Here is a 288,358-nt window from a genome sequence, read left to right on the forward strand (position 1 = left end):
AGCATTAGGAGTACCCAGTCTCTGACTCAGGCAACTAAATATAGTGTCACTTCGGTAACTAAGGGGACATCAAGGAGCAAGGTTGAGGACAAAGTATTAAGGTTTTGTTTTGTTTGGGGTGTGTGTGTGTGTGTGTGTGTGTGTGTTATGTGTGTGTATATGTCTCTGTGTGTGTGTGTATGCCTGTGTGTGTATGTCTCTGTGTGTATATGTATATATCTGTATGTGTATGTCTCTGTGTGTGTATGTATATCTGTATGTGTATGTGTGTCTGTGTATGTGTGTGTATGTCTGTGTGTATCCGTGTGTATGTTGTATGTGTGTGCATGCCTGTGTGTGTCTCTGTGTGTATGTGTATGTGTGTAGATGTCTGTGTGTATCTGTGTGTATGTGTGTGTATGCCTGTGTGTGTCTCTGTGTGTATCTGTGTGTATGCCTGTGTGTGTATGCCTGTGTGTGTCTGTGTGTATATGTCTGTGTCTCTGTGTGTCTGTGTGTATATGTCTGTGTCTGTGTATGTCTGTGTGTGTATGTCTATGTGTGTATATCTGTGTGTATGTTGTGTGTGTATGTATGTGTGTATGTCTGTATATGTGTGTATTTGTCTGAGTGTGTTTGTATATGTGTATATATGTCTGAGTGTGTCTGTGTATGTGTGTGTGTGTCTCTGTGTGTGTATCTGTGTGTATGTGTGTGTATCTGTGCATTTGTCTGAGTGTGTTTGTGTATGTGTGTGTATGTGTGTGTATGTCTGAGTGTCTGTATGTGTGTGTATGTCTCTGTGTGTGTCTCTGTATGTATGTGCATGTATGTATGTCTGTGTATGTCTGTGTGTGTCTGTGTATGTGTATATATGTCTGAGTGTGTCTGTGTCTATGTATGTCTGTGTATGTCTGTGTGTGGGTATATCTGTGTGTATGCTGTGTGTGTATGTGTGTATGTATGTGTGTATGCCTGGATATGTATGTGTGTATATGTCTGTGTATGTGTGTATGCCTGTATATGTATGTATTTGTCAGAGTGTGTCTGTGTATGTGTGTATATGACTGAGTATGTCTGTGTATGTGTGCGTATGTCTCTGTGTATGTATCTGTGTGTATGTGTATGCATATGTGTGTGTGTATGTGCTGTTTTGTGTACATCAGAGGATGTTCAGTTCTTTCTCTGTCATTCCCCACCTGATTTTTTTGAGGCAGGGTCTTTTTCTGAACCTGCAGCTCACTGTTTTGGATAGGTTGATTGGCCAGTGAGGCCTGGTGTTCTGCCTATCTTTGGCTCCCAACAATGTGGTCATAGGCATGTACCACTATGCCCAGCTTTCAAGTGGGTGCTGGGAATTAAGAACTCAGGTCCTTGTGTTTGCATGGCTAACACTTTACTCGCAGAAACACCACCACCCCATCCCCCGCTCCCAACCCCAATCATAATATCAGGTTTGGGTATATCAGAGGTGAGGGGCCTGTGGAATTGCCAAGCGAGCTCAAGAGGGACTAAAGTTTAGGAACTATTTTTAACTATCGAAAGAGGTTAGAAGGATCACATGGGAGCTGGGGAAAGGCAAGTTAGCGACCAAGAATGGATTGCTTCAGGTTTTTATCAGACTCCTTTTTATCCCCCCCTAAAGCAAATCGTTGCCACACTCATACCTACTTCAATCAAAATTTATTTACATTTTGTATTTTTTGTAGGGATCATACTCAGGGCCTCAATACTCTACCACCCACCCCCCAGCAGTCAACAATAATTTAAACAAGATATTTGTCCTTACACAGTCTATCTAAAGCATTCGGCATCACGCTATGACATTGCATTAGGCTATGCAGTGTCGAACTAAATTACATAGCTACCGCAGCACTCACAACTCCCATAAACCTGTCGGGGCACATAGCAGAGACTCAATAAATATGTAATGGGACCGATGGGAGCAAAGGTTCAAGAGCTTTCTGTAAATAGCTCACAGAGTCTGGGGAGCAGTGAGCACCAGGGTGTGATCTGCAGCCAATCTGAGAGACCCTGTGGTCCTGCATGGGTGGAGCGTGTGCCCGGCTGTTCTCGGACACTGGGTTCTGCCGACTGAGTCTCAGGCTTTTATCTGTATGTGTTTTACACACGTGTGGGTGCGTCAGAGTCACAGTGCACATGTGGACTCAGAGATCAACTTGTCAGTTCTCTCCTCCCTCCACTGGGTCCCAGTGATGGAGCACAGGGTACAGACTTGACAACAGACTCAGCCTGCTGAGCTACCTTCCTGACCCAGGTCTCTTAATTTTTAAAATTATGTAAAGTATCAAAGCATAGAAAGTGATATTAGGCTTGAAAATCTTTTGAGTAATGCTACCAGTTCATTTATTTATCTATTTATTTACTCTATTTTTTTTTTGAAACAGGGTCTCACATACCCCAAGCTAGCCTCAAACTGCTGATTTTCCTGCCCTGCCTACCAAATACTGACACCACAGGCATGTGCCCCCCTCCCCACTCACCCCCCATCCACACCATAGATTTTTAAAACAAAAGCATCCCATCTGGGCTTTACAATTTATTTCCCTGATTTCTTGGATCATTACTTTAGAAATATCCTAATGGCTCATTATATTACTATAAATCATAGTAAGACTTGCTTGCTTAGGTGCACCGGTAGGTCCATTGTATAGTAAATTAACTTCTGGGGGTGGTGGTGGTGGGGAGCTGGAGAGATGGCTCAGCGGTTAAGAGCACTGACTGTTCTTCCAGAGGTCCTGAGTTCAATTCCCAGCAACCACATGGTGGCTCACAACCTTCTGTAATGGGATCTGACGCCCTCTGACGCCCTCTTCTGGTGTGTCTGAAGACAGCTACAGTGTACTTACATATAATAATAAATAAATCTTTAAAAAAAATTAACTTCTGGGCATCTATGATATATAATGGATATATAATCCCGGCTCACTTTGAATAACTGCTGTGTCTGAAGTTTCTTCAGGGTTTCTCTGTATAGCCCTTACTGTCCTGGAACTCACTTTGTAGACCAGCCTGGCCTGGAACTCAGAAATCTGCCTGCCTCTGCCTCCTGAGTGCTGGGAGTAAAGGCGTGTGCCACCACTGCTCGGCTGTGTTTGAAGTTTCTAATCAGGGTAATTGATGAGGAGGTTGCTTAGCAATGGGTAGATTCCACCGTGTCAAAATCATTCATTCCCAGACTTCCCTTCTCCCAGGAACCTAGTCCTAGAGGCTGGATTACAGCTAGGCAGTGGTGGGCACTTGCTTAGCCTGGCTAATGCCCTAGAATCAGTCGCTAGCACCAGGAAAAGATGATGATGTCCCTTTGTTCTTACAAAGGCTTCTGGGTTGTTTTGTTTGTTTGTGTGTGTGTTTTTTTTAAATATTTAGATGATGCAGATATCCCCATAGCACTGATAACAATGGCGTCGGTGAATGCTTATTTCCATATCACTGTTTTGGTAGATTTTTTATTACATTTACTTGTGTATTTAATTGGACACACAACTCCATAAGACAACATAAGGGATTTGGGTCCTTCCATGGGGGTAGCAGGAATCAAACTCAGGCCCTCAGACTGGGGTGCAGGTACCTACTGAGCCCCTCCCCCCTCAAGAAAGCTATCTTTGTGTAGCCCTGGCTGTCCTGGAACTCTCTCTGTAGACCAGGCTGGCTTCCAACTCAGGGCTCTGCCTGCCTCTGCCTCCCAAGTACTGGGATTAAAGGTGGGCATGCCCTTGACCTGGCCACTTTATAAACCATTTTATAGTCCCTATTTTGGTTGCTTTAAAGGGCAGTGGCTGCGGCTGGGGGGCAGTGAATCATCTGCCACGTTGACTTTCTCTGAATAAGGTTAACTATCCCATGTTCCAAAGGAGAAATGCCAACCCCATAGAGAAGAGTATCTTCTTAATATCTATGTCAGGATGCTAGGGACAGCCTGCGATTCTGACTGGAGATCCCTCGATGCATTACACACCGAGGTGCAAGGCGGTTCGTCACTGTCAATCAATTGCCGTTCATTACATGCTTTTAAAACAGTTGACATTCAGGAGAATTACATAAACTTCACTAGTGAATAATCGGGGTGAAATTGTTGGAATCGAGCTGAGTTTCTCCTCTGTGACCGCCACCTCTCTCTTCATCTCCTTGGTACCCTGAACACAGCGATTTCGCTTTAACACTCTATAGTTATGTTCCATAAAGTCGAGGTAAGGACGGCCTCCTACTCTCGGGGGAAGTGCAGATTTAGGTACCTACAAATCTCTCAGACCATTTTCGCCAACTGGCAAGTCATATTTAGGTCCCTTGATACAAAAGTTTCTGGTTCTATTTTTGTTGTTGTTGTTGCTGTTTTTGTTTGTTTGTTTGTTTGGTTTGGTTTGGTTGGGGGGGGCATGGCCAAAATATAATCTTTTTCTTTGATTTCTATAGTTTTAAAGATTTATTTGTATTGTTATCAGTTATGTATATGTGAGTGTGCACATGTGAATGAAAGTACTCAGAGTTATTATGAAGAATAAAAATTTTTACTGAACTCTTCTTCACCCCAAAACTCCTCACCCTAAAGTTCGAACCCTCCCAACTAAAAACTGTTCCAAGAACATTTTTGAGATAAAGGCCTCCTGGACGTAGATTCCTTTGGCAGAACTCCCTAGTGATGTAAACTTGTACTTTCCCTGCCCAGTTCTCCCCCCTTTTGAGTTTTACTATATAAGCCTGTGAAAAATTTTGGCTGACCGTCGAGACTCCTCTACCCTGTGCAAAGGTGTATGAGTTTCGACCCCAGAGCTCTGTGTGCTTTCATGTTGCTGCTTTATTTCGACCCCAGAGCTCTGGTCTGTGTGCTTTCATGTTGCTACTTTATTAAATCTTGCCTTCTACATTTTATGTATGGTCTCAGTGTCTTCTTGGGTACGCGGCTGTCCCGGGACTTAAGTGTCTGAGAGAGGGTCTCCCTTCGGGGGTCTTTCATTTGGTGCGTTGGCCGGGAATTCGAGAATCTTTCATTTGGTGCGTTGGCCGGGAAACAGCGCGACCACCCAGAGGTCCTAGACCCACTTAGAGGTAAGATTCTTTGTTCTGTTTTGGTCTGATGTCTGTGTTCTGATGTCTGTGTTCTGTTTCTAAGTTTGGTGCGATCGCAGTTTCAGTTTTGCGGACGCTCAGTGAGACCGCGCTCCGAGAGGGAGTGCAGGGTGGATAAGGATAGACGTGTCCAGGTGTCCACCATCCGTTCACCCTGGGAGACGTCCCAGGAGGAACAGGGGAGGATCAGGGACGCCTGGTGGACCCCTTTGAAGGCCAAGAGACCATTTGGTGTTGCGAGATCGTGGGTTCGAGTCCCACCTCGTGCCCAGTTGCGAGATCGTGGGTTCGAGTCCCACCTCGTGTTTTGTTGCGAGATCGTGGGTTCGAGTCCCACCTCGCGTTTGTTGCGAGACCGTGGGTTCGAGTCCCACCTCGTGCAGAGGGTCTCAATCGGCCGGCCTTAGAGAGGCCATCTGATTCTTCTGGTTTCTTTTTTGTCTTAGTCTCGTGTCCGCTCTTGTTGTGACTACTGTTTTTCTAGAAATGGGACAATCTGTGTCCACTCCCCTTTCTCTGACTCTGGAGCATTGGAAGGAGGTGCGGGTCAGAGCCCACAACCAGTCGGTGGAGGTCAGAAAGGGTCCGTGGCAGACCTTTTGCGCCTCCGAGTGGCCAACGTTTAGAGTGGGCTGGCCACCTGAGGGTGCTTTTGACTTGTCACTAATCGCCGCCTTCAGGCGAATTGTTTTTCAGGAGGAAGGGAGTCGATGTGAAATCCGACCCTGTCAGGCTTCTTTTTCTCTGTTGCTATCTTGTTTTTGTTTGTGGTTTATGTCATGAGACACAGACACTGTACGTCGGAGATAAAGTGGGATCCCTCCCTGTCTGTATGTCTATGTGTCTGTGTGTCTTGTTCACTTGTGTGTCCTCCATTGGACCACCTTCTGATTCTGTTTTGTTTTTGGTTTGTCTGGTTTCAGGTCTGGTCTTGGTCCCAAGGAGTTGACTGATTATCTTGGTTTGGTTTTAGGCCGGTCTCAGGTTCTGGGGCCTTCCCATGGAGACAGGTCCATTTGGGTTGGTCATAGTGACAGTAAGCTTCTCTGGAAATCGCATGTAAGATGCCCTGTATTGGTCTTGCTTGTGTTTGTCATTTCTGTGGTACTGTGATTCTATAGTGGTTGCCTGAAAAACGGTTTCTGTGTGTGTCTTTTGTGTCTCTTTGTGTTCGGACTTGGACTGATGACTGACGACTGTTTTTAAGTTATGCCTTCTGAAATAAGCCTAAAAATCCTGTCAGATCCCTATGCTGACCACTTCCTTTCAGATCCTCAGCTGCCCTGCCTCCCACTCCAACTCCAGAGAGCAGCCAGCGGGTCACAGTGGTCCCGCCCATGGACCTGGAGCCTAGGGAAAAATGAGCTCGGAAATCCGGAGCAAATGAGGAGTGGTCCCTGAGAAGTCAGTGGCCTGGATGCTGTGGCTGCTGAAGAAAAAAAGAAGAGGAGGCTGTTCGAGTAGCCGTCCAAGAGCGCTGCAGGTTCCCAGGCAGCTTCTCATTCCCCTGTCCCTCCCATCCCGTCTCTTGTTAACAGAAAAACTGCTTTCACTTTAAGATAAGTGCCGGTTGCAGCCAGCTGTGAGAGCTACACTCCTGTCTCTGCTCTAAAGTTCCCTCTTCTCAGAAGGTGGCACCACCCTGAGTTGCTGGCAGTGAGTCTGTTCCAAGTTCCAGTGAGGGAGGCATCCGCCCACTTGGGGCTTCTGTCCAAGGTAAGGAGCACCTGTGAGTCTAACTGCCAGGCTCTGATGGGGGTCTCGTCTCTGTGGGACTAGAAAGTCCCAACAATCTGACCAAGGTAACAGAAAGTTACAAAAGTTAAGAGTTAAAGAAACATGAGGCTGACAAAGACAGAAACCAGAGTCAGAATCAGAGCTGTGCTGTGAGACGAAGAGATAAGAAAAATAAAATGCTGGTCACAAAAGTCAGGAAAATTAGAAAACTTAGATAGTACCTGGCAACAAAAGAAAGCTTTTGGCTGAAGATCAATGTGTTTAAGAAATAACAAAAGGGGTGCTAACACAGAAGCTGAGTCCTTAAAAGAGTCCGGTGGCCTACCTGTTGAAGCAGCTAAAAAAAGAGACTGTGTTTCATACTCCTCCACTGACCAGTGCAAAACAAGCTAAAAAGTTCCTGGGCACTGCGGGCTTTTGCAGATTGTGGATTCCAGGTTTTGCTGAGTTAAAGAGATAAACAGCCCTTCGTATATAAAAAAGAGAACAATCTTGGATGGCCTTGGATGCTATTGAGACTGCCCTAATGTTGTCCCCAGCTATGGGACTCCTAGATGTGACTGAGAACAAAGGTATTGCCAAAGAAGTTCTTACTCAGAGATTGGGACCCTGGAAAAGACCTGTGGCATACTTATAAAAAATTAGACCTGGTGGCTGTAGGATGGCCTGCTTGTCTGCACATAGTGGCTTCTGGTCAAGGACGCAGATAAATTGACTCTGAGACAAAACTTGGCACATGTCCTAGAAAGTGTGGTTCAGCCCCCATGACCGATGGCTGACTAACGCTCTTGAAAACATTATCCAACCGTCCCCCTGACCGATGGACACATTATCAGAGCTTTTTGTTGACTGAACGAGTGACCTTCGCTCCCCCTGCTATCCTCAATCTCACTACTGCCTGAGACTTCACCTACTCATCATTGTGCTGACATTCTAGCAGAAGAAACTCATATTCAAAATGATCTGAAGGATCAGATCAGCCTTGGCCTGAGAGTTTGAGCTGGTACACGGATGGCAGTAGCCTGGAGGTTAAAGGTAAGCGGAAGGCGGGGACAGCAGTGCAGTGATGGACAGAAAGCAAGTGATCTAGGCCAGCAGCCTCCCTAAAGGAACTTCAGCCCAGAAAGCTAAACTTGTGGCTTTAATACAAGCTCTATATATACAGACAAAGAGAGCTGTTGACATCTGCAGAGAAAGACCTAAGATGCTGTGGCTAAAAAAAAAATCAGATGGCAAATCTAACCGCCCAGGCATCCTAAAGAGCAATGATCCTGACAGTCTGAAGACTATCAAGTTATAGACAAATTAAGACTGGTAAAAAAAAAACCCTGTATAAAATAGTAGAAACTGAAGAAAAAAAAAACTAGTCCTCTCATGAGAAGACAGACCTGACATCTACTGAAAAATAGACTTCACTGAAAAAAATATGTGTATGAATACCTTCTGGTTTTTGTGAACGTTCTCAAGATGGATAAAAGCTTTTCCTTATAAAACTGAGACTACTCAGATAGTCATCAAGAAGATTATTAAAAATTTTCCAAGGTTCGGAGTGCCAAAAGCAATAGTGTCAGATAATGGTCCTGCCTTTGTTGCCCAGGTAAGTCAGGGTGTGGCCAAGTATTTAGAGGTCAAATAAAAATTGTACAGACCTCAGAACTCAGGACAGATAGAAATAATAAATAAAACTCTAAACAGACTTTGAAAAAATTAATCCTAGAGACTGGCACAGACTTACTTGGTACTCCTTCCCCTTGCCCTATTTAGAACTGAGAATACTCCCTCTTGATTCGGTTTTACTCTTTTTAAGATCCTTTATGGGGCTCCTATGCCCATCACTGTCTTAAATAATGTGTTTAAACCTATGTTGTTATAATAATGATCTGTATACTAAGTTATAAGGCTTACAGGTGGTGCAGAAAGAAGTCTGGTCACAACTGGCTACAGTGAACAAGCTGGGTACCCCAAGGACATCTTACCAGTTCCAGCCAGAGATCTGATCTGCGTACACCTGCGTCATGCTGAGACCCTCAAGCCTCACTAGAAGGGTCCCTGCCTAGTTCTGTTTACTAATCTGCCTTATTCTGTTTTTGTTCCCATGTTAAAGATAGAGTAAATGCAGTATTCTCCACATAGAGATATAGACTTCTGAAATTCTAAGATTAGAATTACTTACAAGAAGAAGTGGGGAATGAAGAATAAAAATTTTTACTGAACTCTTCTTCACCCCAAAACTCCTCACCCTAAAGTTCGAACCCTCCCAACTAAAAACTGTTCCAAGAACATTTTTGAGATAAAGGCCTCCTGGACGTAGATTCCTTTGGCAGAACTCCCTAGTGATGTAAACTTGTACTTTCCCTGCCCAGTTCTCCCCCCTTTTGAGTTTTACTATATAAGCCTGTGAAAAATTTTGGCTGACCGTCGAGACTCCTCTACCCTGTGCAAAGGTGTATGAGTTTCGACCCCAGAGCTCTGTGTGCTTTCATGTTGCTGCTTTATTTCGACCCCAGAGCTCTGGTCTGTGTGCTTTCATGTTGCTACTTTATTAAATCTTGCCTTCTACATTTTATGTATGGTCTCAGTGTCTTCTTGGGTACGCGGCTGTCCCGGGACTTAAGTGTCTGAGAGAGGGTCTCCCTTCGGGGGTCTTTCATTTGGTGCGTTGGCCGGGAATTCAAGAATCTTTCAATTAGACACCCCTGGAGCTGGAATTACAGCAGTTGTAAGCTCACCTGACTCCTTATTTATTTATTCATTCATTCATTCATTTTTTTTTTTTTTTGGAGACAGGGTTTCTCTGTGTAGTCCTGGCTATTCTGGAACTCACTCTGTAGACCAGGCTGGCCTTGAACTCAGAAATCCACCTGCCTCTGCCTCCCAAGTTAAAGGGATTAAAGGCGTGAGCCACCACCGCCCGGCTATTTTTATTAATAGTGGTAGAGTACTGCTCAGTTTGTTTGTAACTTCCTGTGTAAAGAGTACCTGGTTAGAGAAATCACCTTCCCATTAAGACCCTGATTGGCCACAATGTCCAGGAAGAAGCTGGACAAGAATATGTGGGTGCGCTTTACGTGCCAGGAAGTGGAAGACATGTCATTTGTGTGTTCTAGATGTGTGTTCTTCACGGAGGTCTCAGAACTGTCCCAGTTAGGCTTCTCTGGTGGCAAGTCACAGATGCTGAGAGAACTGAGTGAGCCAGAGCCAGGCTGACTCCATGACAGGCTGCAAACTGGCAGTTTGGGAGACTAGGCCTGAGTTTCCCAGAAATGAGAACCTGGGTCCAGTAACCTATGATTAGCCAACCACAGCCAAGGGCAGCCAATCCGAGGACACCTTGTCATCTGGCCTGATGTAAGAGTAGGTAGTTTAAATGAGTAAGAGACCATACTGGCAAGTCTCCAGAGCCTAACCAATTATAGCATCAGGCAGACCTCTAGAGATACAGCTAGCCAATCAAGGTAAAAGGACACACATCTCTCCCTGAAATCCCCTTAACTGTCAATAAAAGCTGGGCCTTCCAGTTCACTTGGTGTCTCCATTCCAAAATGGTGAGACCCCTGCATGAAGGAAATTCTGCTGAATAAATGCTCTTTGCTTTTGCATACTATTTGAGTCTGGGGTATCATTCTCTCTCTGGGTAAGCCCGGTCATCCAGGGACTTACCAGAGGGATGCTATTAGAAGCAGCTCTCAGAGAAGAGGATGAGATCAATTTAGGGAAGGATGGGAACTGAGGATAGATAGTATATGAAGTTTTTGCTAGGGAACTCAGAGATTGGCTTTCCAAGATACTCAGTCTTGGGATTCAATGGCTGCCTAATGTCACTGAGTGTGACATTCACAGTTATGGGAAGGAAGTGTCTGATTTTTCTGGGATTGGTTTGTACTTATGAAATGGCATGCTATACAGGGCAACTTCTCTAATAGACTGGGAACAGCATGGAGGGTAGGCAGCTGCCCCGCTCTTGTGCTGCTTAAGGCTTATTGTAAATATAAATACATGCCTAGAGGACTCATATCATCCTATGCAGGAGTGGGGACCGTGAGGAAGCACTGGGGTCAGCCAGCAGGGAAATGAAAGACAAGTGTGGCCAAGTGGTTTGGTCGTGGTTTCTGTGGGTATAAACAGGCAAGGATGGGTAGGTAGGCTCAGGATTGCCTTATCGGGATACTTTGCATGCTCTGGGGCACAAGGGATGTTCCTCTTTGGTACCTGGCTCATCTTGGAACCCTTAGAACCTGTGCATAGGATGAGAACTCAGTAGAGATGGTGGCTGAGGATACATCCTGGACTGGTTGGTTTGTATCTGAAAAGCATCCTCACCTAGATTTTTTTTTTCTCACCTACCATTTACTACATCTGGAAGTTGACCAGTTGTGGGAGGAGCCAAACCACACCTGGTGTGAGGTCAGCCACACCTGGTCTGAGGTCTTTCTCAGTTGGCAAAGCATCAGAATATGGAAACTAACCATGGGTGTGGCTCAGTGGTATAGCATTTGCCTACCATGGCTGGGGCCCTGGGTCCAACCCCAGTTCCATCAAAGAAAGAAAGAAAGAAAGAAAGAAAGAAAGAAAGAAAGAAAGAAAGAAAGAAAGAAAGAAAGAAAGAAAGAAAGAAAGAAAGGAAGGAAGGAAGGAAGGAAGGAAGGAAGGAAGGAAGGAAGGAAGAAAGAAAGAAAGAAAGAAAGAAAGAAAGAAAGAAAGAAAGAAAGAAGAAGAAAGAAAGAAAGAAAGCAAGCTAGAAAGGAAGGAAGGAAGGAAGAAAGAAAAAAAGAAAGGAAGAAAGCTAGAAAGCTGGTTATACCTGGAATTTCTCATCTGGGAACTAGAAGCAGAATGATCCCAAGACCTGCATAGCATGACTCTGTGTCAGAAAACAAGCCAGAATATGGAAAAATCAAAGCCATGGTTATATATAGCATGGTGGGTCCCATTCTCTAGAGCAGTAATGTGAAATCATGACCACAATTAAAAGTATGGTTATATCCCCCCAAAAAATTCAACATCAATTCTGAGACATCTTTTGAGAACAAGATGTAAGACTCCTTTGAGTGTACATCTTGAAATAAGACCAATTGGCCTCACACTTTTTGGTGATCTTTCTGCCTCCTGTGAACTGGAATTACTAGAATGAGGCACCATGCTCAATTCACAGAGACTGATACTTTTATGTGTCAAATTGCTTTAAGAGATATGTCAGACCTTAAACTATATTAATCAAAATATTATTTGTCCATCAAGTTATTCTTTTTTATTTCCTTATTGGTGTTTTTTGGTTTGTTTTTTTGTTTTGTTTTGGTTTGTTTGTTTGTTTGCTTGTTTGTTTTTGAGACAGGGTTTCTCTGTATAGCCCTGGCTATCCTGGAACTCACTTTGTAGATCTCAGAGGTTCACCTGCCTCTGCCTCCCTAGAGCCAGGGATTAAAGGCGTGCACCACCCTGCCCGGCTAAGCTATTTATTCTTTTTGTTTACTTGTTTTAGACAGGGTTTCTCTGTTTAGCCTTAGCTTTCCTGGAACTTGCTCTGTAGACCAGACTGGCCTGGAACTCACAGAGATCCCCCTGCCTCTGCCAATGAAAGGTCTAGAAATCTAGCGAATAAAAAAATTCAGTTCCCCGGGAAGCGGACTGGGCACCTCAAAAGGAGCCACCGACAATGAGCCTTTTAGTCAGTGACGGCGCTGACTTAGGAAGATGAGGCTGGAGCTGAGTCAGCTATTGGACACCTGGCTGGAGGAGATAACAAGGCCAGAACAGAGCTGCTTTCTGAAATTCTTCAAGGACTCAGCAATTACAACGAAACTAACATAGCTGCCAATCAAAACTGTACTAATGTCCTTGCTTTGCTCCTACCAATCATATTAGAGATTACCTAAGCCTTCTGGGAAATTCCCTTCGCCCTGCATAAAAGAGGACTCTGAGCTTGTCTGGTCATCACCATTTTGATGAATGATTGGCCCCTGAATGCTGGTAATTTCTACAGAATAAGCAGTCTTTGCCTTCGCATACTATTTGAATCTGGAGTCTTCCTTCAGCGATTCTTGGATCCTAACACTGAGATTAAAGGCATGCGCTACCACTTCCTTGCTAAATTCTTCTTTCTTACATCAAGTGGCAATCGCTTGACATTATGCTTAATTTAGATCGTTAACATTTGATAAGCCTATTCTTTTAGTGAGCTAGCGCCATCTAGTGGGGGAACCGCTGAAAGCTCTGCATTCTATTTCTGAAGTCATATCTCAAGAATGCAGTTTAGCCTGCCTATATGACTAAGGCAGCGTGTTAGCCTGGATTCTCGAGAGTAACAGAACCAAGAGAACGAGTCTATATTCTTTTTTTATATTTTTCAAAAGATTTATTTATTTTTATATGTATGGTGTCTTACCTGCACGTATATCTATGTACCACATGCCTGGCCCACAGATGCCAGAAGATGGTGTCAAATCCCCTGAGACTGGAGTTCTAGATGGTTGTAAACTGCCACGTGGGTGCTCATGGTCTAACCTGTGTCCTCTGGAAGACCAACCAGTTCTATTAGCCACTGAGCTATCTCTCTATCACCTGAATGAGTATTTATTCTAAAAGGAGATTTATTAAACAGCTTCTGTAACAAGCAGATCTAGTAGACTGTGAGATGCTAGGCCATTAGGACGTCCACACAAGATCTGCCTTTCAAATACGCTCAACTACTCACTCAAACATTCTTCTTATTACTTATCTATCTATCTATTTATTTATTTTTATTAAGGCATTTTTATTAGATATTTTCTTCATTTACATTTCAAATGCTATCCCCAAAGCCCCTGTACTGGCTAGTTTTGTGTCAAGTTGACACAGGCTGGAGTTATCACAGAGAAAGGAGCTTCAGTTGGGGAAATGCCTCCACGAGATCCAGCTGTAAGGCATTTTCTCAATTAGTGATCAAGGGGGGGGGTCCCCTTGTGGGGGGGCCATCCCTGGGCTGGTAGTCTTGGTTCTATAAGAGAGCAGGCTGAGCAAGCCAGGGGAAGCAAGCCAGTAAGTAACATCCCTCCATGGCCTCTGCATCAGCTCCTGCTTCCTGACCTGCATGAGTTCCAGTCCTGACATCCTTTGGTGATTAACAGCAATGTGGAAAGTGTAAGCTGAATAAACCCTTTCCTCTTCAACTGCTTCTTCGTCATGATGTTTTGTCCAGGAATAGAAACCCTGACTAAGACAGCCCCCATACCCTCCCCCCTCCAGCCCTGCTCCCCAACCCACCCACTCCTGCTTCCTGGTCCTGGCATTCCCCTGTACTGGGGCATATGATCTTCACAATACCAAGGGCCTCTCCTCCCATTGAGGCTGACTAGGCCATCCTCTGTTACATATGCAACTAGAGACACAGTTCTGGGGGGTACTGGTTAGTTAATATTGTTGACCTTCCTATAGGGTTGCAGACCCCTTTAGCTCCTTGGGTACTTTCTCTAGCTCCTTTAGGGGCCCTGTGTTCCATCCAATAGATGACTGTGAGCATCCACTTCTGTATTTGCCAGGCACTGGCATAGCATCACAAGAGACAGCTATATCAGGGTCCTGTCAGCAAAATCGTTCTGGCGTATGCAATAGTGTCTGGGTTTGGTGGTTGTATATGGGATGGATCCCCAGGTAGAGCAGTCTCTGGATGGTCTTTCCTTCTGTCTCAGCTCCGAACTTTGTCTCTGTAACTCCTTCCATGGGTATTTTGTTCCCCATTTTAAGAAGGAGCAAAGTAGCCACACTTTGGTCTTCCTTCTTCTTGAGTTTCATGTTTTTTGCAAATTGTATCTTGGATATTTTACGTTTCTGGGCTAATATCCATTTATCAGTGAGTGCATATCATGTGAGTTCTTTTGTGATTGGGTTACCTCACTCAGGATGATGCCCTCCAGGTCCATCCATTTGGCTAGGAATTTCATAAATTCATTCTTTTTAATAGCTGAGTAGTACTCCATTGTGTAGATGTACCACATTTTCTGTATCCATTCCTCTGTTGAGGGGCATCTGGGTTCTTTCCAGCTTCTGGCTATTATAAATAAGGCTGCTATGAACATAGTGGAGCATGTGTCCTTCTTACCCTTGGAACATCTTCTGGATATATGCCCAGGAGAGGTATTGCGGGATCCTCCGGTAGTACTATGTCCAATTTTCTGAGGAACCGCCAGACTGATTTCCAGAGTGGTTGTACCAGCTTGCAATCCCACCAACAATGGAGGAGTGTCCCTCTTTCTCCACACCCTCACCAGCATCTGCTGTCACCTGAATTTTTTATCTTAGCCATTCTGATTGGTGTAAGGTGGAATCTCAGGGTTGTTTTGATTTGCATTTCCCTGATGATTAAGGATGTTGAACATTTTTTCAGGTGCTTCTCAGCCATTTGATATTCCTCAGTTGAGAATTCTTTGTTTAGCTCTGTACCCCATTTTTAATGGGGTTATTTGATTTTCTGAAGCCCATCTTCTTGAGTTCTTTACATATATTGGATATTAGTCCCCTATCTGATTTAGGATTGGTAAAGATCCTTTCCTAATCTGTTGGTGGCCTTTTTGTCTTATTGACAGTGTCTTTTGCCTTACAGAAGCTTTGCAATTTTATGAGGTCCCGTTTGTCAATTCTCAATCTTATAGAACAAGCCATTGCTGTTCTGTTCAGGAATTTTTCCCCTGTGCCCATATCTTTGAGGCTTTTCCCCACTTTCTCCTTTATAAGTTTCAGTGTCTCTGGTTTTATGTGGAGTTCCTTGATCCACTTAGGTTTGACCTTAGTACAAGGAAATAGGAATGGGTCAATTCACATTCTTCTACATGATAGCCACCAGTTGTGCCAGCACCATTTGTTGAAAATGCTGTCTTTTTTCCACTGGATGGTTTTAACTCTCTTGTCAAAGATCAAGTGACCATAGGTGTGTGGGTTCATTTCTGGGTCTTCAATTGTATTCCATTGATCTACCTGTCTGTCGCTGTACCAGTACCATGCAGTTTTTTTGTTTTTGTTTTTTTTTAAAGATTTATTTATTTATTATTATATGTAAGTACACTGTAGCTGTCTTCAGACACACCAGAAGAGGGAGTCAGATCTTGTTACAGATGGTTGTGAGCCACCATGTGGTTGCTGGGATTTGAACTCTGGACCTTCGGAAGAGCAGTCGGGTGCTCTTACCCACTGAGCCATCTCACCAGCCCACCATGCAGATTTTATCACAATTACTCTGTAGTACAGCTTTAGGTCAGGCATGGTGATTCCACCAGAGGTTCTTTTATCATTGAGAAGAATTTTTGCTATCCTAGGTTTTTTGTTATTCCAGATGAATTTGCAAATTGCCCTTTCTAACTCAGTGAAGAATTGAGTTGGAATTTTGATGGGGATTGCATTGAATATGTAGATTGCTTTTGGCAAGATAGCCATTTTTACTATATTGATCCTGCCAATCCATGAACATGGGAGATCTTTCCATCTTTTGACATCTTCTTTGATTTCTTTCTTTAGAGACTTGAAGTTCTTATCATACAGATAACTTTGTGGGGAATGTTAAGAGACCACATGAATGAAGAAAAAGGGTTTTGTATTTTTTAAAAAGGATTTATTTATTTATTTTATGTATATGAATGCTCTATCTGCATGTACACTTGCATGCCAGAAGAGAGCATAAGATCTCATTACAGATGGTTGTGAGCCACCATGTTGTAGCTGGGAATTGAACTCATGACCTCTGGAAGAGCAGCCCATGCTCTTAACGGCTGAACCATCTCTTCAGCCCAAAGAAAAAGTTTTACATCAAGCTTAACAAAGTTTTCTTTGGTAAGGTTAAATGTAGTATACAACTGGCTGGACCATGGACCAGAGTTTGATAGAAGAGGAGGGTAACTGAAATTAGCTCTTTGTTACATCAGACTCCTGCATCAGGAACAAGACCTGGAATCTTTGTAAAGAAAGTCGGTTAAATTCTGCATCTAATTTACAATCGAAAGGAGAAATAGAATCCTACTGAGTCATTTTTATAAGATTGCTGAGTAATTTTCCAAGGCTGTGAGTCCGATGACAGAGAATCTGGCAGCCTCTTTATCAGGGAACGGGTGGTTAGGGTATGGATCCTGGGATTTGATTTATAAAAGGAAGGATTGAAAGCCAGGATAAAGGACATTTCCAGTTGAACTAGCAGCAGGTTTCATACCAGTCGGGCTCCTCACATGTCAGTTCAGAAGACACTAAAGGCAGAATAATTACTATTTGCCTCTCTGGCATTTAGATGTTGAGGATGTAGTTGCAGAGTCTAACATCTCCCACTGGAAAAGAGACCATTGCCCCGGTCCTATGAGGCAGAAAGAATAATTCATCTTTCCTGTAGATAAGGAAGAGGGTTTTCCTGGTCTGGCTTACTTAGCATGAGCTGCTCAGGCCTGCAGAGGTGGAGACAGGTGCAGCAAACTTCTTGCAAGTCTTATTTCTCTAAGCATCCTTAACCTGCAATGGGGCTTGCATGTAATTTCCTTTATGGGGTCTATGCACCGTCCCAGGAAGGATACTATTGGAGTCTGAGGATGTCCTGCCATGCAGATGTGTTGTAAATTTAGCACATTTTACACAGACATTCAAGTGTCGATAATCAGGGTTTTAAAAAATATTCCTGGGGTTGGAGAGATGGCTCAGCAGTTAAGAGCATTGATTGCTCTTCCAGAGGTCCTGAGTTCAAAGCCCGGCAACCATATGGTGGCTCACATGGTGCCCTCTTCTGGGGTGTCTGAAGACAGCTACAGTGTACTTACATAATATAAATAAATAAATTTACAAAAAAATTTCCTGATTTGGAATATTCTTTTACATTAAATAAACTTTAACTTTAAACTTGTATTGAGATATTTGTTTTAGTCCATACACAGAAGACTATATAATGGGAGATATAAAAATGGTCTCTCTCTTCAAGCTTGTCTCTGTAAATGAATTTCATTTGTACTTAACATGACTACAAACATAATTCTGAGCTCATTAAAGAATTTGGTCATTTATAAGGTAACTGATCATTAACTTTAATGTCTTAACTACCTTTAATAGTTTACAATAGATTAGTAACTCTCATAAGATTAGGAATATATGCATGTATTTTTTTTCTTTTTTTTAATGACTCTTTTTTAAAAGATTTATTTATTATATGGAAGTACACTGTAGCTGTCTCCAGACACTCCAGAAGAGGGCATCAGATCCCATTACAGATGGTTGTGAGCCACCATGTGGTTGCTGGGATTTGAACTCATGACCTCTGGAAAAGGAGTCAATGCTCTTACCCATCTCTCCAGCCCATGTGTAGGTTTTCTGAGAGAGGAATTCTCTGTGAAGCTCTGGCTGCCCTGGAACTAACTCTGTAGACCAGGCTAGCCTTGAACTCACAGAGATCCACTTGCTTCTGCCTCCTCAAATGCTAGGATTAAAGATGTTCGCTACCACCACCTAGTTTAGATTAGGATTTTATATTCTTATCCCTATTCAGATTTTCAATTACATTCAGTTAAATATTCAATTAAAAATTACGATTTTGAATTGAGCTTTATTTTAGTATCAAATTAAACTTTATAGATACAGTCCATGGAGAAGGTTGCGAACCTTGTTCCCCTAATCCTTTGATGGTGTACTTTACACAATGTCACAGTTTTTTTGTATGGCTCAGTTTTTCCAGTTAGCTAAAGCTCAACAAAGCTAGCAAAGACATAACTGACTAGACATACATCTTTCCATCAGCTACTGTTAGCATGAATAGACCATTATAAACTTGGGACTTTATAAACCTTAATCATAAAACATGTTATTCTCAAGTCCTATTCTCCATATACCTTGTATAACTTACTCAGACCCTCTGTGACTTTGCTCTTTTGTTTGTTTGTTTGTTTGTTTGTTTGTTTGAGACAGGCTTCTCTGTGTAGCCCTAGCAGTCCTGGAGCTCACTCTGTAGACCAAGCTGGCAGGAAAGCTGGAGGCAGGGTACCCAGAAGTAAGCATCCTGTGTCGTGGTTAGGGAAGCATCCAGTTGGTGCAACTCTGAGGGGGCCCAAGAACCTAAGCCTCAAACGGAGCGTTAGCAACTCTCCCGAGGAAGTCCTGACCATTTGAGTAGATTGCTCCACAAGTTGTGGTGCGATTGATATGGCTGAGAGTTTTATCATATGCGGTCTGGCTTTGTTCACCAAATCTCTCATCATCCCTAAAGCAGCATGAAGAATATAACTAATTCCATGAAGATATGACAAAGTTGAGTTTACAGTCTTAAAAGAAAGGAGTGTTAGAATAAAACCTGCTGAATTGGTGCCTGCCACCTGTTTCTCAGGGTGATAAGATTTTAACCTTTGGGATTGTTTTTATTGTATTGTGTGGGTCTCCCTGCTCTTGTGGGTCATCTGCTGATATGGCCCACTAGGGCAGTGGAAGCAGAGATGACCTGGGGGGGGGCGGGTAGTGTTCATGGGTAACCGGAGTTCTGTGAGAATGACCATACTGGGACCAATTATCAGGAGGCAGATCAACTTTATTAGGGTGATTCGAGGTTTATAAAGCTTTGTGGGTCTGCAGGTAGGAACATCCAGGACAGGCAGAGGTCATTGGTTGAGGGCTTAGGGTACTTAAATGCTTCATTAGCAGGGGAAACATTTCAGGAATCTCAGGTGCTAGCTGACAGGTTTTACTAGGAGGATGGAAATTGATCCTATAATCTAATCGAGGGTATGTGACTTTCCTCAGGTAGAGGTGTATGTGTGGGGGTCTTGAATTCCCCAGGCAAGGTCAGAGAAGGGAAGCCCTGCTAATGAAGGGAGTCTCCCACATGGCACCAAACCCAGAGGTCATGGTGGACTTCGGCCTTAATTAACAGTTTCCCCACAGTATTGGACCTTCTTGTGTCCAAAGCAGACACCCCCAAAATGGCAGTGCTGCTGCCAGTGTCATCAATGACAGTCTGAGTTCAGCTCAGACTGAATTCTGACAGGGTAAACAGGAGGATTGATAGTGGATAAACAAAAGCCTAAATTAATATTTCTCAGAAAACTGTGAAGTGGGTCTCTGTTTTTCAGGAAGAGTGTTTCATCGCTTCTGCCTCTATGGCCCATCTCTGGCAATGGAGCATCTCGTTCCCTGTCAAAACATACCTGTGACACTCGTCAGAGTCCCCACACTAGCTCCCAGGCTTTTCTGGACTAGCCCTCTCTCCTCCTGCTAACCTTATTTCCAGGCTGTTCCCACTTCATGCTTCCTCCTGCTGCAACTCGTCCCTTTAAACCTAGCAAGGTTGCCAAGATTGGTGGTGTTGTAACCCCTGGATTACTGATACCAGAGAGACTTCAGTGTTGTACAGTTTGCCTCTGCCTCCCCCTCCCCTAGCATTAGAATGGCACCACCCATAAAACCCCCCCCTTAATGAGGATGTTCTGAGGAGACATCCTCTCCGCCTCTGTGTCTCCAAAAACCAAACACTCCTGCTGATAAGCAGCAACACTCCAGGTGCCTGTCCTTGAGACCTTAGAGAAATAACAAGCTCAAGGGAGACCATGGGAAAAAAGTAAACAGAGGTCAGGTCACAGTTACGAATGGCCATAAAATTAGTCCTTGAACAGACACCCATTAACACCCCCCCAATTCAGTACTATTCTACCCTCTACTCCCCTTTTCCATGAATATTCACACTATTCTAACTATATTGTATATAAATCCAATGTTTTCTGTCTGGACTCAGGGTCGCTTGCCAACATTCACGCAGTGAGTGCTGGGTTGACTATCTGAGTTCAAACTTGAAACAATAAAAGACTCTTTAGTGAGTTGCAGCAGACTTTGACATTCTTGGGCTCATCTGGGTTTCCTGTGGACTCAGAGCACAACAATGGCAAATGCTCTTAATCCCAGCAGAGCGTGGAGGCAGGGGGATCTTTTCCTCCAATCCCATTGCCTCTACATCAGCTTCTGCCTTCAGGTTCCTGCCCTGACTTCCCTCAGTGATGGCGTTAAGGTTTGTATAAGCTTGGCCCAGGGAGTATCATTATTAGAAGGTGTGGCTTGTTGGAGTAGGTATGGCCTTGTTGGAGTAGGTGTGTCACTGTGGTGTGTGGGCTTTAAGTCTCTCATCCTAGCTGCCTGGAAGTGAGTGTTCTGCTAGAAGCCTTCAGATGAAGATGTAGAACTCTTAGCTCCTTCTGTACCATGCCTGTCTGGATGCTGCCATGTTCCTGCTTTGATGATAATGGACTGAACCTCTGAACCTGTAAGCCAGCCCCAATGAAATGCTGTCCTTATAAAAGTTGCCTTGGTCATGGTGTCTGTTCACAGCAGTAAAGCCTTACTAAGACAGATGGACTGTTACCTGGACGTGTAAGCTGAAATAAACCCTTTCCTCTCCAAGGGTTTCATTACGTTGTTTCATCCCGGTAACCCTAAGACTGTATGCATGTTTGGCACTGGATGTATACAAGAGGGGTGTGGTGAAGAAACTGCCAACATGACCACCCCATGTTATGGCTAAGGTTTTTATTGGAGACATGAGAGTGAGAACAGCCACAGGGATCTGGAGAGTCCAGGGCAGAGAGAGAAAGTAGTAGATTGACCATGTGTAGCAGACTGGGCTTTGCCAGGACTGTCTACAAGAAACGGGAAAATGGCCACTGATAGAAAATAGGGGAAGCTTATTGAGAAAAGCAGCAGCAGGAGCGGAGAAGAGTGAACAAGAAGAATGAGTAATCGGTGGGCGGGTGGGAAGGGCCAGGGGACTGGTGAGCAGGCTTTGAAATGTATAAGTGCTTGTAGGGACTGAGGGAGTCTGGAGGCTGCCGGGCTTGCACCTTGTGCTGACATGTTAATTGGAGAGCCATAAGTCACTTTTGCTGGAGGAAAGGGAAATGAGTCATTTTCCTAGACAGAAACTAGAGCTTCACAAGTTCCGGAGGAATGCCGCCGTCTTTTGTCAGTTGTTAGAACTCCTCGTATAGTCCAGATTAAGTTAACTAGTGGATCTTCGGACTGTCATTTGAAGTTTGAAGAATTGGACTCTCCTTTGGACCTGACAAAAATTTAGTTATACAAAGTTAGTTTCTGCATCATCACTAGTATCCTATGTTGGGGGGGGGGCGGGACATACAAAACTAAGACCCAAAGTAATTAGTACTAATAAACTACAGCTATGGGATATTTAAATACTGGATTAGGCTGTACAAACAAGGATAGTTGTAGGGTGCAGGATGGGCCAATTATTATTATTTGTTGTTGTTGCCAAATATCGCACCCACATCTTATATTGTCCCCCAAAAAATCAAAGACAGGTCACAGGTATGAAAAGAGCCGGTGTTCGAAGCGCAGAAGCTGAGCTGTAAGTTTTGAGGTTGAAGTCCAGAAGTTGAATTCTATGTTGAGTTTGCCTTTGCTAGACTGTCCCTCCCACCCCCAAGCCCCCCGCCACTTGTTAAAGGTGGTTCTGGTGAGTGGTATTTGAAATAAAATAAAAAAGCTTGGCATGGAGCAGCACTTGGTAGGCCGAGGCAGAACGATCTCTGCAACTTTAATTCAAGTTCCAGGCCAATCAGGGCAACACAGGAAGACCTTGTCTCAAATAACCAAAACCACCCACCCTCCAAAAAATATGACAGATTTATTGGTAATGTTGCCGGTTGGGTTAGACTCCAGAGCCGGCTGAAGGAGCTGCTCCGACTTTGTGCCAAGAAAAGCGGCTTTCCGTTCTTCCCTAGAGCAGAGCTGGTAGAGTAAACGTGGCTACCGGCAGCCTTTGAGCGCGCTCCGGTCGTCATGGAAACTCGGGGCGGAGCACGCCGTGACGCAGGCGCCTTTTCGGAGCGGCGTCGCGGTGGTTGCTGGGAGCGAGCGTCCTAGCCGCCGCACCAGGAAGTGGAGGGCGGGGCCGGGGCTGTGTCGCCAACGCCACCACCACGGCCGCCTCGGGTTCGACCCCCTTGGCAGGTCCGTGTTGGGCGTGCGCGCCGCGACGGCGGCGGGGGGCGGGAAGCGGGCCCGCGGTGGGCGGGTGTGTGCGTGCGTGAGTGCGTGCGTGCGTGCGGCCGAGGCGGAGGCTGGGAGGCGGCGCGGGCTGCGGGCGCTGAGGTAGGGACTGCGGCGGCGGGCGAAGGGGGACGAGTCCCGCGTGGGACTCGGCTGCCCCGAAGCGGGACGCGTCTTCCGAGGGGACGCGCGCGTGGACGCCACGCCGCCGAGCCGTTCTCCAAAGCCGAGCCCCCGAGAGGAGGGGCTCGCCCCAGCCAGCATTGTCTTTTAGGCCGGACGTCCATACAGCAAACTTTCGGGTTGGAAAGCGGGAAGGATTCCGGGTGGGCGAGCGGATGGTGCCGACCGCTTCTTGGCCACAACCACAGCAGCCGAGCTCATCCCTGTGTGGAGTTGGGGGGACCACCATGGCGTCCCCTCCCGACTGGCTTTTCTAATGCTGCTTTAAACTTTTTGAGGTTGTGAGTTTTCGGAGGAGTCGAGAGGTATTTTCCCGATCGAACTCTGCGCTCCGTTTTCCTGATGTGCTCCGGTACTCGGGGGCGAGCCGTGAAGCGAGAGACAGAGTAGACAGACAGGCTGCTGGAAGATTGCAGATTCTGGGGTAGGAAAGAACTGGACAGTGGAGCCTGAAGATTTGAAATGTTAGTTTTCCGGTAGCTATCCACCGTGAAACGTACCAGCTCTCGGTCGTAACATCCTGTTCGGGGCTTTTGATTGACCAGATTAATGTAAAGTAGACGTGGATATAGTTTCTTTACCACCCAGGTTAGCCCTAAGATGTGCACTGCAGTACAGATGTTGGTTGCAAAAGGAGGAAAAGTTAGTTGGAACTCCGGAGAGTAAACCGCTTGCTCTGGGTGCCTTTGTTGGTATCATCATATAGAGAGGTCTCTCTTATTTCAGAAAGCTTTGCTAGGGTTCCAGGGCTGGGACACATGACTTCTTACTTAGTTGTGCCACTTCTATTCAGGTTTTATGTGTTAAAATTAGCCATAGCACTAATGCTTAGTCTTTCAGACTTGTGGGCATTATGTAGTTAGGTTTTTCTAAGTTGTACAGGTTTGATCTGTCCTAAAGTCTTTATTTGACGTCCAGATTAGTCATCTGACCTTATGAAGTAAAATGTTCCTGTTTTAGGAGTTGCAAACTGCCTGTTTCCTCAGTCTTCTCACGTTGTGAATTTTTTCTTATTTTCATGCTTTCCCTACTCATACCTCTCTCACTTGCATATTAAGTTAATGTTAATTTCTTACCTAATACAACCAAAATAACAATTACTCTTGAAAAAAAATCTTTCATAAATACTTCCTCACTTTTAGAGTTGAGCCAAGTATGTACAACACTGATAGTGCCCCATTCCCCAGACCTAGGAGGAAACTACATTTAGAGCAGTTCTGTAGATTATTTGCTCAAATGTTAGGAATTGAAACTGGGAGGAGCAGATGTTTTACTCTTAGACCAGGGACTCTTCGACTCTTCTTACATAAAGTTCACAGTGAGTTTTCCATATGAGTGCTTTTTTTTTTTTTTAAATCCCTTTGGATCAAGATTGAACCTGTCACACTGCCACTTGCCTCCAGCAAGCTATATCTCCAGTCTCCATCTCCCTGTTATTTAATCAAGGAACTCAGTGTGTGTGGAACCAGTTAGGATGCTCCGGCTTTCCTGAAGATGTACGTGGAAGCAATACTTAGTAAAAACTGAACTTGAGGTTAACGCTGTTTTGCTAGGCTAGTGACTTAGTACTTTAATGATGCTAGGCAGCTGCCGTGAGCTCCCAGTCGATATCACAAAGGCACAGTTGATATGCTGTTGTGTACCAGGTTGCTAGGCATTTATGTTCAGTACAAAAGATGGATTGAATGCATTTTTTTTCAACTTAAAATATTTTCAGTGTATGAAAGGGTTATCATTGGAAGTAGCCTCTGTAGAGTGGTCTTTCCCCCCTGACTGAACACTAGTGTGAAATTCATTCACAGGGGCAAGAGTGAGCTTTTCTGAACCGTGCTGCAGAGTGCTAGGAAGAGAAAAGACTTTTTGTAAGATTCATGGTGATTCAACTGGTGGTTCTTGTGTTCTGGTTGTGTTGAGATTGCTTAAAAATGCTTATAAAACTACAGTTTTATAACTGGGGGTGGGGTGGGGGGGAGGAGCGGGAATGATCATTTAGTTTTACCTCCTAAATCAGGAATTTTCTGTACACTTTTACCCCTCCAGTGTCTTTCTATGTAGTCCTGGCTGTCCTAGAACTCTGTATGTAGACCCTTGCCTTGAACTCACAGAAATCTGCTTGCTTCTGCTCCAGGTTAATTGCTGAGATTAAAGGTGTGCAACCACTATGCCCAGCTTCTATAGATGTTTTTAATACCTTAATCCAGCTTTCTTAATTAATAAGAGGGCACTGGTTTTTAAAACACACCATTTAATTTATAGCAGTTCCACTCCTCCCCTTTCCTTCCCTTTTCTTCCCTTTCCCATCCCCTCCCCCTTCTCCCCCTTCCTTCTTCAATGAGCCTAAATATGCTTTCTAACTTCTAGAGCACTGGTACACAGTATATAATGTGAGCTTCAAGTGTGAGTTATGCTTGTAATTAAAATTTGTGTGTGCTGAGGATTTAACCCAGGGCCCCATGAAACAAGGCAAGTGCTCTATCAGCTGAACTATATCCTCAGCTAGAGCCAGCTGGGGAGGATAATTTCTCTGTCTCTGTGTGCGTATGTATATATAATAACGTATATATGTATGTATACATATATGTATGTATGCATGTGTATTTTATAGAAATACTTAAGTCATTTATTGCCATTAAGTTACAAGTCTGAGTCTATACACTGGAAAACACTGAAACTTTTTACCTCAGGAAATTATTTGTCAGTATTTGGCTAACTGAAGGATATATTGTTGTCATTAAAGAGAAAGTCAAGAATTTTGAATATGAAAGTTCTTACAGTTACAAAATTTTGTTCCCTTTGATTTTTATTACACAAATCCCAATATGTGAACATCACTATATATGCATACTCCATATTACTGGAGATAACCACCATTCAGAATTATTAGTTACATATTTTGGACTGCTCTTGAAGGTAGCTGTTTACAACTGATAAGGCAGCAGACTTGGCTTAGGGTTTCTTGGCTGTTCTATAAAGTTAGCATGGTTATTAGAGATAGCATTCTGTGTTTTCCCCTCAGCGAGACTATTTACAATGACCTGTGGTTTGGCAGAAGTGACTGGGCACTGTCCCTTTTAAGAGCTGGTTCTTGTATTGCTAATTCGTCTCACAGTTGATAAGCTGTGCTCCCTGAAGGAGCTGATCTACTTCATTTGTTACATGATGTGCAGATAGAAGCCAGATTCCAGGTTATACCTTGTAGGCAAATCTCATGAATGTCACAGTGTGGCAACAAAGGATGAAAGCCATCTATCCACTGATGATCTCTGGAGACTTCTAAATGTCATTGATGGCTGCAATGGGGAGACCCTAGTTGGCAGCTGGTTCCCCGAAGTGCTCGCTCATGAGGTAGCCCTGGAAGTCCTTGTGCACACTGCTGCAGCCCTGCTCATGCCACTTAATGTGCAGCTGCTGCACAGAACAGTGACACTCTATGTTGTGGGAACTAACTTGCCAAGGGCTGTAGACATGGCATGTGGGTTTGAGTGATCTGAATATATATTAAAGGTTCGTGTTTGTCTTGTAGCATTATGGATCCAAGCCTATTGAGAGATCGAGAGCTGTTCAAAAAACGAGCTCTTTCCACTCCTGTGGTAGAAAAACGTGCTGTGCCTTCTGAGTCACCCTCCTCCTCCTCATCCAAGAAGAAGAAGGCAAAAGTCGAACATGGAGGATCCTCAGGCTCTAAACAAAATTCAGGTGAGGAGAACTGTTTTGGGACGTCTGTTACTATTTTTCGGGAAGCTAGTAATGGCACGTTCAGTTTCTCTTTTGAGATATGGACTCTATGCAGTTCCTGGCTGGCCTGGAACTTCCTATGTAGACAAGATGGTCCCACAGAGTTGGCTGCCCTGCCTCCTAGAGCTTTAATAGACCTGTGCTGTCACACCAAGCAAGCTTAATATTCTTAATGAGTTTCTTGGTTAAATATAAAAGATGAATTTAAATCCATAGTATGTTTTCAGAACCCATACGACAGCTTGCAACTACCTTTAACTCTGGTCTCCATGGGCACACATGCTGGCAAAACATCCATACAATAAAATTAAAGGGCGAAAAAGTGTATATACCACTCTTACTGGGGGAAAAGTTTTAAAAAACAAAAGCAAAAACCTACACTTTACTGAGGGTTGGGTTCTAGAACACGCTATTTACATTTTAAAATTATAGGGCAAATCTTTTTTAGTAAATATAGTGCAACTAATTACTCCCATTTTAGAACATTTCCATTCTCATTCAGTGGTCTGATGTGCTCGTTTGTGGTGATTTCTGATCCTAGCCCCAGATAACCAACCGTCTACCTTCTGTCTGTACATTTGCCTTCTAGACAATTGCTATACATAGACTTGTATACAGGGAGTGCTTTTATACGTGGCTTCTTTTATTTAGTATGTTTTTCATTTTTATCCATGTTATTGGGTGAGTTAGTATTTTATTGCCAAAGAGTATTCCATTGTATTGATATATCACAGTTTGCTTATTTACTGGTTGATGGAGTTTGAATACATAGAATCTTGCTGTGTAGCTTAGGCTGACTTGGAATTCACTAGGTAGGTCAGTATAGTCTCAAATGCAATAATTCTCTTGCCTAGATTCTTAGAAAATTCTTAGAATTTCTGGATAATGTGAATTTATGTTTAACTTTTAAAGAATCTATCAAAATGACTGTTGTGGTTTGGTCTTTTTGTTGCTGAGCTAAAACACTGACTAGAAATACCATGGGGAGAAAAAGATTTGTTTGGCTTACAGCCCATCATGAGGGAAGCTGAGGCAGAAACTGAAGCAAAGACCACTGGGTATAGTGCTGCCTACTGGGCTGCTTCCCCTTGTCAGACTCCTCCTCTTCCTCCTCCTTCAAGATTCACATATGTGAGTGTTTTGTCTGCATGTATGTCTGTATACCACATGCATGCCTGGTGCCTATGGAGGACAAAATAATTAATTTGATTTCCTGGGACTGGAGTTACGGAGTATTGCAAGCTACCATGTGGTTACTGGGATTGAACTCCGGTTCTTTGGGAGAACAGCCTGTGTTCTTAACTACTGAGCCATCTCTTTAACCTTAGTCATGTACAACTCAGGAGCACTAGCCCAGCCAGGGGTGTCACTGTACACAGTGAGCTAGCCCTCTCACATCAGTTAATCATTCAAGATGGTGCCCCACAGATGTGCTGTGCACAGAGCTAGTCTTGATGGAGGCAGCTCTTTGATTAAGGGTCCCTCTTTCCAGATGTGTCAAGTTGACAATCAAAGTTAGCCATCATAGTAAGTAGATTGTTACTTTTCACCAGAGACGAATGAAGGGCTAGCTATTTCTCATCCTCACGAGTACTTAATTCTTTCTTGTCTTTTTGTTTATAGTAGTTCTTGGTGGATGTGAGTAAATATTATTGTGGGAGTATCATTGTGCATTTTTTTTGTTTTGTTTGTTTGTTTTTTGTTTTTCGAGACAGGGTTTCTCTGTATAGCCCTGGCTGTCCTGGAACTCACTCTGTAGACCAGGCTGGCCTTGAACTCAGAAATCCTCCTGCCTCTGCCTCCCGAGTGCTGGAATTAAAGGTGTGTGCCACCACGCTGGGCATCATTGTGCATTTTTATTTGATTTATTTTTTTGAGACAGTCTCTTATTTTGTATTCCAGGCTGATGTGTAGTTCATTGTATAGTCCAGGTTAACATGGCAATTCTCCTGCCTCATCCTCTGATGCTGGGGTTATAGGCATGAGTTATGAGCTTCATTGTGTTTTATTTTTCTTCTTTATTTTTTAGGTCCTTATTTTTGTGAATATTTACCTGCATATGTGTGAGTGTACTTCATGTGTGCCTGGTGTTTTCAGAGATCAGAAGATGATGTCAAATCCCCTGGAATTGCAGTTAGAGATGACTGTGAACCATTGTGGGTACTGGAACCCAAACTTAGGACTTCTGCAAGAACAGCAAATATTCTTAACTACTGAGCCATCTTTCTAGCCCCAAAATGGGTGTGTGTGTGTGTGAGTGTGTGTGTTTACACTGATCCTACATGCATACCTGGTTTGATCTCTTAGACAAATTTCACTGTTCTTGGGCAAGCTATATCTCAGTTGGTAGAGTGCTTGCCTACGATGTATGATGCTCTGAATTTGATCCCCAGCATTACATAACCTGGGTATGGTGGCACAAATCTGTAATTTCAACAAAGGATCAACAGTTCCGTTATATTCAGCATTTTTAAAAATTATGTTTTCAATGATATATTTGAAATGCATTGGTGTTTTGTGTGCATGTATGAGTGTGTGTCTGTGAGGATGTTGGATCCCCTGGAACTGGAGTTACAGACAGTTCTGAGCTTCCATATGGATTCTGGCAATTGGACCTGGGCTCTCTGGAAGAGCAACCAGTGCTCTTGACAGCCGAGCTATCTCTCTAGCCTTGTTTATTTTATTTAAAAAAAAAAAAAAGGAACATAGCAGCTTCATGCCAGGTATGGTGGCACAGGCCTGTAATCTCAACACTCATGAAGCAGAGGCAGGAAGACTCCACAAGACCAAGGTCAGCCAGACCCTGCCTCAAAAAGAAGGAAAGGAAGGAAGAAGGGAGGAAGGGAGGAGAAGAGAGAAAAAAGGAATAAGGAAGTTCTCTCTCTCTCTCAGTATTTTTCAAGTAAAAGTTTCTCTGTATAGACCTGGCTGTCCTGGAATTTGCTCTGTAGACCAGGCAGGTCTCATACAGTGATCTGCCTGCCTCTGCCTTGTAAGTACTGGGATTAAAGGTGTGCACCACTACCACCCGGCTTTCTTTTATTTATTTATTTTTTTTTATTTTTTTTTATAATATTTATTATAATATTTATTTATTATATGTAAGTACACTGTAGCTGTCTTCAGACACTCCAGAAGAAGGAGACAGATCTTGTTACGGATGGTTGTGAGCCACCATGTGGTTGCTGGGATTTGAACTCCAGACCTTCAGAAGAGCAGTCGGGTGCTCTTACCTGCTGAGCCATCTCACCAGCCCTTTCTTTTATTTTTATGTTATGTGTTTGTACGTTTTACATGTGTTATATGCACTATATGTGTGTGCCTACTTCCTACATAAGCCACAAGAGGGCATCAGATGCCCTAGAACTGGAGTTGGAGACCTAACTTCCATGAGGGTTCAAGGTAGTGAGCCCAGCTCACTTCAAGAACAGCAAGTGCACCTTTAATCCCAGCACTTGGGAGGCAGAGGCAGGCAGATGTCTGAGTTCGAGGCCAGCTTGGTCTACAAAGTGAGTTCCAGGACAGCCAGGGCTACACAGAGAAACCCTGTCTCGAAAAACCAAAAAAACAAAAACAAAAACAAAAACAAAAACAGCAAGTGCACTTGCTCAGCCATCCCTCCATCCCATTTCACTTCTTGTTACCCCAATGGCCACGCAGAGAACAGTTTACATTCTTAATACTGTTTTACTATCACCTAAGAAAACCATTACACTACCTTTGTGAGGAATTAGGCTATGCATAGACAGGCTAGTCTCCAGTCAAGCTGAGGTCTGAACCCCGAAGGGTGATAATTCACCTACATGACACGGCATTCCCTCATGCTCCTGGACTGTGGCTCCTGCCTAAGTTACCACCCCCCACAGCCCCCACAAAAAAAGCATGGCTAGAAGTCACATAGGCAATGGCCCAAGCTTCTGACCTTCAGGCTAAACTCCTCCCCAGTTACCTTAGCAACAGTAAAGACTATTAAAGGGGCTGTTAGGCCCCCACCTCTCTCTCTCACTTCTCACTCTCACCCTCTCCTCTCTTTTTGTCTCCTCTCCTCTCTCCCTCTTACTCTCTCTCTAGCCTTTCTCCTCTCTCTTTTTCTACCTTTTCTCTTTCTCCCTGCCTTTCTACAATAAAGCTCTAAAACCATAGTCTCTGCTCATCAAGGCTGCACTTACTCTCGCCAGTGTTGGGAACCTCTTCCCTCATCCCTCTCTCCCATAACCCTGGTGGCTTTAGGGGTTCCCAGGGCTTTAGCAAAGTAGCTCCGGGGCTCCCAGGTAGGGCTACCCCTTAGCGCACTGAGAGAGAGAGAACTTCCTTATTCCTTTTTTCTCTCTTCTCCTCCCTTCCTCCCTTCTTCCTTTCCTTCTTTTTGAGGCAGGGTCTGGCTGACCTTGGTCTTGTGGAGTCTTCCTGCCTCTGCTTCATGAGTGTTGAGATTACAGGCCTGTGCCACCATACCTGGCATGAAGCTGCTATGTTCCTTTTTTTTTAAAATGTGTGTACACACTTGTAACATGAAGAGTAGAGGCCAGACAACAGCTGTAGATGTCCCCTGTCCTTCCATCTTAAAGGAGTCTCTTCTTGTTGCTGTGTTCCCTAGCTACTTGGCCCATAAATTTGAGGAGGTCATCTTCTGCTATATGAATGCTTATGAATGCTGATTACAGACTCGAGCAATTGCCTTTATGTGGGTTCTGGGGATCTGAATTTACTTCCCCATGGTATGGAAAGTTCTTTACCTACTGAGTTTATCTTCTAACCCCCAGACTGCCACAGTTCTTAAGAGATGCTTAATGTCTTTAATACTCTTATAAGAGACAGGTGTGGTAGTGTAAACCTGTAATCCCAATACTTGGAGAGTGGAGGCCAGCTTTGGCTGTATCTCAAAATAAAACAATCCCAAGTCCCAGGGGACTGGAGAGATGGCTCAGAGGTTTAGAGCTCTAGCTTCTCTTATAGAATTGAAGTCCACGCCCCACAATGGAGGCTCAGTAGCACCTGTAACTGTAGTCCCATAGGATCTGAAGTCTCTTCTGTACATGCAAGAAAACATTCATATACATAAAGACACACACATACACACACACACACACACAAATCAATCTTGCTGAGTATTGGTGGTACACGCCTTTAATCCCAGCACTCAGGAGGCAGAGGAAGGCGGGTTTCAGTGAGTTTGAGGCCAGCCTGGTCTACAGAGTGAGTTCCAGAATAAGCAAGGCTAAACAAAGAGAAACAAATAAATATAAAATAAAATAAATCCCAAACCAAACCCACCCACCCCCCAAAACTCTGTCAACTCTAACAAAAGCTTTTCACCTTTCTTCTTTTCTCTTTTTGGTTATTTCGAGACAGGGTTTCTCTGTATAGCCCTGGCTGTCCTGGAACTCACTCTGTAGACCAGGCTGGCCTCGAACTCAGAAATCCACCTGCCTCTGCCTTCCAAGTGCTGGGATTAAAGGCATGTGCCACCACCACCCAGTGCTTTTCACCTTTCTTAACAGTTTTTGGTGCATTGAATATCTTTAGATCCTGATAGAGTGAATAGGAGAAGTAAAAATAAAAGAATACTTTCAAGAAATGTAATTTATAGCACATAGTAGTGTGTTTTAGTTTGGAAATACCCTAGACTTTTGGACCCAAAGCAAGTCAGTTTGTGGGGATCATATTTGTGACCTTCCTGACCATTGTGAGTACATTCATATTAACACTAATGCTGTCTGAAAGGCACGCCATTAAGAATATATTGTTTTCAGTCAGTTTTACAGTACTGGAGTTTAAATAAATAGGGGCTTTGTGCTGTGGTGCTACATGCCTGTAATCCCATTACTTTGGAGACTGGGGCCTATCGATTGAGGTTGACGTTAGCCTGGGCTATATATCAAGACTGCTTCATCCCCTTCCTTGTGCTATAACAAAGGGCTTCTGTATGGACATGTTTTATTCTGGGTTTAGAGGCAGGCACATTTTAATAGAGGCACAATTTAGGTAGGATTTTGCTACCTAAATACTACTTTTTAATCTGTGTGACCTTGCCTAAGTGACTTATTTTAGCTGTTAGTTGTGCTTCGTTTTTATGGTCTGCCTGGAAGCTGCGGCTCAGTGTTGCCAGTGGTGCATGCTGGGGGTGCTCATCTAGTTTTCGAGTTGTATTAAGTAGACTGGTAAGTTCACATTATGGACTGCATATTTAATGAGGATACATACACAAGAGTGCACATTTCACATGGTTTCTTTTCTACTAGAAATCTTTTAGCCACTCAAGTCAGATCAGTTTTGTAATAAAGTTTGGCCTCAGGAAATTTTCATTTTTCCCAGAAGAGGCAGAGGCTGTTTTTAAAACTTTGTTTATCTTCAGTGGAAGGCTAGACCACCTCACTGTCACGTTTTCTGATGTTGTCCATCATACTTCTGAGAGGATTCGGCTCGCTTTTCAAGTCCTTCACGGTTTTGTTCTTTGCACAGCAGCAGCAGTCAAGTACCTCATAAAGGAAAGCCAGCACAACTAAGGACACCACAGTCATTATGAACAGAAGCAGGATGACAAAGCAGGCAGTGTTCCAGTTGTCATGGAAAGGGTGAATCTGTTGGACTTGAAATCCAAGGTACACAGAGGTGGTGGTTTCGTTCCAGCGGCCAGAAGCCATCCTGGAGACTCCACTTCCTGTACTCCTGCTTGGAATCTGCACCAAGGGAGAAAATGAACATATATATATGCGGTGCTAGTGTTTCCAGTTCCTTCCTGTCTCACTTTTGTTTTTTTGTTTTTTGCTTTTTTTAGTTTTTTGAGACAGGGTTTCTCTGTGTAGCCCTGACTGTTCTGGAACTCACTCTGTAGACCAGGCTGGCCTCGAACTCAGAAATCCACCTGCCTCTGCCTCCCAAGTGCCAAGTCGTTTTTCTAAATTGCAGAGATGTCTTTTATGTGTATGTTTTATGTAAAGAAAATGTCAACATAGTACATAAGAGTATAATACCCTTGGTATCGTGGTACATGCCTGTGGTCCAGGCACCTGGGAGACAGAAGCAGTAAAAACGTGAGTTTGTGGCCAGCCTAGGCTACAGTAGGAGTTCCAGATGGGTCTTAGCTTTATAGTTAGACCTTTGTCTCAAAAAAGCAAAAAAGAGCATGTAATGAGCCTCTGCGTGTTCATATTACATCTTTATCAGTTGATGGACACTCTGTGGTTACCCACTTGCTTCTGTGACATGCGTCATTGGAAAGTAACTCCTAGACATTATTTATGTAGAAATAATTCACTGATCTTTTGTTTGGTTGCTATTTACTTATTTATTTATTAATTAAACAGGGTTTCTTTTGTGTATCTCTGACTGTGTTGGAACTTGCTCTGTAGACCAGGCTGGCCTTGAACTTAAAGAGATCTACCTCCCTCTGCCTCTCTGAGTGCTGGGACTAAAGGTGTGTGCCACCACTGTCTGGCTTTCAGTACTTATTTCTAAAAGATTGAGACTGTTTCTAAATACAAGCATGGTGTGTACACATCCAAACTGTGAGTTCATATTGGCTAAGTTTCTTGGTCGTCTTAGTAAAACAGAATTTAAAATTTTATACTTATGTTATATAAGGTTTTAGTTTCTGTTCTAAATCAAGTTTGTTTTTACAAAATTTCACCTCTCTGACTAGCCTCTTGCTTACTTCCTATATTTTGAAGGCTTAGATTCATTATCTAAATCCAAAAGTAAAGGTTTAAATACCTGTTCTGTTTGTATTTAAGACTTCTGTCTTATGGTGGTGCATGGTTATTCTTCAGTGAGAGACAACAGGTTTAGTGGGTGATAATGTAATTGAATTACTTTTGTTAGTTGAGGAACATATAGAGTTGCTTTGTCAGTAGGTGAGGTATGTCACTTCATGGTACATTTCATTACTCTTCAGTCTATATCTCTACATCCAGGATTTCAAAATTACCTTATCCTTGAACTGTTCCCTTGAGAGTACATTCCTTTTTTTTTTTTTAATTAAAATAGATTTTTTTCCATACAATATTCTGATTATAGTTTCCCAGCCCCGTATGCCTCCCAGTTCTTCTCCAATACCCTACCATCTGGTTCTACTCCTCTGTCTCTACTTAGAAAACAAATAGGCATCTAAAGAGTGATAATAAAAAGAAGATAAAACAAAAACAAGTCAGTAGTACAGAAAAGCCAAACAAGAAGAAGAGCCAAAGAAATAGCACAAGAAACAAATACAGAGACACACCCATCTGCACATACAGGGATCTCATAAAAACATAAAACTAGAAGCCATAATATTTATGCAAAGGACTTGTAAGGTTAAAAAATAAGGCCTTTAAAAAAAAAAAAAAAGCCCTGACCTAACTTTATGAACCAAAGAAACCTCCAAGGATGTCATTTGAGTTTATTTTGTGTTGGCCACCTACTGCTGAGCATGGCTCGTCCTACGTACGAGTGCTCTGTTTCCCCAGTGAGATTCCTCTAGAGAAAATGGGATTGTGGGTCCATTTCTCCTTTTAGTTGTAGGACCTCATCTGATGCAGACCCTGTGGAATGCATTCTTACGGGAAAGGACCAGCAGTTGCCTTGGGCTTTATGGTACCATTGCCTTATAATGCAGTGTTAAGTGATGCCTCTTGTGGGATGTGGATGCCCCTTAGGCTGTTATCCCACGTCTGTGTTGTCAGTGTCTTGGGTCAGAACAGTATGGATGCAAATGTACAAGTACTCAGAAACCTGGTTACATAGAGACAAAATGTAGGGGTGTGTGTGTGTGTGTGTGTGTGTGTGTGTGTGTGTGTGTGTTGGCCTTTTTAGTAAAGGCACATGCTTGTGCAAACTTCCCATGTGACTTTACAATAGTATAATGTGAATATTCTTGCAAGGAGACCACATATTGTCACAGTTGCTTTTATGTTAACATAAATGAGTTTTCAGATTCTTTTTGAAGAACAGAGGTAATAGTGATGGATAGAAAGACTCGGATTTCAGGAAACTATCAAACCCAGGGCTGGGGAGCACTCTGTCACTGTCTTATATACTGACCCTAGACAGTGTACTTTAGTTACATATGAACATTCATATAATGATTTGCCGTGACCATGGAGTAACAGAATGTTTACAAAAGGTATTTATGTGTTTTGCTGAAAGTGTCTAAGCAGTTTAAGGAGGAGTATATATGAGTAAGAATGGTTCCCCATATGCTCATATATTCAATTATTCCAGTCACCAGAGAGTGTCATGATTAGGATTAGGAGGTGTGGCCTTGTTGGAGGAAGTTTGTCACTGGAGGTGGGCTCTGAGGTTTCAATAGCACATTCCGAGGCCCAGCCAGGCTCTTTCCCTGTGGATCAGGATGTACTCTGAGTTATTGCTCCCGTACCTGCCTGTATGCTGCCATGTTCCCCACCATGATGATAATGGACTAACCCTCTGAAGCTGTAATCAAGTCTTCTGTTAAATACTTTCTTATGTAAGAGTTACTGTAGTCATTGTACAACAGTGACTGAGTTTATGTATATGCTATGACACTTTGCCACTGTGGACAGTGTTGAAGCTGATGGGAATTCAAAACAGTGTTGCTTTAGTTCACTTCTGGACACCCGAAACAAGTAAACCTGGATAGCAGGCCTCACTGCCCTTCAGTTAAGTGTGTGCTGCTCCAAAGTATAGAAAAGCTCCAGTAGGCTTTGTGTGTGTTAGTTTTTAGGTAAAGACTACATCTTATGGCAATGGATTTGGTGTACTTAGCACCTGAAAGAAGTATACCATGAGGTTGTCCTATTCTGGACTACATTTTCCAAGTGAAAATTAAATTTGTATAAAGGAAGTGCTGTAAGCATATTATAAAAACTGGGAGAAACTGATTAAAAATACAATCAATAACAGTCTGTACTTTGTGGATCCCCCTTTATAATTTTATTATAGAAATGGGAAGCTTGAAAGAAGATCATATTATTATTATTATTATTATTATTTTTTTTTGTTTTGTTTTTTTGTTTTTTCAAGACAGGGTTTCTCTGTATAGCCGTGGCTGTCCTGGAACTCACTCTGTAGACCAGGCTGGCCTCGAACTCAGAAATCCACCTGCCTCTGCCTCCCAAGTTAAAGGGATTAAAGGCGTGCGCCACCACTGCCCAGCGAAAGTCATATTTTTAGTTAGGTTTTGTTTTATGTTATTTTTGCTATATTCCTTGTACCTATTTTTCTATCATTTTCAAAAGGCCCCAGTGGGATATTTATGGGGATTGGTTTTGTGACCCTGGATCACCAGATTAGAAGTTATGATTTAGCTCTAGTTATGGTGAAAATTGGTAAATTAAATTCTCTGGCACTTTTAAGCACATCACTTTGAAATATGATCAGTTAATTGTACTAGCCTTTAAATTATAGAACCACTAATTGAGTTCAGACTCTGAGACTCTGAGATAAGGTATACTTGAAAGATGATGAACCTCCATGTATGCTAATAATAGATATAGACTATATGAAAATGTAGTCTGTTAATGAGTCTTAAGGCAATTTGAAAATATAAACCATAAATTAACTGTTAATTGTTAGTTATTTTAATATTACTTGGCTCCCATACTGTATGGTAAGCAGAATGGTTTCTAGGTAATTAACCTGCTGTGCCGAACTTGAGAGGTCTAGTATCTTGTTACAGCAACCTTTTGAGTTTTTCAAGAGATAATCTGTCTGTGTAACCTGAATGCTAAGAAACAGAAGGAATAGAAAGAAAAGCAGAAGTTAAAAATAAAAGAACCTAGGAGTAAATATACTTAGCATCCAGGTAAAGGGCAGAGTTGGATGTTTAGATTGTTAAGTACTTGCAGAACTGGCATCTGCTGAGTAGGGCTGACATCTCTAGATACTGTGTGCAGAAATGTGGATGATTATGAGCTGGGGAAGTGATTTTACTAGGGAGAGTCACTGTTGTACCTTAGCCAGCTCTCCTAGGACACACTGGATTTTAAGATGTGCTTTATCAGAAAGACTGAATTTGTGTGGATCAGTACCTGTTTAGAGTAACCTAGTTACTTTACATTTTTGTGTGCCTTGTAATTTAAGGACATTTTAAAAGATTTTTGTTTGATAGCATGGCTTGTATTGTAAGATTTTACTGTGAGGAATTATTTTAACTAAGATGTTAGGAAAATCTGATGATTTATAAATTATCTCTGCTTACAATATAATATGACTCACATAATGATACATGTTAAAAATTTTTATATAAAAATTATAACTGGCATTTTCTTTGCTTTCTCTACATTAGTACTCAAAGTCAAATATAAATAATTTGAATTATCTTCTCCTTTGTTGATATACAAGCTTTCTTGTAACTGCTTTTTACCAGCCAATATAATTTGTACATATAATCAGAAAGCTTTAGCCAAAGGCTTTGCTATTTTAGATTTTTTTCCTTTGAGAAACATCCTTTGTTAAGACAGACCAGACTGCTGAAATAAATTTGCTTTGAGAAAATGAAATTAGCAAAGACTCAGGTTAAACATCAAATGCTTTTGTCCTACTTAAGGTCTGGGTGGAGATCAGATTGGTAGGAAATGTAATGAATTTCCATTAAGGCACAGATGGTAAGGATGCTTATCAAATAGCATGAGGCAGTCGGCATTTTCATGATAAAATCTTACCAAATAATGGGTTAATACATTGTTTTTACGTCTTTAGCAGGCATAGTGCTTTCTGGCTTTCATGGTAAAATATTTTTTTACTGTTTTATAAGGGTATGAGCTACTGAATAAAAAGGATCAAATAAACCTACCTCTTGTCTGGAAAGATGCTGTTGAAGCGATGGTACCGTCTGTTTGTAATGCGGTCTGGTGCACAGCCAAGATGGAGCTGTGCTTCTATTGGTCCGACGCATAATGCAGCTGACAGTTTCCTCTGTGCTCATTTGCATTATTAAGTCCTGCCGTCCTGAGGAGTAGATCATTCATAAACTTGAATAGGGTTGTCTGAGCTGTCACCTGCCACCTCTTTAAATTGTTTGTTTGTTTGTTTTGTCTTTAAGCTAATTTTTCACATAGGAACAGTTGCTGATTTCCTAGATTTTTTTTCCCTCTATAAAATTTAACGTATCTCTGAACAGTGTAGTGCTAAGGCTAGAACATAGTCTCTAGAGGTAGTTACCTAGGAAACAACTGCTCAGGTTAACCATTTTAGTAAAATGTTAGCAGGAAATGGTCATAAAATCTCATAAGTAAGCTTAAAATTAAAACAGTTTTTTTTTTTCAATATGTTCTCAAGTCTTGATTTCTAGAGTTATGAACACTTGTATTTGGGAGAAATTTTGAGAGAAAAGAAGTAGTATTTTAGTTTTTTTAGTTATAGTAGAGTTAATTTAGGTGGGTAATTTTTTTTTCTAAATTTTAAGATATAGACAGCTTTTATGTTTTTAATTGGGTCTAGTCCAACTGGCTTGGCTATTCATTATTTTTAGTTATGGTGAAAAGAGTTTGGCCTAATCATAGCAGAATCAAGATTTACTTTTAATTAAAGGAGTAGTAAGAGCTGTACATGGTGGTGCACACTTGTAATCCGAGCATTGAGAGGCAGAAGCTGGCTCGGTCTGTATAGTGAGTTCCAGATTACATACTGAGACCCTGTCTCAAACAAACAACAAAACCCCACCAAAAATCAATCAATGGAACAAACAAACCAGTGGGAGATTGGGTAAATATATATATATTGGATATATATAATCTATTTATTTATATATTGTTTATATCTATAGATAAATCACTATTTATAACATCTATAAATATATAGATAAATCATAGTAAAGGTAAATAAAAATTTATAGGTAAATCATTATATTAGTTTCTAGAGCTGTAGCTCCTAGCTATAGGAGTTCATAGAAATGCCCTTATTATATTGTAGTAATCCTTCAATAAATATTTGAATGTTGACTTTGATTGATTAGCATTGACTTAGTACTAGGGACATTGTGATAAAACTATATGTGGTTCATAATTGATCATTTGTTTGGAGTTTTTAATATACTGTGAATTTTTTTATTTTTTTATTTTTAGTTTTACCAGTTTTTCTTTTCTTAATACAGTATTGTAAGATAAATTTAATAACACTAATTATAATTAAAATGCTTTTCTCAACGGTACGGGCCTATCATCCGGCTACTCAGGAGTCTGAGGCAGGATCACAAGTTTAAGACCAATCTAAGTAACTTTAAAAATACTTATTATTTTATGTCTATGGATGTTTTGTCTGCATGCATGTCTGTGCACCACATGTGTGCCTGGTGCCCAGAGGCTGGAGGCAGGTGTCAGATCCCCTGGAGCTGGAGTTACAGGTAGTTGTGAACCTCTGTGTGGGTGCTGGGAATGAACCGTAGTCCTCTGCAGAAGCAGCAAGTGTTCTAACCACTGAGCCATCTCCCCGGCACCAGACTAAGTAAGTTAATGAGACTATCTCAAACAAAAATAAAAATGGGGCTGGGGTTAATTTAAGCTCAGTGGTAGAATCCTTGTCTAGGATTCGTGAGGTCCTAGGTTAATGTCTATTTATGGATGTCTTTGTTCTGACAAAGTGGCCTATGTCAGATGGGATAATGATGTGTAAAGATCTTATGTAGGGCAATATTCAGGGTTTACAGCTTGATTTAAATCAATGCCTCATTATAACCCTCACAATGTGTATGTTTGAAAGAGAGCAATTAGAGCTAGGGTGGTGGCTGAGTTGTGAAAGTGCTTATGGTGCAAGCAAAAACATCTAAGTTCAGACTCCAGCATCCATATGAAAGATCCTGGCACCCCAGTACTGAGGAGGTGGATACAGGAAGATTACTGGGGCTTGCCAGCCATTTGGTGAGCTTCAGGTTCCATGAGACACCCTGTTTGGAAAAATGTAGGGGCAGGAGGGCTGGCTTAGTGTTAAGAACACTGGCTGCTCTTCCAGAAGATCTTGGTTTGGTTACACACATGGGTGCTCACAACTGTCTGTAACCCCAGCTCCAGCCATCTGATGCCCTGCTGTGGCCTCAGGGGGCACCAAGGCATTCAAGGGGTAATAGGCAAAACACCCATACACGTAAGACAAAATTAAAAAAAATAAGCTAGAGAAGCAGTTGAGGAAGACCAACCCCCCCCCATACTAAATAAATAAAAGAGGAGGAAAAAAGCTCTTAAATTGATTTTTTCCCCCCATGAGGATTAAATGTGAAAATCATTTAGTGTGATGTTTGACAGATAATAGGGACAATGAGAATTACTATTATTAAGTCTTTCAAACGTCTTGGGGGAAAATAACCATATAGTTAGTATTTCATAACTGAAACAAATATATTATTATTTTTGAGACAGTCTCTTTTGTAGTCCAGGCTAGCCCTGGAGTTGAGATATATATATATTAAACTTTTTGTTTTTGTTTTTTTTTTTCGAGACAGGGTTTTTCTGTATAGCTCTGGCTGTCCTGGAATGCACTTTGTAGACCAGGCTGGCCTCGAACTTAGAAATCCGCCTGCCTCTGCCTCCCAAGTGCTGGGATTAAAGGCGTGTGCCACCACTGCCTGGCTGACCTTAAACATTTTGAAAAATATTTTTTATGTAATTTTTATATGTCTGTATGAGTGTATGCCATGTGTGTGTGAATGTCCTTGGAGTCCAGAAAAGGGCATTAGATTTCCTGGAGCTGCTAGCTAGAGCTACAAGTCATGAGCTGCCAGAAGTGGGCGTTGAGATTGAATTCATGGCCTCTGGAAGAAAAACAATCTTGTTTTGTTTTTATATTTTATTTTATTTTATTTTAAGATTTATTTATTTATAATGTGTAAGTACTCTGTAGCTGTCTTCAGGCACCCCAGAAGAGGGCATCAGATCCCATTACAGATGGTTGTGAGCCACCAAGTGGTTACTGGGAATTGAACTCAGGACCTTTGGAAGAGCAGTTGGTGCTTTTAACCACTGAGCCATCTCGCCAGCCCATTTTTTTTTGAAATAATAGATCATTTTCCTTTTCTTCTTTCCCCTCCGTCCCCTCCTATGTACTTCCTCTTTTGTGATCCTCCTGCCTCAGCCTACCAAGTTCTAAGATTATAATTATGCTACCACCCCTGGATTTTGAAACAGTGTATGTAAAGGCATATCAGCAGATCAGTAAGATCAATAAGGCATTCTTTTCTTTTCTTTCTCTCTCTCTCTCTTTTTTTTTTTTTGTGGGGGGAGGGTGGTGGCTTTGTAGAGCAGGCTGGCCTTCCCAAGTGCTGACAGGAAAGCATTTTTCGTGTTGCTAGTTTGGGAACATGGTATACTTTAATGTGCCAATTGAGTTACTTTTTTCAAAATGATAGGCTATTTCTAAGGGAAAATTTCAAAGGACATTGTATTTTAGTATTAAAGGAAAGGAAACATGCAATAAAGACTTTTCACTAATTTCAAAGGAGTATTATATTACATCTAAAACTTGTTTTGGATCTCTGACAATTGTTGTGTTTGACTGTGCAATCTTTTGCAATCTTTTGTTTAAATGGTTATTATCTAATGCAATCTTTTGTTTAAATGGTTATTACTGAGCGGATGCCAGAAATAGCCTCCCGTCTTTCCTTATTTAACCACTCTCTCTGTGGACCATCCAAGTGGAAGTGTAGATCTGATCTGATAGCTTGCTAATAGAGTGTGTGCTTCTGAAATTCTTTTCTTGAATTTATAATGAAATTTTTAACCCTTCTGGCTGTGACTCAAATGCATTTGTGATACTGTGATGGCATTAGGGTTCTTTCTGTAGGGAGGCAACACAATGGTAGATGTTTTGAAACAACACATAAGGATTTCTGAGAGGAGAGGGGCAAGAAGGGAGGCAGATGAAGAGGAAATTTTAGGGAGATAGATACCAGTCTGACTATTACTCACTTCTTGTGTTTATAATATTCTCTTGTCTAATTATTGGAGGCCTCTAATCAAGTTTAAGGTAGGAGTGGAATGAGATATACGTGCTTAGAATTGTCTTTTGACTTGGGTGTGGTGGCACAGAGCTTTAATTCCAGCTGAGGAGGTTGAGGCAGGTGGATCTTTATGAGCTGGAGGCTACAGTGGTCGAGTAGTGAGACCCTGTCTCCAAACAGACAGCAACAACAGAAGATTAGTATTGGGGCTCGTGCTGCAGCTCAGTGTTAGGGTGCCTAATTCATAACAAGGCCCTGAGTTTGGTTTCCAGCGCTCTCCTTCCCAAGCTATATTTTAGTGCTTTTAAATTACATTTAGCATAGGGGTATGATGTAACCTTATAATCCCAACACTTTTGAACTGAGGTGGAGGATGGTGAGTTTAAGACTAACCTGTATACATAATGAGACCCTCTCTCTAAAAAGGGTAGGTGTGGGGTGGGAATTGATAATTCAATGCACATGCATGAATCTTGTGAATTTTGCCAAAACAAAGCAGGATAGACTTCATTAGATGAAAAAATTCAAAGAAGAATATTTATTTTCACTGCTCAAATCATAAAACATTATATGAAATGTTAAAATAATTCATTTGAACTTCATTTTCAGATCATAACAATGGATCATTTAACTTGAAAGCTCTGTCTGGAAGCTCTGGATATAAGTTCGGTGTTCTTGCTAAGATTGTGAATTATATGAAAGTAAGTACTTACATAACAAATCATTTTTTTTTTGGACTAAAGGGGAATTAGATCTGGGTTTTCAGAAGTTAGATATTTATATAACAAAGCCAGGAGTTATTAAATTATGCATTTTAGTCTGTAGTTTATTTTATGTTGAGTATACTTCAAGAAAGCCCTAAAAGATGTAATACTTACAGCCTTTTGTCCTTTATTAAACTGGCATTCCAGCAATGCACTTAACTAAATCTAGTTGATGTTAGAGTCCAGTATACAACTTAAGCGCACCATCTGCCCGAGCAATAGAATGGAATGCTTTTTCAAGATATTTTCTCTATTCATCTGAGCAAATGAACACATACTTGAAGCAGATGATGGTGACTGGTTTCTGCTTGGAGAAGAAAGTTAGAGAATCAGTCCAGATCTTAGTAAGCATTGATGCAAAAGCGTTAGAAGCTGGGTATCTGGCTGTGTTTGAGTTTTGTAGTTTGTACTTGATCTCTAATAGAAACATTTTAATTTATATTTCTCAGTGTCAGATGATAGTAAATTTTGACTGTTCCTTTCATCTATTGCCCTATGTGTAGAACAATTATTAAAATCTACTACTGATAGTAGGATAACAAGAAGGACTGTCCTCCTGGAGAGCTGTCAATCAGTTGAAAGAAGTTGACAGTGCTTTACAATCTAATTAGCTCTTTAATTTTACTTTCCTTAGTAATATACAAATAAGTTAGCAGATTTATTGTGATGGCAAACCTTCTGATTTGAGCTGCTTTGCAATTATTGATAAAGTTGATTAGGATAGGTTGGTTGTTTGCTTTGTATAGACCAGTCATCCATCCCACAAGGAAATGAATGTTGTTTTATCTTTGTTGCAAGGTCTGGTGTATGGACTTTGTAGGTGACAACTGTGTCATGATGTCAAAAGGTTGAATGTGCCTGAATTTACACAAAAAGCCTTGCAAATTATGAGTGGAAGTAGGCCGTATCCCTTCCCTTCTTCCTTTCTCCCTCCTTCCTCCTAAGGCGTGTTTTGAAAGGACAGATGTGCATATCTAATAGAAGGTAACTTGTAAACTGGCAAGTTTTGTCAGTTGTCCTCTCCCTACCTTTAACTTCAAAAGCAAAATAGGTAACTAGAACATCAAAAAAGCTTGTAATAGACTGCTTTAATTGCTCCCCAAAAACCGTGAAAAGTTCAAGGAGCATTATAGGGGACTGAGATAGATACAGTGATTGTGTAGTTCATGGCTGTGAAGAGACACCATGACTAAGGCAGTTCTTATAAAGGCAAACATTTAATTGGGACTGGCTTACAGTGTCAGAAGCTTAGTTTATTATCAGCATGGTGTGAAGCATGGCGGCGTCCAGGCAGATATTATGCTGGAGGGACTGAGCGTTCTGTATATCCCGTCTTGATCCAGAAGACAGCAGAAGGAGATTGAGTTCCATAGTGGGCAGAACTTGAGCACAGAGGATCGCAATAAGTCCTCCCCCAGTGACATACTTCTCCCAAGGCCACATCTCCTAATACTGCCATTCTCCATGGGCTAACCATTCAAAAACATAGTCTATGGGGGCCTAACTATTCAAATCACCACAGCGATTTTATAGCAAGAAGTGAGAACCTGGGAGAAAGTGCTAGCATGAATGTGCATGTGCACACACACACACACACACACACACACACACACACACACACCCCAGACTAAAAAGCACACAGAAAAGACAGATGTAAGAACTTTGAAATCAAAACCCAAGAGCATTAGGTATGGGGTTAAACTGTTCAGTATATGAGATCCTGAGATGGTTATTATATCGTAATCTGGCAATTTAAAACAGAAACTGAGACAAGGTGGTTAGATTATTATTGGAACTGTTTAGGAAAATAGAGAAACGTGTCCATTTTAGAAGATTTTTTTTCTCCCCAAGACACCGGGTTTCTCTGTGTAGCCCTGGCTGTCCTGGAACTCACTTTGTAGACCAGGCTGGCCTCAAACTCAGAAATCCGCTTGCCTCTGCCTCCCAAGTGCTGGGATTAAAGGCGTGCGCCACCACGCCTGGCAGAAGAATTTTTAAAAGTAGCTAAAAGAGATTTTTTTTATTGTCTAAGTTTTAAAAGTACTTCGAGCTAGGTTGGAGCGATGGCTCAGCGGTTAAGAGCACTGATGGCTCTTCCAGAGGTTCTGAGTTCAATTCCCAGCAACCACATGGTGGCTCACAACCATCTTTTATGAGATCTGATGCCTTCTTCTGGTATGTCTGAAGACAGCTACAGTGTACTCATATACATAAAATAAATAAACAAATCTTTAAAAAAAGGAAAAAGTACCCGGAGCTGCCCTCAAGATTGCCGTGTGAGGAATGCCTTGTGTATGAGATTCTAGGTACAACTGTGAAAACCACTGCTATTCTTTTTTTTTTTTTTAATGATTTATTTATTTTATTTATATGAGTATACTGTCACTGTCTTCAGACACACCAGAAGAGGGCATCAGACCCCATTGCAGATGGTTGTGAGCCACCATGTGGTTGCTGGGAATTGAACTCAGCACCTCTGGAAGAGCAGTCAGTGCTCTTAACCACTGAGCCATCACTCCAGCCCCCACTGCTACTCTTATATTCAGTTCCTTTCCCAAACTAGAGAGCATTGCAAGGACTGTCCAGATCCAGCGTTCTCTTTGATTTCTGACTAAATTCATGATGTGCATGTGTGTGGGGATTGAAGAAGAAAGTACTTCACACACTGGGTTGTGAAGCACTCACTCTTAAGTTTTTTTAAGACAAGGTCTCAATTCAGTTTTCCAGACTGGTCTTGAACTTAATTCTACTGCCTTAGCCTCCCAAATTCCTAGGAGTGTAGGCTTATGCCAGCGGGCCTGGCTTCAATTGGTCTTTTAAAGAAATATTTTTTACCTAAATCTTATAGATACATGTCTGCCTTGGCCCCAGTATTGGGAGTGTTGTTGCTGCTGTCCTTATCCAGATCAACACATCTTCGTCTTGTTATGTAGCCTCTACTAGTTTTGAACTTACTATGTAGATTAGGCTAGACTTGAACTCATCATGTAGCCTAGGCTGGTCTTGAACTTTTGGTTATCCTGCCTGAGCGTCCCTCATGCTGGGGTTACAGGTGTGTACCCTCCATACCCGACTTAGTTATTGATTTTTTTTTCTTCTCAGTTTATCATTTGATTTTTTTTATCAACCTGATTTTGTATGATTTCATGTTCTTGATCCTGGTATTCATACTGTCTCAGATATCACATGTTGTATATTCCTGAAAATATTAGTTTATATATGACTTAGTGAACGCATTTGAAAACTTTGCTACTAGACACGACATCAGCGGGGAGATACACATCCTCTAACGTTGGAAGAGATTCTGGATGAGACACAGCACTTAGACATCGGACTCAAGCAGAAACAGTGGCTGATGACGGAGGTAAGAGCAGTCTTTTTTTTTTTTTTTTTTTTAAGATTTATTTATTCATTATATGTAAGTACACTGTAGCTGTCTTCAGACACTCCAGAAGAGGGCGTCAGATCTCGTTACGGATGGTTGTGTGCCACCATGTGGTTGCTGGGATTTGAACTCCTGACCTTCGGAAGAGCAGTCGGGTGCTCTTACCCACTGAGCCATCTCACCAGCCCGGTAAGAGCAGTCTTAACACTAATGTAAACATTACTTCATTACAGAAAGGTGTGTCTGCTACAGAGTTCTTTTTTTGTGGTGAGTGTGGTGCTGGAGATGGAACCCAGCCCAGCATGTGCTAGAACGGTCCACTGTCAAGTCATCTTCAACTGTAGACGTGTTTTACTATTTTGGGATGGGGTGGGTGTCTGCACATGTGTGTGTGTCAGACGGGGAGAGAGGCGAGGAGAAAGGTGGGTGGGAGGCAAGGTCTCATATTGTCATCCATGTTGACTTCAGGCTCAGTGCACTCTGTGCTTTAGCTTCATGAGTCAATGTGCCTGGCTCAGAGTGGGTTTTTTTTTTAATCCTGTAATTTGTTAATATTTTTTACTTTTTCTTAAGAGACTTGATGTATAGTCTTGGTTGAATTTAAATGTACACATTTTTATAATTTGTTTGGCTGTTGGTTTCCATATAATTTTATTTATGTTTTAAAAGGTCCTCTAAGACTACAGTAGAATTGTGAAGTCTGTGTACCAATTTTTCATTGTCATAAATAGTATTTTGAATTGTCAAACTCATAATCTTATATACTCACAAGTTATATATTGCATATATGCTTTAGAAAATTTAAAGCCTAAGATGGGACAGTAAACCATTTTATTACATTATTAGCATTCTGTGGTTTGATAAATGAGTTATTTTTTCTAGTTACTTAGAGAAATAATATGATTGTTAATGTTTAAATAAATACATACCATTTGAAGAACGCCTAAAACAGTCTCTGACCATGCCAGTTTGCAAGTGAATGAATGACAGCTATTTTAGTATTTGCTTCTTTAAAGTTTATTTTATTTATTTTTTTTAAGGATTTATTTTATTATTATATGTGAGTACATTGTAGCTGTCTTCAGACACACCAGAAGAGGGCGTCAGATCTCATTACATATGGTTGTGAGCCACCATGTGGTTGCTGGGATTTGAACTTAGGACCTTCGGAAGAGCAGTCAGTGCTCTTAACTGCTGAGCCATCTCTCTAGACCTTCTTTAAAGTTTATTGGTGTTAACGAATACTACTTTTCAAGATCAGTGATGTATCTGCGGACCCAATGTGAGCTGGGATGTAGTTGTACATGTCTGTAATCCCAGCACTTGGGATATAAAAGCAGAAGGACCACGGCATCATTAATCATAGTGAGTTCAAAGCCAGTCTGGGCTACAGTAAAGCAAACAACACAAAAGGAATACCCCCTAAACAACCAGATGTAATCATTTATTTATTTATTTATTTGAGGCAGATTTTCTCTCACAAAGATCCTCCTATCTCTGTCTCTCAAATGCAGGGATTAAAGACATGTGCTGGAGTAGAGAGATGACTCAGAGCACTGGCTGCTTTTTCCAGAGGTCCTGAGTTCAATTCCCAGCAACCATATGGTGGTTCACAACCATCTGTAATAGGATCTGATGCCCTCTTCTGGTGAACATGAAGATAGCATACTCATATATATATGAAATATGTATATATATGAACTCATTTACAAAAATACATAAATCCTTAAAAAAAATAGATGTGTGCCACCATGACTGGCCTAATTCAATTAATTTATTTTATCAAGTCAGATGTACTTCTTGATTTTCATACTGTGAAGTGATTTGACTTAGTCCAAGTCACAGAAGGTCATGTCTGCTGTCACTTACTCACCAGTGACTAGAAGCAGAACCTGCCTAAGACTGTTGTTTTTGTTTTATTCTTTTTATGTGGGTGTGATTTTTTTGTTTGTTTGTTTATTGATTGATTGATTGATTGAAACAGGGTCTCACTGTGTAGCTCTGACTGCCCTAGAACTCACTGTGTAGACCAGGCTGGCCTAGAACTCACTGTGTAGACCAGGCTGGCCTCAGACTCACTGAGATCCATTTGCTTCCCAGGTTCTGGGGTCAAAGTTTTATGCCACTACTTCTAGCTGAAATCTTACTCTGTAATATAGGCTGGCTCACACTTGGCAGTAGTCTCCTGCCTCAGCTTCCTAACTGCTGAGATTATAGGATTTGAACTTAGGACCTCTGGAAGAGCAGTCAGTGCTCTTACCTGCTGAGCCGTCTCTCCAGCCTTACTTTGTCTTCTAAAAGAGTAAATGTTCTTCAAAGTAGCTATGATAAAACGAGTTTCTCTCTAAAGAATGTATGCAAATAATGTATGAAATTTTCATTTGCTTTTAAGTAAGAAGCAAACTTTATGCTGACTCACTTGGTCTGGGATCCTAGATATCTGGTGTTTTAGGTCTGCTAGTTTATGTTCATATGATTCTTCAGGATGCCACTGTGTTGGGTGATGCTAGAATTTAAGAACATACACATGGGGTTTGCTTTTTATAAATATATCCAAATTGTGTTATTTTTACAGGCTTTAGTCAACAATCCTAAAATTGAAGTAGTGGATGGGAAATATGCCTTCAAACCTAAGTACAACTTGAAAGATAAGAAGGCCCTGCTTAGGCTTTTAGACAATCATGACCAGCGGGGACTAGGAGGAATTCTCTTAGAAGACATAGAAGAGGGACTGCCTAATTCCCAGAAAGCTGTCAAGGTAATGTTTCTTTTCCTCCTGTATCATAACTATAATTTGAATTAGTAATGTTGTGGTTTTTTATTTTCCTGAGACAGGGTCTTACTATGTATGTAGCCCTGGTTGTCCTGGAACTGAGAGATCTGTGTGCCTTTACCCCTGAAAGTGGGGGTTACCATGAAAGGTGGCTACCATGCCCAGCTTCTTATGCTTTTTTTTTTGGTTTTTTTTGTTTTTCGAGACAGGCTTTCTCTGTGCAGCCCTGGCTGTCCTGGAACTCACTCTGTAGACCAGGCTGTCCTGGAACTCAGAATATCCGCCTGCCTCTGCCTCCCGAGTGCTGAGATTAAAGGCATGTGCCACCATGCCCGGCGCTTCTTATGATTTTAAGATACACTTGTTTTTATGCGTGTATCTTTGGGTAGCTGCCCATGTCAAGGAAAGGAGAGGGTGTTGGATCCCCTGGAGCTAAAGCTCACACTGCCTGCTGGGAACTGAACTTGGGTCCTTTGGAAGAGTAGCAAGGGCTTTTAACTTGAGTCATCTTTCTAGTCTGCTCTTCATGGTTTTAAACTTGAGAGAGAGAGAGAGAGAGAGAGAGAGAGAGAGAGAGAGAGAGAGAGAGAGAAAGAAGAGGAGGGGAGAGGAGGGGAGGGGGAGGGGAGAAGAGAAGAGGAAGGAAAGAAAAAAGGGAGAAAGAAAGGGGAGGGAAGAAAGTGGAGTTATTTTTAAAGTCTTTATTCTGTATACATGGGGCTTTAGTGGTCCAGTTAAAATTTGAATTTTGTGGAGCTGGAAGGATAAATGGCTTAGCAGTTGGGTTTGTTCCCAGCACCCACATGGTGACTCACAGCACTGTCTAACTCCACTTCACAGGGATATGACTCCCTTTTCTGACCTCTGAGTGCACTAGGCCCACACATGGTGCACATACCTGCATTTAGACAAAGCACTTACACACAAACTAAAAAACACTTTGTTCGGTGCCACAGAGCAGGAAAGAAAATAATCACCTTTGTGTAATGTTAACAGGTTTTTCGGGGGGAAGGGGGAGGCATGTGTTTTGTTTTGTTTTTATGTTGCATAATGATTTAGTTCTTCAGATTTCTAGAAAGTTTTTCACAAAGGCATTAGTGTTTCTCTTGTTATTTGAAATAAAAACTCTTCCAACAATAGTATTTGATAATGCTTACCCAAGGAACTAGAGGCATTGAAACATACCAGGGCCATTACTTACTAACAAGTTCTGATGTCCTAAGGGGTTGGCAGTGAAAGTTATGGTCATGAAGAATACATTTTCGGGATTAAATTTGAGGCTCACTTGTAAAAGCTGCTTGTTGCCATTGCATGTTTGGCTAGTGCTGTGTCACTGAGCTGTATCTCCAGCTTGCCTTGCATCTTCCTAATTGATTTATATGTAAGTTGGAAAAGCCCGAAGTTATGAAATTGTCTTTTGGGGAGGCGTGGCAGTGGAAGAGGGAGACTGGGTTTCACTATGTAGTTCTGCCCAGCATGGAACTCTGTAAACCAGGCTGTCCTTAAACTCACAGAAATGTCTGCCTCCTGAATGCTGGGATTAAAGGTGTGTGCTGCTTGTCTTTTGATTTTTGAGACAAGAGTTGACATGATTGGCCTTAAACTCCTGGTCCTCATATTCACATCCCCGGTGCTGAATAACAGATGCACACCAGCAGACTTGCTCCTCACAAAGTCAGTTTGTTGCTCAGCTTTCTGGCACCACAGTGAAATAATTGATATAGTCAGATTTATAAACAACAAGGTTTATTTTAGATTATGACTTTAGAGGTTTCCGTCCATGCTCAGTTTTACGAGACAGCACACTATGGCAGGAACATATAGTAATCCCCAGGAAGGAAGAGAGGAAGGAGGGACCGAGGCCTCACAGTCCCTTTCAGAGTCACTCCCTTGGTGGTCTAAGGGCTTCTTATCTTACCAGGCTTCTACTGTGCCACCCTGGGGGCCTTTTGGGAGATATTCAGGATTTAACGTGTAGATTTATCAAAAGTAGAACTATCCTAAACTTTAACTTTACAGTATCAAATTTTAACCTGTACAGATGTTGCAAATAATGACTTGTGACTTGGGCTGACTGGTTGTGTATGTGAGTCGTGTGCATGCCTTGTGCTGGTGGTGTGCAGAAGAGGTGTTGGATCCCTTGCAGCTGCACTTACAAATGCTCATGAGCCACCAAGTGGGTGCTTGGAACTGAACAAGTGCTCTTACCTGCTGAAGCAAGCACTCTCCAGCCTGACCTTACTCACATTGTAATGCTACAAGATTCCCTGGACCTTTATGTTCTGCATAACTGAAGAGCACCCGGCAACAACTACTCTTTTCACGGTGTTTCTAGTCATTACCAGTGTGTTTGAGTCTGATTTACCAGTGTTTGTTTTTGTAACTAGCTTGTTTTTATATCCTTACAGTTCAAATGTTGCAGCAGTTGGGAGGATTTCCTCCCTTTTGTTTGTTACATGTGGACATTTCATTTTGTTGATCAAGTTATCCACTTTTATTTCTTTTGGTTTTGGTTTTTCTAGACAGGGTTTTTCTGTGTAGCCCTGGCTGTCCTGGAACTTGCTCTGTAGACCAGGCTGATGTCAAACTCACAGGGATCCACCTGCCTCTGCCTCCTGAGTGCTGGGATTAAAGGCGTGTGGTACTACCACCTGGTTTAAATTTTGTTTTAAAAGGTGAGATTTGGGGGACTGAGGAGATTGTGCAGTAGTAAAATGCTTGTTGTACAATCATGAGAACCTGAGTTCAGGTTCCCAGTGCCCACATAACAGTGCGTGCGTGTATCTCCAGCGCCAGGGTGCAGTAAAACAGGAGCCTTAGGGCTCTTCAGCTGGCCAGGCAGCCTGTGTTCAGTGAGAGATGCTGTCACACAAAACAAGGTGGAGATCAGTTGATCAAGAAGACACCCAAAGTTGACATCTGGATTCTGCATTTGTGCAATCACGGTCAAGGACACATAGACACACATACACCTTTTTGTTCTTTGACAGATATCTGACAAGTCTGACAGCATCCTTGAAGATAAAATTACTGAAGAAAGAAATTAAGCTCCAACCTGGGGCATGGAGACCCTAATGATTTACTGTGGGTCGAAAGAAAAGAAGCCTGTTCTCTCTCTCCCCTATATATAGATACAGGGGGGTGTGTGTGTGTGAGAGAGAGAGACAGACAGAGAGACAGAGAGAAAGTATGTGTATTGTGTATAGTATATATTTTTAAATGAGTAATTTGATGTTAAAATTTTTTTATCTTCAAGGCTTTAGGGGACCAGATACTATTTGTAAGTCGTCCTGATAAGAAGAAAATACTATTCTTCAATGATAAAAGCTGTCAGTTTTCTGTGGATGAAGGTGAGCCATTTTGTGCAGATCTTACAGTTGGAAACATATTTCAGTTTTGAGGTGATAAAGCTTGCAGTACTTACAGTTGTAATTTAATATTGTGATGGTGATTTTTAGCATCGCCATCTCTTAGCCTATAGCTAAAAGACACATATCTATTATATCATATCTTAGAATGCATTTGAAATGCTGACTTGAAAGGTTTTAAGTAATTTGTACATGAAATTACAATGTAGCAGTTTGTGCTTTAACTTTTTTTTTTTTTAATGAATGTTTGCTGGCATGTATTTTTTTTTTGCACCACTTGCATGCCTGATGCCCACAGAGGCCAGAAGAGTGTATTAGAGCCTTTGAAACTAGAGTTACAGATCATTGTGACCCACCTGGGTACTTGGAATCAAACCCAGGTCCTCTGGAATAGCAGCCAGTGCTCTTAACCAATGAGCCAACTCTCTAGCCCTAGTTCCTGTTTTCTTATGCTGATATCTCACTTGTACAAAGTAGAATTTAGTTTTAAATCCTGTGGCTGTTTCCTTAGTTTTTATTTTTAAAAAGTTTTACTACTGGCCCTGGGCATGGTGACCCAGCGCTCAGGAGGCAGAGGCTGGTCACTCTCAGTGAATTTAAAGCCAGCCTGGTCTATAAACCTACTCAAAGTCAGGGCTACACAGCAAGACGGTTTCACTGTATGTGGGGCTGTATGGGAAAGCATTTCATAGTGTGTATATTGTGGTAAGTGTATTTCCCTCATGACTTTCTTTATGTTCTCATCTTCCATGGATTTCTTTATTGTCATCATAAGCTGCTAAAGACTTGATGCATGATATGAAAATATAAATATTTGTTGGTGACTGATATTCTCTTAGGAATCTTTCAATTACCAAAGTTTGTAAGAAAGAAATTCATGTTTTTCCTTTGTGGCAATTATATAGTTGTGGGCTATGCTATGGTCTTCAGAATTTGTGAGGGGTGTGTGTGTGTGTGTGTGTGTGTGTGTAGTTGAATCCAATACCTCAGCTTTGCTGGGCAGGCACTCCCACTGAGTTCTGTGTCCAAGCCTCTAGCGTATTCTTCTCATCTCTGTTTCAGCATCTCTTTCTCTTTGTCCAGCATGAGTATGTCTTAGTTCATTCAACCTTTCCTGGGCACCTTTGACGTAGCCACATATTCTCAGTCACAGCTTTTCGTGTGAAGCTTGTTCTGCAGCATGTCTGCTCTGGAAGACGTTTGAGTCGAGGTCAGTTGTTGACAGAAAAGAGGTTGGAATAACCCACCAGCCCACTGAAAACTTCTCAGGAGCAGTTTGTGGAGCCATTTCAGGAATATTATTTGTTTAGCAGTAGTTAGACCATATATTCTTTTTTTCTTTTTTTAGATTTATGTATTATGTATACAACATTCTGCCTGCATATATAGCCACAGGCCAGAAGAGGGCACCAGATCACATTAGAGATGCTTGTCAGCCACCATGTGGTTACTGGGAATTGAACTCAAGACCTTAGAAGAGCAACCAGTGCTCTTAACCTTGAAGCTATCTCTCCAGCCCCTAGCCATGTATTCTTATAATCTTCCCGCTAAGCTATTAATATTTCCTGTCTCTAATGTGATTTTTCTAAGAATATTGCTCCTTAGCTTTCTTAGCCATTTTCTGTTTTGTTTGTCTTTTTCTCGCACTTATTTAATATTGCATCTAGTTTAGTTTGTCATTTTATATATCCTTTGTTGGTCTAAAGTCTTATTGTTTGGCTGACAGAGACAAATGGGAGTCTTTATTCCCTCACCTCCCCAGATTAGATAAGTAATGTATATGATGGTATACATGTGGTAAAGTTTCACATACTAAGGAACAAATTTTGTTAGTAGCTTATTCTTCTAGTTTGATCTCTGCACTACAAGTATTCTCTAATGATGTATAGTCTCTTCACAGCACGTGATAAATAGATGCTACAGTGTTTGCCAGTGCTACAGTAAGTGTCTTGTATGGTGGACAAGGTATATTGGTGAAGATACTGGAGAGGTAGACTGAGAAAAATAGTTTTGCTTCTTTTAAGATCTTTGTTGTTGCTTACTTATTCAATATATTATGAAATGTTTTCCTAGATTTCTTAATACTGAACCATGGTCAACACTCCTGCAGTTAGACTAACCTTTGGTGTCAGATATTTGGTCTCCATCTCTGTCTCATTTGAATTCAACCTGGATCAAGAGCAGTATGCACTCTAAATGATAGAAACATTTCTCCGGACCCATTGCTCAGATTTCTACTTCAGATCTGTCACGTCTAGGTTCTTTCCTGCTCACCTTGCCTTCTGTTGTTTTGTTAGAGTATTAGGTTCCTTGCATACTTGAAAGAGTTCCGTAAGATATACTGGATTGGTTGCCTTCTCGTTGACGGGATTGTTAGTGTCTTCTTTAACTGTATTTATTTTATTTATTTTTCTAATTTTCTGTTTTATGTGTCAGCCACACTAAATGTGCTTTCTTTCAAAATAATTTATTTACAAATTACATCTTTAATTGTCGCATCCACCCAACACCACGTCGACCTTCTTCAAGCAGGTTTATTCAGAACACTTAGCATTGCAATGCAGGAACAACAATCCCCTCTAACAACCCCGGGGCGCGCCTTAAATACCCTACTGACTCCTCCCAGTCACCCCAGTCACGTAACGGCAGTCCATTGGTTCACGCGAGCTGACGAGGCATGGCATCTGCGCTGTGCAGGCGGCTGGGATGTGGCTATGTCTGAGGTAATGAGAAAGTCAGGTGTAGGTCATAAGACCTGGCAGCTGTCGGGGTGCCATCTTGGGGCAGCGGCGGTAGCCGCTACACCCGCTCCTTACATTTAATGGCAACAGATTTGCAGAAGATGGCTTCTAGAACCTTTTTAATTTTCTCTGTTATTCTGCTTCTTAATTGCCAACTTTTTATACTTGGTATGGCTTCCTCAATTCTTTGTCAAACTATTATTTGACTTTTATTGCTTCTTGTTGTTTTACTTTAACAACATATAATCTGTCAGATCACTTGCTACCTGTTAAAAATTTGACTATTTACTCTGAACAATGATTAATCAGACATTGAAGTTTCACACAGTTTTAATAGTTGTTGATTTCCTTCAGTACTTGTGTAATTGATGTGTTATATATTTTCATGCAGTTTTAAACCTGTGCATGTTCTTGAATGATAATAGCTTAAGGATTATGTTCATACTCATACAGTGTTCCTCTCAGTTGCATTGTGTTATTTTACTGCTGTCCAGTTCTTAGATTTTATCTATCTGTAGCTCAGCTCACTTGTCATAACTCTTTCCCCTTTATATGCTGGACACCTTTTTTTGCCTGGCTTTTACTTTCACTTGTATCTTCTTGTTTGAGACATTTCTATTGTGGGTGGCTATGGTTCTCCTTAGCTTTTTTTAAAAAATTAATTTATTTATTATATGTGAGTACACTGTACCTGACTTCAGACACACCAGAAGAGGACGTCAGATCTCATTATGGATGGTTGTGTGCCACCATGTGGTTTCTGGGATTTGAACTCAGGACCTTCGGAAGAGGAGTCAGTGCTCTTACCCACTGAGCCATGTCTCCAGCCCCTATCCTTAACTTTTAAGACAATTTTATGTGTATGGATATTTTGCCTAGATATATATCTGTTCACCAAGTGCCTGCCTGGTGCTGGAGGAGGCCAGAAGAGGGAGTTGGATACCCTGTAAACCACCATGTGGGTGCTGGGAATTGAACCTAAGTCTTCTCAAAGAGCAGCTAGTATTCTCAACCACCTCCTGTCTCTTCAGCCCCTCTTTAAGATTTTTAATCAGTTCTAGTGCCATTTTATATTTGTCTTTTATGGGCATCCTACCCTTCCTTTATTTTGAAAACTGTACAATTTTTTTTCTCTTACTCTCTACCAAACTTTTTTGGTTTTCTCTGTAGCCCTGGCTGTCCTGGGACTCACTTTGTAGACCAGGCTGGCTGGCCTCGAACTCAGAAATCTACCTGCTTCTGCCTCCCAGGTGCTGGGATTAAAGGTGTGCACCACCACGCCTGGCCCAACTTTTTTTTTTGATACAAGCATCTCACAGTGCTATTCTGGTCGTGTAGCCTCACTCTATCCCTGGCTTTGTAGATCAGGCTGGACTTAAAGCTTCCTAAAGTGCTGGGATAAAAGGTATATGCCATCACACCAGGCTTTCTACAAACTTTTCTGTTTTTGACAGGTTCTGGGTTTTTGCTTTAGTCTCTGAATGCTTATTTGTAAACCTACTAAATAATTTGTTCTGTGTGCTGTAGTCATTAATTGAAGGCATTGCACTAAGGGGTTTATTCATTTCTTCTTAACATTTGTTTATCTACTGTGTGGCAACGTGCCCTCCGTGGCACACATGTGGAGGACTGCTTGTAGGGGTCAGTTCTCTGCTTCACACATGTGGGTCCTCACAGCTGAACTCAGGCAATCAGGCTTGGGGTACAGTGTGCCATCTCACCAGCCCTGAAGCTTACATTCTGAAGAAGACGATACACATCTAAAAATTTTACACAGTCCGTACACTAGCAAAGACATAAGTGTTTTGCCATGCTTGTTTAAGGGGGAAGGTGGGTGGAGTTCATAGGTGATCTCTGTGAAAATAGATGAGGTCAGCTGAAACCGGAGCCACATGCAGGCAGCCAGGAGCATGTCCGTGTGTCTGATGGTGCAGAGACACCTGCTGGGTCTCGTCTAATGATGTTTGCTTAATCAGATTTAGTAAATTGTCTTTTTATGACAGCCATTTTGTTACTCTTATTCATCTGAAATTTAAATAAACATATAAGCTTTTTAAAAAATATTTTTAATTTAATTTAATTTTATTTTATTTTATTTTTTTTTTAAAGATTTATTTATTCATTATATGTAAGTACACTGTAGCTGTCCTCAGACACTCCAGAAGAGGGCGTCAGATCCTGTTACGGATGGTTGTGAGCCACCATGTGGTTGCTGGGATTTGAACTCCTGACCTTTGGAAGAGCAGTCGGGTGCTCTTACCCACTGAGCCATCTCACCAGCCCTATTTTTAATTTTATGTGTGTGGGTGTTTTGTCTTTATCACATATCTGCATGTTTCCTGTGGAGACTAGAAGGTGGCTTTGGGTTTCCTCGCACTGGAGTCTCAGCTATGAGCTGCCGTGTGGGTGCTGGGAATCAAACTTTAGTCTTCTGGAAGAGCAGTCACTGCTCCTAACTACTGAGTCATCTCTTGAGCTCCAGTATAAACTTCTAATATATAATTAGTTTAAAAGTCAGTAGAATACCCTAAATGCAATGTAAATGATTATATTTAACTTTTTTCTTTAAATATTAATAAGTAATCAGGCATAGTTAATGCCTGCAACAAAATATAAATGAAATAACTGTCAACTTAAATGTGGAGTCACCATGACTCCACATATATGATACCTGATAGCTATAGGTAACCAGTAGATGTTTGATGCCTGGGCGGCATATGTGCTGTAACTTGTGATTTCCTTCAGCCGTTCACAATTCTTGGTCAAGTTCTAGAAGGTGAAAAGTGTACCTTTTCTGTGATTTACAATAGCAAGCTATTCTATATACAGTATACAACGTAGAAAATGAAGAATTAAAACAACACAAAATAGTTGTGAACAGTATTGTATTATAAACTCCATTTAATATAAACTGATATTTTTCAGTAATTAATACCTTCCAGGAAAGATGATGGGAGCAGAATTTTCAACTTTGGTAGCATTAACATTTGAGGCTAAAATTTTTGTTGTTGTTGTTGTAGAGGGTTGTTCAGTGCAATATAGAACCTTTATCAGCATTTCTGGCTGGTTTAACTGTCAGAGACACAGCTTCCCCATGGTGTGAGGCCATAGCTGCCTCTGTATATTACCAAATGTTCCTTGGGGGACAGACTGTTCTGCGTGAAGAGTGGGTTAAAGATTCAGTTAATATTTATAAAAAAGAAAATGGATTGAGATATGTTCATGGGTTCAATTATTTAGTACACTCAGTGAATATCGTTTTTTTTGACCTTATAGGCAGTGATGTGAGAACCACAGTTTGCTAAGTGTGCTATTCAGTAGCTTAGGTGTATTTTAGTTTGTATGTTCAACTTACCAATGAGTTTATCAGGATGTAACCCATTCATTGTAAGTCAAACATCTGTATGGTGTAACATGTTGCATGATAATTTTATAATCGTAGAATGCTCAAGAGACATTGTAGGGAACAGTCATGGACAAGAGCCCTGAGGATAACATGAGTTTTTAGTAGATATCGGTATAAATCACCGATGTAAAATTAATTTGAAAAAGTTTTTGTTTATGATGTAAATATGTATTTCCATGTAAGGCCAATTGAAAATCTACAGGTTTTGGAGCTGGGGTATTGTAGTAGTGTTTGCCTAGCATATATGAGGCTCTGAGTTCAAGCCCTAGCCCTGTGTCCTTCTACCCTCAGTCATGGCTCATTGTGATGTTTGTCTTTGATATGGTGGCATCAATGGTGATGTTTGTTTTAGCCCACTAGGTGTCAGTCTCCAGTAGAGCAGAAATGCTCTTGAATGGACAAGCAAGTGAAAGATCACCCTTAGTTTTGTCTATAATAAAAGCACGTGTCCTATTGTTTGTTCTGTAGGGATTTTCTTAATTAAGAAGTAAACAGAATATTTAAACTAAAGCATGCATTTAATTTCAAAAGGACATTTATTTCCTTAAACCAGACTCTTACTAATTTAGATATAATATAAATGTTGGTGGTCAAGAGAATGTAAGAGAACAGTCCAAGGAATTAAATCTATAGCTTCGATAAGATCTCCTTTCCCTGGAAACTGGGGATTTTTACCTTGTGAGTTTATGATAATTAAATAGAAAGGAATCTGGTTCCTAATTAGTACATAGAAATTGCTAGCTGCTAGCAGTAGTATTGAAAATATAGTATCTAAGAGGCTTAGTCCACCTATCTGGCCGCTTGTTATCCTAACTCAGGGTTTTGTAGTTTTGGATTTGACTAGCTAAATAGGAAAGAAGTAGATGGATTTTAGAAGTCTGGGCTGTATTTGCAACTCTCTTCTACAGCTACATCGTTTAGTGGCTCTTGGTATTTCTGATGAGAATCCCTGTATGGGACGATCTCCTCATTGCTGGTAGTTGGTTTTAGAAGCTTAAATGTTTTATCTTTATTCCTAGAGTTCTCGGATTCTTCTAGCAGCTATCGTTGTTGAGTCTTTACTTTGCACTCTGTTGCTCTTTTAAGTGATTATCTAGTTTTATTTTTGTGGTGCTGTGGATGGACCTAGGGCCTTTGGCATGCTGGGCACATTTTCTGCCACAACATGACGTCCCCAGAGCATTATATTTTGATGGTTTGGTGACATGCATGTATTTTAGCGCAATTTTTACGCCGATTGACAGTTTTCTTGTGTCTGTCTCTGTCTGTCTGTCTGTCTGTCTGTCTGTCTAGCCATATGCTTTTATGAGTGAAGCTTGGTGTCATGTATACATATGGCCAGTTTGTTTGTTTGTTTGTTTGTTTGTTTGTTTGTTTGAGACAGGATCTGTCTACATAACCCTCTCTGTCCTGGAACTCACAGCCTTGGCTTCCCACTTGGTTGGACTGTAACCTGTAAGCTGAAATAAACGCTTCCTCCTTGAGTTGGATTCAGTCAGTGTTTATCACAGTAACAGCAAAACAGAACACCTTTGTTTCAGAAATGCTTTCACAGGCATAACCAGAGGTGTGTCAGGCCATCAGTGAGGGTTGTGTCTGGGACTGTCTACCTAACCACCAGCTTATCTATCTGAGGTAACAGTTTCACTGTTTCCACTTTGGTCTGTTCCTGAGTTCAGTCTAGTTCCAGGGTTATAGTGTATCCAACCTATTTTTTTTTTTTTTTAAGCAACTTGACAATATTAGAGAAAATAAAGGTTCAGCTGGGTATGGTAGTACACACCTTTGACCCCCCCACTTGAGAGGCAGAGATAGGTGGGATCTCTGAGTTTGAGATTACCCTGATCCACAAAGTCCCAGGACAGCCAGGCTACAGAGAGAGATACTCTGGGAAAAAAACAATGACAAAAACAGCAAAGTAACCAAAATTACCTTGGTTTTTAATTTGTAGTTTATTAGACATGTTTTATAAACTTAAAAAGTTTTTCCCGGGCTGGTGAGATGGCTCAGCGGTTAAGAGCACCGACTGCTCTCCCGAAGGTCCTGAGTTCAAATCCCAGCAACCACATGGTGGCTCACAACCACCTGTAATGAGATCTGATGCCCTCTTCTGGTGTGTCTGAAGACAGCTACAGTGTACTTACAGATAATAAATAAATAAATCTTAAAAAGGAAAAAAAAAGTTTATCCCACTTTGCACCATTATTGAACAGTTTGTATTCTCAAATATGTTAAAAATCAATTAAATTTGGGGTCCTCTCAAATACTACTGAAATTTGTGATCTAATGTTCATCTTAAATATTTGAGTAGCTATAAAATATCTGTATAGTTTCATTGATAACACATCTTGTAACAGCATTAGGCTAAAGAAAGGCAAAACAATAAAAATGTTTTATTTTTTTATAATGCTGAGTGTGGTACATGCCTGTAATTTCAGCACGTGGGAGGTTGAGGCAACAGGCTTGAGAGCCTCAGAGCAGGCCGAGTTATATACCCAGACCTTGGTTTAAAGCACAACATAGTGTAATACAGCTCAATGGTAGAATCCTTGCCTGGTATATGCAAGGCTCTGGGATTGGTCATTAGCACTGCCAAAAGAGAGAAAGGAAGGGAGGGAGGGCGGGAGAAAAAAGTAGGTAAATTCAGGACAGAGAAGTCAGGAAATGTTCTCTGGAAATGATTTATTAGCCATGCTATAGCGGGAGAGTTGAGTTTTGTTTTGGTGCATGAGCAGTATTTATCTGAGGTTGAGTTACTGTTGCTCCACCACCATGACCAGAGCAGGCTGGGAGGAAAGGGTTTCTACTTACATAGAACACATAGAACTGTTCATCATAGAAGGGGATTAGCACAGGGGCTCAAGCATGGAAGGAGTCGCTTGCTTTCTTACCACACCCAGAAAAAATAGCTCAGGGCTAGCACCACAATGGGCTAGGCCTTCCTCCTCCAATCACTAATTAAGATAATGTCCTGCAGATGGATCTTATGAATGCATTTTGTCCCTAGAAATGAGGTTCCCTCGTTTTTAGTTAGTGTCAAGTTGACATAAACTAGCCAGGACAGCATATATTTTGAGGTCCTGTGTTAATGAACAGATTCATTTGTCACACCATGGCTAGTGCTATTCTTGTAGGGAATGCCTCTGTGACTGTGTAATAAGAAATCTTTAGCATTCAAGCTTTTTTTCCCTTTGTTTGTTTGTCTGTCACTTATTCTGTAGGCTTAGCCTGGTCTTGAACTCACAGAGATCCATCAGCCACTGCCTCCCGAGTGCTGGGATTAAAGGCATGTGCCATCACCCCTTGGCAGCATACAAACTTTTGCACATATCAAATAAAAAGGCAGGTCAAGCAGTTTGTTTTCAGAGAATTTAAATTTTACAGTGTCACCAACAGAAGCATAGTAAGAAGTCTCTGGAATGAAATTAGCCAGTGAATAAGTGATATTATGAACACAGCTTCTTTCCCTTTTGTTTACACAGATAACACACACACACACATAAATACACACATACATATATACACAGATGGGTTAATACGCAAAAACACGTTTTTCATATGTTGGTAAACTAGAATAAAGGAAATTTTGGTCTAATGCCAGAACTATTATTTTGTATAGTATACTTTTTTATTTTTCAAGACAGGGTTTCTCTGTATAGTCCTGGCTGTCCTGGAACTCAGAGATCCGCCTGACTCTGCCTCCCGAGTGCTGGGATTAAAGGTGTGCACCATACTTCTTATAACAACTGAAATAATTAAAAACAAAATAACAATAGTAAAATGTAAAAGTTATTTTGTGTGCTTTATTGGAACTAAAAAGATATTGTTTGATCTGTCATTACTTGTAAGTGAATGCTATATATTCATCTCATGTAGGCAGAATCATCACATTGTCTTAAAGTTTGGCTTTTAAGGGCTGGAGAGAGGATTTAGCTGTGAAGAACACCGATTCCTCTTGTAGAGAACCCAAGTTCAGTTCTCAGCAATCCCAGCAGGTACCTCCAAAGTGCTTGTAGCTTCTTCCAGTTTCAGGGGATCAGACATCCACTTCTGGACTCTGCAAGCAAATGCCCGCATGCATGCATGCCTGCCTGCAAACATGTATAAATCTGTATGTGCATGCACACACATAGATACATATACTGATCATTTAAAAAGTGAATCTTAAAAAAACCCTGGCTGTTAGGTAGTTGGGAACTTCTAACTCCCTCTTAGATCCTACCATTATGCCAGTGCCAGGAATCTGAAAATTTAGGACCTTCTTAGTCTATCAGGGAGCTGAGGTTACAGAACAGCTGTCTGCTCTGCAGTCTATGAATAGGTATCCCAAGAAAAGACGAGGTATGGATACTCACTTACCTGAGACAGACAAAATGAGCACTAATCAAAAGAATGTAGTTAAGAATTTGAAAGTATTGCTGAAGACTGCACCGATTAGTATGAAGACATAGGTCTCAAGGCTGGTATGGATTCAGAGGTTCAAATTCCCCACCTCCAAGCCCTTCTCCATAGACTCCACCAGATTCTTTTTTTTTTTTTTTTTTTTTTTTGGTTTTTCGAGACAGGGTTTCTCTGTGTAGCCCTGGCTGTCCTGGAACTCACTCTGTAGACCAGGCTAGCCTCGAACTCAGAAATCCCCCTGCCTCTACCTCCCGAGTGCTGGGATTAAAGGCGTGGGCCACCACGCCCGGCTCCACCAGATTCTTGCAGTGAAGGTTGAGGCTGTTCTTTAGGAGAACCCATGGTTTGATTTGATTCCCAGTACCCATCTACATGGTGGCTCACACCCATCTCTAACTCAGGTTCTAGGGGCTCTGATGCCCTTATGGCCTCCACTGCCTTGGTCACATATGATGCATAACATACATGCAGGCGAAATACCCTTAGCAATGTGAAGTTCCAAAACACTCAGGCAGACTACAGGGGAGCCAGTGTAACAGGGAAACCCAAGCCTGGAGGGCAGCAGCCATGGAAAACACTTAGGACAAACCAGGCCCTGTTCTGAACACAAGGAGTGGCGTAAAGAATTGGAAGCCAGTTTATTATGGTGAACGATAGCAGAAGATGTTGCTGACCAAGTGTACATCCTGATTAGATTGCCTCACTGCAGGCTTGGCAAAGGAAAGGCGTTCCCATTTCCAGGCATACAGACTATTACCTCTGATTTCAGCTGGCCACAGAGGATGTCCTGCTTGGGAAAAAAATGCATAAAAAGAGACAAAGGAAAATATTATACTGTTGAGACCAGGTCAGTAATGAGACCAAATTCTTAAGACACAGATATTTAACTACTAGATAAACTGCTAAACACAGAATTTAAAATAAAGGTTAATGTTGACCTAAGTAGTAGAAAAGGCCAGACCAACTGTATGATGAAGTGGAATATGTCACTAAGAACATCTAATGGAAAGTGTGGTGACAGAGCTGAAGAGCAACTCCAGTAGCCTCTCAGGACACATGACGTAGTAGCCAAGGGGACATTTTTAACGATCTGTAGGACAATATCACATGGTCTTCAATTATCTTCATGGATAATTTGAGTCTGAAGGAGATGGTGGAAGAGAAAGTTGAATATCAGTGGCCAAGAATTTTCTAGAATTAATGACATCAAACCAGGATGGATCTAAGCACGTGAGATAAGTCATGCCTCTCCAAGCCAATGAAAGAGGAAAACATCAGACTTGGTTTATTCAGACTGCTAACTACTGAAGATGAAGACAGTGAAAGAAGAGAAAGAGTCATTACAGAGGAACAGATAATTACAGCAGAGCTCTTAAAAACTCTGTGTGTGTCTTTCTGTCTGTAATCCACATCCAGTTGACTGCTGCACATAGTATGAGATAAAGAGCCTGCCTTTCCTGCTTGTAGATTCAATTATTTTTCTGGCACACTTTGTGTTTTGTGTGTGTGGATGTTTTGCATGCATGTATATCTGTATGCCACCTATGTGCTTCGGACCCGCAGAGGCCAGAAAAGAGCCTAATCCCAAAGCCGGAATTAAGAGATGGCGTGAGTAAGCCACCATGTGGGTGCTGAGGGTGCCAACCAGGGTCCTCTGGAAGAGCAGCTGGTGCTCTTAACTGCTGAGCTATCGCTCTGGCCACACTGACTCCCCAAGACATTATTAAAGAGACTGTTTCATTTTCTGCTTTTACATTATTAAAAATCAATTGAGATATTTACTTTAACTGATATTAAGATAATCCTCTCTGTACTCTATTCTGTTTTGTAGGTTGACACTTCTTTATTTTTATGCTGTTTTGATTACTGTAGCTTTGTAATGTGGTTTGTGGTCATTGTTGTCTCTTGCCTCCAACTCTGCTCCTTTTAGCTTAAGATTGCTGTCTTAGTCTTTTATTAAGAAGTGTCACAGACTGGGTGAATTATAAAGCAAAGAGGTTTATTCAGAGACCTTCTTCCTGGTAGAGTTCTGGGGTGGTGTAGGGTGTCACATGTAGAAGGCGTGGGAACATACCAAACAGTAGCCAGACTGGCTGTATGAACTTTGACTCTTGAAATAATGCATTAGTCGCTTGCATGTATTCACATGCACTTTAGTCACCATTTGTTTGCTTTAGATTGAAAGTTTGGGGAAAAAATTATCTTTTTTATTTTTTTATTTCTTGCATGGGTATTTGGCCTGCATGTGTGTTGGTGCTCTTAACTACTAAGCAGAGCAGTGGAGGCAACACGAGCATGAGAGCCCCTAGACCTAAGTTAGAGATATCTGTGAGCTGCCATGTGGGTGGGTACTGGGAACCAAGTCATGTCTCCTTGAAGAACAGCCACTGAGCCGTCACGTAGCTTGCATGGTAGTGGAGTGGCAAGGAGGGGAGGTGTGTGCTGGTGTAGGGTTGGCAATAGTCAGGCCTGCAACCTCCTCGGCTATGGTGAACAAGAAGCCTAGCGCAGCATTAGGGGCTTTGCCATTCTCAGTCCCCAGAGCACACTGTAAGGCTTTGCTGTCGTCACAGGTGGGCTGTGTGTGGGAAGGGCTTCAAGGCTCTTAGTGAGCCTGCTCAGTACAGCTAGCTGCCTTTAGGAGCAGAATTTAAAGCATAAACGATTATTATTTTATACATGTCTAGTATAAGAATGGGATACGTGGCTAGACACCTACCTTTTTCCTTTGTTCATAATAGGGAGTGTTCTCAACCTACCCTCCTCCTCCTCTCCTTCCTCTTCCTCATTGTTGTTGTTGGAATGGAAGTGTTAACTGCTTCTCTTCCCTTTGAAGGTGGGAGAAGCTTCAGTCACACAGCCTTCTTCTAACTAAATCATAAAAAGCAGAGCACACTGGTGGCCCTGTCACTGCTGCCTTCCAGGTCACACAGCCTCCAGCACTTGACATACTTTTGCCGTTTTCTCTTTCTCTTGTGTCCGTGTCTCTGTTTCACTCTTTCCTTCTTTCTTTGTTGAGACCGTGTCTCACTATGTATCCTCATTGTTTGCCTGGAACTTGCTGTTAGGCAGGGCTGGCCTTGAACTTGTGGAGGTCTGCCTACTTTGCCTCCTGAGTGCCTGCCAGGGTTTAAGGTATTTCTTTGTTTTCTTAGTTAAATCTAAGATGTACTAATTTAGGCCCAGGACAGATACTATTCAAGGTGAATTTTGATCACCAAAAATGCTGTGGTTTATACAAATTTATGGTAAAATAATTACTGTCTTGGTACAGAATTCCAGAAACTGTGGAGGAGTGTCACTGTGGATTCAATGGATGAGGAGAAAATTGAAGAGTATCTGAAGCGACAGGGTATTTCTTCCATGCAGGAATCTGGACCAAAGAAAGTGGTATGTATTCTTTAGAAAAGCAGTTTAGTCGCTTCTTCTGAACGGTTAGCTGCTCCTCATCCTGCTGTCCAAGAGTGAGGGAGGGATTCCCTCTGATGGAGACAGCACAGAAATTCATCGCCTCTCATTTTACTGACTTAATGCCCAGGAGAGTTGTGTTTTGCTTTTGTGCCTGCCTGCTCTTTTCCAATGGAGGTTTATAAAGCCTTGTGGTATCAGAAGGCACAGCTCTAGATGGAGGCTGGGTGTACTGTGAATGGGGTGTTTGAGGTCGGACCTCCAAGCAAGAACCAGGAAAGGCTCAGAACCCTGTGCTTTGAGCTTGTTGAGTAAATCTTAACCTTCTGTCCCCTAGGGTCACTTGTGTTTAACTGTCTTTACCTTGTCCTGCAGGCCTCTATTCAGAGAAGGAAAAAGCCTGCTTCACAGAAAAAGCGACGGTTTAAGACTCACAATGAACACTTGGCTGGAGTGCTGAAGGATTACTCGGACATTACCCCGGGCAAATAGGGAACACTTTTATTCCTAAACACAGTTACAGACACGCAGTCGAGATCTTTCTTGATGCTTGGGATCTCAAGACTGTCTGCCTTCCTGCCTGCTCCTCAGGCCTGAGAGAGGAGCTGCTCAGTTTACAGAACAGGAGCGGGTTACCAGACTCATTCTTTTCATCCAGCAGGCTAGTGGGAAGGAATGGGTGTTCCTGTTTAACTTTCTGGGTTTGTTTGTTTTATTTTATTAGAAAGACACTTATATGACACTCAGGTGTCTGCTATTTATCTTGATTTCTAAATGGTTCTGGATTCCATGTTTTCTCTATTCGTTTAGAAGAAGTTGGAGGATGGTGCTGAATGCAGTTTTGTTTATTCCAAGAAAAAATATTTATAATAAAATCATTTGTAGGAAGATGTTTAAGAAGTTAGGAAATTCAGTTTGTCTCTTACTTCTTGAAAATGGCAGGGAGCAGCTGCAGCCCCTGACTTGTCTGGGGGGATGTTTAGGATATGACAGAGGTTAGAGTCAGTACTGTTGGCGTAAGGATTTCATCTTTGGAACACAGGGTATGCCTCTGGTTAATAAGCTAAGCAATAAAATTACACGAAATATAAATGTTAATGCTTTGTTTTAAAAAGCTAAGCCAGCATTTACTAAGTTGGATTCATGATTTGCTACCACCCTGAACATGGATAGGGAAACTCCTTGCCAACCTGAACATCAGCTTCACCATATCCTGGCTCTCCCCTGAGAGCTGGCGTGGCGGACTCTGGTGAGGGCCCTCTGTCACCTGTTAACAGTCCGTGCAGTTCCAGTCAGAGCCATTACCAAGATGGTGAAGTTGGAGGGTTCCCTCTGATGTGTGCCACGCTCCTGAGGGGAGTCACAAGTCTCGTCTTACATATTAAGTGATGTTGGAATACAGAAACCAGGTTTGGCGTCCTCAGGAAAGGTGGGGCTCTGGGCCTCTGGGGAGTGTTCTGGTACTTCACATCTTCCTCACCTCCAGCTCTAAAATACGGTCTAAGCAGACGTCAGTCTGGGTTCCCGTAGTCAGAAGGTAAGAAATTTACCCCCTTGCCTGGTGTCTGAAGGCTTTTGCTGGTAAGGATTTATAATAGTTATGGCATCAAATTAGCTTTCCCCATAAAGCTAGAACTCACTTATCTCCCAGCAGGTACCTCCATTTGCAACCATGTTCTCCAAGCTAAGTTATGGCCCAGGTCTGAAAGTGCAAGTCTGTCTGTCTTACTGCTTTGTCTGGCTTTATAAGGAGGCAGACTTGAGGCCTGCTCAGATACATGCCTTACCACCAGGTCTGTGTCCCAGTGATTTCTAGCTCAGTCTGTCTCGTCCTTAGGGACTGGCCTGATAATTGATTCTAATTTTTTATCTCCACAGAAATGAAGAAACTAAATCTAGCAAAACAAAGTTTGTTCACTAGTTGGCAAACTTGCAAATTCTCTGATTTGGTTTCACTCACTTGCATTGTCTTGCAAACAGTTCCCTTTGTTATTCTCTCTGCTGAAGTACTAGACTATATCCCTGGGTGGTGTGTAGGGAGTAGGTGGTTGTGTTCAGTGACCATAATAAAAAAGAAAGGATTCTGGCAGCAGCTCTTCTGGGTGACTAAAGACAATTTCAAGTTGAAGTCTTGGTCTCACCTCTGCCAGTTTGTGTCAGATCTGCTGCCATTTAGAAGCAGGTGGGAATGGGCATGGTTGGGAGAGTTAAAAGGCATCTGATCTATAATTCATCACAATCACAAGAGGCTTTTAGGGCTAGCTAAGAGAGATGTAGTGGAACTTAGATAAAGTATAAAAAAAATGACCATTTGGCTGCTGCTGTCACAGCCTGTAAATATGGTCAGATGATGGGTGGACCCAGGGGATGGAGAAACACTCAAGACTAGTTGATGTGAGTGCTGGGGAAAGCCGATGGAGGGACTTTGGTCCCGCTTCTTCTAGGGAGTGTGTGGATGCAGTCCTGGATTCCTCTCCTGAGCCTTTGTTTGCAGTCACTAGAGTGGAAGAAGCTTGCTCTGAAGGTAGGCACTCATGTGGGACAAATACATCTGGATTGTGAATTTCCCAGTCCTTATAATGGCAATCATACCAGGCATAGAAGGTGAAACTCAGTGCCCCTTTTTTTTCTAGTACCGCTTTTTTTTACTTTGGTTCATTTTGGGGAAGTTTGGGGTTTTTCTCAGGTTTCACTGACTGCTGTTTGCTAGCTGAGACTAGTTCTGTGCCTGGGAAGCAGTGACGCCCTCTTGTCTGTCTCACTGTTGTCTGTGCAGCTGCATGTGCTGCACGTGGGACAGGTCGTCGCTTCCCAGACGGGACAGGGTCTGACTTTGCCCCTCTTGTGGTTCTAGAGTAGAAGCACACTTTCCTTCATGAAGGGTTTTCCACTAGAAATAAATAGGAATGGCTAGTCCTTGGCCATAACACCTTAAACATGTCTTGTCTTGGAAGCTGAGTGTGATCTGGCACAGTTAATACATGTATAGGAGGAACACGTGCCTCCTTAGCAGACTGACAGGCCCTCTGGAAGTTGGTTAGCACATTCCTGTGACCTTGTGACATTTCACCTGACCAGGACACTGCATACACGTGGCTCTGGGTAAGTACCTAGGACCTACACAACAGCCAGCTCTAGAAATATCAAAAACTGCTTTATTTTTGCACTTGACTAATACTGTAGGACACTGAACATGTTTGGCAGTCCTTACATTGAAATCCTCTGTTGTAGTTTCAGGAGAAAACTGCTCCTTTGTCCATGTAAATATTTTAATTTGAACATTATCTCAAAGGGCATTTAGGCCTGTTTTTGCTCAAAAGACACCTTGGGTGAAATTTAAGCATTTGACCTAATCATTTCTCACTGGGGATAGGGCTGGGGAAGGCCTGGCTTTGTAGTTCATTTCTGCATCCTATCTCAGCTCCATGAACGCCAGGGTCACAAGAATGTGTTGCTGTACCCAACTTCTAATCTGCATCACATCAGTGAGGCATGCATGTGAGCAGTTGAGACAAAGGCTACACTATTGGGTTATTTAAAGTTCTCTCTTAACAAAACAAAACATGCATTGCCTACATGTATGTCTGTGTGAGGGTGTCAGATCTTGGAGTTACGAATAGTTGTAAGCTGCCATGTGGGTGGTGGGATTTGAACCTGGATCCCCTTAAGCACCAAGCCGACTCTCCAGCCCCTCATTTTGTTTTTTTTTTTCCCAGACAGGGTTTCTCTCTGTAGCCCTGGCTGGTTTGGAACTCCCTCTGTAGACCAAACTGGCCTCAAATTCAGGTCTGCCTGCCTCAGGTGCTGGGGTTGGGTTAAAGGGATGCACCACCACCCAGACTTTACTGGGGCTTCTTCTGGTCAGGTTATGTTAAGAGTTTGTGAGAAGACTTTCCACCGCCCCCAATAAAGGTACAGCAGTAAAGGAGAGCTTGTGGGTATCACTGGGCTACAAAGGAGGACAGTATGAAACCGTTCTTGCAGGATGGCTTTTGAAACCTGGGCAGAGCAAGGCAGTTGATGGAGGGTTAGTATTGGTTCTGGTTGATAATTTGGATACTTCAATCAAAGTGCCAACTGCATATAGTTTGTTTAACACCAGTCATTAAAAGTTTTAAGGGGGGCTGGAGAAATGGCTCAGAGCACCAACTGCTCTTCCAAAGGTCCTGAGTTCAAATCCCAGCAACCACATGGTGGCTCACAACCATCCGTAACAAAATCTGATGCCCTCTTCCGGAGTGTCTGAAGCTACAGTGTACTTACATATAATCTTTTTTAAAAAAAGTTTTAAGCATTTTGAGTATTTCAGAGAATCAGTATTTAGAGATCATGTCACTAGTTAGTGAAATCCTCCCGTCTTCCAAAAATATCGTAAATTGTTTTGTCATTGAGAACATAGCCCTAGTTTAAAAGTTAAAGAAGGAAGAGAGCTAGTTTCACTGAGCAGTTAGCAGCTGTCTTGTCCCAGTGGCCAGGAGAATGGGGCACAGCTGTCTGCATTTCTAGCATGGAGCTTGTCTTGCCTGAGCTCTCAGCAGTCATCGGGCTTCGGTTACTTAGACACAAGAAGTCATGATTTTTGAAATTGAGAATTCAGGGTGCTGGCTGGCTTTCTCACTCTTGGACTCAGGCCTCCTGGGCTTATGAACCCTCACCACCATTGTCTGGTTAGTTCTGAAGGATGTTCATTGTGCCACATAACTAAGTATGCCACATGTTGGAATGGGGCAGTACTAGTTGCAAAGTTGTTCATGAAATGTGGGCAGACATGCAGGCACTGGGTCCGGTTAATCTGAAGTACAGATGTGATTTAACTAGAGGCGTTCTCATTTGGACACGTAAGACTCAATAGTCATGTCAGTTGTGATGCAGTTGTGGGGAGAGTCCATTTGGCTCAGTTACCATTCCTTTTAAGCCTATGTAAAGTGAGACCTTTTGAACCCTTTCCTAATCCCAAGTTAACTGGTTCCCAAAGACCCTGCATTCATTTCTGCTCAATAGTGAGAGCAGCTGTTGGTGCTTGTAGAGAAAGTTAGTGAAGTAGGTGTTAAGTGCTTGGTCAGTGGGTATGTATCTGACTGACCCTCAAGGCCTCTTGTGGAAAATGCATACAGATGTGACATGACAAGTTAAGATTGCTTGAGGTAGTGACCCTCCAGTGATTAGCCTGTGTGTGGTAGTCTCTGGTGTCTTAAGAGTTGGAGCCTCTAGACTAGTTAGGAACAGCTAACTTGAAGACAAAGCCACACAGATCAGTTTGTTCACACAGAACAGTCTTCGTTAATAATTCCAAGAGCTGGAGGGTGTTGGTGAAAGATACACTAGTTGTCTTTGTGAGTGCCAAATGACCAGAAAGCAGTGACTATGTCTTGGTTTTGGTGGCTAGTCTCTGAAAAAAATATCAGAGCCTAAGACTGCAAATTATCAGTGTTTAAGACTGCAAGTCACCAGTGACTACTGAACATTTAAGAGGTGAGCGTCGGGCTGGAGATGGAACTCAGGTACTTGCCTAGCAGACTCCTAAAACCCTGCATGCCAATCCTGGGAATCCTGCACTGGGAGGTGAGGCAAGGAGCACCAAAAGCTCTGGGGATCCATAAGACCTGGGGTGGAGTAAAGGGTAACTGAGAGTATGTAGAATACTATCATCTTGGCTAGATCAGCAGCCACGTTTTTTCTAGATGTGATGTGGGTGGTCTAAGAGGATATTATACCCATGGACCTCAAGTTACTGCTGGGAGTCACTAGATCTAGGTACTGGGAACCTCACTCCAGTCCTCTACTAACTTCTGAGTCATCTGCGTCGTGTGTGCGCCCCCCCCCCCCCCCGCAACAAACAGGGTCTCAGTGTTTGGTTCTGGCTGTCCTGAAACTCACTATGTAGACCAGGCTGGCCTCAGTCTCCTGGGATTTAAGGTGTATGCACCTGTGCTTGGAAGAACCATAACAATTTTGACTTCAAACTGTAAAGGTCCATAATTTGCCAAAGAATGACACCCTGGACTCAAATAGTAAGCAAAGAGTACTTTATTCTGTACAAGTTCAGAATGCTGGGGTGTATGTACCATGTACCAAGGTGGATGTACCCCAGTGAGCTTGCAGGCCTGATTTAAAGTATATTAGGGGAATTCGGGGTGAGTGTGTGTCTGTCGGGGGGTGGGGTGGGAAGGAGGTGACCTCTATCTTAATCTGTTGGCTCTATCGCTAGGGACGTTCCAGAACCATTTCTGAGGTGTCTGGGCTAGAAACTGTTGCTGATCCATTGCCTTTGCCTCAGGCCAGGTGGCAGGGCACTTTCTGACTGGGTGCCTGAGGAGGCCTGGTGCTTTTTTCGGGAACTGACTTGCCTGGTCTCCTGAACTGCCAATCTGAAGCCTGTCATGGAGTCTGCCTGTCTCAAAACTTTGTAGGTTAGGGTGGCTGGTACCTTTTACTGAGGTCCGTGGGTCCCTTGGTGGCAGCTGGGTGTGTCGTAATTACCTTGACTCCCATCACTGGCAGAATCTTTGGAAATCTGTGCATCCTAGGACATGCCTGCTTGATGTAAGTTGTCAGACAAATCATGTAATGGCTGGAATAAACTTTTATTATTTTTTTTAAAAAATGACAATACAAAAGTACCTTTACACAATTTATAAAAGCATAATTGATGATAAAGCAAGTAGGAGTCTCACAGTCAAGTGGCACGGGGGCTGGGGCCATGAGCAGTCCCTGAACACCAGCTTGGATGTCTAAGTTCCCAGTGCTGCCTGCCCCCGTCCTCTAGTTTACAGTGAAAAGGCCCATATTCCAGGCCTTGGTGTTTCTTTTTTTAAACCTTTAAAAACTTGACATTACTTCTCATGAAAAATAATGAAATAACCCTCCCAAACCACTGACAAAAATCATTAAAATATGACCCTTTTCAACACAACACAAGCAGATCAAAAACAAAGATACAAAGATTGTGATTATGTCTAGTAACAGCAGCTGGGAATTCTGAGGTCAACATAATAATACATAGCTCTTTTTTGAGGAGCAGGAGAGGCTGTGCTGTCACAGCCTCTGGAAATGTGTTGCACATAACACAAGACTAACTTTGGGCCTTGAAGTCTTGAAGCAAGGGTATTCATTGCAGAGGGCCACTGTTTCATTCCCTGCCCTGTGCAATGTAGTAGGTAGTCTCAAGATGAGCACGTCCAGAGAACATGATGGGCGGTCTATCTGACATGGCTGCCAGACCAGCTAGCTACTCAGGTAGGCCAATGCTTTGCTGAATCACTTGAGAGAGATGTGATGTCCACTGCAGGCTGAGTGGGCAGGGCCTGCTCCTCTTGAGGCAATGGTTACCTCCAAACTAAGGTCCCTCCCCTTAAATATAAGGTTCCACTGGGGAAATGGAGACAGTTTATGGAAGGTGGGTGATATATATTAGGTTACACACTCTGAGGGTGCTATCATAAATGCTAAGTATAGAATGTCACTATGTCCCTGGGCACAGTTGGTATAGTCTCAGCTGGAGTGGCCATGGGTTTCAGAGACATTACCTAAGTAGTCTTTGCCCAGTGGTGAATATACTACAATGGCAAATGCTCTTGGGGGCACTGATTGTCTTGCAGAGAGATCCCTGGGAGCCAGGATTACAGAGCTAGTACTGCAGAAGCTCATTTCTACACCGCGTTACTAATAACAGGGCCTGACACTGGGCCAGGCAGAGGGAGTCCACACATTTACAACACAATTGTGGAAAATTTTGATGCTAGAGATATGCTTCAAACATGCATCTTATTTCAGAAGAAAAATAAGATAAACACCATTAAAAGCATTCAAAACTCAAGCGAAAAGTCGTGATATAACCTAGTGTAAGAATCCATCTGTCCATTCTTAAAATGTCTTTATAAAAATACTAACGATCTTGGCTTTACTGTTGCTGTCTTTGTTCTATGTCTTCAAACTGTACAGAAATGTCAGACCATGCATTCACAAATAACACATTTCTTAAAATTATACAGTGTAAAAGAGCAAAACACATTTTATTATATATATTTTTTTCTTTGAGGAAAACAGATGTGTGATAGAGGCTGTTGTGAAGTCTTGAAGGGGTCAAAACGGGGCAGGGTGTTTTCAAGCCTGAAACAGAAAGAAAATGTGTTGGGAGAGCATCTTTGAAAATCCCATACAGCACTGTCACTGTGCCCCAATAAGACTGGTAGTCTCAGACTTGTGAGTAGTGGATGAAGACTTCAAGCTGGGTGCAGTCCAGCACTGGAGACCTGAGGCAGGAGGATCAGCTGGAGTTCCATGCCAGCCAGGGCTAGAGAGAGACCCTATCTAAAGGAAAAAAAAGCAAGAGGCCCAGCTAGACAGATGGCTCAGTGGGTAAACATTAGCTGTCAGTGACCTGAGTTCAATCCTGGGGACTCATGTGGTAGAGAACAGATTCCTGCGAGACGTCCTCTCCTTCCCATCTCCACACACTAAAATAAAGACAAAAGTCCCTCCTTTCCCTGAAGTTTTAACAAAGGCTTGTGTATTTTGCTTTGTGGCAGAGCTGAGACTGGTCCTGGATTTTTTTATCTGAGAGGAGCTTGCTCACATTCCTCAGTCCTCCCGCTGAGTACTGCCAGCCTTGGTTCTGGCACCCAAGCTCTGTAGTGCTGCCTGGGATACTCTGTAAGCCCATTTTATTCTGTCATTCATTTTATAATCCCCAACTTCCATTTTACTGACAGGTTAGACGCAACACAGAAGAGATATACATATCTCTGTACAGAGAAATGTTTACGTTGTAACAATAATGCCTACATGCTTTAAGGGCCAAATACAATCACCTGTGGAGTTTGGAAAGACAAAGCAAGTTGTGCACAGCTTTCCAGAGCAGAAACTGACATGCATCAGTGTACTGTGCTATTACTCTATGCTTTTCTGTCTCTCCCAGTTGTTGCAAATATGGAATCTTGGCACATCAACAGCTACTTCCTGTAGAGAACCGTAGGAATGCTTTAGCCTTGTACAGAGTGACCACTTCCTTTTCCCTGTCCTCTGGCAGCAGCATTCTGAGTTGGAAGCATTTATCTAGCAGGGATAAACAACTAAACCTCTTTAGGGAATTCTCTCTGCTTCTTGGCATTCTCCCATTTAGTGCCCTGTGATGCTCAAGTGAGGAGACTCCATCTCTAGATGGGGGGTGCCTTTAATCCATAGGCATGGGCCTGGGATAGTCAGAGTTCCATTTATTATTTTCAAATCTAATAGACATCAAAGAACCACACTCTCCCTGGGAGTGGGACTCGGGCAGAAGGTGGCATCACCTTTATGGTGACAGCAACAGTAGTTCCTTGGTGAGCCTTAGCCTCCTAGTTTGACTTCCTCACATCACTGACCTGCCAAAGGGGCTTCTGCAGAAGCAGTGGTCTCCACACCCCTGCCTTGCTCCCCATAGACAACTGGTCCACACATGCCACAAGTCCTACCTCCTCCTAACCCTGAGCACAATCCATCAAACTGTGCTGCAAGGGTTCCAAGAACAGAACGGATCTGCAATTCTCCTGGCTTAGAGAGCCACCTTAGGAACGCAGCAAGCGAGACAGCAACTGTGACTTAGTGTGATGCTGCTTACAGAGACCCCAAGAAAAAGGACAGGATTGGCAGGAACCTGCTGCTATGGGCTGTGCCTGGTGGAGTGGGGACAACAGTCTACGACAGCCTTTGTGCACTGGGCCTACTTACTGCTCCATAGTCAACTCTCAACATCACTCTATCCCTGCACCAAGGCCTGGGTAGCTCTGTTCCTTACACAGATGCCAACATAGCTCTCACCAACTTCTAACTTTCATTCTAAAGCCATTTTGCCTTAAGTAGCAAAATGAAAATGATTCTTTCAATGGTTTTCCCTATCCTTAGATAGGTTCTCAACATTCCTAATGCTATGAGCCTTTCATGTTATGGTGACCCCTAATCAGAAAATTATTTTGTTACTACTTTGTAACTTTAATTTTGCTACTGTTATAAATCTCAATATAAATATTTGATGTGACCCCGCTAAGAGGGTTGTTGGACTCCCCCAAAGGGGTTGAGGCCTTCAGGTTGAGAACAATGCCTTGGTACATTCAAGACTCTGTCTCAAGCTTTTTTTCTCCTTCCCTTTTCTTACCCTTTACCTCTACCCCAGCATTTATAAACTGTCTTTGAAAACTCAACCTTTTCTAGGTCCCTCAATCCTGAAGGGCTTTTCTCTCAACAATGTTGTAGTCGGCAGAGAGGGCCCTGCACAACCAGCTCAGGGGCAGCCTTCTATAGGAAGCTGATCCCTGTAGGGCAGTAAGCGCTGCACCTCTAACAGGAGCTTTTGAAGTTGGGAAAGGAGAAGTGCAGAAACTATAGTCATCAGCTATCCAGAACCAACCGTGGAGATGTGATTCTCACATGGGAAAAGAATGTAGCCACACTGCCATCTATGTCCCAGACGGAACACAAGGTCAGAACCGAGCTATTTCAGTCCCTGTAAACAAGAGCTTTAGCTAGGAATGGAGTTCAAACCTTGGAATGTGTTAACAAGGACATTTAAACAGAATCCAAAGACATCCGGGAACACAAAGCACCACAGAGAGGGACAGCAGGCTGGGGTGACTAGGGGCAGATTCTTTTCATACAGAGAGCCTTTGGGAAAGGGGGCCCAGAGCAGCGTGTAAATCATCTCTCCAAGCCCAGAGGAAAACGCAGCTGGCAACATGGCTCTGCAAACACCTGACAGACTCCTGCGCTTGAACCAGCTCCTGACGGTTGTCCCAACTTCCGCTTCTACACACACCCTACAATTTAAAAGCAGCAACAATCATGTCAAAGTTGCATGTGTTGGGGGAAGTCCCAGCTGTTCACATGTGAAGCCATTGGAGACTGATAGTTTAAAGCACTGATCCTCAACCTGGGGGTAGGTCAAATGACCCTTTCACAGGGCGTCACCTAAGACCATGGAAAAATAAAGACTTATATAGTTCTTAACAGCAGCAAAATTACAGTTATGACGTAGGAATGAAATTAATTTTGTGGCTGGGGGTCACCACAGCATGAGCAAGTATATTAAAGGTTTGCCATGTTGCCATGTTGGAAGGTTGAGAACCACTGGCTTATAAACTATATAAGCCATTTGACTTCACCTGTTTTTGATGTGTAAGCTCACTAGGGCACTCTGCTGACTGACAGCTGAAGGGTACTTACAGGAGAACAACTGTCTGGGGCTTCTACATGGCTAAGCCACACTCCTGGCCAGGACCAGTTAAGCTTCTCCCCGCAACCCTGCTTTCACCATCTGCATGCGCTCTGCCTAACAGCTTAACTTTAACCTGACATTCAGTTTCGCCAGGTCAGGTAAGAAATATTCCCCCCCACCCCCGCCCTGCTGCCCCGAGTCCAAGTAAACAGGAGACATTTGGCAAATTAGTTTTGATACCTGTCTGCTTAATTTAATCAAGCACACATATTTATGATAAGTGAATATTTGAAACACTTCAGTGTTTGTAGTCTTCGGTAGAAGCCAGTCTCCCTGGCTGTTTACTCATCATTTTATCCCTAAGGGCAAATGGACCACCTTCCCTCCTCAGCTCAGGTGTGCCTCAGTCTGACAAGGATGGCTCACATGAGATCACCTTAGATCGGTGTCACCTTAGATTGGAGACAAGAACAGCCTTTACATTCTTGCCTGTCTGTAACCACAGTACCAGTGCCCCCCACCCCCCTCCCACTGCCATCACCTGGTGAGCATTCCAGGGGCACGTGACCCTCTAGTCCTCAGCCCCTGCCTCCACCTACTACTTTAATATTAGGTCCTTCTGGTATCAGGTATGATGTTCCCACCTACTTCTGACAAATGGGCTGGTGGGCCATGAACAGCTCATATTTTGGATGTGTTACTGCATTTATGTCTAGCACTAAGGAACTCTGGGAGAGCACTTGGCCTAGCGCACAAAGAAAACCCACTGGGGAAAACCCACTGCCATACAAACTGCAAGAGAGGCTATAAGGTGATCTTTAAATTACTCCAGAGAAAGGAAAGCCCTTCAAACCAAACCCACCCACGAAGATGGTACACATTATGGGCACTCCCTCTGAGAGCCATGACGAAAAGAGAGAAGTTACAAGGGCATACAGCTAATGGGCAATCACCAATGTCCTACGTGATGTATGACATGTCAGAAAAATACAATGTTGGAGGTGCGCACTTTCTAAACAAGTGCCAAGTACTCAGCATAAAGTCACTCAAGACCCCCCAGATGTGGTAATGGCCTCCTTGGACAGCTGCCTGATCCTCCACCCTCAGCAGCAATCTCTCAGCCTCCCTTTGACTCTTTTTTTTATAGGCACCTCAGAAGGAATGAAATTCACGTCCTTATTTGGGCTGAGGCATGAAGTGTCCCTGGCGTTCTGCTACCCACAGCCAATTTCTGCAAAGCCACTGAAAGCTGCCATATGAGGTAGCAGCGGGTAGGCTGTCTCTGGTAATGAACATTATATTCATTTAATGCCTTCTGCAGAGGGCCAGGCTGGGTGGGACACACCTGTACACTCGCATTTGGAAGGATGAGGGAGGGAGGGAGGGAGGGAGGGAGGGAGGGAGGGAGGAAGTTCCCAAGTTTCACACTGGCCTGAGGCATATAGTGAGAGTCTGCCTTCCTAACCTACTACAGCCTGAAAGACAGGCCATCAAAGCTTACCAGCCAGAAAAGCACTGCCAGAGAGGAGCCCCTGGAGAATCCCACACTCTCATCCTGATTTCAGAAGACCCTCATAAAAATGTCCTCTGATAGAGAAATGGCTTCGTTCCACTTCATGTAATTGGACAGATAGGAAGGGAACATATATGTTATGTCTCAGACTTCCAACAAACTGCTAATTTCAAACAAAGGCTTGGGAAGTGAAAGCGAGAAAAGCGCTTCATTTTCATATGAAATCCCCATAGGCCATGGTGCTACTGGGGTAACTAATGTGAATGGAGCCAGCCTTAAGAAGGCCACGCATGGCGACGCATTGCCGGGCATGGTGGCATAGAACTTTCCCAGGGCTACAGAGGCTGAGGCAGGACAAGATTAAGGCTAGTCTGAGCTACATAGTTTAAGATACTATTTCAATACAAAAAGCACCCATCAATAAACCCAAGGAACAAAACTACCTATTGCTGGCTGACCTAAGTGGTTGGTGGCTGGGAGTGACTGGAAAGGCCTGCCAGACAACTGGAGAAGGTGGTATGCAGGTGCCATGGGCCTATGCAGAGGCTGTAGTTCCAGGAGATACTGGTGCCCATCCTGCCCACACTGGTTGCCACCTGACTTTGGCACTCACCAGCAAGCTCCAGTTTTGCAGAACAGCTGGATGACAGTCGCCACCAGTGAAGACCGCATTAATACCCACAAGACAGATTGCAGCCGCCATCACACACCCGAGACCTGGGTGGACAGAGAGATCTGTTAACTGCACATGGCAACCTTTTCCATGGGCCTCCTGCTGCCCTGGGTCATGCTGACCAGTCTGCTCTGTTGGGACGAGGAGCTGAGCACAGCTGCCACTGCACAAGGACCTTGCAAGCAGCACAGAATGCTTGCAGACAGGAAAGTGATCTTGGAATAGGAGAAGGCCACTGGGACAGAGAAGTTGCTGAGGTAAGGGCCCTAGCACCAGAACCTGGCTGTCTAGCCTGTGGGGACTCTGCCTCTCAAAGCCTGTCAGCCAAATCATGAGATCTGAAGTCCTGCACAGACTCAAGACAGTCACCAGTTCTGGGGGCTGCCTCTGATCGTAACAGCTTCGGACAGCCCAAGAGCCGTGTCACTAAGGTCTGCTATGAGCAGGAAGCACATCTGACTGTCCTGGGAGGCCCACGGTGCTAAGAGTTGTGAAGCCTGAAGGTATAGAGACCAAGCTGACTCATCTTTAATACACCTGGCAGCGCGGCTGGCCCAGCTGGGTTCTCCAAAATTCCTCACGCGCAAAAAGAAGCCCAGCTCAGTGGGAACGGCCAGCGAAGATCCTACTGGAGTGCTTCTGTTTCCATATACTCGATGACTACTTCTTTCCTAGACTCAGGCGCTTTCTAGCTCGTAGGGCTACCTGTCTGCTGGAGACAGGAGCAATTGCAGCTTATGTGGAATCTGCTCTTTCTAGAATTAGGAATGAGTCTGCAGGGCTTAGAATAAATGGCAAAGATTTCACTACAGAAACATTCGAGGAGCAGGCACGATTCTGGTTTCGTAGTAGACTCTGGGTTATTTCAGGAGAGAAAATATACCTAATCTCTCCCTCACCTTTGCCACACTCCCACAGGAACCAAGGGTGCCCCCCAAAGCCTTGCTGGCAACAGCAGGCCCAGGAAACCTCCTGAGGTTTCCAAACTGCACTGAGTTGTGTGGGTGCCCACTGCTGCTGAAGTCGCACTGGTGGCTGGCTCCCTATTGACTTCCGTATTATGCTAATCAGGAGGACTAACCCTCTTGCGTTCACCAGAACATGGGGCTTGACCAACAAGCTGTGCACACGGGGGCTCACAGGTGGTAGTGGGCAAGAGCCAGCCACACGGACAGTGATGACCAACCACCAGGCAAGCAGCGCCCCTGAATGTGTGCATTTCCCACATCTTGCTGAGCACAGCAACCCTCCAAAATTCAGAAGATGTGCAGGAACCGGAGGGTGGGACAGAGGCTGGCCAGGTATCCTGCTCTCAGTATACAGTCTTCACACACACGGCCATCCTTAGAGATCATGAGCAGGCTACAGCTTTTGTGCACATGGCTATCTGAGCCTGGGTGTAGGGATGAGCCTGGGGGTCATGGCGGGGAGCAGATGTGCTGGGCTTTAGCTTAGCAGGTTTGGGGGATCTGGGAATGGCTGGAAGGTGCATGTAGTATCTGGCAGGGAAGAGGTTTGCAGCCTTGTAACATGCGTGTAACCACAACAGACCTAGGCTCAGAGCAGTAAGAGCGAGACCCCTCTCTTCCTGTTGAGGTGACAGAAGGAGTCCAAAAAGAAGGGCTCTAAAGCCTGTAGTTGCTTCTTCGTAGGCTTCCCTGAGGCCATTGGCCACTGCCCAAGCCTATCTACTTTTGTTTATTTGTTTTTCAAGACAGGGTTTCTCTGTAGATCTCTGGCTGTCCTGGAACTCGCTCTGTAAACCAAGCTGGCCTCAAACTCAGAGATCTGTCTGCCTCTGCCTCCCAAGTGCTGAGATTAAAGGCCATGTACCACCATTGCCTGGCTCCATCTACTTTTATTTAGCCATGGGAGAGGCAAAAGGATTTGAGTCATCATGTTTCTAGTCCAGAGGGATCTGCTGGGAAAGATCTGGCCCTCTAGGTAGACCAGCTTCCTACACGGAGCACTGTAAGCTGTCACACCCCAGCAAGAGACTCCATGTTCCCCACTACACTTGCCCCTATTTGACCTATTATGTTCATTCCCGTTCTGCCTTAGCACACTGCAGTTGTTCAGTGGACGTTTACTGCTATGACATCAGGTGTGATCCCATGAAGTAGAAATGTGAAGGGCAGGTCAGTCATAAGAACTGCTTCTCAGTACACTGCAACATGGAGCTCAGCCCTGGGTGTCTCCTGAAGGAGAGAGTAGAGGAGACTGCTCTGCTACACAGCATAGAGACAAGAACAGACCAGGTTGTTCCTCCCAAACCAGATGTAAGCACAAACTGCTACACATTCCAGCTGTTTTCTCTCCCACTGTTTCCTCTATGTTGGTGAGGCTGTAACAACACGTGCTTACAATTTCTGCGCCATGGTCCTGGTCGAAGGCCAAGCGAATCTCACAAGTTCCTAAGAATATTATCTCATCCCACACCAATTCCCAAGCTCTCAAAGAATTAACTATATTTGGATATCCAACAAGGAAAGCCGTCACTGTTTCTTGTGAAGAATGACAGAAAACGTGTTCGTGCTCTCTTGTTCTTGATGGAGCAGGGAAATTGGTAACTTTCAAAACATTATTATATCTTTCAAACATCATCATAGTTCTCTGTCACATGGCTGGACCATCACCAAAATCCTAGTGATGGGGCGATTCAACATGCAGACAGACTAAACATCACGCAACTACCGACTACATGCCAAGCGAACATAAGCACGTTTGGGCCTCTGGCCGCTCTTCCAAAGTTCCTCCTCACACTACCAGTGAGAGCAAACCCACAGACCCTTCTCTGCAGGCTGAGCCCAGGACACCCCGAGCAGTTGTTCTGTGCATACTGTGTCCACGGCGCTCCCCACGAGAATGGAGGACACAGCAGGTACAGCCCACATTTACACAAAGAGTAAAGAACTAGTTTAGTTTAAATTTCTAGTTTAATCATTTCACGTTAGCACTAAGGAATCAAAAGCAGATAAACTAGAGATCCCACAAGCTGTCAGGCATGCATGGCACACGCCTGTAATTCCAACACTTGAGAGCCAGAGGCAAGAAAATCTCAAGTCTAAGACCAGGCTGCTACATGAGACTTTGTCTCAGAAAGCCAAATACAAACGGAGAGCCTCTACGGCAGCAGGCCATAGGCTGTCCAAGATTAGAAGGTCAGCAGCCAACACTCTTTAACATCAAGAGTGACAGTATGATGTCTGGTACTGCCCACCTGGCCAGCACTGGCCTTTCTGACATGTGCCTTGGTCCATGTCTCTATTAGGTCATCAACACCAGTGTTTCCAACTCTGTGCTAAGTCCCCAAGATTACAGGGCTTGGGTTATTAGCTGACTTGGGAAGGACCTTATCCAAGACTCTGGAAGGAGCTGCAATGATGGCTATACATGCCTAGCTCCACGCAACAGTACTAGGCACTGCTCCACAAGTGCCTTCCAGACTACCCCCACAGGACACATACCCCAAGAGCTCACATGCCAGCCAAGCTCTGGCCTGTGGCCCACGTTCAGCTCAGAAGAGATGACTCATTTTCAATAGATGCCACACTGTTTGGTTTGGATCTCTCTAGGGCTTTTAGACACTGTCTGTTGATGGCACCCTGCTCTGGTAACTACCACCACTGGGCCTCTGGCTGACAGCTACTTTAATGGGTCTGTGAGAAACAACAGTTTGGGAGAGAACATGACCATGCTAGTACAAACTATAGGGTCTTTTAAACTAGAACCCATACATTCTTCCTTTACGCCTATATAAACAGTAAGCAAAATGAAACAAAAAGAGAAGCCCTACCTTAAGCTCTGTGCCACCACCAATGGCCAACTTGTCCACCACCCGGAAGCAGTGTTCCCAGAACACCTACCACAGTGGATAGAAGCCGGGTGGCTCTCTGGCCACACTGAGTACACTACATGTACTCCTGCTGAGTGGCAGCTCCCTGCCACAGGTCAGGAGCATGCTGGCAAACACTGGCCTTCCTCCAAGGTGAGGACTCCGCAAGTGTAGTCAACACTGAGCATTGATGCTGTAAGTTGAGCCATTGCCACCTCGGTCTTCAGGCCAAAGGGGCCTGAGGGAAGTAAGTTGCAGGGCTCTTCTCTCTCCTCAGGAAGGCAAGGCTAGCCCACCTCCACCATTCCTATTTCCTTTCTCCAAGAGTGCTTACAAATATGTAGAGTACCTTAGGGCTTGTTCATAACACATGGGGGCCGCTTAAGGCCCTGTCAAAGACCTACCAAAGGACTGAGACTCTGGCTCTGTGGCAGGAGAAGGGAACAACAGTTATATGTAGCCTACACAGAAGGGCTCTGAGAGCCTGTGACTGTCAGCATCAGCACATGGGCCAGCACCCCTGCCAGGAGAGCATGAGTACCCACCAGGACCCAAGCTTGCCCCCCGCCCCCTTGCCAGCTGCTCCTCTCCCTTCCTGCTTCATAAAGAGCAAGAAGCTGCCCAGGATGGCGACACTTCATTTTAGTCAGAATCCCCATCAAATTACATACAGCCAGAAGTATGGTGCTTCATGCTTAATCAGAAATTCAGTCAAGATGCTCAACTACAGAAGGCAGCTGGGGTTTTGTGGACACTCTGACTTTACAAGAAACAATCCATCTGACTGTTGTCTGAATTGAAGTTAGGCCTAACTTGGCACAAAGATGCCCTTTTAGGACATTGTTTTTACCACACTTAAGGGCAGGCCCCATGACCAGCATTTGGCCAGCATAAAACAAACTCAGTGGTATTTCTGTTGACTTTTCTTGCCTCCTACTGCTTTGTCTGGGCATTTTCATCTTACTAGTCCTTTGCTTGTATATTAACTATAGTTTCTTTTTTTATACAGGATATGTTTTGTGTATGTGTCCATGTTTCTTGTGGGTTTTTTTTTCCTTTTTCTTTTTTTAATTCTAGTTTTTCTGTTTGTTTTCTATTGGGAGGGTGGGGAGGTAGGAGGAGTTGGGGATGGAAACTGTGATCAGAAATATGTTTAGAAAAATTCAAATTCAATAAATGGAAATGGAAAAAAAACATTCTTTTTTAAGTGAGGGCTGGAGAGATGGCTCACTGGGTAAGGACACTTGCTGCTCTTGTATAGGACCAGAGTTTGGTTCCCGGAACCGACATGGTGGCTCACAACACCTACAGCTCTACACTACAGGGATCAACACTCTCTTTTGGGCTTTTACTGACTGCATGTAGTGCATGTGCACTCATGTAGGTAAAACCAAAACGAAACAAGAACATCATACACGTAAGGAACAAACCTAAAAATACTGAAAAGCTACTTTTTTGGGTCTTACAGTCTTAAAGCAGGCCTTGGCGCCAGCGCCTTTGCCTTCGGGTGTGACGTGTCCTGATATAGAGCCAGGACGGGTGATGGGATCGGGATGGGTTTCTGTCAATGCTAAGAGCAGGTGAAGCACAACTGAGTGACTGAATTCCCTGATGCCTGGTCCGTAGACCCCAGCACTGCTGCTGGCCCGTGCTGGGCCTGCTCCTCATGGTCCCACAGCAGGTGGATGCTCAGGAGACATGCCCCAGTTCTTCTCGGATGGAGGAAGCTGCGGATTACAGATATCCGCCAAGAATGGGCTAGGTGCGCTGACCGTCCATGCCCTAGGGTACTTACACAGCCTCAGCAGAACTGCCGGGACTTCCAGCCCTGGGAAGTGGCCTCGGAGGGAGGGATCCAGCGCATCTGAAAAGACAGGAGAGGCCGTGAGGCAGGGGCCCCACCTCATTCTGGGACTTCAGACCCTGTTGCTTCTCCAAGACGGGTCAATTCACACTGGCCAGGGTGGCATTTCCTGCCCAGGGGTAGAAAAGTCCCACAGCAGCATCCTGAATGTCTAACATGCCTTATGAAGACCAGACACATTCACAGGGCAGCCCACTTCAGCCAGTATTAGGGTTCTGTCAACTACCACTTCTTTTTCAAAGCTCCTCTCTATACTTCTTCCCAAGCTGGGAGACTTAGTTAAACAAAATGTAAACAAAGGGAAGGGTACTTCATGACCCGCCTGAATGGAACTGAACCTTCTCTGAGAGCCTGTTCTCTCAGGAAAAGGGTCAGCTTTCTGGCATGCTGTGTTCACCAGGCCCCAAGAGGCACCCGTAGCCTGTGACAGAGCTGGACAAAGGTCAACAGTAGTGTTGCCTCTTCTAACCAACCTAACACAGCCAGACTGAGGGACACTCTTTCCACCCGGAAGGACGCTCTGGGATCTTACACTACACAAAATCTGAACAATAGAAGGGCACATATGTGTCACCCTTACCACCCATCCGCTGACAATGCCAGTTTTGTCTATAACCCGTTGGGCAGAAGGAGGCATGTTTACCCATGTCCCCACCCACCATTCTTTTTTTTTTTTTTTTTTTTTTGAGATAAGGTCTGTCTTCCTTAGCCTAGGCTAGCCTCTAACTCACCATGAATTACTCTTGAACTCCTGTTCCCTGTCTCTGCTTCCAGAGAGCTGGGCTTACCAGGCTAGCTCCTCTCCCATTGTTAAGTAAGAGGGGTGGCCTCCCATGGAGTGCAATGAGCAACACAGAAAAGTGCTTCTGGGGACAAGGAAGACATAAAGGACAGCAAAGAGGGGAGAGACCTCAACAGGAGACAGGTTTACTCAGGCTCCTGAAACATCAAGTTGAAGACGGAGCCACTCTGGCTGTGGTGGAGGGACACCTGGGCCAGAGGCAACTCACAGACAACCCTCTGAAGACTCGTGCACTGTGGGGTTGATGGAAACTGGCCGCTTTCTCTCTTTCACAAGGGTGGGAAACAAGCCGTCCCAGAGTCCAGCTCAGAAGGCAGAACCAGGCTCTGCTAGATCTTGCCGAGCTCTAAAGGCTGAGAAGCCAAGGAATTGGGTCCTAGGGAGAAACTAATTCTTGCCCTGGTCCCCAAGAGCTCCTCGTGTTTTCCTTCTGACTCAAGGACCCCACAATAGCAGCCATGTCCCCTAGCTGCCAGTGCAGAACAGGAGGGGCCAACTGTGGCCCCAAAGAAACCAAACCAACCCCTAAGGATAAGGTGTCAGCTTCTGGTACATCAGCATCTACCTCAGACATCCCTTAGGCCATCTTCTACACTACGCTTCCTCAGGGACTGTGTCAGATGTTATTTCCTCAAATACTGTGAGGGTAAAGCTATATTGCTGGGAGCCATCGGAGCCCCCAAAGATCCTGGAAGCCAGGCAGGCATCTTTCCCACCAGGCAGGACGGGGTAAGAGATCAGAAACATCCTTACAGACAGACTAAACACCCACACTTGAGTGTCTGTAGAGCAAACGGACCCACAGACAGACAGACAGACAGACAGACAGACAGACAAGAGGGGACAATGTGGAAAGACGTGGGTTAGGAAGGCTAGAGACCAGGAGCAGGAAGGTGGAAGACAGAAGCAGCACGTACCTACCCTTGGTCATGGCTGTTCGTCTCAGTCCGTTTGCTCACTAAGCAGAGAGCAGAGCTGGGGCTGCCTTCCTGAGACAGCTGGGAAAGGGCAGCCTCGGGGCCAGAGCCCTCAGGCCAGGGATGCTGGGAACCTAAACCCGAAATGGTCCATGTGCACTGTGTCAGTGTGGAGCAGTGGTGGCAGTTGTGCGGCCTGGGTGTGGGGTGGGGATGTAAGGCCCTGCGGCCAACGTGGCATAGTGTTCACCAAGAGGGTCACAGGGAGGGGCTGGCAGGGAGGACAGTGAGCTGCAGGGTAGATGGCATGGGTTTGGAACTGGTGAAGGTGACTAAGAAAAAGAGGGGTCCTTGCTGTCTGCCACCCTAGCCTCCCAGGCTGCCTCTCACTTCAGTACTCCCCACCACCCTTTGTGAGCGAGTGTGTGCATGCATGTACGCACACGTACGCACACACACACGCACACGCACACGCACACACTCACACACTCAAGCACCCTCAATCATGCAGTCGCTGATGGAGAAAAGATGGACTCCCACATCTGCCGGCCAAGACAGCCTGGCTCTTGCTGAATTTCAGACACGCGAGGCACCCGCCTTCCTGCAGGGGGCAGCGCATGCCAGGCCAAACAGAGCAGCTTCCTGTTCTTGCACCCAGTGAGGGACCGAGTGCGAGGGGCGTAGCCAGGAGTATGGGCAGCTGGCCCAGAAGAACAAGCTGTTTGGTGCTAACCGCAACAGCTTCACCTTTACTGCATTTTGGGCTGTTTGTTCGGCTGTAGCTTTTGGCCCCAGGTCACTCCTGTCCATGTCCTGGAGGCTGCTAGACTCCTCATTATCACTGACTGCAGGGGCCACAGGCTACTCCAGACTTGCTCAAGCTCAGCTCTTCAGAACAGTTAAGTGCACACATTGAAGCCATGGAAGAGCTGGGGTAACCCTGGCGATTTCTGCACTATCAACAGAAACGTGCAGGAAAACACACACACACACACACACACACACACACACACACACACACACACACACACACACACACACTACTCACACACTACTCACACACTACTCACATGCCTATATATAATCCCAGGGCTTTGAGGCCCCCAATGAGAACTTCTAACAAAATATTTAACTAACACAAACCCTGACTTAGTGTGCGCCAGACAGAGACAGTGTCAAGTGTAGCAGACCAAGAAGCCTAGAGGCCTGAAACAGAACAGCACAGTGACTCAGTTCACTGCCTGCAGCCACACTGTACGGACTCACACTCAAACACTTCTCACAGAAAGGCAACTTTGTCAGGCTCCACACTATCCCACGTGGTGACAGACCAGACAGGAAGAGCAGATACCTGGGCCATGAATAATCAGGAGGAGAAAAGAATCACGCTGGAGTCGATAGTGAATACTTGGGAAAGATGCAGAGTTGAACACGACACCTAAGCACCGCACAGAATATATGTTTCTGATGACGAGGCCAAGGACAAAAAGGCCTGACTGTCTCCAGGGTGGAACTCCCACTCAGTGCACCATCCCTGGCACCTCGTGTACACTGAGCAACACAGGGCAGGGCTAACAGTCACTGGCCTTGATGGTCCCCTCTCTAGTGACCAGTACCACTGTCCTCTTTAGATTCCAAGAGTGATGAGGAAGGCAGGGCAGGGCGATCAGTACAGTTAGCTGATACCCTTTGGTGGCTTTTTCCTCTGCTGTCCCTGGGCCATTGGGCTTACCTTGGCCTTTAAGAAATGCAGTCATTCCATGGCTATGGTCCAAGTCATTTCAAACCAAGAGACCCCGTTTATTTGTTCATGGATTTATTTCTATGTGTGTTAGGAAGGAGGACAGCCTGGCCCAGTTGGCTTGCCTAGTGGCAAGCACTTTCACCTGCTGACCCATCTCACTTGCATTTCAAAGTGCCCTCTGGGCTGCTGGCACGCACTAATCCAGATATGAGGTACCCACTCTTGACTTAGATCTTCAAAAGTGTGACTGGAAAAAGACCCGGCTGGAAAGGCTCTCCAACCCAGACAGTTTGAGAGCAACACACCGTGTCCTGGGGTTGACAAACACAAAGCAGTGTGTAACAGGGTTTGCTGTGACATGGAGGGACTTGTTCCACTGATTCCCTGGGCATCCCAAGGTCATCTGACCGCACAATCTTTTGATTCTCTGCCAGCTATACCCATGGAGCTGAGAAAAGCCAGCTTGGGGCCCGGTCAGTGGTGATGAGATTGAATCCAGTGTGGCATCCAATCTTCCTGGTCTAGTGGCCATGGAACAGAGCCCAAAGCAAGCCCACCCCCTGACTGATACCCTGAGCTCCATTCCTGCGATTTGTATGAATTGGTCCAAGGCATCAGTCCATCATCCTATTCATCCCAGCAGCTGGAGAAGGACCAAGTGAGAACTTCTTGGCTATAGGATGATATGTATAATCCTAGCTAAAGCAGGAGGATTGCTGTGAGTCTGAGGCCAGCCTTGAAGCCATGGCAAACACGATCTCAAAATACCAAACAGTCTCAGCTGGAGAAGGCTGCTTCTTCAAGGATGGCTAGCCAGGATGACTGTGTGTCAGTCGCTGGCCTGTGAACCTCACAGTCAAGGTCCTAGAATCATGAGCCCCCTCCTCAAAGACCAATCCCTCTCTCAAGTCTCAGCTCTTCCACCAGGCTGTTCTGAACACAAGTTAGGGTCCTGTGTCCAGGCAGGTGTGTGGAATGTGCTCCAGTGTCTCCCAGTTCGCTGGGACGCCACTCTGGTCGAGAGCACCCAAGCATGTAACACTCTGCGTCAGATTCGGTCCACAGTGGCAGCTTACCATCCGTATTTAATCTTGTCAGCTTGTTAATTTTTAACTATGTTTGCTAGCAAGGGCCATTAGAGGTCCCTGGGCGCTGAGCTTAGTCAAGCGGGCAGAGCTCGTGCACAATGTATGAAGATTAAAGTTGGGGTGCCCCACTTTCCCATCCTGTCACTGGGTCCTGGCCTTCCACCCTGGCATGCACGCTCTGAATAAAACATGATGCCATTTGGAGTCAATTTTCCTTTTGCTCTGTCAAAACTTGTTTTCCTCAAAGAGAAAAGTTCAAGGTCCCCTCTTAGGAAGCTTGGTGTTGGGTAATCACAAAGTTTCCTTGCATCCCTGGCATAGGGAAGCTGAACTAGAACTCACAGTGGAACCCCGAAAGTCACATAGTGGGTACCTGGGAGCCTGAGCCTCAAGAGGCAACTAGAACCTACCATGGACCATCTGGTGCCTCTCTGCCCTCACGGCAAAGCTCGGGGCGATGCGCCCACTCCTTCTGCTCTTTCTGTCACCCCTGGCCCCAACAGGTGCAGCCCAAAGGACCCACTCACCAGGTGCTGCTCCAATGTTCCCGTTCTACACATTCCTCCCATTCACCGTGGTAACTGGGAGCCTCTAGTAACTAGAGGCCCCGCTCTGGCAAAGGCAAGGTGCGGAGAGGCTCTTTAGTGAGTCCCGAATGCCACACACAGTGGTACTCTTCCCCTCAAATTAACGTTACGTGACAGATGTTCGTTCTTCTGCTTATACAGAAAGAAACGCAGGGGCAGGAGGATGGAGGACACGTGCCTACGATACCAGGTTTAACAGTTCGGGTAGCAGCTGTCATTAAAAAAAGAATCCTGTCTACAGATGGGGCTAGCTAAGTGGTTCAGCAAACAGAGAGCTTGGGGGGGAGGGGGGGGGAAGGCCAGAAAACCCAAGTTCAAGCCCTGGAGCTCACAAAGCTGCCCTCTGACCTCTCGGTGTGCAGCACAGTACAGGCGCCCAAACACACAATCACAGACACACAAAAAGTAATAATTAATAAAAAAAATCCCTTTTGTGAGCTTTGGGTGGTGGCCTGCCTGTGACCCCCACATTCAGGAGGCCTCTACAACAACAAAAGGATCATAAATGAGAATGGCCTGGACCACAGAGTGAGACCCTGTCTCCAAAACCAAACAACAAAATTACGGTTGCTTTCCTGTTTGGGAGACTCGTGATCTTGACTAGTGAGTGACCTTCCTACTTTTAGGTCCTGAAGGTTGGGATCACAGGCGACATCCCAGCGCTGTGACAGTGACAAGGTCACAAGGACAGAGAGAGGGCTTCCTTAGCCAGGAGCAGAGTTCCTGGGCTCGGATCACAGCTCTACTCAATCCTTCTAAGGTGGCAGACATGACCTGAGCCAGGAAACAGAAGGAGCGCGTGGAAGGCGGCGCCAGGGCCCACAGGGCCTCCTCTTCTGCAGCTTATGTGACAGAAGGCCACAAAAGGGTCCTGGTTCTGTGTGGAATCAAAAGCACCATGCTGGTCTCTGGGATGTCCTAGTGGCCTGGTGCCTCCTGCCAGGATTGGCTTTCTACAGGTGGGTGTGTGCTGGTGTGGCTGTGGGGGAGGGGAATCGTGTAAGAGGCAGCACACTGCAGGGTGGCGCAGTCACAGGGCAGCAGTGAGACACCTGTCCTCTGATAATGCATTTCTCCCTGATTGTCACTCTTCTGGTTTCTGGCTTTGGTGTCTCAGGTGGCTTTTGTTCTTTTACCAAGCCAGGAGAGCAGGAAGCTTGGGCCGAGTCCCTTTCTATGCAGAAAGTTCAAACATTTCCTTAAAAAAGGCTAAACTTGGGGGTGGGGGGAGAAGAGGGGAAGGGGTGAAATGCTTGTCTAGAACGCTCTATCCCCAGTACTGAAAGCAAATAAATAAACAAATAAATAAATCCAGCCAAAGGAAAGTAAGCAACATAAAAACCCAAACTGCAAGTCACTACAACGCACCAGACATTACTAACGCTTTAAGATTCTTAGCCCCACGTTCCTGAAGCTCTGAGATGTTTAAGGCTGAGGTTGGCCAGGCAGCCCTGGAACCCGCACATGGCCCTGTACTACCACTGCCTAAAGGAGGGCCCGCAGGAAGAAAGGACTGCAACTTGACCAGCTGAGGTGGGTACTGGCCCCTACAACTCCAGCCTCCACAGACGGCCAGGGTTCCCACTCCGGAAAGCCTGTCAGGCATTGAAGACTAGAGAGTCACAGTATGTAGGGGTGCCTTCCACAACCGTGAGCTCACAGACCTGCAGGGTGGGGGGTGCCACTGCTCAGTAAGGCCTAGGCTTCCCTCAGCCCCTTAGGGCAGTCCTGGGGGGACATGAGGAACAGCGAGTGTTCAAGGACAAGCCAGGACTGAGAAAGGGGATCTGTGGTTCATAGCAGTACACACCCCAAATTTCCATGCCCCTCCCTGACTTCTGAGAAAGGATATTACTAAGACATTAAACTCCTTCTAGGGGTCAGAAAGGCCTAGTTGACGGTCCTGACAGGACTGGCCAACAGCACTAAACTTGCTACTACCTGCTCAGCGGAAGATGAGCAATACAGAGTATGAAACCTTGGTCAATGGGGCCCAAACCAGGCACCACAGTTTCCCAGGGTCCCTAAACCCTTGTGCTCTTGAGGAAATACCTTGTGTGCCCAAACCTTAAGTCTATGTTCTCTGTTCTCCACAGGGCAGTAGCGACTAACAGCAAGATGAGAAATAATTAAAACAAACAAAAAAACACTGTAATCCAATTCTTGTTAGTTTTATCGTGGGGCTGGGAAGATGGCTCAGAGTATTGTTTAAGTCTGCCTTGAAAGATGGAGGCAGGGTATTCTCTGGAGCAAGCTAGCTAGAGAGTCCCACCGCGTCAGTGAGCTCTGGGCTTGAGACAGAGCCTGGTCCTCAATGAACTGGGTCTAGACTGCATGACTGCCCTCGCATATATTCACAGCACACACATCAAAATGGAAAGAGAAGACAGTTACACACTACTGGGTAAACAAACACCCAGCTCTGGTGACAAATGGGTACAGACCTGCAAGTAACCCAGACAGCCTCGAAGTCTGTCCGTCTGTCCATCTAAGTTCTTTATTTGTTTGCCTGTGGCAGTTTCCTGTGGACTAGCTCTCAATTTGTTTGGAGTGAAACCTCTAAAAAAAAATTTTCCAGGGGTGCCTCAGGGATGTCTCAAGATGCACACCTGAGAAGTCTGCAATAATTTACAGAGTGTCTGTCCCTTGGGGAGGAGCCCCCTGAAACAGCTGACCTCAGGACCTTCCTCGACCTCGCTTCCCTGACAATCATTCAGGCCCAGCTCTGGGGCTGCTCTAGTGGGGGTGGGGGACAGGGGCTCCACCAATGCTATGAGGTGAGACCAGCAGATTCACAAGGCAGACCGGTGACCGAGGGTCTGTATGTCGTCTTCCCCTTCCGGAAAGTGGAAGATGAAACATGTCTCTGCTGCCCAGTGAGTCACACAGTGTAGTTTGCAAACGTTACACATCCATGGCCTTGAGGCTAGATAATCATTTAAAAATGCTAATGACAGATTTCTGACACTGGCTACAGAGCCACACCATTCTCTGTATAAAATGCTAAGGCAGCACCCGTGCTTTGCTGTCCTGTCTCTTCATCCAACTTGGAGAAGGTGGGAGTTGTGAAAGAATCTTACTAAAGCACAGGCTGGCTAGGCGCTCTGGAGTCTTCTGTCTCTGCCTCCCACGCACAGGGATGACAGGTGTGTGCCACCATTAGATCAGAACCACTGGCATCTGGTGGCACAGAAAGACCTTTAAACCAGAGCGGAGAATGGCTGCTCACGGCTAGAATTGAACCAGAAGTGGATCCAACTCCGTTTTAAGGGCAGGTCCCGTTTCTTGGCTCCTCCCTTCCTTAGGAGCAGAGCAGGAAGGCAAGGAGGATGTGTCCACTAGGGAGATCTGTCAGCCTTGTTCGGATGCGAGCACTTCCGGTGGCGGATGACTTGTTGGCACGAGCATCTTCTAGTGTAAAACTCAGGGTGGCTCCGGAGCTCAAGAAACAGGCAGCAGCGTCGATGAGGCCCGGGCCCTGGGCACAGTCTCCTGGGGCACTCTTTCAGAGTCTGCTCCCATGGGACATACAACTCAGTTGCTATGGGCCTGGTCCTCCCTCACAAACCTCAGCCAGAGATGAAATACCTCGGCTCCAAAATTGTAGCACCGTGAAAACATAAAAAAAAAAACCAAAAACGCTGTAGTCTACTTGAGACCATTTTTTTTTGCTCTGATTAAAATTTTTATTGAAAGCTCTCAAATATTATCAAGAAATAGTTTTTTTTTGCAAAAGGGGGAGGGAGGGGGTTGCTAATAAATTCAACACGGGAGCTCCCTCTGCTGGTCTGCAGTAGGTTGATATGTGACAAACACATTCCCAGAGACAAATCTAATCTGCTGAAGAAGTGGACAAAAGACAGGTGTGTTGGGCTTTGCCTCTGGAGAGAAACACTAGAAGAAAAAAAAAAATCCACGTCTCAAAACAGAGCACAACAATCAAAAAATAAAAAAAATAAAAAATAAAACTAGAAGACTCTCCAAAACATTAAGTTTCCAGAACAAAACACCACTCGGCTAGTAAGGGGCCGCCCACTCTGCTCCCTCCAGTTAGCATCTCGGAAGCCATCTTTGCCTCAGAGTCTCTTCTGACAGATTTCTCATCTACTTAGAGGGGAAAGTTCCAAGGAGTCATTAGAGCGAGGCCTCTCCGAAATTCCAGTAAGAGCAAGTCTCTGGTGAGCCAGCGCCTTGCTGTGTTAGCCAGCAAGGAGAACAGGTGACACTTGCTCGGGTCACCTGTGGAAGCGCTGCGCTTTGGGGACAACCTTCCATCTTCTCAGACCCGTTTCCTCATTGTACAATGGGCTGGGCCTGCTGTCTATAAAGCCTCTACTGGGTCACTCCAAGTCCCAGCCTGGACCAATACATTCGACAAGAATGTTCTCTTAAGTGACTCCAGAGAAGAAGTGGGATTCCAAGACACAGGCCTCTCACCACCGCAGGTCAGAGTTCCACCCAGTCTAGGCTGATGGCTGAGTCAAGAGGATGCCGGGCTGGGTAAGTCTCAAGAGAAGGGGGCCATCTAGGTGATGCGAGCCAGTGAGGCACACGGCCAAGATCCAGCGAATCTTGCACTGTCTCTCCATCCTTTCTCAGTGGCGTAGACTTCCTAACTCTCCCACGAGATCCTTGTTAGAACCTTCACCCTCCATATTCCCCAGTCACTCCTGAGTCCATCTGTTACATCAGGACCAGAGCCAGCGATCCCCGTTCTTTCTGGACACTGCCAGGTCCTGATTCTCCAGGGCAGTGGTGAATGGCCTGGTTGCGGACTACCCAAAGCCACAGATTCTATAGACTATGTGTAACCTTCTATCATTCTATGATGCATGCCTGCCCCTAGTGGCCTCAACTGTTGGTTGCTCCTTTTGAGAGGGGGCACAGCACCCGCACATGAGGTATGGGACACACACAAAAGGGGCTTTTAGTTGCTCTTTGCTGTCAACAAAGATCAAAAATATAAAGGACTAAGTGACAGACAGTCACAATTTAGCCCCCCACTTGCCCGCTATCTGTCGGCTATGACGGCTACTGAATACTGAGGCAGGGATACTGGGCAGAGCACAGAAAAGCAAAAGGCACGTCTGGTCGTTGACTTCAGCTTGTTTCCTGGACCACGGCCACTGCCGGCCACTCCCTGCCACCTTCAGCACGTTTTTCCTCATTCCTCACACTGCTGTGTAGCTTCCCCAGGGAGGATATTTTGGCCTGTGGCACAGGCACTGACTGAGGGCTTCCTGCCTGCCTACAGCTGATAGGCCCCCGGAGAGCAGCTCAGAAGGGCAGCTGCCAATGCAGGCAAGAAACCCACTGCTCTGTCAGATTTAGAGTTAAAGAGCACTCAGCCCTAAGCACTTGGGGCTGCTCACAGGGGTTTCTTACAGGGGCCTTAACCAGGACTGTCCTGTGCAACATGTTTCACCAAGCCCTGGAAACAAATACCAGGCAAAATAAACATAGCCCCACCTGACCGGGCTGATAAGCTAAAAAGATCGACTGTATTTGTCTAGTGTGCATTTGTGTGTAGAAGGCAAGGGACAACCGGAAGTCAGTTCTCTCTTCCATCGTGTGGGTCCTGAGGACTGAACACAGGCTTTGGCAGCAAGCCTGAGGAGCCATCTCGTCAGCCCCATAGCCCCGCAAGTTTTAAAAGGCCAGGCGGAATGGAGGATTAGTGAGAAATACGTACAAGTGTTTTACTTGTTAATGACTGGCATTTTCCATAGGTCAATCAAATGAGGGGTTACTTCCAAGGGTGAAGGTCAGCTCTGATTATTATCCTCATACGAGACAGACCTCAGGGAACCACAGCATCCGGGGGAGAGGAACCTTCCTATGCCTCAGACTGTTCTTAACTAAGCAAGAGAAGCTCGCAGCAGATGGCTACCTTTGCCACACACTGGGCAATGAACAAGCTTTTGTCTTTCCTAGAATATGTTTCAGGCTTCTCCATGGAAGCCTCTCTCTGGTCTCTCAGCTCCCTGGGGACAAGAGCGCAAGCCTTTTAATCCACACACGCCAAGCACACATTAAAACCTGTGTCAAGTGCACGCCTCCCTTCCACACCGGATGCATGGACACACGCACTCACGCACGCCTTATGCCCCTGTGGTGCCCTTTTGCTAGCTGGGAGCCAAGGAGGGAAACCTGCTCGGTCTTTGAGTGTGGCATGAGGGTGAGATCATTAGGGAAGAGAGAGGTGGTCCTTTGGGGGCAGACATCAGGCAGTGGGTGGGGTCATGGCTGTCAGATGGTCCTCGGAGGTCCCGGAAGGGGGTCAGCTGGTCGGAGAGGGAAACCATTCACTTCCTGGAGGTGGATCTGTTAGCTGGGTAGGTGTTAGTCACATGGTGTGCTCTGGGGGACCGGGTCTGAAAGGGCTGGTGGTGGGGTGAGTGGAGAGGTGGCCGATGGGCATAAATTACCTGGGCATGCAGTGAAGCGGGGTAGGTGAAAGCGGCAGGAGGAGGAAGAGCAGGCGCTAACTCCGCTGGGTACAGAGGGTACGGGGCCCAAACTTCAGGGCTACTGGGGTAAAGTGCAGGTACTGTGAGCTCATCTGCAAGAGAAGAATAAGGGAGAGTTAGAGGTTACCACAGGGCTGTGTTCACATCGGAAAACTAACACCCAGCAACCCTTGAGCCCGATCAATGCCAGAGGTCAGAGGTCAAACACCCTCCTCCTCCTCGTCCTCCTCCCCCCCACAATCTGATGCTTTGCTTCCCACAAACTCTAAGCAAAGCACTTTAAGTACAGAGCAAATTTGTTTAGCGTCTGCTGCCTGCCTGGCGAGGTCGGTCGTGGGTCTGGGCTCTGCCCTCGAAGCTGTGTTGTCTCTCCAGCTTTTTAGCTGGGGACCCAAGAACAGTGGGAACTTCCTGCTGAAACAGAGCATGGTCCCCTGAGGAATGGAAGAGAGAGAGAGAGAGACAGACAGACAGACAGACAGACAGACAGACAGACAGACACAGTGTGTGCCTGCAGGAGACATCTCACGAGAACCTTCTGCATGCCTTTCAGGGAACGATGGGTTACCGGCGGGACCCCAACAGGCCAGACCTCCAAGGCCGTGTGTGTGGATATCAGTATTGTTATGGCCAAATAAACCATGATAAGGCACTTTCCATTTTGTCCTCAAAGTACAGGGCCAAATACTGGGACCACAGGACACTTAGAACATTACAAACTAAAATGTCCTGAATGTCCCAATTGAATCTCCCGAAAGATGGAGTAAGGAGGTTTATAAGTGGCTTCTTCTGACTGCCTGGGCTAAAAGTTCCCTGTGTAGCCCAGACTCTATTCAAGCCAACCTGCAGTGGTCCACTGCCCAGCAGCCCACTGCATCCGTGAGCAAGCTGTTAAAAGCAGTAAGCTCTGCACGAGCAGACCCACGACCGCTCGCTGGACCTTGAAGCAGCAGTCTCGGTATTTGCTTTTCTCACCTGTCAACATCTGAAACCACACACACTGAGATGCTTCCCAAGACAGCCGAGGGAGGCAGGAAAGGGTGACTGTAAAAAGCCATTAGTAACTGCCACACTGGACGACCCAGAAATGCAGGGGACGTGTGTGTGACCAGAGGGCAAGGGTTACTTCCCTTCTAGCCATCTCTAAGCAACCAGCCACCCTCCATCCTCCCCCACCTCGGAAATGCTGGCTTTTGTCAGGACCTTTAATACTAGGGAAGGGCACGGAGGATAGCAAATGCTATCTATGCTGGGTGTGCTGTGGGTATAGACCCACGACCAACGGGCCTGCAAGTATGTGTGCACGAGACAGGCACGGGGCGGGGGCAGAATGCTGCAGGGACAGGAGAACTCCTGGGCTGGCAAGGGGGATGGATAACCCTCAGTCAGAGGTAACTCTCTTTCATCTCCAGACACAGCAAGGATCCCAACACTGGCTAACGCACCAGGGCTGGCCAGGGCTGCCTCCTTCCCTCCCTCCCTCTTTGCAGCAAGATCATTAAAACTCTGGTGAACACAGGCTTAGAATCCAGGAGGCAGAGACCAATGCTAATTGCTAGGTGTGAAACTAATTGTAACCACTTAGCAAGGGAAATAATAGCGCCACTAATCACTTTTAAAAATTCACCGGGCTGGAGAGATGGCTCAGCGGTTAAGAGCACTTACTGCTCTTCCAGAGGTCCTGAGTTCAAATCCCAGCAACCACATGGTGGCTCACAACCATCTGTAATGAGATCTGACGCCCTCTTCTGGTGTGTCTGAAGTCAGCTACAGTGTACTCACATATAATAAATGAATAAATCTTTAAAAAAAAATTCACCAAGTCTACCTATGTACTTCAAGGTCCGGGGTGTGTTGGTGCAGCGGAAGGCTCAGGGGATCCCTGAGAGGGTGGAGAGAGGGCTCTGCAGACCCTGACTTTCCTGCCCTGAGGGGACAGCTCCATCAGAGCTGCTCTTGTGGGAACCAGGCGCTGCTGGGACCAAGGCCACGGATTTTCAACAACCAACCAAGCTCAGAAATGGTGAGCTATTATTGTTGTTATCGTTATTTTAGCTACCAGACTATTTTAAGACATTCTGCGTCTTTTATAAAAGTCAAGAGAGTCTCATGCCCTGGTGCACTCCTAGCTAGCTCAAGTTTATTGAGCCTGATGTGACAGCAGGAAACCTTTGAGCTGACTGTCAACCAGCAGACAAGCCAGCAGAGGGGAGCCCTTGACTGCAGCTAGTCTGTGGTCCCCAAATCACACTATTAGTGGGCGGTGACTGACTCCAGGGGCTGGGGGGAGGAGCCACTGCCCAGCCCGATGATGCAGGAAAAAAAACAACCACATCCACCAGCACACTGCTGTTTTCTCAGACCACCCAGGAATATTTTCAACAGCTATTTTGTAAATGTAAGAATTTTAGTAGCTCATAAACACTCTGAAAGAAAAATCCCACCTCATCTCATTTAAGAGTCATTATAAGCCGGGCGTGGTGGCACACACCTTTAATCCCAGCACTCAGGAGGCAGGGGCAGGCGTATTTCTGAGTTCGAGGCCAGCCTGGTCTACAAAGTGAGTTCCAGGACAGCCAGGGCTATACAGAGAAACCCTGCCTAAACCTCTCCACCTTACCCCAAAAAAGAGTGAAAGGGTGAAATTATTTGCTGGTTATTTTCTTGGCGCAACAATAAAGTGGTGAGATGCTGAGCCATAAGATGATCGACATTTCTCCAGAAGGTTAGCTTATCATATACTCACAATACAGAGCGAACTAAATGTGAGGGGCAGGAGGACCATGAGGACATGGTGGCATTAGACTTCGATCTTGACCTGACTGAAGACTAATGGAAGACTTCCAAGCCTTTCTACACATTCATCCTGACATGTGACTTCTATCACATCTATGTGGTATGTCTGGATGCAGCTCAGCAGAATGGGATGCACTTGACATTCATTCCCTAAGGGCAGGTGATGAGCTGGCCAAAGCACCATGTGGTTAGGGTGAGCCTCTGGGCACATCTGAGCATTCCTCTCTCCCTGTTTCCAAGTAGAGATTTTCCATTCCTTGAATGTCCAGAGACTGCTGCTACTTGTATTACAACCTACACCTGGAAGTCCCCACAGGCTCAGAATCCAAAAACATCCCCTTCTAAGTATCTGGCTTTCTGCTTGCTAATATGGTCTTGAGAAAAAGACAGGGTTTCAGAGGCAGACCTGCCCTGGGGACAGCACTTAAATCGAAGAGTGGGCAGAGCCCTGAGTACAGCAACTACACCTGCCCTAACCATCCCTCCTTCTGCCCAAGCTGGCAGGGTTGGGAAGAGAAGGGTAGCCCAAGGGCCAGGGGATGAAACACAGGCCAGAGGCAACCAAGCTCCTCTTGAGTATCCTTTGCAGGCAAACGGGGAGGGGGGCAGGGAGAGCTTTACATCTGGGTTTGGTCCAAACCTACCAAGAGGCTGGGCAAGTTCTTTGCAAGGCATAGCTCACCCTACAGACCCATACCCTTTCTCCTTTTACAACTCTAGATGACTTGTAAAGGGCCGTAAAGATACAAACAAGCCCCAGACCTAAGAACACGTGGTCTAAAAAGCTCCAGTTATGGTCTGAGGAACAAGGACTGCAGACTCCTTCTCTGGAACCTCTCCACAGAAGGAAAGCGCTGATGGAGGTTTATGTGAGAGCCCTGGGGCTCACCTCAAGTGTGGAAACAGGCAGCAGGCAAGCTTGTGGTTCAAGGGGAACCTTTAAGGGAACCAGGGTCAAAGAACTTCCCAGATATTTATTTTGCCTCCTAGAAGGTTCTACCTGGTAAGGCTGCTCAACTGCATGACACACAAAAAACACGCCGGAAGCACCTGCCTGCCTCCCTCCAGACTCTAGAAGGATGCCACTTAGACTGGTGGCCCAGACAGCAGGCACCCTAGACTGTCACCATGGGCCTTGATTCAACCTTACATTGCAGTCTGATTTCAGGCACTCATAGAGCATTAGAGAGCAGGGTCTCTTTGCCACCCCAAAATACATAATCGGGTCTCATGGTACCCCCCCTTCCAAAGTCCCTGTGCAGGCCCCTTCACTCCCAGGATGGTCTAACAATCCCTGGATTTCTTGATTCCCCTGTGGTCTAGGCTCAGACCGCATTCCTACCCAAGCAAATCATAGGGCCTCTCTCGGGATAAGCTCTTACTTATAATGACTCTTAAATGAGATGAGGCGGGATTTCTCTTTCAGAGTGTTTATGGAGCTACTAAAATTCTTACATTTACAAAATAGCTGAAAATATTCCTGGGTGATCTCCAAACAGCCATTAACTCATAGTAACAAAATAAAACAATTTAATGCTGGTAGCAGTAATAACATTAGATAGTTATGGTTGACTGTGTCCATTCTATGTCCTGTGCTATGTAGGTATCATGAGCACCAGGCCCTTGCCATTCTGGGGAAACAGGGAGGCAGAGCAGTGTCTTGTCCAGTCACTTTAGGCATGTGTGGAACTGGAGCAATCAAGATCTGCACACCGCACGCAGACCCCTCGCTGCACTTTCTTGCCCTCACATCTAGGTCGCTGCCCTTCGCTGGCTGTAAAGAGGCTTCTGCTTCACCCTCCTACTTCAGCCTGAGCAGGCACCTGGCTGTCAGCAGGTCACCTCTCCAGGTTTGGCCGAACACAGCAACAGGCCCACAAAGGAAGTTGGCTGAGCATGTGCCCAAGGCTGCCCGGTCTTCAGTCCTCCTGACAGCCACATTCCTGTGTGGGACAGCCAGTGCATCACAGTTTAAAAGAATCTGCTTCCTCTGTGAGAGGTGGCTCATGAAGGAAGAAAACTATCCCTCCAGAGACACCACAATTTTCTATTCTTGTTTATTCCATGGGGAGATTTCTCTTCCTGTTTCACCCTGTGGCCTGCAGATGCAGTGGTGAGAGCTAGCTAGTTCTCTCTGGCCAAGTCCATACCCAGGCCTGCATGGACTGAACTCAGCCCTAAGCTTCTGCTAGCCCAAAAGTCAGCTGCAATCAAGCTGTTGACGACGAGAAGCCATGTTTTCACAAAGCACTAGTTTCGTGTCACGTGAGCACCATGGGGACATCTGCTAGGCTCAGCTTGCCAGAGGTTGTGATCATCTGGGAAGAAGAAACCTCAGATTGGCCTGTGGCAGCGTCTGATGTGGGAAGACATGGTTCACAGTCAGGCCAGCTGTTTAAGAAAGCAGTCCTAGCAAGCCACAAAGAGCAAGCTAGTAAGCAGCACCCCTCTATGGTGTCTGCTTTAGTTCCTGCCTCCTGGTTCCTGCCCAGACCTCTCTTAATCATGGACTGTGATGGGGGTTGGGTAAACCAAGTAAGCAGCCTGCCTGCCCCCCCCCTCTCTCCAGGGTTTTTCTGCATAGCTCTGGCTGTCCTGGAACTCACTCTGTAGACCAGGCTGGCCTTGAACTCAGAAATCCGCCTGCCTCTGCCTCCCAAGTGCTGGGATTAAAGGCGAGTGCCACCACTGCGCGGCCCCAGGCTGCTTTTCTTTGTGGGGTTTTATCACAGCACCAGAAAGCAAACTCTGTCTGCATACATGTACTGTACGAACCCTGACACTGTATCATCTGTTGTTGTGTAAGTAATTCTGAGCAAACAAATAACACGTGAAAAGGTGCCTAGCACACCATGTACAAAAAAATGTAACTACCTTTAGAGACACAACAAAAACCAGTACCTAGCTTATAAATTTATCATAATTAGAATTATGAATTTCTCACCACTAGAAAGTAGGTTCCCAAAGGCTAAGAAAGGAGCAATATTAATCAGCCATTAAGATCCTACTTGAGTAAAAGTAAAAACATTTTAGATAAATAATTGAAAAGTTGTAATGTTTTCCCAGATCCTCAAAGGAATTTCAATCAACGCTGTAATTAGGATCAGCAAGATGGCTTGGTACATCAAAGTGCTTGCTGTGTACATGTGAATCCTTAGAACTCAAGAAAAAGCCAAATCTGACAGCAGGCACCTGGGACCCCAGTGATAATCCCCAGAGACAGGGGAACTGCCCCGGAAGCATGCAGGCCACCTAGCCTGGGACACAGTGAAGCTGTGGGAGAGACTTTGCTTCAACATGGATGGTGGGAACCGGCTACTTTATGGTATCCTGTGAGCTCCATGTGTGTACCCAAACTCACACACTCTATACATTATACATGCTTGTGTACACACACACACACACAGAGTACAGTGAAGACAGGATGGTGGATCACATCTATAATCTCAAGATCTGGTAGAGGCAGAAGACCCTGCCTCAAAAAAAATAACTACAGAACCACCCGCTTGCCCAACGGAACGCATTAGCAATTCTGAGACTGAGCTAACTCTGAGCTCCTAACAATAAGAGTCCTTACCCCACCCTCAGCAGGATATCCGCCTCCTTCCCGCCCTCCTAGATGCAGGGCACAGAGACATACATCTGAGTGCAAACAGAGGCCAAATCAAGAGAATAGCATTTGAAACCAATGTGTCCTCAATATCAAAAGGTCCCAGGCACACATGTGAGAACATGTGCTCCCACCCCTTCCTGCCCCTGTCGCAGAAGACTGGCTTGGGGGATTCGGATCTCCTGGAGTGTCTCAGCTCCACCTCTGCTCTCCAGAGGCCCCTCCCTCTGCCAGCACCGAAAAGGTAAAGGGTTTAAAAGTATTTAAATTATCGTGTAGGTTAAGCAAGGTTACTTTTAGGGATGGAGTCTACTTTAACACAAACTACAGAAAATTATCTTAGAAGCTACAGAACCTTTCTAGTATCAAAACAAGGTTACAGCAACAGAAATGGTCATTGGGGAACATGTTTGGGAAGGCTATGCTGCACGGCTGTTTGTGCAGACAGGGTTTCTCTGTTTAACCGCCCTGGATGTCCGGGAACACAGAGGCTGCCCTAAGTGCTGGAATTAAGGGCATGTGCCACACCATACCTGGCTCAAACGGTATCACCTACTGGTTTTCTGTATGATTTAGCTGTCTGTGCTTAATTAAAAGCCACGAAAATGCTGACGGACTTTAAAGAAAGGCCTTTAAACGGTATGATTAGTGATTGAAATTCTGCTTTAAAATTGTGTTAAGGGAGCTGAGAAATAGGAACACACTTGCTTTAGACACTGCACGCCATCTATCACCTTGTGTCCAACATTCATGCCATCTGGGGAAGCTTTAGTGACTTGTGATTGGAGATGACACAGCTCACCCTGGGGCACAACGGGGGGGGGGGAAGAGGGGTGCTAGACAAACTGTAACCTTTCCTTTACACTACCACTATTCAGGAGACCCCCTTAAGTGTCCTCAGGCATCTCCAACTGGAGAAGAGGAGGGGCCAAATAAAGCCCAAGTCACAGCCAGGAAGATCTAGTCTGACACTCTCCAAGGCCCTGCTCCCTAGAAGATTAATTAGCATATGCAAATGTCCTCCTCAGCCCTACTATAGCTAGAGACCAGCAACCCTGCTATACAAAGGGAGCATTCCCTCTTTTCCTTGTGTTTCCCTTTCCCAATTGGTTTCCACATTAAAGATACAAGGAAATTATGCCATGAGTTTGTGAAGCTGAAACAAAACCAAGCTGTTGCTTCTACAGGGGAGGGTCACCTTTAAGAGTGCTTCATGAAGACCAGAGATAGGGCAATCAGAGAAAGGAAGAAAGAGGGACAGAAGAGAGAGAGAGAGACAGACAGACACACACACTGACTCTGACTCAAAGAGAAACAAATAAACCAACCTTCTTAAAGAAAATGGCTTTTAGGGCTGGAGGGCAGTGGAGGCAGAAGGGGACCGGGACCGTGCAACCACAGAACCTGAGTCTGATTCTCTAGCGATTGGAACTAAGCTCTCTCTAGAACTCTCTAGTTTCTGACCAGGCATTCTAGTCAGACTGGTAAGCTCCAGGCCAGTGAGAGAGAGGCTCCCCTCAAAGGAAGTGGGTGGCATTCCTGAGGATGGGAAACAGGGGCAGCCAGTGTATATGCACACCTTAAAAAGAGATTTGCACCGGGCAGTGGTGGTGCACATCCTTAATCCTAGCACTTGGGAGGCAGGGGCAGGCAGATTTCTGAGTTCGAGGCCAGCCTGGTCTACAGAGTGAGTTCCAGGACAGCCAGAGCTACATAGAGAAACCCTGTCTTGAAAAACCAAAGGTTTGCTTCTAGATCCTGATTCCTATGGGGGCTCATTAGCCAACGAGTGCAAACTTTCTGGGCAGGAGAGATGCCACAACAGTTACAGGCTGACACAGAATAACCATGTGTTTTGGACTTGGACCACCGAGCAAACAAACAAGTATCAGCCTGCAACATCCCGTGTCAAAGTAACAACCAATAAAGCCAACAACCTTCCCCTCTATCAGTTTTGTGGAGGGTTTTGGCTTTGGGAGTTGAACAAGGCAACAAGAACGATCTCTAGGTAAAATTAAAATAAGCGCATAGAACTAAAAATAACATCAATTTGTTCAGATTTTGGCCAACATCTTCAATACGTAATGTGAACCAAACAGCAGATAGAAATGATACTTTTCAGTCCCAACAGCTTGCTGATTCTTACTAAAACTGCCGGTACCCTGGACAGCCTGGCACAGTATTGAGAGCAATGTACTTGGAAAACAAAAGAGACCAGGGCCAAGTAAAGCCAGGGCAGCAGTCTACTAGGGGGACAGGTCACCAGACAGGGAGATAACCCGTGAGAGCAGGCAGGTGAGTAACAGTGCCGAACAGAACCAAAGCAAAGACATGGAAACGGGAGGACTTGTAAGCAGGGTTTGGTGGGAATGAGATGAGAAAAAGGGAGGAAGGCATGAACTAAGAAAACACTGCACACATGAAACTGTTCAGGAATGGGGGCGGGGCAAACGAGGTTACAAAGCACAGAAAACAGAATCCGAGATGCACACATTAGGGGTACACTAGCTGGCACTCGCATGAGAAAGGAGCTAGGGTACAATCTGGAGATGTGATCAAGGTTGGCCCTGCCCTGGGACATCTATTTGTCTTTCAAAGATTTACTTTCATTTTTATTTGTGTGTGTGTGTGCCTGAATCCCTTGAAGCTATATAGTTACAGAGAGTTGTGAGCTGCCTGCTGTAGGTTCCTAGAAGCAAACTTGAGTTCTCTGGAGGATCTGTGAGCATCTGTAAGCATCTCTCCAGCCTCCAAGTTCATTCTCATATAGGAAAACAGATGATGAGGCCCACATCTGGCCACACTCAGGAACTCAGGAAACTTCTCTGGAGCGCAGTTTCTCTTCCTTTCTTTTGTGCCCTGTTTGGCTTGTTTGGCTCCTTTTGCCTCGAGTTGAGTTGTCCTCAATTTCTCTGTGTGTACACCACGATTTACATACAGCTTCACGTTTACAATGCACAGGGCCCTTTAAGAGCAGAAGGCTTCCTTTAAAAGGCTCCATGCCCTCCAGCTGTTCCCAGGGACTCTGACTTGCTCAAAGGCCTGGTTCATTAAACAGCCACTCAAGTGTTTTGGGAGCATCTGACTCCATCTCCTTGAGCATCCATCCAAGGCCCCATGCTACATTCCCAAAGCAGCCTGAGGTATCCATGCACCCTGCCCTGACTGGTCAGGCTTACTTGCATTCCGTTCTACAGAGATTTCACAAGTTTAAGAGCCATAACAGATGCCTGGGTTTCAATAATGAAGACTCCGTCACATGGTCGACCACCAGTGAGATAGACAGTTATGACTTTGCAAATGCTGACCCAAGAAAGCCCCTTCGCACCCTCTCATTCCTGAGGACTGTACTCATTCCTGGGCAGTGAACGACAAGCAGAGTTCACTTACAAAAACAGGGCACCCTAACCTGGCTAAAGGCAACTGAATGTCAAAAGGAAACTGGAGGCTTTAGATAGACCAAGGCTCTGAGCTTGTGTCTCAGGATGACCAATGAGCCGGTGACGAAGTGGGAGCTTCATCTCTAAAGGGGGCTCTGCTCTGTCCAGTTGGTAGGATGGCTGACAGGGCCTTTTCAGGGCAGGTAAAACACACAGGAGCCATGCGGGAGTCTTCTATGGTGGCTTAGCCAGCTCAGTGTAGTGAAGATCTATGCTCCCTTGCCTCGGGCCAGAAGTCATCAAATGAGGAAGTGGAGGGCACGTGGATCTAACTTAGTTGCATGGCTCTTGCCTCCTAAAAGGAGGCCTTGGGCTTGCCAGGAAAAATGAGACATAAATACATTTAATTTAATTAAGGAAGAAAAGGAAAAAGGAAGAAGGAAGAAAAAAGGAGGAAGAAGAGAAGAAGCAAGAAGATAAGAGGAGGGAGGAAGATGCAGTAGCAGAAGCAGCGGTGGTAGCAGCAGCCGCCACCGTCAGCTCAGGGGTCCCTGTCACCTAAGATGCAGGACACTAGTCCAACATACAGAAAGACAGGTGTTTGCGCATTGCTGGGGTTGTACTACACAGTCACATGATCTAGTTTTCATTTGCTGTTCTGTGCACATCCTTCATACTTATAGACACAGTTGTCTTATGTTTAACCATTTAGCACAGCTCTTACATGTCGTTTAATAGTTATACAAGCGGTCCATAGGGGTGAGTTAGGGAGCCTTCGTCTTGTTCTTTGCAACACTCTTTTGCAATGCTTACTTACCCGATTCTAGCTCAGGGTCTGGGCAGACCTTTTCCTGTGCCATAGAGGAGGGAGACAGGAAGGAAGATTTGAGGGTAGCCTCAGATTATACAGATCATCTCAACACACACATGCACAAATGTATGTGTGTGTGTGTGTGTGTGTGTGTGTTTCTCTGAAGAAGCCAGACACAGAAGGTAAACATTACATAATTCTACTTATACCAAGCAGCTTATTGGACCAGTTCACTGTGAGGGAAGGAAGGGGAAGCTAACAGCTAGGATCTGTGGTGAGGGAAAAATGTGAAAACTGAGATAACTGTTGCAAAGCCTTGTGTAAATAATTGATGTTAAAGTGTATGTGTGAGCATACACACATAAAAGGAGGTCAGAGCGTAGCCTTATGAAGTCAGTTCCTGCATCTATGCACGCGCCTGCCTGCCCGGTGAATTATTACATTTAAAATTGAAAGTTTTCTTGTACTTTGCCACTTCTCATCTGCTAAAAGAAGAAAACCCGAGACTGGACCCTTGGTTTGTTCTTGTTTTACGACAGGATTTCACTATGTAGTAGAGGCTGTGAACTCACGCTGTAGCTCAGGCTGGCTCCAAATTCACTGTTTGTTATTCTCTGGCCCTTGCCTTCTTTGCTTGACTTTTATTTCTATCTGTGTGCCTGTGCAGGGGCGTATGCATGTCACGGGTACCACAACACATATGGGGAGGTCAGAGTACAATCTGCAGGTTTTATCTTCCACCATATGGGTCCCGGGGATGGAATTAAGTCGTCAAGCACAGTGCTCACCGTCTCATCTGCTGGGCTAGCTCCTCACTCCCTGCCTTTCCTTTACAATCCAACACTGATTTCTCTCATAATGGAGATATCATAATCCTCGCAGATCCTGCAGCTGCCACCACCTTCTGGGCTGGAGACACTGCTCTTCTTACCTTCGTCCCCTTGCCTAGGTCAGCAGCGTCCTAAACTCACAGGCTTCCCCAAGGCATCATGGGAGCTTAAGGCCACTTTAAGGTTTCCAGGCCTTCAAAGTCACTACAGTTGAAGCCACACCCTGCACCTAGAGTTCCTTTGTTCAGGCAGTGAGCTGTTGCCACCTTCCAGAGAGGCTCTGCCTGCCTTTCCTTAGGAGGTGATCCTCTCTTCCTCTGTAGTAAGCTCACCTACAAACATACCTTGGTACAAGAAAGCACTTTTCTCAACATTCTGCTCTCTTTGGGGGAAAATCGGTCCTCAGAAATCTAGAGTTCTCAAGGAAGCGCCTATGAGCACAAGTTCAGAGCACACAGGTCTTGGTCAAACAGTAACAGAGATGAGGCTACAATTAATTAATAACACGTATTTATTACACACCAACTATGTGTCAGACACTATACAAAGTCTACTCTACTCTTACCACAAAGGGAACCCAGAGGCTAGAATAAAGGATGGAAAAGCAAGGCCTAGAAGGACGTATCATTTGTAATCCATGCACATGAAGGGGAGATGAGGGGTGTGAGTCTGGGATAGCCTGCACTACACAAGACCCTGTTCTATCACCACCACCGCTGCTACAAGGAATAAAATATGACAGACGCAGCAAAAGGAACAGTTCTGTAGCAGCAAGCCCATGTCATGTCGCAGGGCAGTTAACCCACATGTGGAGAGTCCCACAGGGTCTACAGAGGGAGTGGTGGGTAAGGGGACGTCTGAAGGACAAGCCGCTAGTCATAAAGGAACTAGATCATGGCCAGACAGTGATGAGTCTGAGGAAAAGTTCAGAAGCAAGAGAACATGGCAGACTCTCTTTGACCTTTGAATACTCCTGCTAGTCTGGCAGAGAGCGAGCCCCGGTATGAGGCTCACTGGTGGGGCCGATCAGAGTGTACACGCTGTGAAGATACCATTTAGGGGCGACGCTGCTATCTTCAGGGTTTTCAGACTGTGAGGTGGCTCAGCTAATAAGGCAGCTTGATGTCCAAAGATCAACCCCTGGACCCTGCATGGCAGAACAAATTCTCCTCAAGTTGTCTTCTGATCCCCATACTCATGCCATGGCATGCACATATATGTGTATGTACGTATACATGTGCACACACAAATCATGCCTATTATCATGGCCACTATTAATCTAAAACAGAACATTTTAAACAATTCAACACATAGATGTATATGTCTAAGTGGTGAGGAATTCTTTTTACACACCTATAGCTATTCAGAAAAGAGTCCAAGTGAGCTGGGCAGTGGTGGCAGATAGATCTCTTTGAGGCCAGCCTGGTCTACAGAGCAAGTTCAGGACAGCCAAAGCTACAGAGAGAAACCCTGTCTTGATACTAAGTGAATAAATAGGGGCTGGGTGGTTAGGTAGCTGGCCCCACGATGGTGACAGCCTTGAGGGGCAGCTGGCTAGCAGCTATGGCTGATGGCTCTCGCTATCTGGATGGACGCTGACGTCATCCATCATCCATACGCCCAGTAATGCAGAGAACTAAATCAAATGTGTTTGCCAACAGCATTAGCCTACCTCTACCTCTTGTTTCCTTCAAAGACTCATCTCATCTAAAACACTCCTGAGTCACTTCCAGGACTCACAGAAATCCCAGGAAGTGAGGGAGGGCACTTCACATTTCCCAAGTGAGAAGCCTAGTTTGTATCTCTAGGCTATCCTATGGCTCTACCTTACAACTCGTTTGCATCTGCTTGCTGTGTCGGCGGCCCTGAAAGTATCTGACCAGGGGGATGAGAGAAGAGGACGGTGAAGGAGACTCCTCAGCCTCCACAAATTTGCTCTGAGTTCTTCACAGGAGGAGGAAGGACCATTTATTATATGCTTCCCATTCTTTCTTTCCAAACCATCACAGTTTTCTCTTTGAATATCTTTCCTGGCATTTGTTGATATCACTGTCTGGGTTTTAAGCAAGGTCTGTGTATTTTAGTCCTTTAAAAAGTTCCTTTGGACTTAGGCTAGAAGCAGGAGGGGGTTGACGTCTAAACTGAACATCTCACAATGACTGGAGGTTATTTATTCAGTCAGCATTTGCCGAGTCAAGTTACATTGCTATTTTAGGGAAAGAACTTAAGCAAGTTAAGAAACATTCATTGTATAATCAAATAATCCTTTAAATAACATTTAACGACAGTTTATCAAACACATCTATACTAAATTTATCCAGAGGATATAGTCACTGTTCAGTGGAAACAACAACTTACTAGGAAACAAATGGTGCGTGCTCAGGAAAGATGAGGGACCAGGCTTGGAGTGCGTGCCTATGTTCCTGGCACTGTTGTTTTTTATGGATAGACTTGATCACCGTCTTTAAAAGGCACAACAGAAAGTGGACACAGAAAGCAATCTTATTAGCAAAGGTTGAAATTAAGATTCCAGAGCTAGCTGGGCATGGTGGTGCACGTCTTTAATCCCAGCACTCGGGAGGCAGAGGCAGGCAGATTTCTGAGTTCAAGGCCAGCCTGGTCTACAAAGTAACTCACAGGACAGCCAGGGCTATACAGAGAAACCCATGCTTGAGACAGAAGCAAGACTGTACTATACTCTACTGTACTGTCTTCTATGTGATGTGGGGTGGGGGAGGGCTAGGAGCTCCAGTTCATTTTATAAAACAATGGTTTGATACTTAAATGCATGACTGTTGTCTATGTAGAAAAAAAGTATACTGATTGACACACACAATTCTTTAATCTCAAGAAACGTTAAAATAAAGGCCAAGTCCATAACCAAATGCAAGGAGAAATGGGCTGCAGTCCATCTTGACTACCAATCATCATCAGAGCATTGCTGAAAGGATCTCATGAGTACCATGTGCTCACTGATTTATGCTCACTTCACATTAAAAGGCACCCCAGCCCTTGGCACACTGTCCAGACAGGGCGTCAAACTTTTATGTAGCTGAACCTTGTGAAGCGCCTGCCTCTACCTCTCAAGTGCTAATTTTTTTTTTAAAAAAGATTTATTTATTTGTTATATGTAAGTACACTGTAGCTGTCTTCAGACATTCCAGAAGAGGGGGTCAGATCTCCTTACAGATGTTTGTGAGCCACCATGTGGTTGCTGGGATTTGAACTGGGGACCTTTGGAAGAGCAGTCGGGTGCTCTTACCCACTGAGCCATCTCACCAGCCCTCAAGTGTTAATTTTATAGACATGTATATTGGCCTTCAAAACAAGTTAAATTACAACCAACCTCTATAGCCAGTCTTAACTACTTTGTGGGTTCTTTTTTCCCACTGTTTATCCCATCAGTTTCACCCCCATTACTAGATAGAAATGAAGGATACAGGGAGAGAGACCCCTGAATCTAATTTCTTTCCCTTTGTTTCTTCTTTAAGTATGACCAACCCCCCTAAACAACCATCAACCACCTACCCCACCTATGGGGCTCTAGCATTTGAATTATCCTCTGGAAAATTCCCAGCATTCCAGACGCCACACAAATACAGCTGACAAAAGCACGCCTCTGGTAGAGCATGAGGCAAATCACAATCAGCTGCTTCAGAGTCCCATGTCCCACACCCTGGTATTAAAACAAAAGCGTATTCTTAGAACATTTCTGTGTTTTTAAAGAAACCAAAGTTTCTGCTATAAACCCCATCCCCCATTTTTAGAGAAAGGGTCTCACGTACCCCACACTTTCCTCCCACCTCTGAATTCTGGGGTTACAGACCTGCACTATCCCAGCTCACATGAGTGAGCTGCATGCATCCCTGGCCCTAAGGTTTTTGTTTGTTTTTTAAAATTGATCCCTGCAGGTGGTGTTTCATTTCAATTTTACCAGAGGAAACTACTAGAATTGCAGGAGTTTCACCACGCTGTTTATTACTGAGAACACCCGAAAAATGAGAAGAGAAAAAGCAAGCCATATACAACCCACTTGCATTCCCAGGGTTCAGAGGCAGTTCTTAATTTAAATTCTTAATTAAAACACGTCCTTTCTAAAGTTCTTCAAGGGGAAGCTATAGAGGTGTCTTCCTCTGTAGTTACAGGAGTTGCATTAGTCAGGACTACATCAGCGACCCCGGTTCATGGGCACCTGAAACCATCCTTCAGAGCCACATAAACCCTCTCCTTTTTGCGTGATGTGCACACTAAAACTTAACTTCACTGAGGCAATGCTGTGAGTCTTCCTCCATCAAAAAATGTCGCCCTTGCCCTGCCCTCAGACATTAGAAAGAATGGCTATTACACACAAAAGCACCCTGAGAATGTGAGTCCGTGACCCTGAAAGGCAGGGGGAAAAAAAGAAATTCAAGCCAGCCCTGATGGTGTACACCTTTGATCTCAGCACCCGGGAGGCAAAGGAAGGCAGAGGTCTATGCATCTGAGGCCAGACTGGTCTATACAGTGAGTTCCAGGATAGCCAGGGCTAGACAATGAGAACCTGTCTCAAACAGCAAAAGAAAGAAAAAAAATTTAAATGAGTGGAGGAAAAACCCAAAACTCACCATAAAAGCGCAAACACTAATCCAAGTGGGGCAGAGCTGCCTGTAAACCACCAGAATTTTAGGGAAGCCAGACATCTTATGCCCAATGAAGGAATGGGGAAAAGGTCAACGGACAAGGTTTTAAGATGAAGTTGGTGTGGTACAGATCTATAATTCTGGCACTCAAGAAGGAGAGGTAGGAGGCTCAGAGAGAGGCAAGTTCAAGGTCAAACTAGTCTACAAAGGAGTTCCACGCTTATCATGGATGTACACAGACACTGTCTCAAAACAACAGCCAATCAAATTGATAAGGAACATAAGATGAATGATGGATGGACAGCCGGATGGATTCACTGCCTGAATCCACAGTCCCGCCTAGATCCCAACAAGGACTCCTGTTCACAGTTGTCAGGAGAAGTGACCATGTGGACCTAGGATGCATTCTTGTTCAAAAGTCATACCTGAACTCAAACCTAATCTCATTGCCCTTGATTTTAAAGCCAACAGAGGGGCATGGGAACCGAGAAGGACTGTGAAGACGAATAAAACAGACCCCAAAGAAGGACTTTTTTTTTCCTTTTAATCAAGAAGGCTAACATCTTATCTTTAAAAAAATCAATAAGAAAATGAAGGGTGGGAAGAAAGTGCCCTAGACTAAAGCCAGCTAAGAGACATAAGTGGGCGGCACATTGCCCTGACAAGAGTGATACAACCACAGAGAGACCCCCAGAAGGGACTGTCGGTAAATAATGGCCAAAAGTCTATTCTGCAGGAATGGTGCATTTCTGTTATTGGTTACACTGTTCTCTTTACATTTGGTATATGTGAAAACACAAGGGTGTGTGTGTGTGTGTGTGTGTGTGTGTGTGTGTGCCTGTGTGTGTCCCCCAAGCTCCTCAGCAAAAATAAAATACCTACCATGGAGACACTAATGTTTCTGTAGAACAGGAAATAGCTCAGTCAGGAAAGTGCTCGCTTTGAGGCTTCCCGAGTTAAAATGCCAGGTATGGTGGCCTCATGATGAGGGTCCTCACAGGCCCGTTTCCTCTAGCTTAACAGGAAAGCACAACTACTCTCTCCTCGCCCCAAATGTTTGCCAAACTCAAGTGAAAGAATTAGGAGGGGAATTCACTGCTGCTTTCTGTACTGGGCTGTTAATGTTTGATCGGCTTGATCTCCTTGACCTTCAAGGGAATATTTCATTAAAGGACAGAGAGACACTCCTCCACCTCCTGCCACTAATTAAACTACTTTGTAGAAGCGGGCACACATTGCTTCTGTCTTTGTTGTATTACAGCTGAGCCCTGGGAGCCTAAGTTACTGCAGGACACAGAGAGGACCCAAGACTTCAGTGGTAAATGCATCACACCTTTGCACGCCTGTCTCTTGCCTAACAGAGGTGGCCTGCCCATCTGTTTCCGAATGAAGAGCCGTGCTCACAGGGAATTCCAGGATTAGGAATTAGCTACATGTTCATGGGTATGAAATCCACGAGGCTTAAAGCTTGCAATCAAAGCACATGTTAGTGCCGCAGGAGTGGACAACCCCATTCAATCAGCCATCTCTATGTTTATGTGCTGTTCTTCACCTACCAGATTAAAATACTCTCTCCCGGAGAAACACAGTTTTCTGAAAATTTATTGTTAAATTAAAAACAGTTACAACACGATAAGGGAGACACCAAAGAATATGAAAAAAATTACGTTCACGCATTTTAAATATGTTATGGTGCCTTAAAACTGCACATGCTTAAATGTTCATGTCTAAACTTCTTGAGATATTGGCCTTGGTAATAAATGGGAAAGGCAAATAGGCAGGGTCACTACCATGAGGAGTAACTTTAAGAATACACAGGTGGCAATATGCTACACCTGGGCAACGGGTATCCTTGTTCAGTAAGGCACAAGCTTGCAGAGTCCCAGGCCCTTCCCGTGTAAGCTCTAGTGCTGCTACACTCATTGCAGGCCCCAGATCTATCCTGTTACATGCAGATTCCTGAGGTCACTCAACCAGGAACAGATGGTAACATTACAGAAGAAAAGTCTTGTGTAGCTCAGGATGACGGAGCAATTCTAACCCTCCTGCCATTTAGGGGTTGAAGCTAGACATCTCTCTCAGATGGGCTTAGTTAGAACCCTCTGTGTCTCAGGTCATTGCCAAACTTGTCTGGAGGCAGAAGGTCTTAGAAATAGATCTAGGAACAGACCTGTGCAGGGAGAGCAAGCCAACAGCGATGACATTCCGGGCAAACAATCAACAGCTCCAAAGAACATGTATGAGAACGTCCCAGCACTTGGGAGGCAGAGGCAGGCGGATTTCTGAGTTCTAGGCCAGCCTGGTCTACAGAGTGAGCTCCAGGACAGCCAGGGCTACACAGAGAAACCCTGCCTCAAAAAACCAAAAAATAAAACAGAAAAAAGAAAAAGCCATTAGTGAAGTAAATGGAGTGTGGGGTGAGGTGGTGGGAGGTGGGGGTGGGGGTGGGCAGGGCACCCTTCACATTCCAAGACACTAAGAAAAGGCTTTCGATCTGCCTTCTTGCCAATCTCTTTAGTATTTGGCTTACTAGAAGACAATTAGACCCTCACATCTGCTTCTAATTAAACCCATTTCAACACACAGTTTTGGTTCTAGTACATGAGAAAAATATGGCCTTTGGACAAGCTGCAGACAGACGCCCCTTCATGGGTACCCTCGGATATCATAACAAACTGTGACAACGAACAGCTCTTAAAAGTGATGCTCTCTGTCAGTGAATGAAATAATGGTCTGCAATACACATTTTTGAAAACGTTTTCATTGCTTACTTATTTGATATGCACTGGAGGTGTTGCCTGCATGTCTGTCTGTCTGTCTGTCTGTCTGTCTGTCTGTCTGTCTGTGTGAGGGTTTCTGATCCCTGGAGTTACACACAGCTGTGAGTTGTCATGTGGGTGCTGGGAATTGAACCCAGGTCCTCTGGAAGAGGAGTCAGTGCTCTTAACCACTTACTACCCAGATTCCCCTGTTCTTTGCTTCTGTTTATTCCTCGCCCTCTTACCCTCACTCTCCAATCCTGCCATTGTCCTCTCCCCTCCAAGACTCTTTTTGTTTGACATCATGGATACAGTCAAATCCAGATTTCATACACGAGAACATGTTACATGTGTGCCCTCTGGGTGTGAATGGGTGGGTGGGTGCCCATTACCCTCTCTTACCTCTCCCCGCCGCCCCCCTCCCCCAGACTGGACAAGTAGTTGCATCATGGAATCTAAAACATAACAATGAATTTCATGTTCTGTTACATTAGTAACAACTGTTACTTTTAGGATTTTCTTCCACATCCAATTTTGTAATAAATCATGTCATTGGAAAAATACTGGTTGAGTTGTGTGGATCTTCCAAATGTTGACTCATTCCACGGTGCAAAAAAAAAAAAAGAAAAAAAAAAGAAAAAAAATCCATTAATCTCACAGCTATGAGTTGGGAAGCTGTCACTCATGGTAGGAGAAAAGTTTTCTAACTAAATGTTAATTAATTAAAAGCTTCAATGTCTAATTTTTATTTCTAAATGTTTTATCATGAGTTATTTTCCTTGAAATGGCAAGCATATCTCGAATATTTGTGAGAAAAACTGTTTGCCAGATCTTCATGTGAAGAGCCAGTTTATCAGTTTCCATTAAAATAACATTAAAAATGGGAAGCACTCACTGCGACATAAAACTGCAGAAGAACTGGTTTTTATTCATTCTCTCTCTTTGTCCTTCCGTCCGTCCCTCCCTCCCTGTGTACTTGTAAGTAACACCATGAGACGTATGAATGTGTGTACTTGTTTTTACAGCGCTGGAGATCCAACCAAGGGTCTCACTGACTCTGGCCAAGTAACCTGCCCCCGAGTTACTTCATCTGCTAAAAATAATACTTCCTCATTAAGGATATTAGAGAGAAATCTATTTTTTAATAGTGAAGGTGTAAAGAATATAATTTTAACTGGCAAATCTTGTATAGAAGCGCCCTTAGCTGTGTCCACTCCTGTACATGGGAGAGGAGAAACGAATCTCATGAGAAGACTTCGGCTGAGGGCTGCAGTCCATGGAGCTCAGCGAGGGAAGAGAGGGCAGAGGCGAGGAGGAAACACTTTAGACTTCAGAGACCATCTAAGGGTCCGAGGACCTTACTGCCTACTGCTGTACTGTACAAGTTGCAGCTGCTGTTTATTCAAGGACCTCAGGATGGAAGAGCAAGAACAAACAGGAATTTGCAACAGTGGTTAGCAACATAGTAACACCAACAAACAGTGGTTAGCAACATAGTAACACCCACAAACAACTGCAGCGAGCCCCTGAGCCTCCAGACTGGAGCATAGACCTGTCTGTCATCACAATACTTAGAAGACCCAGGCCAGCCTGAGTTACATGAGACCTTGTCACAAGCAAGCCTAATTAAATAAAATGCTACCTGCTCCTTCCGGAACAATCCTGTATGCTTAGGGCTTCTATAAACGCTTTCATCAATAAGCTTAGTAAGAATTACCTGGATTACAAATTCTATGATTTTAAAAAAGATAGGCTAGAGTTATTGAGGTTTTCTTAACGCAGATTTGAAGCATTCGTGTTAGGAGAAAGAGAGGTCTTCAGGGAGAAAGACATACTCCAGGTCCCTGGGTTCTGAGCTTGTTTATAGCAGAGCTGTGTTCTGATGGTGAAACAGATACTAAGCCAGGCCTGATCTCTTGGGAGGAAAGGCAGAGTGATCAGGAATTTGAGGTCAGTTGTGTAACAATTTATCTTCCATTTGGGGGAAAAAAATAATCTGTGTCCATATCTAGATGCAGTATCAACAGTCTGAGCACCTCATAATGTCATTAAATTATTAAAACCATAAACACCAACCACTACAGGTCTTCCTAGGTTTGGCGTCAGGAGGGAAAAGGAGGGAGACAATGTTGGGTGCTAGAGTTACGTCTTGAATGTCCCCCCAGAGGCCATTTCACAGGCTCACTGTACATAGTGGAAACTTCTAGTCTGACCTCATGAGGTCACCGAGAGAGTATGCCCTTTCTTTCTTTGCTTCTTGGTGATAAATGGGTGTTTTGTTTGGCCACATGCTCAGCTATAAAGAGCATGTGCCGAAGGCAATGGGCCCAAACCAATCACAGCTCGAAATCATGAGTCAAGATAAACCTCTCTTCCTTGTAAGTCAAAGTTTCTTAGGTATCATTACAAGACAGGAAGTGAGAAGGGGAGAAGGGCTCAGACAAAGATGGCTCCTCCTTACAACAGTTGGTTCTGGCATCTGTTGGGATGGGCTGGCTGGGCTGGCAATCCTTGCTTTCCAGGACCTTGGTACCTGGTGTCATCTTAAGCATCAATCCTATGACCTCTTGGTCATTTTGGGGGAAGAGGCAAAGGGGTGAGGACCAGTGTCATGTTCCTGTGACTGTCATGAACTCAGCCGGTCCAAGCTGTTTTCAGGAAGGATGGATTCCCCAGGCCTGAGTCCCATGACAGGGCTCTCAAAGAGAAAAGCTGAAAGCTACATCTCTTTACCTCCTGCAGTACTGCCACAGGGGGCCTCTATCCGCCATCTGAGGTTTAGGGGAACGTGGGGTTAAAATAGGGGCTCTTGTGCCCCAGGCTGTCCTGGAACATCTGCACCATTGGCTTCCACATGCACCAAAATGTTTCCTCCCCATTCCCAGCTGCTTCTAACCCCCTATGACATTTCCTCTCAGCCCTCTTTTGTTTGTTTGTTTGTTTGGGGTGGGGTGAGGAACACCTCATACCTTAGCCCAAGCTGGCCCCCAAGTCGTTGGTTTTCCTGTCTTGGCCTCTAGGGGCTGCAGTCGGGAGCTGCCGAGGTTTGCTGCCCAGCTAGTCTAGCCAATCGCTGGGCTACAGGTTCAGTCAGACCCTGCTTTTTAAAACTAAGGTGGCCAGTGACAGAGAAAGAACTTCTGTCCTCTGCATTCACCTGTACAAAAGTGTGTACACACACATACATCACATGCACATACGACAGAGGTTGTCACAGGAAACACTCAGATTTTTCATCACCAGAGGAAAAGTTCATATCAACCCCAAAGCTGCTTCCAGAATCCACGGCTCAGCTCTCAGCCCCCTGCAAACCTGCGAGTCAGTATCTTTTCTTTGCATCCTATCTCCTGCCCACTTGGTCAGGTAGATAGTTCTCCTGCCCTGTTCCTACCTTCCAGGAGGTCATGGCACTGGCACTGCACCCAGCACACTGTCGGGACAAGCATCTGGACAGACGAATGTTTAGAGAGACTGCAATGGCAGTCTGTGTTGCTGCTCAGGGAGACCAGCAGAGTTGTTTCCTGGTCAGTTTGGGTTTCAGACAGGGAGGCTCCCAGCCCCAGCCCCAGCCCCAGCCCCACACTATTATGGACTGCGCTGTCCTAAACTTTCCCGGGATCCCGTGAGCTGGGAGACTCGGACAGGGCTGAGTGAATGGGAAACTCCAGTCGAAGGCCATGGAGGCTGCAAGGGCAGAGGGAAGTTAGGAGAGTAAAGGCTGTTCAATTCCTTGGCCTACTGATGATTCCCAAATACAACTGTGTGCCTAACAATCCAGAGGTAAAGGGTGGCGGGACAGCTTGGTCAGTCGGGAATTCAAGTTTTAGCATCCACACAGAAAGCCAGGCCAGGCACAGGGGATTGTGCCTGTAGTCCAGTGTTGGGGAAGCTGAGTCAGGGGATACGTGACGGTTACTGGCCTAGCCGTTCTGGTTAACAAACTGTAGGTTTCACGGAGAGAAACTATAGGTTTCACACACATACTCAGCCCCAGCTTAGATCCCACAGACTCCTGCACCCCTAGGGTTGAAAGCCCGGGCGGAGGATTGCTACAGAGTCTGTTTATAATCTGCTCAAGATGGAATTGAGGGCCAGGGATGGCGCTCAGTCAGCAGAAGACTCAATGCCCAGAACTACAAAAAACATGGTGGCGGTGAACGGTTATCTCAGCACTTGGGAGGTGGAGGCAGGAAGACCAGGAGTTCAAGGTCATTGCTTCAGGCACATAAAAGAGGTTAAGGCCAACCTGTCTTTAAAGAAAGAAAGGAGGCCTGTGTAATTTGAGCAAACAAAGGCCCTTTTAGGTGTTGGCTGCCTCTGCCTTTAGGAGCACTGCAATGTAAGGCACACTGCAGTCTAGACTGAAAAGCATTTATTCTATTCAATTCCATATGCACGATGACAAGTATGACTATACTGCGTAAATCCTGGCATATGCTGAAGTGCACACAAGACTGTACATCCTGGGGCAGGTCACTAGGAAGCTGGCTCAGCAGTTAAGAGCACTCTCTGGCTTCCAGAACCTGACTGAATTCGTTCTCCAGCTCTCACAAGCTGCTCGAAAGACGCCTGCTCCTCCAAGGGATCTGATACCCTCCCCCTGGCTTCCACTGGCACGTGCACACACGTGTCGGGCGTACACGCACACTTTTACCGGCTTCTTACTGCGCGTAGCTGCTTCTACATCTTGCTGGCAGCAAGCAACTATGAGATTTTAAAGTACAAAAGCAAATCCATGACGTGTTAAAAAAAAGAATTCCAATAGCACCTCTAGCTGCTTAATGGTGAGTGTCCAAAGGCAGACAACTGCAGGAGCAAAGGCACACAACACACATGGTTCTACACACACACACACACACACACACACACACACACACACACACACACACACACAGAGGGCTGCCTACGTGGCCACTTCTTACATACAGCAGTAAGCCTGTGGGTGACTAATCAGAATTGGCATTTTGTATCTGAGAAAGCAAGCCCACAATGAAGTGAGATGATTAGAATGGAGTTATAAGGGATGGGGGTCTTCAGTTCATCACCTGACATGCTAGTCGACATCAACAATCTGTGCAAACAACAATCTATTTGTCTCACGGGCTTTCGGATGGACAACCAAGGCCAAGGCCTGGCAGGCTTGATTCTCCTGGGACCCCTCCTACACACAGAGGGCTGCCATTTCCCATGCACACATAGGGGCTTCTCTCTACATGCCACAGAACTCTCCATCCCTCCCTCCCCCTCCCTTCCTCCCTAAGGATAATGGTCATATCGGATTGGGCTCCCTACCCTTGGGTCTCTTCTGGGTGGTGGAACCACCTGCCTTTAATCCCAACACTTGGGAGGCAGGGGCAAGTGCACCTGAGTTCAAAACCAGTCTAATCTACAGGGCGAGCCTCCGTGTCAGGACAGCCAAGGCTATACAGAGGGACCCTGTCGAAAGAAGGCTGGGGATGTAACTAACTCAAAGGCAGAGAGCACTTGCCTAGCCTGAAAACCTTCGTTCCATTCTTGACATTGTGAAAACAAGCAGGCAGGAAAACTAAAACTGAACACTACCACAAAACATGATACAACAGTGGTTACAAGGAATACTAACTTCAAACGAATGACCTCATTCGTGAAAATACAGTTAATATGGCACATGGCTATAAACAGGACTGAGAGGCAGGCAGGCAAGCAGGAGAATGTCCTCAAGTTCAAAGCTAACTTAACCTTCCCTTGAGTTCCAGGCTACCGAGGGCTACACATGGAGTCCCTGAATGATACGCTGCCCTCATCACCCTCCAAAGTTAGTTAGGAAGGAAGACTTTCCTAAGCCTGCAAGGAAGAACACTTGGCCGTAGCCATACGATGTTGACCCACCAACTAACGGGGGAAGAGCAGCAACCCAAATGCTCTGTAAAAATAAAACTGGATTACATCTGACATTCACCTGCTACACCACAGAATATTTCTGTCTTCCTAATCCTGAAGGGGTGATCTTGTGATACGGCTTTGTTAGCTCTGACTGCAATCATGTGACTAAAAGGAAAGTTAAATGTTTCTGTGAAGGTCACTCAATGTGTCAAGAACAGGCAGAGCCAAGGCTACCTACCTACCATCACCCACATAAGTAAAATCTGGTGCCATGCCAAGTGTGGTCGGTCAGCATACATAGGAGTCAGATGCCATTAGACTAGGCTGCAGCACTTCCTTCATGTCCAACAAGGCCAAGACTCCCTAACAACTGCGATGGCCACCAACTTCTTGGATTAATGGGTCTGGTGGGCAGCAGCCACAGCTAGCTTCATTCTTTCCTAGTACATTACTGATTCCCCGTTTCATTCAACAGGGTATCCATTGAGACCTGAGAGCAACTGCTTGTGGTACAGTTGAGTCAGAGGACACGCTTCCTTTAAAGATGGCGGAGAACTTTCACTGTGAGAACACTGGCAGCCTTCACGTCAGTTCCTCGGAGCCAACAGCAGGAGCCCTCAGAGCTTTGCCAGCCCGAGAATGAACCAGGAGCTCCACCTGACAGGTGGTTAAACAGACCAACTGTGCAACATAACTGGACCCGCTGGGCCACACCCACTTGGCCGTTTAGCCTGGGATAGGATTCTCAGAAAACAGTGATGCTAAATAGGATACAAAAGTCACAGTTCCCAGAGGGACCTCTGGTGGATGGATGATAAGGTCAGCTGAGTCACAGGCTGTTTGTCAAGGCTGTCGTAAAAAGGAGCTATATAAAGGGAAAGCATGCTTACTTTAATTTTCTCAAGAATCACTGTTATCTGGGTTTTCCAAAAAAAAAAAAAAAAAAAAAGAGAGGGAAAAAAAGGCTTTCTGATTGTAGTTGTGGGGACAGGGTTTTGGGGAGGGTACCCCAAAACCCACTATGTAGCTCAAGCTGACCTCAAACCTCTTGCCACCTTCTACCTCATCTCACCACACCCCAGCACCCACCACCCCGTGCTGGGATTACAGGTGTGCACCACCACATCCAGCTTCAAGTTTGTTTTGCCAGGAGCTGCCCAGGAGTTTTCACTGTGCCATGGAGACTATCTGAACACTTCAGAACTCTGTTCTATTGCCATGCAAGGGAAATAAATGAACAGAGAGCTGAGCTCTGCCGACATGCGCTCAAGGGCCTAAGGGTGGCCAGTGTGCCACCCGGATGTAGCTTTGGGAGCAGGCCGTCTCTCTCATCCTTAGATACATTCTGCACAGGTTTGAATTCTATGAAAAGCAGTCAGCATAGATACGAAAAGCTGAAGTTTAATTTGTCACCACGGCGACACTTCCTATTTGAATCAATCACGTTCATGGGATGAGAACCAAGGCAGGCAATTTCTATACACAAAAAACCCCAAAGCATCCGAAAGTATTTTTTGTAAATGTCCTGTCAAGAAAGAAAACTTCCAGACACAAAGAAACATAAGTGTACATATTTCCAGGATTAAGACATCAAAATTCAAACCTCAATCTACTCATCCACGTATTTTAATATAGGTTTGTTTATAAATAAATACGTATATCAGAAAGGACTGGCTGTATCCTCTGTAATGCAACTGCTCTATAAAATGCAGCTGTTTAGATTTCCTTCCTAAATAGGCAAGCTTCTCTAAGAGACAAAAAAGAAAAAAACACACCCCACCACCCCTACCCTTCCCCACGATGACTTTCTTTTCTGGCTTCACAAGGACCTTTGTGTTTGGCAGTGGCAGGGATGAAGCTCTTATCTCCTGTTTCCCTGCCAGCGCCAGCTTTCTTAAGCTGACTGGGGCTCCAGATAATTAGCTCTCGGGAGGATCTGATTGAATTCGACACGCATATGACACGGGGTGAGCGAGGAGGCCACGTGCCTTTTAACTACGCAGAGAAGGGTACGGCCGGGGAGGCCGGCAGAGAGGGTCAGGACTGCGTGCTCTGGAAGAAGACAGGAACCACGAGGCAGAACATTCCGGCTAACTGTGCGTAGCCTGCACGGCTAGGAGTGCCCTGCCACATCCAATCACATACGGCTCCGTAATGAAAGGAAAAACTTAAAGTCTATCTCACGCCTCAGTTCTGCCACTGATAGAGCTGAACAAAGAAAATGAAGTCAGCCCCTCTGAAGTTACTCACTAAAGGCAGAAGTCTTCATCTCCACAGTTAAAGGCATAAGCTCGATCACGTGAGGCAAAAATCTCGCTCAACAATTAGCCAGCGTCCTTAAATAATTCGAAACAGAACACCAGACTTTGCTAAAGCTTCACTGGACCTGGAATGCTGAGCGGACTGCCCGCGTCTACTACAAACCCTCTATGCGGCCACTGCTCCCCTACGGTGCTCAACACAGGTCAGCTTGCTCCCAAACATCAGTTTCTTTTACTTTCAGTATTTCTCCAAAGCCAAGGAACTGGTGTCCTTGGGCAGAGTACGTCAGTGCAGTAACCCAGTTGCTCTTCCCAAGAACGAGGGCAGGGGGGACGACAGTTCCAGGCCACCCTCCCAGGGGCCAACGGCACAGCAAGCCAGCCCAGGAGATGCAAATCTGGAAGGCGTATCTCGGCTCGAGCTGAAGCACTGTTCTACAATGGCCGATCTCCAACAAGAGTGCCCTCAGAATTTAGACAGGAGGAACAGGCCATTTCTTCACCAACATGGAAAACAAGAACCAGCTAGCCTGGCAGCCCACGGTGTCGTCTCGAAAGCACCTCTTAACAGTCCTTTGCTGTGGCTGATTTTCAAAAGGAGGAGTAGATCGACTTACATGGCTCCCTGGCAATGAACTGAGGTACAGTGTTGGGCAGAGGAGTACTGGGGTTTGGAGTCCCTACGAGTTTGTTCTTGGCCATCTTCGTGTTTGCCTTAGCAAACTCTAGTCGTAGCGTTTGCGGGATTTCAGGATCGAAGCGGATGCCCTTTGGAAGAAAAAAAAGAAAGAAAGAACAAAGGGGAAGATGTAAACCAGAATGGTGACAAAGTAAACACATCATAAACTCTGACCTATCAGGGAATGGGGTTGGCAAGGGCTCTCAGCCTCAGCATTTACCCAGAACACACAAAACTCACAGTGCAACATGGCCAGGGAGCCAGGCAGACTTGGCCACTAGGCTCTTCAGTTACGTAGACATGCAAACATCCCCGTTCTTCCTGACCATTCTCCAGTCTGATTTAAAAATCCCAACCAACAAGTTCCTAACACAGCTTAAAAGCATGGACGGGCGGCTGCTACTAAGCATGAAGACTATGACTGTGCCCCAGTGAGTGACACTGGCGAGGGGCAGCACTGGAGAATGACACTGAAATCTGGAGGAGGTTGCACTCTGAATGGACATTAACGGTGAAGTCTTCAGTGCTTTTAGCGTGGTTCCCATAGAGAAAAGGCATTCTGTCTCCAATTCAGCTTTACAAAGGCAGTACAAGGCCACACATGCTGGGAACACATAGCTAGAGCATGTCGAATGTAACCGTTATCATTTGATTCTAGGTACTTCATGAATTTGCTAGACTCAGGAGTGGTGAAATCCCGAAGAAGTCTTTTATGGTTGGCTTTCAAGATACAACAACGGATTCCATAAGCCTGACATGAAATCAAGTTGAGCTGCTCATCCCCATCACTGCAACTGACCTTTAAAAAGCAAGAAAAGCTTTCAGCAAGTATGTTAGCGCACGCCTTCAATACCAGCCAGAAAGGCAGAGGCAGGTGGCTCTGAGTTTGAGGCTGGCCTGGTCTGCAGAGTGAAGTCCAGGAAAGCTAGGGCTACAAGAAAAAACTCCTGCCCCACCAAGAGAAAACAACAAAGACCATGTTTAGGAAAGCGGACTCCAGGCACTCTAAACTACAAGATCTACACATCAAGTGGGCTTCAGGACTCCCTCACTCAAGAACGTCTCCATGACCAAGCAAAACTAGCAATCTAGTGGAAACCGTTCAATGCCAGGAAATCTGAGTACTACCAACAGTGTCAAAAAGACACACCAGATCAGACCCCGCGTCTGTCTCAATCCTAAAATTGGATTATGCTAAGAATACAAACTTTTCATTTCTGTGGCCAAGAGGTCCCCACAACCCTTCCTTAGTTTTCATTTAACTCGAGACTTTCCTGTATGTGCACCACACGATACCCGCCTTTCTTCGTTTAAAGAAAAGTTAGGACTGGTTTTATAGGAAACTAGTAAGACTCTCGTAGCTCTGCAGACCAGTGACTCTGAACTTCACAGGTTCGGCTCCAAAGACACAGGAAGAGCCAGTGACTGACAGTCACCAGAACCCGCATTGGGCAGCTGCGGGCAGACAACAGCCCTGACCCAGAGATAACCTGCAGTAGGAGAACCTAGTCCTGACTTGGTTATTTTCTGAGAAGACAACCATTAAGGCTAGATAACACTAGGAGGGGCAGTGAGCACTGCATCTGTATACATCTAACCAGCAAGGTCAAAAAGAGAAGGACCAGGTTTATGAAATATAAAAAAAAAAAAATCAAACTTGGGGGACGGGGGGCTGGAGAGATGGCTCAGTGGTTAAGAGCACTGACTGCTCTTCCAAAGGTCCTGAGTTCAATTCCCAGCAACCACATGGTGGCTCACAACCATCTGTAATAGGATCTGACGCCCTCTTCTGGTGTCTCTGAAGACAGCTACAGTGTACTCATATAAATAAAATAAATAAATTAATTAAAAAAATAAAAACAAAACAAAACAATAACTCAGGACCCTTAGTTAGTAAACTGTCTGACTGTACTCCCACAACATACATTGGGAGACAAGGCTGTTGCCTGGAGCAGCAATTGCTTCTGGGATCGTACAACTGAGAGCCACTTCCTCCCACCACACCTGTTACCACCAGCTCCCGTCAGGAATCGTAGCTCATGGGAGGAAACAGAGGCCATAGCATTATCATGAGTTCGGGGATCGCATGGGCTACAGAGTGAGACCCTGTGTTGAAGGAAAACAAAACAAAGAACTGTGTTGCCCTTACAATCAACTATTCCCAACTACGGACTACTGCGGTGCCTTTGCTGAGAGGTAACCGTTGTTCCTCCAGAAGACCCTGTGCATTCACACCAGAGCACATCAGACACAGCAGCAGCACGTAATTCACAAAGTTCTTTCCTACACTAACCCCCACCAACCTTCTTTGAAGCATCCTTTAGTCCTGAGCCTGTATCAACCCGAGGAGAGATGACAAGCCTCTAGGCCCTATAGCATTTGTCCTTAGGTCTTGGGGTTGAACGTCTGAATTCCACCCTTTGGCTTTCTTATGGGTTTTCTAGGACCCACCAAGACGGTCAGTGTGCTTGCTTTGTACACAGCCAACCTAAAACTTGCTGGACCGAGCCTCTGTCCTCCCTGCCCCCCCTCCCCATACACTTCTCTTGTTCTAGCTAAAATAACATCAACATCATGTTCCAAATCAAAGTTCCAGCATCTTATTAACAAAAACAAAACAAAACAAGAAAGCTCAGAAGTTAAAATGACCTAATTTGTTTGGCAGCTCATTGGGCGGCCAGAGGCTCAGAATACAAGCCACATTCCGTCAGCATCCTTTGCAGCAATACCATATTTGGTAATCAATATCCTGCTCCACTAAGTTTCTATCCATAGGGATTAGCCAAGACCCAAACATTTTAAATGATACAGGGTGATGAGCTGCGGGAGGAAGAACATGCTGGAAGGGGGGGGGGGGGCACAGATAGGACATGGCATGCGGGGAGGGAACAAAAATCAACTCTGGACCGTCCAGCTAATAATTTATCAAAACTTTATTATAATGTAGCAAAACTCCCTTGAAAACATAAATGGTAGGGCTGGAGAGATGGCTCAGTGGTTAAGATCACTAACTGCTCTTCTGAAGGTCCTGAATTCAACCCCCAGCAACCACATGGTGGCTCACAGGGATCTGATGCCCTCTTCTGGTGTGTCTGGAAAATAGCCACAGTGTGTTCATATAAATAAAATAAATCTCAAATATATACATATATGTCAGCCTATTTACATGGGCCAAAAAGATACTTTCTAATGATCAGTATAAAGTAATAAAAGAAAGAAATTGTTATTTACAAGTCACCCAAACCAACTGCTATGGGGGCAGGTGACAGTCCCCAGCAATCCAGATCTGGCAATGACTTAGAGGCTGAACCCTTACAGGGCAGCCTGTGCAAGATGGCATGCCACTGCGAGCAACAGCGCACCCTTGGGAGTCTGCTGCATATCAGAGAACACAGGGCAGTTTCAGGTCAGGCAAGGGCCTGGGAGAATGAGGGAAGTATAGTGCAAGATCAAAGCCCAAGTTCACCAGGAGCAGAGTCACAAAGTGGTGGTGGGAGTGGCCACGAGCACAGGTGAGCTCAGACAGGGGTGTTCACACAGGAGGGCTCTGCAGTTCCTGTGCGGCTGAGGTCCTCACAAGGCCGAGTGAGGACTTGCTTTGTTTGCAGGGCTGGGGCACTGCAATTTCTGATGCAGTACTTCTGTTCTAGGACTGGAAGTCCTATTTCCCAAGACTGCCGGGTAACGCTGCTGCCACCCGTGCAGTGGTCACGGGATTCATGGCGGTCAGCAGGAAGACAGGAAGAGACTGGAGCAAGAAGAGCTGGTTGGGAAGGTAGCTCAGTGGTCCCTCTCTAGAGTGTGCACGAGCTGCCCTCTGACCTCCACATGTGCACCTTTTGTGGCAAACACTAAATAAATTATCTTTAAAGAGATCACATTAGAACTGGCACGAAGGACTGCTTAGGGGGCTACTGGGCCTGGAGCCGTGTCCCAGTAGAGATTCCAGCACACAACAGTCAGTTGGCGCTTTCCCCTTACTTCTGTGGATAAAGGTGTGAGATCGACAACCTAAGTTCTACCTCAGGAACCCATGTGAAACTGGAAACAAGCTAACCCTGCAAAGTTATTTTCTGACTGCCACATGTGTCATGGCCTGCCCTCCTACCTACCTTCCTATCTATGACTTTAAAATTACTCCAAAATTACTGGCAACTAAGAGAACAGATATGTAGTACACACAAGTTCCTGAAACGCTGGCACATTACCACACATACTTCACCTCACTCCTCCTCTTATGCCGCCATACACAGCCTCTCACCAAGCTTTTTAAAGTAATATATTAGCTTTACTGCATCGTCACTTCCTGAAAAGTGGGTTTTATGATCCAGCATCTAACCCAGGGGCATTCACCTGTCACTTGCTCCATCTCCTTGACATTCTGACAGTCCTGGCCATTTGTTTTGTAAACTCTCTCTCAATTCAACTCTATTGTGTGTGCAGATTCCTGGTTTACACACATCATGGTTTCAGTAGGCACAAGATGTCTTTCTGGTCCCCAAGTTAGTGACAGGAGCTTTGATCAGTTGCCAGACTTCCTCTAAGAGTAAGGTTTCTAATATTTTGCTTTTGGAGTTTGTTTGTTTAAGGACAGTGTCTCACTCTATAACCTAAGCTCAGAGAGATCCTATCCCAGCTTCCAAAGCCGGCATCGAGAGCCACCATGCCTAGCTAGCTCTTAATTCCTAGGTGTTTCCAAAGAGCGACCAGGCTTGAGAAACACTGTGTCTCCCCAAGTCTGCCAACGGCGTAAGGCTCACGCCTGATTCTTACTGGCCAATGAATAGTGGGGTTGATAATTGGATCTGGCCCTTTTTTGTGTCGCCTTTTGTCTCACTATGTACCTTTGGCTGTCTTGGAACTTGCTGTGTAAGCCAGGCTGGCCCCAAATTCACAAAACTTTTTGCTTCTCAGGGCTGGGACTAAAGACACGTGCTACCAAGTGTGGGCCCTTCCCTTTCTGGATGGTAATTTCTTCTTTGCAGGAAAGTCTTTCAGTTCTACCCTTCGGGAATGACAGACAAGTTCAACCTACCCGAACCTAGTCTGCAGGCTTTACCATCCGGGGAGTCAATGTTTGCAAACTGAGAATACCTTTTTTTTTTTTTTTAAATACAGAATATCCAAAAGAACAATGTACCATGTGCTAGTTTTTAATGTCAACTTGATATAACCTAGACTCTTGTATGAAGAGGGACATTGGATTGGGAAATTGCTCGGATAAGACCGACCTAAGGTCTTGTCTGTGAGAGATCATCCTGATCAATGACTGATATATCAGGGCCCACTGTGGAGGGCAACTGGATGTAAGAAAGTTAGCTTAGGAGCAGGGTTCAGTTCCAGCATCTCCACGGCGACTCTAAACTGTTACTCCAATCACGATATCCTCTGCTAGCTTCTGTGAGTACTGTTCGCAGGCACACGAGCGCACACACACACACACAAAAGCAAACAAGACTAACATACATAAATAAATCAACCTGTCCGAGCACTGGAGCACACACCTTTGTTTCAGTGGTAGGGAGGCAGAACCAGGAGAATCTCTGTATTTTAAGTCTAGCCAAGTTTACATATGGAGGCAGATGAACCAGAGCTAGAGTCCCTATCTTTAGACATAAAAAGAAATACATTTAAAATAATAAAGCAAATGAGCGAGAGCTTCCTATCTAGCAAGGCAGTGAGCAGCCGCAGGCAGGGTTCCCAGGTAGTTTCTGAGTTCCTAATGTGAACCCCTTCTGTGATAGCACAAACCCTTCCCTCTCAGAGTTATGTCATGTCTATGTGACTTATCACAGCAAGGAAGGCAAAGAGAGCACAGGCTGATGCACACCCTGTATGCCAGGTCCTGGAAGCCAAGCAAGAGGACCTGTAATCGAGACCAGAGATACCGTTTTAGAAGGCAAACAGGCAGAAATACCTCAGGGAAAACAATCAGAATGCTGCCCTACTAAGTTCCTTTCCTTTCATTATTCCTGAACAATACAGGAAGCCCCAGTTCTCAAGACATCATGATGAAGTCCCATCTCTGACTCTGGGTGAGTGACAAAAGCATACTAGAGTTTTCTTTCCCTCAGGAGTTGATTCAAACGGGCGGCCTGTAAATCACGTGACAGGAAACCACCTGGTGGGAAATTTAGGCACCTGACTGATTATCTTTTTATTGAGGGATGCTGAGTCTGATTATCTGTTTAAGGAGATACATGCCCACACATTCCAGAAGCCCCTCCCCTGGCCGTGGTGGCTCCAAGACTCTCAATGCTAAGCCTCACAGCTTCTCTGAGGTCTCACTTAAAAAATAATTCAATTTTCCCTTTCCAACTTTTGATTTCCTTTGGAAACCAGCCAAAACCCTAAGCAAGTGGCTTAGACACCCTGTGTCCTCTCCTTTTTCTGAGGACCCCTGCCACCTCCACACAGCTGCTGGCAGGCCTTCCCTTTCTTGTGTTCTAGCTCAAAAGGCACAACTTTCTTCTCTCCTTCAACTCCCTGTTCCCGGCAGCTGCCAGGAATTACAGCCTGCTTGCCCTGCTGATTTTCTCTCAAACTCTCGAGTAAAGGGGTCCTCGGGCTTTCATCAAGGTTAAGAACTCGTATTCTCGTAGTAAGCTCTACTGTCCAAGCCCAAATTCTAATGAATTTACTGATAGACAGGGTCTTCTCTACTCCAGACTGGCTCCAACTCTCAGGCCTCTTTGCCTCCCTCCCCAAGTGCCTGCATGGGTCATGGGGCTTCAACCACACCCCAGCCCACCGGTTCTCAAGTGTGTGCTCTGATGAGCAGTCATGTGGAACTGTCTCTGTTGAGAGCAGCACTCCAGCCCCACAAAACTCACTGTCAAAATCCCCCACTCTCTCTCACAGGCTAGTGAGCCACAGGATGGGAGAAGCATGCACAGAAAGCAAAACTTACACTAGAGCTGCCACCTCCCAAGGCTCGGCTTGCTCAGACCCTTCCGGTTGAGAGGCTCAGACTGTCCTTTCTCTACACCTAACTAACACCAAATGGAAAAAAACCCTCTTCCGCTTTAAGGAATGGGGGTTCCAGAAGTAGCCAGGCAAGGTGCTTACGTTGAGGTGGGGGACAAAATAGCTTTCTGCTTAAGCAACCAGGTTTTGCCCAATCCACTCTTACTTTCAAATACAGAGTACCAGAAATTACACGGAGAACCGGAAAACAGGAAAACCCGTTTTCTATTATAGTGGTCAGCTTGGCTCTTCCTTAGCCTCGGACCATGTTCAGGGCTGGAGCCATGGCTCAGCAGTAAAGAGTAACAGAGCTCTTTGTAAGGACCCGAGTTTGATTGTCAGTACCCTCCTCTAGCCTCTTATAGGTACTGCTCTCACATGCACATACCCACAGACAGACGGACAACACGCGCGCGCGCGCGCACACACACACACTTTAAACAATCCTTTGTAAAAAGATCATCTAACTTCATAGCGTATCAACAGACTTCCTAGGATCCCAGAACACAGTAAAGAACCCGACAAGGCCCTCAAGGAAAAGTTAAGCTTGCTACTGAGTCAACGCCCTTTCTATCCTGGTGACAGGGCCGGATCTTCTATTGTTCCTTCTGCTCCGTGACTTAGGGGTAAAATCTCCTATTCTGGAGCTCTGCTACAATCTTTTGGTTTTAGCAAGCAAAGGAGGCTATTCTACAACCTACAGACAGCTTCTCTATGACCCAGTCTCTACCATGAAGCAGCTGGCCCAACGGGCTCATCCCTGCGGCTCTGTCCTATCCCTGCCTACACACAGGTGATGTTCATGAACTCTGTCTCATCTCTCTTTTCCAGAGCTAACACTTCCCTGCAGGAAGGCTTAAGAACTCAAAAGGTGAGACTGCAGGGAGGGGCAGGAAAGTGATTTCCTGCAGGGTTATCAGTAAATACCAAGCACTGAGAACAATGAGTTGAATCAGCACTGTTGGTTACTGTCAGCAGTAGCAACAGAAAACAGTACCCGGGGGAGGAAGTGCTACCCAGCTCTCAGGAGTAAACAGAGTGACCCGGTGGACGATTTCCTAGGTTTTTAGATTCAGGCTCAGTGAGATCACCACTTGGCTGGGCTTGACTAAACAGTGACTAGTCTCCCAGCAACCTGCTTCTCCTATAAGGAACTCACTCCTCTCCCCTACAGTTGACCATATCGGCTGAGAGACTGACCATTAGCCATTCAGAAACACGCTAGACTCAAGTTTTCCGATCACAACAGCGTGTGGGAAAGCCACAGGCAAGAGATCCAGGGATTGGAGGCCATTTAATTATACAATATTATGTTCAAAATATTTCTTTTGGCTAGGTGGGGTGGCATCTGAGAGGCCAGAGGAGTTCAAGTTCAAGGGCAGCCCGGGCTAAGCAATGAAACTTGTCTCAAAACAGATTTCCTGGGCTTCTCTTGTATTTCAAAAATAAATTCAGTACCCATTAGCAACTACTTACTCTCTTTCTCCTTTTTCTCTCCTAATTCATTCCCCAACAAGCACAAATAATAATGCATCCAATCTGAAGGACTATATAGCTCAGTTAAATTTGCAGAAGTAAGATGCAGCAGCATGTAGCCTTTTCTGACAGGACCCTTTAACAAGAATACGGTTTTCTAGGGTTAGTTATGTTGTCCAAGTACACACTAGTATTTCACTGATTTTTTTTCAATTGTTGAATAATCATGTTATTTAACATCTTTCACCAGTTAATGGGCATTAGATTGTTTGTATTTTAGGGGGGGGGGCGTGCCCAGATGTGCACACAACTACATGCCTCTTGGTGCTTGCATGTCAGAGGAAAACCAGTGTGGACCAGTCTTCTCCTACTACCACATGAGTTCTAAGGCTCCAACTGGGGTTGCTAGGCGTGACCACAGGGGCCGTCGCCCACAGAGCTGCTCACAACCCTGTTTCAGCTTCTTTACTGTGTTATGAATGAGGCCACTTCACACCTGGGAACAGGCTTGTGTATGAACACACACTTTTGCCACCCTCGGAGCAGAACTGTAGCATGAGGTAATTGTATGCTAACCTTTCTGAAGAAGAGCTTTTCAGACCACTTCAGTTCCCCCACAAATACCCAAGCCTCCTGATTTCCCCACACCCATGACCAGACACTACCTGCTGCCAATCTTCGTGCTGGCCACCCCTTGGGTATGAAGCGGTACCTCTTATGGCTTTGATTTATACTCCTCGGACTGCTGTATTTCAAAGAGCGTATAGAGAAAGTAGGTCTTCTGTTTTCAAAGGGCACTTTGGTCACAGAGCGAGGCAGTACCCCGGGGACAGGGCTTTCAACAGAAGGAAATTAAGTTGAAAGGCCTTGCTTTTACTTTAGAAATTAAAAGCAAAAGTTTGAAATAAAAGCTGTTTTCAGGGGGGGGGGGGCTCTGAAGGGCGTGCCACTTCCAGCACAACAGGTAAGCACACACGTGAAAGATGCTCCAAGGGCTGGCGGGGGCTGAAAGGTGGAACGGATTTATAGTTTTCTGGAGTGTTATCAGCTTTCACTTCTGCAGGAATCATAAAACAGATTGAAAACAGATTCTGGCCAGGCTTTTACACAAAGCTCTCCCTCGAGGTCTGGGAAAAGAACCTTTTCATTCAGCTGAGCCTCACACACTGAATGATGACGGGGCTAAGACAAACCACTCCAGACCATCGGTTACCTGGATAGGATTCATTCAGAGACAACAGCTGGCAGTTACAGAGAGTGTGACCCATCGCAAACACAAAGAAAAAAGCAAGACTTGACAAATGCAGGAAATGAAAGAGACTTGCAAAAAAAAAAAATCCATACCTGGAAATCTTCCTCGTATCACCATTATTTCTGAAAAGGAATTAGAAAATTTCTACCACTTAACAAACACCATTGTGTCCCAGTGAAATTGCATTAAAAAGCTGGAGGAGGCAGGGCATGGTAGTGCACTCCTTTAATCCTAGCACTCGGGAGGCAGAGGCAGGCAAATTTCTGAGTTCGAGGCCAGCCTGGTCTACACAGTGAGTTCCAGGACAGCCAGGGCTACGCAGAGAAACCCTGTCTCGAAAAAACAAAAAAAAAACCTAACAAAAGCTGGAGGAGGACAGGCGGGGTTCTGTGGTGCTCAGTGGAGGACTGAGGATGCCCAGGATGAGCCGTGTGGTGCTCAGTAGAGGGAGGGTCATCTATAGAAACAGGAAGTTCACACAATTTTATAGACTGCTTGCTTCCCAACCAATTGAGGACAACTGGAGCTGGGAGGTGCTTGTGGGCTGCTGACCACCTACCTGGTGTTAAGTGGGAGAGGTAAGAATGAGTCAGATCCACCCAGAACAGCACACACCTCACTGAGAGAGGCTGGGGTCCGAACAGAGATGGTTAGTGTCCGCCCAGCATGCGCAAGGCCTGGGGTTCAGTTCCCGGCAGGTTAGGGGTGAGAAGTGTGCGCTGTCAGGCTCAGCTCAATCGCGACACTGCCACATGAAGGAAGACCCAGCGGCACGAAGTAACCCCCTCCCGTCCCCAGGTGAATACTTAAGAAGCCACCGTCCTCCAGTGCTCTGTTTCTCCTGACTGGGACAGGCTTCTTGTTTCATAAAGACCACATTGTTCAGATAATAATCACGGCTGTTGTGCGCAGACCTAGGCGCACGTGGGTTCCAGAGAAGAATGAACAATGGGGACCATCCATTGGATGCGGCTGCGCCTCATGCCTTCCCTAAATAAGGACGCTGCTGGCAGAAACCTCAGGGCTGTTAATACCACAGTGAGGGCTGCTGGGCCGGCGCCCATTGAGAAACCATGGCAGACCCTGTCTTCTTCCTTAATCCAACTACCTCCAAGAAGTGCTTGTCCCGGCGCTACCTCTGAATAATCTAAATGTAATGCTTGCTGTCCTCGCTTGAGCTAGACCCACTTGACTGCACTGGTGCCTCTCCGTTAGTAAGATACCGTTACACTTCACTAAGCAGACCCCCCACTTGAAGGGCCGTCTCTGGACACGTGGGCTGTGGGACGATGGGCTCAGCCTCCACAGGGCCATGAATCCAGTCACAAATCCTTGTCAAAGGAAGCATTAGGTTGCTAGATATTATCTATCTGCCTTCATGTTAATCCATAAATGAAAACTGTGGGGGGAGGGGGGAGGGGGGGTTGTTCCTTTAAGAACTGTAAAACTATATTGCTTTGAAGGGACACAAGAGAGCCCAGTCTAGCATCAAATGGCCATCATTTCCAGAATGTGTAATTTTTATCTCCTTCCCCCCCCCCCCACCCCGGCCGCCTTTCTCCCTCCCACCTTTTTGGAAAGGTGTTTGTATCACTTGTAGAAACAAAGCCGATTGCATTGATACTGGGCCCTGATTTTGCCAGCTGGGACTCTTGAGCGGCGATTCAATCCAGTGTGGTGTAGTTTGAGAGAATTCCTTCAGTCCACAGGATTCTACTTCCGTGCAAGGCTGGACTCTGTTCTGCGTCTCGAGCCTGCTGTCTGCTGGTTTACAGTCTGACCTGCTCCTGGGGCCGGGGACTAACCACAGAAACTGGTTCTGATGCAAGACTGAGACAGAAAGCGAGAGGTATCCGGCTTCAGGCAAGCGAACTTGATTTCCACTAGAACAGATTGACTCTGTTAGCCAGGAGCCCCTGCGCATGCAACTGGGCCCGAGGAGAACCTGCTCTGTTTAGGATAACTATAAAGTCCGGACAGAGCCTTTGAAGAAACTATACACTCCATCTTTAACATGTCAACACAGTCGGCGCCAGCCAGAGCTTATTTTCCAAAAGGTTACGAGGGCGTGGGCATTTGAACTTTTTGCCTCTATGGCCTCAAACTCTCCTGAAAAGGATGACTGAAAAACCTGTACGCTGACAATGTCAGGAAGGGGCTGTCTGCAAGCCAAACACAGCCAGCCAGTCACTCATTAAAGCAGAATTTTACAGAGTGACTTTGAAATAGATATTGTATGAAAAGGAACATGGGCCAGAGAGCAGACGGTACTCTTTCCCCTAGGGACCACGACAATACCACTTTCACTCCATGAAGTCTGGAGGTGAATAGGGGCAACTGCCCAAGAAGGGACAGAGGTGTCCTGGGTATTATAACACAGAAATACCAAAGTGGCTGTGGCATCCCCTGAACAGAAACTCATTACTCTCTCTGCCTTCCTCACTGCTGGGACACTGTGCACACTTAAGCATGGCCCCATCCCATGTCCTGAAGGCAGGTTTGTCCCTAATACTTCCACTCAGACAAGAGGGAGTCGAGGTGGAAGCTTCACCAGGGCCAATGGATGCAGCCCAGTTAGTTGGTAGAGTGCTTGCAAAGCAAACAGGACATGCTAAGTTGATCACAATTAGCTGAGTGTGGTGGGCATGATTGTGGTCTTGGCTCCATTCAACCTTACACAGAGAGCTGGCTTAGAGATGTAGCCTCAAAATACAAACTAAATAAAACAGAGTGTGCGCTTGAGTTCAGATCACTACTGCCAGGCACAGGACCCTGGGTTCAAGCCACAGCTGCTGCCGCCACCTCCACCTCTTCCTAACCACCACCACCGCCACCGCCACCGCCACCACCACCACCACCGCCGCCACCGCCACCGCCACCGCCACCGCCACCACCACCACCACCACCACCACCACCACCACCACGACGGAATGATGCAGACCAAATTTGTGAATAGATTCTTTCAGTGATCCACAGCTACTTAATGTTGGCCAGAGTCACTGGACACCAGAGAGACGGAACTCTAAGAATTTTGGTAGTCAACCTCGCTGGGTGTTTTGTTTCTTTTACTGTTTATGAAAATCAGCGAAGTATGTCTGCGTCAATCACATAATTTATTGTACTTAAAAGGCCTATACAGGGCACAGGGAAAATCTGCAAGATTAGAAATTGGGTAAAGAAACATGGGAGTCTGGAGAGAGGGCTTTGTGGGAGAGAACACTTGCTGCTCTTTGGAGGACTTGAGTTTGGTCCTCAGCACTCAAGTCGGGGGCTTACAGCAACCTGCAACGAGGGCACCAGCACACGTGACACAGACAGACAGGTAGACGTGTGTGTGTGTGTGTGTGTGCGTGCGTGACACATGCACACACACATGAATTGTGAAAGGACAAATAATTATTCTTAAAAAATCAGAGCAGAAACAAAGCTCCGTGGTGCAGGGATGGAAATGATCTCTACATTATATGCTCAGATCACTGCCCCAGTTAACCAGTCTGTATTACAGAACCAAGTATGGAGGGTCTGTGTGCAAATTCACCATGCACTACAACTTAAAGACCAGTTGAAAGCCCAATGTAACGACCCAGTAGGTCCAGGTTGCGGCAGCCAGCTTCGAAGGTCTGAGCTCTATGTACGCAAAGAACATGGCAGAAAGTGGACTCCCAAAAGTGATGCTAACCTTCGCATGTGTGTTATCAAAACAAAACGTTAGCAAAACCTAATTTCTTTCCCAAGGCCCCGAATATACAGACAGCTAGCTTAGCTTGCACGAACCAGAAAATCCACGGTCACTCAGGAAGTGCTGAGGTTCAGGACACTAATGTCATATGCAATCTGTCCCCAAATATATAGGTGCTTTACAGACACAATTCCTTTGGCAAAGATAAAAAATGATTAGTGGTACTGAGCTAATGTTTTAAGGATGTTTTATCAGAAAAAAATTAATCTAATTATTGGAAATGAACTGGGGGGGGGGGCCTGGAGAGATGGCTCAGTGGATAAAAGCACTGACTACTTTTCCAGAGGTCCTGAGTTCAAATCTCAGCAACCACACGGTGGCTCACAACCACCTGTAATGGGATCCGATGCACGCTTCTGGTGTGTCTGAAGACAGCTACAGTGTACTCATATTCATAAATGAATAAATAAATCTTAAAAAAAAAAGAAAAAGAAAAAGAGCACTGAGATTTCTGCATGTAATACATATCTTACAAGTGGAACAAAACACTGGCCCCATGGGGAACATGTGAAGGCCCGTCACAAATTTGGAGATATATTTACTAACTTTGTACAGCATAAAAATTCACAATTATAACTGTACCCTGGAGTCTACTGCTTAAAGCATGAAGAACAATGCTTTGTAATGTGGGCAGGCTGACAAATGCAGTTAACACTCAGCTCTTAGCTTAACCTGCGGGCTTGTCAGGTCATCTGAAGACCATTTAGCTTTCTGTGCTTTAAGGATCATCCTGGAAAGTTTCCTTTGAGCTTTTAAAGTGAGTGACTGGTTGAGAAGGGTGTTGGAGGACAGGGGAGAAGAGAAAAACAGCGCCCGCATAAACAAAAGCTACAATTGAGGAAAGACAGTTAGTTGCCTGAAATTTCCAAGGCTTGTTTTTAAAAGGCTTCCATTTTAAGATTGGCCACAGGCCACAGTGACAGTGGGCCCCTCGGGTGGATGTCAAAGCCCTCCTCCTCCTCCTCCGTTCCATTTCTCTGCCGTGAATTCGCCCACTCCTACAGTCTGTGCACTCCAGGATCCCCAACATTAATGAAGAGCAATCAAGTACGGACATACAATTATTCTGAAGCTACACAGTCAGTGGAAAGTTCTCAGAAGGGAAAGGGTGTGCGTGCGTGCATGTGTGTGTGTGTGTGTGTGTGTGTGTGTCTGCAGCCCATTGACTTATCCTCAAAGCCATTTCCTGATGGCAACATTGACTGTATTGTGATGAGAGTCTTAAGAATACAGTAACATTTTAAAACAAAGGGGGTCAGTTTACACCTTACACCTTGCTTTGTTTTCTTTATTAAAGACAGGGTCTCGTACCCAGGTTGGGCATACATGGGTTGAGGAGTAGAGTTCTGGGGTCTGCGCCTGATCTCTGAGCACAGTGGGTGGGCCGAGTCCTCTACCAACTGAGCTGCACCTTCAGTCACTGTAGTTTTCTTTAAAATGCAGGGGATGGAACCCAGAGCCCTGCGGCTCAGGAGGCCAGGATTCTTATTCAGATATATACATCCCGCTTTTAAAACTATTTTTAAACGTTTAACACAAACCGTATAGCTTATGCACTTGTCCCAAATGAGAATTTGGAGTTTAGGCCCAAGTTGGTTGCACAGAACATAAACAGTACAGTCTAAGATTTAGCAGGAGTCTACTGTGAAGCATTTCCTGTTTTGTACAGGAAGCAAAACAATGAGGCAAAGGGCATCAGCCCCTGAGGAGTTTGGATCAAGGCTCTCCCTCACCACAGAAGAGCTGCAAGATCACTTGCCGTGACAGAAGAGAGCTGAGGCGCAGTTACAGTGCATACATATGATAACTACAAGTCAGAAATCTCCCCAGCAGCTGAATAAGGGAAGGTTCTAAACTAGAAACCCTACAGGAGGCAGGCCAGACGGGGGGGGGGGGGGGGGGGGGTTACAGAGGGGAAATGGAGACTGCAATATGACTGTTGGCCTTCCGATAGCTCAGGCCTGGGACTACTAAGGACAACACTGCTCGAAGCTCTCTGCCCCATCTCAAAAAGACCCAAGGAAGGACAATGAATGGAGTAGTGATTAATTATAAGTCAGTGTTCGCAAACATTCTGACCTCAGTGGAACTTGGAATTCCAAAGAAGCTATTTTTAAACCATTCCGCAGGAAAGAAGGCTTTAGGCATAAATACCAGAGCTCTTCGAAGGCCACCATAGCCATCGGTCATCTGGGTTTCCACCATGCTGAATGCAAGGACCTAAAACAGTTACTTCCAGGGGCTGGCGGAGGGCTCAGCAGTGAAGGGTGCAGAGAGCAGTTAAGAGACGATGGCCCTGCCAGACCTCTACATGGGCTACGCATTCATTCGCACACATGTGCATAAAATGAATCTTTAAAATTTTAATTTGATCTGTTCATGCTTCGAGCTATAAATTATCACCTATATATTGTGAGGGAGGGAAAGGGAAAATCAAAGAGTCTGAGGATGTAAATAAAGCTATGTAACCAGAATTAACCAAAGGCCGCCTGAGACAGGTCCACTGGTGGTCACGGAGAAAGCATAACTGGGTCAGAGAGTGTGGGTCAGGGGTACAGGTCAGTCTGTGCTTCCCTCCCAGGAGGCTCCTGGCTTCTGTCTAAAACAATGTCCTGACTTTCCCAACCTCCCATTCAGATTGGGATATGGGGTTTTCTATAGGAGTTTTCTATAGGATATGGAGTACTAACATTTTTATGTACAACGGCATAAACCATTCTAACATAGCCAACGATATATTTTAAATCACCAGGGAGTTGAAGGTACTTGTAACAGGCTGTCAGGGTTTGAATATGCTTGGCTTGGGGAGTGGCACTATTTGGAGGTGTGACTTTGTTGGAATGGTGTGTCACTGTGGGTGTGGGCTTGAAGACCCTCATCCTAGCTGCCTGGAAGTCAGTCTTTCACTAGCAGCCTTCAGATGAGGATGTAGAACTCTCAGCTCCTCCTGCCTAGATGCTGCCATGTTCCTGCCTTGATGATGATGGACTGAACCTCTGAACCCAGAAGCCAGCCTCGATTAAATGTTGTCCTTTATAAGACTAGCCTTGGTCACGGTGTCTGTTCACAGCAGTAAAACCCTAACCTAAGACATAGCCTTTGTGGAGACGATGAAGCAGGCAGACACAGCTGGGTCATGCCTGTGATTTTAACACTCAGGAGGCTGAGGTAGGAAGCCTGAACTACAGACGGTGTCCTGACGACAGAAGGGCATGCTAAGCATAGCACACTTATCATTCTGAGACGTCCACACAGTTGATCCAGGTATCTACGACCTGCTCTATGCCTGGTCTTTTATGTGTAAACTGTGACATTTGTCTCCTAAATGAACACTGAAATCCTAGGGAAGTTATGCTGCAGGACTTTGTGTGGGGTCTGTATATTTTGTTGTAACTTTTCCCAAGGATGTGTTGAAGTAATAATACTTTTAAACTTTGTTCCTTCATTAGAATGAAGTGTCTTTTTCATCTAAACTCATTTTGAAATTTACTCTTGCAAGGTACCTGCATACTCATTTACTTATGATTGATGTCTTATAGGCAGTAAATGAGGGGGAAACATCAGTTCTGAGAAGTTGGGTTTTAAAGTCAGGGTTTCTCTGTGTAGCCCTGGTTGTCCTAGAACTCAATCTGTAGACCAAGCTGGCCTCAAACTCAGAGATCTGTCTCTGCCTCCCAAGCACGGGGATTAAAGGTGTATAGCACCAGCCCCTGGCTTATTTTGAACTTTTAAAACCACCTTAAGAATACGTTGTCATGTAACAACAAGGAAAACATACTTTCAGGGCATTGCCTTCGTTTCTCACAACATTCGTTTACTGGAACTTCATGCTATGTTTTGAGAATTTATGCTAATCTTTTAAGAATAGACTTTGCCCAGATTTTGTTAAGAAATCTAATCATGCTTGTCAAAATATGTAATTATTAGTTATTTTGCACTTTCTCTCATTGTATGGTGTGTGTTTGTGCTTGTGACATGCACGTGTGTGTAGAGAGTTGCACATGCTTGTACATGCATGCAGAGACAAGGAGAGGATAGCATGTGGCCTGCTCCTTAAATCTCCACATTGACTATAAGACGGGGTCTCTCACAGAACCTGGGGCTAGGCTGTTGGCCAGCAAGTCCTAGGGACCCTCCTGTCTCCACCCCTACACACACACACACACACACACACACACACACCTTGTCCTGCGATTACAAGTGTGATTGTGGCCAGCTTTGATGCTGGTTCTGGGATTTAACTGAAGCCCTCACCCTTACAAAACAAGCTCTCCTGCCCAATCTCCACAGACTGTTAGGCTCACCTGTTTAACAGAGCCTGGCAGAGCTGAGGTTAGCCTTTTGCTATGTAGGTAAAGCTGCCCCGGAAACTTGATGCTCCTGCTTCAAATTCAGTTTTAAATCTTATTGTTTCTATGCTTACTCTTACTAAATATTACTTAATATGTTTCCAAATTCTAGAAACGTTTATTCTCCCTTCTCACTTGCATACAAGAAATCTTAGCTGACTTTTTTCTTTTAAAAAAAAAAAGAAGAAACCTTCATGTAGGGACGCCATTCGTGCTTGGCAGCACAGTACTGCTCGGGGTGGGGAGAAAACTGGGTCTGGTATCCAGTACAGAACAGTAAAGCCTGTGGCTCTCATTCAATGGCCCGTAAAGGCATTCAGTAAGGCACAGAGCACGCACAGAGCACGCAACTGTCCAGTGCAGACCTGTGTCAACAGGCTGGGTTGCAATCTCTGAAAAGGTAAAGGAGACGATGATACAGTGACTCCCGATGCCCAGCTGTGTTGCAGGTAAGGTGAATGCAGAGAGTCTAGAACTGCTCCTCAAGACACCCTAGCTCTCTGCCTGTCGTGTTCCACAAATACCTCATTTTTCCGGTGCTTTTTGCTGAAGTACCTGAAGCAGCCTGGAAGAAGGACCATATCAAATGCTGTATCCTTTTATCAATGCAGTTGGAATATATTTAGTAGCAGATCCTCAACCAGGACCACAATGATAATCCAGAGCAGGCACTCGCAGCCACATGATCACTGTTTTGTCTACAGAACCTTGAGGTGCCGCTGTGTAGACACCAGCACTGGGCAGGGTAAGAACTTGTGGGCTCCCCTACCTGCTACCCTCAAGACAGGAGGATCCCATGCAGATTGAAACACTATCTTTAGCTAAACCCCAAGACCATCTTCCTTCCGTGGTCTCCCAAGGAACTGCAGAAAGAAAGGTCCCTCCATCCCTAGCTCTTTTCAACTTAACTTCTGGTTGTGGGCTGGACCTTCCAAGAGGTTTAGTAACCATCCTGAAATGCAGCGTCCTTAGATGTCCAGGCTGAACTGCAGAAATCCTAGGACCCGGCTGTCACGCACTGAGTACTTGTCGCCTGGCGCTTTCAAGTCTTGTTATTTCTAAACCGTACTTGGGTCATGAGTCATTTGAGGTGGCTTGTTTTTTTATGGTAAAGCAGAAGATTGCGATAAAGTGTAGAGATTTTTCTCCTAGTGTGTGCGTGTGTGCGTGTGTGTGTGTGCGTGTGTGTGTGTGCGCGCGCGCGTGTGTGTGTGCGTGTGTGTGTGCGTGCGTGTGTGCGTGCGTGTGTGTGTGTGTGTGTGTGCGTGTGTGCGTGTGCGTGTGTGCGTGTGTGTGTGTGTGCGCGTGTACATGCCTTCCAAAAGTCAACGTGGATGTCAGAGGACAACATTCTGGAATAAGTTCTCTTTGAGTCATTAGGCTTGTGCCTGCTAAGACATCCTTGGCCTTTGGGTAGTTTTTGAAGCCCCAAATAATGCAGAGTGTTGATCAAGAAACAGACCCCACTCACAGCAGCTCAGCTTCCCCAGGCTCTGTCTAAGCACAGGCCTAGTCCCCAGACATGTGACGTCATTGGCTGCTTTAGAACTCTGAGAGGCGAGAGCGAGCCGTTATAAACAGATCTAACTGATAAACAATGGGCCAGGCTCAAGGGCTCATCCTGCAGTCCTGCAGAGCTTCCATTCAAAAGCTCCAGCTGGGTTCTCCTTAGCCAGGGCCCCTTCAACCACCTTGAGCAACAGGCTAAAGAGAAACTAAGGGAGAGAATTTCAAAAATGATAAGAAACATCCTGCCACGGTGCCTAGTGGGGGTAGGAAGGCTGAGATGGGCCATCTGGATGCTTGCATTTCTGAAGAGTTTTGTTTAGTGGAAATAATTGACCCAACTCACAAGCTGTGTAAATATTGAGATCAAAAGTCCTAACTTCCACAGCTGTCAGGAAAGCCTGTGTTACAGGAAACAGACTGACAGTGGAGGCATGACAGAAGCCAAAGGTCTTCTTCATGCATACCTGGGTACCTCAATATCTGATGACATCTTAAGGCTAAGAAGGCATAGGTGATGTTATAAGCATGCAATATTTTCAATCAGCAACTTCCCTTGACACTTCAGAATCAAGTACAACCTTACCTTACAGCTGAGGAACCCAGCACAGGACAAATGAACTTATGTGCGGAAGTTATGTGAAAGGAACGGAAGTTATGTGAAAGGTTGGAATCACTGTGGATAAATATCCTGGAACTCAAGTGTTTGCTTGAGTTTTAGTCAGAATCATGAAGATTTCCTGATGATACCATTTTTGGAGGGGTTGGGTTTTTTTTTCCCCTGGGGGGGGGGGCAGTATATAGCACTATTCAGCGCTTTTAAAATGTGTTTTAGCAGAGTGTGGTGTCTTTAATCCCAGCACTCAGAAAACAGAAGCAAGAATATCTAACTTCAAGGCCAGCCTGGCCCACATAGAGAGCTCCAAGACAGCCAAGGCAGTGTGGAGAACCCTGTCTCAAACAACAGATCGACCACCAAATAATAGGCTAAAATAATTTATCACAAAATTAAAGCTTTTTATAAAAAAATCTTATTATAATGTATAAATCAAATTTCAACAACAAAAATCACAACATAATTACACTGCGTATCCATAGCTCCGTTTTACTCATTCATACAAATCATTCAAGAGTTGGTCTTCCCTTCGGTTACTTACTAAAATATAAAACACGCTGCTCTAGGGTAAATACGGCTCCATCAATCAGACCTGCCACTGTAGGGGTGGTACTAATGCCAGATAAACAGGATCCAAGAACAATTCAAACATGCTAATAATGCAACCCGCCAAACACCAGGGCCGTCTATAGATGGTAAAGGGCACTGGCCACCAAGCCTAATAAGTCCCGGGTCCTAACTGGGGAAGGATAAAACCTGTTACTACAAACTGTCTTCTCATCTCCAAATGAACACCTACACAGTAAAACATTAATCAACGAAGCCTCGTGGTATGTGTAAACCTCAGGGCCTGGGAGAATTTAAAACAACAGTCACAGGCACTGACAGGATACAGAGAAACAGAAAATCTAACACAAGTGCGCAGAGAGGGCCAAGGGCAAAGCCGTGAAACCATCACAGGGGACAGTTTGGCAACAAGCAGCTGGAGCTCTAAAAATTCCACACCAGATGTGTACAAAACAAACAAACAAACAAAAACAGAGAACAGACAAGGGAGACCTGTATGCCCACTAGGCATGACAGTACATGACAGACAGACAGACAGGAAGACAGACGGACACCTACATTGCCAGTGTTTACCACAAAACACTCAAACAAGCTGGGTGGTGGTAGTGCACAGCTTTAGCCCCAGGACTCAGAGGGGGCAGAGGCAGGTGGGTCTCTGAGTTTGAGAGCAAGTTCCAGAACAGCCAGGGCTACACTGACATACCCTGTTTTTTTGTTTTGTTTTGTTTTGTTTTGTTTGGGGAGGGGGGTAGATAAATAATTATATCCATATAAAATAGAGTACTTCCTTTTCATAAAAGTAAGTTACATAGCTGGCAGTAACTGTAGGCAGGGAGCCTGAGTTTGGTTCCCAGTACTTCTAACCACTCTCAAAGAAGGAAAAATCAATGAATCATATTCTGAAAATGTCTCTACATGAAAGATCCTGCATGGATCATCATACTAAGGAAGGAAGAGCCAGAAACAAAAGAGAAATATGTCAGTATTTAGAATACGCAACTGGAGACAGGCAGAAAGTAGATCAGAGGTGAGCGGTGGCTGGGGCAGTCAGGACAGAGGCGAGGATTGCTTCACTGTATGGAGGTGTTGCTTGAGGTCATGAATTGCTTTAGGAAATTGCACAACCTGGACTATAACTAATGACTCTAAATTATATGCTTAAAGGTTGTTCAAATGGCAACGCCTTTGTGTTAACATAATTTCAAAATACTTAATAAAAGTGTAATGGGAAGCACTAAGTTCTACGGTGTGTGAATTATACCAAGAGTTATTTTAAAACAAAAAAACATACTGTCAATTAGAGATTGCGCAGATCAATGAGTACATTCTTCTGAGAATATGCAAGGCAGGAAACAAACAAAACAAAGGAAAAAAACCAACATGCTGGGCAGTGGTAGTGCACGCCTTTAATCCCAGCACTTGGGGAGGCAGAGGCAGAGGCAGGCATATTTCTGAATTCTACTGCCAGCCTATCTACAGAGTGAGTTCCAAGAGAGCCAAGGCGACACAGAGAAACCCTGTCTCGGAAAAAAAAAAGAAAGAAAACAAAACAACAAGAATACTGTCGGGCTGGTGAGATGGCTCAGTGGGTAAGAGCACCCGACTGCTCTTCCGAAGGTCAGGAGTTCAAATCCCAGCAACCACATGGTGGCTCACAACCATCCGTAACAAGATCTGACTCCCTCTTCTGGAGTGTCTGAGGACAGCTACAGTGTACTTTAAATAAATAAATCTTTAAAAAAAAAGAAAAAAAAGAAAAAAAGAATACTGTCAATCAGGCTGGAGAGATGGCTCAGCGGTTAAGAGCACTGACTGCTCTTCCAAGAGGTCCTGAGTTCAAATCCAAGCAACCACATGGTGGCTTACAACCATCTGTAATGGGATCTAACGCACTCTTCTGTTGTGTCTGAAGACAGCTACAGTGCACTCAGATACATTAAATAAATAAATCTTTAAAAAAAAAAACTGTCTGGGATCACGTGGACCAGTGAACACATTCTATAAGTACACACGCTGCTACACAAGCTTAATTAACAATGAGGGTCACAAGGGCAAGTTGGAGAAACATATTGACTTGATTCTTTCAGCCCTCTCTGCTCTGCTATAACTCAGAACAAAGTCTAAGCTACAACCTACGTGGGAGTCGCTTAAGACAAGGAAAGGGAAGACACTCAGTTAATGGCATATATAAAGATGCCTCCTCATAGAACCTTGGCCAGGATCCACTGACACTGGTTGCTCTGAGGCACTAGCTACCATCATTCTTATGTACTAAAATGAGAATCCTAGTATGCATTGAGGGGCTCAGCTAAGAGACACCCAGAAATAGCATTCCACCCTGCTCGAGGGCTTGTGTGCTTCTGCTAGAAATTTCCACAAACTGGAATTTTGACTAAATCGGGCTAGCTTCAGATTATCACTATATTTACCTTCCAAAAGCACAAACAAACCCAACAAGTGATGTGGTCCCAGTCAGCTTTCTCATCCATCTTCCATGGGAAAAACTAACTGTGCCAATCTGTATGCAAAGGGCAGAGTGCTAGGCATTCTTCTGCCATGTTCAAGGACAGAACGGGTTTCCAGCCATGTGGCTAACAGGGCGGGAACAACCAAAAGGAAATCTGGGTTTTAGTTGTTCGCAGACTAATTTGGAGCGTTTCCTTCTACTCTTGGGGATGTGAGCAACCTTGGATCATGGCTCAGTGCTACCACAACCTGAGGACACTGCCCCAGTCACTGAAGCTCCGGCTGGAGGTGCCAGAAAAGCCAGTGGACTTAAAAACATTGTGTCCAGAAGGTTGACACTAATCATTTAATTAGGCAGTAACGGAGACAAAGTAACGAGGAACACTCCAAGCACAGAAGCGCTCCCTGACTGTCCATTATTCTATAAGAGACACTTTCTGGATCAAGGTTTACATTTCTCAAGAGTGGAACCAAACTGAGTATTACACCACTTGACTAGTCCAGGGAAGGCTTTGAAAAGAGCCTCAGCAAAGGACACAGGGAGCATTGGGCAATAGCTGCGGACAGCACATATTTTTAGCTCATTACAAAAGACGACCCTGGGAAGAGCAAAGAGGTCAGCCCCCAGAAAGATATGGAGTAGCTTTTATGTTTCAGTCCATTACCATGAATGGGCCCGTTTTTCTCTGCAAAGAGGGGTAACCAGGCTCCACGGTCACATACCAACTTCATCATGGCTATTTGTTCTGGACAGTGGGAAGTAACAGTCTGTAACTGCCATCAGAAATACTGTAGCAAGGAGCCAGGACAGAAGAGATAGGACACTAAGATGCTGTCTTAGGCCCTCCGGGTATAACAGGACTAGGGTCCGACTGTGAGTCAGTCACCCAGTTCCAACCCCACGCCCACTCATGCGTCCACAGTTTCCCTAACTGTGATTCTGTGGGTTTCTTTCTTATCCTTCTCTGTAGAGCAGACTGGTCTCAAATGCAGAGATCCCCCTGCCTCGGCCTCCCAAGAGCCGCCACCGCCCAGCACTACAGAGGTTTCTAAGATACAATGAGGCTCTAATGCTACACACACACATTAAGAACATTAAGGAAGAGATAGATGATCCAGGCACTCGGTAGATACCTTCTTCTCAAGTCAGCCCTGAGCAGCAGCAACCCCAGGCTCCCAGTTGGACACATTAAAAAGAAGCCCCCTCCACAAAGCCAGAAATTAGACTTCTATTATTTGAGATTCTTAGCAATCAACACAAATGACTATGACCAAAGGGACAGGATGCTACTCTTATAACAGACTTACTGCTAAAGAGGAGAAAGAGAACCGGAGACTCACATGCTATCACTGGATTCAGGACCACAAAGCTCAGTGCCCAGGAGCTTGCTGGCAGGGGGCAAACAGATTACGCCTAGACGCCAACCAAAACTGAAAAGATGTCACAGTTTGACAGCCATGGACATTAGAACAGGAACTTCACCTATATGCTTACTGACAATGTCACCGTCAAAGCCTACTGTGTGGGATCTGTGGCATCCTTACACAAAGCAGGAAGAGGGAGGGAGAGGCGACCTAGAGCTGTGCAGGCCACACCTGCCTTCACAAGAACAAAGAAATTAGCTTTAAAGGGCCGGCATGGTTCTACATTTACAGGATGACTGCATGGGTGGAACAGAAGAGAGCGTGCAGCCTACACACAACTGGTAGTCTTTGTCTAAAGCTTGGTGGTATTGAGAATATTTTGTTTATATCAACATATAATGAAAAATTATAAAAAGAAAAAATCGTGGGGCTGACAAATGAGTGAGGCCCTTGTCCCTGCTGGACACACCCTCCGTTTCTGAGCCCCATAAAGTTATGGTAACATTACAATATCCTATAACATGCTGTGCTTCGCTGGGCGAAGCAGGTACTCAGTAAATAACGGTTTACATATTGCTCTGGAGAAGACAGTACTTCTGACCAGAGGTCTAACTCAACACAGGACAAATTCTACACTGTTTAGGACATCCTGGAGTTCTACGTCACCCGTAGATGGTATACAAGGATATACGCATTTTTTTTGTTTGTTTGTTTCAAACCCTAAAATCCTGTGTCGCCATTATACAGGGTAAATATTCAGAAGGTTCCTTGGGACCTCCGAGTCAGTTTCGGGTCTCCCACGACTCACAACTTGACTTTTTGTTTGTTTGTTTCAAACACATGGTCCCCTTGACATAGTCTTGGCTGTCTCAGAACTCGAAGACGCTCCAGCCTCTGTCACCTGAGTGCTAGGATTAGAGGTGTGGTCCACCACACACAGCCAACAACAACTTTTCATAAGTTCTACTATGGTGCATCTGGACGAGTGCCGGAAGCGCATGGACTGCAGCGCTTGGGGCCCTGCAACCACCTGCCTCTTAGGAAAACCTGGTTCACCTGAGCTGCCATAATCAACGCGTCACTCCTTGCTGCTAACTGCCTGAGGCACGGCACGGCCATACTTCACTGAAACTCAAGGGCCACCAGCATCAGCAGCCGGCAGGAACTGAACTCAGCTGCCTTCACTCCCTTAGGGATGCTTTGTTTCAACATACAAAAGGAGGGAAATTCTCAATAGGAAAATGCTGGTACAAGATGATAACAAGTATGGTGAACAAATGTCCTTACAAGTGCCTACACGGCAACACAGCGTAACAGCGCAGAGCCTTCTGAGAAAGCTTTAGGTGCAAACTTTTATCTAAAAGGTGAGCAAGATGACATAAGGCAAGGTTTTGCTCTGTTCTTGGCTCAGGTGTTTAGGGCACAATGGTGATCAGGCTATGTTCTGTTTCGGCCTCTATGCAGCAGACAGACACAGATGCATGCCATCACGGATACACTATGGCTTACACCAGCTATCCTGAGCATTTCAGTAAGACTGAAGGAGAAAAGCCAAGTGTTACTTAATAATTTGTCTGGTTTTGATTTAGGAAGAAAGCTCAAGAGGGCGAATTAAACTAATGAGTCCCTCGCTATTGGCATTGGGCACTCGCTCATATTTCTTCTATAACCATCCTGGCAGGAATAAAAGTATTCTTTTTTTTCTTTCTTTCTTTCTTTCTTTCTTTCTTTCTTTCTTTCTTTCTTTCTTTCTTTCTTTCTTTCTTTCTTTCTTCATGGTACTAAGGAATGGAGCCAGAGCTTTCACTTGCAAGCAAGTGTTCCACCATTAAGCTATAGCCATTAAGTTTTGGGTAGGTGGGATTAGAGACAGGGTGTCCTATACAGTCCAGGCTATCCTCAAAGTCACTTTGAACTTCTAATCCTCTTGTCTCTGTCCCTAAAAGCTAGGATGATGTCATACTGAAATTATGTCACCACACTGAAGTTTGATGGCATGCTGGAGATCAATGCAGGGCTTCCCGCATCCCAGACAAGCAAGTGAGCTACAGTCCAGCAGCCAAGAAATTCGAAAGAGAGACAGATACTTGCACCTCGTCCCTTAGCTATCAGACTATTGAAACAAAGGACCCAAGGAAGTGCAATTTCCCTCATAAGTCTCATTCTGGGAAAGAAAAGGCTCTCAGCTAATGGAGACTATTCCCCAGAAACAAACTGCAGAACGTTGACAACTTGTAACAGAAACCAGGAACCAAGACAATGGTGGCAGTGAAAGGCAGGTGAGCCCCAACTTCATCAGGACTTCTGAGCGGTGTGTACTCCCAGGCTGTGCCCTGAATCTAAATCATTGCAGTACTCCAAAGGTGGAGTTTGGTGGGGGATTGCTGGGTCTCCTTATCCATTTCCTAGTATGGTTATACTACAAGAAAACAAAACAAAACAAAACAAACAAGCTGAAAAATAAAAGCATTTTGTGTGGTGGTTTGAACACAAATGATTTCCACAGGTTCATATATTTAAATGCTTAGGCAGGGGCACTGTTTAAAAGGATTAGGAGGTGTGGCATTGAGGTTTCAAAATCCCATGCGGGGCCCAGGCTCTCTCTGATGGCTGCCTGCGAATCAGGATGTAGAACTCTCAGGTACTTCTAGCACCATGCTTCCCGTCATAATGATAATGGACTGAAGCTCTGAACCTGTAAGCAAGCCCCCAAATAAATGTTTTCAGGGTTGTCAGAGTTATGGTGTCACTTCAGAAAAACAGAACAATGACCAAGAAAGATATTGGTACCAGGAGTGGGGTACTGCTGTGACAGGCTTGGCCACACTGTTTATTGGAGGAATGTAGGTAAACTTGGGGACTTTAGACTAAAAAAAGCAGAGGGGGAAGTGGGGTAGGGGAGCTAATGGGTCAGCATATTTGGAACATGGAGGACAGTGATGTGGGAGCCCAGCTAGAGAGGTTTCAGAGAGGAAGAATATTAGTAAAGGACTCAGACAACACTGTTGTGGAATTTTGGCAAAGAATGTGGCTACCTATTTTTATTAAAAAAATCTTTCTGATGATGGGGCTGGAGAGATGGCTTAGCAGTTAACGACTCCAGAGGTCCTGAGTTCAATTCCCAGCAACCACATGGTGGCTCACAACCATCTGCAATGGGATCTGATGCCCTTTTCTGGTGTATCTAAAGACAGAAAATAAAGCTTTTAAAAAGTTTCAAAAAACAATCTTCTTGATGGTATATATTGAGATTAATGGCATTAATAATTCCAGGAGGGTCTGCTATTGGCTATGTTATGTGGTTATTAGCAATACCTCTTTTGCAGATCTATAAGGAAAAGGAACAAACTGAACAATGAGAAATAGACAAGCGTGAAGCTTGAGGAGAACAGGAGGACCATGCATGTGATGGAGCCATGTCCAGTGCTTAGGAGAGCAAGCGGAAAGGAAAGCCTGCCACAAATGGGGTCAAAAGAGTGACCTCAGTGCAAGGCCCCACCCAACCAACAAAGCTTCAAATTTATGAGAAGAAATTAAAGAACAGCGTAAGCCATGAAGAAAAGCTGAGGCAAACGTAACTCAATGTTCCAGCCCCAACAAGCAGAACTTGGCAGCTTCGGCAATGTGGTTCCTGCTTTAGAGCCAAGGGTACAAGAAACGGGTTGTGGAATTTCCCTCCAAGGCAACAAGAAAGCCCCTGAAGCCAGGTGTGCATCTGCGGTGGTGTCCCTGCATGGAGGCGCAGGAGTTATTGTCTAAAGTTGTGAAGATGAAGCCTAGATTGTATTGGAGATCCGGGTATGTTGGAGATACAGATTCATGGGACACCCACATGGGAAACCTGCAGAGCGGGTGGGAAATCAGTAAATCTTAAAAAAAAAAAAAAAAAGGTGTGGCTTTTCGGAAGAAGGCGTGTCACTAGGAGTCGGTCTCTGAGGTTTCAAAAGCCCACGTCAGACCCAGACCCTCTGTCTACCTGCTTCCTGTGGATCAAGATATGGCTGTCATGGGCTGCTCCAGCTTTACGTGTGCTCCTGGGCTCCCCTTCAAGATGGAATTGCCCTGTTCTCTGTCCTCACAGCAACAGAACAGTGACTAAGACAGTCTTCTCGGAATTACCTGTCTGTTTAATGGCGCATAGGGAATAAGAAGCCAGGGGTAGCTTGTTAGGGCTGCTGCAGCCCAGGCTTTGATACTACCTACCCTAGTGACACTCCAAGAGACCTATGATCTACGGGGCTTCCGTTACCTAAGGTACCTAAGGAAACGAACAATCAGAGTGAAGGATCAGAGCGATGCACACTTGATGCACACTTACGTTCAAAGCGTTCTTTGCGGCCTCTGCTTCTGAGCGACTGTCAAAACTGACAAAGCCTACGGGCTAAGGGAAAGAGAGAGAGAGAAATCAAGATTAAAAAAAGAAAGACCTCAATCAAGGGACATCTGTTTTCTAGGTCAAGTGTGGTGTCTAACTGAAGAACTAAGATAAAGAAATGACCACAGGCAATGGGTAGAAAGGAGAAAGCCAATCCCAAGAATCAGGATATGATGGCTTAATAAATTTCTCACGTGAATCAACGGGATGGTGAGTGTAGTTCTTGGAGGGCAAAGCCAGGAATTTAGAGAATCATGTTTTAAAAAGGAAAAAAAATAGACGTGGTTGGAAGGTGAGCAGCAGTGAACGGGGATGGAGGGAAATCTGGGCTGGAGAAGATCTAAGTTTCCCAATCAAATTCACTGTACCTCAGCTTCTTCGTCTTTTAAAATGCAAAGAGAAAGCGAATCACGTTTTGGTTCACTGTAAGTGCAAGGAATATAATGACACAGAGGTGAGAAGCCCAGGGACTACAAAATAAAGCTTCAGTCTCAGAGCCAAGCCGTGCTTTCTAAGGCATGGAAGGTCACTGCTCAAAGTCACAGGCCCCTTTTAGAGCTTCCAGTGGGTACGCTGCCTACAGCCTAGCTCACCTCTGTTACAGCAGGGGTTACAACTCACTAAAAACCCTGTCAATCACCACCTCTAGCCTGTCCTTGCTACACTGCATACCTCGACTCGTCTGTTCTGTTTTGATTGTGTGTTTGGATTTGAGACAGGGTTTTTCTGTGTAGTCCTGGCTATCCTGGAACTCCCTTTGTAGACCAGGCTGGCCTTGAACTCACAGAGATCCACCTGCTGGAATTACAGGCACGTGCCACCACCACTATGCCACCTGGTTTTCAGCTGTGCTTTTAGAGGTTTGGTGGAGAGCAGGATTATTTACCATCTAATATTCATATATAAATGGCAAATATTCCATGAAGAGAACTTGGCAAGAATTGTGACTAGGGCTGCAGAGATGGCTCAGCGACTGGGATCACTGAGAGGTGTTGATTCCCAACACCAACATGTAACTCCAATTCCTGGGGATGTATGCCCTCTTCTGGCTTCTGTGGACAATTATTGAAGAGAGAGTACACACAAGTCGGGAAAACATCCATGTATACATATATATATATATGTGCATTTGGCTATTTCAGAGATATATAATTTTCCTATACTAATTCCCAATCAACTTCACCTTTAATTCTGATAACACATAGGTAGAAAATCCTAATTGAAACAAAAGAACATTTATTGGGATTGATTAGCAAATGGGGACTGTTTTTAGAAGTTCTAAATCCTTACCTGTTTAGATGTGAGCTTTATGAGAGAACCTTCATAGCCCTGAAAAGCAAAGACCGGGTTTAGAAGAAGAAAGAGCATTACAATTGCATCCTCCACAAGTACAATGAGTTGTTAAGCCTCAGATGGTCGCATGTCTCACAAATGTTACTTGGAAAAGCACATTACAGACACCAGACACACAGGGTATCGTGTGTAGCTTAGTGCAGAGTGTTTGACAGTGTTACACAAAGCCTTTGGTTTAGTCCCCAGTCCTCCCACACAAAACCAAACCAAAGAGATAAGCATATGAAAACTCCCAGGAAGGGCTCAACAGGAGAGACAGCATTTGACGGATTTCCCACTGCTTCATGAAATGACCGATTTCCATAGTGGCATCTGATGGGCACATGAAATACTGTCCCATGCTTCTGGACGTCCTCAGATGCTGGGGGTCATTCCTGTCTTTCTCTAGCTCTCTCTTTCAGGCTTTTCTGGCTCCTCAGGAGAGAAGTCAGTACTTTTTTCTAGAAATATCAATGGCTGGTAGAATGCACTGGCAGATGACACAGTGAGCAAACCGATTATCAGTGTAGCGACAGGCTTGCTGAGCAGGGCCAGCGGCCCTGGGCTGTAATTAAAAGAGGGCTTCGAGGGATGCTCCAAGGTCCTGCCTTCAGCGTTGAGGTTTCTCAGGACAGTGCTGGGACTGATTGATCCTTCTGTCTTTCCCAGAGGAAAACTTGAGTTGCCAACTAGCTACTGTAAACATTTACATCCAAAGCCTTGAATGGTCATCTAAGATGGTCATAACTCGAAGCACTGTCTCTTCCTATTTTGCAAGGGACTCTTTCTCTTAGAAATCCCAGAGATTTCAAACCCTGATGCAAAGGGCACACAGTATTCACTCAGATAAGACAGCACTGGAATGGTCACAAACAGGAATCAAATGATTTCTGTCTGCTGTCACTGTTACTGATGCATTATGGGAATGGCTAGCTACCTGTCCACACAGGGTACCTTCTTGGCACATCAACTGTACTCTTCTCATCTTTGAGGGTCATTTCTTGGCTTTTCCTGACTCAGTCTCCTTCCCAACTCTTGTGTTTTCTGTTGCCTTATCCCTGAATAGCTGAGTCCTGACTCTCAACTGTCCTGCCGTCAGGACAGTCTTGCACCAGAAACCAAAGCCAACACCATCTCTTAACTGTAAGGTTGTCCCTGCAAGCTAAAGCCTTCTCCCTTAACTCACAGGTCCTACATTTAGGATGCATTCCAGGCCATATTCTGGGTTGGAAAGGCCAACCTTCAAGATTTTGTCTTGAGAGCACAGTTACTCCAGTTTTGGCCCAAGGTTCAACTTCCAATCGCCAACAATGTTCAGCATCTCTAAGGTGATTTTATCTCCACAGGAATGATGGGAAACTCTTAGACGGTCCATTAAATACCAGGCAAAGATTCCCTTCAGTTCATACTAAGTTATCCTCTGATGCTTTTTTAGTTGAACATTTATGACATTTGGTACAAAATGGCACAAGGTTCTTAACCCAAGCCATAAAAAAAAAAAAGATGTGTATCCATGCCCACGCAGAAATGTCAACAGAGCCACTCCAGGGAATAAAGCTCCACGTATGGACAGGGCTCGAAACACACTGCTGCATTTCCAAAATAAAAATGCAGTAAGTAGTCTATACCGTTGGTGACGTAGGGATTGCTGGGGAAATCGAACCCAGGATCTTACCCACATTAGGTAAGTGCTCTACCAGAGAACTAGTGTATTTCTGACCCAGTGTGGACCTCTTCTGCTCTGCCCTTAGGGGGATGCCTCTAACTGGAGGTTACCAAAGCTGAGAGACATGGAACAGAGAATGCTGGGGCCAGTAGCTCTCCACAGCAGTGAGAGAACAGACTGCTTGGAATACGCTATCAGAGACCAAAGGACAACGATGGTCTACCTTCACACACACACACACACACACACACACACACACACACACACACTCACACTCACAAAGTACCTTGAATGGTCTGAAGAGCAGGTACAGCTCTCGGGGCTTGATGTCCAGAGGCAGACCGCTGACAAATAGGGTCCGGACCTAGAAAAGAAATGTAACAGGAGAGTGGTCAAGGCTGTAGAGAATCCAGAGGCTACTTCTCATCTTAAATCTCAACAGATCCTGACTCCTCTAACAGAGCTATGTTACGATGAATGGAAGGAAGCTCCATATAATTTTAATATTAGTTTACAACTGTATCTCAAGGACGACAGACTCTCCACTCTTCTTCTACAACAATCAGACAAACTTGAAAAGGAAACTTAAGCAGGGCCGCACATTCTAAGGGTAGAGTGTGCCAGACTACACAGGAACCCAGGCTCAAATCATAGGGCGCATCAGATGCTAGGGAACGGAGGCCGGGCTCCGGAGGCAAGAACTAGCTACAGAAAGCACTGCCTAGCTTTCGGCTCTTACCCCACTCAGATGAGTACAGCATGACTGTGCTCCTCCTTATTAGATATCATGTTCAATCATTAATCACAGGTAAATGACAAGGAGGGAGGGAGACTACATGCTAGATTTCGAACATGTGTGTACAGAATCAAAAATCAATAAGGCCCTTTTATTGGTCCAGCACAGTACGGCGTCAGGCCATCTGCATGCTAGTGGTTCTTACATGCTGTTGTTAGATAGCAATCTCAGAATTGTGACTACTTTCTTTCAATTTATTTAAACATGTATGCTATAAGTCTTGGAAATGTAGGATTTGTTTACTTTTCACACGCACGCACTTGTGAAACCATGAAAACTGAGATAACCCATCACCTTTAATGGTGCCTCCTCAGTCTCGATTCACGGACCAAGTAGACCTTGAACTTACAACTTTCTCAGCACTCTGAATACTAACCAGGATTCCAGGTGGTGGGCCACCATTCCTGACATCACCTATTCCTTCAGTCCTCCCTCCCAGTCCTGTCCCACCATCCCCAGGTGTTGGCTGTGACTGCTGATCAATGCTCCAATGTCGAAACAGAACCACAGAAGTGCTAAGTTTGTCTGTTCATTCCTGTTTACATAAAGCTAATTTCACCCGTATTGTTGTCTATCCATCGCTTCTTACTGAGTAGTATTGTTATATGGATATACCAGCTCATTTATCCATAAACCTGCTGATACACATAGTAAGATTTGATTTAACTTAAAAACAAAAATTCTGGGGCTGCAGAGATGGCTCAGAGTTAAGAGTACCGAGTCCAAATCCCAGAAACCACATGGTGGCTTACAACCAACCGTAATGGTGTCTGAAGACAGCTACAGTGTACTTACATATATTAATAAATCTTTGGGCCAGAGCAAGTGGGGTCGGAGGGAGCAGAGGTCCTGAATTCAAAGCCCAGCAACCACATGATGGCTCACAACCATGCATCTGTACAGCTACAGTGTACTCATATACATAAATAAATCTCCTTCCATTCCTTGTTTTATGCCTCAGAGCATTGCAAATGTGCTCTGAGTTCTTTAGACAAGTGTGTGCTTTGCTAGTGTTTGATGGAGTAGTCTAATACAGTCAATTAGGTCAAGTTTGTTGACCAAACTTCTTCCGTGTTTTTCCTTTCTTCTTTCATCTCTGACACAAAGAAAGTTCCTCAGGCAAAGGCGAAATTGCTGACAGGTGCCTGAGGGAACTCTACTACCCAGGTGCTCACCTGCCTTCTCATGGAGCAAACCTGAAAACCAGCTGGGCCGTTCTGCCAGGGCCAGCCTGGGTAAGAGAATTAACCCTAACTCCACAAGGACCTGCCACATCCTCAACTCGTGCTGACCGTGGACCGAATGGAAAAGAGTTGCGCAGAAACAATGTGATATGCAGACCCTTTGTTTTACAGTTAGGACACCGTTGGGACAGTATAGTGGTCTGTGATATACATTGGTTAGGTTTGGGGAGTTCACTCAAGAAATTAACTTACATTTCTAATACTGTTCTAAAGAAAAAGGCTTTACAGACAAATGACCAATGACGCTCAGTGTATACCTGGGGACTGTGAACAAAAGACAATATGTCACTTAAGGTTCATTTATCAGACATAGGATATTATACCACCAATAAAAAATATGCCACCAATAAAGAAAATGGGTGTAAAAATAGGGTGTCAAGAATTCTCAGTAGGTAAAGCCACTTGCCACCAAACCTAACCATCTGTGTTCTACAAAGACCCACATCCACAAGGTGACCTCTGACTGTTCTCATGCATGTACTGGCACAAATACAAGAGGACAGACCAAACAAACAAACAAACAAAAAAGGAAAATGTGCAAGGAAAAAAATACCGTATGGTTTCAGTATTTAGAGAGGAAGGCATCTTTTGGGATACAGATGCAAGTGTCTAGGATCAGCTAAGAGTGGTAGTAGAATGGCGTCCATGGTCACAACAGCTTTGTGTTTCCTCATTCTGTGAGAATAATAACCCAGTAACACGCACTGTACTTGAAGGTGTTTAGAGTTTTTGCTTTTAGACAGGGTTTCCTGTAGCCTAGGCTGGCCTCAAATTTGCTATGCAGCCAAGGATAACCCAGAAGGTAGGGTTAGGGGTCTGGGTATTGGTAGGGGTAGTTGTAAGGGTCAGAGTAGGGTAGGGTAAGGGATAACGATCGGGGTGAGTTTAAGGGACAAGGTAAGGTAAGGGTGAGGGTAGGAGTTGCAGTTAGGGGAGCTCACTGCACCTCAGAAGCCTATCTCACTATCTGGGGATCTCCCACACCTTCTCCCATGACAGAACAGATGAGGGAGCTGATAAAGGGAAATAATTCTTGAATATTTACATTATACATTGCCATTCAACTAAAGGCCACTAGCTTCAAGAGTATGGTGTGCTTACAATCCTTTCTAGTCTGCCCCAGTTTTGGTAAACTTAATCGGCTTCATTTAAAAAAAAAAAAAAAGGAGGGGAAGGGGGAGGGGGTGGGGAAGAACAGAAAGGAGAACAAGGGAGGAAAAGGGATGGAGGAGGAGGGATGGAGAAGAAACTAAAGAAAATCTAGCTAACTAACAAGTGGGAAAATAACTCTATAAATCTCAGCTGTACTTTCCTGTGGCAGCCAAGGAAAGAGTCACAGGATTTAAGACGTCTGTTTGCCTCCCTCTCAGCCTGGGTCAGCACATAGCAGTGCACTGAAATCAGAAAGACAAGATCCTCCCTGCGGGGAGCTTAAGGTCATAAACTCAACAGCCACCTCTGGCAGCATAAGCTTAGCTCTGTCACATGGTGGCCCAGCTGGAACCGAAAGATCCCTGTCTTCCTAGCAAGGACGGTGGTAGGCTGCCATGTGAACTTTGCAACAGCCCTTAATGCACCAGCGCTGTCTCGGAACAAAGATGCCCGGGGCACCACGCCTTCAACATCCCAGATGTTCCCTCTCTAAAACACGGGAAAGGGCATCTCTTAGTCCAGGACAAAGTGAAGTGTTCAAGACATGACAGATAGATCCCACAGGGGCTCTAATGGATCCTGTGGGTGCGACTTTCATTTTTGCCCTAACAAGGCTAAAGATTTAACAGAAAAGGCTCTGCTGTGTGTTAGACGGATGAACACGCCTGCCTTTGCTACCATCTAACTAACATAACTCTAGAGAACAAGGCTGGGCTTTAGGTAAAAACCACCAGGCATTGTCTGATATTCGAGTCACTTCCACGCTGCGAAAACGCAGTCATTTTAGTGACTGACTTCTTATTGGAGAAGCTTCAGAAGTCAGCGTGCAAGTCTGAAGCTCGTCTGGTAAGATCAGAAGCCTGGTCCATACTCTGAGAAGACAAAGCCGCTCTCTGTGACCCAGAATGCGATTCACATGAGGAAGGTAGGCAAGCTCGGGAGTGGTGGGGCAGGCTTAATTCTAGCCCGAGGTAGTACGCAACCAGTGGTCCCACCTAATGGGCATTTGCCCAATGTTTTGTGTATGTTTTGTTTACGACGGTTTTAAGGGGCTCCTCCATGTGTTCCCCACATTTAAGTCATGCTACAGAAAAAGGCCAATTTTCACTTTATAAAGGCCAGCCTCAAATTTACAAACTTCCTACCTCAGCCTCACTGGGATCAGATGCTCAACACACTGGGATTCAATGACCCAGATCTGTGTGTGCATGTGTGCGCGTGCTCTTGGACGTGGGGACTCCTATGCCGTTCAGGGAATAACAGTGACGAGCTGGTTCTCCTTCCACCATGCAGGCCCCTGGAACTGAATTCAGGATATCAGGCTTGGCAGCATGTGCCTTCAATCAGAGCTAACTCACTGGCCTGTCTTTCCCAGATAAATGGTCTACACCTACAGACTAATTAAAACGAACTCGGCAATGTGTTGTGTCAATCATTCCAAAGTAAAAACTAGTCTTTTAGAAGCAAGATCCAAAGGAAGGCTCTCTCTCCGGTTAGAGAAAAGGCTCTTTTTGGCAGTGTTTCACACAGTAGGAGGCACAGAGGGTGCAAGTGTCTCTGGGCTGATGTATGAGCCTTCAAACACACACACACACACACACACACACACACACACACACACACACACACACACACACGACATAGGTGTTAGCTTATCAAAGGTTCTGAAGCCGTCATGGCAAATGAGATGAAGTGATTAATTTCCCAGTCACTCGGCACAGAATCTGCAGTTACAACACCAATGACCAGTCAGTCCCTCCATGTGACAGGCCAGCATAAAACATTAGTATGTATTAACCTCTTCTCTAGTAAAATTAAGGATAAAAAAACAAACAAACAAAACATGTCATAGATTGCTAGGTGTGCCAGAATGATCAGAAGTTCAAAGCCAGCGTGGTACACATGAGACCCCGCCTCGAACAACAAGCAGATGCAAAGACTGTTAAGAGACAAGTCTACAGGGTGTGTGTGTGTGTGTACAGGAAAATACCATCTCTAACAAACACACGAAAACTAACTACATGTCTACTTCTGTTCTTGGACAGCCCACCCCCTAGCCCCCATTTTCCTGCTCATTCTTGATCCACAGGGTCAGGCTTACCTAGCCAAAAGAAAAAAGAAAAAAGAAAAAAAGAAACCAAAAGACAAAACACATTTGTGTAACATGACTCACATTTCAACTCTGACCACAAGTCAGTGTTTAGTGTCGTTTTGCTTTGTTTTGTTTTCCAGGTTGTCCTGGAACTAAGGACGTCCTTGAACTCTTGACCTTCCTGCTTTCACATCCCAGGTGCTGTTACAGGCATGCACCAGTTAAGTCCGAGTTCTGAACATCTTCATTCAGGAGACAAAAACAAAGCCATACCAACCAAAAAAGGCCACTGAGTTACGGCCCAGGGTGCAGGGTGTCATCCTGGTACCTGTCAGAAGCTATTCTTGCTTTAAGGCTGGCCCACTGAGGCTGGTAATACAAGGTCTTTAGGACTGAGACAAAGAGATTCACTTAGGATGTGGCTGATGGTGCACGCCTTTCATCTTAGCACTGGGAGGACAGGGACAAGTGGGTCTCTGGGAATTTGAAGCCAACCAGATGTAGCCAGGGCTACACAGGGCCTGTGGGGGGGAGGGGGGGGCTCCAGTTGCTTCAACACAGATAGAGACACAGACATAAATATTACGTGTTAATTATTCTCAATCATCTAATACCAAACGGTCAGCCCTGTACGCATACAAGTGACTTCCTAGAGACTGAGCAGTTTGTACTTTTGCATTTGGCAACTTGAGCGCGCTCACACGCATGCACACACGCATGCACACATGCACATGGGGAGGGGGTGCTCATGATGATGCATGAGCTGAGGACTACTAGCTCACTGCCATGGGTGGCTTTTTTTGGTTTTGACTTCCTAGTCATGTGTTGACACTATGAAAATTGATTACGCACGTGTAATAAAACGGTCTCCTGGGCACTTAATTCTAATTACAGACAAACAAGGTGAGCAGTCTTTGTCAAGCCCCAGTTTCTTCTTAAAAAAACTTTTAAAGAGTTATTATTTATGTACGTGAAAACTTTGACTACATGTGTATATGTATACCGTAAGTCAGAGAATGTCAGATAATCCCAGAAATGGAGTTACAGGTGAACATGGGGTACACTGTGGGTGCTAGGAACCAATTCCAGGGCCTCTGTAAGAGCAACAAGTACTTTTAACCTCTGATTCATCTCTCCAGCTCCAACTCAAGTTTCTTTTCCTTTTTAGAGATTTATTTAGTTTATGTATGAGTACACTATGGCTGTCTTCAGACACACCAGAAGAGGGCAAACCCTTTCCTACGGTGTCCCATGTTTGCGATTTTTACAGATTGTCCTGTGCAGATAATAAACATTGAGTGTGGTTCCTGGGGATGCCTCGAAAACCCAGTTGGTGATAGTGCACTTCATCTACCACTTCTGTCAGAAGGGAGTAGCATCTGTGTATGCCTATGATTCCGTTACATGACCACAGACATCTACGTTCTGTCTGGGTTAGCCAACACACAGCTGAAAACCCTTCAGTGCCAGCTTGTTTGTTTTGAAATGGTAGCCCCAGTTAACGTGGACCTCATAGAGAGCCACCTGCCTCTGCCTCACCCTCCAGAATGCAACAACTATTGGCTTCCGCCACCATGCCTGGAAGAATATACACTTCGTAACTTTGAAACTTTGCCTTATTTAAGATCCATAGCGGACTGTGTCATGGAAGAAGCCATGTGTGCCGTTATGGCATATAGAGCCAGTAGGTTTGCCTAGATCAAAGACTGGGACCACAGAGTTGGTAGCCCAAAAAGAGAGCTGAATATTTTTTCTCCTGCATGTGCATAAAATTGCAGACGAATGCTGAATTTAGGGGCCAAATGTAGGTTTCCCTGGTCATTGAACTTCCTGGAAACAGGTCATTGGACTTCCAGGAAACAAAAGACCTGAGATGTGCTGTCAGACACATACACATCCATGAGCCCCTACCCCACCCCTGCCACAGCGGTGATCCATCATCACTGCAGAGGGACAAACTAACTGTTCCTATGTATGCCTGAAGAGGAAGGAAAGAGCTATCCCAGAAGAGAGTTGAAGAAGCAAAGCTTGCAGCAAAGGGTAAACTCCATACGAAGAGATGCAAATAAAGGCTAAAAAATAGAGCTGGGTGGTGGTGGTGCATGCCTTTAATCCCATCACTTGGGAGGCAGAGGCAGGCGGATTTCTGAGTTTGAGGCCAGCTTGGTCTACAGAGTAAAAGTTCCAGGACAGAGAAACCCTGTCTCGAAAAACCAAAACCAACCAACCAACCAAACAAATAAATAAATATAGCTCGCAGATCCACTTTGTCAATGTTTTCACCTGTTTAACATATTACCCCCCTCCTCCCTCCCTCCCTCCCTCCTTCCCTCCAGGAATTGGCTTTCTCCTTCCATCTGTGGGTTCCAGCAATGAACTCAGGTTGTCAAGCTTGGCACAAACACCCTTACCCACTGAGCATCTTGCTGGCAGACTTTCAACAACCAAGACAGTTTCTAAAGCTGTTCTCTTCCCAACTGGGAAAAAGTTTGCAGAATTGTCAGAACCTAGGGGCATGTGAGAGATCTTTTTAAAGCGGACATGATCTGGCCCGTCAGTGACCTCTGGCATCCAGTGTGCCAGCTCAGCTCTGACTGGAACACAGATGAAGATATGTGTGGACAAAACAGCGCGCACCGTGCCAGAGACTCTCTTTTAATATGACCAAATAAAGACACAACCAACAACATCCCACACGGGCAGGTTTACCCTGCCAAAGCTTTTCAGTCACTCTTGCAAATGGCCAAACCTAAGCTACTGCCATTGATTTGGACCTCGTGGGAGAATGGCTACATCATCTACATATAATAAAAGAATTTCATCAGAAAGCCGAGACCGTTAAAAAGACGGATCTTTTTAGTAAAGTCACCACCACAATATAACACTTTTTCTACATCTCAGAGAGAACCCCTGGCCTCTACCTCCTGGGTGCTGGGACTAAAGGTGCGTGCCACTATGCCCAGCCAAGTGTAAATTTCAACAACTTAAAAATCTCAAATCAAAGCCGGACGTGGTGGTGCACGCCTTTAATCCCAGCACTTGGGAGGCAGAGACAGGTGGATTTCTGAGTTCGAGGTCAACCTGGTCTACAGAGTGAGTTCCGGGACAGCCAGGGCTACACAGAGAAACCCTGTCTCGAGAAACCAAAAGAATTCCTAAAATCATACAGTACTCTACATGTAAAGGACAGACTCAAAGGCACATGAGACAGAGCTACCTGTATCTGATCATTCATCTCTCTGTGTCATGTCAAGATCCGGGATCTTATCCATGGTTACTGACCAACAACATGACTCGAGTCTTCCCAGGAGCCAGCTTACCTCTTGCTGAGTTCAGAGAATGGGTAAGACTTTGAATTTGCAATGCTCCCAAGTAAGTGTTGAAGGCTGAACCCCAATGCAGTGATCAGTGCTGGGCTTGGGGGAAGGGACTGAGCAAAATCTGACTTAAAGAGGTGGCTTAATCCACTGACAACCAATCAATGGAGAAGTGCAGAAAGAAGGAAATGGGGCCGAGTTAGAGATGGAGGCCAGTGGGGGCACGCCCTTCCAGGGAATGTTGTCCTTGATCTCTTCCTGGCTGCCATGCTTTATCAAGGGCTCTCTGTCATCACGTTCTGCCTTAGTTGGGGCCCAGAAGCAATACAGTGGCCTCAAATATGGACCAAAACCTCTAAGACCATGAGCTAAGGAAAGTCTTTCATTCCAGAAACTGTTTTGTGGGTATTTATCAGTGATGAGAAACGGAAGGACTCAGACAGCACATGAACTATTTAGTTATAAGGAAGTGGAAGGCTGGGTTCACTACTGGGGGATAAGAGATGACAAGCCACAGCTGGACAGAGAGGCCCAATGCAGTCCTAGAGCTCGACTGGTGGAAAGAGAAGAGCAGGAATTCCAGGTCACCTTCAGTCTGAGCTACAGGAGACCTCCCAGGAGGGAGGTGGGAAGGTGAGTGGAGGGAGATAGGCTCTACCCAAGTCATACCAAACACAACCCTACACATCCCCATAGAGTCTGTCCTTCATCATTTGCCTATTTTACATCTTAGTTTCCCCATAAGCAAAATGAACACTAACACATGGCTTGCTCGTAATGTTCTTCAAAAGAAGTTAAGTTTGAAATGATGTATTATCGCACACTTTCAGAGTCTCAGCAAAACAATGCTCTGGGGAGCCACGGACCCCCTGAGTGAATGTTTGAGAGAATGGGGTCCTGATGTGCGTGTGTGAGCGCGGCCATGTTGAGGACCGACGCCTCAGACATGATGGAAAACTGGCACATTTGTGTAAGCACTGACAGAAGGCTCGGCCAAATTGCGGAGGATGGTGTTGAGTTTTCAAAAACCACATAAAAACATCCATTTATACCTACCCCACTTGGAGGAGACTGTGGCCATTGGGCTTGCTGGAGTAGGAGGACTGAGCCAAGAGCGAATCCTGCACAGGCAGAGAATTAGGTCTGCCTCATGAGAACAGATTTTGCAATTAAGTTTTATGAGCTACTTCTGACTTAGGAAACCGCTAAGCCTCTGCCTGATGGAGAGAATCACGGGCTTTCCCAATATTCCCATGTATTCTTTACTGAATATGATGAATAAAAGAAAGTAGTCTCCTGAGACACTCCCCAAATCTCTGAGAAGCCAAGTCTATGTAGGGAGGGCTGCTTCATTTTATTTTTATTCATTACTAAATATACTGTAATAAGAGAACTCTTCTGGGGCAGTTAAGAATACTGACTACTCCTCCAGAGGTCCTGAGTTCAATTCCTAGTAACTGCTTGGTGGCTCACAACCATCTGTAATCAGATGCGATGCCCTCTTCTGGTGTGTCTGAAGACAACAACAGTGTACTCTTATACATACATGGATCTTTGAGAGAGAGAGAAGGGGGGAGGTGGAGGAGGAGGAGGAGGTGGAGGAGGAGGAGGTGGAGGAGAAGGTGGAGGAGGAGGAGGAAAGAGAATTCTTCTGAGATACTCCCTAAATTTCTAAAGTACTAAACATTTGTGGTTGGTTGTTTGTTTATAAAGACTATTTGAGAAGCTGATCCACTAGCCAAAAAAACAACTGTTAGCTAATGACAGCTGAATATGCAATTAACTCACACTTGAGCACTGCTAGCATCTTGCTGGGCTTTTGTCTAGCAGACTCAACTCTGACTGGGTAGACCTCATTAGAGGCCTAAGACTCTGCAAATCTCCTTTCCTGCCTGTTCAAGTGAAGTGATGGATTCCAGGCCTTGGGAATCTCACCAGGAATCATTGTTTACATATGGTGACTGTGGCACCAACACTGCCAATCTATAAAATACACACCAAGAAACAGAGTGATGTGCACGAGGGCCTGTGTAGGACCCACAGAATCCTGGGATGCTCAGTGATTAAGAGCACTGGCTGCTCCCCCAGGGAACCTGGGTTTAATTCCCAGCATCTACAAGACAGCTCACAGAACATCTTTAACTCCGGTGTCTCCCCACAGGCACACATTCAGGCTAGACATCAATGCACAGCAATCTGTTCTAAAAATGAAAACAGAGCCAAAGCACCACCACAGCCTAGAATCCACATGGTAGAAGGAGAGAACAGAGGCCTGCAGAGGGCTTTCTGACCTCCACACTTGACACACATGCCTGCACACAAAATAAATAAATGGCTTGAGACTTGATGATAGACCTTATCTGGAGATGATGAGGAGTGACAGCACAGGACATCTTTATACTCCCGAGGCCTCTGCGAGACCATGCACAGTGTACACGCACGCACATGCACGCGCACACACGGGAGGGTGGGTTTTAATTTTCCAAGACAAGGTTTATCTAACTAGCCCTGGCTATCTTGGAACTCACTCTGTAGACCAGGTTGGCCCCCAACTCAAGAGATCTGTCTGCCTCTGTCTCCCAAGCGCTGTGATTAAAGGTGTGCACCACCTGCACCAAGAATCACCTGGCCAGAAATGATAGAAATAGGGGATGAAAACATTTGTGTTAAGTAAACATGCAGCAAAGCACTGGAACCTACCACAGCCCCCAAGATGCTCTCGGACACTGGATGTAGGCATCTCAGTAAGAAGAGCTATCTGGGAAAGAAAGATAATGAAGTTCTGACTGGGAAATAGTAATGGCTAAATGTGAAAGTGTTCTTTTTAAACAACTGTTACGCATACATAAGACACAAAATACCAAGGGCCAACTTCCCACATAACTTCTGATGTATAGCACGCATGGTATCATATGACATATGGTAGAGATGGCTGCCCTTAAAGCCCTTCAATACAAACACAAGGAACTAGAGAGAGAGAGTTGGTTGGCATCAGAGGCTGGAGAATCACTAAGCCTTTCCCATCCAGGCATCCTTGCAGAAGTCTAAAGTGACAACACAAGAAATGAAGGCTGTATCCATGCACTAACATTTCTGTTGCTTGTTTTGTTTGTTGAGACAGGATCTCACTGTGCAGTCCTGGCTAGCCTGGGAACAGTCATGCTCTGTCAAGGGCTCCCTATCACAACCGTTTGCCTTTTTGGGAAGCCAAAAGCAAGATAGTGGCTAGACCAAGCTAGCCTCAAAGTCACAGAGAACCACCCGCCTGCCTTGGCACAGGGATCAAAGGTGTGCGCCACCACACCCAGCTTTGACAGAATTCTTGAAGTTCCCTGTAGGGAGTTGAGAGAGACCATACTAGAACCATAATGGTCATGTCTATCTTGGTCATGTCTATCTTATCTATGTAAAATGCCAGAGAAGACACTTACCTTACACCTACTGACTCTGCTGTTCCTCCCCGTGACAGCTAGCATGTTCTGTTCATTACAAGCTGGATGTCTTCTCTGTAATGATAACACCTGGTACAACCATCTCTGTACAAACATGAGGAATTCATCCCTTCTAACTCTCTAGTCTGTATTGCATGGACACTGGTTTCTGGCCACTTCTGATGACTCTAAGGGACACCTGTATTGTTTCTATGACAACCAAGCACTAATGATGTCAGATGCACTCATAACTGCCTGCCTCGCTCTCGAGAGAAATGCAGCCTTGCTGAGAGATAGACAGATGTGGAGAGAAAGCACTGCACAGGTAACTGTGTGTCCACTCCACCGCTTCACTGGCGACTGCTACCTGCCAATGTGACATCTTTCTGAGCCTGTTGGATAGAATCCTGGGATCAATATATTAATAGAAAAGAAACACAAAACCAACCATTAAGATGTTAGTGCCAGACCTTAGATTATGGAATAGTTCAGAGCAATTAGCAATTTGATAAAGAGACAGACAGACAAGCTAAACAACAAAAACAAAAACAGGCTAACTGCCTGCATAATGCCAGCCTCCCAGGCCTGTGCACCTCTCCAGCCTCTCACTAGTTCTTTCTTCATGGTGTCTCTGTCATCAGCAGACGGTTTCCTGCTGGGAAACATCACACTGGACCCATTCACACTTCCAGAGCCTGAAATAATGTGAGGTATTTCCAAAGAGAAAACTGTCTGAAAGGGGGAGAGATAGTCATCTGTACTTCCTGTGCAAAACATTCTGGCTTTGCTTGACAGACAACCTTCATATGACCTATATCCAAAAAGGAAAAAAGGATCCTGCCCACTGCAAGAGAAAGACAGCTCAGCCCAGCCTAATGGGAGCAGCCCTTGATGCATTGCATCGCCGCCTCAAGAATCCCTGATATGCATCATTCTGAGCATGAGGTTCACTATAAAGAGGAACAACTGTGACACAGAGATCTGTCTGAAGAAGGATGAAACCAAAGCCTTCTTTCTCAGCCAAGGGCACAGAAATGGCAGGTGGACAGCAGAGACGAGGAGTGTTCCGCTCTGGTCCGGGCCGGGAAAAGCATTTGCTACAAACCAACTTATGGGGGGAAGAAAAAAGGAAGGGAACAGACTGAACTGTGTGCATCTATCTCTCTACAGCAGGTGGGTGGCACACACCTGTATTCCCCGTACTCGGGAGGCTGAGGCAAGAGGATCTTCCTGAGTATGGTACCGGCCTGGGCTAGTTAACCAAGGTTAGGGGAGACTCTGTCTTTAAAACCAAAGAGCCCGGAGAGATGGCTCAGTGGTCAAGAGCACAGCTGCTCTTACGAAGGAGCTGATTTGGTTCCCAGCACCCATGTGTCTCCAGATCCTGGGTATCTGATGCCCTGTTCTGACCTCCCTGGGCACCAGGTCCACATATGTTACATACACATACATGCAGACAAAGTCATACATATAAAACCATCTTTTTGAAAAAAAATAATAAAAGAAACACGGCAAGGAATGGGGTGGCATTCTGCTCTGCTGTGGCATCTAGGGCCTGTTTGAAAAGCCCTGTTTATTTTGGCATATAAATAATTATTCTATCTCTAGGGTTGAAGTTTTTTAAGCTTCATTTTTAGTTCACGTGTATGAGGGTTTTGCCCGCACCATGTGCATGTGGAAGAGGGTGTTAGATGCCCTGGAATTGGGGTTACAAACAGCTGGGACGTATCTTTTGGGTGCTGGGAATCAGAGTCCTCCCAGAAGAGTTAGCTGGTGCTCTTAACCACTGGGAAAACTCTCCAGCACCACCACCCCCAATTGGGTGTATTTTACGTATTAAGATATGCTTTAAGCAAACGAAAAATAAAGTAAGAACTATAAGGTATTTTCTGCACTGTTTCGTGTTTTTCAGTCATACAGCTCTGGAAAGGCACAAGTTTACCTGACCAGTCTCCCTATTCCACAGCTCAGGTCACCCTGCCAACAATGCAAGGAATGTGTGCTCACACCCTCAGGTCCCCAACACCACTGTCACTGCCCCAGGTGTCTGTCCAGCTTTCTCAAAGTCAAGCTCTGGTGGAGGGAGCAAAAGCAGACAGATCAGGCTAAAACAAGCTGAAACTATTAGGTAGGGTAGTCTACCTAATAGGAAACAGCAAACCCAAAGCCCCTCTCTAAGCCCTCTTCATGCTGGTTTAATTAGCCAACACTCAAGGGTTTACATATTTCACCTTAGAAAAACAACTTTTCCCTTTTCTGAGACAAGAGATCCCATCCCAAGCGAGCCTTGAACTCCCCACGTAGGCAAGAATGACCTTCGAGATTACACCCGGCATGAGCCAACGTGTCTGCGTAGTGGGGACCTAAATGAAGGTTTAATGCATGCCAGCAGGCACGCTACCAACTGAAATATACCCCTTAAACAGTAAACGTAAAAGACAAAAATGCTGGCCTTTAATCCCAGGTTTCTGAGTTTGAGGACAGTCTGGTCTATATAGCCTGGTCTACACAATTCCAGGCCAGCCAAAACTAAATAGTGAGAGCCTGTCACCTTCCTCCTCGATTTTAAAGTATCTTAACAATGTAAATTTATGTTTAATTTTGCTAAATAAGAATTTAAAGTCCATTTTCCAATCTCTCCTCTGGAGAGGAAAGTTACTTGGAAGAAAGAAACTATGTTAATAATAATTTATTTTGATGTGGGAACCTGTCTTCCATCTGTGTCCTCACTCATACCTCTTCTTGTTTAAAAGAAAGATAAACTGTTCCTTTAAAAAGGGTTGGAGCCCTGTTTCTAAACAGGACATTCTAGTTGACTTGAAGTGTAACTAAAAGTATAAATTGTAATTTTTCATGATTTTCTGCCGAAACAAATCCTACTCATAAAACCGGAGAATCTGGCCATGAGGGGTTATTTTTATAACAATGGAAAAGTACTTTAAAGAACCAATGCTAAGACACAGAGGCGCAGGAAGCCCTGGCCTGGCCTCAAGTCTCAACTAAGCGGTGGCGTTCCCCAGTGATCTGTCTCCCAATAGAGACTGCTTGGGTCCCAGGTAAGACCAACAGCATTAAGAAGACAGAGAGGAGGGGCATCACTGAGGATGCGGGAGGGCAGCAGAATATGGGACTGAGACAGAAAAGAAAGACCACAAATGACAGGCTCAAAGAATAAAGAAAATCTGGCATAGAAGGAAGAGCGTCTTAGTTCCCTCGTGTTAATAAAAGAGTCATTTGAAGAACTATAAAGTCTGTTTATTTTCCGTTTTCCACTCTGAACTATTCTTTCATCTCAAGTCAGATGGACCCCGGTGGGAATGGGTTTCAGCCAACGGAAAACCCAATCAAACTAAAAGTAGTGAGGGTAGAGTTAGCACCGGCCCTAGCTGCTGCACTCACCTGTCATTTCTCAGCATCCCCAGCTAAACACGATGGGTAATGAACCAAATCCCTTCCTTTCTGGGCTTCACTTTAGTACTAGGCCAGCCAGCAAACAAGCTGGAATGACTGACGAAAGAAGCTGAAGGTCAGAGAAGCTCTCCCAGGGTTGATCAATCTTGGGGAGTTTTGATGAATTCTACCCAGCTCAAATAAACACACTAGCAAGCACTTGGCATCACAAAGTATTTATTTCATCCTAACCCCAATCAAGTAGGTAGTCCGACTTGTTTTTCTGTCCTTGTTTTAAGATAAGGTAACAGAGGTGAGAGCTGACTGGTCGGTCGGTCAGTCTGACACCCTCTCTCACCTCATTTCTACAACTGCGCTCTGCACAATTCTCTAGGTCATTCCGAAGCCGCCTTCTCTGCACTGTTTCTACCTGAAAAGTCCGGAACAAAGGAGAACTGACACCCGCTCAACTGGAGAGGCATCGAACCGAGAGAAGGAGATGCTGGCTTTAACAACAGTACTGGAACTGTTGGCATACACCTTTAATCCCAGCATTTGGAAAGCTAGAAGTGGGTCTCTGAGTGAGGCTAGCCTAGTCTCCACAGCAGGATCGTTCCAGGACAGCCAGGGCTATCTCCGGGCGGAGACACCAACAAGTAGTGCTGAAAACAAACAGGAAGTGTTGGCCCTGAAGCCGATGATAGGATGGACACGGGGGTTAATCACAGAAATTACAAAACTTTGCAATCACACTGTGGAGCTTCTATACCTCAGTTCTATGGCACAACCAAAAATGAACACATGGGGGCTGGAGAGATGGCTCAGCAGTTGAGAGCACTGACTGCTTGAACTTCCAGAGGTCCTGAGTTCAATTCCCAGCAACCACATGGTGGCTCACAACCATGTGTGATGGGATCCGCGATGCACACTCTTCTAGTGTGTCTGAAGAGAGCAAAGTACTTACTTACATACATAAAATAAACAAATCTTTACAAAAAAAAAAAAAAAAAAGAACATGGGAACCTCACACAAGCTAAATGTTACAGGAAAAAGTACCAGATACAGAGGTTACCCTTCCAGTATCTGACCGACATCCACTAATAGGCTAAATTCTAGCCATTTAAATTAACGAAAATAACTGTGCAAACATCGTGACACCAGTTTAGGTTGTCTACACTGGGCCCCGCAGTGGTCAAGCGTGTTAATAACTTTTACTGATTGTTTTAAGAAACACATGCATTCTCACAGCAGGAGGGAATCAGGAACAGCGACCAGCCTAAGTAAACACACACTCCTGAGACGAGGAGGCAATGGACTGAGAGCTTCTGGAATGCTCCTGTTTATATGAGAGCTACTTATAATCTATCGCCTATCAAACAAAAACCCTTTACAAATGAAGTTATGTGACAGTTACCTTAACAGCACTATTTTGAATTTTCCCCCATATATACCAAATGGCATTTTCTTTAATAAAATAAAATAACCAGACAGGTGGATGGAGATGTAGCTTAGTTCGTACAATGCTACCCAAACATGTACAAAATCCTGGGTTCAATTCCCACCAGTGTATAAACTGGGCATGGGGCCCAGCCCATAATCCCAGCACCAGACTGAGGGCAATCTGGAGATACTATAAAGAAAGGAGGGTCTACTAGTCACTGTTGGGACTGTAGCACAGGTTTCTCTACCAACGCAATGAAAGGATGCAGCTCTGAGAAAGGTGCGTGAGTTCTTCTTCCTGTGTTTTCCTTTGTTGCTGCTTGCTTTTGGCAGAGAAGGAGCTCAAACCCAAGTTGTTCTTGTGCGTGTTAGGCAAGCATAGCACTCTCAACCACTGAGATACACTCCCCCAAACCATCTCGTCTCAAAAGCTATTCTATATCCTTACAGAATCTGAATTAAGGTTAGGAGATGTTTTCTCAACAACTGCCAAGTAAGAAGAAAATGTTGGTGCTAGAGAGATGGCTCAGGGGTAGAGAGCACCAACTGCTCTTCCAGAGGACCTAGGTTCAATTCCCAGTACCAACAGGGCAGCTCACAACTGTCTATAACTCCCAGGCCCAGGGGATCTGGCACCTTCAGAGACATGCAGGCAGGCAAAACAGCAATGCACATATTTTCTAGGGATTTTGGTGGCTTATAGTACCAATGGCTACATAATAGTCAGTTTTCCCCCTTCATGAGTAACCACAATTCAAAAACATTATACACTTCAGTCTCAACTGCCCATTCCCGGCAATATTTATTCTTCTAATTTCATGTACAAAGGAATTTCAGCTAGGCACATAATATTCCAAACTCCCACGCTAATGACGACCGAAACTACATTGCTTTGTCCTGGCCTATGCTGTGGACACACACAAGTGATTATCTAACTTTTAGGCTATGCTTTTTAAAGCAAAATGTTCCTTTCCTCTTTCCCATTGTGTACAAAATGGCCATGGCAACTGAGGGGCCTAAGAGGACAACTATCTGTTGAAGACAGCAGGGCATCGCAATAGGAATTCCAACATGCCATCAACAAGCTCAGAGGAAGTTGGTCACGAGAGACAATGCCTTTCAAGCAAATCAGAACCTCAGTATGCTGTCCTCTGTCTCTGCTTTCTGTCCACAGCGGTGTGAAGAAGTGCTCTCTTGTGAGCATGATACTCTACCACGCTCAATCTGGTAACTCACTGGGTAGCTCAACCTATAATCCCAGCACGAGGGAGGTGGAGACAGAGGACCAGGATCCAGGAGTTCAAGCATCTACTGCCATACGGCAAATGTAATGTAGCCTAAACTACAGGAAGGGGACTGTACCTCCAGAGGACTGGGCGATGGCTCAATTGGCAATATATCTGATCTGTAACCCTGAGTTTGGTCCCTAAGCATTCCCATAAAAGCCCGGCAGGGTAACAGCACCTGTAAGCCTAGTGCTGCGGAATGACTTATAATCCACATTATTTCAGTTTTCTGCTGCCGTGCCCAAGGTCAACCATATATACATATGCACACCGCTTTAGAATACTATAACTGTCATCTCAACACTTAGTCCATAGTGTGTGACAAATGAAAACTAATCAACTTGTATTAAACCTTAATAAAATAGAGGACTTGTAATATGGCTTCAGTAGATAAGGGTGCTTGCTACCAAGTTCCACCACCTGAGTGTAAACCTTGAGACCCGCATGATAAAAGAACAGACTTCTGACCTCCACATAAACATCTTCAATTCTTGATCTTGCTTCCATTTTCTTGAGAAGATTTGTATATCCAGAAGCAAGACAACAGGGTCACAACGTAATCGTTTCTGGGTTTTTCTGTTTTTCTTTTTGAAGCAGGGACATAACCTTTTTCCTTACAGTCCCATCAACAGCACATAAAAGTTCCTGAGGTTTTATTAACATTCCAACGCTTCCTTAAGAAAATCAATGAGCATAGTTGCTAGTGTTTGACATTCATAATGATCAAGCAACCTCAGAGGACCTGGGGGTACAAATGGGAGGTGTGAGAAGCCAACAAAATAGAGTTTAAATTTCTCCCAGCCTCTGTGGCCACGAAAAGTGCGGATAGATCCCAAACCTGGCATAGCTGGGGGGGGGGGGGGAGCACAAGTTCGGGAAGACAGGCTGTGGACAACAGATTATTCATGTCACAAGAGTTTACACATAACAGGTGTAGAAGTGCTGGGACGTTCCTTGCCCATTAATGGAAATGCGCCAGAGACTAAAGTCAAGAAGACAGATAAGGTGGTATCTTCGGTGATTCACACACACCCCTCCCTGCTGCTCCCTTTCTTTGTTTCATTTTCCTCCTCTTAACTCTGAAAGATAAACCCTCCAGAAAATTAAGAAAAAAAAATGTCCTGAAAGTTTTAGTGTCGTCAGCATTTCTCGCTCATGAGGTAAGTCTCTTAATACTAAAAGTTAGTTTGATAATCTGGTTCCTCTTGACAACATACTTTTACAGGATCTGGTAGAACGGGCACATAAAGAGGCCACAGATGTGTCCCGGGCTTACGTATACCACATTCTCTCTGCTCCTGCGGGCAATATTAAGCTACGGAATGAAAGACACATCTGGCTTTCTTGCTAGTAAGACCAGAAAGGTAGAGAGTAGCTCTGAGCCTCACTCTGGGGTTCATTTCCTCGGCTACCTCTCACTCATCCCGGGCATTTCCAGAGCGTGGGTCTGTCTGTGGCGCTTCATCCTGTTTCTGTAAATCCGCAGCCTTTCCCATTACATCCCCACCCCGAGTCAGATGGAAGGCTTTCCTGTTTGGCCACAGTGTGGTCTGTCCTCCCGGGACCCTCTTCTCAGCCATAGTCTTTCTCTGGCCCAGGGATGCATGGTGTGGGGCCTTCAGCGGAGACCGGAAGCGGAAGCAGGGGACAGCAGCTACACTTCCGGCCATAGCCTCAGAGGCAGCCATTGCTGCATGCCCAGCCAGCACCACCACACATGATGCTAAAGTGCCTGTACCGGCTCTAACTTCTCCCGCGGGTTAGCAGAGAGCCACAGGCACAGGTGGCTGTGTCTGCACGAGCAGGGCAGGTCTCCATGTGGGCACCATGCTGCCTGTCACTAACTTCACTCCACAGACAGGAAAGTCCAGTGCTCATATTCCTTAAACGCACTTGAGCACATTTCTCTGGACAAGTTCCTTACAGACCCGAGGTGCTGGCATTTGGAGCTACTAGTGCCTCCCTTAGCCCCTGGAATAGTGACTACCATCAACTTCCTGGCTCTACTTAAGTGTGTTTTCCTGGACTACACAGGAAGGATATGAGAGAAAAATGCACATATGCTGTACGTATCTGATAAAGGTTATGGGGAACATCGTAAAATTTGGAAAGAAAATAGAACAAAACAAGCATTTGGCTCGTACCTTCACTGGCCATATTATTTTTAGAAACATGTTTGTTTTCTGGTCTTTTTACCAAAAGCCAGGAGACAATTTGTCAGCAAGAAAAGGGAAAGACAAGAATGAATAATGATAAATAGCTAAAATTATACTCTAAGACAAAATTGTGTAACAGATAAATCAACTCCTATGTTTAAAAAAAAAAAGTTCTTGAGAGAAAAAGGAAAAAAAAAAGGACTGAAACAGCTGAATACAAAACTCATCTTAAGTTTGTTTTTCTGAATGTCAGCCTGATAAAATCAATTTTAATGTTTCAACCTATAATCCGGACAACTCCAGGTCAAATTGCTACACATACCATGGCAAGGGAGTACAAACATTTACAGGCTCATTATTCATTCTGTTAATTTTATGACGCACCCATATGCATGGGCCTCTGTTGGGAAAAAAAAAACAAAGCCAGTTCTATGAATTCAACATAGTGAATTATAAAAGAAAACACAAGCAAACTATGTGGAAGCCTGCCACAGCATCAGTAAGCTATGCCCCCCACAAACCCCCAGCCTCAAACAAGCACTGAAACAGGACATGGCTGAGAGCACTAATGTGGACTTTCGTGTTAAAGAACCACAGTGGGTACCAACTTGCCCTATTTAAAAGAACTGGATGTGTTGGGGTGTGGGGGTCCATCTTAGGGAAACTGGAACCCCAATGAAGAAGAGTAATCAGGTTAATAAAGGATCTGAAAACTACGACACAGAAATTGTTGGGGGACCAGTGACGTGACTATTGCCAGGTAAAGGTGCTTGCCGCCAAGTCTGATGGACAGCCTGAGTCTGATCCCTGAAACCACGTGTCCGAAAAGAAAGCACAACTCCTACAAGATTCACATATATAAGGTGTCACCTAGAGGGGACTAACACTAGCTTATCGACTCCCAAGGCCAGATGGACGGGACATGTCTTCTTTGGAAGTATTTCAAGACCCTTTTATTTTCTTTCCGTTTATCCTAGTAGAGATTATAAATTGCTTGAGGCCAGTGATGTTGTCCTTCCCCTAAACCAAGAAAACCTTTAGTTTTAGCTAATAGGTATATAGACTTCTACAAACTCACCAACAAAAGGAAAAACACCAAGAAAAAAAAAGGAGAATTAAACAACAAATATGAGCTAATTAGGACTTTTAGAAATAGAGCAGATACAACAACTGACTGATTTTTTTGTTCCTAGGGAGAACAAAAGATCACTAACTTCCTTTGCCCTCACACACAGCCCTTGATATGTTTATCTTATGTTCTACTATTACTGGGCTTAATTAACATCACAGCACTTCAGAGTATGAAGAGTGTTGTCACTCTCCACTGCTACTAACTTCTTCATTTTAAAATACAGACAAAACGTAGGCTTAAAAACCGCATAAACACCATAGCCCTAGTTTTGGCCTGCAATTCATGATTTATTCAATCATTATAAGAGATAACTTCAATAAAGACAGAACCTGGATCTCAAGCCATGGAGTGTAGTCGCTATGTCTGAAGTTACCATTTCATCAGTTTCTACCACATCCTAGAGAACTGATCAGATCCTGTACATAATATGTGTATATGTCTAGACAGACAGACAGACAGACAGACAGACAGATACACATTCATCCCTGATGATCCTGACATCGTAACTGTCCCCATTTAACAGCTAAGGTAAATGAGGCTCAGTGCCCAGAGCCAATCCCTTGGAGTGTGGCTTTAAATCTAGGCTCTGTGACTCTAAAACCCTTTGTTTTCTTTACTGGACTGGACCATTTTAAGCATTGTTCTTCTGAACTGCCCCAGGACTCTAAGACCACATTTCCCAAGTGTTTGAAGAGGTCCCAAGGAGGGAAAGCATGCTTCACTGCTAAGAGCCAAGGGCTTCAGGCCCTTCTCGAACTGGTTCCAAACAATCAGCGCACACAGAACAAAGAGCTATTCTTAGATTTGTATCGGCAAATCTTAGTAAGTCTTATGGAATTAGTTTTTCATAAATTATTACCCTTAAAAGCCACAGGACAATGTTCAGGTGAGTAACATAAATTATTCCTAATTTGGTATAAATACTCTAGAAAGATAAACCCACAAAAAAACAGGATATTTTAAGTCAAAATACAAAAATCTCTATTTGTCACATAATTAAGTGGCTATTGAAAGATAATTTTTTTTTTCAACATTCTGTTAAGTCATCTTAAATTAGGCCCGGGAACGAAATGGAATCCCTTTTAGTAATGACTTGTTTTCTTTGAAAGTTCATGTTTGGGTCAGCCAAGTTTTAACAGTAAAATTATATTGCTGTGTTGTCAAGTGGGGAGGGGGAGCCGCTTTATCTCAACCAACTGCAGGATGCCGTATCTATCAGGCTTGTACTTAAAGGAGGGGTCTAGTCCTAAGCAAAAGGCATCATTGTTAGAGAAAAGACTTGCCCAGGGTTTTTACTCAAGAGTCCACATATAAGACTCAAGGAGAAGTTAGCTCTAGAAAGGGATGTTTCCAGAGCTGGAGGTTTTCTAGGGCCAATGAAATAGCTAAGTTAAAAGATTTTCCTTTTGCTATCTTATGCTTTTAGTGAGGCAGCAAAATGTGTGGGAATGTCTCCCCCCTAATCATTTTGGGCTTGAGACAGTCTTGCCATTCAGCCCAAGCTAGCTTCTAACTCTGCCCCAGGCTCCCAACTGCAGAGATTCCAGGTGTGTCCTACAGCCTAATACAGCCACCCTTGAGGCCACCACGACAAAGAGAAGACATCCATTCCATGCAAGGAAAGACTTTAAGTCCTTAAGGAACCGTGGGCTCTTCAGTGACCACTCTTAGCAACCAGAGCACAACATAAACAAGACCTTACAAGGCCAGCTTTTCTACAGTGTGCCATCTAATGGGAGACTTAGACGCAGCTTATCACAGGCCGAGGTGAAAGGTTACATTCTGGGCTGTAGTCAGTTTATTTAAACTGTAGAATTACTTCAAGCTAAAGAAGAGCAATTGGGAGCAGACCATTGGAAGCTGAGTTGTCCCTCTTCCCTCGGTGAAAACCATGTGCCAAGCAGTAAAACCAAGGGTCAGGGGCTCGCTCTCCTCCACCGAAACACAGTCATCTGGAGCCGAGAACAAACCAAAGCTCAATTCCCATCCACCCCGCCCGCCACAGCTATCACATGTACGTACTGATTGAGACTTTTAAAGTGCAAGATCTAAAAGTACTGTAATATGCTTAAAAAATAAATAAATAACACAAAGGACTTATCCTGCCACAGCGGATTGAACGCATACTCTACCATTGACACACAGCACCTCTTTCCATTGCCCCTGCCAGAAAGGAAAAAGGTCGCCTTCATCTTTACACTTCAGCAGTTTACACAGCATCCTAACAGGAGATACATCTTTAAAAGTAACTGAATTCTAAGATGCTCTTTTAGCCGCCCTTAAGCAAGCATCCACGAGGAAGCACAGTGATGGCCTTTAGGAGAAACCACTAAACGCGGTTCACGTACACCTGTATGAAATAAAGGGGCGTCTTTACATTTAACAGCTGAGGCCAGCCACTAGGAGCGATGATGCTCTTCACATGGCATTGAAGGATCTCCACTATTGCAGTTTTTGTTCTCGGATGTACTTCGTACAGTACTTTAGGGAAGAGGTCAACGTTACTGAGTAACTCACTAGAGACGGGTTTCTTTACAAGAGTTCAAAACTGTTCCAAAATACATTTTCCTGCCGTGCACAATTAAGCCCCTGCACTCCCCGTGGAGGTACCGTTCCCACATTATAGGAAAGCACCAGGACTTGTTACCAGAGGCAGTAAGGTGACTGTTTTCATCACACTGCCTGCCATCTTACAACATCTCAGAATTATTTTTTTTTAGATTTGCCAACTTGTACTCTGTGTACAACGATAATCAAAAGTATGTTTTATTTTTTCCCAGCATGGGAGCAGGGGTTGTTCACATCCAGGCTTGGTATGCGCTAAGAAGTGTTCTATTGATAAGCGACAAACCTCCCTTTTTGCTTAAGATAGGAGTCTCATTATAGCGACCCCCGGCTACTGGGCTCAACCAATCCACAAGACTAGGCTCTGAACATCCACCAACTTGGATTCCCTTACTAAATGACAGTTACTGCAGCTTAGGTATTTAATTATTAAATTACTATTATTTAATTTCTTCTCTCCCTCCATCACATTAATCCTAGCACTCTAATCCCAGCACTTGGGAGGCAGAGGCAGGCGGATTTCTGAGTTCAATTGAAGCCAGCCTAGTCTACAGAGTGAGTTCCACAACAGAGAAACCTTGTCTCAAAAAACCTAGCACTAACATCACAAAAAGGTAGACATTCTGAAAACAAAGGACCATGGCAAATGTGCATGTCTATTTGAACATGGACTCTGGAGATAATGGAGCCACAAAGTGGAACACATGCAGCCACCAGCAATCCAAAGAACAAAGGAGACAGCTCGACTGCCAGGAACATTTCAGACCTGCTGTAATGGGGTGAATGTTGATACAAACACAAGATGAATGACTGGGTATATTTATATTCTACTGCAAAAACTCTGGGCTGGGTGTCGTTCAACCACTGGGTGGTTAAGGACTCTGACACTGTCAGTATCTTAACTGTTCCGCCATTTTATTTTATTTTATTTTATTTTTAATAAGGTGAAAATACCTTTCAGGAGGTTAATTTAGGCAGCACTAGAAAATACTACAAAAGAGAGCCTCCTAGACACAAGCTATGTCTAAATATAGGGTCTCCCAAACAGAATGAGGAAGTCCGTGCCATTGCCCCACCACTGCCCTTCTCAGATCCTCTGCCACCCATCCATCCATCCACCCGCAGGACCAGCCTGTCACCACTGACAGACACAGCCCTGACCTGGTGTTATCATCCCAGCTGCAGGGCCCTCGGCTTCTTTATCTGCAGAGGGAAAGAAGGCTACTGAATAGGTTTGGTTCTCCAGTTCTAAGACAGGATTAGCATTATGACTTTCATGGGATATTTGTGGCCTACAGACAAAAATGACAAAGGAAAAGCCGTACACTTGATAGTTTTGGAAAATCACTTGACTTGCTCTAAAAGAAGGAGACAAACGTCCTTCGTGTGACAAAGGTAGAAGGTAGCCTCCCCACACTCTCACCTCCAAAGCTTGTTAGGGCTAATCAAAAAGAAAGTTTGTCTCAACAAGGTTTTTAAATACAGTAAATTGTAAGGTAGTGTACAAAGCAGGCAGACAGACAAACAGACACACACACACCACCCCCAAAGCCCACAGTACAAACCTCTAAATGCTTAAGGGCTCACACGGTGATGGCTAATTTTGGTTTTCTAGTTATGTTGTTGCTGGAGAATCAAACTAGGGGGCCTCGTGCGTGACATGCCGGACAAATTTGTACCACTGACCTTGTGCCCAAACAGATGGGTATGAATTATAGATAATAATTCACCAAGCCTCTGTGGGAGCCCTATAGAACATACACACTTCCTAGCCAGAAATGAAGACACATTCAGGAGATGGATGAAAGGGGATCTGGCGTCTGGGGCTAGTCTGGCAACTTAGCAAGTCATCGCCTCAAAATACAAAACGGAGACAAGAACTCTGCTAGCATAGAGTCTTAATCTGCAGCACGGCAAAAGAGGCTGCGAGTCACTGTGGTGGAAAATGCAGAACCAACTCAGTCTCTACGAGACTTAAAGCATCTTCTCCCATCACACCGAGCTCTGAAGAAGCGCACCAGCATAGACTGCCTAGCGCGCGCGGAGTCCTACAGCACAGACTGGGCAGGACCTCCAGGTCTCCAAGCCCTGCCTCGATCCCCCCAGCTCCTGCAAGTCTCCAGACAAGTCAGAAGAGGCTCCTGTCTCCAGAGTCAAGTCGCAGTCTGAGTCCTGGCATCTCACCTACACCTACCTGTGTACGCTCTGGCTGGCAAACCCCCCTCGCACCTGTCTCCGTGCTGATCAAAGACACTGAAGACAAACACGTGGTTTATAGGCAATGAAGCCTGCCAAACAGGGGAAAGTCATTACAGCATAATATGTGGGCTGCAACAAAGGCCTTTAAGCTCCCTGTGGAAACAAGAGGGGGAGGCTGGGGAAGGCCTCATTTTGACCTAGGTACTGAAAGATGAGCAGGCATTTGAGGGGTGAGGGAAAGGAAGGGCATTGCAGATGTACCAGGGGCAGAGGGGAAGAGGGACGTGTGACCAGACCAACCGCACTCCTTTCCTATCTGTCCCTACGGGGCTGCTGGTGGCCAGAGAAGCAGGCTCTGCCCCTGACGTGATGACTGCTGAGAGAATGTCTACCTCATACCTTTGGATGTGTACTTCAGGCTGACTTTAAAAATGCAAAATAATCCTCGGGTGTGAGCAAAACCTGTTACTGGTTTTGCTCCCTGGTTTCTGTCTCTTTCATGATGTGAAAGCCATAATTTATGTTCATGTGATGTGTATCTTCACAGTCTGCAGAAACTATACACATTCTTGATTTTTTTAAAAGATATATTTATTTTGTTTATATGAGTACACTGTAGCTGTCTTCAGGCACCCCAGAAGAGGGCATCAGATCCCATTACAGATTGTTGTGAGTCACCATGTGGTTGCTGGGATTTGAACTCAGGACCTTCAGAAGAACAGTTCATGCTTTTAACCGCTGAGCCATCTCTCCAGCCCCTAAGGCACACTCTTGAAACCATGACTAACCAGACACTTTAGCCTTCAACACAAGGTTCAAAAGGCCTTTCAAGGCCATGCATGGTAGCAATCACCTTTAATCCCAGCCCTCAAGACGCAGAGGAAGGTGGATCTGTGAGTCAAAGGCCAGCCTGCTCTATAGGCAAGTCCAGGTTGGTCAGGGCTACATGGTGAGACCCAGTCTTTTACAAACAATAAAAATAGAAGGAGGGGGCTGGTGAGATGGCTCAGTGGGTAAGAGCACCCGACTGCTCTTCCAAAGGTCCGGAGTTCAAACCCCAGCAACCACATGGTGGCTCACAACCATCTGTAACAAGATCTGACTGCCTCTTCTGGAGTGTCTGAAGACAGCTACAGTGTACTTACATATAATAAATAAATAAATTAATTAAAAAAAAATAGAAGGAAAGGTCTTTTTAAATAGCTCAACGGTTAAAGAAAACGTGCTCTTCCAGAGGACACGGGTTCAATTCCCAGCATCTATAGATAAGGTCAAAGCCATGTGTAACTGTAGTTCCAGGGGACCTGATGCCCTCTTCTGGCCTCTGAAGGCAACAGATACAGAAGTGATGCACATACTGTGCTTCTAAGTCACTCACACATAAAAATAAAAAGTACTGCTGGGCATGGGGGCACACACCTCTAATCCCAGCTCTCCAGGGCAGGACAGGCAAAGCATTATGAGTTCAGGGCCAGCCTGGTCTACAAAGTGAATTCCAAGACAGCCAGAGCTAAGACGAGATCCTGTCTCAAAAAATAAGTTTTTTGTCTTGTTTTGTTTTGTTTTGAGACAGGGCTTCTCTATATAGCCCTGGCTGTCCTGGAACTCACTTTGTAGACCAGGCTGGCCTCGAACTCAGAAATCCGCCTGCCTCTGCCTCCCAAATGCTGGGATTAAAGGCGTGTGCTACCACACCCGACAGGTATGATGGTACAAGTCTGTCACCCCAGCACTTGGGAGGCAGAGGCAGACAGACCACTTTGATTCCAACTCCAGCCTGGCCTATATATTGTAAGACTATGTCTCAAAACAACAACAACAAAACCCCTACTTGTTTTACAACCCTTTTAGGGAGCTAGAGATAGCTCAGTGGTTAAGAGCTCAGGCTACTCTTCTTTCAGAGGACCAGGTTAGAGTCCAGATACCTGCATGGCAGCTAACTATAATTACCATTAACTCCAATTCTAGGGGAGCCCTGTATTTTGCGTTTAAGGGCAATATATGCATGCGGTACACACAGGCAAAGCACTCATAAACATGAATAAATAAAGTCTGAGATAGTCCTGTGTGGTGGTCTAATTGAGAGCAGCCCCCATGGGCTGAAATATCTGCATGCTTAGTCTCTGGTCTGTGGAACTGCTCAGGAAGGATTAGGAGATGTGACCTTGGAGCTGTTACTGGGGTAAGTTTCAAAAGCCACCCACACCAGGCACAATGTCTGCCTCTGTGTGTCCCTCTCCCTCACTCGTGTGTGTGTGTGTGTGTGTGTGTGTGTGTGTGTGTGTGTGTGTGTGTGTGTGTGTCTGGTGTGTCTGTCTACAGATCAGGATTTAAAGCTAGAATACCTGTTGCCACACTCCCTCCATGATAATGGACTAGTCATCTCCAACTGTAAACAAGTCCCAATTAAATGCTCTCTTTTGGAAGAGTTGCCTTGGCCTTGGTCATGGTGTCTCTTCACTCAATAAGTAAACCCCGACCCCCCAATAATATAACTCCTCCAACTGACTAAGACAAGGTTTTTGCCTAAGGTATATTCAAGTCGCATTATGTAAGCCTGCCACCTAGACCAGACTCCCAATGTTCCTGATTTACTGAGTGTCCAACCCTCCCGTTTGGAAGCAAGGTTTCCCAAGAAGCTTTCTCTCCAAACGGGAGCTGGGGGTAGAGTGCTCCATCCATAGGCTAGATAGCTAATTTCTCTCAACTAATCTTTTACAAGAAAACACACACACACACTTCAGAGAAACTCATTTTAATTTTCTACCACAAAATTAAAAGGATGACTGCCCCCTCCCACGAGGAAAGAGAGTCTGAACCTAAGAAGCCTTCCTTACTCCGAGCTGCAGTGAGACCCCTGGGAAGCATCAGCACCCAGCCTAACACCTGTCAAGACCCTCAGACTGTATTTCTCCAGCTCCCTCACGTACCAGAGCCTTCACTTCATATATCCTTACTTGAAAGCAGCTCACGGGGAGGCGATCTGCCTTGGTGGCTAATCACATACACTACTGCGGCGGGGCATGTAGCTCGGTGGCAGAGCGTGGCCTTCACATGAGACAGCCTATGCTCACTTCTCAGAGAGAGAGAGAGAGAGAGAGAGAGAGAGAAAGAGAGAGAGAGAGAGAAAACAAGAAGATTAAGAAAACAGAATTGGGGGTGGGGGTAAAGGAACTGTTGTGGGCATTAGTGAATACCTGGGTCCCCATGAGGGACTGAAGCGAGGCTGTCCGGCAGGCGTGGCAAGCACTTTTACCTGCTGACCGATCTCACCGGCCCTAGCAGTTAATATTTAATAACAGGCTAATGCTGTGTGTTTGTTTTCCGAAAAATAAAAGCTGTGTAAAGTTTGTGAACAGATGCTCATGACTCAAGGACACAGCAGACGAGAAGTCAGTCACTGAGCATTAATTGCTTTCACGGGGCTTTGCGTTACTGTCCAGGCATCAGGGTCACTCTGTGTTAGAACATTTGCAAGTAAAGAGTATTGGTTTTCCCCCCAATAGTTTCTGTGCAGGGGGGGGGGGGCTCACAACTCCTCAGAGCAGGTGCTGGCACTATTATTCTTTTCTCACAAACAGAGAGGCTAAAAGCTACCAGGCGCATGTCTAGAAACTCAGCTTAGGGGCACATCTTCAATTCCCAGCACCCAGCAGCTCACAACTGTCTGTAACCGCTGCTCCAGAAAATCCCATGAGCCCTCTGCTGGTCACCGTGAGCACTGCATGCATGTATGTGGCACACAGACACATAAAATCCACCCAGCCAGGGAGTACAGCTAACTACAGGCACACCTAGTTAGGAGTCTAAACCAATCAGACACTTTAGGTAACTGGTTTAAATGAGGTTTCCCGTTTCATAAAAGTTGGGATTATAGACTGATTTCTAACAGTCTTCATTTTACAGCCCAGTCCTTTTCCAAACAGTAACACGGAAGTGGCTTCCCACTCCTGACTTCATTATTCAAGTTCTATCGGGGTCTGAGCTTTATACTTAGTGATGTAACTGGAACCCAACTGTAAATCATACTGTCACACCTAACAACTAGCCTCAAAGAAACGAAGTAGCTTCCCTCTTTCAGACACGGCTTCGCTCTCCCCAGTTTGATAGCTGCAGTAACCTATGGCCTGAACCGATTAAATGGAAAATTCCAGAAATAAACAAGCCGTAAATTTGACTTGCATTCTGTTCTGAGTCTCATGAGGAAATCTCGCTCAGGATGTGAATCACCCCTCTGTCCATCCAGCACTGTCTACAAACCCCACTTTCATCGGACAGCCGCCTCAACTATTTCAACAGTCAGGTCACCGTGACGCTTGCTCCACTCTAACTTAATGACCCCCCAAGTACAAAAAGAGGTATGCCTGAGAAGCCACAGCATCCTTTTCCAGCACAGGGATAAACATTTTAGATGTCTTTCATAATTGTTGTCGGTGATCTTATTCTACTTGTAAAACAGCGATTGTTGTTAAACTGCTTGAAGTATAAATTTAACCAGTAAGTCCTGGGGCTAGCGATGCTCAGTGGTTAAGAGGACACATGCTCTTTTTCAGGCAGATCTCTGAATCTGAGGCCAGCCTGGTCTGTAAAGCAAGTTCCACAACAGCCAAGCTAGAGTGAGATGGGAAATAGGGGGAGAGGGCTAGGGAAATAGGAGCTAGTGAAGGAGGAAGGAAGCAAGACCTCTTCCGAGGACATGTTGGGTTTCCAGTACCAGTCAGCCACTATAGAACTGCTTGTCACTCCAACTTCAGGGACATCTAATGCTCTCTTCAGCGGCACACATGCACAAAATATTGGGGGGTAGAGCTTGAGTGCGGTGTCCTATATAAGCAAGCCCAACTTTTCCTGGTTCGCTGGCTTCCCTCACTAGATCCAAACAGTGGTCAGTACCACTGTACCTCCAAAACTGAGATAGAAAAATAAGCTTGTTTTCTTTGTATTACTCATCTTCCAGGCTCATATTCAACCAAGAAAGGAAAAACTAATACAACAGGCACTACCTGGCATCCCAGCTATCCACTTGAGTGTGTGTGGGGTGGGGGGTGGGGGGGTGTCTTAGGATATATACTTCCTGTGGGTAAGGGAGGCAATAGCTGATAAGCGGAAGCCAGACAGGAAGCTGGGTGTGTCAAACCAAAACTGAAGGACTCAAAGGTAGACTACAGAAATTTTTTTTTTTTTTTTTTTTTTGGTTTTTCGAGACAGGGCTTCTCTGTATAGCCCTGGCTTTCCTGGAACTCACTCTGTAGACCAGGCTGGCCTCAAACTCAGAAATCCGCCTGCCTCTGCCTCCCGGGTGCTGGGATTAAAGGCGTGTGCCACCATGCCCGGCAGAGACTACAGAAATCTTGACTGCATTCTCTGATTAGATTCCTTAAAAACTATTAATGTGTGCTTTTCTCCCCTCCGTCCCACCCCCCAGCATCTTCTCTCTTCCCAACTGATTCGATAGCTTGTCTCAGAAAAATCTAAGCTAACCTTTACTTCTCCAGGAAAGTCCTTCACCCTCCGACGTATCCCACTGATTCTTTGGTCACGGTGGACGCGACATATAAGCAGAAATGAGAAACAGTAAGATGGGGAAAAAAGGGAGCAAAGAAGCAGGAACACAGGGGAAGTGGCCTTTTGTGCCACAGTGGATGGCCCCACCGCACTGAGAAAGGCAGGCCTAACTCCTGCTTCTCCTTTCCACACCAGGCCTCACCAGGTCCTCTCAGAGGTAGCTAGGCAACCAGGACCCATGTGTACACACACACACACACACACACACACACACACACACACACACACACACACACCAGGCCAGACAGGTCTTCAAACAAACAGAGAACTGTTAACCTATAAATACCCACAAGGTGATGGAAACAGATAAGGGGCAAGCGTTTCAGTTGTCTAAGTCTAGATCTCCAACAGTGGAAAATAAAGCCCAGGAGACACTGCTAGGAAGGGAAGTGGTCACGGAGCCCGGGCTTGATTCTGTGCCTGCAGGAACCAGCTGGAGAAGCTGGGACGCTTCAAGGCAGGGGCGACCCCAGCATGGATTCTGTAGGATACACTTTACTGCTCGACGCCCTGGAGCCGGATCCCCTGGAGCCGGATCCCGGTCCTCCTGCTTGGATGGCTGAGAGGAACAGGACTCCGTAACGTCCTGTAACTAGAAGGCATCTGCTCAATGGATAGAACCCCGTGCTTTGCTCACTTCTGGAGCGCAAACGGCAGATCTAAACAAATACCTACTGAAAACACAACCTTAATCACCACTGAAGATGAAACTCTAGGGGTGTGCACCCCAGGAAGACTGAGCCTAGGGCCTTGCCAGAGAAGAGCTTTCCTGGGGAACTACGACCCCCCCCCTCCAAGTTTGTTCAAGAAGGAATATTTGTTAAATGTTTTCCCCTGTGGCTTTTTGTGTTCTAATTTAAATAATTGGGGGGGGGACGACCCTGGGCAGTAGTGACATCGCCTTTAATCCCAGTACTCAGGAGGCAGAGGCAGGCAAGACGCTGAGTTCAAGCCCAGCCCCTGGTCTGTGTAGCTGAGTTCCAGGACAGCTGGGTCTACACAGACACACAGACACACACACCCCACAAGGAAGGAAAGAAGAAAGGAAGAAAAAGGGAGCAAAGAGACTGTGTCCAAATAGGTTTTCTAAAAAATCCATCCTCAGATTATTTAAATTTGCTCAGAAAAATAATGTTGAGTTTCTCTGAAACCCTGTGTGGCTCTTTAAGAGGAAGTGCCGGGGACAGCTTCTCGTGCCTAAACAAAGCCCAGGTTTGTGTGCAATGAAGTATAGCAGCTAATCCTACACACCTCACTCTTGGGACAACTTCCCTCAACCTCCATCCTTAATGCAATGACGGTTGGTTGTTGTTACAGCCACTGGCCCATCCCAGTGTGTGGCTAACACCTAGCTAGCCCATCCCATGTCTGAAGACTACTGTAAATACCTAAAAAGATGTGTTTTCAAGTTTAAGAAAACCAATACACACGATATCATTCACATACATACATTTCAAACCTGTGCTTTGAGGAAATGTTAATGAGAAATACACTCCAACCAAACACTGTAGAAGATTCACAAAAGTATCAAACACTTCCCCCATTGTCTTTGTGAGACTTGCAGGAAGATGGATTACTGCAGACTTGCCTGTCCAGTGCTGATCAGCCCAGCTGCTGATGTCAGGTGACAAGTCACTTAGTGTCTGATTAAACTTGCTTCCCCCTAGCTCCACCCCAGATGCTAGCAAATTTGCTATACAAAAGGTTCTGCAACTGGCCAGCTCAAACAAGGCACACACAGACATAAACAGACAGACAGACAGACAGACAGACAGACAGACACACACACACACACACACACACACACACACACCCCACATGCCCTACGGCACACCAACTAACTTTGCCAAATCTTCCTGCAAGCCATTACACACAAATTCCAAATCTCTTCTAATCTCTACTACACTTTTTCTTTTGTCTTGTTCATAATTCAGCAGAAACCAATTGAAAGCATGAAAGAGGGCTCGCTTTGCGAGCTAACCGATGCCTCGGGGCAGTCCAGGAGATCCCAAACACTGTCCTCTGACCCACCTGCACATGCGCACGCGCGCGCACACACACAATGAAGCATAGAAGGAAAAGAAATAAAAACTGTTCACAAAATTTAACAAATATTTTAAACTTCTGACTCACAACGTCTCTAAAATACTAGAGAATAGCAAGTTGATCTGAGGTTTCTTTCTAATCTGCTCTCTTCCCTGCTCCTGGGACCCCCTTCCTTTCCGCCCCCCACCTCTAAACTACTCTCCTGTAAGTGAGCCACATTCCCGGGGAAGAGAGGCAGCGACCTAACCAGCTGGACTCACACTAGCTTCTTCTCTCCGGCCCACAGTTCAAGGCTATGGGAAATGTGCAGGGAAGCACATCTCCCCATGGCTTTTCTAGCTGGTGATGAGGAACCCCCAGATGAGCCTCAGAACTGCAGGCAAACGGTCAGGCACAGGGAAGCAGGAAACGCCTCTAACTGGCTTTAGCTGTGGTGTTCTTCATCTGGTGATTTTTTTTTTTGGTCTTTTTTTAAAATCAAGAACATGAAATGAGTTTAATACATAGCAAGAAAGTCCCTTTATCATAGTTCTTTTCAAAATAAATTGTGACTTTATTTACAAGTTCCATTAAGTCTTTCCATTAGATCAAGGTCTAAGGATAGAGTAAACTATTAAAAAAAATGGTGAAAAGAAATTCTTGAACATGAAATTGTTCATGCCTATGTGGCTTATTTACTCACAAATGTTTAACAATGTGCAGGTATCATAAAGAACATACTGAAAATATTAAAACGTGTATTTCTCATCGTAATGATTATATATACTAGGGAGAATTCTAATGAGCACAGTCATGCCAACTACACTGCCCAATCAGAATGTATATCTGTGCCCAAAGATACAGAGTTTCTCTGTGTAGCCCTGGCTGTCCTGGAACTCACTCTGTAGTACCAGGCTGGCCTCGAACTCAAAAATCCGCCTGCCTCTGCTGGGATTAAAGGCATGCACCACCACACCTGGCTACAAAGTCGATTCTTATAGTTTTATTAGCAAAAGCAACAAATTTTATTTGGCTTTGGGGTTTTGTTTTTGGTTTTGGTTTTTCAAGACAGGGTTTTTCTGTGTAGCCAGCAACAAATTTTAAAAACAACTCAAATGTCAGTCAATAGGAGACGCTGCCTGTTATCTAACCATACAATTATGTCAATTAAAACAAATAAGCTTCGAGGCTGGAGATGGCTCAGCAGTTAAGAACACTGGCTGCTCTTCCAAAGGACCAGGGTTTGACTCTCAGCACCCACTGGGCAACTCTTAAGAATAACTCCAACCTTTAATCCCAGCACTTGGGAGGCAGAGGCAGAGGGATCTCTGTGAATTCAGGGACAGCTTGGTTTACAAACCCCAGGACAGCCAGGGCTACACAGAGAAACCCTGTCTCCAAAAAAAAAAAAAAAAAGTGTAACTTCAGGGGGCTCTGATGCCCCTTTCTGCCTTTCATGGGCACTGGGCACACAAAATGCAGACAAAACACTCATACACATAAAATAAACAAAAATAATAAGCAATTTATGAGCTACAGCTCACACGCAACATTTGCGACCCAAGACTGTCAAGCGGAAACCTAAAAGTCCGTGATAACACACATTGTAATCCCAAAAGAGAGAGCAGAAGGAAGAGAGGGCTTCAAGCCGGATGTAACTATTTACTGTAATATGTTTCTAAATGGAGGACTACATGGAGGAGGAGACTGGGGGAGGAAGCACCTGAATTATTTGCTGTGTATGTTTCTATGTGTTTACATTAAAATAAAAAAAAAAAAAACAAATCCAGGCAGAGGCAGGGGGATATTTGTGAGCTCCAGGCTAGCCTGGTCTACCTAGAAAGACCTGGTCTTCAATTTAAAAAAAAAAAAAAGTCTATACTGAGTTACTATTCAGTGAGTAGGGACGCACTATAGTCCAGGCTGAGCTTTAACTCACAGAGATTCCCCTGCCTCCGCATCCCAAGTGCTGGGGTAAGATAGGTCTGCCACATCCTTTTTAAGTAAGAATAAATAAAAGCAAGGGTATCTGTAAGTTTGGTTTGTTGGTGTTGCTGTTGTTTGTAACTTTGTAAAACTTTATGAAAGCAGGGTTTCCAGGGCAATGTCCATGTTTCTAACCTTATCAGTTACTAAGTAGTGAAGATGTACAGGGGCTGGAGAGATGGCTCAGGGGTTAAAAGTACTAGCTGCTCTACCAGAGGTCCTGAGTTCAATTCCCAGCAACCACATGGTAGCTCACAACCATCTGTATTGGGATCTGATGCCCTCTTCTAGAGACAGCGACACTGCACTCATATATAAAATAGATAAATAAATCTTATATTAAAAAAATTGGTTATGTTTATTAAAAAAAAAAGAGGAGAAGGAGGAGGAGGAGGAGGAAAAAGAACAGTAACTCCCGTAACGCCTGAGAGTCTGGTAAAAACACCCAGTCACGTAGATAGGTCGTTTGTTTTTCTGAAAGTAAAATACTTGAACACACTAGCAAATTCTTCAGTGATCATAAATAACCAAAAGACTTTACACAGCTTCCCTGACCAAGGTCTGGAGCGCAAAGAAAGGGCCTCTGAGACAGCAAAGCACAATGGGTTAATGTTTATGCAAACACTGACATCATTAACAGAGGCCTTCGATGCCTTTATCATTTCCTTTAACTTATGTAGCCCGGAGGAGGACAAAAGGAAAACCCAAGAAGCAGCAGGAGGCAGAGCTAGCCTACTGCCCATCTTCCAACTCCCAAGACACAAACTAACCAGTGCACCCGGAAGAAACACTCTATATCCTGGCTTGCAGGGATTTCCCAATTCTGAAAATCCCCTGCTGTAAAGTTACATCTCTTGGCTGTTTGTTAGAAAGGAGATCCATTGTACTAAAATGTAGCCCTCTGCACGAGGTTATTTTAAGTATAAGGCTAAAGCAAAGCCAAACTGAAAAACCTCAGGACTTCAGATAAGGAAATCAGGATGTCCTGGGGCATTTGAAGCTCAAAGCTGGACTCCTCCAAGCGTGTGGGAGGGAGGCCTCAGATTTGATCCTCTACTCTGTTAAAACAAAACAAAGCACTCAGGATGTCCTTCCTCTGCGTTCAAGCTTGGCTTGGAGTAAAGCAGGGGAGGGGCCACAGCAGGGGAGGGGCCACAGCAGGGGAGGGGCCACAGAGGAAGCGTTCTTTCCAGGAGACTCTCTTGGCCCTGGTTTGGAGGGACGGAAGCAGGTCTAGGGACAGGAAATGGTGATGGTTTGCTGGTGACCAGACTGGTCCAGTGTCTGGGAAGATGGAGTTAAATCAAGAGATCTTCTGGGGAGCAGTGAAGACAGATGATGGGTTCCTAAAGGAGGGGAGAGACAGATGGACCACGGGATGAAGGGAGACTCCTGCAGATGGGAAGGCAGGTCTGGAAATAGAGATAAATACAAGCACAACTCCGGGGCTTTGGAACTGAGCGGAGACACCCATTTGGAGGTGGTATGGATGCTGGTGTTAATATCGGAATCTGGAGCTCAGGGGAGGGGGAGAGGGAGAAGAGAGGAGAGAGGAGAGAGGAGAGAGAGGAGAGAGAGAGAGAGAGAGAGAGAGAGAGAGAGGAGAGAGGAGAGAGAGAGAGAGAGAGAGAGAGAGAGAGAGAGAGAGAGAGAGAGAGAGAGAGAGAGAGAGAGAGAGAGAGAGAGAGAGAGAGAGAGAGACACCACAGGTGGGGGTGAAGGATAAGAGATGCAGATTCAGAGCAGACCGCTAAGGAGTAGTAGCAGCTGACCAGGAATCCAAGGGGAAGAAAGGCAGGAGCACGGAGGGGTGGCTTAGAGAAAAGAAAGAAGCCAAGAGAACTCCAGCGATGGAAAAACCCAACAGGCAACCTCTGTCAGCTCACGAATAGAAGGTGATTTTAGTTTCCTTCCTTATACTTTTTCCCAGGACTCTCAATAAGATTGTCACTTATTATGCAAAACTTACAAAGCATCTGTTTCAAGTTCTTCCGCAGGGTCTGTGGATGGGCTCACATCCATACATCCACTCCCCAGCCTCAGGACCAGGGACAAATACATCGCCCAGCCTCCGGGCCAAGGTCTGGAATCCCAGCAGGGTTAGCTGACCCATACACAGATGGCCCAGTGACCTTGAGTTCATTAGCATACTGTTCTAATCAAATGAACTAACCAGCAACAGACCCTGCCCAGTTTGTCCCACTGCCCACCGCTGCTCGGGCCAAAGTTCCTCCACTCTGAACCATTTCCTATAAACAAATGGTTGCCTGAAAACATTCACTCGGACACAGGAGGTCCAAGGCTCACCAAAAATATTTGTTCTTTGGCTCTAAATCGAGTTGATATTTACTTACAAGCTACTTGCCCCAATAAACACAAGTGTTTCGTTAATGTTAATGCTGGTAGCCATTAAGACAACTTACTGAATAACCGATATCCCAATGCCTTTTATTCTGGCCACACTGAAAAACAAAGGGGGGAGGGATGGGCAAAAAGGGTGATCAAATCCGTCAAAAGTCAACAAGGATTTAAGAAACAGTACCCTGCCTCCTACCAATCCCTTGACCCTCCTCCGTCTATAAATATTTGTCTTAACAGTATTCAACTGCAAGAGCATCCATCATGGTACAGTCTAAGAGCTATCTGTCATCCTTCCTATTTTACGTTTAAATATTCAAGTGTAGATGTCAACACTTCTAGAGAAACAGGGATCGATTAAAACAGTGTCAGCTGAAGTACTAGAGCTTTAGAGGAAGAAATGCAAGCGCGAGGACCTATTTTAAAAAGCACGCATGCACAAACACACACACAGAGGAATTAAATGCATCCCACACCTAATCCCCAACTTCAGCTCAAGTTGTATTTAGGGCCTTCCCATTCGTCACGCAAAGCTCGTGACAGTACAAATCGCTATCACTACACTGACAACCAAGAGAAAAATCTGGAAGATTCACTTTTGATTTTTGCAAATTCCCATGTTTACAGAATATTAAAAACAAAAAAAAAAAAGAAAGAAACATCTGTATAGATCTACATTAAAAGGCTGATACAGGAAAATCAGCAGACTACGTGGTCTTAACAAGCAAAAACACCCAGGTTCAATCACCACCAACAACATATGTAGGCAGTAAGCAGCCTATGGGGTCTACTGAGGACTCAGTGGATGGGGGAAGAAAGATCAAAAGTTTAGGGCCATCTTCAGTTCCAAAGTGAGTTCAAGGACACTCTGGCTATGAGATGGACAGGCAGGCAGTGGGGGATGGGGAAGAAAAAGGGGGAAACACAGAGAAAAAGGAACAGAGACAGACAGACAGAAGACAGACATTTACATTCCTTTAACTCTGAATGTAACTGAGATTACAGGCAGGCACCACTATGGTTCTGTGCTGTAGATTAACCCATAGCTACAGGCATTCTACACAAACTCTCTACCATCTAAGTTAAGCCACAGCACTAAAAATATATCTACACATACTAATTTATTGATTTGTAACGTACATAAGGCACTACTGGAATGTGTTTTACTTTTTAATAGGGGTTTTATTTATTTATTTATTTAGATTTACTTATTTATTATATCTAAGTACACTGTAGCTGTCCTCAGGCACACCAGAAGAGGGCGTCAGATCACATTGCAGATGATTGTGAGCCACCATGTGGTTGCTGGGATTTGAATTCAGGACCTCCGGAAAAGCAGCCAGTGCTCTTAACCTCTCCATCTCTCCATCCCGTTGGTTTTTTTTGTTTTGTTGTTGTTGTTGTTTGTTTAAAGAGTAAGTTTTCCAGGAAAAGAAAATTTAAGAACCTAACTTTGACTGAATGAACGCTTCTATCCAAATGGATTTGACTATAATTGGTGCTGGGGGAACAAGAATCATGAAGACACTAAAAATAGATTCTGTAAGACGTGGGGGGGACGCAGTTGTGAGACCAACACTAACAATTAGCAAAATGTGGTATCACTAGTATTAAAATAGGACACCGGAGCCCACCCTAGGAAGGCTGGCTGGCTGTCCCGGACTGCCACAGTCACCTGGGCTCTGGGGTGGCTCAGCACTTCAGGTCCTCAGCTCAGGGGACAGCCTTATAAGGAGATCATGCTAGAGAGCAGATAAGAATGCCACCAAGCACTTAACATTTCCAGAGGCCTCTGCAAATATTAACTCATTCCTTCCCGTGGAATCCACTCCAAGAGTGGGGGTGGGGGAGATCCCTGATTAATTAAACTTAGTTATAGCAAGATGGAGAGGGAGCTGGACACCTTCCTTGGGCACCTGGCTCCAGGCCAGACAAGCCTAATGAGCAGGAGGGAGGCAAGTTATTTCTCAATTTTGACAGCAAGTGAGGGACAGGCTCCCCTCCCTCTCCTATCTCCCACAGAGTCCCCACAAAATTCCAGACCTTAAAATAACTGCGACTCCCACTTGAACAGTCTATGACAGGAGAGAGGCAAAGCCCAGAGCGGGGCCTGCCGTAGACACACAAAAGGGGGTGAAATGTGCTTTCTTCTTCCCAGGAAAGAAACGGAGCAACTGCGATTACTATGCCAGTAAAGAGCAAAACAAGCCAGGGGCGGTGCCCATCTTTAATCCCAGAATTCTGAAAGTAGAGGTAGGAGATCTCTCTGAGTTCGAGGCCAGCCTGAGTTCTGGGGCAGCCAAGATTCAGCAGAGAGCCAAGACAAAGAAAGACCTTGTCGAGAAAGAGAGAGAAGAGAGGAGGAAAGAAAGAAGAAAAAGAAGAAACCAGGAGGGAGGAAGCAACAACCTATACAGTCAATGGAGGATTGGACTTTTTTTTTTAATATATAAAACTGTTGCATCAAGTGAAAGGTTGTGTTTTATTTTCTGAAATGAGCACAAAACCTCAAAATGAGTCACAATTGTTAAGTATTTTGAGGCTCTAAGATATCTTGAAGTCGTATACTGTAAATAAAGAGCAACAATTGTACACTTTAAAACACTAGCCTGCAAGCCTTGAAAGCAGGAAGTTAGAAATGAGAGGATCACGAGTTCAAGGCCAGCTCTGTCTCAGAGCAAGGCAAGCCAAAACTAATCGCTAATGTCAGACACTTCAGAAAGGCTTGTAAAGAGGCTTATCTGATGCAGGATTCTAGTGACTTGGTGTGTCCCAACTAGAGCGCAAGCTGCTCTTCACGACACAGAGACTGCTTTCTAACAAGCCACCAGCCCACCAGTCAGGGAGAACTACCATGGAGTCGATTCCTTCCAGGTGGAACCCATGATCTGAACACCACCTCTAAAAAGCCACCACACTGGAGCGGGCAGATCCGTGAACACGGTGAGTGGGTGCCCAACTGCAGCCTGACAGGGGCACAAAGAACGCCCATCCCATAGGTAAACTGGAACAGGACGCCGAGGAATGAAGAGTGCACACCAGGCCCTTAGAAATCCAGGAAGCTGGAGGTCAAATGAAACTTCCCCCACCCCACAAAGGGCAACCACACAAACGCTCCTCAACAGATGGATGAGCAAACAAAATAATTACTAACTTGATTAAAATCTAGAAACTCCTGGAAGATCAGACCCTGGATATACCTGAAAGGAATTACCTTAATTGCCATTAATGGAGGTGGCAAGACCTGCCCACCATGGGTGGCTCCATTCCCTAGCTCTTCCTTCTCTGCTTCCTTGGTGAGGCTGTAATCCACAAAGCCGCTTCACTGCCCCGTTTACCAGAATTTTGAACCACAAACTAAATAAAATAAGCCCTTTCTCCCTTCAGTCACAAGTATCACAGCGGGCCAGGCAGTGGTAGCGCACACCTTTAATCCCAGCACTTGGGAGGCAGAGGCAGGAGGATTTCTGAGTTCAAGGCCAGCCTACAAAGTGAGTTCCAGGACAGTCAGGGCTACACAGAGAAACCCTGTCTGGGGGGGGGGGGGGGGGAAGTATCACAGCAATAGGAAAAGTAACTAAGACGAACAAACATAAGTGAAGGTTACTGACACAATTATATTACAAATTATATATAAATAAAAGTAATATGTAATATTAACATGCTCAGAATTAGTCAACAGCCAGCTGAGAATGTAGTCCAATGAGTGTTTACATACACGCATTTATCAAGTCTAAGACCAGCCTGGGCTACCTGACACACCGAAAAAAAAAGATCTGGGCTGGAGAGATGATGGCTCAGGGGTTAAGAGCACTGACTGCTCATCCAAAGGTCCTGAGTTCAATTCCCAGCAACCACATGGTGGCTCACAACCATCTGTAATAGGATCTGATGCCCTCTTCTGGTGTGTCTAAAAATAGCTACAAAGTACTCAGAATGATCTTGCTAGGCAGTGGTGGCACACAGCTTTGATTCCAGCTGTAGAGGCTGCTGTGTCTCTAAGGCCAGCCTGGTCTAACACAGCAAGCACAAGGACAACCAAGACTACACAGAAATCTGGGGGGGATGGGGGGGAGGAGTCTGCCGTCAATGAGGAGAATCCACTGTGGGTCAGAATGGGATTTAAAGGTCCATTCGGGTGTAATGATGTAGGGTGAAGGAGCGGACTGTAGCTGCCTTTTGCAATTTGAACTGAACAGAACAGACTGTAAGGGGAAGGGGAGCGGACACCCATTAGTCAAGTTTCCTGTCACCTGTCCCATCTTCCGGGTCACTGCTTCTAATTATCCTCCAGCTTTCTTAACTTGATCCCAATGACCAAGTCCGCTGATCAACACACTGGTACTTTCAAGAGGCTGAGTGAGGATTGAAATAAGTGCAAGCTCATGGAATGAAGTCCTTCAAGGGAAGCCGTGGAGAAAAACTCCTCTTTCTCATCCTAACAGCTTGCACGACTTTGCATGCAAAAGAAAAAGAAAAGCTTAGCATGTCCACTATAGTGGTCACCTGTGGAACAGGACTGAGATGCCAGTGACAACAGAAAAAAAAAAATTCTTGACTGGCGGTGGTGGTGCACGCCTTTAATCCCAGCACTTGAGAGGCAGGGGCAGGTGGATTTCTGAGTTCAAGGCCAGCCTGGTCTACAGAGTGAGTTCCAGGACAGCCAGGGCTACACAGAGAAACCCTGTCTTGAAAACAAACAAACAATCAAACAAAATTCTTTAAAGTATCCAAACGTGTACCACCCCCTGGCTCCCTGTTCACACAAAAGGTCTAGACAGACTCAACTTTGCCCTGCCCTATCTTTGCCTTTATTTTCCAACTCTTTTTTTTTTATCGTATGCACAAGTGTTCTGTCAGTGTGAGTATGCATAGCACATGTGTGCTAGTGTCTGCAGAAGCCAGAAGAGGGCATCAAATCCCTGGGAAGGCTAGCTGTGCATGGATGCTGGGAATAGAACCCCTATCCTTCCCGAAGGGCAGCTAGTCCTGTCTCATCTCTCCAACCCCTCCACTTCCCAATTCTTTACGGACTATGAAACTCTCAGACTCTGGGGCCCACGTCTCTGCCTATTTAAATCTTAACACTTTCCCCAAAGCCCGTACTTCTTCCCCAAGACCGACTTCACCCCAGCTCTATCTCTCAGCTCATCCCACGTGCACTTTTCTCAGTACTGTCCAACTATATCCAATCTCCAGCCACTATCCTGTCACTTCATGTGCTCACTGGGGTCCTTCCAAATAGGCAGGAATACTGTGTCTCTAACAATTTCTACATTCCCCCAGAAAGGCCAGGGCAATGCCAGGCTGCCGGCCTGTCCTCAGCAAATACCATTCCAGCATCCCAGGGGACTCATCCGGCCTCCCAAGGCATCAACGTTCCCTTCGCCATCTATCAACCTGAATTCAAGAAAAGAAGGCAGGCACTGAGTCGCCAAAGAGCTTTCAGTTACTCTGAGAAAAGTGCCAGATGCATAAAAATTCAGTTACCCCAGGAACGCAACGGGAATTCACACTCAAGTACTATTAAGGGTAGAACATGCCAAGGCGAAGTGAATTCCACTCATGTAACGGGCGGGATGAGTCAGGACAGAGGTTTCCATTACATCTGCTCATTTCCTAGGCTCACACTCAAACGCCATGTGTGCTGGCTTTGTGGAGGGTGTGCTCCACAGAAAGGCTCTGGTAACAATTAAGGAGGCCTGTGGGCTGGGGTTAGTGATGACTGCCCTGCCCACACGGGCAGACCTGAGCTAGCTACACACTCCTCAGGCAATGTTTGGCTCTTGGTATGCTGTGGGCATCTACAAAACAGCCTTTCTGAGAGGACAACACCCTGACTGGTCTTCCACACTAGAGTTCCATGCTTCCTCTTGTCGTAGGGAAAGGCAGAAAGGAAATGTGCCCTGTTGACCACTCTAAGGAAAAAACGTTGCTATTTAAATGTAAGCTCCTTCCAGGTGTCAAACTGACTAGCTGTGTATCAACTGTAGGGCAAACTGACCAGAAATATCTACCACTGTCTCTGTCCTCACCCCAAGGGCAAGCCAATCGTGTGACCAGATAAAGAAAAAGATTCAGGACCAACCCAAAGGCTCTGAGATGCATGTCCATACCGAGATGTCTATAAACCAGTATGGTTAAGTATGCCTCAAGGGTAACACACCTGACAAATGCTGGAGGTGATTTAAAAAAAAAAAAACAGTGAATGAGAGCCAGAGATGGGCACAACTTGAATCCCAGCACTAGGAGGCAGAAGCAGGCAAATCTCTGTGAATTCAGGGCCAGCCTGGTCTACATGAAGTTCCAGAATAGTCAGGGCTATGCAGAGACTATCATAGAAGGGGGAGGAAGAAACCAAGGTATGAGGGAGGAAAGAAAGGTTTAATCTGCAGCACCCACAAAGCGGCTTACAACTATCTGTAACCCCAAGTCTGGAGGATACTATGGCCTTGGATGGCCTCCAAGGATGCCAGACACACACACATGGACCAACACTGCATCAGCAGAGATGAGCCGTCAGAAAGGCATAGTAATAAGTACCTGGTCACTTACATCACAGAACCAACATTTCTCACTGTGTCCCCCCTAGTTAGCACCTTAGCAGGTGACAACTTAGCAGGGGACAACTATGGTGGCACCTAGCACCCTACTAGAAAGCACATGTCCAGTGCTTTGAGAAGGGGTTAGAAAAGTCCCAGAGTATCACAGCTCGGTGCTGTGCATCAGCCGTGAGCATGGCAGACTGGCCACGTGTCACAGAACCCAAGGTGACAAACTATGAAGAGGCATTCTATATAATCTTTACATTTCAGGGGCAGGGGATGCAGAACAGGCCTTGGCGGGTGTTCTCAGTGCACTATTTCTAGAGAAGGCTTGGCAATGAACATCAAACGTCTTTAAAAGAATTCATGCTCTGTGCCCCCCAAAATTCCATTTCTAAGACTTCAAGCTAAGGAAACCACTTAAGAGTAGACACACAATCTTAACTAGAAGGATATACAAAGTTATGTACACCAAAAGCCAATGCCCATTAATAAGGATTGGGCAAGTTCGCGCTACGACACGGAATGAAGAATTTTAAATACTGTAACAGAAGTGTCTCTGATCGGTTTGACATCAGCTGTCACACTGCGCATGAAGCGCCCCAGTACCCAAGCTGCAGGGCTTTGCACAGAGAGAGGAGCTGAAGAAAGCCGAGACCTGGAAATCAAGGGAGGGGATCCCCAGCCACAGGAAGACTTAAGAAATCTGGCCCAAGAGCAAGCAGTCCCTTGTGCCCGAGGTGACAGTGGCCTTCTCCCACTCCTTTAAACATCCAGGTTCCCTTCAGTGACATCTTTTGCTATGTACAGCTAGAATGAAGGGTCATCTTAGAGTCTGCTGTGCATTGCAACAAACATGTCTACTGACATACTGACTGGCAGGTGTAAAATGATGGAAAAAAAGAAATCCAAGCCGGGTAGTGATGGCGCACGCCTTTAATCCCAGCACTTGGGAGGCAGAGGCAGATGGATTTCTGAGTTCAAGGCCAGCCTGGTCTACAAAGTGAATTCCAGGACAGCCAGGGCTACACAGAGAAACCCTGTCTCGAAAAAAACCAAAAAAAAAAAAAAAAAAAGAAGAAGAAATCCAAAAACACTCAGATTTCACTTGTTAAAAACGTATGTAGAGGGACGTCTCAGCGGGTAGGAGCACTGGTTGCTAACTGGTCCTGAGTTCAATTCCCAGCAACCACATGGTCGCTCACAACCATCTGTAATGGGGCCTGATGTCCTCTTCTGGTGTATCTGAAGACAGCCACAGTGTGTGTGTGTGTGTGTGTGTGTGTGTGTGTGTGTGTGTATACATATAACAAATCTTTAAAAATGTGTATGTATAGACAAAGCTAAGGTGGTGTTCTTTCTCTCTTCCCCTCAGACAGGAGGGTCTCAGTAAATAGGCCAGGCTGGCCTCAAATTCCCAACCTTCCTGTCTCCGCTCCGACTGTTATATAAGCCTATGCTACCAGGCACAACCCGTCAGTTTTCTTTTCTTTTTCGCTTCTCCACGTTCTGATGGGGTGGATAATACAGAAGAATGTATCTGCCAAGAGAAAAACATTTCGAAATCTAAGTCCCGTTAGATGAGTGGCTGACTTCTGCGTTTAATACTGTCAATCAGATAAATTATAGAGCAAAACTAACCACAAGTTTTATAGTGTCGCTCACCTGTAGCAGCTAATTCCTATAAATTCTTATTATACAATGACCCCACCCAAAAAAAATAATAAAACCCCACCAGGTGAGGGTGGGGAGTAGGCCATCCTGAGGGTACAGGAAGAGGAACAGCCAACCACAGGGCTTTCTCTTTATTCCACCACAAAGAAATTCCCTACGTTGTAAGGCAGAGGTGGACAGGGGGCGGGGGAGGGAGGTGGGAAGGGGGCATGGAGGCCGGGAGGGGATTTATGGCAGGCTCTTGGGGAAACAGAGATCAACTGCAATCTAGTAACCACTGGCTAAGTGTGCAGTCTCCAAGCCAGCACCAGACAGAATGGAGAACCTGAGGCAATCTGCACCTCAGCCTTCCCCAGTCTATGCAGAGAGTGCTCCTCCTCAGCCTTCCCCTGTCTATGCAGAGTGCTCCTCCTCAGCCTTCCCCTGTCTATGCAGAGAGTGCTCCTCCCAGCCTTCCCCAGTCTATGCAGAGAGTGCTCCTCCCAGCCTTCCCCTGTCTATGCAGAGTGCTCCTCCTCAGCCTTCCCCTGTCTATGCAGAGTGCTCCTCCTCAGCCTTCCCCTGTCTATGCAGAGAGTGCTCCTCCCAGCCTTCCCCAGTCTATGCAGAAAGTGCTCCTCCCAGCCTTCCCCTGTCTATGCAGAGAGTGCTCCTCCCAGCCTTCCCCAGTCTATGCAGAAAGTGCTCTTTTTTTCACATCAAAGTCAACAGATGACTCAGCTCTGTCCAACAGTGACCCATGGTATTACAAAAGGCACAGGCAACCTTTGTTAGCCAGATTTCTCCGGCTGTAATAGAACACCAGACCTAAAACAACCTGAGGAGCAAAGGGTTAGAGCATAGCTTTAGTCAGAAAGGAAGGCTGGTCGGTGGGGGGCTGAAATTCAGGTAGAACCCTGGAGGCAGGCTGATTATTGACTTGCCTCCCATCCCCCATCCCTACCCCACCCCACCCCCAACCCCTGCTTTTTCAGCCTCAATTTCTAATACCAGCCAGGACTACCTGCTGGAAGGTCCCCAGTGGTCCAGGCCCTCCCAGGTCAACCATTAATCAAGAAATGGCCACAGCCAGTCCTGTCCTGTTGGGGCTCTTCTTCCCAGCTAATCCAGTTTTTGACTACAAGCCAGGATTTTCAGGAACAAACAGTTGGGAGGACAGTTAATGGTTAAAACATTATGGACGGAGAGCCCAGTGGTCAAGCGCGCCAAAACAAAACAAGAACAAACGCTGACTTCTCTGCAGAAATTAGAGGCTCACTGCATAGCCCCAAGTTGTAACCACTTCAATTCTTCCTCCTCTGAAAATCTGTCTTCTTTTTAAGACTCACAATCAGCTGGGTGGATGCAGGACGAGGATCAAATGTCAACAGACACACTTCTGTTAGGTCCAATGGAGCACTCCAAAATGGCAGTGATGGTCACGCTGCTTTAGGCCCAATAAACTGAAAAACTGTTACCAGGCAAACGACCCTAAAGGTGAGTTTTTGTTCACCAGGAAACTCTGCCCTTCATCCACCCCAAAGGTCAAGTACCCTGGGCAAAGGCATCTAGTTCTGGGTCAATCTGAACAGCTCAAAGATGCTGGCCCTGTGACCGCCATATAAAATCTGCTAGCTTTTCCACCATATTCCTCTTCCGTTGCCCCTCCCTCCAGTCTTGCCAGTTTGCAGGTTTATTTGCAATAAACTTTTCTTTCTACCCCGGAGTGGTCTGGTTTGACGGTTTTGCTGCGTCCTCGCTTACAACGTGCCCTACCTAACAGTTTTTAAAAAGTACTAAGGCCTGGGTGCTGGGTTTCAGACCCCGGACAAGTGAGGAGATGCTTATCGGGCTTCCGGGTTCTCCCAGCATCCCTCAGTCCCCACCTGTTCCAGGGCGTGGCTGGCCATACCCCGCCCTCTACCCAGAACTTCCCAATCCAGGGATAGGCTTCCTCTCCCCCAGAGGCTCTTCAAGACTCTCCAGACATTTGGGCGGGTCTCCACTCCCCATCTCCTAGCGCCTCCGGCCTTTTCTGTCTCCCAATCCGACAGGAACTTCTCTGACCTCATGCTGGGAGATCAGCGGGAACCCTCCCTTTAGGTACTTTCAATTCAGCTTGAATTGGCTATTTTGTGGGTGGAGAAATCCTATCGCGGGGGTTACAGTTTGATGGGATGAACGCCTGCTTTTTTAATCAATCCCTCACACAACATTAAAAAAAAAAAAAAAAAAAAACGGGAACAGAAAAGATGAGCGTTAAGCCCGCCTTTGATCCCAGCACCCAGACGGCAGATCTCTGAATTCAAGGCCAGCCTGGTCTACAAAACAAGTTCCAGGACAGGACACAGGGAAACCGGATCTCAAGGAAGGAACAAACAAAAGAACAATAAGAAAACGACAGAAATATATCAATATTTTAGATACCGGGTTTTTCATTATGAATAACTTTCCCCTATTAGCTGAATTCCAATGTTTGGGTTCTTTTAACAGCTGGGTCGGTCTCACATCTAAAATACAGAGGTTCCCAGCACATTTAGCATACAAATAAAACCCTTTAGAACTGGGGACTGAATGGCTGCTTTAACCTTATCTCTGCATCAAGTTCACTGCTTGATGCCTGGGTGTAAATACTCTACATCCCTCCACCCCCACACAGGGGCTGTGCACAAAACATTTATCAGCTAGCCTTCTGGATGTAGCACTTAAAAAGAAAACAAAGAACCCTAAAAAAAAGTGCTTCACAAAGATATTTGTCCTTTTCAGCTGAAAACTAGAAGAAAACCACAAATCTACTTTGGGGGGAGGGAGTGTGTTTCTAGTTATTAAATGAGATTTCTACTCCTTAAAAAGATGTAGGAGGAGGGGCTGGAGAGATGTCTCAGGTTAAGAGCACTGACAGCTCTTCCAGAGGTCCTGAGTTCAACTCCAGCAACCACATGGTAGCCCATAACCATCTGTAATTCATACAATTCCCTTTTCTGGTGTGTATAAAGGCAGCTACACTGTACTCATATACAAAAAATGAATAAATATCTTTTTTAAAAAAGATGCACTGGGAAGTTTATTACTGCAAGTCAGCAAAAATTTGTAAGGGGGGAAAAAATCCTGATAAGACCTAACTACTTAGTCAGTAATATAGAGGGGGTAACATTCAAACATTGGGTGTGGACACTTCTTCATTGTGCGTCTAATATCTGAAATCCGCTGATTAAAACTGTTTTGTTGTTGGCTTAAAGACACCTCCCACTGTGGGACAGACAGTCTAGACGAAGGAAAAAGATCTGCTTTTATTTATGCACAGACAAGGTGTCACTCACTCTCCTGCAAACCTCCTGCCTCAGCCTCCTTACTGCTGGGCTGTGTCTCCCGAGCCAGCATACCCAGCAAAACCTCTTTCCTCTGCATTCCCATTCTGTTTATACCCCACATTCTGATGGGCGCCGCCTCTTAAGCAAATGTTTGAAGCCAGAGTAAAACCTACATGGACACGAGACAGTCGGTGCCTTTCTTTCCCCTTGGGGTAGAAAACCATGCCCTCCTAAAGGACTGCCAGGCCCCACCCTTAGATTTCTTGGGCTCTCAACGGTGGGTGCTGCCTGGCTTGGCCAAGCACCAAACTCTAGAGCAGCCATCCTCAACCTGTGGATTGAGACCCCTATGGGTTGCATATCTGATATTTACATTATCAGATTCCTAACAGTGACAAAAATCACAGTTACAAAGTAGCAATGAAATGATCTTAGGGTTGGCGGATCACCACAGCAGGAGGAACTCTGTATTAAGGGCTGCCGCATTAAGAAGGTTGGGAACCTCTAGGGGGTATTTGCCAAATTGACTCCCCCACCCCCAACCCCTCTTCCCTCACAGAGAAAAAACTACAGCCCAGATTACAAACTCTGGCTTTCTGCATAATCCCTTCCAAAAGCACAAAAACTCAGGATGGGCCTTAAATAATCCTTTTGTTTACAGAGGGTCATTTCCTGCTCACACCCACAGGGTCGCACCCGATTCCCTAGGAGAGCCAACGACTTGCTCTGTTAAAAAAAAAAAAAAAAAAAAACCCTGAAACTACAGGAAAAGCACACCAGGTGTAAGAAACTCTTCTCGAACAACAACTCCAAAGTTGAGGACTGCCCTGACTTCCCCTCCCCTAATTAAGATAATTTAACAAATAAAACAAAATCCACGGGGTCAATCGTGAAAAGACTTGACAAGGGTTCTCTCCAAATAGCCCAACAGGGGCATGTTTTGGCATTCTGTGTCAGGGCTGGGAAATAAGAGTGGAGAGATAGGAATCACAATTCCTTCAGCAGCAGTGGCCAATGCCTGCAGCCACTCCCTTTAAGTTAAGAAAGGGAGGCCGGCTTCCCGAAGCAACTAAAGAGACTTGTCACGTGCCCCACACAGGGACACAGAAAATGAGATAATAAAACTGAAGGGTAGTGACAGGCTGGCCAAGAACTGACTTCTGTTTTAAAAAAAAAAAAAAAAACCTTTGAGACTGTGACATTATCCAACAAAGGGTGATGAAGGCCAGACCCAGGTCAGGTTAGGACTTGAAGGTACAAGCTAAGAGGAGCCTTCTGAAGGCCGGGTTTTCCTGCCCCATCTATCAACAGATGACTTCAGTCCGATGGCGGTAAGTAAATGATAAGGGACGATTCTTTAGTCCTGTGATGTTATCCCTTCTGCTTCACGATGAGAGGCAAAAATAAAACAAAAAATAACTCCCAAGTTTATAAAGACAAGTGGGCATGGCCTGGGGCAGCTTCCAAAGGATTCCTACACAATGAAACCCAGGTTCTTAGAGTCTAATCCAGCCACCCAAAGCTGGAACGACCCGGAACTTCTATCTCTTTGTAGGAAAAAAACAAGGAAGCTAACACAGCTTGGGACTAGACCAGGCCAGAGGCTCAGAAGTGGTCAGCCTCATTCCAAGGCAACTCCTCGTAGGTTATATAAACATTTAACCCTATCAAGGCCACAAGTCACACCTGTCAAAATTACCCAATCCTCAAATGGCCACAGTTAATTAATTTATTCCAGCCACACCTGCATTTCTGTTTCAGTGTGGCTGTGTTTAACTGGACAAAGGGGAAGAAGTCCTTTTGTGTGCAAAAGGGTGCCTGCCCCCACAGAGGATCAGTTGTCCATCTGTCTCCTCTACCATCCAAACAAAATTTGGCTCAAAGGGTGTGAAATGATACTGTGGATTTCTGTGATTTAAGGAAGAGAGGGGAATCAGAAATCTATTCACCTCAAAGACAGAAACAAAACTTAAATCTGAACCGGGTACGGGTGTCGGGTCTTGAACCCTAGCACTCCGAAGACGGAGGCAAGTGGATCTCTGTGAGTTCAAGGTTAGCCTGTTCAACAGTTTTCTGGATAGCCAGAGCTACATATATAATAAAGACACTGCCTCGGAAGGGGGGAGGGAGGGAAGGAAAAGCTAAGGGAAAAATAAAACACAATCCAGAAGTGGCTGAGGTTTTATGACAGACTTTATCACATTATAGATGTCAGCCTTTGAAAGGCAGATCTGTGTGCTTTTCACAAACAACAATGTACTGGGCGGTTCTGGAGTTGTTCTAGGCTCTGGGTTTTTTGTTGTTTTGTTTTGTTTCGTTCTGTTTTAAGAAATATTGGGCCTGGAGAGATGGCTCAGAGATTAAGAGCACTGGCTACTTTTTCTAGGAGTCCTGAGTTCAATTCCCAGCAACCACATGGAAACTCACAACCATCTATAATGGAATCTGATGCCCTCCTTCTGGTGTGCAAGTATATATCTGTAGACATAGTAAATCTTTTTAAAAAATAAATAACACAGGAAGTTCCTGCTGCCAGAGTCCCTAGAGGCACAGAACCAACAAGTGCAACAGGCACACAGGCAGTATAGCACTTAGGCTAAGGGGAATGACAAGGTCAAAACTAATCTGTAATATACAGAATAGCTGACACAGAGGTCCTGAGGCAGGAACAAATATGGTAAATGGGACCCAGTAAGGACCAGGCTACTAAAGCATCGGAAGTGATGCTGGGATCTGGGTCAGAGGTCCAGCAAGAACCAGCCTCACAAACCTCATGTACCCATCTGTAAAACCTCAAAACCAATGACCTTCTCAGCATCCCTTGTTTTCTTAACCCTTTGTTAAAGAGTAACATTGAATGCCGGGCAGGTGGGGATGGGAAATCGAACATTGGCACGCTTCCAGCGCACGCACACATCCATGCACACACACACATGCACACGTAAACACGCACTCACAAAATCCAGTTGTCATCTCATGGGGGGGGAGGGCTGAGGGGAGTATGTCAAGAACAGCCTTGGCTACATCGTGAATTAAATGCCATCCTAGTCCATTTAGAGCCCTAACATCTTAAAGGAGGGGGTGGAGCACAGTGAATTAGTATCCACTTTGGACTAGGTACATAAATGTTAACCAACTATCAGGGCAAACCATAAGCCTTTTTTTTTTTTTTTTTTTAATTTCAGGTTTGTTTAGAAACTACATAACCCTGGCTATCCTAGAACTTGCTCTGTAGATCAGACTTGCCTTGAACTCACAGAGATCCACCTTCCTCTGGATTCTTTTTGTTTGTTTGTTGGTGGGTTGTTGTTGTTGTTGTTTTTTTGTTTTTTTTTTTTTTTTTTTGAGACAGGGTTTCTCTGTATAGCCCTGGCTGTCCTGGAGCTCACTTTGTAGACCAGTCTGGCCTCGAACTCAGAAATCCACCTGCCTCTGCCTCCCAAGTGCTGGGATTAAAGGCAAGCGCCACCACGCCCGGCTTTCCTCTGGATTCTTAAGACTTGGTGGATTCTAAGGCTTGTGTCACCACTGCCTGGCTATCTCCACTTCTTTTTCTTTTTTCTTTTTTTAAGATTTATTTATTTATATATATACACTGTTGCTGTCTTCAGAGACTCCAGAAGAGGGCATCGAATCTTACAGATGGTTGAGAGCCACCATGTGGTTGCTGGGATTTGAACTCAGGACCTTTGGAAGAGCAGTTGGTGCTCCTCCGCTTCTTTATATTAACATTGAAAAAGAGACCCCTACCCCTATGAGCACGACTCCACCAGTCATTACAGGAAAAGCACAAATAAAGGAGAGGGCTAATTGAAAACCAAGACTAGTCCCTAATGACCCAACATCCAAAAAGCAGGTAAGGCGGGGGAGGGTCCTTACTCACTCTCCCAGCACACTAGCTTCTTGGAGCATTCTGGAAGGATACTACATTCAAAAACAGAGAGAGGCCTTTTGGAACCTCCCGCCTCCTAAGTCTTGCGAATCACACATACTACAAGGTAATTACACCTTGGTAGCACTTCCCCTCTGAGCACAAAGGGAGACCTGGGCTACTTCAGTAATAAGATCGCACTTTTGGAGCTTGTCCCCTGGTCCCCGGCGGCCTTGAGTAGGCAGCCTAGAGGTGACAAAGAGGAATTTTCACAAAATGTGATCCTGAGGCGTCAAGAAGAAAATCCTCTGTAGGCTCTCCCCTGGGATTGCACTGGCTAGTGACCAGCATATCTACACGGTGACATAAAGGAGTCTCGGCAATCAGATGACCTCTCGTCATTAGCATCACTCCTGAAGGGACTAACTGAAGTACCCGGCTAATTCTGAGACGCTCAGGTTTCTCCTACCTTTGCGAAATCCCAAATGCTGACAGGATTAAACTAGGCTGCCTAAACCCGTCTTTTGGCTTTTAAATTGGTGCAACAATACCGCACTACAGGTCGAAATCCTGGCCTCTCTTCCTGGTGTGTCCCTGTCTTTTCCTTCTCTTTGCTGTTCATTAACACAGATCATAATGGCTTGCAAGGTCTAGACCTTGCAAGAAATGCAGCCACAAGTTGTGACTGTTTCCTTTCCTTCCCGGGACTTAGCCGGGCACCAAACAAGACAGCAGACCCACAGAAAAGCCAGAAATGAAAATTCTGACCCATAGGGCATACGGCCTTGGGCAGTCTTTTTTTAATTTATTTTTTTTAATCTCCGATAAAAATAAAATTCAAGCTTCTCTAGATTTTGATAGCTTGGCCTTCAACAACAACAAAAAATCCTGCAAGTCTGGGAGCTGATGACAAGTTTAAGAAAAAGGCAAACTCCTCGGACTCTGATGAAAGGGGGAAAAAAAACCCATGAGAAATACTATATATACCTAGATATTTCTGACTCCTGCCCTCCCCCACCCCCAGCTGATAAAGATAGCAAATACTATTATAACCAGGCAGTTTCTAAGTAATACATCTTTATGTATTAAAATTAGTCTTTTTCCCTGAGAACTCTCGATTTTTCCCCCTGTCCCCAGAAGCCTTTTCTCTTTGCTTGCTTTTCATCACAAGGTTTCCCAGGGATGGGAACTCCATTTTCTGGACACTCGCCGACATGACCCACATTTTCAATTACCAGCAGCTACATATGCAAACTATTCTGAAAAAGACCTTCTTTCAACATCTGGCCTATCCTGTGCACCCCGAACCCAGAACTCCTTGCTGCCTGGCCTCGTCTGTACTTCGACAAATATCGTCATCCAAAGAAGGACCCTTCTATGGCACACTTCAGCCCTTTCCTGCAGCCCGGGGCCTCGCTGATTCTTCTGTAGCTGGCTGCGCTGTGTGTCCTGTCCCACTGCAACAGGATGCTGCGGAGGACAGAGGCCCCCACTTCCTAGCTCAGAAAGCAACTGCCTTGTTCATCACCTGCTGGTCAATACTCCCCCTAAACACCCTCTTTTCTTTTGGCTTTTGCTTGCTGCTCCTCAAACAGGATCCACACGGGCTCCCTGCCTGCCATCTTCCCGCAGCAAATCGGATCACACTCAGAAGAGTCACTGACTCTCTGGTGAAGCTCCACCACCTTCTTAAGAATAGGCTTGCGGGCTGGAGAGATGGCTTAGCGGTTAAGAGCACCGACTACCCTTCCAAAGGTCCTGAGTTCAAATCCCAGCAACCACATGGTGGCTCACAACCATCCGTAATGAAATCTGATGCCCTCTTCTGGAGTGTCTGAAGACAGCTACAGTGTCCTTACATATAATAAATAAATCTTAAAAAAAAAAAAAAAAAAGACTAGGCTTGCTTCTGGTTCAAGCCACCTCAACCTTCATGGCACCTGTTAGCTTGTGCATGACTGCCCCTCCGTGAAACTGAGCAGCTGTGCCAGGCAGGCAACGCACATTTTCAGTGGCAGCATTAGGGAAGCAGAGGCAGGCGGATCTCTTGAGTGTGAGGCCAGCCTGGTCTACGAAGCAAGTTCCAGGACAGCCAGGGCTACACAGGGAAAGCTGTCTCGCAAAAAAACAAAAAAGGAGCAACAGAAAAAGGGGAGACTCTTCTGGATCCCAGCATCCCTCCGGGGTCCACACCTGAAGGCCCTCATCAGTCAGTCACAGTCACACGGGCGCAGTTCCATAAAACCAACAGCGAAACACCAGTGCTGGCTGGACTCATCTGGACACACCTGTAATCCCAGCAAGGACACACAAACATGAAGGAAAAACAAACAAACAGAACCCTGCATTAGCTTCTGAGGATACTAAAGGAAAAAAAAGAAAAAAAAAAAGGCCGGGCGGTGGTGGCACACACCTTAAATCCCAGCATTTGGGAGGCAGAGGCAGGCAGATTTCTGAGTTCAAGGCGGTCTACAGAGTGAGTTCCAGGACAGCCAGGGCTATACAGAGAAACCCTGTCTCGGAACACCCCCACCCCCCGCCCAAAAAAAAAAACAAACTGGTTATAGGTGTCCCATGCTTAACCTGTAATAGAACACACAGAAATAAAAACTAAGCAAGAGGCAGGGACTGGCCAGGCGTAGTGGCTTACGCCTTCATCACAGCTCTTAGGCAGAGGCAGGTACCCAGCCTGTTCTCCACACCAAGCTCCAGGGCAGTCAAGGCTACCACAATGAGACACCCTGTTTCTCTACATAAATATTAGTGATTGATATTCCTGAAATTTTCAGAGGCTAAATGATCCTGGATAGTTCTGTTCTGCAGACGGGGGCAACTTAATTCTCATAAACTCGAGCCCACACATATCCCTAAGTCAGCTTCAAGTTCCAGGTTACATCAAGAAGCATCCCTCGCCAGGCGTGGTGGCACACGCCTTTAATCCCAGCACTCGGGAGGCAGAGGCAGTGTATTTCTGAGTTCAAGGCCATCCTGGTCTACAGAGTGAGTTCCAGGACAGCCAGGGCTACACAGAGAAACCCTGTCTTGAAAAACAAAACAAACAAACAAACAAACAAACAAAACAAAAACCAACAACAACAACAACAACAACAAGAAAAGCATTCCTCGACTCCTCAGATATATACGCATACATAAACATCTATACCCACAGGCATGCACTGCATTAAGGCTGTTTAAAATATTTTCCCAGTGCACGTTAAAGATAGAGATGTGAGCAGGCAAGGTTAAGCCAAGTCATCCTTCATAGAAACTCATCTTCATCGGGGTCTAGCCCAGTTTTCATCAACAGGGGCCTTCAATTTAAAGGCTGGTCCTCCCTGGGCTTCCCACCCACTGAACTATGCATCCGTTCTTGCTCCAGCTACTGAGGTTCATTCTCCTCATTCCTCCCGAAGGTTTTTTTCTTTGCCCAAAGCAAGCACTGTTCAAGAGGAACACTGGCAAGGCCCTTTCCCCTGCCCCAGGCAGACCAGACACTAAGGTGCCAAAGGAAACTGAACGCAAACATTTCAAAGTGCCTGTCACACAGAACAGGCTAGTTGGGAGGGTGGGAGGCCTCTCTACTCTTCCACCTAGCTAAGGCTTCTGGCAGCCCCTGACCAGAAGGTCAAAAAGGAGTTAGTTACCCAGGAGAATCCAAATTCTATTGGTCAAAACCCAGTAGCTCTATGGGATGATCATGTTTATCTGATGGACTCACCTTGATGGCTCCATCAAGAACTACAGGTGAGAAAGCATTTGCTAATATGTGGGCTCACCACCTTTTGAAATCTCTAATAGGAAAAGGACTGTCAGTATTAAGCAGGTAGCTAGCCGGCCTTGCATATTTCCAAATTCTACACCTATAAGGATGTGTGCATGTGTGTGTAGGGCAATGGGATTGGCGTATGGAAGTGTGACTATTAAGAGTATTGTTGGGGGCTGGAGAGATGGCTCAGCAGTTAAGAGCTCCGACTGCTCTTCTGAAAGGTCCTGAGTTCAATTCCCAGCAACCACATGGTGGCTCACAACCATCTGTAATGGGATCTGATGCCCTCTTCTAGTGTGTGTCTGAAGACAGCTGCAGTGTCCTCATATAACTAATAATAAATAAGTAATATTATAGTATTGATAGGTGGTACTCACCTCCTCTGCGGAACTGTATGACAGAGGCAATGCCGACCTAGGAGCTAAGCAGAGATGACAACCTCTTGGGAAAATGACGCCTGGGTGGTGGACACAGAAACCGAGGTTACAACCTGAATCCTGCTCAGCGTGGACCAGAACAGGGGAAGAAAGCAGGAGTTCTGCAGAACACGGGGGCAGACTGTACAATCCCCACTGTCATGTGTGGGTTTTGTTCTGTGCAGATCAGACCTGTGCGGAAGGAAGGATTGGGGTTGGGGTATCACAGGACCCAGCATGCGGCATCAGTTGGATTGAGAAAGGATATTAGAACGTGGCCAGCAACTGAAGAGCACTACAATGATTTGTGACAAACCAAGGCGCTCAATCTCATGACAAAGGCCCGAGTCCGGCCAAGCCAGATACAACCAAGCTGACAGTGATCCCCTACAGGGCTCACGGAGAAAATGAACAATCCTCAAGGCATTGCGCCATGTGTTCAGTCCACCATTATGGAAATGCAGCAGAAAATTCACCATGGTCTGTATGTGATTCACCAATCATATACGTTTTATTTATATTGGGTTTCATGTACAACTTAAAGAACTGTTTTGGAGGGAGGAAAGGGAAGACAGAAATGAGGTGGCTACATTATGATATCAAAAAATAAAAAAAGAAAACTATTACACTTGAAAATTCCTCTTTGCTCAAAAAAAACACAGACCTCAGGACATCCAGAGCCTGCTCGCTCTTCCGTAAAATTTTCCAGGACGCAAAAATTTTCCCTGCCAGGACTCTGCCTTCAAATTTTTAGCTTCCAAATAGTCTATTTTATTTATATATATTTATCATATATATGTGTGTGTGTATGTGTATGTATATATATACATATATATACACACACATGTATATATAAAATACTATATACAATATAAACACAATATAGCTATATATATATATACATACATACATACATACATACATACATACATATACATACATACATGCACACTACATGTGTAAAAGCAGTATGCAACAAATACACAGTTCTACAGAACATACTAAGGGCTGCCTAACATTCCCTATGAAGTTACATAATAATTTATTTAGCAAATCCCCCTTTGCTGAACAGTTTCTGTTAATTTTCACAATCATAACTCTGCAATAATCACCCATAGAAAGAGATCTTTAGTACACCCTATTTCCTCAGAGTAAATTCTTAACAATGCAGGCACCAACTCAAAGAGCCAGGATGTATTTTGATGCCTCCTGTCAAAGCCCCTCAGAGCCAGGGCCCTAATTTCCAACGTGTTACCACGTTCCCAGTTAGTTTATCACCCCAGCACTAACGCTAAGTGCAGCAGAAAACAGGATCCTACACAAACAGTCTGAGACAGTGTCTCCAAAGAAGCCTCTACGTCAACCAAAGGATGGAGTCAGAGCACTGCAAACAGAGAGTAAGCACTACAAGGGCTCACCAGCTGATCAGAGAAACTGGAAAACCACTTTTGGCAAAGCAGCCTAAAATGCATGCCATATTGGCAGTGCTCTTGGGCTACTGTCCCCACATGAGGTCACATTTCCATCCAAATCACGGTTAGGGAGTCCTAGTCCATGACTGAAACATGTTTTCTGTATTAGATTTGGTTTGCAACAATAGGTCAAATTGTACCAAACTACCCTGGATCCTTCCAGAAGCCATGTCAAGTAACCATCATGCTCAAGGAGAACCTGAGGTTACCACATCACTGACATTAGCGGTTTAGAGTACTGACTGCTCTTCCCAAGGTCCTGAGTTCAAATCCCAGCAAGCACACGGTGGCTCACAACCATCCATAATGAGATCTGACACCTTCTTCTGGTGTGTCTGAAGACAACTACAGTGTACTTATTTACCAAAGAGAGCGGGGTTGAGGGAGCAGAGGTCATAAATTCAATTCCCAGCAACCACATGAAGGCTCACAACCATCTGTACAGCTAGTGTTCTAAAATACATAAAATAAAATAAATATTAAAAAAAAAACAACTTACAACCCCAATGCTTAGGCAAAATACCCAACACTCTGAAAGACCTAAAGTAAAAATTGCATGCATGACCCTCATAAGATCTGACTTGATGCCATTTCTGCCAAACACCGTTGCTACACTGCCAACTCTTGCTTCTCTTAGGTAGACCTTATACTGCTTTTCCTGAACTGAGATGTATTTTAAACTGCTTCAACAGAAGGTGATCCACCTAAAAATGGCATGAGTGGCATGAATGAATCTAAAAATACAACCAAATGACAAATTTATCTCATTCCCACCCCCCAAAACACTCACTGATAGGTCGTGTAAGACACAATGTAAGAACATAAAAACAAACAAACAAAAAACCGTTTGAGACAGTATTTCACTTTGTAGCCCTATCTGGGATAGAACTTGCTATGTAGACCAGACTGGCCTCAGACTCACAGAGATCCCCCTGGCTCTGCCTTACAAAATGAAGGCATCACACCACACCCAACTAAGAACTTTTGTTCTAAAGCAGAGCCTTACCATGTGTGAAGACTTGCTTCTAAACTTTCAATCTTCCTGCCAGAATTACTTTCTTGCTTTCTTAATTGCAAAAATAATGTAAGAACAATGCAATACTCTGTACATACAAACAAAACCCTTGCAACTCTCAGGTCCCGGTAAGATGACAACTTGGTTGTCTTTGCAAAAAAATTTGCAAGAGAGCATCCACACAGAACACACTAGAAAGCCAGATGTTTTATCTCTTACACAGCTGCAAAATCCTAAAATTACTCTCCTCTGTTTTAAGAGCTATACAAAGCTGCACACTCTCCAAAACTTTTCAACTACAGACTGATGTAGAAATTTTCCTAAGTCCTAGGTTTTTTTAATTCTGCACAACTGTATCCCTGTGAGCAGCTCAGCCTCATTATTGCAAAGTAAGCCACTACAGGTGTAGGGTTAAAACATGCTGGGTGATAAGAGGAGCTGGTTTCAAATGTAGAAAGGAAAAAGAAGAAAGCCTTGCATTCTCCAATGGAGGATATAAAAAAAAGTCTAAACCCACGGTGACCTAGGAAATAAATTGTTCTCTCTTACTGACGGTTGGACTCACTTTTCTAACTCAATTCAGTGGCCACCAGAAACTGCAAGCATATTTTCTTCTTTTTCTTCCTTTTTTAAAATTTTTTTTTTTTTGAGACAGGGTTTCTCTGTATAGCCCTGGCTGTCCTAGAACTCACTCTGTAGGCGTGCGCCACCACCACCCGGCTGCATATTTTCTTCTTGTCTTCATGTATGTATACATGGTGTGTGTGTGTGTGTGTGTGTGTGTGTGTGTGTGTGTTCTGTTTCCCAGAGTCCACTCCAAGGCTCTTCAATGTGTCAGAACACATTGCTGATCCACTGGGTGGGCAGGGAATGGGTCCAGCATTGTGGTTTTGTATAATGACAAGCACATTAATGGGACTCACCAAATACTCTATTTATTTTACTTGTGGCTTTCAGGGTTATGGAAAAAAAAGGGGGGGGGGAGAGTAGGAATTTTTCAAAAACCAAGTATACACAGAGAGCAGAGAATTATGATAAAAATGACCTGGATCACTCAGACCAATTTTGTTTCTATGATGCTAGCTAGCCAGGTGTGGTAGGTAACAAATGCCTTCAATCCCAGCATTCTTAGGAAGGAAGACAATTTCAAAGCCTGACTGTGTGACCTGGGAGACCCTACTTATAAACAAAATGTACAAAGTAGCCAGAGAGTGTTTGCCTGGCATGCCTAATGGTCCAAGGTTCACTGGGAAAAAAAAAAAAAAAAGTCAAGGAATTAAGATCACTCTTGACAGTTGTCTGTATTCTCCACACTCCCACCAGTACACAACAAAGCTCTGGAACCTTCCTGCTGGGTCCATTTCTCAAATAACGCCAGTTTTCCTAGCCAACAGTTAACACTTCCCAGAATCACGTGCTGTTCCTACCTGACTGGGGGCACAGGGTAACAAGGCAAATAAGTCAGATGATTGCACCAGCCCGGCCTTTACTTACTAGATGAGATCACCAGGAGTAGGGAACCTTAGTTCGGCAAGCACTTTCAGCTAAGATGGACCAAGAGAAAAATCTGACTTGCCATAATTTTAAATCAAATGGGTATGGGACTTAGAGACAAATCTATTGTATTAAAACCTTGAAAACAAACAAACAAAACCAAACAAACAAACAAAAAAACTATGAGGTTCTGTTAGCTTCCAAAATCATTTTGAAAGAAGCAAACTTTATTTTTGTTGTTGTTGTTATGAGCTTTTTCCCAGTTTCGACTTTCCTGAACCAGATGAAGGAAACAAGGTCGTCGGCTTCCCAGAATCTCTCTCTTAGCAGAGCTAAGGGCACTGCTGATCATGAATGAGTTACCCTGTGTTAATTAAAACATGTGAAACACCAGCAATCTCCTAAAGAGCAAAGGGGCCATCTTTTTTTTTTTTTTTTTTTTTTTTTTTGGTAAGTTTAACTGGTCAGGAAATAAACTGAAAAACAGCCGGAACTTGCAGACGGCCCCTGGCTTTGTTATAAAACAGTATACACAAAACTTTCCAAAGCAGTATTGCTGATAAAATAGCTAATTTCTTCAGGTGAAGAGGCAGTTTTTCAACTCTTCCATTCATTTAAGAGGCACCAAGTCACAACTGAGCTAAGATCTATTTTTGCATTGATTTGCATACGTTTCGATCTCTCCTGTCTTCCCCATTTAAACAGTTCCCACTTTACCAGTGGATAGTTCACGCAGGTCTGAGTTGGGTAGATGGATACTCTTCTTTAATGTTTGGTTTCACTCTCTGTGTTTAAGTTTGCACAAGCGTCCCAATACTCTCACCATACTAACTGCTTTAGAGTCAGTTCGGGTTGTGTACGTCCCCTTTATTAGGATGTAAATTACCTGTAAGAACACTTTTTTACGTTATAGTGGGATGGGCAGTTTCTGCTACTGCACACTCAATTCTGGGAGACCTTTAAAATGGTAAATATAATTTCTTGTATTCCAGATAACACATTTGCAGGAGTGAAGGCGAAACAGGATATCACAAAACTGACAAAATTCACGAGCCCCAAGTACACCCCCGTCCACCACCGGCGTTTTCAGTAAGAAACGCACCACAGCCGCAAATTGTTTGTAAATTCCGAGTGTGCCACATAAAGTTGTGATTTTCCCCCCTTTAAAAACACCCTCCACGCACCTTTGCTTTGGGGAACCCAAAGCTTTTAGCCCTTGTTACTCTACGCCCCCACCCCCACATTCGACCTCTCCCAGGTTCGGCGGGGGTCTCCGACTCATCGGAGAAGAATGCGTCCTATGAGTTATCTATTAATCCAAAATGTCTCAGCTAAGAAGATATTTCACCCAGAACTTTTAACACCGAAAGGGAGGGAGGGAGTAAGAGAGGGAGGGGAGCTGGGGTCGGAAGTATCTTTTACTGAGAACTTTCCCAGAGTTTCTCCCTTCGCCATACCTCCCTCCCTCCAATTTCCAGCTGCAAGACGCAAGAACCCAAGTCCTGACCCTCCCTGGTCCCAATCATCTGAGGTCACCCGGGAGTCAGCTCTCGATTCCGCTTTCAACATCCCGAGTAGACAAAGCTGAGCATTCTACTTACAAAAGTCTCGGGAAAGTCCTCAAAACTTATGCAATAACCAGAGGCAGGCGGACGCGCGTGGACCCAGTCCCGCGCCCTCCGGACGCCCGCGTCCCGTGCTACTCCCCCCAGCCCCGGCCCGTGCGCCCCGCGCCCCCCAGCCAGTCCCCCTCAGTACCTCCTCCTCCTGAAGGTTGGCCTCGCTCGGGGTGTTCTCCTTCTCGGCTTTGCCGCCGCCGTTCATCTTCCCGGTCCTTCGTCGCCGCGCGGGACTGGGGCGCGGGGTTGGAGGCGAGGGCGAGGGCGCGCTCGCCCGCTGCTACCTTCCCCCGGGGCGGGCTGCGGGGCTGGAGCCGGGCGGCGCAGCGGAGAGCCGAGACGGACCGGCGGGCGGGGACCTCCGAGAGGCCGGGCGAGCCCCGGAGTCGGGACGCGGCCGAGACCGAGGAGGCGAGGCGGCGGGCGCGGTTGGGACCGGAGCCGCCGAGGACGCGCTGCTGGCAGGCTCTGGGCAGCGGGGCCGCACGCAGCGCGCTTTCTCTCGCCTTCCTCCCTCCTCCCCTCCCTCCTCTCCTCCCCTCCCTCCTCTCCTCCCCTCCCTCCTCTCCTCCCTCCGCCCTCCCTGGACGTGCGCGGCCGGACGCAGCCCAGAGAGACGCGGATCGGGACAGCGAAGCCCCCCGCGAGAGGAGGGGCGCGGGGCGGAGCGGTCGAACCCAGGGCTGGGCTGGGCTGGGCTGGGTTGGGCTTGGGGGAGGGGGGGTCGGCACCGGGGTCACGAGGCCGCGGGGACCGCGGGCGGAAGGTCGGGCCGCCCCTTCTTTCTCCAACCCCGTGGACCTAGGCGTCTGGGCGGGCCAGCGGCGGTGGGCTTGGAGAGGGGGCTCAGAGCCGAGGACAAGCCTTTCGGGGTAGGGGTGGGGGGCACATGGACTGGAGCGCGCTACTTTTGTTTGCTTGCTTTTCACGACGGGTGTGCACCCAAACCCACCCTCCGTGGCAATACCCGCCGAGACTCGGTTCTTCCCGGGCAGAAAGGTGACGGGCACGCGGGACAGCCCACCACCGAGCCCCGCTTTTGCAGGACACCGCTTGCCACCCCATTGCGGGTGCCCGAGTACAGCGAAACCTCCCAGCCTCCCCCCGCCCCCCCCACTTCGGCCGCTATCGCTCTCTAGGCTTCCGGCCGCCCCTGTTCAGACTCGCACAGCCGGCACCAGACTGTTCTGGAATCGGGTCTGTTTACATCACTCTACGGGGAGCCCCTTCCTGGAATACAGGACTACGTCCTGTTTATCTCTGCCATAACTTAAGTAGGCTACCTGGAGCGTAGTCCCGGAGCGTAGTAGGCCCTCCATATGTACTTGTTGACTAAATATCCCTCACTGCCCCTCAAAGGTCAAGACATTTATCTCTAGAGAATCAAAGCAATTACCCAACACCGGATGACCGCATAGCTTCCACTTCCTCATCTATAAAATGAATAAATATTTCATACATATATACACACACATACATATTCTCCCATTTCACTGATTATATATATACACACACACATATATATTACAATCATTATATGTGTGTGTGCATATATGTATGTATGTATGAATATATATATATATCCCAGGGTTTTAGAGATTATAGGTGGGGCGAGCCTCAGGTTCCTAACACCCATACTTGCACAATTGTGGTTTACAATAGGCGGAAGCTAGCATTATTATTAAGGAAGTTTCCATTTTCCTGGTCCTAGAGAACTTTTCCAACAATAGATCCTGTAAGCTCCTAGACTTTTGACTAGTTTGGACAGACATTTAAAACCCACGATTCAGCGGATGGTGCCTGTCTCTCTGAGGAAGTTCGTCTGGCATGCCGCACCAATCACGATTTCTCATTTATGGCTTGGTTTAACTGTTTATCTCTTTCTCCCTACTCCACATTCTTTACCCTTCCCCGCTTTGTGTGCGGTTGGGGGTGGGGTGAGGCGGGAGAGGGTGGGAGCTGAAGATAAGGGCCCTGCCTTTAGGCAATTCAAAGTAGTGTTGTGGAGACAAGATACCCCAAACAACTCCAAGGCAACATAGTCGCTGAATCCTGGTTCAAATTATAAAAAGCAGGATACGCGCAACGTCGTTCTTTTGCTTTTAAAGGCGTTGCGAAGTGAAAATCCATAGTGATACTTGGTTTTAGATCATAAGTTTTCTTTGAGGGGATCTGGAGACGTGGGAAAGTTTCTAAAGGAAAATAATGTTTTAAGTTGCTGTCATAATACCACTGCTCTCTGTAGGAACCAAGATGCCTTCTGGGAGGAAATGAACCAAGAGTCTTTGGAACAGCGGTAGAAAAAGTTCAGAAGCAAAACTGCAGTTGATTGGAAACTTTGTCCGCGTTTTGATTTATTGATTGTGCTGATTGGCAGCTCTTTGCTCGGCCGGTTTTTCAGTCAGTTATAAGAGGAACCACGAGGGGGCAGTGTCTTTCTGAGCGATACGTGAGTGGTGGGCTTGGGTGGCTGCACCGGCCAGTAGAACTAGCTAGCCCTTTGCCCTTCTTGGCGATTCCTGCCTGAATACACTCCACAGAGAGACATTGTTCCGCAGGAGCCTGGCAAGGACCCAAGAAAAAAATGACAAGCTGGTCCTTAACGGTTCCAGTGGGAACCCATTTACAAGAAGGTAGATTAGGTTGTGTGGTTTCAGGATGCTGGGAGAATCTCTGCTCTCACCAGGAAAAAAAAGTGGCTTAATTCCAGGTATGGAACCTGATTTTTTTTTCTTTCTTCCTTTCTTTCTTTCTTTCTTCTTCTTCTTTTTTTTTTTTATCTTGAATTCAAACCAAAACTTTGTCTTTTGTTATAAAGTTATCAACCTCTGGTGTAAGAAAGAATAATAAAAAATTAAAAAAAGAAAGAAAGAAAGAATAAGTCCTGTGAGGGGAACCTGCCTGGCATCTTTGTGTGTTCCCAGCATCTGGACAGTGCCTAACACATAGCAGGCACTGTTATTTTTAATGAATAAACACACCAGGTAGTGGTGACACACGCCTTTAATCCCAGCACTCTGGAGGCAGAAGCAAGCAGATCTGAGTTCCAGGCCAGCCCATGATCTACAGAGCAAGTTCCAGGAAAGCCAGAGCTACACAGAGAGATGCTTTCTCGAAACAAACAAAACAACACAAACAAACGAACATCCTGATGGTGTATAAAAATGGTCACTACACGGGGTCATAATTAAATTCTGGAAGGTCTAGCCTGGATGGAGACACTGCCTACAATAGGAGGATTGAAGAAAAAGATTTCAAGAAATGAAATGTAAAAAAAAAAAAAAAAAAAAAAAAAAAAAAAAAAAAAGGGCTGGTGAGATGGCTCAGTGAGTAAGAGCACCCTACTGCTCTTCCGAAGGCCAGGAGTTCAAATCCTAGCAACCACATGGTGGCTCACAACCATCCATAACGAGATCTGACTCCCTCTTCTAGAGTATCTGAGGACAGCTACAGTGTACTTTAAATAAATAAATAAATAAATCTTAAAAAAAAAAAAAAAAAAAAGTATGGTTCGAGGCCAGCCTGGTCTACAAATTGAGTTCCAGGACAGCCAGGACTATAAAGAGAAACCCTGTCTCGAAAAAAAAAAAAACAAAAACAAAAAAATCACACCACTGTATTGACAAAGAAGGCAATCAAGTTGTCAGAGACAGCAGAGTACTGTCTCAGTGCAGTAAGAGAGTGAGATAATACGACACCTGGAAGACAGGATTTCATTTCTATCCTTTCGGTAAAGGAATGGTATGGACTTATTTGGAAGAAAAAAAAAATTCCAGTAACGTATTAAACAACAAAACCCAAGGAAAACCTGCAAGCCGACCTTCAATATTTATAATCTGGTTGCAGCTGTAAGAAAAGGAGGAGAGGGAGGAAAGGAGGAAGGAAGAGAAGACTCAGGAGTTATATGTTCAGCCAGGCTATAGTGATCTTTATAACTTATTTACTATCTCAAGGATGAAGTTTCACCTACGGTAGCTGATAGTTGCCCGGCATGCGAAGAATTATAAGACAACAAAGGGAGTTTATATCCCTGCAAAACAGGGCTATTGACCGGGAGACATTTGCCCTCTCACCTGCCTCTTGTTCGGCCATATTTCTGCCTGGCCTGCAAGGTTGCATACCAGGTTGAAAGGGAAATATTGTGTGCACCTGTAGTCCCCGTGAGTCATCACTGCTACGCTGGCAGCCGTCCTTTTGAGAGTTGCTTTAAGAAATCCAAACCCGTAATTATGTCTTAAATGTTTGTCTCTGGGAATTGCAGGCATGAAAGGTCTATTTGGGGGCTATTTGCACAGCTCGGAGTTATTGCAGCAGGAGGCTGCAGAACCTACCATGAGTGTTACAATTGTTAACTTTGTTGATCCAAAGTTTTCCAACCAGTTACTATTTTGTTGGCGTTATTTTATCCTTGACAACACAACTCTTCCTTAGTTCACTGCCATCTTTTTTTTTTCTTTGTTTTGTTTTGTTTCTTCTTTTTAATAGTGGCACATGATATTTACCATCTTAGCTATTTAAACGCACAGTTTGGCAGTGTTAAATATATTCAACCTGTATGGCATTCCCTGATTTTTATCACCTCCTCAGTTGTAAAAAACAAACAAACAAACAAACAAAAAACCCTCTCCCTCATTTTGAGAAACACAAGCAGCCACAGGCTAGACCAGACAAGGAAGAAAATCAGGTTCCCAGCCTCCAGCTCCAGCCAGATTCTCAGCACAGAGGATCAGTGCCTATTGGCCATCCTTTTTGAACATATTGTCTTGGAAATAAATCCTCCAGCCCCAGGTGAGCTGTCCAAATTGATGCCATGTGGGAAAAAAAGGTGAGCCTTCTCCAGCAAATGCTGGAGAAGTTACAAAATTGTTAGTAATTATATATGAAAAAGTAAATGCTGTTGTACTGTGCCAGTAAGCCTTGGGTGGCTTTTTAAACAGCATTCAACAAAGGAGTGTAATTGCAAATCCTCAGATAGGGTCCCACTATAAAATAAAACCGAGGCAAATTAAGCCATTGGGGTGGCACTGGGAGTGGGACCTGGAAAAAGTTTCCATCTTGAGGAATCTGTTAGCAAAAAACAGTATTCAAGGACAAGCTGCACCTAATTCAGAGACTAGAAAGAAAAATAATTAGTTAAATTAGCTTGCAGGAGTGGCTACAGAGATGGCTCAGCAGTTAAGAGCACTGACTGCTCTTCCAGAGGTCTGAGTTCAATTCCCAGCAACCACATGGTGGCTCACAGCCATCTGTAATGGGATCTGATGCCCTCTTCTGGTGTGTCTGAAAACAGCTACAGTGTGTTCATCATATATATAAAATGAATAAATAGAATCTTAAAAAAAGAAAGGGAGGCAGAGGCAGGTAGATTTCTGAGTTCAAGGCCAGCCTGGTCTACAGAGGGAGTTCCAGGACAGCCAGGGCTACACAGAGAAACCCTGTCTCGAAAAAAAAAAAAAAAAAAGCAAACAAAGAAGAAGAAGAAGAAGGAGAAGGAGAGGAAGAAAAAGAAAGAAAGAAGCTTGCAGGAAAGAAAAAGCACATAATGTACACATATACCAAGCTGTGGACATTTCCAGATAGAATATTAAAGGATTGGCTGGTTTTGTTCATGTGTTTATTTATCAGTAGTGGAAAAATCTAGCTCTCGACGCTTGCAAGCATCTCTGCTACTCAGCCATACCCACTACCTGAAAGATTTGATTTATTTGTTTTCTACATTTTTCTTTTGTTTTGAACGGAGTTTCACCATGTAGATCTGCTGTGCCTGTAACTCACTGTATAGAGCAGGCCAGTATCGAACTCGCAAAGATCTGCCTGCCTCCACCTCCCAAGTGTTTTCTACATGTTTAGTGGATATTCATTTTACAAAGTAACGGGGTAGTGCTAGGACATCTTTATGTGTGTGTTGTGTGGACTGTAGCTGTTCTCATCTTTCCATTAACCCGTCTCTCCCTACCCAAGCTGCCACAAACACAAAACAAGACAAACACAAGCTCTTTCCTCTTCCCAAAAGAATTCACCCTTGGACTTTCTTTCTTTCTTTCTTTCTTTCTTTCTTTCTTTCTTTCTTTCTTTCTTTCTTTCTTTCTTTTTTTTTTTTTTTTTTTTTTTTGGTTTTTCGAGACAGGGTTTCTCTGTGTAGCCCAGGCTGTCCTGGAACTCACTCTGTAGACCAGGCAGGCCTCAAACTCAGAAATCTGCCTGCCTCTGCCCCCCAAGTGCTGGGATTAAAGTCCTATGCCACCACAGCCTGGCCATCCTTGTATTTTCGTTTTCTTCTTCTTCTTTTTTTTTTTTTAAAGATTTATTTATGAATTATATGTAAGTACACTGTAGCTGTCTTCAGACACCCCAGAAGAGGGCATCAGATTTCATTGCGGGTGGTTGTGAGCCACCATGTGGTTGCTGGGATTTGAACTCGGGACCTTCGGAAGAGCAGTCGGTGCTCTTAACCACTGAGCCATCTCGCCAGCCTCCGTCCTTGTATTTTTATATCTTCTTTAAAAAAAAAAAAAAGTAGATCTCATATAAGAGAAAAAAATGCAATATTTGGCTTATTTTGCTTTGTATGGTGGTCGCTGGTTCTATCATTTTTCCTGAAAATGGGATCATTTTATTTATATTCATGGCTAAGTAAAAAGCTTTGTTGAGCCAGGCATGGTGACTCATACCTTTAATTCCAGACTACAGGAGCAGAGGCAGGCAGATATTAGAGTTCAAGGTCAACCTGGTCTACAGAAGGAGTTCCAAGACAATTACAGCTACACAGAGAAACCCTGTCTTGAAAAACTAAAATGAGAGCCAGGCAGTGGTGGCACTTGCCTTTAATCCCAGCACTTCAGAGACAGAGGCCGGCTGATTTCTGAGTTCGAGGCCAGAGTCTACAGAGTGAGTTCCAGAATAGCCAGGGCTACACAGAGAAACCCTGTCTTGAAAAACCAAGAAAAGGGGGGCTGGTGAGATGGCTCAGTGGTTAAGAGCACTGACTGTTCTTCCAAAGGTCCTGAGTTCAAATCCCAGCAACCACATGGTGGCTCACAACCATCCGTAACGAGATATGACTCCCTCTTCTGGTGTGTCTGAAGATAGCTACAGTGTACTAACATATAATAAATAAATAAATCTTAAAAAAAGAAAAACCAAGAAAAGAAAAAAAGAAAAAAAAAAACAAAATGATAATGATAATAACAATAATAATAATAATAATAGTGTCAGTAATAACAAACCTTTATTTTGTGTATATATCATGTTTCCTTTATCTATGAATGGCCACCCACGCGGACACTGACAGTTGGCTATTGTGAAAAATGTGCATAATTGTAGATGCTCAAGTACCTTCCTAGTCCCTTGATTTAGAGGCACAAAGGAGTAGGACAGCTGGGGCACATGGGTGCTCTAGTTTGAGTTTTGAGGCCCCTCTGTAGTGATGCTCATAGCGACTGCACTAGCTCACAGTCAGTCGCAGCAGTCCATCCTCCTCTTCCTCACCAGCACAGACTTTCCTTTTTTAAATTATTTTTTTAAGATCATAATATAATTTACATCATTTCCTCCTTCCCTTTCGTCCCTCCAAAGCTCCCCTTGCTCTCTTTCTTTTGTTTTGTTTTGTTTTGTTTTGTTTTGTTTTGTTTTGTTTTGTTTTGTTTTGTTTTATCGAGACAGGGTTTCTCTGTGTAGCCCTGGCTGTCCTGGAACTTGCTCTGTAGACCAAGCTAGCCTCGAACTCAGAAATCTGCCTGCCTCTGCCTCCCGAGTGCTGGGATTAAAGTTGTGTGCCATCATGCCCGGCTCCTTTTTTTTTTTTTTTAATTAATTGTGTTACACTTTAATTGTGTATGTGTGTAACATGATCAATATAATATATAGCCTGTGTTATAGGCTGTGTGTGTGCTGTCAGGGCTGATCATTTGATATTGGGTAACCAGTACATGGGCTCTTCCCTGGGGAAGACTATTTCTCCCATTCCCATGGTTTTTGATGTTTGTTTGTTTGTTGAAATAGTGTCTTTCTACACAGCCCTGGTTGTCCTGGAACTCACTGTGTAGACCAGGCTAGACTCAAGCTTACAGATCTGCCTCCTAAGTGCTGGGATTAAAGGTGTGCGCCGCCCTGTTGGTCTCACTGAGTTTCGTCTAGTGAGAGTTGTTCCTTTCTCTAGTGTTTCCCTGCTGCTATGGGTGTGCTGTGTCTCTCGTACACCTTTGTCCATCTGCGCATCTGTGAGAACTCTGTTCAAGGGGGTTGGCCCATACTGATGCATGCTTTGCCTTCTCTTTGTTTAGTTTTTGGAGTTCTTTATAGATTCTAGATGTTGGCCTCGTGTCGGGTGCTGGCTGGCAGGGTTTCTCTCTCCCTGTAGCCTGCCATCATCTCACTGTTGAATCTTTTGCTGCTTGGAAGCCTTCAGATTCCTGATAGCTCCCTTGTCAGTCCTCCTATGTCTTTCTGTTCTACTGCAGTCCTGACAGAAAGCCCCGGCCTATGTTTCTCTCTTGAAGTATCTCCCGCCACCACCACCATTTAGTGCTTTCAAAGGTTCCGGCCTTATGTTAACATCTTTGATCTAGTCTGATTTAATTTCTGTACATGATGCGGAATGCTGCAGACCTGACTTTGTTTTTCTATATGCAGATAGCATTTTGCCACCATTATTTGATTGAAGGAAAAAAAAAAGAGGTGTCTTTTGGGCTGGAGAGATGAGATGGCTCAGAAATTAAGAGCACTGACTGCTCTTCCAGAGATCATAAATTCAATTCCCAGCAACCACCTGGTAGCTCACAACCATCCATAATGAGATCTGACGCCCTCTTCTGGTGTGTCTGAAGACAGCTACAGTGTACTTCCATATAATAAATAAGTCTTTAAACAAACAAACAAAAAGATGGTGTCTTTTCTCCAATGAGGCGTTTTGGCAGCTTTGTTGAAAAGCAGAAGGCTATATAGGTACATAAGCTCATTTCCTGATCCATTATTCTGTTCCATCAGTCTGGTCCAGTACCATGCTGGCTTTGTTACTATGGCTTTGTAGTGTAATTTGAAATCCAGCCTAACTCTTCCATATAAATCTTGGGTTTTTTTTTTCCTACTTCAGAAGAATGTCGTTGTATTAGGGATTACATTGAATCTGTAGATCATTTTTGGTAATACAGCAGCTTTTGCAATCTTAACTCTGCCAATCCATGAGCATAAAATATCTACCTTCCAGTGCCTTCCTCAATTTTTTTCTTTGGTGTTTTAAAGTTTTCATGAATGGCTTCTTTGAGAGTCTTTTACTATTCTCCTCCTACCCCCCACCCCCAAGAGAAACTGAGTGAACTCTCTCTACTTCTTGTGTGCAGATGAAATGTGACCAGCTCCCTTCTGCCCCTGCCTCCAGCCTTCCCTGCCTGTTGCCATGTCTGCCATACAGCAATGGGCTCTCCTTCTGAAACTGTGTTCAGAGCTGGGTTTGTGATGATGCTCAGAGGGGATTTTGGACTTAGACTTTAGAGCAACCCTGGAACCGTTGAGACCTTGGAATCTCTTAGAGAAAGACCGCTTTTGAACTAGCGAGCCTTTGCAGGCCAGGCGTGGGATGAGGGAACGAGCCACATGTTTAAATCTTAGCTCTCAAACCACCATTAAAGTAGAGATCATGGAGTCTTTAGGATGTGGAGTCTAGTGGAAACTTTGATTTATTAGAGACATTCTCAAAGGGCATTGTGGGATACAGGCTGTAGCTAGCAAAAGAAACATTGAGTGAATAAAGTCCCAAGAGTATGTGTATTGTTGACATGGGCACAGCTATCCCAAGGACAAAAGCCCATGGGAATCTGTCAAAGTCTTTTCCCATCCATATGGGTCAGGCTTAAGATTGGCAAAGCCTTCTTCCTCTGGGCCAAGTAGGAGTATTTTTGGACAATTGATGAGTGTGTATAAAAACTAGCAACTGTGACTTCTTCCCCTGGGAAGTTTACAGCCTGAGACTCCTGGTCTACAGAGACCTCCTACCAATACTAAGGAACTTCAATCCCTGAGCTATAGGGAGTAAACATGCCAAGGTTCCGGGTTGCATAGATAGTAGATGGGGTCCATCAGAGCACACAGCCCACCTGACTCCTGCTTTTCTCTGTTTATAGCCATGTGTCTCTCATTTCTTTGGTTTTTTTTGGGGGGGGGTTGTTTTGTTTTGTTTTTCAAAACAGGGTTTCTCTGTGTAGCCCTGGCTGTACTGAAACTCACTGTGTAGACCAGGCTGGCCTGGAACTCAGAAATCCACCTGCCTCTGCCTCTGCCTCCCAGGTGCTAGAATTAAAGGCGTGCACCATCACTGCCCGGCTTAGTGTCTCTTCTTTTCCTCTTTTCTTCAGGGTTCTGGGACCAAGATGTGGGGTCTAGTGGGGACTTCAATTTATTAGGGATACATACTCTCAAAGTGAATTATGGGACACCGTTCTCTTCCTTCATAGTCGTGAGAAGAGCAGCTTATACTGCCCCATGTTTGTGCCATGATATACTGCTTATTCCCCAGCTTCAAAATCAGCAGCACTAGGCTGGCAAGATGACTCAGTGGGTAAGAGCACTGACTGCTCTTCTGAAGGTCCTGAGTTCAAATCCGAGCAACCACATGTTGGCTCACAACCACCCTTAATGAAATCTGACATCCTCTTCTGGTGTGTCTAAGGTCAGCTACAGGGTACTAGCAGTGTACTGCAGCAGTCAGGGACTGAGTGAGCAGGGCCAGGGCCAACCGGGTCGACCAGAGAGAGCAGAGATCCTAAAAAAATTAATTTTTCAATAACCACATGAAAGCTCACAGCCATCTGTACAGTTATAGTATACTCACATATATAAAATAAATAATTTTTTTAAAAAATCAACAGCACTCACTGATCTTGCACTTTTGAAACACACACACATACATATAGAAAATACATTTTATAGACACATTTAATATATACATTATATTTGTATATGTGTATGTGTGTATGTAGAGACAGGGAGGAGAGAGAGAGAATATCTAAAAGAGGAACTGCTCCATTATTCCATCTGAATTTAGAGAAAACATAAACTAAAAACTGTGGGGGTTAAAATAAAACATTCAACAGGCAGTGGTGGTGCACGTCTTTAATCCCAGCACTTGGGAGGCAGAGGCAGGCAGAGCTTTGAGTTTGAGGCTCAGACTACAAAGTGAGTCTACAGAGTGAGTTCCAGAACAGCCAGAGCTACACAGAGAAACCCTGTCTTGAAAAACCAAACAACCTGGGGCTAAAGAGATGGCTCAGCGGTTGAGAGCGCTGACTGCTCTTCCAGAAGTCATGAATTCAGTTCCCAGCGACTATGTGGTGGCTCACAACCCTTTGTGGTGGAATCTGATACCCTTTTCTGGTGTGTCTGAAGGCAGCTACAGTGAATTCATAGAAGTATAATAAATACATCTTTAAAAAGGAAAGAAAGAAAGAAAGACCAAACAACCAAATAAATAAAATAAGACATTATCACTTCTTGTGTGTTCAGATGACAAGACTCAGAATTAGAAGTGGTCTAGGAACAAAGGGCTTGCTAGCTGCCACCAGGAAACCAGCCACGGCCATAGGTAGACTTGGGGACAAGGATGTTGGTGGAGGACACTGGTAGGCAGCTTCCACAGAAGTCCACGGTCCCTTTTTGCTGCTTCCGTGTCCGTCCTGTGTGACCACCTCCCCGTTAGCGTCAGCCACACTGATTGTCTTCTTACAGGCCCAGCGCCACAATGGTGTTTTCCATGTCCCTCATTGCACACTTCCTTGCTGCCGTTGGTGAAAGCCGGCTGTAGTGCTATAAATGTCCAAGGAACGGTGGAGCCCCCCATCTAAGGGCCGAAGAGAGGACCTGCCTTTAAGTTCAGCATCTCTCATCTCTCCCAGATCCCCATCCTGCCAGGACCAGTGTGTGTAAAGGTGGATCTTGGTTCTCCTCAAGTGGGGTCTGTATGTGAAACTTGTTGTGGATTGGAGGCCTGTGTCCTCTCCCCAAACTCATAAACACCTAACCTCCAAGATGATAAGATTAACAGTAACTCAGTCCTTCAGGAGGAACTAGAGTCAGATGAGGTAGTAGGCCTCTGTCTACTCTGCTGGGGAGTTTATGTCCTTACGCTTATAACAAGAGAAAAAGTTGTTTATATGTGCTATGTGTCTGTGTTATGGGACTTGTGATTGGAGGCCTGTGTCCTTCCCTAAAACTCATCAACCCCTAACCTCCAAGATGATAATATTAACAGTAAGTTAATTCTTACTGTAAGTAACAGTTTATACTATTTATCTACTATCTATCTTCTATCTATCAGTCATCAATCTTTTGTTTTGTTTGGTTTTTTCCCAGACAGGGTTTCTCTGTGTAGCCCTGGCTGTCCTGGAACTCACTCTGTAGACCAGGCTGGCCTCGAACTCAGAAATCCACCTGCCCCTGCCTCCCAAGTGCTGGGATTAAAGGTGTGCGCCACCACGCCCAGCTCAGTCATCAATCTTTTATTTATCTGTCTTCTATCAATTATCTATTTTTTAGCTATGTATCTATCATCAATCAACCAATCATCTATCGTTATCTATTTAACATCTAGCTATCTACCATCTCTCTATTAATCATCAATCTATATCTTTTTTCATCTCCTAGAGGGGAAATGTGACCATCTGCAGCCCATTCCAGTAACCAATTTTCCTTACCCCTTGATTTTAGAGTTGCCAGCCATTGTGTGAGAAATGACTGCAGTTTAAGCCATCCATGAAGTTTAAGTCTATGGTGCTTGCTTAGGACAACCTGCATTAAGACAGTGACTGACGGGGCTGGTGAGATGGCTCAGTGGGTAAGAGCACCCGACTGCTCTTCCGAAGGTCTGAAGTTCAAATCCCAGCAACCACATGGTGGCTCACAACCATCCGTAACAAGATCTGACTCCCTCTTCTGGAGTGTCTGAAGACAGCTACAGTGTACTTACATATAATAAATAAATCTTAAAAAAAAAAAAAAAGACAGTGACTGATAAAAGAAATTGATTGCTGCCCTAATTAATAGCTAAAAGTGTAGTGATAGCTTGGGACTAATGAATGGGTGAATAGAAGAGTACTGATGTCCGTGCAACAAAAAAGTCAGTATGTCTTTGTCACCAAAGGTGACTCTGATGGTGGCTGAGAAAGAACAGGAGACTGTTAAAGTTTCTGTCAGTCACCTTAGATAACCTATAAGAAAGCATTAATAGAATGTTACACTAGGGGCTGGTGAGATGGCTCAGTGGGTAAGAGCACCCGACTGCTCTTCTGAAGGTCAGGAGTTCAAATCCCAGCAACCACGTGGTGACTCACAACCATCCGTAACAAGATTTGACTCCCTCTTCTGGTGTGTATGAAGACAGCTACAGTGTACTTACATATAATAAATAAGTAAATCTTTCAAAAAAAAAAAAAAGAAGAATGTTACACTAAACAGACTAAAAAGACCATTCTAATAAAGTCTCAGAAGGCGAGGAAGCCAGTTTGGGGAAATGTGCAAATGTAGACGTCAAGAACTTGACTGAACTGTCCCCTGAAGTGTGCAGTGGACAGGAGGACTTCCAGGAATGAAACTGGATATTTAGCTTCACAAATTTCTAATCAAAGTGTTGAGGAAAGAGTACTTTGTGATGGCTCAGGGGGTAAAATGCATGCTGGGTAAACTTGAGGGCTTGTGTTCCACTCTCGGCAAGGGGGCAGGGCTAGGTGTAAACACGCCCATCTGTAGCCACAGCACTGGCCTACTGGGAAGGACCAGGGTGGGCTCTCCAGAGCTGAACAGATGCAGCCAATTACAAAGCTGGACCCCAGGGTCTCCAGAGGGCTGGACTATTACACCTCATAGGATTACTGTTTTCTATTTCATTTTTGGTTTGGTTTCTTGTTTTGCTTTTCCAACACAGAGTTTCTTTGTATAGCCTTGGCTGTCCTGGAACTAGCTCTGTAGACCAGCCTGCCTTGAACTGACAGAAATCTTCCTGCCTCTGCCTCCAAAAGGCATACAACACCAACTCCTAGCTTGATTTGTGTTTGTAAGGCTGCGTATCACAATGTAGTTTAGACTTATCTGTCCTGGAACTCACAATGTAACCTTGACTGACCTTGAACTCACAGAAATCCATCTGCTGGGATTAAAAGTATGTGCCACCACGCCTGGCTACTGTTCCGTTCTTGAGATAAGGTTTCCGGTTACCTGGGCTAGTTTTGAACGTTGTATATAGCCAAGAATGAATCTTGACCTTCTAATCTACCTGCCTCCTCCCGAGTATGGGATTATAGAGTGTTACCACGCCTACTTTCTGTGCTGCTGGGATTGAAGTCAGTGTTCTGTGCCTTTTAGGCTGAGTTGCATTTAATCATCCAGAAGGATGGTCAAACCATAGTAGCATTTGCTATTTGAACTTGCTCTTGATTCACCTCCCCTTTCTTCCACCTCTTTTGTCTCTCTCTTTTGGGGTGAACAGTATCTTTACTCTGCTGTCTAGCCATTGTGTTCTAGGGGCATACAATTTACCTGGTTTTAATGGGCCTGCTGAGAGATTGGAATTTTGCCTCAGGATGGATTCCACCTTGAGTCTTACTCATATCTGATTTAGGAAGTATATACTAGACAACTCAGACTTCAGAGCTGTTGCTGGGGGGTGGGGGAATTAAGACTTTACATGCTTGATTCAGGACGGGATGAACATGTTTCATATGTGGGATAGAAGTGAATTTTGTGGGACTAATGACTAAGTCAAGACTTAGCCTAGCTGACACTTAGTTTTAACCTTGGAGACCTGAGGTGGCTATATCCAAGCAAGGAGTACCTACACTCATTAGTAACAGAAACTGAGACTCATAATGAAGTTCTAGGCAACCTGTTAGGCAGAAATAGGTAAGTTGATACCTTAAAGGATTTAAGGTGGTAGTTTGGAGTTGTATATAACCACAATTTATTCAGTCGAGTGCACTGTAGAAAAGTACAGCTACAGCAGCCTTAATGGTAAAATTTTATCAGACCCCAGTCATAAATGGAGTCTACCATTGAACGAAAGATATGGCACACGATTACATAACATAGATTAACTAGACAGCAAGGTCCCTAAATATCCAAAGGTTGTGGCCCCTTGTCAGTCAAACATGCCTAAGGCAAGGAATGGTCTGTTTTAGGAAGAAACAAGACTGTGGATTTTGTTTATAGGAGGGATTTAAATTCTAAGACACCTGTGATTTCAGGATCTCTCCTTTTCTTTGCTTTCTTTTTAATTTTTTTTTTTTCTAGATAGGGTTTCTCTGTGAAGCTCTGGCTGTCCTGGCACTCGATCTGTAGACCAGGCTGGCCTTGAACTCAGATTCACCGGCCTCTGCAACTTGAGTGCTGGGATTGCCAGTGTGAGCCACCACTACTGGTGGTTTTAAGGATCTCTATGAGTACACACTGGAAGAGAGACACTGCTCAGAGTACGAAGCAGTTTTGGAACCCGCCTCTACAGCCAGAAAGAATCTGCAATTATTGGCTATTTCCAAAGGGAAAGAGGCCTCAGAAGACAGATCAAAGAACCCCTGAGAGTCATTCTCAGAGCAGGAGTGGCCTAAATAAGGAACTGCTGTTAGTGAACTCTCTGGATTGCAGAGTCCCCGTGAGCTCCTTCCTTCCATGTCTCCTGCCGTTTGTCCCCTGACTGACTCTTCAGTGCCCCTTTTAAGACAGAATGTTGCTATATATCTGAGGCTGGCCTCAAATTCACAATCCTGCTACTTCAGGTTCCCAAGTGCTGAAATTATAAATGGCATCACTGCATGTATCACTTGCATGCATACTACTCTTTTTTTTTTTCATTAAAGTTTCTATTAAGTATTTTCTATCCTTAATGTATTTTGCTCCCAACACATATACAGCAGAGGACTGCCAGGTCTAGACTCAGTTGAAGAATGCACCTAACCCTCAAGAGACTGGAGGCCCCAGGGAGTGAGGAGGTCTGGTGGGGAAGGGGTGTGGGGGTGGGGACATCCTCATGGAGATGGGGGGGGAGGTATGGGATGTGGAACAGTCAGAGGGTGGACTAGGAGGGGGATAAAGTCTGGACTGTAAAAAAAGGTTAAATAAAATAAATGCTTTTTGTTTTTGTTGTTGATGTTGGTTTTTGATGTTGAATGTATAGAGGTCCCCTTCCAGTCAAACAATCTGGTAATTTGTGACTATCTACGTTCCTGCATCTGCAAACAGAAATCTTAGGGCATCGTTCACAAAGCTGTGCTGGAGTCCAGGAGCCACAGCCAAGAGGCCAGCAGCGCTTGGACCTGGCTTAGGAAGATATTTTAGATGTGGGATCAATGACTGTTTCTTGTGTAGAAAGAGAGTGAATTATTTTAGGTTTTGCAAGACATATGTGTAACCCTATTGTCTTCTTTGTTTTTATAATCCTTTAGCAAAATACAAGCCATTTTGTCTCAGAGCCTACATACAAATAAATCACAGGATGGACTTGGCTTTCAGGCTATGGTTTTATCATTCCGGGCATAGAGCACAAGCTGGCTCATGATAGAATGAGCTTTGCTGGTGTCTTAGGAGAGGAGGGAAGTGCAGTTTTCCTATGGAAGGATATTCATTGTGATCATACAGCGAATAGAAGGCGCTAGTCTTCCAGATACTTCACCACAAGGCATGCCAATGCACGTGTGCACACGCTCAAACACAGACCACATACCACACACACAAATACAACACCACACACACACACACACCACACACATACCACATACACACACATACACCACACAGACACCACACACTACACACCACACATACACCTCACACCACACAGACACCACATCCCACACAGACACCACACCACACCCACCCACACCCACCCCCCCAGACACACATATACCACATGCCATTCTTACAAACAAGAGGGAACTTGGAGACTGTAGAAACATGCCAAGGACATGGTTTTAGTCCCCAATGCCCACAGACTCACCACTGCCTGGAATTTTAGTCCCAGCACTAGGGAGCCAGAGGCAGGCGAATTTCTGAGTTCGAGGCCAGCCTGGTCTACAGAGTGAGTTCCAGGACAGCCAGGGCTACACAGAGAAACCCTGTCTCGAAAAACTAAAAAAAGCAAAAAACAAAAAAACAAAAGTGAGACAGGAAGGAACTGGAAACACTAGCACCGCATAGTCTGTGGATGGAACTGATGGAAAGATGGTGTGATGTGATGGTTATTCATTTCCATAGATTGACAGATGCCTAGAAGATTGGTACAACCCACAGAGTGAAGCCATTTCTTGAGAACTGAAGGAGGAAAGGCCCGTCCTGAGTGGAGGCAGCACCCATCAGAGAGGCTGGGGCTCCATGGAGTAGAAGTAGAGAGGAAGGCAACCCAGCCCATGCTGCAAGCTCAATTTTTAAACAAAAATGGAGGCAGGAGAATCATGGGATATAGAAGTAAAAAGTTGACCCTGGAAAGATGGCTTAGCAGTTAAGGGCACTGTCTGCTCTTCCAGGGGTCCTGAGTTTAATTCCCAGCACCCACATGGCAGCTCACAACTGTCTCTAACTCCAGTTCAAGGGGATCTGACATCCTTTCACAGCACACATGCAGGCAAAATACCAATGCACGTAGAAATAAATCATTTTTTAAAAAGTGATAGGTTATTTCTCTGTGAGTAAAAAAAGCCAGTTCAAGCCAGATAAACCTATTGGGAAGCTGCTCTCAGAAGAACTCACTGGCACCAAGGACTGAGACCAGGGAAGTCACCACAAAGAGAGAAAAGGAGGGGAGGAAGAGGAAGAAGAAGAAGAAGAAGAAGAAGAAGAAGAAGAAGAAGAAGAGGAGGAGGAGGAGGAGGAGGAGGAGGAGGAGGAGGAGGAGGAGGAGGAGGAGGAGGAGGAGGAGGAGGAGGAGGAGGAGGAGGAGGAGAAAGGGCAGGCACACACAGAGAGAAGAGAAAAAAGAGGAGAGGGAGAGACCACTCCCTAGTGTGCATGTCTGCTGCATCTTCTCCAGCCTTAGCATGCAGACTCATATCAGTGACTCTCCAGGAACTTTGAGGCCTTCAGCAGAGTACAGTTGATCTGAGGGGTCACATTCCTGGCTGTTATTTGTATAAGACTTCCTGTTTCTCTGGAGAAACACGCAGACAGCCATTATACTAATCTACCTATAATTTAATAGTGTGCCTATTGACCCTGTTAAAGTATACATAGCTCTGTACCCTTTCTTTTCTTTTTTGGTTTTTCGAGACAGGGTTTCTCTGTATGGCCCTGGCTGTCCTGGAACTCACTCTGTAGACCAGGCTGGCCTCGAACTCAGAAATCCGCCTGCCTCTGCCTCCCGAGTGCTGGGATTAAAGGCGTGCGCCACCACGCCCGGCTTCTGAACCCTTTTATTTGGATCTGTTGCTCTAGACAACCTTGACTAACACAGATGGAAAGGTAAGCCACTTCTAAGCGATAATCTGCAGGATTTGACAAACATCGGATATAGGGGCTACGGGACCTAGCTGTTTGTTATGGCTTGAATATGAACCCTGAAAAACTCACATGTGGTGCCTGGCTGGTGGATACAGTCAGCATGGAAGATAGGAAGGAAGAAGGAAGAAGGAAGAAGGAAGGAAGGAAGGAAGGAAGGAAGGAAGGAAGGAAGGAAGGAAGGAAGGAAAGAAGGAAGAAACCCACATCTATTTATAAAGTGCTATGGATCAAAACCAGCCAGGCAAGCAGTAGACCAAGAATGACCTTGAGTTTGTAACCTTCCAGCCCATACCTCCCAAGAGCTAGGATTATAGCACGAATTTCCATGCCTGATTTTATGTGTCTTCGAGGATGATGTGTCCCGAGGCTGTGTGCACACTAGACAAGCACTTTACAAACCAAGTTATATCCTCAAGCCACAAACAAATTTTTAAAAAATGTGTGTGTACCCTACATCTACTCATAGCGACTGTTAACTAAAGTTTCTGGGAATATGACGCCCTCCTCTGGGCTCCTCAGGCACTGCAGGCAAGTTGTGCACAATGCATACAGGCACCAAAACATCCATATACATAAAAGCAAACAAAGTTGGGCAGTGGTGGCGCAGGCCTTTAATCTCAGCACGTGGGAAATGGAGGATCTCTGAGTTTGTAACCAGCCTGAACTATACAGCAAGTTCCAGGACAGCCAAGCTTATGCATAGAAATTTAAAAATTAATTTAAAAAAATGTGTGTGAATACTCATAACAATTGCATACCTTTCTTAATAGTGAAAACGCTTTTTTTTTTTTTTTCCAGACAGGGTTTCTCTGTGTAGTCCTGGCTGTCCTGGAACTCACTTTGTAGACCAGGCTGGCCTCGAACTCAGAAATTCACCTGCCTCTGCCTCCTAAGTGCTGGGATTAAAGGCATGCACCAGTCTTCATTACCTACCCAATGGCTGGTACCCTTCCCTGCAGTTAGAAGCCAGGTGCATACGTGCATACTTCTTCAGCATTCAGTGCAACCTGGGGTTCCCCTGTGATCTGGTTCTGGCCAAAGAGAAATAAGGAATTCTGCCAGAGGCTTCCAGAAAACGTTTTCCTATCTGTCAACAGAGAATCTGCCTAAGTTTCCCAAGCCATTGAACATAATTGTGTAAAGAATCAGAATCAGAATTCTAAAAACCTGTGCTGGAGAGATGGCTCAGCAGTTAAGAGCACTGACTGCCCTTCCAAAGGTCATGAGTTCAAATCCCAGCAACCACATGATGGCTCACAACCATCCGTAATGAGATCTGATGCTCTCCTCTGGTGTGTCTGAAGACAGCTACAGTGTACTTACATATAATAAATAAATAAGTCTTTTTTTTTTTCTAAAAAATGACAATTTATAGATTGTTTGGAAATTTCACATAATGCATCCCGATCGATCAATCACATTCAATTCCAAGTCATCCCAGGTGCACCTTTCACCCTTGTGGCTTCTTCTAAAAAACAAAAGAAGAGGAGGAGAAGGAAGAAGAAGAGAAAGAGGTAGAGGTGGTGGAGGAGGAGGGGAAGGAGGGAGAGGAGGAGGGAGAGGAGGAGTACAGTGTGTGTTGTCCATGTACTCCCTGGAACATGGTCAGACTCCCAATGGAAAGCCACTTAAAAAAAACTGAGACTTGAAGGGTTTTTATCTCTATGGATCTAATTGTTTCTGTGATATTATTCTCCATCACTTCCCTCCTCTATGTGCAACCATGACTTTAACACAGGCACCGTGGTACCCACCTGTAATCCCAGCACTTCTAAGACCTGGGCAGCAGAGTCCTGATCAGCCTGGACTGTGCAGTGAGACCCTGTTCCACAGCCGCAGAGCAGTGGTTCATGTCAGCCTGCTAACTCTCCCATCTTCATTTTCAAGCATATTAACATTATTCTCCACATGTCCAAACATGGATGGCTCAGAGTTGATTTTGAAATAACTGATTAAGATGAATATTTTAAAATAGCTCAGAAGACACTTTTATAGATCTTTAAAAAGAAAGAAAAATCTAAAATGGGCAGATGAGATGGCTTAGTGAATGAAAGCATCAGCCACCAAGCCTAATGACCCAAGTTTAATCCCCAGGCCCAACATGCAAGGTAGAAGGAGAGAACGAACTCTAAAAAGTTATCCTTTGACCTCTGTGGGTGTTCTCTCATAACTGGGGGGTGGGTGAGAGGAGGGAGAGATAAAGGGAGAGAGAGAGAGAGGGAGAGAGAGAGAGAGAGAGAGAGAGAGAGAGAGAGAGAGAGAGAGAGAGAGAGAGAGAAAAGAATGCCATTGGTCTGTTGGCTCAAATACACTTAATTTAGCTTGGTGTAGCTGCACACATCTGCATAACCAGCTACTCTGGAGGCTGAAGGGGGAGACTAGCAAGAGCCCAGGAGTTTGGGGCTAGCCTGGACAACATAACGAGGCCTTGTCTCAAAACCTAATATGTAGTTACTCAATTTCTACTATAAGAAAATGAATGACAGGGCTAGAGAGATGGCTCAGTGGTTAAGAGCAATGACTGCTCTTCTGAAGGTCCTGAGTTCAATTCCCAGCAACCATATGGTGGCTCACAACCATCTGTAATGGTATCTGATGCCCTCTTCTGGAGTGTCTGAAGACAGCCATGGTGTACTTACATATAATAAATAAATCTTTAAAAAAAAAAAGAAATCTTAAAAAAAATAAAGAAAAAGAAAATGGTACACACTCTTAGAATGTGTGTGTCATCAATAAATATTTGTAGAGTGAGTAAGTTTTAAATAAATATGTCTCTGGCCTATGCCTTTATTTCAACATCTTTTCTTAGAAAAAGAAGAAAATGAAAAGAAAGCAAATAGGTAAGTTTTCCTGAAATTTCCATTGACCTTTAAAGACCAAACAGTGACACAGCTTTGTCTGACACTGTCATTACATGCACGAACACCATATTCAAAACATGTGAAAAACACCCCAGGCAGACTAGATGATTCTTTGCATATATATGATGCAAATCCACTGATTTGCCTTTCAAGTTTGGTGGCACATCAGTTAACCATTCTAGAAAGTTCTTTCTGAAAAATATTTAACAGCTGTCTAGAACTTGCTTTCATTGCTGATCTTGGTTTTAGTCTGGCCAGACTTCTTCTCCCAGGTCCTGGACTGCAATCTGCTGTGACTCCCTACATTTCAAGAACAATTGGTAAATAAAACCGTTGCAGCTGATGGACACTATGAGCAGAGTGATGCAAAGATGGTGGGTTTTATGCATCTACTTTTAAAAAAAAGCTTATCATATGGTGTGTGTGTGTGTGTGTGTGTGTGTGTTGCCTGCATATATGTCTGTGTGCCATTTGAGGTCCTGGTACCTCGGGAGGCCAGAAAAGGGCATCAGATTCCCTGAAACTGGAGTTACATGTGGTTGTGAACCACCATATGGGTGCTGCAACTCAATCCTGGGTCCTCTGCAAGAGTAACCAACTCTCATAACCTCTGAACCATCTCACCAACTCAGGCATCCATTTTTTTTTTTTTTAACATGGGCAGTAACAAAAGGCTGAGGGACTTGTTGATACTTCTAATAAAAGTTAAAGGTTCCATGGCTGGGAGATGGCTTGATTGTTAAAGTACTTATGTAAACATGAAGAGCACACACTGAGATATGAATACACACCAAGTTACATGTTTTAGAAATGAGCTAAATATGAGGTTGAGCTAGACATACAAGATAGAGGGCTTTTGGTACCTTCAAGTGACCCTAGTGACATTCAGTTGCACAGAATTCAGAAGTGGGTGTTACCTCTTGTTGCTTTCAAACAATTCTCTCTCTCTTTAAAAGATTTTATGTATATGAGTACATATTCACATATATTTCATGTATATGAGCATGATATGTTCATGCACACTAGAAGAGGGCATCAGATCCCATCACAGATGATTGTGAGCCACAGTGTGGTTGCTGGGATTGAACTCAGGACCTCTGGAAGAGCCGTTAGTGCTCTTAACCGCCGAGCCATCGCTTCAGCCTGCAGCCAGTGCTCTTAATCACTGAACCAAGTATCTAGCCCCAGATATCTTAATTAGGAGTCAGGCTAGTGAATCCCACTGACCTCTCTAGTGTCCAGAGCTGCTGTGTAGACCACCCAAAAGCCTGCACAATACTGTTCCTATTAGGTAATAACAGGTTTATGCTACCCTGACTGAGTTCCCTTGATCTTCCTGCTTCAGCCTCCCCAGTAGGACTATAGGCATATACCACTACATCTCACCAACTCTTATTTACTGTTTTAAAATTTATTTATTCATTTAATGTAGTAGCTCTCTGCCGCATGAACACCTACATGTCAGAAGAGGGCATAAGATGCCCATATATGTGGTTGTGATCCACCGTGTGGCTGCTGGAATTGAACTCAGGACCTCTGGGAAAAATAACCAGTGCTCTTGACCTCTGAGCCGCTTCACCAGCCCAACACATACTTATTTGAACAGAAGTACAAACTTAAATGTGTCTGTAAGTTGCCAGTTCCTAAACCTTGATTGATATGTTTACACATGGCCAGTCATGTGAAATAAATCTCCCCTAAGCTATGTCTCGGCAGGGTACTGTGTGGTGCTAAAGTAGAGCCTGCTTCTCTGGAGAGCTGTGCAGCAGGGGGCACAGAGTGCTTTCTTAATGGTGGAGGACAGGCATCCTACAGAAAGGAGTGCCCTTTATTTGAAAAGGTTAAGTATGACGATTCTCTCTCTTGAAAAAACCTTCCAGGTGGATACATTTAGGAACTAAAACCCATTTTGAGAATATCCCCAGGATCCAGGCCTTTGGCACTTCTTTTTTGTATTGGATTTTGAAGTATGTGTGACTGTAGTCACTTTAAACTCCTTTTTTGGTTGTTGTTGTTGTTGTTGTCTTTGAGACAGAGTTTCTCTGTGTAGCCCTGGCTGTTCTAGAACTCACTCTGTGGACCAGGCTGGCCTAGAACTCAGAGATCTGCCTGCCTCTGACTCTCAAGTGCTGGGGTTAAAGGCATGCACCACCAATGCCTGGCAAAACTCTTTATTTTCAGTATATAAAATTTTTTTGGTACAAATAACCATAGTGATGTGGATCTTATTAGGTCTGTCTCTCAATTGATCTGTTTCTGTTATACTTTGGATAATTAATGAAAATGTATTTATTTTGTTATTTATTTATTTATTTATATTTATTTTTTGGTTCATCAAGACAGGGTTTCTCTGTATAGCCCTGGCTATCCTGGAACTCACTTTGTAGACCAGGATGGCCTTGAACTCAGAAATCTGCCTGCTTCTGCCTCCTGAGTGCTGGGATTAAAGGCGTGCACCACTACCAACTGGCTATTTTTGTTTTTTGTTTTTTTAAGATTTATTTATTAATTATGTGAATACACTGTAGCTGTCTTCAGACACTGCAGAAGAGGGAGTCAGATCTCATTACAGATGGTTGTGAGCTACCATATGGTTGCTGGGATTTGAACTCAGGACCTTCAGAAAAGCAGTCAGTGCTCTTAACCACTGAGCCATCTCTCCAGCCCGGCTATTTTGTTTTTTAAAGATAATGATGATGGTGATGCTTAAGATAACAATGATAAAGATGATTGATGGGCATGTTTACTAGGTGTGGGCAGGGAACTGTAGAGGCCATAAGCGGGTGTTGGATGCCTTGCAGCAAAGAGTTGTATGCACCAAAGGGTCCCAGCACCCAGCATTCTTAACCACCAAAGCATCTCTCTGCCCCCATCATGTTTTGCTCTTGTTGTTGTTTTACTTTTGTTTGAGACAGTCATGTTAAATAGCCTGGGCCAGCCTTGAACTTATAGTAATCCCCCTGCCTCAGCTTCCCAAATGCTGGCACAACAGGTGGAGGTACCACCACACTTGGCTATTTAATGAGAATGTTTTTTCCAGCCATGGCTTGAACAGGAGATAATGATGTTATATACCTGGCTTGTGCTTTTTTTTTTTTTTTTTTCCTCTCCTTTAGCTTAAAGGGTTTTGTTTTACCAGTTTGTCATGAAGTGTTCTGTTCTGTCTCCCTGTGGTTGTTTGACTATGCTTGGTCCTGGAAGTGGAAGTATTTGGAGGTATGGTCTTGTTGGAATAGGTGTGGCCTTGTTCGTAGGTGTGTCACTGTGGGTATGGGCTTTAAGACCCTCATCCTAACCACGTGGGAGCCAGGCTTCTCCTAGCAGCCTTCAGATGAAGATGTAGAACTCTCAGCTCCTCCTGCACCATGCCTGCCTGGATGCTGCCATGCTCCTGCCTTGATGATAATGAACTGAACCTCTGAACCTGTAAACCAGCCCCAATTAAATGTTGTCTGAGTTGTCTTGGTCATGGTGTCTTTTCACAGCAGTAAAACCCTAAGACACACCTCCCGTGGGCTGCAGCACTGTTCTTGGACTTCCCCCTCTTGCTTTCTTCTGCTTGTGATTTGTTTCTTTTTACCTTTCACTGGAAACAATTTGTAAATTACAAGGTTTAAAAAAAAAAAGTTGCCAGAGTAGTACAGGAAACTCTCATGAGCTCTTTCTAGCAGACACCATGATGTTTAGCAATGGTCTTAGTCATGTCCTTGAAGCTAAAGGAGCTGGACCAGGGCCACACATGCTCTGGGTTCTGTTTCTTTGTCTCCCCTCAAACCCAGAATAGCTTCATAGTGTCTTCCTACCCCATCCTTCAGCTGGGCTTCTCTGATGTTTCTCTCTTCAAGACTGAAATGAGACTGTGCATTTTTTTTTTGGTAGGATTGTCACCAAAGTGGCAGCTTTTCTTAGTGCATCCCTCCCCCAATCCCCAGACAGCCTACGCTGTCAGTTTGCCATAAAATGATGCTCAATACTGCTTGCTGCCAAAGCAACATTGTTTTTCCTTTGGGAATTAAAAACTGCTTTGTGGGCGAACCTTTGAGGCCATGCAAATATTGTTTCCCTTCTTGCTTCCCAGTCTGAGCATGTTTCATGCCTGGATTATTATTACCACAATTGACATGTAGCGTTTTTCTAATTCTAATGACACAGATCCGTTTATGCTCAATAGTAGGCACTCGACTTTGAAGAGGAGCTTGTAGACAGAGGTGGAGCCCTGCGTTTTGTTCACAAGAAGAAATGAAAAAACAATTCCCTTTCTTGCCCTGAATCTACTTGTCTTTCTTATCATTTATTTACTTTAAAGATTTGATTATTTTTATTTATGCACGTGTCTTTGTCTGGGTTTGTGCTCCTGAGTGCCTGCAGAGGTTAGAGGGGTCAGATCCCCCGGGCTGGGATTTGCAAGCCATTGTGAGCTGCCCAGTGTGGGTGATGGGAATTGAACTTGGGACCTCTGCAAGAATAGTTCATACCCTTAAGCACTGAACTATCTCTCCAGCTCCTTCCCTCTCCTAAGCTCTAGAGCAGCGGTTCTCAACCTTCCTAATGCTGTGACCTGTTAATATACAGTTCCTAATGTTGTGGTGACCCCAACCTTAACATTATTTTCATTGCTACTTTATGGCTGCAATTTTGCTACTTGTATGAATTGTAATGTAAATATCCTTGTTCTCCTATGGTCTTAGGTGACCCCTGTGAAAAGGTCAGTTGCTCCCCAGAGGGGTCGAGACCCACAGGTTGAAAACCACTACTCTAGATGATCATGAAATAACATTTCTGTTTTACAAGTTACCTATTCTGACACTCTGAGGTACCTTGCTATATAGCATTACAGAGTCAGTGAGAAAGGACGAACTCAAATATGAACTGAATTCTGGTGGATTTATAAGAGACCAGCGGACATGTAGGAAGGTTCTTTTGTTTTGTGGTGTACTGAGGAACTGAACCCATGGCCCTATACATAGGGACAGGTGCTCTGCCATCAAGGCTTCTCCCAGACCTTAATGCCTTTTGGAGTGTGGTTGTAATTGGAATCCCCTATACTGCTTTGGGCTTCTGCCAGCAAGTTGGCCAGAACCAGACACGGTCACTTAACTTTGGCTCTTCACAACACCCAGTCAACTGAACTTCTTTTCTTTATAAGTATTCAGCCTTGAATATTTTGTCATAATAATGAAGAAAAGAGACTAAAGGCGGGAGCTGACGAGATGGCTCAGCGGTTAAAAGCACTGACTGCTTTTCTGAAGGTCCTGAGTTCAAATCCCAGCAACCACATGGTGGCTCACAACCATTTGTGATGAGATCTGACGCCCTCCTTCTGGTGTGCCTGAAGATAGCTACAGTGTACCTATATATAATAATAAATAGAGGGAGAGAGAGAGAGAGAGAGAGAGAGAGAGAGAGAGAGAGAGAGAGAGAGAGAGAGAGAGAGACTAAAAGCACTCATGAAGCCAAAGCAAGAGAATAGTAATGCCAGGCAGGGGCTACATAGAGATTCTGCCTTGGTGAATAAAATGAAATAAAATAAAATAATACATGAGTTAGTGCATTGTTTTTGTTTAAGCAAGCAGGCAAACCAACAAAACAGAGTATGAGCGGGCACAGAGCAGTAAGTCTGTAACCCTGGCACTCAGGAGGCTGAGGCAGGGGGAATCACAAGCTTAAGGGCAGCCGGAGCTATATCCCACGACCTTGTCTAAAACTACTACAATTGGGGCTGGTGAGATGGCTCAGTGGGTAAGAGCACCCGACTGCTCTTCCGAAGGTCCAAAGTTCAAATCCCAGCAACCACATGGTGGCTCACAACCATCCGCAACAAGATCTGACTCCCTCTTCTGGAGTGTCTGAAGACAGCTACAGTGTACTTACATATATTAATAAAATAAATGAGTTTAAAAAAAAAAAAAAAAAACTACTACAATCAGTGGAGAGATGCGCTGATGGAATGTGTTCCAAAGAGAGAAGTTTGGGGAACTTGTGGGGACCTGCTCTCCAGTGCTTCCTCTGGTTGTCACTGACCGCCCAAAGTCTTCAGAGCCGAAAGTGTAGGAGTGCAGGAAGCCATGGTACCCAGGCGATGATCTCAGGGGAGATGGCTTCAATAAGCATGGTGTGAGTGTGGGCAGAAAGGAAGATGCATGCATGCGTGCTTGTGTGCATGCATGCATGGGTGGCCAGGAACTATCGGGCAGGGACAGTGAGGCAGGGCTGAGAACAAAGCCACTGTGTTAGTTACTCTTTGTTACTGTAACAAAACACACCTCGACCAAACGTGACTTATGGAAGGATTTGTCTCGGCTTCAATAAACTGAGAAGGGGAGTCTGCAAGGGTGAGGGAGGCAGGCATGGCTGCCACATGCAGCCAGAGTGGGAAGCTGAGAGGTCTCGTTCCCAAACCTTCTATCTCTCACGTTATTGAGACAGGTTTATATTCTATAGTCCTGGTTGGACCCTGTTTCTAAAAAGGAAAACTCAAAGAAACTAAGAAGGTACTTAGGACGGAATGGGAGGGGGAAATGACAAATCACAGTAATTGAGATGCTGCCGATGCCACGAAGAGACAAATTTGTACCTCTAAGTGCACAAGTCAGAAATGAGCAGAGTCAGCTGGTCAGGGGCTTCGGTGGGGATGGCTCCTGCTGCCAAACCCGAGGTCCTGAGTTCCGTACCAAGGTCCACGGAGGAAGGATAGAACCAGCTCCCAAAAGCTGCCCTCTGACCTCCACACATGAGGACAGCATGCATGCAATAAATAACGTGATAAAAAATGAAAAGGCAAAGAAATGATTAGCGAGGCACACCCTTGACTGCAGTTCCCACTTCAAGAAACGAGCTAAGTCAAAAGTAGACCACAAGGAAACGTGGAAGTAATAAAGAAGACAACCAGCCCTGTTGATAGATAGCATCTGTGGTTGTTCCCCTCCCAACCCATGGCTGGATCCTTATCACGGGGGAAAAAGATCAGACAAATTCCACGAGAGAAAGCCTATAAAATTCCGGACCATCACTCCTTAAAAACAAAGTCTGAGAACCACTCAGAGCCAAGAACCTCGGGATTCACAGCCACTGTGATGTGGTGTCCCAGGTAGGAAAAAAGTGGGGGAAATTCAAATGAAGTTCAGGCTCGAGACAGTCCCGATGTGTTGCCGTGGTGTAGGAACTAAGTGTAGCATCGTCTGAGCCCTGGATATTAGAGACGCCAGAGTATATGAAAACTCTCAGGCATTTTCACATCAACTGCTTTGAATATTTTACATCCCATCCTCCTGAAAAACAAAACAACAGGAACCAGGTTCTTCATGCTCAGTTAGTTTAATTCGAGAATCCTATGAGACAGGTCAGGTCAAGAGACTCAACACCAGCTTCACACAGTCTCTTCGAGGAAACAGAAGGAGAGCCTCAGGTTCACTCAGGTCAGACTCAGCACCACTCCGATACCCAAACCAGAGACAGAGGCTACCAAAAAGAACACCAGAAAGCCGGGTGGTAGTGGTGCACGCCTTTAATCCTACCACTCAGGAGGCAGAGCCAGGCAAAGCTCTGAGTTCAAGGCCAGCCTGGTCTACAGAGAGAGAGAGTTCTAGGGCAGCAAGGGCTACACAGGGAAAGTCTATCTCAATAACAAAACAAAACAAACAGACAAACACCAAAACAAACAAACAAAACAGAAAACAAAAATCTGGGAAACAGAGGTAGACGGAGTTCTTTCTTAGAGATCAGCCAGGTCAGCCAGGGCTACATACACTGTTTCAAAAATGAGGAGTGGGAGGAGGAAGGGGAGGAGGAGGGGGAGGAAGCTCTGCTTCCTAAAACGAACAAAGGAGATGTACAGTCTCCCTCTTTCCCATTCCTTGCGTTTCTCCTAGTTCAAAGCCTCAGTGGCGACGCCAGGGGAGATCTGCAGACTTAGGACATGCCAGCCTCTGGCTGACTGCCTCTGAAGACTGGGCAGAGCCTCAGACTACGCTGGGATGCACTCCCCAGCCTCCTGCAGCACTGGCCTCCCACCCGGGGCTGAGGCAGGTATCTGTCCTTGGGTGTGTGTCCTTGATCCTTGTGGCGGTGGTGGTAGGGGGAGGCAAGAGGTGCAGGCCATGCTGTGCCTACAAAAAGATCTACAAAAGTCCTTTTGCAGACCTTTACTTAGGTGAATCTGGGATAGTTCAGGAAAAGAACTTCAGAAGAGCAAGAGCCCAGCACCCACATACAAGAAGAGTATGGCCGCACGCGCCTATGATCCCTGGGTTGCTGGGCAGCGTTAGACTGATCGTAGGGAGCACACTGTCCAACCAGCTTAAAAACGGCAAGCTCCAGGCTTAGTGAGAGACCTTGCCTCAAAAAATAAGGTGGAAGGGCTGTAGAGAGGTCTCCGGGGTAAAAAGCATTTGTTGGCGTTCTCAACAAGCTTAGGTCCTGTTTGGCTCATAAACAGCCATTCACAACTCCAGTTCCCGAGGGGATGACGCCCTCTTCTGACCTCCTCGGGTACTGCATGCGCAGTATACTAGTATATATACACATACTCCCACAGATCAAATAAATCAAATAGAAATGGAATCTCAAGTAAAAAAAAAAATTTTTTTTTTTTTTGGTGTTTTTGAGACAGGGTTTCTCTGTATAGTCCTGGCTGTCCTGGAACTCACTTTGTAGACCAGGCTGGCCACGAACTCAGAAATCCGCCTGCCTCTGCCTCCCAAGTGCTGGGATTAAAGGCGTGCGCCACCACGCCCGGCTCAAGTAAAATTTTTATAAAGGTAGGAATAGAAGACATTTGAAGTCCTCTAACCTCTGTGCACACGCACAAGCGCAGGCACACACAATGATGAGTATTCTATAACAGTAAAATGATCCAATTCAAGGCAAGGAAGGAGACCAGGGAGGTTGCCATGGGAAAGAGTAGAAGAATTTGCATGCACAGAGAGAGGGAAAATGTAGAGAGGCGGAAGAGAGAAGAGGAAAAAATGTCTGGAGTATATAGGGAAGAGCCTCCGGGGGAGGGGAGCCCAGCCCCTGGGCTGGAAAGTTTAACATAGAGAGCGGGGTGTGCCAGCCATATCCTATAGCTGATAGGGGCTGGGGCATTCGGGGAGTACCTCGGGCCCAGGTCCACTTGGGTATGTAAAATATGTACCTCAGCCATTTGTCCTGGGTCTAAATCTCGACACACATGTGTATTTATTTAACACATACACTCACACACAAAGGTGATAGGTTATTTCTCTGCTGTCGGTAAAATGAGCCAATTTGAGCCAGATTAGATTATATTAAAGGCAGATTTATTGGGAAGCTGCTCTCCGGTGGGGCGAGTTCAGGGGTTAGGGTTAGAGTTAGGGTTAGGGCCCTAGGCCAGGGAAGTCACCATAGGAAAAAAGGGAGGGAGGGAGTGAGGAGAGGAAGAGAGAAAGGGGTGAGTGTGCTGAGAGAGGGGGGGTGAGCGCTCTGAGAGAGGAGAGAGGGAGAGGGAGGGAGGGAGGGAGGGAGGGAGGAAGGGAGAGAGAGAGAGAAAGGCAGACAGACAGATAGACAGACAGAACCCAGAACCTTGGGAGAAGGACAATGAAGGCTAATGCACACCCTGGACAACCATCTTGTGCAGGGTATTGCTGGTTTCTGACGTCAGTCACATCGTTCACGAGGCTTTTAACTTTCTTGATTTGTTTTTCCATTTAGTAAATGAGTCTATTGTGTGATGGGCGCTGCGTGCCGGGTAAGATTACAGGCTCATAAAGAGCAGAGGGCAAAGGGGTTAAAGGAATCCTCACGGTACAGGTCCTGAGGTGGGTAGGATCTGTTGACTGTAAACAGGCTTCCTCTAATCTTATTTTTGAGGTTCCCAGGAAGTTTCAGGTTCCCAGCTGGCAAGGGAATAAGGCTTGAAGGTCATATGTGCTCTGGCCTCAGGGAAGCCTCCTTGCTATTTTAATATTTTTATTTGCAGTGTCTATATGAGTGTTGTCTGCATATAAACATCCTTTGAAGGAGTTTGTTAGTTGTGTTAAAATCCTTTTTTTCCTAGCTGGTGAGTTGCTAATTTGGTCACCTTGGGGTGAGGGTCCCCTTTCTCTTTTACATATGTCCTTAATCTTTTCCTGCTTCAGTGGGGGCTCTGACCCTGGGCAGGTCCAGGGTTGGCACCCCAGTTGCTAGGCTAATTTGGCACTAGTAGTGTATGGGTGTGTTTTGTTCCTTTTGTGCCCAGAGCAAACACTACCAGGCTGACCCGCGACTCTTCTTTCCTCCCCGTGGTGACCCTTCTCTTCTTTGAAGGGCGCTTCTGCTAATTTTGGCATAGGGTTCACTCTAATCCCATACCAGGCAAACTCAAAGGAAACATCACATCTAACCACTAAGAAAGGAAAGAGAGAAAGAAAGAAAGAAAGAAAGAAAGAAAGAAAGAAAGAAAGAAAGAAAGAAAGAAAAGGAAGAAAGGAAGAAAGAAAGAAAGAACGAACGAACGAACGAACGAACGAAAGAAAGAAAGAAAGAAAGAAAGAAAGAAAGAAAGGAGGGAGAGAAGGAGGGAGGCGGTGAAGAGGTTAGCTCAGGAACTTTGGGAAGGTTCTAGAATCCTTGCCCCTCCAGAAGGAAGAGGCTAATTAGCATTCTTCAGACCACAGGGGTGAAGGGTGGGGGTGGGGTGGGAGTGAGGAGGATGACATCGACCTTCAGGTGGGGACACATTCTGCAGGGTAGACCTTGGCCACCTATGGACAGGAGAAGTCCTTGACTCCTCATTCCCTAGAGACCAATCAGTTTAAAAAGTCACACTGTTCTGCCAATCACATTGTGCCTAATGGCTGCTGCTCTGAAAACTGTATACAGACTGACCAAATGGGCTGGCGGGTGGTGGGGGCGTGTCACCGTCTCTCCTTCAGGTGTAGGGTGACCCCCAACTCGTTGGAACAATAAGTTCCTCTTGCTTTTTGCATCTCTGCTGGCTCACTCAGGGCGTCCCTGGTAAGCTATGGCTTGCCAGAGTCTTGCAGAGGAAGAGGGAAGGGGGGGGGGGAGGGAGGAGGAGGCAGAGAAGGAGGAGGAGGGAGGAGGAGGCAGAGAGGGTGGGAGTGATAGGTGGGAGAGGAGGGAAGGAAAGGAACTGAGCAGCTATAATAAGGCGTGATAGTCTTGGATGTTTGGAAGTATGGGTAAGCAACTGAAAGGTCAGAAGTTCTCTTTTGAATGTTGTCAACATCCATTTTCTTCCTGGTCTATTTGAGTGCACAGGTGTGGTCTCTAAAAGCCCTTTTCCGAACTTGATGGAACTCTTTGTTTTATAAGAAGATGGTTCCGGTTCTGTTTAATTTATAACTCTAGCAGTTTTAAAGCCTTCTCATGACACAACTTGATTTTTTTTCCCCTTTTTCCCGGGCCCTGTTTGCTCCAGCCCCATTCACTCTGGCCATATTTATTTAACGTATGTGGGTACACTGTTACTGTCTTCAGACACAGCAGGACTCATTATAGATGGTTGTGAGCCACCATGTGGTTGCTGGGAGACAACATTTGATTTTAATCTTACTTAGTCCTGGCTGACCTCAAACTCGCTATGTAGATCAGGCTACCTTCGTTCCATCTCACAGATATCTGCCTGCCTCTGCCTCCAGAATTCTGAGATTAAAGGCATGCAATAGCATGTCCGGCTTATTTTTGCTTGTTCTTTTTTTTATTAGATATTTTCTTCATTACATTTCAAATGCTATCCTCTTTCCTAGTTTCCTCTCTGAAAGTCTCCTATACCCTCCCCCTGCCCTGTTCCCCAACTCACCTACTCCCGCTTCCTGGCCCTGGTATTACTCTGTACTGGGGCATATAATCTTCGAAAGACCCTTGGCCTCTCCTCCCATTGATGGCCGACTAGGCCATCTTCTGCTACATATGCAACTAGAGACACAGCTCTGGGGGCGGGGGTGGGTGGGTGTTACTGGTTAGTTCATATTGTTGTTCCTCCTATAGGGATGCAGACCCCTTCAGCTCCTTGGGTGCTTTCTCTAGCTCCTACATTGGGGGCCCTGTGTTCCATCCTATAGATGACTGTGAGCATCCACTTCTTATGCCAGGCTCCGGCATAGCCTCACAAGAGACAGCTATATCAGGATCCTTTCAGCAAAATCTTGCTGGCATATACAATGGGGTCTGGGTTTGGTGTTATTTTTTTGTTTGTTTTGTTTTGTTTTGTTTTGTTTTGTTTTTTTTCCGAGACAGGGTTTCTCTGTGTAGCCCTGGCTGTCCTGGAACTCACTCTGTAGACCAGGCTGGCCTCGAACTCAGAAATCTGCCTGCCTCTGCCTCCCGAGTGCTGGGATTAAAGCCATGCGCCACCACGCCCGGCTTACTTGTTATTTTTGAGACAAGTCTCACACTATAGTCCTGGAATTCAGTACATATTCCAGGCTGGCCCTGAGCTCCTGGCAATCCTTCTGCCTCAGCTCCCTGAGGGCTAGGATTACAAGTGAGAGCGACCACCATTGGTTGATGATTAATTTAGTTTTGCTTTTACTGGTGGATGCTGTAAACTCAGGTTTTCCTTCTTGACATGTAAATGGTTTACCGTGAACATCACCCACTGTTTTGTAAATGTATCCATATAAGCAGGGACCAAAGAGTCCTTATCTCTCTCCTCAGAGATTAAACACTTGCCAAAACATTGTTCTTTGATGTCTGTGCATCTCCCTTTCCCCTTACTTCTAAAATTATATTTGAGATCTGAGACTGGAAGCTCCTTGGGAATAGCTTTGTAGCCAAGCGATTCATTTCCTGGCTGGCCTGTGCCATGGTCTACAGTCTCCTTTAAAACATGATAGCGTCTCCCCTCTCTTAGCAACAGCTATGTGCTGGCCCAGCATACAGGCAACTCTCCGGGTAGGTTACTATTAGCCAAAACATACAGGTGGAGGGAGCACAGACATACAAGTGACTCAGCACATGGTCATGAAGTTGGGCTGGGGGCACTTGGTGTTGTGATCATAGAAAGAGAAAGGGTATTAATATATGTTCTATCTAGGTGTGGTGGGGGAGGGGCGTGCCTCGGTGGGCTCATGCCAAGGCATCCCTTCCCCCTGAGAGACCAGCCACAGGAAGGTATGGTATAGAATAGAGTTTATTCAGGGCATGGGGAGGGGAGTTAAGAGGGTAGCAGAGGCAGAGAAAGGCAGAGAGAAGGAGAGAGTAGAGAAGTAGAGGCCGGCCATGACCACATGGAGAGAGGGGGGAAGGGAATTGGGGTGCCACCAGGAAAAAGCACTCTCCCCAGCACTGCAGCCGGAGAAGCAGTTCTGGAGCCAAGGAGCCGCCTTCCCACTGACCTGGCTGTCAGGACAGATACTATCTACTGTGGTTAAGATGCTATGTGCCCTTTCAACCTTACAACCAGCCTTCAAGGTAAATAGCATTAGCCTTATTTTATCAAAGAAGAGATTGAGGTTTCCAGAAGATAAGTTGCCCCCTCCCCTCCCGAGAGCCATAAAGGCCAAGTTCTTCACATTCCTACTGCCTCTGTAGACAGACCAGCCAATCCTGATCAACTGGTTAGAGCCCCTGCCCCGAGGTATTAGCTGACAAGAGCTCCCAGAAGTGCTCTGTAATCTTCAAGGCAGAACCATAAACATGATTAGTCCTGGAGACTCCAGAGAAAATCCGAATGGCAAGACCTCAGACCCTGACTGCTCTTTAGTTAAGGCCTGTGGGCACTCAGAGGTCTGTTGAGGATTCAATGACTTCCTCATGGCTGCCTGTGGGTAAGTATCTACCTGTCTCTCCCCACAGTCTCCACCTCTACTGTGTTGGATATACATATATATATATATATATATATATATATATATATATATATATATATATATATCCTGACTTCCCAAAAGTTCCACTTTTTAATCTTCTCTCTCTCTTTCTCTCTCCCTCCCCCTCTCTCTCCCTCTCTCTTTTATTTCCTTTTTAAAAAATTTAATTCTAGTATTACATTTTACCATGTGCCATTGAATGAAGAGGATTTTTCCCCCCTCAAAGTTCTGTGTGTGCATTGTTAAGGTTTGACCAAGTTTAAACAAACCACTGCTCATTGCATGGTTTATAACGAAGAAACTCACTCACTGCATAATGGCTTCATGCTCACTGGCCTAAGATAGAGGATGTGCTCAATATTAAAAAATTAATACCCATGCATCAAAAATCTAATAGCTAAATAGGGATATTAAAAAGCAAGAGGTGCTATTTGAACAGATGTCAAATTATCATGGGATTCTCAGAAATAGTTGGCAAATTTTGATGTAGGACAGAGCCCGGGGTAAAAATAAAACAGCCTGTAGACCAAACACAGATTAATGAAGTCAGGTTAAGGAGAGGCTACACCCAGTGATAGAAACCTCTCACCTTGGATGTGTGTGTGTGTGTGTGTGTGTGTGTGTGTGTGTGTGTGGGCCCCCTCCCTCCTCAGCTCAGGCAGGCTTGGCTAAGGGTCACCTGAAGCTCAGGGTCAGGAGCACCTCTGACTATTAAGCCACTGTTCTCATTCTTAGTTTGCTTTCAGGCCTTTATGACGTTTTGATCGTTTCTGAGTCTTTCAGACAGAGGTGGGGAGGGTCTCTGGCAACCTGGAAAAGCTCTCACTATTGCTTGACATCGATACTTAGCTTTCACAGCATGGATGCATGGAAAGTGTCTCAGTCTAATTGTGTGGTCGATGAAGCAATGAATATCTAGGTTTAGTACTTTTGTGTGAATATTTTTGTAGCATTTTATTTTAATATTTTCATTCTTTTTTTTCTTTTCTTTTCTTTTTTTTTTTTTTTTTTTTTGGTTTTTCGAGACAGGGTTTCTCTGTGTAGCCCTGGCTGTCCTGGAACTTACTTTGTAGACCAGACTGGCCTAGAACGCAGAAATCCACCTGCCTCTGCCTCCCGAGTGCTGGGATTAAAAGCGTGCGCCACCATGCCCGGCTCTTAATATTATTTTTCATTTAATGTGTATGGGTGTTTTGCCTGCATATATGTATATATGTGCACCATATGCATGCAATACCCATGGAGGTCAGAAGAGGGCGTTGCATCCCTCTGGACCTGGAGTTACGTGTGCTCGTGAGCCATCAGTGGGAGGTGGGAATTAAACGGAGTCCTCTTCATGAGTAATAAGTGCTGTTAACCACTGAGCCATCTTCCCAGCCTCCTGTGTAGGATTTCACTGTTAACCTCCAGGTTTTCTTTTAGTATTCCAGGGAACTATTCTGGAGATTCAAAAGTCTTTTTTTTTTTTTTTTTTTTTAAGATTTATTGGGGCCGGGCATGGTGGCACACACCTTTAATCTCAGCACTTGGGAGGCAGAGACAGGTGGATTTCTGAGTTCAAGGCCAGCCTGGTCTACAAAGTGAGTTCCAAGACAGCCAGGGCTATATATACAGAGAAACCCTGTCTTGAAAAACCAAAACCAAAAAAAAAAAAAAAAAAAAAGATTTATTGGGCTGGAGAGATGGCTCAGAGAGTAAGAGCACTGAAGGTCTTGAGTTCAAATCCCAGAAACCACATGGTGGCTTAACAACTACCTATAATGAGATCTGACGACCTCTTCTGGTGTGTCTGAAGACAGCTACAGCGTACTTACAGATAATAAATAAATACATCTTTAAGATTTATTTTTTTACTATATGTAAGGAGTCAGATCTTGTTAAGGATGGTTGTTAACTGCCATGTGGTTGCTGGGATTTGAACTCAGGACCTTCAGAAGAGCAGTCAGTACTCTTAACCGCTGAGCCATCTCTCCAGCCTGACTCACAAAGTCTTAACAACTTTTCAGTCTTTGTAATCACAGTGCCTTCAATGTACAATGAGAGGAATGTACCCTGTTTGCAAGTCAAATGAGTCTTATTTTACCCACAAAGGGGTCACATTTAGCTTCAGCCATCAGCTTGACACTAACACAGAGCCCTTTGGGAGGAGGGAACCTTAACTAGGGATTGTCTCTTTCGGGTTGGCCTGGGGGTGTATCCGTAGGTAGGGTATTTTCTTGATGACTAATGAGGGCAGTGCCAGTCCTGGGCAGGTGTCCTGGATTGCATCAGAATGCTGACTGAGCACATTTGGGGAGGAAAACCAGAAAACAGTGCTCCCTATGGTCTGTGCTTCCCTTTGGGTCCCAGGTTCCTGCCCTGAGTTCCTGTTCTGGTTTTCCTAGATGCCAGACTGTACGCTAAGTAAATCTTTTCCTTTCAAATTGGTTTTAGTTGTGGTGGGTTTGTTTGTTTGTTTATTTGTTTGTTTAAGATTTATTTATTTTATGTATATGAGTATACCGTAGCTGTACAGACAGTTGTAAGCCAACATGAGGTTGCTGGGATTTGAACTCAGGACCTCTGCTCACACCAGCCCTGCTTGCTCTGACTCCTGCTCACTCCGGCCCAAAGATTTATTTATTGTTATATGTAAGTACACTGTAGCTGTCTTCAGACACCAGAAGAGGGCGTCAGATCTCATTAGAGATGGTTGTTACCCACCATGTGGTTGCTGGGATTTGAACTCAGGACCTTCGGAAGAGCATTCAGTGCTCTTAACTGATGAGCCATCTCTCCAACCCAGTCGTGGTGTTTTATCACCACAACAGAAAGCAAATTAGGACAGAAATTAGTATCAGACAGTGGGCCTTGCTATGATGCACCAAACCATGTTCATGTTCTGTGTGTGTGTGTGTGTGTGTGTGTGTTTGGAACTCTGGGCTTCAAAGTCCTTTGAGTGCTTGGAGCTCAAAGAGCTGTTGTGGGAGCTTGGAAGCTAAGAAAGCTGAACCTCAGGACAGTGGGGGCCTTGCTTCTTGTTATATGTGGAAGTTTTCAAGGCAAGCAAAGACTCCATTGAGGCTGTTTATGCACTATTTTGGGGTAACAGTCTGTGGAACTGGAACCTTTGCTTTACTGGGACAGCGGATGTTGCGCCATCTCTTCTTCTTGAATATAACAAGAAAAAAATCACTAAATGTTATTCTGTTGCTGGCAAGATGGCTCAGCAGTTAGCACTTGCTGTGTGAGCCTGTGGAATGGAGTTTGTAGACCAGCACCCATGTAGCAAGCCGTGTGTCCCACACATACCTGTAATCCCAGGTCCGAGAGCGGCAGAGACAAAGATTGCTGGGATCCCGCCCCAGGGAGAGCCCCTGTCTTAAAGGAATAAGAAGAGAATGATAGAGGGAACACTCAATGCCCTCTTCTGGACTCTGTGTATACTCTCAGGTAGGCAGACACACAGATAAGTAAAGCCTAAGACATAAAAGGATACATTGTATATAAAAGTATTGTTTTCAGGAGCTGGAGAGCTATGTAAGCAACTCGTCTAGAGGACCTTGGTTCAATTCCCAGCACCCATATGGTGGCTCACAACCCTCTGTAACTCGGGTCCCAAGGGATACTATGTTCTCTTCTGGCTTTGTGGGCACTGTACACGTATGGTGCACAGACATACACTCATGCAAATTGCCCATACACATGGAACCAAAAATTTGTAAATATTTTTTTCAGATTTTTTTTTTAGCTGTAACTAGAAACCAAAAATTTCTCTTAACTTTCAACTAAGTAATTTGAAATCATTTTCCCTTTCAACTAGCTAGCTTTATGACCCTGTAAAAGCTACTTACCTTCTGAAAATGTTAGCACCCCTATGTGTTGGTGTTATATGTGGATAGCAGTGCATCTCCCTTACGGGGCTTCTATGAGGACAGGGGAACTGATACTGACTGGTGTATGCAGTCATGCAGAAAGCATACAATGATACATAGTTACGACTGTGAGCTTGCCTGGTTAACTGACTAATAGTGAAAGGAAACTCTCCTTGATGTTTTGTGGTGCGAGACTTGCTGTTTCAAGCACTTCAGTATAAGATCCTACACCCTATTGCACAATCATCATTATCTATTTCTAAAACTTTTCCTTATTTCAAACAAGACTCTACACCAATGAAGCAGCTACTTTCTGTTCCCACATGCCTCGCCCCTTAGTGGCCTGGAGTCTCCATTCTGTTTCTGTGAACTTGACTAGTCGAGGTACCTCATACAAGTGAAATCACGTGAGTTCTGTTCTTCTATGTCTGATTCATTTTATTAAGCCAAGTACAATGAAGCTACATTCATGTTGTAGCTTGTACCTGACCTTTGTGCCCTCTTACAGAACAATTATCTCTATATAGAAAGAATAAAATATGAAAATACATACACGCCCATATAAGTTCTGTCTGTCCTGCTGTTAGTGGACATCTTTCGGCTACTGTGAATAATGAAGTAAAATTATTTGTCTGAGTTCTTGCTCTCAATCATGTCAGGCATACACCAGCGCATGTGTGATGAGCAGAATGCTTCTGTCCTTTCTTAACATCCATATGCTGAAATCCTACCCTATAATGTGATGGTTATTTATTTTATTTATTTAATACGAGTACACTGTAGCTGTCTTCAGACACACCATCAGAGGGCATCAGATCTCATTACACATAGTTATAAGCCACCATGTGGTTGCTGGGAATTGAACTCAGGACCTCTGGAAGAACAGTTAGTGTCCATCTCTCCAGCCCACGATGGTCTTAAAAACAGAATCGGGGGCTGGTGAGATGGCTCAGTGGGTAAGAGCACCCGACTGCTCTTCCGAAGGTCCAGAGTTCAAATCCCAGCAACCACATGGTGGCTCACAACCATCTGTAACGAGATCTGACTCCCTCTTCTGGAGTGTCTGAAGACAGCTACAGTGTACTTACATATAATCAATAAATAAATCTTTAAAAAAAAAAAAAAAAAAAAAACAGAATCGGGGGGCTGAAAAGATGATACAGTGGAAAAGAGCAATGGTTGCTCTTCCAGAGGACCAGAGTTCAATTCCTAGCACTGAGGGGGGCAGTACACAACCATCTACCACCCCATTTCTTGGGATCCATAACTTCTTCTGACCTCCATGGGTACCAGGTACACAAGAAGTACATAGAAATATATTCAGAGCCGGGCGTGGTGGCACATGCCTTTAATCCCAGCACTTGGGAGGCAGAGGCAGGTGGATTTCTGAGTTCGAGGCCAGCCTGGTCTACAGAGTGAGTTCCAGGACAGCCAGAGCTACACAGAGAAACCCTGTCTCGAAAAAAAACCAAAAAAAAAAAAAAAAGAAAAAAGAAAAGAAATATATTCAGGCAAAACACTCAGGCACATAAAATAAAAGTAAATCAGTGAATGAAAGAAATGGAGTCTTTGGCAGATGAGGGTGAGGATTAGTGTCTTTCAGTCCCAAGAGATCTGGCTTCTTCTTTTTTTCCCTATTTAATGTGTATAAGTTCACCATTGCTCTCTTCAGACACACCAGAAGAGGTCATCAGACCCCATTGCAGCCACCATGGTTGTGAGCCACCATACGGTTGCTGGGAATTGAACTCAGGATCTCTGGAAGAGCAGTCAGTCTCTTAACCACTGAGCCATCTCTCCAGCCCCTGGCTTCTTCTTTGTAGTGTGAGGACACAGTAAGAAATTGGCTATGAACCAGGAAGTAGCCTTTACCCTACACCAGGACTGGTGCCTTGATGCTATAATAATTTCAAACTCCCGGGCTGTGAGAAGTTTGTGGCTTAAGCTATTCAGATACTGGCATTTTGTTACAAGTTAGCAGAGCAGGATTGCTAAATCATAGGATAAGTTCATGTTTATCTTTTGGAGGCATTGCCAGACTGTTTTCCCATGTGACTTTCTTATTTCTAATTCCTATCAGCAATATGCAAACATTCCAGTTTCTATGTGTCCTAACCAAGAGTTATTTTCTGTCTTCTGAATGATGCAATGTTATGAAGGGCAAAGTTACTTCTCACTGTGGTTTAAGTTACACCTCCCCAGTGACTCATGGTCGCACTTCAAAAATAAACTTTTGTTGTTGTTGTTTTGCTTTTTCTTTTCTTTCTTTTTTTTTTTTTTAAAGATTTTATTTATTATATATGTAAGTACACTGTAGTTGTCTTCAGACACTCCAGAAGAGGGAGTCAGATCTCATTACGGATGGTTGTGAGCCACCATGTGGTTGCTAGGAATTGAACTCAGGACCTTCAGAAGAGCAGTCAGTGCTCTTAACCTCTGAGCCATCTCTCCAGCCCCCTGTTTTGCTTTTTCTTTTTGGTTTTTAAGACAGGGTTTCTCTGTGTAGCCCTGGGTGTCCTGAAACTTGCTCTGTAGACCAGGCTGGCCTCAAACTCAGAGATCCACCTGCCTCTGCCTCCCGAGTGCTGGGATCTAAGGTGTGCACCACCATTGCCCAGCCACTTCAGACATTTTAAATTATATTTAGTGTGTGTCTTAGTTACAGTTTCCATTGTTGAGAAGAGGCACCACGACCAAGGCGACTCTTGTAAAGGACACCATTTAATTGGGCCTGGCTTACGGGTTTAGAGGTTCAGTCCATTATCATCATGGCAGCATCCAGGCAGAGATGGTACTTGCAGGAGGAGCCAAGAGTTCTACATCTTTACCAAAAGGCAGGCAGAAGACTAGCTCTTTTGCCCTGGGTAGAGCTTAAGCAGAGGACCTCAAAGCCCACTGCCATAGTGACACATTTCATCCAGCAAAATTACACCTATTCTAACAGGGACACACAGAAAGGGGGCAGTTCTGATGCCAAGGCCCTGGTCCCCAGTTGCTTCTTGATTTGTCAGTAAAGAAAGCCAGGGCCAATTGCTGGGCAGAAGGTACAAGTGGGACTCTTAGATCCTGGGAGGAAAAGGCAGATGCAAGGAAGGAGAGAGTTTTTTTCAACCATGCTTTGGAGGAAGAAGAATGCAGCAACCATGTGAGGTCTGGTGGGGGTGGGGGTGGGGTGGGGGTGGGGGTGGGTGGTTGGGACTTGTAGCCACTACTCCAGGCAGGTGGGTGGCCAAGGATGTTTGACAGTGGCCAGGTGAGACTAGCCACTGAAGTTTAGGGCAAGTGGAGAGACAGAGATAATACTTTGGCAAGGACATGCTTTTCTAGGTGGGAGATATCAGCGCCCAGCAGTTGTGCCAAGAAAGCAAGTTTGTAAAGGAATAAACTGTGTGTGTATCTTATCTTTTCTCCGTGGATTCAAGGGAAGCTGGGTGAGGACTGGTAGAGCCCCGGAGCTAAAGGTAAAGGCAGGTAGAGCAGAAGGGAAGCCGGGTGGGGGCTGGTAGCTCAGCCCGCCCTGGAGCTAAAGGCAGTAGCATAAAACAACATGCAACAACACACCTCCTAATATTGCCGCTTTCTGGGAGCCGAACATTCAAACACGTGAGTCTGCGGGGGGTGGGGGGATGGGATGTGGGGTGAGGGGGGGATCTATTCAAACTACTACAGTTGCAGCACCTAGACCAGTCTTCAGAGACTGGTTTAACTGAATATACCGAGGGCCAAATTTGAATTTCCTCCTTTTCCTCAATGGTGTAGGTGCCCCACTTCACTCTTATCATTCACAGGTACACTGGGTTACTGTTCTAGCTGGGTTGGATGGTTTGTAGTTCAGTAGCACACTTCCATGCTACTGTAGCTCTGGGTACCCAGCATACTCCCAGGACTTAAGACATGCATAGTAACAATGTATTCAAAAATGAATAGATACTAGGTTCTCTCTCAATCTCTCTCTCCTTCTCTCTCTCTTCTCTTCCTCCCCTCTGTTCTTCCTTCCCCTCCTCCTCCTCTTCTTTGTCTTCTCTCCCTCCCCTCTTACTCTCCTTCCCTCCCCTCCTCTCCCCCTCCCTTCCCCTCCCATCTTCTTCTTCCTCCTCTTCCCCCTCCTCCTCTTCTTCTTTTTCTTCTTCTTCTTCCTCTCTCCCCTTCCTTCTCTTCCTCCTTCTCCCCTTCCCCCTCCTCTTCCTTCTCCTCTTCTTCTTTCTGTGTGTAGTCAAGTTGGTAGCAATGGCAGGGAAGGCAGTAATGACTGTGTTTTACAGGGTAGAGCTAGGAAAAGATTAAGATATTGTGTCCTTTTATTACAAGGGACATTTTCTTTGCCAGCGTGTTTGGCAAGGTGAAGCCTTTTCTGAAAACCTAACAACTGGTTCTAATTTTACACAGTAAGAGGGAACTATAACCCAAAGCTGTATATCCACCTGAAAGAGAGCCGTGTTCACTTGAGGAATATTTAATGCTATTTTGTTTGGTATCATTAGATACCACACACATGCTAATCACAACTACAATGGCTTCATCCTCCAGTACATGGGATTGTATGCAGGGGTAGGGGAGTGGGCAGGTAGGGGTGGGTGAGGAAGTTTCCTGGGGAAATGAGGAACAAGGTAATCAAGGGAGACCTCTTATTCTATAATAAACCATCTTGAGTTGGGGGTGATTAGTGGACATCCCCCCTTCTTTTTTTTTCAGATTTATTTATTATTATATATAAGTACACTGTAGCTGTCTCTAGACACACCAGAAGAGGGCATCAGATCTCATTACAGATGGTTGTGAGCCACCATGTGGTTGCTGGGATTTGAATTCAGGACCTCTGGAAGAACAGTGAGTGCTCTTAACTGCTGAGCCATCTCCCCAGCCCTGTGGACATCCCTTAAGTTCAGACCCAGGTAGCTGGGTGTAGTAGATTTTTAACCCCAGCACTTGGAAGGCAGAGGCAGGCCAGTTCTCAGCATTTCATGGTATAAGGTGTGGACAAATGGCAGTTAGAAATGTGCAATTAACAGGCCAGTTCAAAGGACATAGACAGATAGTAGGAGGAACTGATCTATCTTGAGGGCACATTGGGTAGGGCCTATCTGCAGTAAGAAGTGCAGAGATTCTAGAGCCAGGTCCAGCATCAAACCAGAGACATGCTTTTCTTAGAGCACTCTTGAGTCAAAGACAAAAGATACAAATGTATGTAAAGGAGAGCAGAAGGTACCAGGCAGAGATGAGTGAGGAACATGAAAAACTGTATGTGGGGTGGGGGTTAGGGTAGGGATATGTGTGTGCAGGGGTAGTGGAGTGGGAAGGTAGGGGTGGGTGAGGAGGAACAAGGTAAGCCAGGGAGAATCTCTTATGCTCTAATAAACCATCTTGAATTGGGGTGGGGTAGGGTGTCTAGTAGACACCCCTTAAATTCAGGCTCAGGTAGCTGAGTGTGGTCAGTCTTTAATCCTAGCACTTGGGAGGCAGGGGCAGGGGCAGGGGCAGGGGCAGGGGCAGGGGCAGGGGCAGGGGCAGGGGCAAAGGAATCACTGTGAGTTCAAAGCCAGCCTGTGCTATATAATGAGTTCTAGAACAGCCAGAGCTACACAGTGAGAGCCAGTTATCAGGGAGTCTGGGCCGTTTTTCTCTAGGGTTCTAGCACTGAGCACAAGGGGTGGGTACCAACTCATCCTGGTCTTTTAGGTACTTTCTACTTGTTTTTTTGTTGTTGGGTTTTTTTTTTTTTTTTTTTTTTCAGATGGTAAAGGAAGACACTACGTTTTACATAGCATGATGGGTTTCAATGTCTGCCTCGGGCATCACTTCTGTGCTGGTCATCCCTCATCTCCATCTCTACTCTTGCTCACACACTCACCTGCCATGACTCAGCTAAAATCCCTGCCTCTCCAGGATGGGAGTCATCACCCTGCTTTCTCTCATCTCAGCCTGCCCCGCACCTGTTGTGGCCACGCCCTTCGTCTCAGCCCTTTCCGAGCAATAAAGCATCCTTTCCTTCCCAGGGTCTCACTGCTCTCTGCAGCTGGCTAGGTTTGCAGTGTTTAGCATCAACACCGACTCCTGCCTCTCTTCTAGCCTTTCATCCAAGTTTCTAAGCACCGTTGTAGTCTCAGGTACTTAGGAGCCAGAGGCAGGAGGATTATTTGAATTCAGAAGTTTGAGATTAACCTAGATGATGTACTGAGAGCCTATCTCCATTAAAAAAAAAAAGTGTGTGAAGTGTGTGTGTGTTCCTGTGTCCTTGGTTTGATTTATAGATATTATGAATCTTATAGTTCTGTCTTCTCTTCCTGCCTACCTAATCGCTCTTCCTCTTTCCCTCCCTCATTCCCTCCCTCCCTCTCTCCCTCCCTCCCTCCCTCCCTCTTTGCCTCCCTCCCTTTCTTCCTCCTTCCTTCCCTCCAACTCTTCCTACTCACCTGCCCTTCTTTTCTGGTTTTTGATTTTATGAAAGAACATTTATCTATCTATCTATCTATCTATCTATCTATCTATCTATCTATCCCTTTTATTTGTATAAAAACAAACAAAGGATTTTTGAAAATGGAGACACACACCTAGGCAGGTTTGTACATTTGAAACTGGACTCCGGCAGAGTGTGGTTTCTAACTCCAGTGGAACAGAAGTGTTGGGCAGTTTGAAGTTGTTCTCAGATTGACTTCATACAGGTATTACATTCATAGAATAAAATAGCTTCATTAAAAAACCAAAACTAAAACCTAGCAGTGAGCACATGTGTCTTTTTGGAAAAGAAAACGTAGCCCTTTCACAAGTAAAACCCAGCCTGGCTCGCTGCTCTCTGCCTCATCCCCCTCTTACTGTTTTGAGTAATTTGCTTATAGAGGGTACATGTTAAATCTAACATTAACATTTTAAATCAGAGGACTACGTGGAGAGGGGGGTGGGGTGGGTGGGAGGGGATTGAAGGCAGTGGATTTGTTAGGTGTCAGCACACAGGAGTGAAGGCACACTTTAAATCAGTCACTAGACATTACTTTAGCAAAAAATCAAAATATAAGCAGAAGCAGGTAGATCTTGGTGAGTTTGAGGCTAGCCTGGTCGATGTAGAGAGTTGCAGGCAGCCTGGGCTGTGTAGTGAGACCCGATTTCAATATCAAACCGTGGTGCACACCTTTGGTTTTTTTTTTTTCAAGACAGGGTTTCTCTGTGTAGTCCTGCCTGTACTGCCTGGCTGTATTTTGATTTTCATTGTTGTTTGGTTTGACATAGTCTTACTATATAGTTCTGGCTACTTGGAACTCTCTATGTAGACCAGGCTAGCCTCAAACTAACCTACCTCTGCTTATATTTTGCTTTTGGTTAAACTTACATTTTATATCTTTGGCTAAAATTAGTTCAGGTAGCCAGATTTCCCCAGACTCAACACTACCTCCTTTCTCTTTTTATTTTGCTTTTGGAAAAGCCCCTGAAAGTCCATTCGTCTCTTTCTGAGTGTTTTAGAGACGGTGGAAACGATTCCTCTTCTTGGTTAGAATTAGCAGTTGCGTCCCACACTTGACTGAGACAGCTCTACTCACACATAGCTCTGCCCTGGGCTGGATGTGATCCCAGGTGGGAAGTTAGGCTTTACCTAAGGAGACACAAGAGCATTTTGTGGAGTTTGTTTTGCTTTTTCAAGACAGGCTTTCTCTGTGTAGCCCTGGCTGTCCTGGAACTTGCTCTGTTGACCAGGCTGGCCTTGAACTCAGAGATCCACCTGCCTCTGCCTCCCAAGTGCTGGGATTAAAGGCGTGCGTCACTACAGCCCAATTTTGTGGATATTTTTGAAACATCTTTCTTCATAAACTCAAGGATATATAAATATGTAATTTTTTGATACAGACTTGTGTACACACACACACACACATTTTGAGATAAGGTCCTACTATTAACTCGTTTGTAACTGGGTCTAACTATTAACTACTGTGAACTAGCCAGTTTGATACTCACTATGTAGCCCAAGCTGGCCTTGAACTTGTGGCAATTCTCCTGTTTTAGCCCCCTGAGTGCTGTGATTGTATTCATACCCCACCACACAAGCTTTACTATATTTTGATTAATGGAGAGGTAATCAAAGACTTAAATCAAAAAACAAATCAGAGACTATGTCATCATGAAGAGATTTCTTTTTTTTTTCTCTCTTTCTTTTTTGAATCACACAGCAGCTTGAACTGATGAAGATAGCAGTGGTATAAACTCAGGACTCAAATGCACAGCACACTAATTGTGCACTTGCTGTCTTCCCAGCCCGGCTTAAAGTGTGGAAGCTGACGTGTATAGACCAGAACTGAGACTCACTCTTTTTATCTATTTAAATTTTGACTCCTGATGTTGGTGGGAAACTGGCTCATAGGCAAATGATTTCAGATTAGCTTCCATGTGTGGGAGGGACTTCCTTGTCAAACTTCGCCTGTTAGGCAGCGCCCAGGCCATTCTTTTTCTTGACCCCATAGACATCCAAGGAGTGAGGGTCCAGATAGAAAAGAAGTAGGGCAACGGAGAGAACCTGATCAATATGCACAGGGAAACCGGTTTCACTCACAGGGTTTTGTTGTTTCTGTTGTTATTATGTGTGTGTGTGTGATTATACAGTGTGTACACACGCACACACACACACACACACACACACACACACACACACACACACACGCACCTGGTGCCTGAGGAGGTCAGAAGAGGGTGCTGGAATTGGAGATATGGAGAGTTGGTAGTTGCCATGTGGGTTCTGAGAACCAAACATAGGTCCTTTGAAAGAGCAGCAAGTGCTCTCAACCACTGAGCCGTTGCTTCAGCCCCTGAATACTGGTTTTCTTTAATTGTTTTTTCTTTTCTATGAATGCTTGCACTTTCTGGAACCACAAGAAATCACTGACCCTAACTCTGGGGCTTGTCCATTTCTGTTGCACAGTTAAATGCTCACAATGCTCCCTGGAGTCTTTCTAATTTTCTAAGACACAGGAAAGGAAACTGAACTTCAGAGTCCGTCCTACAGCAGGTGGGGAGGTGAGTGAATGTGTGTGTAGTGTGTGTGTGTGTGTGTGTGTGTGTGTGTGTGTGTGTGTGTGTCTTTTCCCAAACATCAGTAGTCCCTCAGATCATAGGACCAGTTACATACATACTATAAAACCACTTTCCTGGGGCTGGAGAGATGGCTCAGTGGTTAAGAGCACTGACTGCTCTTCCAAAGGTCCTAAGTTCAACTCTCAACAACCACATGGTGACTCACAACCATCTGCAATGAGATCATATGCTCTCTTCTGGTGTGTCTGAAGACAGCTACAGTGCACTGATACATAAAATAAACAAATCTTTACAAACAAACAAACAAATAAATAAATAAATATATTATTGAAGTTAGTTTGGTCATATCCTTGCCTTCTTTCTTTTTAACTCTTACCCGTTGCCCATCTGTCTTGGGGTTGCACTGGAGGTGAAATCAAGCAAGGATCTCCTGACTCACAGCCTTGTTCCCTCTTGAACTTTGCCACACTTGGTTGCTGCCTGTTTTATTGACAATGACCGGAATCACATTTATACAGCCAAATATGCTGTGTGCCATGTTGACCTGAAGTTATTGAAAGCGCTGAGGACTGGAGAGGGCTTGATCAAGAGCTCTGGCTGCTCTTGCAGAGGACATGAGTTCAATTCCCAGCACCCACTTGGTGGCTCACAGCTCTAACTCCAGTTCCAGGGGATCCAATGCTGTCTTGTGGCCTCTCTGGACACCAAGCATGCATGTAGTACACATACATACAGACAGACAAAACACCTACACACATGAAATAAAATAAATCTAAAACTTAAAAAAGAACTGACAACTTTTCGGTTAAAAACATCTCTTCTAGATCTTTTCCCATGAGAAATACACTTTTCTCTATTTTTACTGTTTATTGTTTTAATGATTATTTTTTAAATTGGCTTCAGGCTTATCTCTCTGTAAACAAACAAAAGGGACTTTCCTTCCTGCTGGTTTTCACAGACTTTTCGAGAGCAACGTTTACTATTCTTTCAGAGCTGCAACGACTCTTGCTCTTCCCCAAGACCCCGGAACGTGGGACACATTGGGCTTCAAAGGTGATTTAAAGTTCCTATTTTTCTGAGGTGCATTCTGGGGGATTTCTCCTCAACCTTTCTTATCTAAGTGCATACAAAGAGCAAGCACAACTAAACAGTCAAGGAGCAACAGTTTTAATCCCAGGCGTCTGGGGGTTAAGTGGGTTTGCAGACTGGGCCCCTCCCCTGAGCGTTACCTGCCACCCCATCTGGATTCACTTAGAGGCCACCAGCCAGTTATCTGCCTCCCTCTCCAGCAAAGCTCTTCACGGGATTCCTGACAGCACTTACTTAGCCAGACCTACTGGGCAGAACGTGATCCCTAGATGATAGTGCATCATAAATCCGCCTGCCCTGCCTCGCCTCAGCGGGCATGGGACCTCCACGTGACTCATTCCACAGGCTTCCTGTGAGATTAGACAGGTGCTCGCTGGGAATTTGAATAGCTTTAGATCCAGCAGTTCTGCTATTTCTGGTGTGGGCAGTGATGACTGCTCACCCAGGAGGGCAGGACCAGTGGCCAGCCTGTCTCTAGCGTTAACATCATCTGTCCCGCTTGCTAAGGAGCCTGCGTCGAGGACGCTACACCAAAGGAATCGCTGTTCTTGGAGTCTGCTGTCTCTATCATGTACCTAAAATAACTCCGGAGACACTGATGAGGGCATCACTGACAGACATGATTGGCTTCAAGGGCATCTGAAAGACCGAGCTTGCCCTCTGATTTAGGAGGCCTGGGGGGGGGGGGTTCTTCTGCGTTGTCTCTGGCAGCCTGCCATTTGCCTCTTCTACATGGCAATCTCTCCTCCGACTTCAGCTCCTGGGATAGAGATCCTATCTGAGGGGTCTGGTCAAGGAAGTTACCCGAAGCGACCACCTGCTCTTATCATTCCACGGCTGGGTTGCGCAGCCTCTTCTCTAGGTCGCGATTTATAATCTGATACTTGTTCTCTTCTGGTGAGTTCTGTGTGCCACACTTAGCTCCACAAAACTCCACAACCTTTGGTTGGTTTCCCTCCTCTTCCTCTTCACCTGCCTTCTTCTTACTACACCCCCAACCCCCAATGCCTAGCCCATAGTGCTTAACTGGTTCATAGTAAGTTTTAATCAAATTCCATTAGTAAATTCAATGATGAGATTTTTTTTTTTTTAAACCGCCTTCCCTGCCTCTTCTTCATTATGGGCTGCATAATTTTCGGATTTTCTTGAGCATACTTTTAACCTCGTTTGAGAAAAGCACACATCTAAAGCTTTCTATCTACCAATAGACGCGTGGTTTTTCAGAGATGGTGGTATTTATTAGATATCTCATTCCTGTAAGTCCTGATGCCTTTGCTCCCGCTGTAATGCAGCCAGAGTCGTTGAACTGACCATTCTCTTGGCAAAAAACAAACAAAATATCTAGACTGAAGGCTCACAAGCAGAAATACTTCAAGGAGCTCAGAAGGAAAATATTAGAAACATTTGTTCATCTTCTTTAATCTCCTGATAAGAAATAGAGGTAAGTCTGAGTAATAAGTAATACGTGTTGACAGCTCTTTATACATGGACGTTTCATGTCTGGAAGCAGTTTATGTGTAATTATATATTAACATGCATATGTTGGGGGAGACATGCTATGTATAAATAGAGGTTCTCAGTTTAAAAGGAGTAGATTGGAATACCTTATAGAGAGCTAGAGAGATGGCTCAGCTGTTACAAGCATTGCTGGTCTTGCAGAGAACTGAGTTCAGTTCCCAGAACCCAACACCATACTGTGGCTCATAACCACGCGGAACCTCAGTTCCAGGAGATCCGTTAGGCACTCACATACGGATGTGCAGGCCAAATATCCATGCACACAAAGTAAAACAAACAAAATAAAACAATAAAAATTCATATTCATGTAAATTGCTTTTAAAAAATTAAATTTGGCTTTGTTTCATTTTTGAGAAAGGGTCTCACTAGCCTAGAACTTGCTCTGTGGACCAGGCTGGTCTCATACTCACAGAGACCCACCTACTGCTGACGCTTGAGTGTTGGGATTAAAGGTATGTGCCACCACACTGGTTTATGTGCGGTTTTAAAGGTAGGAATTACGGAATCACTCATTTGCATTGCCTAGCATCGTGGTTAGAACATACAGACAGGGGACTTCTAGATGCTTTCTTAACAAGGTCAAACTTTGCAGGGGACACTTAGTTCCAGGCAGTCAAAATTTTGATGAAAAAATAAATAAAAAAGAAATCAAGTTTATACCTTTAGTCCCTCTGCCTTCCACCCCTTAACAGGGTTTCTCTGTGTAGCCCTGGCTGTCCTGGAACAAGCTCTCTAGACCAGGGTAGTCTTGAACTCCGGGATTTCCCTGCCTCTCAAGTGCTAGAATTTAGGGTGTGGCCACTGTCACCCAACACATTCGGTCTTACATTGATTGCTCAAGGTAGCATCTTTTTTTTCTCTCTTCTCCATACGAGCCCCTCTCCTTCCCAGTCCAGAAGGCTTAACGTTTATTTATTCTATGTATGTGAGTACAATGTCACTCTCTTCAGACACACCAGATGAGGGCATCAGATCTCATTCTAGATGGTTGTGAGCCACCACGTGGTTGCTGGGATTTGAGCTCAAGACCTCTGGAAGAACAGTCAGTGCTCTTAACCACTGAGCCATCTCTCCGGCCCTCAAGGTAGCATCTTTTAGCAAACACTGATCATCGCCCTGGGAAAGCAACTTCAGACAGCTCTCACCAGCCTTTGTGTATGCAGGGCAGATCATTCAGTTGCTGTCACAAACGGTTTCCTCAGGACCTCGTGAGTCAGTGAAACCTGGTTGAGTTTAACCTGCTGAACATGATGGACGTGAACTTAGAGGGTCATAGATCACCTGGCTGTTCCCGAAGCCATGGGGCCCCTGCCAAGCTTTGTTTACACACTTCTAGCAGTGCGGGATACTCTGACACTTTCCAATAATAGATCCTCATACTGTCTCCACACACTGCAGGCCAGACTAAATCTTCCTTCATGCGATGCTTCCATGGCAGGGACAGAGCTCCTAAGGTCCTTGGCAAGTTTTTGCTGTTGCTGTTGCTGTTGTTTTGTTCCCCCTCAAACCCCCTACACACACACACACACACACACACACACACACACACACACACACACACACAGAGGAAAGACACCTTAGGCCACTTAAGACTATTTCCATAGACTTTAGCCACAGCTTAGGCTTTTGTTTCTAAAAGACTGAAATTTGTATTACCCAGATATGTGAAATAATATAACAATAATAATAATTATTACACACATCTGGGTAATGCTATTATTATTATTAATTATTATTATTGTTATCTTTTGAGATGACGTCTCTCTCCATAGCCCAGATATATGTAGTTACTGAGGCACAGCCTAGTAAGTGGGGCTAGGTGTTTTCCTGCTGCTCTGTGTGATTTATTAAAGAACCTAAGAGCATGGAATTAGTGTTTGTGCAGTACCTGGAGAGGCCAGAAGAGGGCACTGGACACATTTCCTCATACCCCACCCCATCCCCACCCCCAGGAGCTGGAGTTACAGGAAGTTGTGAACTGTCCCAAACGGGTGCTGGTAACTAAACCTAGGTCCTCTGGGAACTGCGGAACCATCTCTCCAGTTGGCTGTTCTTACAGATCACCGTTTTTCAACCTGTGGCTTGGGTTTTCTTTAGGGGTGGGGTGGGGCCACATAGGAGGTATCAGATACCCTGTATACAGTAATGAAGTAGCAGCAAAATAACTTTATGGGTGAGGGTCACCACAACATGAGAAGCTGTATTAAAGGGTCGCAGCGTTAGGAAGGTTTAGAACCACTGCTACAGAGAAACAGCATTGTAAAATGTCCATTGAGGACTGGAGAGATGGCTCAGCGGTTGAGAGCACCGACTGCTCTTCCAGAGGCCCTGAGTTCAACTCCCAGCAACCACATGGTGGCTCACAACCATCCGTGTTAAAAAAAAAAGTCCAATGAATCTATAGATTGGGAAATCCCCTCTCCTCAACAGGAGTAACAGGGATGATGGATTTTTTAAAAACATTTTTAAAAACATTCTAGCTCCAGCCCAAAATTTAGTGTTTGGATGATACGGTGAGCTTTAAAAGGAAAAAAAAAATAATGCTATAAATTTAGAATCCGGTGTTTTACATCGCTTCACTAACTTCTGATTCTTATCAGTGAGCAAGTGAGTGATTTACATCTGCAGCAGGGCTTGTATTTTCATGCTGTGTTTCTCTTTCTCTCAGCCTTATCTTACACGTGCACTCCAGTGTATCAGGGCAATCTAGAAACAAAATTTCTGTTAATAGCAACATGACATTCCATTGTCTCGAACAGCTACAGCGCAAACAACCTATTCCCAATTTTGGGCATTGGTTTCCATCCCATTTTTCCACTGTTATGAACTGTGTTACTGTAAAGATTTTTGTTTTATTTGTTCTCGTCTCTCTTTTGCGTATTTCCTTGAGGGTCAACTTCAGAAGCAGGAGGTTGGGTCGCAGGATCTGAATCGTTTCGTAGCTTTCTTCCTATGTGACTGCGCTGATCCCCAGAGGCGATGGAGACTTAAGTGCCAAATGAGACACAGGGCCATGAGTCGCTGGAGTTGAACTGGAAAAGCCAGGCCCCTTACTTTGGGGTCCCATCCAAGTGTCCCCTTCTCAGGCTCCTACTCAGCCCCAGCCATCTAATTGTGGGGGAAGAATGTAAGGAAAACCTGTCTGGAAATACCTAAAAGTTCAAAGTTCATCTTTAGTCTTTTGGGGGAGGCTTTCTTTCTTTCTTTCTTTCTTTCTTTCTTTCTTTCTTTCTTTCTTTCTTTCTTTCTTTCTTTCTTTCTTTCTTTCCTTCCTTCCTTTCTCCCTTTCTCTCTCTCTCTTTCCTTTTTTGAATCTCTGCAAGCATACTTGCTCCATATTATATTATCCATGTGACAACTTTGTAAGAACCCTTTATAAGATGTCCCAGGGGCTGAAGAGATGGCTCAGTGGTTAAAAGCACAGACTGCTCTTCCAGAGGTCCTGAGTTCAATTCCCAGCAACAACATGGTGGCTCACAACCATCTGTAATGGGATCTGATGCCTTCTTCTGGTGTGTCTGAAGTCAGCTACTACGGTGTATTCATACACATAAAATAAATAAATAAATCTTAAAAAAATACACTGTAGTAGCTGACTCAGAGGTAACCCAATCACAAAGGAACTCACACAATATGTACTCACTGATAAGTGGATATTAGCCCAGAAACTTAGGATACCCAAGATATAAGATACAATTTGCTAAACGCATGAAACTCAAGAAGAAAGAAGACCAAAGTGTGGACACTTTGCTCCTTCTTAGAATTGGGAACAAAACACCCATGGAAGGAGTTACAGAGACAAAGTTTGGAGCTGTGACGAAAGGATGGACCATCTAGAGACTGCCATATCCGGGAATCCATCCCATAATCAGCTTCCAAATGCTGACACCATTGTATACACTAACAAGATTTTTCTGAAAGAACCCAGATATAACTGTCTCTTGTGAGACTATGCCGGGGCCTAGCGAACACATAAGTGGATGCTCACAGTCAGCTATGGGATGGATCACAGGGCTCCCAATGGAGGAGCTAGAGAAAATACCCAAGGAGCTAAAGGGATCTGCAACCCTATAGGTGGAACAACATTATGAACTAACCAGTACCCCGGAGCTCTTGACTCTAGCTGCATATGTATCAAAAGATGGCCTAGTCGGCCATCACTGGAAAGAGAGGCCCATTGGACTTGCAAACTTTATATGCCCCAGTACAGGGGAACGCCAGGGCCAAAAAGTGTGAATGGGTGGGTAGGGGAGTGGGGGGGAGGGTATGGAGGACTTTTGGGATAGCATTGGAAATGTAATTGAGGAAAATACGTAATAAAAAATATTTAAAATAAAATAAAAAAAAGAATGGTAGCATGCAGGCAGACCTGGTGCTGGAGAGAGAGAGCTGAAGAGTCCTATATTGGGATCCTCAGGCAGCAGGAAGAGAGAGTCTGGAGTGGGCCCTTGAAACCTCAGTGCCCCTCTCTTCCTCCCACAAGACCACATCTCCTAATTTTCTCAAGTAGTGTGACTACCCAATGATGATGGAGTCACGTATATGAGCCTATGAGGGCCATTTTTATTCACACCCCCACCCTGGTCTTGAACTTGTGGCAACTCTCCTGCTTCCGCCTTCCAAATGCTGGAATTACAGGTGTGTACCATCACACCCAGCTAATTTTTACTCCTCTTCCTCCTCCTCTTCCGGTTCCTCCTCTTTTTCCTCCTCTTCTTCCTCTTCCTCTTCTTCTTCCTCTTCTTCTTTTCCTTTTTTTTTTTTTGTTTTTTTGAGACAGGGTTTCTCTGTGAAGCCCTGGCTGTCCTGGAACTCACTCTGTAGACCAGGCTGGCCTCGAACTCACAGAGATCCCTCTGCCTCCCAAGTGTTAAGATTAAAAGTGTATGCCACCACTGCTAAATTTCATTCTTAATTCCTCTTTGCGTTTAATTTACTTTGTGATACTGGGGGAGGGTATGTGTGTAAGCCCCCAGGGTTTATTACTTTGCTGTTGCTGTTGTTTTTTGAGACAGAGTCTCACTATGTGGTCTTGGGTGGCCTGGAACTTCCTATATAGACCAGTGGTCTTTGGGTTATAGAGATCCACCTGCCTCTGCCTCCCAAGTGCTGGGATTAAAGTTGTGCACCACCAGCCCATCCATTTTTATTTTTTATAAATTACCTGGCCTCAGGGATTTTGCTACAGCACACATGGACTATGGGGCACATACATGGTAACATGTGTAGGTTATGCTAGGTGTGGGGCGTGTGCTCTGGTTACTTGCCAAGCCAAAGATGTCACATCAGGAATAGCATCTTTAGTTTTTCTAGATGGATTAGAAATTCAGGGAGAAGGGCCAAGATAAGGTTCAGTGTGTAAAGGGGCTTGTCACCAAGCCTGACCACCTGAGTTCAATCCTTGGGTCCTACTTGTGAAAGAGAGACCATAAAAGTTGTTCTCAGAGCACACAAGCTCTGTGGCACTATGTGCGTGCACACACAAAGACACACACACCATGCAGACATACACACACAAAACAAATGGATGGCAATTTTGAAAAACAATTTAAGAAAAGAAGAAAAGAAACTTAGAGAGAGGTATATGAATAAATGCTTGACAAAGAGAAAGCTGTTCATGAGAGGCCATGGGCATTTTTTCCGTGTCTGTGAGGGCTTGGTGGGGGCGGGGGATGGGTTCAAATGTAATCGCATCTCAGCAGTTTCCTTAAGGCACTAGTTAAGGAGGTGAAGGTGTGTTCGCACAGGAGGTGGTCCACCCTCCATCACTGTAGGTTAAAGATGCCCATGACTCCTGCTATTTTTCCCATTAAGAAGTGGCAGCTCTTGTTGGCGCTCTCTGGTTTCAGTTACCTGTGGTCTTGCAGGAGGAAGTACAACACTGAGGGCGTGTCTGGGGCGGGGCCAGAGTGGGGGGAGGAGCCGGGGGCGGGGCAGGATTTCAGAGTTTTCACAATGCTCTGTAGGTGTCACTGGGAATGTCTGAGAGGAGAGAATGTAAGAAACCTTGTTGTAGCCACGCTGGTCTCTTGGGGGTACATTTTCTGAGAGCCCTACGCCAGCAGGTAAGAAGCCTGGCTATCTTGAGTCACATGAATGTTAGACCCCCTGGAACAAGCCACCTGCCTGCAGGACGGCATTGTCCAATTTCGGTGGATCCCACACAGCAGAAAAATCATCCGAAATTCTCAAAAGTCTCTGGCCCACAAAATGAGAGAGCCCTGCTTTCACTTGCTTTATTCTTCTGCAGTGATAGATAGCAGAACGCTGCGGCTAGGCAGGTTGTACTCTGTTCCCCTTCTCCATCACTTGGTTCTACTTAGCATAACCAGTCTTGGGATGTGTGGTCCTCAGCGTTTGAAATGAATATCAGAGACCACATGGAAGTCATTGGTCTCAAGAGTTTGACTTGGCAGGATTCCTTGAACGTATTTCTGGACTATCCTGTTAATTTATGGTTCCTTGTTTAATTTTGCGGTCAGACAGGACACAAGAATCGCCAGTGTTCTAGAGTACAGGGCTTGCTGGATTTCTCTTCATGCAGAAACAACAAAGCAATCTCTAAAGCTCCTGCTAGAAATTGAAGCTCCCCAGTTATCTGTGGGGGTAACTTTTCCAAGAGGCTTAAATCCTGAATCAAGATTCACTTGGAGAACTCTTATGGCTTAAATATGAAAGGCTTATTCTTTGAATATTGGTCTCCAGCTGGCCGTACTGAATCCGGGGGTTTGTGGAGAGTCGGAGGAGAGATCTCCTTGGAGGAAGTAGATCAAGGACCGTACACTCTTCAAGGTTGTACCTGGTCCCCAGTCCCTGTTTCCCCCTCTGCTTCCAGTCCTACGAAGTGAGCTACCACCTCCTCCGTAAGCTCCCATTATCATTCCGCAAGTGTGTGGAGCTAACCACCCATGCGCTGAGCCTTCTGAATCAGGAGCCAACATGGAGCTTTCTGTAGTGTTCCCTCAGGTATTCTGGCCACAGAAATGAAACACTAACCAATTCAACTACCCAGACATCCAGAGCATTCAGAACTCTCTCTTCACTTCCCTCACGTCTCCACAGGTAACATTTTATCCAAAAATATCTTGTTTGAATGTATTTAAATATTTTGGAAAATATCTAAATATTTTGGAAAGCTAAAGATAGCCCGTTGCTGGGGTTTCTATACTCCACATGCTCACTATGACCAGGACCTAGATTTACCTGGGAATCTAAAATGAAGTACTTGACATTTCAGTTCTCGGGTTGTCTGCTATGACGTGTCAATTATTAACTAAGAAATTAATCATTAAGAGGATTAATCGAATTGGCTTAACATGCCTAATGGGGCTACGTCATTCCTTAAACAATGGGGCTGGCTAACTTGTCGTTCCCTGGCAACCTTGTCTCTGGCCAATGTATCCTGAAGGGGGTTATTCTTCACTTCCATTGGCTTCTGCGAATTTATCAGCCACGCTGCAGCTTCTTCAGGACCTTTTAACTCCTTCCCCCAGCATCCATGCAGAGGGCAGTCCTTCCACACAGATTCAATTCTCTTTCTTTATCCAGTTGTTTCCCCCCCCCCCCCCCCCCGCGCGCGCGCTATATCCATTTCCTCATTCAAAAAGCATTGGTTTGATGTTTGAGCATTGACTAAAAGACAGGGGAATTCTTGACCTATGACCGGGCACACACCAGGGCTGTAATTTCAGCAACTCTCAGCCACTTGCTGAGGAGAGTCCTCTACACTCATCCCGACTCACTTTCAAAGGATGGGGCAGCAGTTTGAGCTGAGCCGGAAGTGAGGTACAACTTGAGGGCTCTAGGTGGGAGAGGTAAGGGGTGGAGAAGTAAGTTGGTAAGTCTCAGACAGTGACTGTGGGCTCTGTCCCACAGGCTGACTGGACTCTTGGCCTGCTTGAATGAGCTTGGCCCACATATGTAGTACAAACCAACTCTGAACCTTGGCTCTCTCTTCCCTCCCGTTCTTGGTTCCACTCCCAAAAAGCACTCAGACTGCCTTCGACCTTGAGGCTCTCCTCTCTGTGCCGACCGCTGTATGTTAGGACACAGGGAGCATTGTTGGCCTGGCCGAGCTGGTGCTAACTTAATCTCTTACCCAGTCTCAACCGAACCGTCCACTTCTGCCGTCTCCCTGTGACAATCGCTGCTAGCTGTCAAGAGTCCCCTCCCTATCGGTCATCCTCCTTGTGTTCTGCACAAACCCAAGCATACACAAATGCCATCTTCCAGTGGTGATGCTCTGAGTCATCACAGATTGTTCTAAACCAAGTTGAACACATGGATTAAAAAGAGTTTGTGCCTATGAGAAAGCTGGTGTTTGGTGTGTGTGTGTGTGTACAGATTCCTTTAACATTTTATTAATTCATCATTAATGTGTATGTGCAAATGCGTGCCACGTGTTTGGGGAAGGGTGTGGTGTGGCACACATCCGAGGTCAAAAGATGACTTTGCGGAGTCAGTTTTCTCCATTCCACTTAAAATATATATTATTTATTTTTATTTTATGTGCTTTGGTGTTTTGCCTGCATGTATGTCTGGGTGAGGGTGTCGGATCTTGGGATCACAGACAGTTATGAGCTGCCATGTGAATGCTGGAGATTGAACCTGGGTCCTGTGGAAGAACAGCCAGTGTTCTCATCCGCTGAGCCATCTCTCTAGCCCCTCCTTGTGCTTTTAAGTGGGTTCCCAAAATGGAACTCAGGTTGCAGACTTATGAAGCAAGCTCTTTTACCCACTGGACCATGTTGTCATCCAGAAAAACAAGAGGAAGTCCTATTTCTTCTGAGGGGAATGGTAGGGGTGTTTTAGCTTTCTGTATTTTCTCTTTTTATGCAGACTGGACCCCACCCCACAGGATGGTAGAGCTCACATGTAAGGTGAGGATTCCTGCTTAGTTACACGTCTCTGGAACTATCTTCTCGTGTCCCCCTAAAGTTCAGTCTTATTAATGTCCCAGGTGTTTTAAAATAATAATAATAATAATAATAATAATAATAATAATAATAATAGTCAGGGTTCTCTAGAGTCACAGAACTTATGAGTAGTCTCTATATAGTAAGGGAATTTGTTGATGACTTACCGTCTGCAGTCCAATTCCCAACAATGGTCAGCAGCAGCTGTGAATGGAAGTCCAAGGATCTATCAGTTGCTCAGTTCCATACAGCAAGCAGGCAAAGGAGAAGCAGAAAGGGAGGGAGGGAGGGAGGGAGGGAGGGAGGGACAGAGGGAGAGAGGAGAGAGAGAGAGAGAGAGAGAGAGAGAGAGAGAGAGAGAGAGAGAGAGAGAGAGAGAGAGAGAGAATGAGAGAATCTTTCTTCTTCCAATGTCCTTATGTAAGTTTCCAGCAGAAGGGGTAACCCAGATTAAATGTGTGTGCCAGCACACCATTAATCCCAGATGACCTTGAACTCAGAGATCTCCCTGTCTTAATCTTCTGGAATTCATAGCCACTATGCCTCAAGATCTCCATGCTGAGATCCAGGTCAGAAACTTGTATCTCCCAGCCTCCAGATTAGGATCACTGGTGAGCCTTCCAATTCTGGATTGTAGTTCATTCCAGATATAGTCAAGTTGACAACCAGGAATAGCCAGTACAATAATAATAATAATAATAATTCTTATTCTTTTCCTTGTGTGTATAGGTGTTTTGTCTGCATGTCTGAGGCACGTTCATGCCTCAGAGGCAGGGGTGGGGCATCAGATCCCCTGGAACTGGAGTTACAGATGGTTATAAGTCAATAAGTGGATGCTGAGACTTGAACCCAGGTCCTCTGAAAGAGCAGCCAGTCCCCCTAACTCCTGAGCCATCTCTTCAGATTACCCCCACCCTCTTAATCCAGTCAAGATGACAACCGAAAAGAACCAGGTTCCTCACCAGGTCACAACAAATGGAGAATACGTGTGTTGAAAGATGTCCCATCCCATCTACCCCGTCAACAGAAAATGACAAATGAAAGCAATGTACAGTAATACCACAGGCCTGGCAGAGCAGACAACAGTAGATGCTGGCCACAATACCGATTAAGGCGTTCTCGTTTATTGTTAGATGGAATGAAAAAATGGCGTAAGTACCTCGGAAGACGGTGTATCAGTCTCTTTCACTATTAACTGACCCCTTACCGTATAATCTAGCAATTGCAGTTGTAGTTGTTTGGAATGAGAATGTCACTATGGGCTCCTGTATTTGAACATTTGGCCCCTAGTTAGCACTGTTCAGAGAAGTTCTGGGGAGGTGTGGTCTTGCTGGAGGAAGTACAACACTGAGGGCGTGTCCGGGGCGGGGCCAGAGTTGGGGGAGGAGCCGGGGGCGGGGCAGGATTTCAGAGTTTTCACCTCAACCGTTTCACTCTCTGCTTAGTGTTGGTGCTTGAACCTGCTCCTGCCCTACGCCTGCTGCCTTCCCTCCTTGTCGTTAAGGACTTTCCCTCTGAATCCATAACCCAACAGAACCTAGAAGCTCTTTCTTCCTTAATTTGCTTTTGGTCATGGTGTTAGTCACAGCACCAGAGATGTACCGATTACAGTACGCTTTGGTAGTCACCCAAATGAGAGGCAAACTTCTGTTTATTCAGAAACTTGCACATGGATAATTCAAAGCAGCTCTGCTCCTAACTCAAAAAACCTGGAAGTGACCCTGGTGTCCTTCAAGTTGACAAGTTGTGAATGGGGCAGTCATGTTGAGTTTTTACTAACAATAGGGTATTAATAAGTAATTAATAAGAAATAAATCGTTGGGCCTATGACTATAGCATTTTGGAAGTGGAGGCATTAGGATAATGAGGAGTGTGAAGCCAACCTATTTAGTGAAATCTTATTTCAAAGAAGTTAAACATGCCTGTGGTGGTGGCCTACAACTTAATCCCAGCACTAGGGAGGCAGAGGCAGGTGAATCTCTGTGAGTTTAAGGCCAGCCTGGTCTACAGAATGAGTTCCAGGATAGCCAGGCCTACACCATTAAATCTTGTTTTGAAAAACAAAACAAAACCAAAAACCAAACCCAAAAACAAAAAGAGAAAGAGGGAGGGGGAGGGGAGGAGAGAGAGAGAGAGAGAGAGAGAGAGAGAGAGAGAGAGAGAGAGAGAGAGAGAGAGATTAAAAACAAAACCAAAGGCTAGAGAGATCGCTCAGCGGTTAAGAGCACTGACTGCTCTTCCAAAGATCCTGAGTTCAATTCCCAGCAACCACATGGTGGCTCACAGCCATCTGTAATGGGATCTGACGCCCTCTTCTGGTGTGTCTGAAAACAGCTACAGTGTACTTCCATATAACAATAAATAAATCTTAAAACAACAACAACAACAACAAAAAAACAAAGTCATAAAACAAAAACAAAAAAGGGGTGGGATGGGGCATAGGCTGCCTCTGACTCTATTGTCTGCCTTTGGATCAACCCTTCCCCTAACTGGACTGCCTGTGCCAGTGGGGGAGGATACACCTAGTCCTAGTCCAGCTGAGACTTGATAGCCCAGGGCGGGGTGGTACCCAAGGGGGCCTTCCTTTTCTGAGGACAGTGGGAGGGGGTAATGGGGGAAGGAACTTGTAAGGGTGGGACTGGGAGGAGAGGAGGGAGAGGGGCTGTGATCGGGATGTAAAACGGGTAAATTAGTTAGTGAGAAAGGGGGAAAAAAGTAAAAAAGAAAGAAAGAAAGAAAAAAGCTGCCGTGGGGATGGAGAGATCGATAGCTTAGTGGCTAAGAGCACGCACGCGCTGCTCTTGCAGAGGACGGAGTTCAGTTCCCAGCCCCCACTGGCTTTTGTAGTGCGTCACTCTAACTCCAGCTCCATATGCTTTTCTGGATTCCGCCTTTCCCCTTTCTCAATCCGTGAAGAGAAGCATCCAGGCCCAGGGCAGCCCACCTCCTACCCTACCCCCGAGCACCTCCATTTTGGAGTCCGTAGAGGAAGCCTCCGCCTGCCCCTCTCCTCAGGAAGTGCAAGGCCTGCTGTTTGTTGTGTTCTCTCCCAGCCAAGACTTGAGCCTGTTTTTGCGCGTCTGCAATTCTTACAATTTAGGGTCGTCTTGGTCAGGTTTATTTCCTCTTCCACTTAAAGAATTAAATGGGCAGGTACAGTCTCCAGCTACGGGTGGCGCAGGGAACCTCTCTGAGCACACAAAATCAGCAGGCGAGCTGGGCTCCAGGTTCTCCTAGCATCCTTCAGTCCCTACCTGGTACAGGGCGTGGCTGGCCATACCCCGCCCTCTACCCTGAATTTTCCAATCCAGGGGTGGGCTTCCTCTCACCCACCAGCTCAACACTATATAGTCCAGACATTTTGGTCCCCCACCTCTTTCTTCTCTCTCCCTCTCCTCTGCCTCCTGTTTTTCTTTCTCCCAGTCTGCAAGGCGACTTCACTGACCCCCTCCTGTGAGGTTCCTGACCCCCCACCCCCAGCTCCCCTCTTCATAAACCCGCCTTTAAAGTTTAATTAGGCTTGAATTGGCTCATTTCATGGGCAGAGATAAGTTATCAAAGGGTGACAACCAGCTTTTGTTAGAAGTGAGCACACACACACACACACACACACACACACACACACAGAGCAAGACCCTTGGCAGACAGGGATGGGACACTCAGAAACCTAAAATGACTTCTTTTCTTGAGGGCTGAGGGCTGGTCTTTGAGGGGGTCTTCATCCTCTAAATTAGGGCTGCTTAGTTTGAACAAAGACAGGGAGGCTGACAGGCCCACGGTTTGGGGTGGGAGGGGCAAACATGTCCCCAGTCTGGTCTTGAATTTCTCAGACCCGCCAACTGTCAGGGTCCACTACCCCAGGGTGGAGGTGGGGTGGGGTGGGGGTGGGGAAATCAGTCAGTCCTTTAGGTCTCCATCTTAGGTCAGAGGAAGCCGGAAGTTTGCCATCTCATCTTCCTTATCTATTTCTGGCGGATCTCCCTATCTGCCAGTCTATCAGGGCTGTGTCTACCTCCTAGGGCCTCACTCCAAGATGAGAGGGAAGCCCAGAGCCACTGCATTTGGATAAGGTTCAGGCTTTTCACAGACAAGGAAGGGACTGTTGTAGACTTGGGACAGATAGCAAGAAAGGACACCCAGAGCCACCAGGATAGCCGCAAGCAAGGGCAACAGCAAGCCCGGGACAGAGCTGGCACAAGGGATGGAGTCGCGAGCACAAACAGCCAAGGGCAAGGTGTGGAATGTGTTAAGGTGAACGGAATGTAATGAAGGGACTCCAGTGTTTACTCTGAAGCAGGCCAAACATGGCAGGACCGAAGCCAGAGTGGAAAGGATTGTTATCTAAGGCCAGCCTGGGGAGAGTGCGGAGGGAGGTGTTGGGCGTGGGTGACGGCTGATGGCCCAGAGCACATTCCAGCTTGCAGATAAGTGGAAGCAGAAAGGCCAGGCACCATTCAGCGGAAGTCTGTGATTTCACTCCTAATGTCAGTGAAACTAAAGCACAGAGGACGCCCCTCCCCACTTTTATAGTACTTGGATGGAGCCTTTGTTCGGATCCTTGTGCTAGTGAGTCTTGTACCACCAATTTAAAGGGTTGTTTTGTCTGTTTTTGCTTTTTGTTCTTGTTTTTGTTTTGTTTTGTTTTTTGAGACAAGGTCTCACTATGTAGCCCTGACTGTCCTGAAACTCACTCTGTAGACCAGTCTGTCCTCGAACTCACAGAGACCCTCTTGCCTCTCGAATAGTGGGATTAAAGGTTTAAGCCACCACGCCTGGTTCCTTAGAGAACATTCCAGGTCATGTTGATCCCTCCCTTCACACTGGGACAGACACTTTGCTGTCAGCTCCCTGGGAAACGCAGCTGCCCCAGCTCTGGAGACAAGCTCTTGTGCTTCAGCTCCTCTTAACCCAAAAATGAAAATGACAAAAATTAAGGTTATTTATTTAATATTTTTGAGACAGGTCGAACTAGGTAGCCCGCTGGTTTGGAGCTTCATTATGTAATCTGAAACTCACAGAGATCCACCTGTCTCTGCCTCCGGGGCACTGGAATTAAAGGTGGGAGTCACCACAGCCAGTTTACTAGTTTTTGACTTTTCTTATTTCCAATGGCAGGTAGGTTTTGGTTTTTTCCACATTTGTTTGTTTAATTTACATTTGATTGTCACCTTTTATTGGACCATCAAGTCTCGGTCAGGATTTAAAAAGATTCCGCTTTAACTGAACTCTTCAAGGTTGGTAAGTAAAGTGCTTTCCAGGGCAGTAGGTGTGGTATCCTAGCTCACTTGTTTGAATTTCTGGTAAGAAATGCTGAAAAGAACACAGGCTTCTGGCACCAGATTAACCCAACCATGTTCCCTTTGCCCACTGATGGGCTTAAGGTACTGGCCACAACCTCTGAAAGACTCCAGCTTTTGTGGGTGAGACCCACCATCAATACCCAGTTCTGCAGGTCTTCCCACTTAACGCCCATGAGTTTCTTCTCCTTCCGTGGCAGACTGACACCTGCTTGAAGATTTTTTTACTGAAACCATCAATCTCCTTCCGTTAGCTGACAGCCACGGGGGCCGCCCCTGACAGCAGCGTAGTAATAAATCCTCAACAGTGATAAATGTATGTCCCCTGGATAAACTTGATTCCTTTTGTTGACTTCACCTTGTCTGCAGAGCAAACTGAATGAAAAGAAAAAGAACAACAACAACAAGAAGAAATAAAAGGGAACATGACCTGTTCCAGGCGTGGTGCAAGAGAAAGCTGATGCAGATAAAAGGGAGAGCTTAGCCAGACGCAGACACATTTGGGAGAGTCCAGAGTAGATATGGTCCTGAGAGGGAAATCAGGTGCAGTAGCCAGGGGCCCAGAAGGTCTAGAAATGAAAATGGTTGGATTATATAGGAAAGGGCTGCTGGGGGAAAGGCAGCCCAGCCCCTTGCCTGGATAGGTTTAGGGTAGGGTCTGTAACAGGTAAGGGACTGAGGGATGTTGGGAGAGCCCGGTGGCCATTTGTGCCAGGTTTGAAACACCATACAACCTTCCCACCAGTCCTCTCTGGGAATGGAGAAGATGCTGGTGAACATGCCTTCAGTGTCATCCATAAACGTGCACTGGCCGCTGAGAGGAATGAATGATGTAGGAATGTGTGTGTGTGTGTGTGTGTGTGTGTGTGTGTGTGTGTGTGTGTGTGAAACTGGGGGTGAACAGGGACTCTTTGCTTTCCTTGGCCTTGGTGTTGGAAATCTGAAGCTCTTTGGGGTCTTAGGGATAGACTAGGAGGTTCTGGAGGACCCCAAGAATAAACTCTTCTTGAAATGTCTGGGAGACATGGGCTAATTTCTGAAGTTCATGTGAAGTTCTGTTTCCTTCTGTCTTCTTGTCCTTCTGAGGAAGTATCTCATTCTTTTTCCTTTTTCCTTTCTTGCTGGATACTGACACTGTGTAGCCCAGGCTAGCCTGCAATTAGTGATTCTCTCACCTTCCATTCCCAAGTCCTGGGGTCACACGATTGCACCATCACACAAGTCTGGTTAGATCTCGTATTCTGATTCTCTCCTGCCCTTTCCTTTCTTCTTTCCTTAACTGACATGTAGCAATTTCACATGCTTGTGGGATAAATATTTTAATACGTCCATGCACGCACTATATAATGATCAGAGCATATTATATATGGTTATTGGCATATCCATCATATCACATATTTATTATTTTTTTGTGTTAGGAACATTTCAAAAAACGATGGGTGCAGCTTCCCTGTCAAATCTAGAAGATACTATCTTGTATGTATCCTGGTCCTCGGGCTCTTATGATCCTTCTGACCTCAAAAGATATTTTACCTTTGGCCTCTAATATCTGTGCTGATGACCCTGCTTGGAAGTCAGATCTTTGCATGTCATCAAGTTAAAATGGAACCACTAGAGTGGCTGTAATCTGTGATGAGTGCTGTACTTAGGAGTGCAAGGAAGGAATGTGATTATGGAGGCAAAGAGAAAGAGGTTATGAGACACAGGAGCTATGGCTGTCATCTCTAATCCAAGGAGAGCCCAAGGCTAGCAGAGTATAGAAGGAGGCATGGAGTCATTTTCCTTTACGGTCTCTAACTGGAGAAATCCTACCACCACCACGGTTTAGATTTCTAGGACACCATACAGCTATCATTTGAGCTACAGACTTTGTGGTAATTTCTGACAGCAGCCCACAGATCAACTAGATCTCCTTTGACTGACACAATTCAAAGTTGTGCATTTGGTTCCCCTTCGTCTTTTCTAGAATGCAATTGCCTTTCAGTATCCAAGGGGCACTGATGTTAGGACACCAAAATCAGAAGATGTTCAAGTACTTCATTTACAATGGCATAGTATTTGTGTGTAGCCTATACAGCTACTACCTATATTTGTGTGTAATCTTCCTATCTACATCTATAGTTCTATAGCACCTAACATGAGGTAAAAGCCCTGTAAACTGTTGTTCTGTTTTCTTATATACTTCCACTCTGTGGTGGTTTGCATATGCTTGGCCCAGGGAGTGGCACTATTTGGAGAAGTCATCTTGCTGGAGAAAGTGTCTCATTGTGGGTATGGGCTTTAAGTCCTTCTTCCTAGCTGTCTGGAAGCCAGTCTTCTCCTGCCTGCCTTTGGATGAAGGTATAGAACTCTCAGCTACTCCAGCCTCATGTTCTGCCTAGATGCTGCCATGTTCCTTCCTGCCTTGATGATAATGGACTGAACCTCTGAACCTGTAAATCAGCCCCAATTAAATGTTGTCCTTTATAAGAGCTGCCATGGTCATAGTGTCTCTTCACATCAATAAAACCCTAACTAAGACACACTCTAAACCTGAAGGTTCAGAACTAAAGGGTTTTATGAGGCTAAGAAATTTACTGGATTTTTGAATGAGTAACACACAATTAATTTTTCCTTCATTTTATTTTCATTGAGTGTCTGTAAGAGATCTCTTCTGCAAAATGGAATATAATTGTAGTGTAGTGTACACTTGGAAATTGCTAAGACAGTCGATTTTGTATGTCTACATTACTTAGCCTAACTTAGCCATTCTGATATATGCATATTTCAAAGCATTATATTGCACACTGTAAGTACAGTACATTTTATCAACTATTGGGGTAGTTTGAATTAAAATGGCCCAATATGCTTATATGTTTGAATATTTGGTCTTTAGTTGGTGAGACTGTTGACCAAGGATTAGGGCATAGGGCCTTGTTGGAGAAGGTGTGTCATTGGGGCTGACTTTCAGGTTTCAAGAGACTCTAAGCTATTCCCAATGTGTCTCCTGTGTCTCCTGCTTGTGGGATATGACCTTTTGGCTGCTGTAGCAATGACATGTACCATGTCTTCACTTTGCCATCATGGATTCTAGTCCTTTGAAAATGTAAACCCTGGAGCTGGAGAGATGGCTCAGCGGTTAAGAGCATGAACTGTTCTTCTGAAGGTCCTGAGTTCAAATCCCAGCAACCACATGGTGGCTCACAACCATCCATTAACGAGATCTGACTCCCTCTTCTGGAGTGTCTGAAGACAGCTACAGTGTACTTACATATAATAAATCTTTTTTTGTCTTTTCTTTTCTTTCTTTTTTTTTCTTTTTTTTTTCTTTTTTTTCTTTTTTTTTCTTTTTTTTTCTTTTTTTTTTTTTTTGTCGAGACAGAGTTTCTTCTGTATAGCCTTGGCTGAAATAAATCTTTAAAAAAACAAAACAAAACAGTAAGCCCAAGTAAAATGTTTTGGTCTTGGTATTCTGTCACAACAACAGAAACCTAAGACAACTACT

At 45.0% G+C, this 288,358-nt stretch overlaps 3 protein-coding genes and 4 long non-coding RNA genes across 33 annotated transcripts, besides 1 other annotated feature; 3 read left to right on the forward strand and 4 right to left on the reverse strand.

Annotated features, from left to right (window-relative positions):
* Positions 1-21,282: 21,282 nt before the first annotated feature.
* On the reverse strand, positions 21,283-23,236 carry 1700104B16Rik. 3 transcript variants are annotated; one of them, XR_004691281.1, is made up of 2 exons: positions 22,538-23,236; positions 21,283-21,826 (listed from the first exon to the last, which is right to left on the reverse strand). It is a non-coding gene; the product is annotated as an RIKEN cDNA 1700104B16 gene (long non-coding RNA). The 3 variants fall into 3 exon arrangements; XR_003947374.1 differs by having other exon boundaries at positions 21,293-21,826; positions 22,391-23,236; XR_003947375.1 differs by lacking the exon at positions 22,538-23,236 and adding an exon at positions 22,053-22,209 and having other exon boundaries at positions 21,293-21,826.
* On the forward strand, positions 22,663-67,922 carry Gtf2e2 (general transcription factor II E, polypeptide 2 (beta subunit)). Of its 8 annotated transcripts, none has more exons than NM_001167921.1 (8): positions 22,663-22,737; positions 26,483-26,655; positions 43,190-43,281; positions 46,601-46,708; positions 49,305-49,487; positions 52,759-52,852; positions 66,693-66,808; positions 67,202-67,922. In NM_001167921.1, exons 2-8 carry the CDS (start codon positions 26,487-26,489, stop codon positions 67,316-67,318), a joined length of 879 nt encoding a protein of 292 aa, NP_001161393.1. In that variant the 5' UTR covers positions 22,663-22,737; positions 26,483-26,486; the 3' UTR covers positions 67,319-67,922. The 8 variants fall into 8 exon arrangements, with proteins under 8 accessions (NP_001161393.1, NP_080860.3, XP_006509250.1 ...); NM_026584.3 differs by lacking the exon at positions 22,663-22,737 and adding an exon at positions 22,816-22,878; XM_006509187.2 differs by lacking the exon at positions 22,663-22,737 and adding an exon at positions 22,867-23,423 and having other exon boundaries at positions 67,202-67,918.
* Positions 32,861-38,519, reverse strand: Smim18 (small integral membrane protein 18). The gene is made up of 2 exons (NM_001206849.1): positions 38,447-38,519; positions 32,861-33,374 (listed from the first exon to the last, which is right to left on the reverse strand). The coding sequence occupies exon 2, from the start codon at positions 33,336-33,338 to the stop codon at positions 33,057-33,059; it is 282 nt and encodes a 93-aa protein (NP_001193778.1). The 5' UTR covers positions 33,339-33,374; positions 38,447-38,519; the 3' UTR covers positions 32,861-33,056.
* A 5,469-nt stretch (positions 67,923-73,391) lies between the features above and the next one.
* Positions 73,392-220,671, reverse strand: Rbpms (RNA binding protein gene with multiple splicing). Of its 18 annotated transcripts, XR_378780.3 has the most exons (10): positions 168,822-168,973; positions 157,076-157,153; positions 155,082-155,120; positions 153,735-153,797; positions 125,053-125,203; positions 97,466-97,599; positions 87,623-87,752; positions 85,831-85,899; positions 80,141-80,244; positions 74,820-74,935 (listed from the first exon to the last, which is right to left on the reverse strand). XR_378780.3 is itself a non-coding variant. In NM_019733.3 (9 exons), exons 1-7 carry the CDS (start codon positions 220,288-220,290, stop codon positions 85,837-85,839), a joined length of 594 nt encoding a protein of 197 aa, NP_062707.1. In that variant the 5' UTR covers positions 220,291-220,612; the 3' UTR covers positions 73,393-74,935; positions 80,141-80,244; positions 85,831-85,836. The 18 variants fall into 18 exon arrangements, 11 of the variants coding, with proteins under 11 accessions (XP_030099220.1, XP_006509100.3, XP_030099219.1 ...); XR_378783.4 differs by lacking the exon at positions 87,623-87,752 and having other exon boundaries at positions 73,392-74,935; XR_003947246.1 differs by lacking the exon at positions 80,141-80,244 and having other exon boundaries at positions 73,392-74,935; positions 87,619-94,931.
* Positions 194,570-197,818: an enhancer, noted in NCBI's record as "VISTA enhancer mm70". NCBI's record gives its function as "enhancer in: heart[6/6]" and the evidence as "EXISTENCE:transgenic organism evidence [ECO:0001131][PMID:17130149]".
* Gm51528 lies at positions 211,453-214,525 on the reverse strand. The gene is made up of 2 exons (XR_003947376.1): positions 214,447-214,525; positions 211,453-212,591 (listed from the first exon to the last, which is right to left on the reverse strand). It is a non-coding gene; the product is annotated as a predicted gene, 51528 (long non-coding RNA).
* A 34,290-nt stretch (positions 220,672-254,961) lies between the features above and the next one.
* Positions 254,962-265,253, forward strand: Gm33588. Its single transcript, XR_378863.2, has 2 exons — positions 254,962-255,147; positions 264,775-265,253. It is a non-coding gene; the product is annotated as a predicted gene, 33588 (long non-coding RNA).
* Positions 265,254-278,257: 13,004 nt separating this feature from the next.
* Gm39157 lies at positions 278,258-280,743 on the forward strand. The gene is made up of 3 exons (XR_870311.2): positions 278,258-278,447; positions 279,501-279,541; positions 280,307-280,743. It is a non-coding gene; the product is annotated as a predicted gene, 39157 (long non-coding RNA).
* Positions 280,744-288,358: the final 7,615 nt, after the last annotated feature.

This window comes from Mus musculus, chromosome 8 (assembly GCF_000001635.26).
Source record: "Mus musculus strain C57BL/6J chromosome 8, GRCm38.p6 C57BL/6J".
Classification (NCBI taxonomy): domain Eukaryota; kingdom Metazoa; phylum Chordata; class Mammalia; order Rodentia; family Muridae; genus Mus; species Mus musculus.

Bases quoted from the DNA above. Each gene is read 5' to 3' on its own strand.
- Gtf2e2 (XM_006509185.4), top strand. The intron at 43,282-46,600 runs GTAAGTACTTAC...CTTTGCTACTAG, and splicing joins AGATTGTGAATTATATGAAA to ACACGACATCAGCGGGGAGA. The intron at 66,809-67,201 runs GTATGTATTCTT...CTTGTCCTGCAG, and splicing joins AATCTGGACCAAAGAAAGTG to GCCTCTATTCAGAGAAGGAA.
- Smim18 (NM_001206849.1), bottom strand. From the start codon at position 33,338: ATGGCTTCTGGCCGCTGGAACGAAACCACCACCTCTGTGTACCTTGGA.
- Rbpms (XM_006509034.4), bottom strand. From the start codon at position 168,938: ATGTTTGTACAGAGATGGTTGTACCAGGTGTTATCATTACAGAGAAGA. The intron at 85,900-125,052 runs GTAAGTCGATCT...CTGTCTTTTCAG, and splicing joins GTTCATTGCCAGGGAGCCAT to ATGCGCTGGATCCCTCCCTC. The intron at 80,245-85,830 runs GTAAGTACCCTA...CTGTCCACCCAG, and splicing joins GGCAGTTCTGCTGAGGCTGT to GTCTCGGGTGTGTGATGGCG.